This window comes from Zosterops lateralis, assembly GCF_965231275.1.
Source record: "Zosterops lateralis genome assembly, chromosome: 1".
Taxonomy (NCBI): Eukaryota; Metazoa; Chordata; class Aves; order Passeriformes; family Zosteropidae; genus Zosterops; species Zosterops lateralis.
This window is the reverse complement of record NC_139762.1, coordinates 109,569,347-109,783,806: the sequence shown is the minus strand read 5'-3', so window position 1 is coordinate 109,783,806 and position 214,460 is coordinate 109,569,347. Positions and strand designations below refer to the sequence as shown.

At 36.9% G+C, this 214,460-nt stretch overlaps 1 protein-coding gene across 1 annotated transcript; it reads right to left on the bottom strand.

Moving 5' to 3' along the window:
• Nucleotides 1-15,865: 15,865 nt before the first annotated feature.
• Nucleotides 15,866-136,504, bottom strand: ASXL3 (ASXL transcriptional regulator 3; the record flags this gene model as incomplete). Its single annotated transcript, XM_083878472.1, has 12 exons — nt 15,866-19,531; nt 21,891-23,832; nt 29,780-29,885; nt 30,349-30,445; nt 51,075-51,238; nt 55,684-55,803; nt 56,736-56,853; nt 69,215-69,336; nt 78,878-78,986; nt 80,340-80,448; nt 111,302-111,384; nt 136,451-136,504. 12 exons carry the CDS (start codon nt 136,502-136,504, stop codon nt 15,866-15,868), a joined length of 6,690 nt encoding a protein of 2,229 aa, XP_083734598.1.
• Nucleotides 136,505-214,460: the final 77,956 nt, after the last annotated feature.

Below are 214,460 nucleotides of genomic sequence, written 5' to 3'. Positions count from 1 at the left end.
TGATGATTATCCATGTAAGAGTAAAAAATTTTTAACTCAGCCTATGTTTTTGTGAATTTTAACTTGGACTGATATTTGCTGTGTTAATTCAATAAGCTGTTGCTCAGTTTTAATGAGAAAAATATGAATTTCTGTTCATATTGCAGGTATAAAAACAGTAGTGAAACCATAGTTTCCTGAAAGTCAAATTGTATTTTTGAAAGTACAGTATGGTTCTTAAAAAGGCTAAAATAAAGATAAGGTTAATTACATATCGAAGTGCAATTTGCATTTAAAGTTAAATAATGGGGAAGTACATTTAGTCAAATGTTTCGAACAAATGGGAAAGAATTATCATTTTCTTCCCAGAATAATCTGTCTAATTTTATTTTTAATTAAACTAGCTCTATTAGGTATGTATAGATCATTAAAATAATGAAAAAGAATGCATCTGATCTAGAAAGAATCTAATAGTCTAATAGAATATTTCTCCTCTTGGATAATTCTTAATGAGGTCAGAAATCCAACTTGTGATTTTGAGAAGTTTTTTAATCCTAAAATCTCAAATCCAAATGCTTTAATAGACTTGAGAAGCCAGAGTTACATTCCTTAGCACAGACTACAGAAACATGGGTGATTAACCCAACAAAACATTGCTTTATACATGTTCCCCTCCACTTAAATAACTTCCTTGAGTGCAGTCATCTCTCCCAAAGCAATGACAAGGGATTGAAAAGAGGAAGAAATCATTGCAGACACTGAAAATCCTAAGAAATACTTTTTTTTTTTTTTTTTTTTTTTTTTTTAACAAGTATGATTCAGGCTTACTTCTCTTGAATATAGTACACAGTGTGTTCAAAAGGATGATTTTTACTGGAAATGTCATCTGGGCTCTACCCACAGTTACCTCTTCAGCACACCAAGCACACCTTGGAATTCTGCTCACCAATTGTCTTCATCAGGTGTTTTGGGGACCAGTAATTTAGTTGTAAATCTTGGTAATCAAGATCGATAGATCAGTTAATACCCATGACAGGAACTCCACTGCCTTATGTAACCTGAATAACAGTCCTGAGGAAAGCCAGAGATTGTATGGACAGGATAGTCTCCAATAGAGCCTTTCTTTTTCTTCATTCACTGAATATTCCTTCAGCAGAAATTGGTCGGGACCACCATTTCACACAGCTCACATAAGCCAAGAATTAGAAGAATTATGCTGGGACTTGTGATACTGCGTAAACTGTTTCTGTGTTTTCCTCTAGTTTGTAATTGAGAAGCAAAGAGAAGAAGGATATTCAAAAGCTAAATAGTAAAAAAAGAGAGACAATAATGAATAACAATTAGTAATATTGCTATTTATAAATAATAACTAATTATTATGAGAATAATACTATTTTCTTTCCTATAATAAAATTTTAGTTTAATTTTTGAAGGAGATTCTCCCCCCTTTTTCTATGCATTTTTCCATGTGACAGCTTTGAGACACAAAATTGCAGCAACAGCTGGTATGTGGTTTTTTACACCCTGCCACATCCTGAGGAGTTACATTCACAGACCAAAACAGACCAAAGGATGAAAAGTCCAAAATAAATATATGAGAAAAGGAGAGTCTTTGTGTTAGAAAGATGAAATTAGAAAGAAAAGATAGCACTCTTATTCCCAAAGAGAGGAGTTCCTCATTCAGTCCCGCAGGCATCCTGCTGCCAGCTTTGCTTGGTTACGTTTTTGTAGGGATGGGCCATTCTTGAGTTCCAACAAATCATCCTTGAAAATCAGCCAGTTCTCCTAAACTTTTGTTTTCTCCAAAGCTGTATCCTGTGGGGCTCTCCCAAGCAGATCTTTGGACTTATGGATGTATAAAAGAATCACCTTCCATCTTAAACACATCCAACTGTGTCTCTACTATCCTTTGTAGATAAGCATCACTGGGAGATGAGGGCATGTCTCAAAGGCTTGCCTCAATGTTGGCAGCCAACAAGTGTTGAATAAGTAAAACTCCAAGGAACTAAAAAAAATAGAGCAAAGGATGCAGGAATCACAGCACCACTGGACAAGTCAGACCAGTAAAATGAGAAGGAAAGTAGGTATGGAAGAGATACAATCAGAGGGTTAGAAGTGGAGGTGGAGAAAGATTACATTTCTGAGGCAGAGGACAGATCATAAAAAGCTGAGAGCATTGATATTGTGGCTGTTCTTGCCTGAGGAAAAATACAACACTGAGACTTTGCAAAAGACAATGAAAATTCCAAATTGTCTTGTAAATACTAGAAAAAGGAATTTTTGCCTCTATTAGAGATCTGAATTTTTCTTTCTGCCTTCTGTGAAATCCTGGCTTTCAGAAGTACAGTTGACTAACACAGCACGTTTAGAAAGAAGAAAAGAACCCGATCATACTGAAATAGAGTCGAGGTGATAAATGTGTAATGCTAAGCCCAACAGTATAAGTGAGCTACATCTGTATTTTCCTCTTGAGAACATAAGCTTGTTAAGCTGCTGGATGAGAAAAACTGAGAAACACAACAATGAGATCATGAGTAAAATCTGCAATCATGTTAATCTTAACACTTAACAGCTTTTCAGCAAAGCATGGTAGCAAATGATAGAAGCAAGAATAAGATTAAAAGTTAAAACAATTCTTTGTGCAGACTCAGCCCCACTCTTAGGGTTACCATATTACTGCCTGAAATTTTCAGGCTAAAAGTGTGTCTCTAGTGCACATGCAGCAATTCTGATATGCCCACATTCCTTGATGACTGAGGTATGCCTGTAAAAGTGATACATCTCAGACTCTTTCTGCTTGTGCCTTCACACATGACCTAAGCAACTCACATCCAGGAAATAAACCCTGCACATCTTGACAGACATTTTGGCTTCTTCTGTGACTGTAAATTAAGAAATGTCCAGGACTTTTTTTCAGCAATTAAACACAATCATGCTGACTAATACACTGTAGGAATAACTTTTGCTGAGGTGCTGGCCTGTGCCAAGAAGGACCATTCTGCGAAGGTCCCAGTGCTGGCTCTGCCAGTTGGCTTTGAAGATCACAAACATTTCAAGACACAGGTACAAACATTCCCAGAGATCAGTAATTTAGTCAGTCCAGTCTGCTGTCCACACTGACTGCAGGGCGAGGCTCTCCTGGCTACCAGGACAATAATTTCAGCAGAAAAAGTCTTTGGCAGATATACTGTGTAACTACAATGTAACTTACATGCATAACACACACAAATAAATGCATGTGCAATTAAGAAGCAATCATGATTAGCCCACCCATATACTTTGGGACACTTTATTGTAGCTTGGGACTTATTGAGACACTTTATGTAGCACTATTGGGCTACACAACTATGCTTCATTCCCTGTTGCTCCAGAGTGAATATGGTGAATTCATGCAACTCTTAGTAGAAGGATGAGTATAAAGTAGATGAATAAGTTTTAGAGTGCAAATAGACAGACAACTGAAGAGTAATAATTCTGAAATATAAGTAAAGCTTATTGTGTAATATATAGCAGGTAATTTTAAAATAAAGCCCTATAATTTAAGCAATAACAAACCTACTTCTCTATGCCATCGATTTTTGATAAGAGAAATTCTGTGTGCATGAACCCCATACTCCTTAATAACATTTTGCATCAAGCAGAAGAAAGATTATTTTTGAGGCACAAACAAGGAATGTTTACTTTTCTAAATGTCTGATTAGCATTTATTGTTTTTTCCTGCATCTGCCAAAGCTGAGACCTCTCCTGCTTGGCCCAATGATAGAGAATTTATTTATTTTCTGCAACATCTCCCTCTTGGCGAAGTGATTGGGGGGGCGGGGGGGGGCGGGCATCACTGCAGAGGGCTGATAGTGGCAGCTGCAGTGGGGGTTTTGCTGCACTTTGGTTGGATGTTCAACTTTGGGGTCCTTCTGCATATGCATTCCAGTTCCAAACAAATCTCAGTCTATCCTAAGGAAAAAAAAGGATAAAAACATAAACAATGCCAGTGGTTTTCTTTATTTTCTGTGTGCATGCTTTGAATCAGTCTTTACTTTATGTATATGTAATACTTCTGCATGAGGAGACTCCAAACCATATATTAACATTAGAGGAAATAAATTCTTTATTCTTGACAAGTGACAGAGATCTATTCACAGGTAAAATGACCATTAAGTTGATTTACAATCCTGTAATAGTGAACTGGTACCCATTTACACTTCCTAACACTGGAGCAAATAACTACCAGCTGTATAGCCACAGAAAATCAGCCAAAAAATAGCAAATTCTGCAAAATGTGTAAGAAAGTGAGGAAGTGCATCTAATTTTAATTTAGTGTTTATGACAGGTGAATTAGTCCTTTGAAATTATTTTTGTGTGGTGTATAAAAGGGATTTAATCCCTTAGGCTCTTCATGTTTCATGCATGACCAGACATTATGCTCACTATTTCTTTCTCATTTTTCTGCAGTTAGTATTACAGTTCATTTTCTGATATTCAGTCCTTCTTCTTATTTCAGGACTAGCTTTAGCTTGATAAAAACATATGCTGTGTCAAAGTACTATTTTCTTCATAGTTTGTCTTTATGATCAGAACATCTTGGGCATTGTACATTATTGGTCTTAAAGACCTTGAAATCGATTTTACCCTTTAAATTTTAGAAATTTTCAATAATGGTTGGGAGGTATTTTAATATTTAGCTTAAAATTACTTGATGGGTTTGGATTGTCACAAAGTGTTTTGGTGTTTCTTTTTGAGTTCAAACAAGGCTTTGAAGAAGCAAGTCAATTTTTACTGCAGAGAAGTGATAAGTGATAGCCAGAGGACAACTTTTAACAAAGTTTCCTCTTCTGGAGCACTTCTTTCCTTGAAGAAAAGCAGAACACAGAAAGTGATAACCTATAGCACAAGCCTATAATGGTGAAATCAGAAACACCAAACAAAAATTTAAGTTTGTTCAGGAAAGGACATGAAAAACAACAACACAAAATGATGAACATCAGCAGTTAAGATGAACAGCAAAGTGGCAGCTGGTCAGCTACTTAAAGGAGAGGGAAAACCATACCTAAAAATATTGATTATTATCAGATGATTAACATAATTGGCAACAGAGAGAAAAGAGTACATCTCAGTCTTAAGTTAGAGAGAACATCTATGAGCTGTGTTTTATACTGATGTGAGCATTAGGACTGTCACCAGTTAGCACTTGAAATGGGGCTGATTCTGCCACAGGGCCACCAGGACTTATCTTCCAGAACCTGTGAAATCAGGTGATGCAGGGAAAACTGGGGAAAGATGAACATAATAACCACCTAGATTTAAAAAAAAAACAGAAGGAGTGCCAGAGAGTTACTATCATTAGCTTCACTTCTTTTCCTAGAAGAGTGTTAGCACAACTCAGTGGTTTATAAGCACCCTCAGAGGTAAAAAAAAAAAAAAAACAACAGCTACGGTCAATATGAATTGGTCAAGAAGAAGCTGAGCCAACTTAGTCTAATTTCCCTCCCTGACAGAGTAACAGGCTCCGTGGGTTGAAGACTTGTAGATCTCATATTTAAATTTCAGTAAAGCTTTTAGCATTATTTCCATGGTATTTTCATAAGTAAACCAGAAAAATAAGGTCTAGGCAAGACTGTTAACGAAATAGTCAAAAATGGGGGGAAAACCATTTTTACAGTCATAGCAGCAACTACAGCAGAGTCAGTTCTGGCTTGGCTCCAGCTCCTTGCAGTATTTTAGTCAATGAGATGAGTGATGGGATACCAAGTTCTGAGCAGAAGACTGGGCTTGATGACTTACTGAGGGTCCTTCAATAAGAGTTATCCTATGATAGCATGATCCTCCTTTTCTGAATTTGCAGATGATACCTACCTGTAAGCTTCTTGAGACATAGGACTGGATTTTAAACTGATTTGGACAAGTTCAAGTTATGGTTTAAAAGCTTATGATAGCACTAAGTGATAAACAGAATATTCTGTACTCAGAAATAATTCTTCCAATACAGTATGGTGAAGAAGCAGCTAAAACCAGCTTTACTGAAAAGTATGCAGGGGGTCACTGGGCCCAAACTGAACTCAAGTCAAAGAGGTCATTGAGAAACCAAACACTAATTTGGGACACAGGGTACAATTTTAGCCTCTAGGGCATGCAGATCAGTTCCACCTTTCTGCTTGGCCTCAAACTGAGATTATGCATTCACCCTTGGGATGTGAAAACAGAAAGCATCTGAACTAACCGGAGGGAGTCCAACAGAAGATCAATGGAAATAATAGGAGTTTAGAAAACATGACCTATCAAGAAAGGCTGATTATCAGGATTATTTAGATTAAACAATGGAAAAGCAAGAGAGAAAAATGAATAGCCTAGATATCTAATAGACTGCTGGAATGAGTATAGGAAAAAGTTATTTTCCATGCCTGTGAAGAGTAGATAAGAATAAATGGGCTTAAACAGCAGCAAGAAAGATCTAGGTTAAATATTAGGATAAGTCCTCTAATTGTGAGAACAGTGAAGCACTGAAACAAACTGTGTCCAGGACTGAAGGCTATGCAGGGTGGGTGAAGCACACCTGCACCACCACAAGCACCACCCTCAGCAGTATGAGATTACTGAGGAGCACCAGACAGGACAGCTTCAGATTTCTGGAAATCCTATTTTTTTAGGTTCTAATTTATGTGAATAAAATCAGCCGTCTTTTTGCAGCAGAAGAAATTCTGTAATACTTAATCCTGATTTACATGTACTTCATAGCCCACTTTTCTATGCTTTGCTCTGCTCCAGTTGTCCTTAATCTTTTTATTTTTGTAACCATCCTGTGTCACAATCACCAGATGCCAGAGAGAAGAACCCCTTGTGACTGACACCTCACACGTATTTCTTTCTATTCCTCATGACATTTTTGCCAAAGTTCCCCTAAATCCATTTTTTATGAAGTATTCAAGTACCACTGGCACCACTGTACATGTAATACCTCTTCACTGTCACCTACATACTTCATAAAGGTCTTGACATTATTTTTCAAAAAAAATTTAGAAGACGCAGAATGGAGAAGGTACTTTCCCCAAATCCAGTAACACTCTGCAAATTCCCTTGAATCCCATGGCTATATTCACTGCCATTTCACTTGATTTTGAAGCAACTGAAAAGATAAAAATGCATATTTCCCCTCCAACTTAGATAAATTCATTCTAGGCAACATAACGAACTTATCTGAAATAGGTGACACTGACTGTATTTCTAGATTAATTGTTGAGCTGTCCTACGCAATGAAGAACATAATTAAGACTTGTGTGGCAGTGCAAGCAAGTAATTTTATAACCAGGAAACTAATGTTCTGAAATTCCTATTTTAGGAAATCAAAACAAGGACCACTGAAGTGAAAAATGTTGATCATACAGTAACTTAAATCTTAAAACCAGAAAAATACCTTCAAACATAGTTTTTAAGAAATGAGCCATGAATTTTCATAATTTTCTCCTATCAACTAGCTGTGGACATGTTTTTCATAAGTATTCCCATTTATCTCTGAATTTAAAGCTACAAAATATGTTCTTAATGCTTCCAATCCTACAGATACTTAAAAATTAAAACAATTGGCAGGATCATTTGTTCCAAAACTGCAACTAAGATTCTTTTTCCCTAGTGTCAAGCTATCTCCTTATCCATGCTTCTTTCCTGTGACAGACTTGGCTGACACAGAGTTGGACTGGATGATCTGAGAGATCTTTTCCAACCTTAAGAATTCTGTGATTTTATCTTTGTTGGTTCTGTTTTCCTAATATTCTGAGGACACTTTGGGCTTGCTGTAAATGCTCACTTCTAGATGAAACTTGGGACTATGGTCTGTTCTGACTCCTGCAGGTCAGCTCCTGCTCACCCTCATTAAAAAAACCTGAGGCATGGACTTTTCCAATCCATAATTTAAATGAAGTTGAGGAACATGTGTTACTGCATTTCCACAGCTAGTTCTATTATTTTCCCCAAAGACTCCATCTTGCTCTGCACAATGCAGAGGTAAATGAGTGAAGATCAAGGCATTGCATACAAGTCTCTCCACAACTGTCCAGATTTGCTCCCTTAAATGCCAGAAATGCATACAGCAGTAGCAAAGATCTGCACAACAGATGTTGGGCTGAGAATTCTCAGTCAAGGGGAATGAAAAAGTGATTTGCTGAATGGATCTGAGCAATTGGGAATCAGAAGCAAATAAGACTACAGCAAGGACCAATTTTTAAAAAACCCTCACATCTCCCACTTTATATTGATATCAATAGTCATTTATTTTCTCAATATAGCAATGATTTCTTATTAATAGAAGCCAACTATCCAGTATAATCAGTGTATTGCCAAATCTCATTTTTTTTCTATGTGGGATATTAAACTATTCTCTGCTCTGCTGGCAGATCCATGAGGATGCCAGAGATTTTTGAAGAAAGCTGTCAGTTTTTGTTGGAAAGACATGGAGGTAAAACTGATGGATGAACTAAGCTCTACAAGATGAAGACAAAAGACACAGAATGGAAAGGTGACTTGTACATAGAAACTCACGTTTATCCAGTGTCATCAGCTTCCAAAAAGTACAATCCAGGTATTTTCCTCCCATGACTGTTGATATCATCACTGATGGTTAATCAAGAGGCATCTCCCAAACTCCGAGCACAAACCTTCAATACTTAAAAGCAAGTGCCTGACAATTAAGTGAGATACAAACTTCTCTTATCAGTGCCTCCCATGTATTTGCAGAGTGACAATGTCCAGGTTCCTAAATTATCTCAATGAAAGTGGCTTTATTTCTATGTCTAGCTCAGTTTCTATAAAAATCCAGCCATACAAATTATGTACTCTGCCTCCACAAGCAGCTACCAACAGGAAACAGGTGACTGTCTACCTTCCTTAGCATGGAAAGCTGTCTCCAAGGCGGCAGTGTTCCAAGATATTTTAACTGAATAGGTTTAGATTTGATTTCTGTCAGTATAAATTAGATATTAACAAGAAATTATCTACTGTGAAGGTGGTGGGATACTGGAACAGATTGCCCAGAAAAGCTGTGGATGCCCTGTTCCCAGAAGTGTTCAAGGTCAGTTTGTTGGGGCTTTGAGCAACTAGGTCTAGTGGAAGATGTTCCTGCCCCTGGCAGGGGAGCTGCAACTAGATGGTCTTTAAGATTCCTTCCAACCTAAACTATTCAATGGCTTGCACGGTCCACTGCAAGTCCTGCCATCCAACAAAGGCCAGGCTTGATAACAGCACAACTTCCGCACTAATACCTTCATATTATAGTCTGTGGAGCACCTCAATACAAAGAGCTTTTTTCTGCCACTCTTCATCCACAAATGACAAAGGAAACTGCGGGGTGGGAAAACAAAAAGCTCTGGCCCAGGGAAGGATTTTTTCCAGTGTATCAGTACTTCAATTCCAGACTGCACGACTCAGACAGTGCCAAGAGCAGGAAAGGATGATGTGAGCTTCAGGGCAACATTTCTACTGAGAGCCAAATTCCAGGACTGGGGAGGGAGAAGGAAGAGTCATTTTCACTACAACTAAAGCTCTGCACGAAAGAAGTCAGAAACCCTCTATATTTGTGGCAGGATTTCTCCGTGCTGTGCACTCTTGCCGGGGGACAGGAATGTTCGGAGACGACAGCAGCCTGTTTTCTCCTGATGCCATCTGCTGGCTGAACCGCCAGGGTAAGGCTGAGACAGGCAGAGACAGCACACCGACATAAAAGCAATCACAAAGCTCCACTTAGCAACACTTACCAGGTCCTTTGCAAACCTCTCAGAAAAACCGAATACTTATTAAGATGGAATAAAAATGCACAAAATTATTTTACAGGTTTAAAATTAGGGAAAGGACAAAAGTTAATATTTAGCTAGTATATCTTTAACAAAGTTATTTATATTACATTGCTTAGATGAAAAATAGTTTTTTTTTTTTAAAAAAAAGATAATATTGCCAGAAGGAGAGCTGGTCCCTACTTTGGCACAAAGCTATGCAAATACAAAAAGAAAAAAAAAATTCTAACCAGAACAAACTAAGTTAAATTATCTGCATGACAGTAGATGTTGAGAGAGTTTACCAAGTAGGTATTGGATATAAAAAAAAAGTCAGTGAATTATAAATTATGGAGGTTGATATTGTCTTCTTTCTGCATTTAGACACATTTTGGCAGACACGGCTGTCATCTGCTGCTAACAAGACCCTCAGATGGTATCACATCTGAAATAATAATGACAGGAGGCTGGACAAAAGATGGTGTTTAGTTCTGGTATTTCTGAGCAAACTCGTGAAAAAGCTGTTTGTTGTTCATCCTGCAACATTTCGCACCCTGACCATCAGTACTCAAAGCTCTCTTTGCAGTGAACAGGATGAAAATGGTGTGGGTTTTTGCATTTTAATATAACAGCTACTGGATTTCCATTTCAGGAAGGCCTTCCAGACCTGAAGAAATAACTTTGAGGAATATAACTCGGACTGGTTGCCTTTCATGCACCATGGACATTTAACTTCTTCTGCTGTGGGAATGGGGTATCAGGGAAGTACAAGCTGGGATGGTTGCTGTTGTTAAGGATATTCTGGACAGGGTGGCAGATAGAGGCAAAGCACTAAAATACACCCAGCATAAACTACTCAAAGTAATATAATCACTTTCATCCACAAACTATTCTACTTAAAAAACTTAGCATACAACATCTAGTTTTATTTTACTAGTATGATGATTAATACTTAAATTTACATCAGAAGTCATTCAAACTGTGCCTTACATCATTGTAACTGAAAAATCCTTTACAAAGGGCTGATTCCTCTCTCACATTTCTAGTTCATCAATCTGTACATATAATGGACATGCACAAGGAAGATCTCCTGCCTAAGGCACTGAACATAAAATAAATAAACAAATGACAAATATTATTTTCTCTCTTTATTTTTTTTCAGAATATTTTAATATTGAAGCCCAAGTTGTTATTTTCAAGGGATAGGGAAAAGGGAAAGGAAAGGGAGTAAAGTTATGAAGACAAATTATTTTATTTAATTTATGGTCTTATGAATGGTCATTTCTGTAGGCAACAAAAGGTTGTTTTCTTAAAAAGAATAATAAAACAAACAGCACCATTAAAGAAAGCATGATCCCTGAATTCTAAACAAAACACTGTCTTGAAACACAAAAAATTGCTAAAATGCTTGTTTCACCCTGTCACATCTAGTTGGGTAACAAAGCAAAGCATAACAGCATTAAACTGTAGCAATCTTGCTGAAACCAACTACACCCCCTTCTGAAAATTCAGAGAACCACGTTCTGAGCTTGTCCTGTGGGAATAACATTTTCTTTGGTAGAGGACCGAAGGAGGGTATTTACTTCACTGAATGTGGATAGAAAAAGTATCTATGCACGTTATGGATCTCCCCAATAAATCTGTATTTCTCATGCATGTTAGGTACGAGTGGATTTCACATTGCTGTTATACTGCAGGAGTAATACTGCCCTATAAAGGCATAGAATGGCTAATGTTGAACAGATGTAAACATTCAGAATACTGACAAAAAAACCCCAAAACATACACACAAAAAACCCTGTACTGAAAATGTGAATTGAATTAAGTTTCCATAAAGCAGAAAAAATATTTTACAGCAGTACAAGAGAAGTATGGCAACAAAGTAAAGCACTTTTCTTGTAACATTCATGAACAGTACAAATACAACAAAGTTATTCTACGGACTAAATTATTCTTTAACTATCAAATATAGTACAAAGCGAAATATTATGTGCTATAAAAGAAGCAGCTCCTTAAATTAGACTAAAAAAATGCTTTTTTTTCCTTTTCATTGGTTTTACAGTGACAAAGCATGATGATCGAAGACAACAGGATTTCAAAGATTCAGAAACATTTAGCTACAACACAGGTCCATGATAAAGCCACTGAGTATTTCGCTGCTTCCCCCTCAGTGCTCCGCAGAGCCACGGAAGATGAGCCGCTGCGCTGCTGCCAGGAGACTGCAGAAGTCATTCAGTGTTCAGAGCAGGGCCCTTGATGTGCGTCAGCTAAAATGATCCCTTTTGGTGATACTCCTCAGCTCATCTTGAGTGTTTATCCTGGTACTTCACCACACCTTGGAGAAACTGCTAAACCAGAGGCTACAATAACGATTCTGAAATTGTGCGTGTGTTCATAAGGGGAAGGGGGTGCAGCATAAGGTAATTTTACTTCAGAAATTGCATTATAAAGCACCATATGCACCAGCTTAAAAACTGTGCAAGGAATTGCAGGGCCCTGAAAAACCATCTGCACGTTCTGTAGCTTACCCTGACAACATGCACCACCCTCAAGAAGAAAGTCTATAGTACAGAGAATATACCTTTCGCTTTATGGCTCAACCTTTATTTTTTTAAATGCTATTTCATGTACTAGATCTCAGCAGATAAATAAAATGCAAACAAGGAGCATCCAGTTCACCATTTCTTAATTATTTTTTTTAAACACTATTTCAAAGGGAGTTTCTGCTTGGAAAATTATTTCGGAACAGAAACACACAAACACACTCACTGCAAATGCCCTAACGTTATCTGCATATCTCACTATGCAAATTAAAACAATATGCAATTATGCAATTAAAACAATAAAGAGGGAGGAAAGAAAAAAGGGTTTCTCCCTCTCACCCAAAAGTGCTGCTCCAGGGGTAGGAGTAGGGGGACAATTTTGGAGATTTAAAAAAAAAAAAAAAAGGTAAATTATACATGCTGGACACTGGGACACATACGTACGTACACACAAACACAGAGCAGTGTGTTCTTAAGTAATTCTTTCACCACTTTTCAGTGCATAAACTATTAACAACCCACGGTGCAAACGGCATGGTCATTAGAAAACACGATGACATTGAGCCTGAAACCTGAACAATCAAATAACAACAAAAAAGGGAGTAATTCAAAATTAACGTCTAAATGTGACTGGATTCTTACCAAAGGCCTAGGGTTGCTCTCCCCATAGCATTTGTGTGATAGCAAAATCCATGTAAGGTTTCCAGTCAAGCTAGGATTCAATCAGGCTCTCACATCACCGTGGTTGCTTTTGAGTATTTTCATACCCTAAACCTAATCCGTAACAACACTTCACCACTGTTGCTAACTAATTGCTCAAATTTATCCTGGTGCAACTCCAATGAGTCAAAAATGAAAGGAGTGGAACTGCACTATGGAAGAGTTTGGCCAGTTGTGTAATGTAACATAGCACCATCCAGTCTAACACCATTTTAAATACATTTTATCATGACCTCACACATGCAAGTTGCAATCCTGAAAATGACAATATGACATGAATGAGTGACCTACCACCTTAGTCACACTCTTACCCTTCAAGCAAAGGAAAACTGTGTTGTGGCTGGAATTTATTTCTGTATTATGTCAGTCAATACAAGAACTATTTCCAGATGCAAGTACAAACAAATATTGACTTATGTGCTGTGGACAGGAAAACCTGAGCTAGAAATAAGGATTCCCAGCAGGCTTATATAAACATAGGTAAACAGAAGTCTAAGACTGGTTGCTCTCTCTTTTTTTTTTTTTTTCTTTAAATATAAGATCCTAGCTCTACCAAGTATAAATACAATGCAATACAATTCCAATACAAAGGCTCCTCAACTATGAATCTGATATACATTAACTGACTACACCCATGCTTACTCATGAGTATTGCCCAGTTGCTGTTTTGCCAGCAGCTGGCATAGCAGTGGGTGCTAATTTTCACTTGGTTACTTTTAGGTTTTTGCTTGGCTGGCTTATTTTCCTACTAGAAGACCTGAAAGTGCTGAGAAGCCATTCCTTAGTTCACATGTCATATTAAGGAGCACTTTTGTATAGAAAAAAAATGTATTATTGTATCAGCAACAAATTTGTTAGTTATTACAAATGGCCTTTGTACCACACAGTGTCAAAAAATAATATTGATATGTTGCTAATTACAATAAAAGAGAACATCAAGGTGCACCATAGAGCTTCCTATGACAGGAATGTATGCTGTAGATATTCCAGCTCACTTTTAAGACAACAAACGGCATTTATCATGTTTGTGAAAATGGTCCCACAAGAAAATAAATATGGTTCCTTCATTCAGCAGAACCTCACTAATACACCCCTGAGTCAGGGAGACTGGTTACAGCCGATGAAAAGTACACAAATAAAGATCAGATAAAAGTATGCTCTAAAATATAGCATACCTTTCATTTCCTAAATGTAGCTCTATCATTCACATTAGTACTCCAGAATGCAACAGTTTCACTGTACAATGAAATTAAGAAGTATTACATCTCACACATTCCTACTACACTGCTCTCTTAAAACTGTGCAAGGAAAACCAGTTTTCTTGGGCAGGCTGTAAGGTCTTTGGATTAGTGAGGTTCTACTGTGATGGTAAAAAAAAAGTTTCTCTTGATACTGACATTTGGCCAACCACATATTGGCAGATGAACAACTTGAACTCCACATGTTGTGTTCTTGAAGTGGGAGTGAAAAAAAAAAAATAAACCAAGGTGTTTTCATCTCCCCAGCAACTGCATGTGCTTTATCCCTTTATATTTTCCTTTTAGGTGAATAGGACCTCAAAATCACTGTTTTTCTTTTCTGCTGCTATGGTGGCTAGCACATCTGGAATGCAGCTATAGTCCTGAATGTAAATAGAGTACTGGATAACTATTGAAGGTTACTTTAAAGATGCAGTATCCCTTTTTTTTGCTTCCAAATTTCTAAAAGGGGTCTGACTTGGAAAAAAAAAAAAAAAAGTCAGTGTTGTAAGTACTTCTAAGAATTACTTTAAATGGCAAAACTCTCAGATGTTATTTAAATAGAGTAACTCACAAAAGAGGAAAAAGAAATTATAAGCCAACATTCAACCAATATGCAATTAGAATCTTTCCTTATTCATTCATCAGAAGAATGCATCATTTTAGGCCACAGAAAGGCTACAACCTCAAGAACCAATGACCTATGTCCAACCTTATTTTTATATATATTTAGAACTGACAAACCTAGTGGACAGATTAGAGAGACAAATACAAATAAAGACCATTTGAGTGAGAAACAGGAAGAGAAAAGAGGTTTCTAATCTCCAGCAGAGAAGTTACTTTCCCCCCAGACTCCACTGAAGCCAATGCGTTTCCAGTGTTGGTCCCACTAACTCATCACACATAGAAATCTTTCTCAAGGAATAAGCAAAGAGATGATGAGTAAGATTTGAGTTCCACAGTCCCTGGCAGGCACATAAAGAAACTTCTCTAACAATCTAAATTCCTCTTTTAAATTTCTTTTGTTAGGTGAAGTGGCTATATTTTAGCCCTAGATAGTGAAAGTCAATTGAAGAAAACAATCTTGTCAGCAGAAACACAGCAAACTGACTTAGAAGCTACGATGGTCGGCACTCTGCACCTTGCCACTACCCCGTTCACACCAGTTGCTATTCAGTGTGTCATTCATTCTGCATAGTTACTCCACTTCTTACAGTGCTATTCTTCCACTGATCTTCAACCTGCAACTCATATCAACTATTAAACAGTGGAGAAAAAATGTGCTGCACTTTGTGCAAATAAATACAAGCTACGAATGACATGCATTAATGCATTTTTCTTTTTTTTTTTTTCTAGCACAGCAAGAGAGCTCATAGATGCTTCAGTAACAACGCTATCTTTTTTAATATTTTTTTTTAAACTACTACAGGTTTCCTCTTCTTCCCAGAAAATGGCACTCAGGCAGAATAACTAAGTTCTGAAAGCACCATGTAGAAGGAAAAAAAAAATTAAAAAAGAAAAAAAATCAATCCACTAATTGCAAACCATTAGTGGCCTAAACTGTTCCAATTTCTCTGTTCCTTTGTCCTGCTCCCCCATGTTGATAAGGGATACTGCATCTTTGACTCAGTTCCTACCGCACCACCAGACAAGCTACACACAGTTTGGAAGGCCCTATGCAGTCATCATGACAGAAGGCTCCGCAGCCTTTGCACACGATCATGGCTTTCAGCCTGCAGGAGCATTTCAGTTCCAGCTCATCAGCATTGCTGCTGTCAGCAAATTTCTGAACCGGGATCTGCGCATTCTGGTTAGACAGGCCTGTGGCAGTGTTTGAACCACTTCCTAAAATCCCAATCGATTTCTCAATTGCAGATGCTGCCCTTTTGAAACTTGTGCTACCAAAGTGTATTGTTGGATAATTTCCACAGAGCTGCTGCTGCTGCTGCTGTGGGTGCTGCGTCTGTATTTTCTGAGCAGCAAGTTGGGTAAAAGGCTTCTGTGGCTCAGAAAGTAAATAGGAAGAGAAATCTGCATTTTTTAATGCAAACGCTTTTAACTGTTCTTTCACTTCGTTCTGATCATAGGAAGCTTGTTTCATGCCCAGTTCGCAGCTGCTGCTTAAACCTTCCTCAAAAGAAATCGGTTCAGATTTTATATTGCTACAGATGCTGGCTGGCTGAGGCCAACTAAGTCTTTTAGTGGTTTCCATAGTAACTGTCGGTTGTTTTTGATCAGAGGGGACTTCTGCATTTGGGTGTGGAGGGGGAGGAGGTGGCAGGGGCAGAGGGGGAGCAGGGGGATGCGTTAATGTTTTACTCTGCAGAGTTTGAGAGGCACTGGCAATGTCATCACCTTCCTTGATTTGAATATTAGGGGAAAACACACTTCCTAGCCTCAGCTGGTGAGCTGCTGTAGAAATATTCATGTCTCCCAAACCCTTCTGTTCCAGGTGTCTGCTAAAAGCAAATGCATTGCAGCCAGGTGGGCCTTTTGAAGTAGTTTGCAACAAAGCTGCCGTAGGAATGGGGCCTCTTGCAGCCATGGACATTTGGTAAAAATGCTGTCTATGTGAGGTACTGGCTTCTGCGTGAAAGCTGCCATTTTTATCAATGTGAAATAAGCTCTGCTGGAAACTGCATGAAGGCAACGGTCTCTTCTGCTGCTTGATCTCCGGGCTGTGAGCGATCCGGCTCTGAATGGTGTGTTTGTTAAGCCACTCCTGCTTAAATGGCTGTCCGTGCCCTAGCTGATTCATGCTGGAACTAATTACACAAGGAGCCACTTTAACATCTGTGTCCATTGACACCTTCCCAGGCTCACATTTAATTTGAGCATGTTCCCCTATAGTCCTGGCCATCCTCTTTTTCGGATGGTTTTCACGCTTTCTGATTTGTAGCGGGGCTATGCTGCCTGCTGTAAATCCTTTACCATCTGGATTAGAGTTGGAAGCATGTTCAACAATATTTCTCTCGGCCACTACTGTTTTACATACTGAGGTAGTTTGCAAAGGCAAGGGAAGCCTGTTAATTTCCAGCTTGGCTCCTGATCGGGGCTGCGGCAGCACTTTTTCTAAAGGCAGATTGCCTTGCAGTAACTGTGTCACTAAGGGATTGTTGGCCTCCACTGACGACAAGCGACAGCTTGAGCCCCCGGCACTGGTGACTCTCTTCAGGGTTTCTGTTGTAAGGGACAGGGAGTCTTCCATGGAGTCTGCGATGGATGTCTTGGAGGTCTGTGGTGGCTGCACACTCGTGGCTATTTCTGCAGTCTGGGCAGGCATTTCAGTAAAATCCTCGGTGTCCATCCTGAAGCACTTGTCAGACTCATTAGCTTCTGATTTAACAGGAACAGCAATGCTTGTCAAGAGACTCCTGGATTGCTGTTCTGACATGTGTGTATAACTGGAAGGTTCACTTTTGACATTTTTCAAGCAGTTTTGCTCTGCGTATTCCTTATGCTTACCAGAGGTAAGATGGCTGACTACTGGCTGGTCTGTATTCATCGCCTCCTCATCACGCCAACAAATTCTATTGTTAGTGTTGTACTGATTGGCACAGGCAGCATTGGCTTCATTTTTCAGTGCTGAAGGACCTCTTAGTTGCTCAGCAAAGCCTTGGCTGGTAGTAACCACCTCAATCAATTTATCTTGAGGGGCAAGAGGCACTTCTCGAAGACTTGAACAACCTGCCTGCAAGTTTTTGCTGTCTTGCTTTGCTGTAATGGCGATAAAGCTGGAACTGTGCTCAAGGTTTTCACTAGCGACCACTTCAGGCCTGCTTATGACAGACACCTGAGGACAGGCTATACTTTGTAAGGCAGCTTCTGTCCTTACAGGTCTGCTCTGCAGGTCAATGCTGTTCTCTGCATTTTCAACAGAGGAAGAAAGTGACAGACTGGAATTCTGGTTCGTAGTGTGGTCAACAATGACTTTACAAGGTATAGACCTATTCATGGCAGTTTGTGTAAAGCTCAGTGGATGAGATTTACCAGAGAGATCCATCCGGTGTCGTGCTCCAGAGCTTTTCTCTAAGAGATCAGCATTCATTTTAGTAGCGTTATCGTAAGAGCTTAGTGTCACCATGTTACCAGTAAACATTGAAATGGGTGGCCTTGCAACAGAATCTGCTGCTGCAAGGGCCTCACTGCAACTTAAAGCTGACCTGACGGTAGTGTGGATGGAGGCATTGGTCTGCTCGCTACACCCGGTTATGGCTATCTTATCAGAAGGAAATCTGCTGGTAGTCCCCACTGGGGGAATCAGTACAGAACTACCAGAGAGATGATTTGGCAAGTTACTTGCAATAGATGAAGCTGGCACAGTGGCATAATGACCGGAGACTGCGTTATTCACATTGCTACTGGGTACTGGCAACCTTTTGTCATCGATGGCGTTTGATAAGACCGTGTTGTCTATGGAGACTGGTATATTACTGTTATCAATACATTTTGGTCCAACAGTTATGCAAGGAGTATCAGCCCCTTGGATGGTTTTCAGCATATTTATATTACAGGCTGAAATTGCTGTGTTTGCGCTGTCAACAGACATTAACACAGAGGATTTATCAACAGAACTTGCAAAAGAAAGTTCTTTAATTGCTCCAGACATAGCAGTGCTGCAAACACACACAGAGACTGAACTTTTATTATAAAGCACTGGCACACTGTTACTTTCAGTAGAGGTAGATGAAATAATTTTCTCACACAATTGTGGCACAGGTATATTTTCATCAGAACTGTGCACAGATATCTCAGTAGCAGTTTCTGGTAATGTAGCTGTGTTAAGGGACTGCTGCAATAAAGTGGTGGTCTCACGGTGATGAGAAGACTTGTTGCTAGGGGACCTGCAGTTAGGATTAACTATAATGACACCAGTAGAACCTTCAATCTTTGTGTCAGTAGTCGTTGGTATCTCCAGAGACGAGGTACTACTTTCCTTTGAGTTGAACTGCGACTTTGATTCTTTATTAGTCTGGAGTAAATGAGCTCTGGCTTGATGCTTTGCAAATAGCTTGGCCTTTGTTTGCTCCTTAATGTGTGCCAGCGTTCTTGTCTTTCCACCTTCGCATGGGGTCCCCATTGCGCCAGAGACTATGCTGGCAGCTGCTGCCACAGCTGCTGCAGCTGCAGCCTCTCTTTGGGCTCTTGCTTGCTGAGCTCTTGCTTTGATATCTGCCAGAGTTCTAGCCCCAGTGTTTCTCCCACTGCTGACTGATGTACTTGGGGAAACTCGAGGTTCTGGTTTAGAAACAGGTTGGCTCTTGATGATAAAAGGTGGTCCAATTTTTGAAAGCTGAATCTAAAGGAAGAAAAAGGAAAAAAACACAGAAAATTTTAATGAGATCATCAACTCACTAAAATAACCAGCTGTCCCCTTATGGGTCAGAGAAAGGTAACGAAAGGAATTACTGTTCAATGCAGGTGGACAGAAAACTGCTAAAACTTAATGATATTTATGCTTCAATATTTTATCATCCTCCAGCGTGAATAACTGATACCTGTACTAGCCTACACACACTGATCCTTCTGACAGGAAGAAAGATTGAACTGGACAACAACATGATGCTTATCATATACACTTTGTCAGATCTGTTTTTATATTCAGTGCATCTACCTGAGATGCTCAGCAAGCCTCGTGCAGTGATACTGGACAAGAACCTGAAAGCAACCCCTTCCTGCAAACATGTGAAAAAGCAATGATCATGTAGTGCCTTTCTCCTTGATCACCAGTGATTAAGACATCAGGAACAGCCTGTGTTTTGCTTATAAACCAGACAACAAATCTTGCCATTAGATAGGATGTAGTGGTATCTCCACTGAGCCTGTTTTCCAACTTCCACGATGGAGAATTTAAGAGGTGTAGAAGAAGTGAGTCACTAAAGGATATGCTTTTCCTTTCCTCACCTGCATTTTTAAGAGACTCACTTTAGTACCTCCCTGGATAACTCTTACATTACTGCACTTTGAAAATTAAATCCTCATGACTATAAATAATAAACACACAAATATTAAAAATTTAAATACCTAACACTTTAAGAAAAATAATAACCTGTAAAATCACTGGAATTATTAGGAAGCTTCCAATTAGACATACCATTTTTCAAGATAAAGAATCTTGGAACCACTTTGCAACTCATACACTCTCTCAGGACACCCCAAGGTTGGCAAAAAAATTTTCCTTTTCTTAAAATGGACGTATGTCTACTGGCTGTCCCTAGCAAGAGGACTTCATAATTAATGCTATGACTTATCTTCTGAAAGGAACTGAGAAGAAAATTAGATAGTATTTGTAGAAAAGTAGACATAAGATATGATGGGAAGTGACAGTCATATAACAGAATGACTTAGAAGAACTGGGGTTCTTTTTTCCTCCTTTAATTACAAAGGGTGGGGGTTTGTTGGTGAGATGATACAAGAGCCAAATATTTGTTACACAAAAAGAATACTAGAATTAAATGCTCACAATTCTTCAAAACATTCAGCTTTCAGTTTCAGCAGCAACTCCTTTCAGTTTCCACTTTGCATTACCAGAACTCCTAGAGCTCTAAGCGCTTGGTTATTTTTTATTATTATTATAGTAATGACCCCTTTTTATTCCCTAGTGATCTATTTTCCTTTATGCTTAGAGAGTTATTAGAATTTATTGGGCTAGATAGACACCTTCCAAATATGAAAGAATATCACTAAACTCAGAACAGGACTAATTTCCAATTGCATCACTGCTCTTAAAAATAAATTAGCTGAAATATGCTTCTGCACTAGTGATTAAAGCAGTTAGTCTATTTGCCCTCCCGGCCAAATTAACAATGTTCAGTGACTGCAGCAGTTAAAAATAAATGCAGAAAAGGGCATTTCTGAATAATCAGGAACTAGTATTGCAAAGCCAATAGCTTAAATGCAATAAATTGGATCTTAAACTTGGCTGATGTCATCAAATATGAAATTAAAAGGGTCAAAACACTGAGCCTATTTATAACTGAATCTACAGAACTCTGTTACGAAAAAAAACCTTTTTAACTGAAATATACTTTCTTACATAGCAGAATAATACACATAAAAGTGTTTGCTTACGTGGTACGTTTTTTTACCTTTTGCTTTGCCATTAACAAAGGTATCTTCTATACACATAGAAAATCAGACACCTCCCCCTGATAGGTCTCTGTTTCCAGATAATTCTACAGGGAAATCTTATATTTCAGCCTATCCCAAGCCTTGGGCTTGCAAAAGGATCTTCAACTATTCTTACTCTTGGTTCTCTTGACGGATTAAGGTGCTGGTTGTTTTTCTAAGTGCTGGTTATGATAACATTTATTAGTCATGCTTGCTGGAGAACACATCCACAGAATAAAAAGCACAAAATACAGATCGGCAATTAGAAAAACAAGTGCTGCATATGACTGAGAAGAGATTGAATTAGATTAAGAGAGCTCTCCCACACACAAAATGAATTTTTTAGCAAAGACCCCTACCAAACAACTGTAGATATATCTGTATCAGAAGTAATTTGGCATGGTGGAAATGTAAAGCAAAACCATCAGTACTAACAGCCCTTATACATCCCGCAAAAATATACCATGTACTGTGTCTGAATGCAGTTCAGAGAGGGACATAATAAACTTTTTTTTTTTTCCAGCCACCCTGTTCATTCATTACTTTACCTTAAGGGGTGGAACTCGGGGTTCCTCTCTGGGTGGCTGTTCTTTATCAGATGGACTTGTTGATGAAGTATTACGATTAGGCAGATCATCATCTATTCTAGCTCTCTTCTCTTTGCAGATTCCAAAACTGTGCTGTTCTGCTGTTTTCCTCTTTGGGATCTCTGGGTCTCTACTTTCATTTCTTGCTTCCGGTGATTTTGTGGGTTCTAAAGACTTGGAAGAATGTGAACTCTCTAGACGACTTTGGGTGCTGCCTGTTAGCTTGTGAGATTTACTTCTACACACTTCAGAGAATGTAGCCTTCTCTAGAGATGAGGTATATAGTTTATCATGTGCCTTTGATGGAAGCAATTCGATATTTTTGCCAAGTGATCCTTCTGATAAGACAGATACCTCTGAGGGCAAGAGTGTACCTTTCTTTTCACCTCTTTGCTGAACACTGTGATTTTTATTTTTGATCACCTCTGGAGGAGTGTGTTCTGGGATGGATGCAATGTAGGATTTCTCAATTTCAGAATGTGACTTACATGGCTGATGACTGAGGTTTTTGCTTTGGGACTCTTCCAATACTGAAGTATCAGGTATAATTGTTAGTGGACCAACTTTCATATTTTCAGGGGCACTCTGAAGCTGTTTTGGCTGAACAAGATTCTCTTCTTGAACCACCTTAGGAATGACAGAGCTTTCTTCTTTCAGAGTGGGAAGGGAGTCTTCCAATAAACATGGTGATTTCCTTTGTTGCAGACTAAGTCTTTCACTGCTTGAGGAATTAGAAACTGGAGATATCTCTGATGCAAGAGGCAAACTATTTGTCACAAATGTTTCAGAAGTTAGAAGAACAGAAGATACTGAAGATGTTTCTGATGTTAAAGGCAAATCAGACATTGGAGATGTTTCTGATGTTAAAGGTAAATTAGAAGCTGGTGATGCCTCTGATGTTAAAGGTAAATTTGACATCAAAGATGCTTCTGAGGTTACAGGTGAGGTGGACATCGGAGAGATTTCCGACATTAAAGGTGTGTGTAAGTTTTCATCACTGGCCTTTTGCTGAATATCACCTTCAATGTTTTCAGAACTGGACACTTCAGATGAGCAAGCTGTTTCAAGAGATGCTGGAGTACAGGGTTCCTCTGAAGTCGACTGAGTGTCTCCTCCAGGAGAGGCAATACAAACTTCTGGACTTCCAGAGGAAAAGGAAGTTTCAGAAACACAAGCATTCTCAGACAACTGTTCCTCAGGGTCACTGTGAAGCTCCATATCCACTGCAACGCCTCCACCAGTGAACAAGGAGCCTTCCAGAGCAGCACTTTGCATTTCTGGCACAATTAGCTCTTTTGCAGACTCAGAATCCTTCTCAGCTGCACCGCTGACAGAGTTTGTGGAAGAAGCTGATTGTGCTGGTGATATGCAATCCTCCAGCTGATCTATCACAACTGACATCTCCTCCTGAGGGCATTCTGATTTCAACTCTACTTTAATTTCAATGCGAGATACACTATCAGTTACATCATTCATCATGACACAGGACTCAGTGCTGTCTGCAAGCTGTACTGCCTCTGTTTCCTCATTGGTGCCAGCTGGACTTACAGACTCCTCAGAAAACTCATGTTCTGGCTTATGGTTCTCCTCTTGGCATTCACAAATACTTGTCTCGACCTCTTCAGCAATTTCCTCCTGAATGACTGATTCTTCAGGTATCAGTATATCCTCAGAATCTGCTGTTAGATCCTTGACCGGAACCTGTTCCATACTACAATGAGATGGACTATAATCTTTCTCCGGTAAAGGTGGAACTTTAGCACCTTTCTCCTCTTGATCTTCAAAGGTCGCTTTCTTAGAAGGACCAGGTGTGCCAGAAGATCTGCACAAAGAATTGCTCTCATCTTCATCATTGCTCTGCACTGCAGTGAGCCTCGTTGATTCTCCTCTTGACATTCCCAACCTAAAGAAAAACAGAAATAAAAATAGTTATTTCCATCACATTAAGGATAAGGCAATAGGCTAACCTTTCCACCCACATTTTTTATTTGCAAAAAATTCATATTTTCTAGCTTAAAAGAGTGGCTTGCCTAAGTGGTGGCTAAGTAATTTATATACAGTTTTATGTTCTTTGGAAACCTAACTACTGAGATTTTCTTACAAGTGTTAAAAACCAGGAATATTTTTAAGATAAGTAATCTCTCTGTTTACATTCCTGGTTTTTTGTTGTGTTTTTTGTTTGTTTGTTTTGTTTTAATACTAGCACAATATTGCAACACTGGTATGGCATCCATTGCAATTGCAGAAGAAATGCAGAACAGCATGTTCTTCTAGCGGGAACAATTGTAAAGGAAATCCCTTTTTTTCCCCCCCTCACCTTCCTTTAGGGTCAACACAGCCAGCAATATGACAGAAGTTTAACATTCTCATGGAGAACCTATGCATTCACTCTCAGGGATGAAGTGCAAAGGAACCTTGTATACTATGCATGCTTCTGAAGATTTTCTTACCTATGATCTTGAAAATACCAGTTTAAATAAAGTTTTATCACTTCAGCAGAATTTAAAAATCCACAAAAAAACCCAAAACAAAACTAAGGCCAAGAGATGACAAAAAAAGAGATTGTTTTAAAAAATGTATGTACTCTGACATCCTCATTTCATTCTAAGGCCAGTGGGAATACAGACAGCATCTTTAGTAAGATTTTCCAAGCAGACTTTATGCCTCAGCAATTCCATAATAGTAGAAAATACAGAAAAGCTTGGTGGGAGGCCTTAAAAGAAATTTCATGGTCTTAAGGATCTTCTAATCTACTAAACAGATCTCTGTTATCATTTTAATCAGAAAATAAAGAATACAATGGAAACAAGCAAGTATAAAAGATATTCAGAAGCTATGGAAGGAAAATTGCTTGTCAGTGTGTAGCCAGAGGATACAGAGATACAAAGGCCTATTCAGATGAAAGTACAGAACATGAAAAAAACCAAAATCTGTGGTTGTGCATTTTAAAAATACTGAACAGATGTATTACAGTGAGAGCAGTTAACCCAAAAAAAGAAAAACAAACAAACAAACAAACAAACCAAAACAAAAAAAACCCAAAAACAAAAAAACAAAAAAAAACCACCAAAAAACAAAAACAAAAACCAAAACCAAAACCAAAACCAAAAAAAAAAAAAAAAAGAAAAAAAAAAAAAAAACCAACCCCAAACCAACCCAGCCTAGAACTGGCATCCCAAAAAGCACACTTAATTATTAGTATTGCCTACTACTAGACACTAATCATGAACAAAGTCTTCCTGTGCCATCAATGTGCTGAGGAAGGATCATCTAGAGAGCAATTCAGAGCAGGAAATTCACAATTCCCACACTGAATGCATTTCAGAAGATGTGTCTTCCTTCTGTATAGACTGTAAGGTCCCCACATGGTCTGAGTTTAGGCTATAAGTTTAGGTGAATCAAGTTTAGTTTACCAAGGTTTTGGTGAGAAACTTCCTCTAAAATTCCTTGTGTTAAGGAGATATCTCAGGAAAATGAGAAGGGAAAAAAAATCCACTCCATTACTGAAAACTGAATCAATGGTCTATTTTCTCTAGCTGGGTCACATAGTGAAAAGATATTGCTTGATGGGTATCTTTATGGATTGAAAATCAGCAAAGGAATGAAGGACAGCATAAAGGTGAATGAAACTGTCACACGGACACTACACAAATACATACATTCTAGTAACATACTGAAGATGAAGAACTGTAAGGGAAATAAGATAAAGTAGATTAAGGCCAGCAGAACATGTACTGAATCTTAATATTTTTTTCCAATATTGGAAATACTACTATGTTGCAGAAGAAACTGAAGTGAAGAAAAAGGCTTTCTAAAGAAGAGGGTTCAAGAATGTTTAAGGCAATCTCAGATTGCAAAATAAACTGCTTATCTGTCTTCTCCCTTAGAGAAAAAGACACCCAAAGTTTGCAAAACAGCACAAAAACATGAGGGCAGCAGCAAGCAGATTTCAATGAAAGTGCTAATGACAGGATTCAACTGGTAAAGCAAGGGCACCTAGTCATCCAGTAAAAAACCCCAAAAAGCTACTCAAGGACATATGAATGCTGATATTCTAGTGCTGTGATAAAGAGTACTGGGGGAAAAAACAAAGTAAGAAAAAGATTAAATCAGCAATAGAATTTGGAGGAGGTCTACCCAAAATTAAAGCTTTGATCTAGAGCTAGTACTATTTTGACATGTAACTTTCAAAAGTTAGAAAAGAAATAATATATTGACATAATAGAGTATAGACCTTGCAATATTGGGGCAACAAGCCAGAAGAATGTAGATTTCTAGCAGCATGCATCAGCTGATCCTAGATAAATGACTGCAGAATAAGATTTTGTATTTTGAAGAAAGTCAGAAAGAAGAAAATTGAACAAACACGAGGAAGTGGAAAAAGAACAAAAATGCATGGAAGTAAACTGCAACTGACAGTGCCATGATAAACAGCCCGGGTACAGATAAGAGCAAAGACATGATGCAACGCTTAGAGCTAACAGGGAAAAAGTACTCTAAAGTCTTGATTGTCATCAACTGTGGAGTGTATAAAAATGTTTACAGAGATTCTGCATCTATTAATGGTCCTTCTCTAAGAAGAAGGTGAAACTTGAATTTACTTACGGAATATTAGAAGATCAAATTTGCTTAAGTCAGAGCAAGAATACTACTCTGATTCTAAAGTTAGCAAAATAGCCTGCAAGACATTAATTTTGCAGACAGCACATGTGAGAAATAGCTCGGGGAAGCTTACAAATTCTGCTAGTTCAGTCAAATCAACATAGCTGAAAAGAGACAAAGCCCAATCATTCTGAAAGCTTGTTTAAAAACCAAAGGGAAAAAAGGTAAAAGAATCATGGAGTCACAGGATATCCTGAGTTGAAAAGGATCTACAAGATCACTGAGTCCAACTCCTGCCTCTGCACAGGACTGCCCCATGAACCAACACAAGGTGGAAGCTACAGCAAAAGCTACCACTCAGTCAGTAAACAATGAGGGAAAGTACTTAAGTCAGCAAAGTACATCTGCCTACATAAGAGCTAAGCAGAAGAATGCAAGTGAGACAATGCAAGCAGGGGAAAGGGCAGGGGGGACCAGATTCAATACTTCAGTCAAAATCGAAATTAAGTGGAATATGACATTTTGCATAACAATGTTGATGTCAGAACCCTGTGAAACCAAATGACATGTATCATCACAGACTGAGCAATTATCTGCCGAACACTACGGTATCCAGCATTCAGCCAGCACAGCAGGACTGCTGGCTCTGCAAAATTATGAGCATCATTCTCTGTGCATGTGACAGTCATTTTTGACTGAGGAACTCCTGCATTGCTGGCAATAAACTTCTAGTTCTTGTGGAAGGCCCTACACCAGTATCTCACACAGCCCTTCCCTCCATGAAAGGTTAGTCACCAACTCCTCTCTTGATATGCATAATGAAAAGCCATTATGTTCTTTTTCTGAAAACCTAATTAGTATTTTTGATACTAAAAGGATCCACACCTGCACTAAACTGAAGACTCAAAGCTGTTTACTAAGAAATTAAGTACTTTACAATAAGACAGTCTGACACGTTAGGAGCCTAGAATTTCCATTATATGTAAAGATGAGGTGCTGTAGAAAAAATACGCTGAGGAAAAGCATCTAGCAAGGGAGCACAAAATAAAATACTAAAATGGATCTGTCCATTTCTTGCTTTGTTTTCACTACATTTCCCAGTGGTCCAAGGCAGCAGACTGTGAGAAGTAGCACTGTCACTGCAGAAACATTTTAGTTAATCTTTAAGATAAGCAGTTATATGAAAGGTTCCCTGTGCCCTGGATTTCTTAACTGAAGAACATCTGACAGCAAAACTAAGACAACTTTTGTAATGATAGTTCCCACGGAACGATTTTTCTGCTAAGTATTATGCATACATTTGATTGAGTAGACAGTGAGGTAGATTGAGAACTGACTGAATGGCAGATCCCAGAGGGTTGTAATCAGTGGCACAGAGTGTATTTGGGGGCCCACCCCTAGTGCTGTCCCCCAGTGTTCAATACTGGGCCCAATATTGTTAAACTTACTCATCCATGACTTGGATGAATGGGTAGATGCCTCCTCAGCAAGTTCACTGAGAGCACAAAGCTGGGACGAGTGGATGATACACCAGAGCCTGTGCAGCCCTTCAGAGAGACCTTGACAGATGGGACAGATGGGCACAGAACTGTCTGAAATTCAGCAAAGGCAAGTGCAGGGTCCTGCACCTGGGGAGGAGTAACTCCAGGCACCAGCCCAGGCTGGGAGCTGACCTGCTGGGAAACAGCTCTGCAGAGAAGGACACCGGGGTCCTAGTGGACAATGAGCTGCCCATGAGCCAGCAGTGCCCTGGTGGCCAATGGTGCCCTGGAGGCACTAGGAACAGCATTCCAGCAGGTTGAGGGAGGTGCTCCTGCCTCTCTACTGTGCCCTGGTGAGGCCACAGGTGGAGTGCTGTGTCCAGTTCTAGCTCCTTGGTACAAGAGAGACATGGAGCTTCTAGAGATAGTCCGGTGGAGGGCAACAAGGATGATTAAGGGGCTGGAGCATCTCTCTTAGGAGGACAAGCCAGGGAAACTGGGCCTGCTCAGTCTTGAGAAGAGGCAACTGAAAGGAGACCTCATCAATTTCTGTAAGTACCTAAAGGGAGCATGTCAGGAAGATGGAGCCAGGCTTTTCTCAGTGGTGCCAGGCAACAGGACAAGAGGCAACAAGCAGAAACTAAGACACAGGAAATTCCACCTGAATGTGGGGAAGGACTTCACTATGCAGTGACTAAGCACTGGAATAGCTTGCCCAGAGATGGTGTGGTTTCTCTCTCACTGGAAAACTGCCTGAATGCAATTCCATGCCACGTGCTCAAGGATGACCCTGTTTTAGCAGGGAGCTCAGACCACATGAGTGACTGTGGTCCCTTCCAACCTTACCCATTCTGTGGTTCTGTGATATAATTAAAAAAGACTTTGAAATAAAAAGAAAAAATCAGTAATTTTTGAATAGCTAGTTTATACTTTATAATACATTCTGAGTATTTTAAAAAACAGAGTTATAATTCTAAGTATTGATGAATGAGATTTCAAAATAATTTCTAAAAGAAAAATTCTTGGATTTTAAGAAGATGTGAATCTTCTTAAATTTAGTTTCTTAAAAAAAAATGAAGATAAGCACTGCATCCTCAGCTGCTGAAGAATGCCATCTCTATATCATCATCATCAATGAAATTGTACTGACTCACCCCAGTTGTACACCTGGAGTGATACTATATTTAATTTTAGTCAGTTAAAGGTATTTATTTATTCTTTGCATCTCACTTCTAAAATTAGCTTAGTCATTGTTACTTTTGTCTCTAGCTAATATTTCTTCTATGTCATATATTCTTCTCAGGTCAATGGGCCATCTCAGCCAAAAAATAAAAAAACTCTATTTGATTTTAGTTACTTTGCAACTAGCTTAGAAAAAGTAAAACAAATGAAAACATATTACAGAAATATTGCTACTGGTCTTCTCATCTGTAGAAGCTGTATTTATAGTTTGCAGGAGGGAGAAATTGCTCTAATGCTATCTTTTAAAAGATAATTAAAAAATATTCACATGCTTGTGTCTTAAGCTCCTTTGGAATGAATTTTTATGGATGAGTCATGACTCTTTAAAAAGGCAATTGTAATGCAAGTGCAGGCATACGACTATAATTCTACCCACAACTTCTTATATTGGGGAATGACTGCTCTTGATAACTGCTTTATTAAGTTTTACAGCATATGACTGTGCTATGTGAAGCATAGAATTATATTTTCATTTCCTTCTAAAAGAAAATATTAAAAAATCCTTTTATTTGCTTCAGTACTTACTTTTCACCATAAAACCTTTCAAAGAATTTTTCTTTCCAAGGTTCTGTTTTCTTTTCCTTTTCAATCTCTTGTCTGATGCGCATCTGCATTTCTGGTGTAAATTCTCCTAAAACACAAATACATATTGAATAAAAGTTGTCAAGGATTAATTTAATACAAGTAATTCTGAATTGTGGATACAATGATGATGCACAGTGATTTCTGATACAGTCATCCAACAATGCCAAATGAAAATGAAAACCAATAGGGAGAGTGACATAAAAAGATTTAATTTACCATATACCATCAGTATTTCAAAGGTATATTGGCAGGGTTTGTTGCATACATTCATGTTTCCAAGACTGACAGTGATGAAAATACTTGGTTTTTTTTTTTAACTGTCAAAATAAGCTGCCACAGCAAGCTGCAAAAATGTACTCTAAATTCAAAATGGAATCAGCAATTTCTCTTTTGCTGAATTACTGGTCTATTACAGTTCCCATTCTAAAAGTATTTCTCAAATGTAGAAAAAGAGACATTCTTCATAAAAACAATTAACCTTGGGCAAACCTGAGAGCAAGCAGAGTTACCTTCTGCCAGCCGCTGTTTCCACCCTTGCGCTGCATATGCGAAGAACTCGTTATTTAGAGCGGAGCTACTGAGGCGCAAAACTCCATCGCTCCCCATCTAGAAAATAAGCCGATGGTGGCAGAAGACAGTGTCAGAAACAGCATCAGCTAAAAACACATCAAAACTGAGTTTCAATTAGGGGAAATGGGGGAAGTGTAGGCAGTGGGAAGAACACAAAATGACTACTACTAGAGCAGTGTCTTCATGATAGTCGTTACTGTAAATGGAAGTGAACTAATCCAGCATCAATGTGCTCTCTTTGGTCATAAGTGTTACTGAGGATAACTCAGTTTGCAACTGATTGATGTGCTTTAATCACAGCCCTGTCTTGAGACTATGTCTAGAGGCGTTGTACGCAATCAAAAATCAAGATCATTATTGTACTTGTGCATCTGCCTATAATATGGTACAAAACAAATTAATTAAATGCAATGAAGCCAGTAACTTTGCTGTTTCTAAATAAACCTAATACTCATGTTAGCTAATAAACTGTATTGGCCAAAGAGTGGATGACAGGCATCCTTAACAAAAGAACTGATGTAAACTCAGCACTGAAACTGAAAACAGCTCTGCCCATAATTTTATAAGCATCAAAAGTGAAATCTGTGGAGGAACATTAGAATTATTTGTATTTTCTACGTCTGTCCAATATTCAATGATAAGACAACATTAAAATCACAATATTTTTTACAATAATTTTTTAAAGCAATCCAACTATTGAACTATCTTTCTATCTTTTACCACAAAACTTAATGTATATTTTCAGGTTTGTGAGGATATTTCTGTTTCCAAAGGAATTCTAGTAATTGAAAAAGGTAATTATATGAAACAAATTAGCAGTGGGTATCACCTCTCGCATAATAAATAGACAGTTAAAAAGAAAAAGGCAAATTAAAAAGAGAGGAAACAGCCGTAGAGGTAATGTTGCTAGAACAAACACTCTCACTATTTTACATCCTTCCAGGTAAGTAAGATAAATGTTTGACAACACTATTTCTAATCTAGCAATAAAGTCCAGCACATTTTCAAGTATATTAACAGACGTTTCAGCTAAGTAATATCCCCTAGTTCTCAGTGCCTGTTTCAAACAAGAGCCAGAAAGACACAGGCATGCCAGAAACATTGAATGATATTTCAATGTAGTTACCTCATGGAGCTCTGTATTTCACTGATAATACAAGCCCTATTTTGAAAAGTCTTTGCTAATTTACTCGTTGCCTAGTTGACATCCTGTCCCACAATTATCTCAGAGGAGTAAACCAGAAAGATGTGAAATAGTAACCCGAGAAATAGCAATTAGCATGGACTCTGAAAAACAGGCATTGCTAAAGGCATTTGATTACAGTAAGAAAATAATATGTGTGTGGTACAGAGCTCCTCAGCAGAATATAATCCTACAGAACGGCTGCCTGTGCTTTCCTGCTATATGGCATTGTTTTGCCAACATGCCAGAGAAGTTGGATTTAGGTGGGTTGGATATGTAACGTTTCTATACATCTCATGATGTGGGTTATGGAACACATGCATATTAATTACAGGTAGGTTATGACTAATGCTGAAACTAGAGGAAAACTTGAAAGACACAGTGAAACATGCAGCAGAAGCAGCAAGATAATAAAACTAGTGAGGTGAGAAAGGAAATAAAGAACATGTATTTATTGTATAAATCAAACTACTATGGCACATTATCTTCTTCCTGTAAAAATGAATTTTGCCACAAGTACTTAAATTTCACAGTTAATACATTAAAGAGAGATTTTTAAATGTCAGTCCCTCTTGCACCTGAAGAAACAAACCAGTATATGGTCAAAACCAGCACTTACACAATTTTCTAGAAAGGTCAGATGCAAAGTCACAAAGAAAAGAATCACAACTTACTAAACGAACAGCTCTTTGTTCCTCTAAGAAAGGTGCTGAAGCTACCTTAAGTTTCAACATAAAAGGGAGATGAAATAGAAACACTCACTTGCCAACATATGTTCTACTCCAATCTTCATAAATTCAACATTTTTTCTTTAAGCCTGGCAGTGTTTTGCAAAAAAAGAGTCATACAGATATTAAATTCTAACAATATTTAACCATATTTAACTGCAGGCTGTGTCTGAAAGGTATGGACCTCCTGAAACTTAATGGCTCAGCTAATGACAGTGTAGCCATACCACCAGCCAGATCAAAAGATCTCATAGGAAAGTAATGATTTGTGGACAATAATTTTCTGTTAAATGAGCAAAATTATCCAACTTATTCTAAGGTCACACCTCTATTAGATTTCATGCAAAGCTGGAATGTACCACAATAGGTGAAAAGTGATTGCCACTTGTCAGCAGCAATCCACTATCAGATTGCATTAAACATAATTTGAAACTGCAGCCAAGTATGATTGAGCTATTTCACCAGACTGCATAAATGAAGAGCATTATTAAGACTGCCAAGTTATATTACCATGTGAATACAAGAACAGTATTAGCTTCATTGTAACCCTGTTGTTGTAAGGACAGGAGAAAAGCAACCTTTGCAGGAAGAGTTACGCCACGTTTTATTTTTGTTGGCTAATATACTTCAGCAAAAAGAGCCAAGTTTCTGGGTGCAAATTTCTTAAAAAGTTTCAAAAAGAAACTGTGAACCCAGAACCCCAAGCTAAATGCTAGGAAAAGGTCCAAACAAATTCAAGTGTGATCTAGTTCACCTGAGAAAAAAGCACAGACTGGAACTTCAGAACAGAAAGCAAATGTTAGCAAGGTCACAGGTAAAGGTCATTAGTTCTTGTGGACCAGAAAAAAAGTAGTAAATATCTGTACAAGAAAAAAAAAAGGAAGTAAAACAAACTCCCAAAAGAATAGTAAAAAGGAAGAATTATATTGGTTACCTAAGAAGAAAAAAATAGGTCAACTAATAGTGGAATTACAGTCAATTTGTGAACTGTATCAAAAGCCCCATGCATACTTCACTGACCACTTTAGGTGTGAACTGCAGCAGCTTACAAATATTGGGGAACTATGTCCACAAGACTGAAAAAATGATGTTGAAGGTGCTTAGGTTAAAAAATGTAAGAAGAAAAAACATGAAGTCACTGACTGACTGCATGATAGCCATTGCCACTGATGAACTGGCAGAGAAGGGCCTTTTCAGAGACCTGTGTTCATGGGTTCACATAATTCATGGAAGATTTATGTAACTAGAACAATCAAAATCTAAAGAGCATCTAATGACACAGAAGGTGGACACACACTAATTAATTAGAGGAGAAGCTTAGAATGATCCATTTTAACATGACACGAAACAAACATTTAAATGCTTAAATGTTATAGTGGGATGTATGAAAGTAGACATCATTATCTAGACTTGGTACACATATGGATACTGATGCTAAAAATGGAAGAAATAAAGAGTTGTGCAGCTCCAGTGACTTTCCCCAACTTGCTTATGAATTTGAGATCAAAGAAAACATTTGCTAGGAATGGAACAGGAAGGATTTATTCAACCAGAAAAAGCTCAGAGAAAAGAATGAAGACAAAAACACTAAAGAAACTCATAATGGCCAAAGAGATACAGCAAATGAAACAGAAATTCTGAAAACGTTAGAGAAAGAATAAAGCACCATGCAGAAAGAGGATAACAGTAGCCAAAACAAATTAACAAAACGTTCAATCGTTTAGCCATTTTCAGTTCATTTAAACATTTCTACACAATGAAAACAGTTTGAACAAGTTGGAACAGACAAAACCCAAGTAATTTTACATGCAGTTGTTTTGAAAGAGTCCATCAGAAACAACAGAACTAAAAAATATGTTTTATGCTTTTTCTCAATACCCTAGTCATGCGAAATCAGGCTAACTTCTTTAATGCTCTGTTAAACTCTGAAGGCCTAAGAGGCCATCCTTCTACAATGTTAGCTAACAACCTCTACTGAAATATTTTCCTACTTCTCCTGGAGAAAGCATTTTCACCTGAATCAACAAGTTAAAGTGGAAATTTTGAAGTCATGGAGTGTATTCACTTCTCTAAGCTCTGATGATAGAGACAGGACAATTAACCACTAGGCTTAAATTAGAATTTTGAGAAACATGCCAATAAAGCAATTCTTAAATACACTGTTAATTTTTATGGTATTTAAAAAATGCTGTTCAACAGAGACAGTGTGTTAATGAGCTGGAACAACAAACATTTCTTGGAAAGTTTATGTTTTATTCTGTTGGGCTTTAAATTTCTGGGTTTTTCTGATTAAGCACAATGCTAGAATTATGTTTTCTAATTAATACTTTCACGTTGAATTCACAATGGCTTTTGAAAGTTCCTCTTTTTATTGAAAGCAAACAAGAAAACACTCAAGCCCAAAACATATCTGTTAAAACCCAGTATCTGTTTGCATTACAAAGCAAATGTTAAACACTCTTATCAGAATAAACTGAGTAACCTTTCTAGAACTACTTCAATTATTTTCCTCTAAGTTTCACTGAAAATTCTCTTCTGAAAATAAGGCAGGGATTATTTTTTTAGCTACACCTGAAGATGCGCACTGGTGTTTAGCAAATATACTGCAATTACTGCATAGGTGTGTACTGGCAGGTTATCTGATTTTGGCTAGAATCTTGAAAGACAAGGAATTAGTCAATCTATTATTTCTATGTCTCTTTCAAATGATCCAAAATTCCCCTAATGTATTTATAAAATTTCTAATGATCCACAGCACACAGTTCTCCTGGAGTACACCGTATTTCTTACCTGAAAGCTCATGTGTGAATATCATGCCATCTGTGACTAGAATCACAGAACAGATTGAGTTGGAAGGGACCTTTTAAAGGTCATCTAGTCCAATCCCTCTGCAACGAGCAGGGACACCCTGAACTATCAGAGAGACACATTCACCATCAGGTGTCTCAGTACCTCACCCACACTGACCCTGAAAGTTTCCAGCACGAGGCACCTACCACCTCCATGGGCAACCTGTTCCAGTGTTTTACCATCCTCCTCATAAAAACCCTTTCTTCCTCATATCTAATCTGAATCAACCTTCCTTCAGTTTAAATCCATTACCCCTCAGTCTCACAGCAACAGGCCCTGCAAAGAAGTTTTTCCCCATCTTTTTTACAGACCCAGCCATCCCAATTCTTTCAGCCTTACAGTAAAAATACCAAACAAAACCAAAACTGACCAATCAAAAATACAAACACACATACAATCAGAAAATCAGCAAAAGAAGTGAAGATTCATCCAAACGAAGGATCCAGTACCACTCATTTCTTATACCCTTTCTAAAAATTGCTACTAACTCTATATTTTATCTCAGGGGAAGAACAATCCTACAACTCACATGCTTTCCCAAAGGTATGTAAAGGAAATTATCTACAAAAAATGGAAGATATGAGAAAATACATTTTTGATGCTTTTGCATTAAAACCCAAAATATTACAAATGAAAAATTTAGGAGCATTTATATCACACAGAGGAAACATTACATAATATTTATTTGTGCAGAGAGACACCACTGCTGTTTTGTAACACGAATTTGCAACAAATTGGATTCTCCAGCACTGGGCACCAGCATTCCACTGACCTGTGATTATTCCACAGTGCAGATGGAGCATCTGAAAATGCAGCAACTTTAGTGACTGACATTCTGAAGGCAGACACTTGAGAGAGCTTTATGCTCAAGTATTGACTTGATCTACACCATCTGAAATGAGGGAACGAGGACAACAGAGACTGTGTGATGAACCTCAGGAAGGTAGGTCTGGTATCTGCAAAACCTACCATTTTTCCTGCTCATGATGTCCCTCCACCATCACCCTAAGAATATCACCAGACATGAGATTGAGTGGATCAGAAGTGACAAGGAGGCTGTAGGAATCATCATGGAACCTAGGGATCTGTTGATATTTTTATCAGCAGTGATAGACATATACTGTATATGAAATGGTGGTTTAATAGATGCTATAGGCAGAATGGCTTTGTCATCTTCAACACGTGATGATGCCCCAAAAGAAGGTTTAGAGATATGGCAGTAGGTAAGCAGTGATTGAAAACAGGCCTTGTGGAGGAAAGGAATATGGTCTATAGACAGACTTGCTTATTTCTTCAAAATTTGAATGCTGTATTTATATAAATACAGCCCAATGGTATGGGCAAATCAAATTCAAATAAATCCTGTTCTGTGATCTATTGCCAAAATAAGTTTATTTATAAAAGGAGGAGTTAAAGAAGAGGATAATGTGATGGAAGTGGTACATTTAATTCAGCCTTTGATGGCTGAACACTAATGCAAGAACTGCAAATGGTACGTAGGAGGACTTGGAAGATTTAGCTGACAATCGACATTTTTTACTTAACTAGCAAAATGATGATCTGATAATTCATGACTGATAGTAATATAAAAGATTGGGCTTGTTTGTAAAAAAAGAAGAAAAGAAAGAAATGACAAAAGAATTTTTAAAATGTGATTTAAGTAGGCATACTTTCATAAATGCAGAATTAGTTGGAAGAATCCTGAAGAACATCATGCTAGTGAAAAAGGAGTTAAAAAAACTGTCACAGTTCTTTAAATAAACAATGCTGACCACATGGAGTGCAAAGCCTCCTGCAAAGGAGTAATGGGGATTGTACAATAAGACCACATTGTCTTAGTTACGATCTCACTGTTGATCTCACAGCATGTAGAGAATGGAAATGAGGTCAACTTACTAAGCAAGAATGCCACAGCAGAACATGGTATAATGGGCCAAAATTAGACACAGTTGGAAAGGGACACATCAAACTCCAGAAGAAAGAATTCTGTAAGTATATTAAAAGCAAGAAGATGATGAAAGAAAAAGTCCACTGTGCAACACTGGGGAAAAACTAGAGGAATACAGAGAGAAACCTAATGTTAAAACGTCTCTCTTTTTTTTTTTTTTTTTTTTTTTTTTTTTTTTTTTTTTTTTTTCCCATGAATCTTCATCATAAATCTACTGGGTTGAGGTGCTTAATACAATTAATACCAGCAACAAAAGGCAAAAGGGTCAGAACTGACCTTGAACAGGCAAGGAGCTCAGCGAATATTACATAAATGTATTCAAATCATCTAGCCTGTTGAATGACCAGATACGGATCTATTTCAGAACTGTTAAAAGATGGGATTTTGAAGAAATGATGAGTACAAATGCAAAATTATATATGTTAGTTATACATACATAGCACATATGTATCATCTGTGTCTAAAGAAGGGAATAGGAACAGCTAACGACTTACAGACTTAGCCAGCTTCAGAACTCCATGGCCTATGCACAGACAATCCATTCTTTTTTGTGATACTCCAGGATGTCCTAAGATACTGTTATGCACACATTTTGAGCAGACACAACCCAGAATCTACATGGGACCTTTAACATTTTAAAGAAGCTAGGTGCTAGCCTCTCAGTTGGCCCAAGAAACCTGTGTTTAAACACCTAACTTCTTCCCCCTGTCTTCATGCTCTGGAAAATATGTGCAATGGTTAAAGCACAATAGGATATGGATCACAGATAGAATCATAGGATCATTTAGGTTGGAAAAGACCTGTAACACCATTGAGTCCAACCATTAACCCAGCACTGCCAAGCCTACCACTAACCCATGTAAGGTATCACACCACACACAACTGCCTGAAAATTAATCATGAGTTGAGCAACAGCCAACGCAGATCTGTCAAGAGTAGGTTATATCAGATCAGTCCATTTTCTCTTGGACAGCATAAAAGCCTTGTGATAGGAGAAGTGGCACAACTTGTGTATCTTGATTGTAACAATGCAGTGTTCCTTAACATTTTCTTAAGCAAAGCCAGGATATATAAATTGTAATTAGGTTGCCAAAGAACTACTGAGAACTCTTTACTTAGGGAACTATTGTTTATTTATTATGAACTGGGAGTCGGTGTATTCAGAGGCATGATAAAAAGATGGAAGTAATTTGAAAATACTATCAGTCAGAGAACATGCACAGAGAGCATCAGAATTCTCTTAATGGTTTTCTGAATTACTTTGGAAACAATGGAGATAAGCCAGGCATTACGATAGTGGCAAAAGCAAAGTTTGATTCTCTTGTATAATATAGAACTAGAGAAATGCAAAATAAGGAAAATAAGTGGCTATGCAATAGTTCTGTAGAAAAGTACTTGTATCGATGGACAGTTCACAAACTTAATATAAGTCAATCTTGCAATTTCAAGTCAGGTGAGCACAACACTCTAAGTTATAAACAGGAGTAATGTGTAAAAGCAGAGAAATGAGTTTTGCACTCCTTGGTGTTACTTACCAGTTGAGCTGGAGTAAAACATTCAATTCTGACTGATGCAACTCAGAACCCATACAAAATGCAAAGGAGATAAATGAGGATAAGAACAGACTTAAGGTCCTAGATCTATGAAGACTACCTTATTATGGTCTGTTTCTCAAGAAAAAGAAACAGGGACACAGCAATCTCCACACTCCACACATAGATGCCAAAAAGAATAAAGAATAACAGTCGGAATTGCAGCAAGAGAGATTCAGATCTGACCCCGAGGAAAAAGTTTTCTACCAGTGAAAACAATGAAGCACTAGATTTCTTTGGGAGAGGCTGTGAATTCTCCACCACTGAACAGCCAAAAAAAGTTTTAGCCAATATAAAGAAAAGCAGACGTTGATTTTGCCTTAGTGTAGAGAAGACGAGAGAAATTTTTCTTTTCAAAATCTTAGATTACACTCAGTTTCTAGAACCATCATTCTCAAACACAAACCCATTGTATCTGCTACCAGTTGTCCTTTGTGATGGCTGGAAGGATCCTTACTTACTCATGAACAACTTTTTTACTAGCAGTTGATAGCTTGAGCCATGTTAAAAGTCAAGGCAGATACTTTCTGCCTTGAGGCTGAGTGTGGCAACCCTGTGGAAGAGATTTCTCATTAAGCCCAAGAGACACAAATTCTCATTGGGAAATACTGAATGGCTGCAAAGACCACTATTATAAGGCCATATACTTTGGGTATACTGATATTTTAGTACGAGGTACTAAAAAGTGAAACAGAACTTATTACTATATGCGCTCCTGTTAGTCTCTGGACTGTTCATGTTATGACTGACACATTCTTTGGAAGCTAACAAGATCTCCTTGCACTTATAAAAGCCTAAATTCTCTACAATAATGCAAAACAATCATTATCCTGTTCACTACTTTGGCTAATGACCTGGGAACCAATTATATCAAGGAGTTATCCACAGCTAGAGCTCTCCTTGTTAAATAATCGATGGCAATTATAAAACTTAACGTCTATCCATCTGCAAAATACTTTTAAGTGAACTCACATGTATTTTGAGTAGGAAAATAATTGAGTAAGTTTCTCTATTTCCTGTAGAATACTGCTGACTATTCAAGTATGCCATTACCTATCTAAAAGTCATTTTTCCACTTATACAACTACTATTCAAAAGAGATTGTGATAAATGGGACCAAACTAAAAGGATGCTCTAACAGTTGGCAAGCCTATAATAGAGAATGAGTGTGAATGCAGTTGGGTCAAAAGGAAAAGCAGCTGTAGTTGTCACAAAAAATCTGTAAGTTCTGTTAAACAATGACTGCATTTCTGATATTAGTGTTTCTGCTACACAACTCAATGCTAAGCAAAGATGCTGTATTTTTCAGCATTTAGTTGTATCTGAGCGGGACCATATGGTAACAATATCAGATCAAAGCAGAAGTTGAACTAACCCTTGATAATTGCAAGGAACAGATCATGTAGATAAAGCTTGTGAAAGACCACATAATAGCCAATTACTAGGAAAGCTGTCAAATAAAAGTTTTCTATTTCTATTTAGTTTAGCTGCCATAAGATTGAAAAAGTGAATTTTAATGTCCATAAATATTTCAGTCTGTTTGATTAACTGTGGCTATTACTCACATACATGCATCCACCATCTTCTATTTATATCAGTTGAACTGTGGCAGCAATCAATACTAACTTTTAGTATGCAAAAGACTTCCATGGGTTAGTTATCTATAGTATGAAATACAGCAGTTGATTGTATTAAATTTGATGCTCTTCACTTTTAATTTTGTTCTGGTAAATTAAAAAGCTCAAGTCCAGTAATTTTTCTTGAGACACTTTTATGGCTTGTGCAAATTTTAGTGCCCTCTTCTGGGTTCTTTCCACAGGCTCTGAACTGAACTGGCCACGCTTAATATTGAAGATGAGTTAATTGTGTTTATTTAATGAAAAGGGTATTTTGTTTAGTGCAGCCTCCCTGGTGGTGTTGTTGCTTAGAGGTTGACTAAACAGATATTTCTGCTGAGCTGTCTGTAATCATGACCACATTTTCTTTTCAATTTTGATTTAGAAACTAGAAATGTAATAACCCACATAATTTCCAGACAAAACTGTCTACGCTTTCCTACACTAAATCAAAGAATGGTTTAGGTTGGAAGGGACCTTAAAAGATCATCTAGTTCCAATCCCCTGCCACGGCCTGAGACACCTTCCACTAGGCCAGGTTGCTCAAAACCCCATCCACAGGAAGTAGCTGTACATGTGGTAGATAACCTATCAAGCTAAGGCACAAGCCTTTCATTCATCTCCCAGACCTGAGAGAATCACACTGAAAGTATTAACATGTTTATGTTATTGAACTATAATAGCACACTTCAGATGGAAATAAAAATCAATTTGTTTTTAAGATGACTAAGGATGGAGAGCTCACAGCCTCTCTAGGCAACCTGTGCCCTCACTAGAAAGTTTTACTTCATGTCCATATAAAAGCTCCTGCCTTTTGGTTTGTACCTACTGCTTCTGGTAGTGCCAAATCCTTTTATACACATTGGTAAACCTTCCCCTGGCCCTTCTCTTATCTAGGTAAAATCCTTGAACTGGACAAGGTACTCTAGGTGTGGCCTTACAAGTGCTGAGTTAGATAGGATGGTCTGTTAAACTCACATCACAATGGCATTCATGCCACTGCCTCTTCTTGGACTTCAACCTCCAAAATCTGAACCAGGTTGAAATCCACCCTATAGAAGAGGTCCACACACATGCTCATCTCCTTGAGGGCAACAACCACTCCCCTTTCTCTCTGCCTGTCTTTTGTTTCAAGAGAAGCAAAAGCTTGTCAGCAGTTCTGATATACATTAAAGAAAGGAAAGAGAAACACGCAGAGAAAGGCGCAGTGCAATACTGGAGAGAAGCAAAAAAAGGAGGGGAGTGAATAGTTAAGGAGTCGATAATTACCAAGTTTAGTACAAACATTGATGATTTCAGGTCTTGAGGACACAGATGGCAGGAATGTGGAAGAAGTAATGCAGCTGAAGATGCAGAATATTGAAGAAACAAAAAAAAAAAGACAGGCCTTGCAAAAACCCACAGCCACAATAGTATAGGAACTGCTTCTTTGCCTGAAGATAAAGAACATTGAGAGGCTCATCTCAAACAGAAAAATGCACACATTTGCACAGTGTCTTGACTGATGAAAAAATCTATCCTTTCTTAAATCAGTTACCATGTATTTAAAGCCAGCAGTGGAGGAGTTTCTGAGTAAGAAGTATATAAACAGAATATAAGAAAAATACTTCTGTCAAGATGCAATTACCAGGGCCTTTTTGCTGTTGTGACCACAAAATGTCTACAGTAACACTGAAATACATGAATGGTAAGAGATACATCCAACACTATATACATACATAAATACACCAGACAGAAATACATGGTCTGACTCAAGAGCTGCTGAAAGAACAACAAAGTCAGCCATCACAACTTCAGGTCTAGGGAGGTGACATAGCTAGGTACCAACTCATCCTATGGCTCTCTCATCAATTCTGATGTACCTCAGCTTGGGTGTTCATGTTTACTCTGTATAAGCTCTCTTCCATTACCTTTTCACAATAAACGGTAACATCAACCAGAATATGGCTAATTTTCTTTAGTTCTGATTATGAAGTTATCAAGCCTTATAAGAAAAGCTCTTTGTCATTCCCACCTGATTGCTGACATAACATGAACAGTCTGCCTCCAAATACAAAATGAAAAGACAGATTTTGAAGACAGATGGTGAAACTGATTCTGAGTATTACTTCAGTCCGATAAAAAATAACCAGATTAAACTTAGAAGTAAAACATCAAAGGATGAAAAAGAAAGTATCTACTACTATAGGAATAATTGCTTCAGACATGAGGAGAAAAGCAAGAAGTATCTTTCAGAGAAAGAAAAAAAGACCTTTTCCATCTTCACTAAAGTGGGAAATACGCCGAGTAAGACCAAAGAATTGCAAACATATGTTTTCAAAATGAAATGTGACTTGTTAATTTAGACCTTGTCTAAATCAAGAAGACAAGTGGGATAGCTATATTCATTCCAATACACTGTAGTGTCAAAAAAGACAATAGAATCCAATCTGTTTGAGCTCAGATGCAAGAAATTAGATGAAGAATTTTAGACGAGTAATAAATCTGGCAAAATGAAAAGATAAAGCATGTTTTAAAGTGAAACAAAACCCATGCAAATCAGAAAAAATACAACATGCAGCAAACCATGTACTGTCTAACTGCATTCAGATTCTAAAAGTAACAGTTAAAACTCCTTTTTTCTAATACATAGTTCACGTAATTAGTGAACCCAAGCATGTCAGAACACACATAAAAAACAAGTATTTATAAAGGTACTAGAGAAGGCATATAAGCCTGGGGGAAAATTAGGCAGAAAAGCATATATGGATTGTGATCAAGGCAAGCATGTATGGAACTTGTTTAAGGAAATATGACTAGAGACTCTGAAAAAGTTAAACCTTATTAAATTATCCAAGAATGTTCATATTTTGTGGAGAGTGCAGGAAAAGAGATAAAAACAACCAGAGTCTATTCACTTAGCTTTTAATATTAAAATTATAGACATATAACTTTGAGCCCAAGAAGAAGTTGAGGGGAAATTACATGTAGGCATCTAAAATTAGTCAGTCAGTTTTGATGACTGTCAAAACTGAAAATCCTGCATCCAATCCCTTTTCTCTAGGCATTAGAAAGCACTGCCATTCTATGCAAAAAAATGGCTGCATGTCCTTAACACAAGCGAGAACAAGCAAAATGAAATCTGAGATTGAATAATTCAAAGAATAGCAATGTTCTGAAATAATTAGGAAGAAAGTCTCAACTTCTTTTTCCCCTTTTGTATTTAAGTCAAACAAATATATTGGAAAAGGATGAGGGGAGGGAAAGGCGAAGGGAGAAGCAGAGAGAGGACAGGAATGAGGGTGAAGAGGGGGAGAGTGCTGCAGAAGCACGGATGAATCACTTCTGCTCACTCTTCCTTATGCTGCACCTGCATCCAACATCCTGCTTCAAGTCCTTGTCTGTCTTCAGATTCAGAATGGTCAGGGATGTTTTGTTGTCCATCTAATTCCAGTGCAGCCCTGCAGTAGAGGCACTGCAGATGGATTCATACCACTTAATTATTAGCACTTTGCAAGGGAGACATAGTTGGAACACTACCCACTGCAGTACTGCAGTGCATCCTTAACAGCTACATAACTTGGAGCATATCAGTCTCTTGTGCCTATATACATTACCACTTATGTCCACACATTAGTTATACTCTCGTAACACAGTTCCTAGCAGAGTCTTTTAAAAAGGCACTTATGTGAGGCACTTACTTTCCCACTGGAAGGGAGGTGCTTTACCAGTTCTCTTTTTAAAGTACTAATAATTCTTTCAAATATAAATGGAACTTGCATTGCATACACAGTCCTCTTTTTTTAAGCACTAACAGCTGTGCACTGTACTTTAGAAAACTTGCTTGAAGGGAACAAGAGGGGAACAAAAGCTTCACTAGTCTGCATCAGAAGAACAACCTTGAGTGAAGGGCCCCTCACACATCAGAAGGACTTATGGGAAAGGATGCTACAGAGACAGCTGTGGATCTTGTATTTTTTATCTTTCAAGGGGGCACAGCACCACTGCTGTGTCCTACTAGATGCTTCAACTGAGGTTAGCCTTGCTACAGACCAAAGCAAATGCAATAGCTCAGCTAACACTGCTGCAAAATGTGTTCTTAAAGGTGAGACGTTTTAAGTGTGACAAGAGCTTGTAACTAGGCTTTAGAAATCAAAAAAGAACTTCCACAACATGGATGCGGGCAGAGTGGAAAACACTGATTCACACTTCTGAAATACAGTGACCAAGCCTGTAGCAATATGAAACCATGACACTTAATCAAAAATGTAAAGCTTCCTATTCACATATGTAGACATACTGATACTGAGGAGGACCTCTAGGGATTACTGCAAACAAGCAAACAAGAATTCCATTACCACATCAATCAGAGCAGCCAGATTGCAATGCAATTGCAGTGAGCCTTTCTGGACTGCCTAGGGAAGCTGAAAGAGTAGCTTTCTTGTAGCTAAAGATAACTGGGATTTTGAAGTAAAATGCTTTAGCTTTCAACTCACATAAAGTGAAACTGATGTTTGTTGGTAATACATGACTGTGAAATACACACATACACCATCCATACAGGTGTGTTAGGTAAAATAAAATTAACTTCCTGCATAAGGACAGAAGGACATCTGGGGGTTGTAACCTGTCTGAAAACCCTTGGCTAGCTCAGCTCAGGGATCAGACCCAAAATTTTATTGAAAAGGCAGCTTAAATCTTTGGAATTTCTTTGTATATCTAGTCTGTAAGATACGTGTATTAAAACTATTCTAACAAAGCTGTACAAATAAAGCACATTACAGCAACACCATGCTGTCCACATCAACCAGTAAAATAGAAGAAAAAATGTCAGCTAAAGGGAGAAATGTGACATAAAATGACCTTCAATTACTGCACACACAGGGGTGCCAATTTAACAGCTTTTTAAATCTGCTTAGGTGCAGATGACATATGTTACATTTAACCTTCAATTGCAAACGTTTTCTTCTCTGAACTAAATGCTTTTGTCATAACCCTAAAACTATTTCAGTGTAAAACTCAAGCATTTATAGGAATATATAATAAATATTTGAAAGCTACTGATGATAGAGAATGGAAAAGGACACAGCTAAAAGGTTGTAATATCAGCAAAAAAGGCAGCTAAGTAAGATAAGGTAACCATTTAACTAACACTATACAATAATTCCATGCAGAGAAACATAAAATAAACCTGGAAGCAAATAATACACACAGCACTAATTTCTGCAGTTGGTCTTTTTATAAAGGCAATTCTACAAAAATCCAATGGCAAATATAAACCTCGAGCACTGATGAAGTTAATAAAACAAGCAGGGAGATGGCTACATTGCTACAAGAAACAAACAGTGAAAATCAAGCTTCACTTACACTATTCTAATAAAAAGCTAATATACAGGAAGATACATACTAAATAGTAATTGTTCAGAATATCAGATACCAGACTTCTCTTCTTGTCTTTTACAAGTAAAAGAATATTTTTTATTATTCATTATCCGCTTCCCATCACAGAATTCCAACTGATGTGCTTGGCTGTAGGAGTAATTTGTGCACATCAAAAACAATGGTTACTTTCTGCTATCATTGCTCAAACCATAGGAACAGATATTAAACTGATTCATACTGCATGAAAACAAGGAGGTTTGAATTGGAATTCTGTAGATAACCTTCCCCCAAATTACTTATTTTTTTAAATGGAACAGAGTAAATCACTGACATCACTCTGTGCCTTTTCTCAACGCAAGGTGAGAAGGAATCTTTACAAAGTGACAGATTCAAACTGTACCAACCTAAAATGAACAGGCCAAGACAAACACAGAACCTGCAATGACCTTAAAATAAAAGGATACTGTGATGTGACTGCATAGCAATACTAGCATTGACCCAAGGGACAGTAACTATTTTGGGATTCACTGATTTAGAAATCAAAAGAAAGAAAATAAGGTGGGGTTTGACCCATTCTAGAATTCTTTGATTTGTACATCATGTTTGTCTTTTTAGTAGACTGACCAGCTACAAACTTGAAATATTCACAGGCCCTTGTGCAATACTACATGACTTAAGTAATTCTTTAAGAATACTGAAGTTTTTAATTTAAGTAATTGACTTGACTCTCTATAAACTGTAGATAAAAGATTATTGCTAAATTTCTTCTATTAAACAAGTAAAGCTGAGACAAGATATAACTACTACTGTGATTTCCTCTACTGTTTTAAATATTCTTCCTGAATAGATTTGATCTGATAAAATGGCAGGGCTACCTAACACACACGTCTGAGATGGCTTTGAAGCATTTTTGTAGGAAGAAATTCACATCCTATGTGAAAGGGCAGGGCAGGTACAAATCACAAGAGACTCAAAAGAGCCCAATGTTACCAGAAGAGAAAATGCAAGACTGAGTTAAATTCTCAAAGATCAGAAAGGTGTTAAGCAGTTACAGAGTTTGGAAAGACACAATTTTTTTTCAGAGCATTCAGGAAAGAACATTTTGTTTAGCTCTCTAAGGATTAGTAAAATCACTTCAGCTTTCTGCTACTATTCAGATAATGTTACACTTCTCATCTTGGAAGCTAAGTAGGTGGGCGTGTTTCCCTTTCTTTTGCCCATACTCCAGTGTCAAGAGCAGGAATTTGACTTCCCAGAAGCACCAACAAGGAAAGCTGGTGTAGACACAACATAGTCAACTGCCATTCATTTTCAGCAACCTGTTATACAGACCTGTTATTCATCCTTGCACAATATATATTGTTTAATTAATATTTAAAGACTCACTGGTGCCATAGAGCAATCTAGATGTGGAAAGAAACTTCCTGCTTTGAAGGTGAGTGCTGAGAGGTGGTCAAGAAGGCTTCTGTTACATATAATTATCAGATTGATGTATCAATGTCATAAATAGGCATTTGATGAAAAATCCATTGTTCTTTAGCTGTAGAATGCTCTATTTAGAGCTGTAAAGCAAAATACTTTGCTGGAATTTGTGATAACTGAAATGCAGAGACTTTTTCTTTCCATATAGTTTCTATACCTGCATGTTTTCTATATTTCCAGCTCAGTCATATAAGTCTCCTAAGGAATCACCCAACAGACTTCTGTATCAGCTGAGCTTCAAGGATTTTGAGTCTTTGAATCCATAGAGATTAATAAAGAGCTGAAAATCTGGATGTTCAAATTTTAGTCATGAGTTTCCTGGTATCCAGTGATGCAAGATTTTGGAGAAGTCTGCTAAACAGACAAGTCTGGGACATGGCTGATTCTCAGACACTGATCTCTTCTCTGTGGTGACCAGTGACAGGACCTGAGGGAATAGCCTGAAATTGTGTCAAGGGAGGTTTAGGTTGGATATCAGAAACATGTTCTTCACCCAAAGGGTGGTTGAGCACTGGAACAGCTCCCCAGGGAAGTGGTCACAGCACCATCCTGACAGAGTTCAAGAAGCATTTGGACAATGCAGATGGTGTGATTCTTGGGGCTGTCCTGTGCAGGGTGAGAAGCTTGACTAGATGATCCTCATGGGTGCCTTTCAATTCAGGATATTCTATGTTTATATGATTAGAACAAGTCTACATACTTATTCCCTCTGAACTCAAATCAAAACAAATAAAATCCTCAATAAAAGGCATCTACCATAACTGCCAACTTACTCCAATTTCTTTCATAGGCTTTTTGAATACAGAAAATTACACAAGGCCTCATTCCTACTGAAATAAAATTTAAACTAAAATGCAGGCTAAAATCAATTTAAATTGTGACTATAAGTCATGATTCAGTTTACCTTTTCCCAAGGGGAAAACAAAAGGCAATGATCCTATTCTTCCACTTTGTCAAAAATCTAGCTGGAGTAGGAAAAATTACAGCATGAACACCAGAAGAGTTGTTTGCAACTTCTTCCATTCTGGGACATCTTTCCTAAGGCTTTCTGTTCCATGGGCTCCAATAGCTTCCTTATAGCAACCACAAAACTTGAAAATGAAAGAAAGATGAGAAAACACATCCCAACAAGCTCCTAACTTGTCCCTGAACCTTTCTTGAACACATTAGACTAACCAAGGTTGAGACATAAGTCATTTATTTATAATAAACACTTGCACACAAAAAACCAGAAAACCTCAACTCCCTTAACTAATGGTTTCTAAAAATGCTTATTCAAACTGACACATGCATGACAAGTTTTGGCTGAGTATGATTTAAGGAGGAGGAGTTATACCACCCAGAAAAATGGTGTTTATGACAGAAATGACAAAGAATCATTCATCAAGGGGTTTTTCTATGTGGAGTAGTAATAAAGCCTAAATGAGACTGCACTTCATTAGTAATTTATTTCACAGATCACTATATATACGCAAATAGCAAAACTCTATTACATTTTTATGGTGCCATTTATTACAGTACTTCACATACTATATCCACATGGCAACACAGAAACACAGCTTTCTCTGGGGAAGACAACAGCAACCAACTGCAAAGCAGCACACGGACACTTCTGAGCCAGAAGAGCAAGAAATAAGCATTTTGAGACAAATCAAGTAAAGGACAATATAAAACAGTAAAACTGAACCCCCAGAGATGTGCAGCTAACTCAAAGAATAGTGTTGCACCATTTTTGCTTGCCTGATGCCCCATTTGATTTAGATAAAAGAGGAAAACTGGATACCATTGCCTTGTTCAGCCAGAGTGACAAACAGCAGAGACTCCCACCAGAGCTCCCTGGCTAAAATTCTCTCTCCTTTTATTTGATCCTTGAGCACTACACTGGCATTTTCCACTTGCCACAGGAAGGAAAATAACATCAGTTCAATTGCTTTCATCAGTCTGTACCTGGGATGCCACACTTCAGGCATGGCCAAGGACATATTCTCAGATACCAAGAAAAGAGATGCATTTCTTTCTCTGCTAAGACTTCAGCAAAGTGAGGGGTCAGGGCTATTCCACTCTCCAACAGAAAAAAATTTCAAACTTTCACACTTAGAGGCCAAACACTTCCACTAAACTTCCAGAGATGACTGGTGACTCCTGCCTTCCAAATGGTGAAATCCTGGTATGCTACACAAACTCACAGAATGCTGTGAGAAGATGACAGACAGAATGACACTTGCAAATGTCTCATCACAACATTTTCTTGTGAAATAACAGTGTCCAATTATGTAGTGTTGGGCCTCTGAAATAATATATATGCATTATGTGAATGCTTTTGGAAATAAAAGTTAAAAAAAACCTGCACTGCTTTTAACTAGCGAGGCATGTTTAAATTCAAAAAAATTTCTCTTGATTTTCTTGCCAAAAAACTCTGCTGTAAGAACACTGATAAGAAGGTAAGTGCTTGTCAGTTGTAGATACTCCATTTTTAAAAATGAATTTTAAAGTAAAAAACTTGTAAATAAAGGCCTCATACTTGAAATGCAATTTATGAACATTGAGTCTTTGATGGTTGGAGAGAAAATATGAATTTACCTAGTACATTTTTTTAATCTTTTCTGATGAATTAACTAGAAAGAGAACAAAAAATCAAAACTATGAGAAAAATACGTGCTGGGAGAAAAATCAAAACTATGAGAAAAATAAAATCTGTTTGACAGCAGGGAAAAAAGTTTTCTTAAACTTGTCAATATTGACTTTGACTGCATTGTGGAAGCTGCAGAATAAATATATTTATATTGTTTCTCCTATGGATCTTGTTCTGATGTTTTCTCAAGCATTCTGCTATTAAGTGCAGAATTATGGTCCACAATATACAGTATATAAATTGATAAGAGGCTGAGTAAAAGTACATCAATATAATTTTTCTTTCTCGTTTTGCATCATATTGCACTTCTTCCCTCTGCTTTCGTGGTAGACTAACTACTAACAGTTTAAGAAATAAACCCTGCAATACTGAAATGAAATACTGATTTAAGATGCAAGTTTTAATTAGTCATTTAAGCGATCTGCATTCTCTGGTTACTGTATTAAAAAAAGGGATGATCTGCAAAAAATATAGTGCCCTATTTGGTTAAGTTAATGAGCCTGAATTAAGTGCATGGGTATTCCCCATTGAAACTGGTAAGATTGTTTGAATCCCTAAGTGAGGCAAGTGAGTAAATGAAATCTCTTTTCTATTTTAACTACTGGACGTGCTGGGAAGACTTTTTTTCCCTCGCTCTAAGAAACCCTGCAATCTGACCAACAAATGCAGGAAGGACTAGACATTGTAGGAAAGATCATGAAACTGAAATTTTCTTTCCAGCCTGTTACTCTCCCAATCATTGTTCTCAACAGATCTGAGCCTACAGCCATAAGCTCTGGAGCAGATATTCCTTATAAAAAGTGTGAATGAGTGGATTCACTGCGCTGGAGCTGAGAGAACTTTTACATGTAGGCTTGTGTAAAAGGTGAAGAGCAGGAGAAAAAAAAGAACTAATATTGACTTTGACATTGCTGGCAGAGCACCAAGGAAGATCACAAGTGAAAAGAGACTCAAAATAAAGAAAGTCTTGAGAATGAGAACTTTAGCTTCAACTCCATAGGTAAAAAAGCTAATTAAGTGATTTGGTGAGTTTGAAAGATTTGCTGCCCAGTTTCCATTCAGACAAATGAGGGATATGCAGAGTTTTCAGGAAGCAAAAAAGCAGGAACTGGTTTTCACAGATAGACTTTACAGTCATTACAGTTCTACCTAAGAAAATATGGAGATTTTCTAATTCTTTCTTGGAACAATTCCTAGTGAGTCAAATCAGCCTATGCAAATACACTGTAAAAAAGTCTCATTAAAAATAGAAATATTGTACGATGCTACTTACCTGCCTGTCTACTTCTGGAAGCAAAAGCAGGAGGTATTGTTGAAAATGCTGAGGTAAAGAAGCAAAGGTGTGTTTATTTATTAAAGCCCTCAGGTTAGTGTTCACTAGAATAGATCCAGGTGTTTCTATGTCAATATCCTCAGCTTTGGTCCATTTCAAATGTCCTGGAGTAAATAAACAGAAATAACTTTAAACATTAAAAAAGGAAGAGAGCAGGAACAAGTCTTCTTTTTAAATTTTTAGCTTTTATTGTATAATTCAATAAGCTCTAGAGAAATGGTACTCTGAGAAGGGTAACACAGTCTTTTCTAGGTGTCTTAACAGCTTTTATATTTGTGTAATAATAACAAATATTTTATATTTGTCTCTTGCATATAAAATATTTTTATCTTACATTCAAGAGACAAAATGCATTTGTCTCTTGACCTCTTATACTCTAGACAATATCACAGCTGACATAGTCTTACTTCCAGCTCAAGACCAACTCAACAGCCACAGAAAATAATCCTGTCATGCCATCAACAATAATTATATAAGCACCTATTTTTTAGCAAAAGGCTGCTTGATGAGGCTGATGTGAATCAAGCATTATGGACTTTTGCCATCAGCAGTATCCTATGTCAACTTCTCCAACTGAACCTCCTAAAACTACCTGTGTGAATAGAGAGTGATCAAAGAGATGAGAATATTTAATACGTTAATGTTTGAAAACATTAACAACAAAAACCATTTTTCAGAATTTTCCTAAGAATTGATGATCTAAAATGATCAACACAAAGAAGGCAGCAGCAGGAATTGTGACTTTAGTAAAGGGTATGTGAGGAATGATACAAACCTGGGAGTAAGATAAAGACTCAGCAGAGGGAAAGGGAAATACTCATACAGCTCATGCACAGCACTATAGAATAATGTCTTCTTGCTTTACACAGTGGAAAGAAGGGCTATCAGCTTAAACTCTTGCACAGTAAGAAATATATCATTTAAGATACTGGGAGAAGAAAGCTTTCAACCACCAAGAACAAGGAGATGCTGGATTAGATCCACAGGGAGGTATTACAGTCCTATCAGTGAAAATCTTCTAAGAATATGCTTGACAAATATCTTCCAGTAAGGACAGATGCATAGCTGATTTTGATCTATGACTGATGAACAAATCAGATGACCACAGGAGATGCTGTCTGGTCTGATTTTTTTAGTATCCCTACGATAATATTTAGAAGATACTTTTTAAAGCTTCTTAAAGAGCTACCTGCTTCAAGGTATTCATATACTGCTACAATCCTTTTTTTCCTCTAGGTCTTAACATATCAAAGTCCAGGTAGCTGGAAAAACTCAAAAGCTTCTAACCCCTCCCAGTAAACTTCTTCAGGCTTCAGTCTGTTGTACTTTCAAATATTTCAAAAATGGTATAAGAGGGGCCTGAACTATAGAAAACACAAACTCCACCAGAATCTCTAAAAAAGTGATTAAAATATTATTTCACTGCTATGATGAATTGATGGCATTTGGCATTTACATAAAACCTCTCAGTGACAATTAAAACTGACATGTTAAAAAGAATAAGCATGTTTTAGAAATGAGAAAATTTGGGCATACTGATTATTAGATATGTCTCAAATGCTACAAGCCACTTAACAGTTAACATTAATATAAAGAATGCAATTATGCTTTAGATTTCTTAGAGGACCTATGGTGGTCTCTTCCTTGAAAGTCTGTAACTACAAAATATACATATGCAAGAAAATGAAGATCTGTAAATTCTAAAAGCTCCACTTCAGTCACAGCCTCCTGTAAACATTCTTGTAATTTTATTTTATTTTTCAGCAGCTGATAGTAACTGAATGAGACAAGGGCTACTTTGCACTCAGCACAAGATAACCTTTTCCAACACATATTTCTAACATACTCTATTTCAGTACAGCAAGGACTCCATTACCAACAAATGAATGTCCTGTTATACAAGACAATTGCATGGAAGAAGTGCCCATTTTCATGAAAGCATCACAATAAACTATCCTCACCATCTGTTCCACCCACTAAATATAAATGTAAAAAGAACACAGTCTCTGAGCAAAACACAAGTTGTATGATGTACTGAATTTTAATGCCTGTATGTATATTCTCTTCTTTAATCAATACAAAACACATATCCCCATCTTCTAAGCGACTCCAAATTAGAGTAACATTTTCCCCAGCTAGTGCTTCAAATCCTATGGGAAGGCATACAGACAGAGATAATCCAAACTGAAATAAGATACATGACTGCAAAATCAGTAACATCTTCCAGTGGCACATATTGTCATAGCCTAAGACAAAGAGTCAAACCTACATTTTCTGATTTATTTGACCTGCTATCCCTTACAGAATACTATGGAGGTTTTATCAATTTCTAGAAGAAATGTATGTATTGCTTTTAGGCCAGTAGCAAACTGTGGATGCCCACCACAGTTCTACTTAAAAAAAAAATAAAATAAACCCTCAAAATCTATTCAGAAGAACAACACATTCTCTCTCTTGCATCCTTCCTATGGCTAATTTAGGATCTGTATAGCAGGTCCTAAGTTTGGGAGCATGGAAGTATGACACTACTGCATCACTAATCATAGCTCTGAGAAGAGTTTATGATAAAACATGTGCCTATGTTTTTTATGTTGTTTTCCACAGAGAAAGACATTTTGAATCCTTATATAGTTCAGGGGCATCACTGTCCAGATCAGAAATAGAAGCTGAAAGACAAGAGAGAAAGTCAGGCTTGCAGCCTTGGAAAATGAGAGTTTAGTCTTCAATATAGAGAATTAACCATAAGGAGATGGGAGCACCATGGTTCTACATCAAGGAATAAAAATGAAAACAGAAAAAGGACAGAAATCATACAGTTGACAGAGTCTGTTAACTAGAAGGGAAAAAAAGTAATCATATTTATTCAGAACTCAGAAAGTCTACCAAACACGTAGTGAATGTTGGGCAGATCAGCAGAGTTTCAGACAGTCAAACAATATCTGGAACTGAATTGTGCCCTATATAGGATCCTAGACCCATTCTCAAAGCTGCTCTACAACTGCACTTTTAGCATTCCAAGAAATGTTGTGTCATGAGAGAAACATTTCAGCAGGTACAAGAACAGAAACCCTTAAACCTCATACAAAATCCCCTGCACTCCATGTGTGGTGTCCCAAAAGGCCAGTAGATTTATTTTCCAAAATCCACCAAAAACCCCCTAATTAATTCATTTGATATCATCAGCCAACAGTTGATGTTGTATCTGAAGATGAGGAGGAATGCATACTTGAAATTATGTATCTCAGTCTTAAATGCAGAGAAAAATTACAGGAAATCATCTAACATTGAATGTAACTTTACATAGAAAAAGTTGTTTTAATACTAAAGGAGTATTGTCTATTTTGAATAATGATGTTGGCTCAACATAGAGAACTAGCTATCCACATGAGACTGATTGATAATCTGCAGAAAGATCATGTATGAAATCCAAAATACACTTTTATGGGAGGCTGTGATACAATAAGGCATATAGGTTACACTGCCAGGAACTGGCCATAGCACATTTAACAACCCTCCTATGGCATTTAGGAAGTAAAGTGCCTTGGAGCTATTTTACAGGATCATTATATATAAAAACAGGACTAGGCTGGATGATTAATAAAGAAGAACAATCTTATCACCACAAAGATAGACATAAAATAACTTCTAGGATTTAGCCACTACAAAAAGTTAGTTGGTTATCTTTTCCAACATGGCCACATTGAAAAACAGTTCTCTAAATGATTCAGCATTCTGCTGAATGCAAAAGGTACTTTGTAAAGATAAAGAAACAGTTATGTCATTACTTGACTTCACTTAAGCAGAGACAAGAGTCTTAGTGAATACTGCATTCTGTGCTCCCTAGGGAACTTTTACAATTAAATTTCATGCAGAGCAGGAAAATCTGCCTATCACATGGAGATTGAGAATTTACTCTAAGCATATCTTCAGAGAAAATTCTTTGTTAATTACAGAACATGATCCATGAACCTCCCTAAAAAACCCACAGAAAATAAAACCAGAAACTGTATCTACCACCTCAAGAGATACAGCTTCAAAATAGTTACGGATCCAACTGAAGAACTAGATCAACCAAAAGAGAACCAACCAAAACTTTTATGCCAAATCTCTGTATGACATGCAATAATGCAAATGAAGAAGAGTATGTTAACTTCTAATTGGGTAAGCATGTAAGCAAATATGCTACTATCTTGGGGAATAAATGCACATTAGGCAAGCAAATTCACCATGAAGAAAGAATATCTGTTACATATCACTCCATCCCCCAAAAAATCATTACTTAACAATCAGAATCTAATTGCTAAATCACCTTTCTGCCTGCAGTTGCTTAGGTCTGTCAAACTTTAAAAAGCAACCACTGAGGACAAATAAAACCAAAAAACTGACCATGGATTTTCCAGGTAGACAGAAAGATGTCTTCTCGAGAAAGGGTCAGCTGCTGAGTTTGAAAAAGGGACAAGTAAACAGAAAAATAAAACTTTCCAAGACAACACAGAGTTTAGAAAAATATCAGTATTACAAGTAAGACATTTATTTTACTCCTACTCACCTAAACCAGATTTTTTTAATCTCTTTAAGTGCTGGCTTGTTTGCTTTCCAGTTGGAGACTTCTGCCCATGTTTCATCTCTTTATCAGAACCATCTGCTTCACCATTTTTAGATTCTGATCCTTTGGAAAAAGTAAAATCCCTCAAAATATGATGCTTTTGCACTCTTACTAACAATCCCCTCAGCACCCTCTACACCATAAACAACAACAAAAAAATAATAGGATTTTTAAAAAAATTGACATCTTCTTCTGCAAAGAAATACATTTTTCCGGTCACAACACAGTTCCTCCTCATCAGAGGAATTGGAAGTAAAAGCTCAATAAATCAATTAAGTGCTGAAAACTAAAGTTTACTGAACACTGCAGTCAATAAAAATGTTCAGTGATCTAATAAAAATAATGTAGTTCTATAATGCCCAGGAGATACGTTTAAAAATATTTTAACCTTAAGTTATGGGGAAGTAAAGCAACCTAAGGCTGAAAAAAGATCATTTCTTTTTGAAGAAACATTTAAAGAAAAGATATGTTGGGAAATACAATTGCCAATTTGTGTTAAATGGAGACAGAGAAATCTCTTAAAATGAAGCAACTTAACCACCGAGCTAAAGGTCAAGGTTATGCTGCAGTGATAAGCATGGTATAAGAAGAAGAAAAGCTAACAAAAGGATATGAGTATTGCAATGCAGAACTGAGACATAAATTCACATTCACAGCGAAGCTTGCCTTTCTCCCCCCCCCCTCCTCTTTTTATGGCATTGAATACCAGCATGTGGTCCTCCATTAGAGCTCCAGAGCCAAACAAAATGTTACTTTGCATTCCTTTAAAGCTGCTGCTATTACAATTGTCATTTTACTGTGCGCCTTTAGTTCTTTTCTAAAGAAAAATCTCCATCCTTAAGACATGAGTCTTGATAAGGAAATAAAGGCGTTAAACAAAGCCACCGAGTGGAAATATTATTCCAGAAATTCCAAATTCTGTATGCTACACATCTGATTCAGAGGAAGGCTCCGTGACTAGAGCTGATCTTGCAAACGGTTCTTTAGCTATTTACCTGAAGGTGAATCCGACTGCTCATCGGACACCTTTAATGGTGTCAAAACAACACGAGGAACAGTCTTGTTTACCATCATTGAAACTCCATTTCTTCTTTTCTGCTGTTGTCTCAAAGCCTACAAAAACGATAACAAAACATAAAACTGTAGCAAAAAATAATGCTTGTAAGTGAATTACACATGACATTTCTCTACCATTAAACTGAATCCCTTAAAATAAGCATAATTTACACAGCTACTGACTTGCCAGACTTCACACTTGTCCTCTTTATGTCATTTTCTTTTAAAATACAAAATCAGGTTTTTGTTCCTTTTTTTCAATAGAGAAAGAAAATGCACCTTAGATCATTTTCCAATCCAGTTTTGACAACAAAGAAGCACGTAACTGTTTGCTCTACCTTAACAGCACAACGTGATAACACATGAAATGTGAAACTAAGACTTCCAAAAAAAAAAAGTAAACCCAAAATGTTTGAAAACCAGAACAAAAATATATATGTCTGCACATCTCTCGCAGGTGCATCCTCTCCAGTATACTGCTCAGTCAATCAAGTTAACACAGAGTGTCATCAGTATGTACAGCATGTAAGGACTACAGTATTGATGCACTCACTCAGCCGTGAGTAGTGCTGCACAAAATCACTGAACATGGCAGGAATCATTTATTTTCGTGAAGGGAATCAGTCCTAATCTTGGAAACCTTGCAGCATTTGGCTTCTGTCTGTTTGACTTTGGGCATTAACCTTCAGAACACGAACATGATGGTGTTCTGGCAAATCTGGGGAAAAATGATACATGAATAAATCTCTACAAATGGTATTGCTTTGTGTTTCATGAATGTATTGAATACAGGGCTGATAATGTAATATAAAATATCTACAGATTAGAAACAGCAAATATGCATCAGACTGTTTTATATGGAAAATGATATCTCATTCAAAAGGTCTTAAAACATACAAATATGAATACCTGCCATTTAATACATCTGCAAGCATTAAAATTCTGGAATTAATCAGAATGGGCTGGGCTTAATACAAATCTCTCCTAGCCTCCTGTCTATTTTTCTCCATTCTTACTGTGAACTCTATTTTTACAATTGTGATTTGTGTTATGAACTTGGGGGATTTATTAAAGTAATACCATATCAACAAAGAATGTATTTGACGTGAATCATCCCTATAGGTTTATGATCATGAATGACTGATGCCCTATAAGGTTTAAGTCTGTAACTTTAATGGATTGTAATACCTTTCCAAATTGTTCACGCAGCTAAATAATAAGAAAAAAAAAAAAAAAACCTCTGAGAAGAAAGAAATCAATATTGGTCTATTTCTCTAAATAACACTCTACACAACGTAAAATACACCAAGCTACATAGAAGCTATTTCATGGATTAACCCATTTTATTGTACTTTTTAAAAGACATGTAAGCACTGTGCAATAAAAAGCAAATTAGAACACTTGAAATCAAACAAAGAGAGGAAGCTGGTCAGATCTGCACTGAACCAAAGAAGGAGCAGAAAGCCATAAAGAACAGCCTATACTTCAAATATTTTTGAGACAGAAAATTCATACTTGTATTGAGCAAGCACAGCCAGACTTGTGGACAGAAAATTCTAAAGTGTTAACATTTCTCAGAAATTCCTCAAAATTCCAAAAATTACCCTGCAAACCGAAGTGTCAAATCAGGTGATCCTTCATTAACAGTAATACTACAGAGACAGTGGAAAACAATTCACTAAAAATTGCCTGAAAACACCAGCAATGTCTGCATTACCAATACAACAACGTAACCACAACCCAAACTTCGTATCATGGTACTCCACAGCCCAATTTGCTTCATGTCCTCCTCATTTCCTCCACCCAAGGCAAATAGTTAGAGCCCAAACAATGCTCCATGTTCTCCTCCTGCCTTCTTCTGACTTTCCAAGACAACTTCTACCTCTACCAAGCTTCCATAGCCTTGCTGCCAGCATCCATAAGGAAATACCATTTTAATGATTTCTACAGCCACTGTGGCAAAGGCAGATTCTTTGTCAAGCCTCGCGGTTGATTCTCCATGCTTAGACTAAACTCCCATGAAGGAGAGAAAGGAACCAGCAATGTGCCAACCACCAGTGACAGGCACTGTTCGTACACCTCAGGTGACATGTGCTGCTGGAGTGAGGGTAGCGGTACCCAGTATTTGTCAGGAGCACCACTTACCTTTTTTTCTCTTACTGGCAGGCCCCCTGTGGTCCTTAAGCACACATTTATGCAACTGATCTGGCATTTGCAAGAAGCACAGGCCAACTCACACCCATGGAGCACTACCACAAGACACTCCCTGGACTGTTAGATGAGGAAATACAGCTGGGAGCAGACAAAAAACTATTTACTTCAAGGCATACCATACTTCTTGAGCTACAGGCTAAGCACTTCTGTATGTGAGGGTCAAGCACAAACCTTAAAGACACCATTTCCCTTTGGCAAACATCTGTTTTTCAGGGTATCTTTTTCCATAACATACATTAATTCGCTGCCAGTCCTTTCCCCAGCTCCTCCAGTTTCACAGTGCAAGGAACTGATTACTAGAAAGGGTCCAAGTTAAGTCTGAAAATCAAGCTGACAGTAAAGCTACACACACCTGAAGTAAAGGCTGTAGAACAAAAAAAAAAAAAATCCAATCCCAATATGCCCCCAAAACCCAACACCCACCCCCCCCCCCCAAGGTGGACATTAAATCCAAGTGAAACTTTTAAGACAAAGTTAATGAATTATCAATTAATTACCCTGTGTACAGAGAATAGACACATAATCTTCCCCATGCCCGTCTTTTCATTTGTCAAATGAAAGATATGAGACAGGGGAAGAGGATACAAAGATATCAAGTAAATAATCTAACATTATTTGCAGGGTAAAGAGATGGCCGAGATGCTGCACAGACATTCTTGTTGTAATATGTCCAGCTAATCATAATTTTGTGCTAAATTCTCCTCTGAATTTGAAGCTGCAGGATCTGAAATTTTGTACAGACAAGTCTTTGCAAGACAACACTGGGAGCAACCCAGGAGTGGGAGAAACTGCTGACTGACACCCAGTTACAAGGGAAGCCAAACACCAGAAGGAGTTAAGTATAAACGAAGGACAATCTCTGTCGTCTCTGTTGAGGACAAATATATAACCTCTACACCTAGCCAGAGGGATATTCATTTTAGAATACAAGACTACTGTAGGATAAGACAAGAATCTTGTAACCCAAGATTAATTCTACTTAGCTGGGAAGTCAATGAGATTACTTCAAGTGAAACATGTACCAAATGCCTGCTATACTGAGCTTTTAGTGTGCCAAGCTAATTTAGTGCTTTCCTAGTCGCCACGACCAAATAAATCAAATTTATAACTAGCACTGAAGAAAATGAGAAATGTTGTAACTTATTCCACCGAAAAATAGTTCTAGATCTCACTGTAGATATGGAAACAGTAACTAACACATACTACATTGTCACCTTTTACCGACACAGCCTTTTGCATCTCATCCATATTTAAAGATATATAAACTCCTAGCTGGACTTCCTACAGAACTCCAAGAAACAGATGATGATTTTACCAAGTGGTAAGGTGTCATTTTCACTATAGAAAATTAGAGAAAAACACATGTAGCGCATATGATAGCTTACATAAAGAATATTTTTCTTTAATGAGACTCTATGCTTACATTTCAAATGCAATCACTTCATGCTAAAAGCTTGAGTTAAAAAAGCTGCACGATTTAAACACCTAGAACTGATCCCTGTTGAAGTATTCTGTAAGACGTTACTACCATCTCATTTGTACAACAAATAAATAAAAAAAGAAAGGAAATTAAAGTTCATGTAATATACAAGTTAAAACATTACAAGCTCTCTTAAAATTACCACCAAAATATAATACTTACATCCAGCCTTTCACAAGCAGATTTGCAAAGGACATCTGTGAATCTCTCGCACATAATGAGTATGGAGAATTCCCAGTATTCCCATTCATAAAAATGAACCTGTGACCATCTGTTGAATAACACTGCCATGGTCATTATACAGTGCTTGGCATAATTATTTGGTTTAATGAAGTTATTTTTATTGCCAAAATCTTTAAGTAAACTACCAATCCATTTTAATCCAAAGAATTCAAAATAAAATAAAAATATGAGAATTAAGAAAACATAAACTCTGAAGATAGATGGCAAAAGAAAAATACCATGAAATTAACAGTGAACTTCTAATTCCAAGTGGGTTTTTTTAATAAAGAAGTGACAAGAGCATGGTTCCTTCCTTCTTTTTTCAGGGGGTTTCTATCCCTACTGGAGTACAGCAGTATTTTCGAGGTTTCATGAATGTCATTATATGCTCTTAAGAATAACAATTTCATGTTTAGTTGATCTTAACACAGGAAAGACTTCTTCACCCATGTGACAAAACAGTTGACTGTCTTCAGTAAAAACTGATAAACTCATCTTTCAAGCAGGAATGAAAAGAAACAATATAAACTAAAAGGTAACTGGAGATGGGGGCAAAATACCTCCCCAAAAAAGCACCAGAAGTAAAATGTCAGCCTCTGTGCTCTGATTTTTACTGCTGTTCAGCAATTCTTTTAAAATTTTTTTCTTCCCCACTTCTTTTCAACTCAGAATGAAAAAATGGAGCACAAAGATAAACCATTAATGCAGAAAACCACTTTCATTTGAGCTTAAATGTGTGACACGCTGAGAATGTTAAAAATTAAGTTATTATCAACAAAGACATGTAACACTTCATTGCATTAAGCAACATCGTCCCAGATTTCTACTTGTTCCATAAATGTCAAGTCTACATTCTGAAACTCATGTAATGAAACATAACCTTTGAAATTTCACACATTATGGATCAGAAATATTAAGCTATGGAATTCCTCCATTCTGCCATGTGAAAACACAAGCTATGATACACTGAGCAAAGTCTCTTACATAAAATAAATAACAACTCTACATCATGGTTATGGATCCCAAATTGACAAAGATGAAACAGATTTATGGTTTATCACTGATTCACTTAATGTCACCATAAAATTCAGTCTTTGTCTTCCCTCTCACCCTCATTTTGTTAGTAAAATTAGGAGCCTTTAATTCCCATGTGTCAGTTAAATTAAAATTTCTCACTGGAAACCTGTTTCATGGATAGACAGAGCAGTTAAACTAAAGCAGTAAGCACAACAAATCATGAAGAGTAAACCCATTATTAATTCCTGGATGCCACTAATTCTTATATTAAACATAAACAAAATACTCAGTTATAAGCATGCAACCATAAGATTAAAACACAATAAAGATGTTCTACGGAAACAACTACAAAGCATAAAGTGCCATTTCCAAAACAAATTAATTTACTTCCAACCAGACTAGTACACTAAACACGTGGGTATGGTGCCAAGTGTACATAATTGGTCATCTGGAGATGGAGAGTAGTGTCAGAATCTGCAGGATGGAGGTTTGAAAACCTGGGGCTTATTTTCAAACAAATGCTAATAGCTTCTCAAACAAGCATCTATTCTTGTCCCATGCCATCCTCCTACCTCATGATAGTTACACCTGTATTTGGAATAAAAATAGTATCTTGCTGTGTATTTGTTCCTTAGGTCTCAGTAGGGCTCAGGGTTATTCTGCAGGACTACAGTACACAGTAACACTGAACATTTACCTGTGTACCAGCCAACATTGAAGTGCTTTCACCTTTGTGTGGCAGAGACAAGGAGATTTGTCTCTTCACATGTGTGTCTGTACACCTGCAAGCCAGCAGTATTTTCTGTGGGTTTACAATAATGCAGTCACAGCTACAGTTGCTGCAGATCATGACAGACTGCAAAGTAAATGTTTTTGGTGCTTTCCCAAGCCAGACAAAAGGACAAAAAACACATGTGATGTGTTCAATGTCTGTTTTGACTTGCATGTGAATAGAATAATAATGACATATGCATCAACTCCGTGAAAGCTTTTTTACAAAGAGAAGAATTGGGGTTTTTTTAATGGTTTGTGTAGTGTTAAATTAACAACATCCCGGAGCTGAAGTGTTTTATGGGGAAATCTGTTCTTTGGCACAACAAAGCACATATAGGTAAAGAAACATGTTGTAGAAAGCAGTTTAAAAACAAATTAAAATAAAGATAGCAATATCAATTCAAAATCTTAAAACAGTAATCAACACTTTCCATATGAGGTCAAATTTTCAAACACACTGCACAGGGGCCAAAGCATACAGCAGGGGTTTCATGGCTAGACTCCCCAGATTTAAAAAATCTTCTCATATTACCACTCAGAAAATTTACACTGCACCAATGTAAGCAGTGTAATGTCTTTCTGCCTGACATCCTGTTTCAGCCTGGGTACTCCTGTTTGCCCCACATCCTGAGCACACAGCCTTCTGGGGACCTCCCCAACAGCTCCTGGAATACCATTTGTAGATAACTGCTTGTCAACATTTTGTAGGAGGCTTCCTAGAGCTCTGAAGAGTTGTGAGCTGTTCCAAATCCTGCCTTTCCCTGAAAAGCCAACACTTTCTAGGATGCCTTCAAAATCAAGGCATGATTCAGTGTCACCTGGGTATAATTTCATGTTATAAACTATTCAAATCAAAAGCTGTTCTTTTCACATGGCCCAAAAGAAGATACTCACTTAGATATTCACTGCCACTATAAGGAAATATCACATAACTCCACTGGAAAAGCTTAAATGGGACTCCAGTCTCTAGTGATTATATTTTCAATAATACAATAGCTATGCCCAATCCATCTGAAATAGTTCCCCAGGCTACTTAAGGGACAGGCTACTTAAAGAAACACATTATCAGACAAATGCAATGCTTAGAAGTAGGCTGCTATCTTCAGCTTGATTACCTGAGACTTGGAAAAAACAACTGCATCTACAGAACAAAAGAAAGAGAACACTTTCAACCTATATTTGGGAAAAAGATTCCACTATGTCACAACGGTAGGTTTAAACAAAGGTAATGCTCATGCCAGGACATATTTTAAGTGAGGGATACTGTCCTATACTGAGGTAGAGGGGCAACTATGCTTCAACACTTAAAATTGCTTTAAAATTCTTTAGTTATTTCTCAGACTAAGAAATTCTGTAAAATACATTTATTAAAACAGAAAAGGTGCAGCAGTTCTGTAAAAAGCATGCTGTGCAAACAACCCCAGAGGAGAAACAAGCAGAATGCTCCAGCAACTGGGAGGTAGTTATTAAAATGTAGTACAAAAAGAAAGCAGGGATTGTGTGGATTCCTGTCCCTTTCTTTCCATCACAGGTAAGGGCTGAGGACCACAGGGACCCAGAAGAGAGTCTCATAAACATTGTCTTGTGTCTTACCAAAGCACTGTGTTGAGCAGCTGGTACAGGCTGCCCATGCATAGGGACCTTTAGAGGGACATACCGTGCAGCCAGCCTTCAGGCAATGCATGTATTCCCTGAACAGCTTCTGCTGGAACTCTTGCTCTCCCAGCTTCTTTTCCCCATTATGCAGTCTCCCTGCCATAGTTTCTCTGTCCTCTTCCCTAGACTTGTCTTGGCAATCAGAAAATCAGTTTAGTTTATCATCTTCGAACTTCCATTTTCCAGAGTGCGTTTTGTAAACTCCAGTGTCCCTTCCCACGCCTCTCTAGAAGTCAAAAAGGAACATGTTTTCCTTCTTTTCCATTTGTTGTCAGGAAAATTTGTCAAGAATCATCACTTATGTTGCCAGACATCTGATCAAATGCTTCAGCTAGGGAGCCAGAATTCTCCAACTGTGGCATTGGTACATTTGTTGTATCTGAAATGAAACATAAGAAGGTGGTTAACAGAGACACTGAGAAACTGCAGCAAACTCTCTATAATGAGGAATTCAGTACAAAAAATACCTCTCAGTTCACAGTGGATTTTCAGAGCCTTTCAGGAAGACACCCTGCACATAAATTCTAAGTGATTAGGAAAAAATCATAATGATCTCCTCTGTCACCTTTGCTTCTTTGGAGTGAGGAAGGGAAAGCAGGGCAGGCAAATATATCAGGCTTATATTAGAGCATGTGAGGGAGCAGTTGATCAAATGAGTCAAAGGAGAGACACCACAGACAGACTCATACTGGATTACTTCCTATGGACAGCAAAATGCTTCAAGATAGCCTGCATCTGGCTGTAGTCAAGGAAAGAAGTCCTAACAGAATGAGTGTGGAGGGAGCAAGACTGGTGAGTTTGCCCTTCTCTCAAAGAAAAGTAAGCAGTGTGAGCTGAAGACAGGAAAGCAAATTCACAACAGCATCATGGGAGATCAGGATTCTTTACTGCCAACCTAGGCACTTGGACTCCTGTGTCCAAAATAAATTAAAAAAGAAACAGAGATCTTGATAAACTAGTTCTATGAATTTGGGTAAATCAGGGCTAATTTACAGTGTTAACCATCCTGAAATTTAGTCTCTTGTAGGTTGGATTCTAACAAGAATTACAGTTGTGGTAGAAATGTCAGCCTGAAATCCTATTTGGAGCTGTGCAAGTCTAATGTCCTATAATTCCAAAGCAATACATGAGCTAAACCATAAGTTCCCCATAGCTCTGTTAATGCTTGGGGTGTGACAGCATACACTGAGGGGGGGAGGGGAAAAAGGAAGGGGTGGGGGGTGGAGTTGCCATTTCTATTATAAGAACAAATCCTACAAATGGGTGCCTTCCTTCTCATTAAAAAACTGCATCTACCCACTGTATGAATTAAATAGTGGCACATATATGAACCCAGCCACCAAGCATGCAGACAAAGCCCAAAGTTAAGGAAAACAAAACAAACCATGGCAGTGACATACCTTGTGTTGATTCCCTTATTTCCTGAGCTTCTCTCCTCCCAAACCCACTTGGCTGCTGTCTCTGGAGTTTCTGTCTCTACAAAGAGATCTGGATGCCCAGCACAGTCTCAGACATGTCCTGGTTCTGTATTCAGATCCTGAGTCTGAATGGAGTATCCTTCTCTTCTCCCAACAGAAAATTTATGGGTACCCTTCTTGGTGCTGATTCCAAAGTGCAAAAAGGGAGGCAGGATTTTCTTCCACATCTGGGAGGTCTACTATCATCCCAGACACCATTATAGCGCATCTTCAAGTTCCTTCTCCTCTCTTGGTACTGACCCAGGGAACACCTGGTACACTGACGGGCAAGGTGCTCTTACACTTGGCTATCAGAGTCCAACAGACACTAACACCACCTCAATGTCCTGGAAATTCACACATTCTCAGTGTTACCTATGTGAGGCCAGTTTGCAGGTATGATCGTTTCTTCTGAGAAATGTTCCAAGAACATCTTGATAGATACAGATAAATCTGTATACAGCGAAGACTTCCACAAAAAAGTATCACCTCAAGTCAATGGAACAGAAACTGGACCAGAAAGAAGCATGTAGAAACTATGCCATAACTTGATGTCCATACAGAGGTTAGCCTTGTCCAGAGCAAGAATAATGCACACAGTAGTGTGACCATGTACCAATGCTAGCAGATGCAGGTGTAGTTCAGTACTTTCCCAGGAAGAGGTCCTTACATGGGTCTGCATGCCAAAACTCTCAAGTGTGAAAATAAGGTAAATCAGTATGGAACTGATCAGTACTGATAGGAAATCAGCATGTGATAGTGTGCCATAAGCCTTCTTTTCAAAGGTTCAAGATCAGCAACAGCTGGGCACACATGCCCAAGCACTTCCAACAACACAAGGGAAACAGAAATCTGTAAAATCTGCCATCAGAAAGCCAAGCATAAAAGGCAGCTCTTCACCACAGGCTCTTTTGTCTATGAACCCTCATAAACAGGAACTGGTTTGTGGGAGATTACACTCAAGAGTAAAGTGGAAGCATTTTACAAGAGCAAAACTGAAACTCTGTCAGAAACCAAAGGGAAGAACGAAACACATTCAGTGGTATAACACTCAAAATCTCTTTCCCAGCAAGGACAGCATGTAAGGTGGTGAAGCCAGAAAATTTCGAGACCAAAATGGCAGCCCAGCCTTTGAAAGGTGAGGACATAAGGGCTGATCTGTGACACAGAACTTACGAAAATCCACTGCAACTGCAAACCTCCTCAGTCCCTGCAAAGCACCCCAAATCCACTGCCATCTGAGAGAAATCAAAACCAAGAGCCAGGGCTCAAAAACTGCTCTTTCCTCCATGCATCTTGCAGAACTCAAGAAATGCAGCATTATGATTTATTTGATTCATGAGAACATCCTAAAATGTGGGCTGTTACAAGCCAAACATGAGATCGCTCTTTGCAATCTAAACCCAGGAATGTATCTCCAGAATTCATTAAAAAGCAAATAATATGTAAATCCAGCACATAATAATTTAAAGAGAATTACATATGAGTGGTTAATAAGTAGATAAACAGTAGAGAAAATGTTCTATTTCCAGCTCAGATCTTCAAGCAAAACTGCACATTATCAACTTCCCTCTCACTTTATTTTGAGAGGTTACAAAACAAATACACACACGATCAAAGTAATGTGAAGAACCCACTGGTTTTAAATTAATCAGGTAGGAAATGGAAAACTATCTTGTAGGTTTTCATTCTTTGAAGACTGTTTCACAGTAGATAAAAAGCAAGAGCTAAGGAAGACCCCATTACAATATATTACGTACAGTATATGTACATTTATATATTATAAGCACTTGCTGAGAGAATGATGATGACTTATCGTCAGTTAGCATGGAATCAGTAAGTTTGTTATCAGTTTTAAGATTGTTGCATAGTGTGTCTAAAAGTTTCTTCTGGATTCAAAGGTCTGACAGGTTCTTTGTATGAATTTTAGACACTATGCATCCATACAAGCAATTGAAAGATTGGAAAGCAAAATAACAGATTTCCAACAGCAACTTTATAAATAAAACCACTGTTAAGGTTTATTAATCTCTGCTACAGTACCAAATCAAATCTGCAAAGTGTATATATGGCAGTAGCCAATACTTGAAACTTCAAGAAAAAACAAAGCAAAAATCTACTATTCCATCTTACAAATGCCCATTTGTCTCACATTGTGCATAGAGAAAACATTTTGCTGATAGCTGTAATGCTATTCTCACACTGAAGTACAGGATCTAATTACCATCAACCTAATTAAAACTAATTTCTTTTTATCGATTACTTAACTTTCTGATGTTGTTTTAACCCTACTGCCTTAGGGAATGTTTTCAAATATTCTCATCAATGTTATGACTTTTTATTTTAATTAAGCTATTCTGATTAATTTGCCCTTTTAAAATCATTCTCAATGCTATACATCTGCTAAGTGACAAATGGTAGAGTTTAAACAATTACAGAAGTTCAAACATTTGTGGCTTTGCTCTTTTTTCCCCCTTCTTTCCCCTTTGCCTTTCCTCCGCCTACTCTCTCCACTCCTAGGGAAGTTCACAGATCACAAAAGATCTGTAGAGAAGAGTTTCCAGGAAGTGTAAATTTTCCATAACTATCCTAATGGTTAGTGAACTCTTTTGCGCCTACTGTTCAATTTTCCTGAACAAACACATGGAAGACCTCAATCTAATAATCCTTTCAGTCCTCAAAGCCTCTAAATACACCATTACCTTATGTGAATGATACACATCTATTAACTGGATTTGAACTCAGCCTGTATGAAAAGCAATAGTGTTTAGAGGAGATGTGGACAGGCTTTGCTTAACTTAAGCCTAAACGAACACCTCAGCAATAAACTACCCCATGAAATACAAGATCGCCATTAACCATAACTAGGAGAGCAGTTGTGAGAAAAATCACATCATCTCATTATCCTAACACTTTAGAAAAGTCACAGCTCAAAATGGAGAAGAGGCAACAATAGGGTTTTTTTGAATTCTAGTTTTTTACTTTTTCTCCTTCATTTTTCTGGCTGTAAGCTGAATTAATTTGGCAATGCTGGAAAATAATTTTCACATCATGCTTTCAGCTAATAGGTGACTGAATAATTAGCTGCTTTTGCAAGCTTTAATACTTATGATGGAACCTAAAGCATCCAGATCATAAGGGCAAAAATAACCCTACCCCACTTTAATACCCTGTAGTAGCAAATACAGTATGAAAAAAAATTATTTATCAGATCATAAAGAAAAATTAAACAAGTATACATAGAGTCTTTCCTATCTGCAGCACTTCTTTCAAAATGTTTTTTTAAACTTTATTTTTAATCCCACATAAAATTTTCAATACAAATGCTTGCATAGAAAAAGCAGGGGAGTGATAATATAAAGAATTCTGCTTACTTGACTTTAAGTGCTTACTGCACTTAAAACCTCTTTAAACTCACAACACAACAAATAGGGCTGCACCCTTGCTAAAAACATAGGAAAACCCCCAACAAAACACCACTAAACATAGCACTAAACATCTTTAAAAGACTCTTTAAATTCTGCTGACATTCCATTCACACAAGAATGACAGAGATGCTAAAGGGAAGCCAACTGATGATCAGTCAATACAAGCTTACCTGTTTAAGTGCTTTCTTTGTGTGCTGCTGGAAGGAAGATACTAGCTTGCTTTGCACCGGTGCATTAGTAAGGCTTGAATCACGATTGGAAGACATTTCCTCAGATGTCTGCTTTGGGCAAACTTTATAAAAAGAAATAAAAAATCAGAATACTGTTATGGGGGTTATCTTCCCTATTTCTTGGAGAGTCGTAAGGATGGAAAAATAAACCAATACAAGCAAATGCCTCAAAACCAAAAAACTTGCTGTAGAAAATTCAGCCGATCTTGAGGTCCACATCAGCTGAAAATCCATGCATATTCTAAATAAACGCACTGCTTCACAAATATTTGTACCTCATCATACTCTTTCTATGCACTTCAGGAGGCCTTACATATTTTGCCTTTCAGGTCCTGAAAGGTGACTAAAATAGTTTAACAACAGCTTTCATATAGGAGCTAGATAAAAACTATCTTCCTCATTGACACATTTTAATGAATTATAAGATATAATAAGATATTTAGATAAGTTTTTATTCGAGAGACACTTATGACCCCTGGATCTAGAAAAATTCATACATATGTAACTTCATACCAGATTGTAATGTCTTCTTAGGAGCCAGACACCTATTTTACAAGTACTTCTTGGTAAAGCTAAGAACACACTTTGCTGTTTTATGGGTACACTGGAATATCCTGCAAGATGAATTCTGGTCTCTCAGGTAATACATGCTGCTATGCTTGTCAGCTTTCTAAACAATACATGCTTTAATGAACAAATACTACAGTACTTGCATTAAACAGCCTCTTGAATATATGTTGCATGTGACATAGAAAAAGTCTCCTGGTTAAAAATTAATGAAAATATGATTTATTTTGTTTTCTTGAAAAGCAGCTTTATTAAACAGATAAGAAAGCTGTGAGAATAGCTGGAGGATCCTATTAGTCTTGATGGTCAGCAAACCCAACTAAAAGGGCTGTAGAAACCTTTCCACTCTTAATGCCTTGCATTACTATCACTCTCACTAGAAACCTAAGACTGCCCAGCATTAGCACCAATCCAGAAATGAAGCAGCTTTTCTTCCATTCTCCTCTGCTGAAGTCTGCCTTCCAGCAGTGTCCAAAGCTGGTTTGTGTGTTGAGATACCTTCTTTATAATGTTTTGTGGCAGTAAATGGTTTTCCAAGATTTTCCATACTTTGCACACCACCAAAACAGTCTGAAGACACTCAAAGAAGCTGCACATACATGTGCCAGAAGTCACGTATCCCAGGGTTAATTTCTCTGCCCATCCTTCAGTGGGATAGCAGACACCCAAAGTCGCTAAGTCCTGTGCCTTTAAGTGGTGTTTCTTAGAAGAAACATTGTAATGTTTTTTTGATTTGTGTTTGTAAGCAAAAAAGACACAGACAATTTAACTATCAATAATTAATGGCCATCATAAGATGCATGTGATATTAAACCTTTTTTTTGCACTGAAAGAAAAAGTAATTGATACTTACCTCAGTAAAAGAGAATACACTCTATGGCATTGTTGTTATGCCAAGATAACTGTCATATTAGATCAAAATTTTTCATTACCAGGTAAGAGAAATGCTATTTTGTCACAAGATTTATAACTGATTTTTGTTTGTTTGTTTTCCTTTTTTGTATACTTTGCAAAATATACAAGGAAGCCACAACTCAGAACAGGTTCTGAGTTTACAGAATCACTTGGTTTGGATCAATCTTTGCCACATGACGAGCAAAGCGTACTATCAAATAAGACAATGTAAAGGAGCTGCAAAGTGTCAGCAGAAAACAAACAATAGCTGGTTTATATAATCCAAATCACTGCAACAGCCAAGCTCCTGAGACAAAGAACACCTACACCAAAATAAAAATATGACATTTCAAATTGCCCAGATTTTGTCTTCTCCTTCAAAGGAACTTTTTTTTTTAATGTGTTCTAGAAAATTTTGAGAGTCACAGAATTGAAGAAAAACACATAAATAGCATGTGCACACAAACCCCAAAGTTAACAAGAGAAGAGAACACATTGAAAAATCCCAAAAGAATGGAAACAGGTGAACTTAAGCATCCCTCCTAAAACAGGATAGATACAATAGGACCTGTCATGATAAACCTACTCCTGTTCCCCAGAATGACTGCAACTCCTGTTATCTTCTTATTGAAAAGGGAAATTCAGATTTTTATTATGGTGATCTAGGATATTATCCAGGAGTCTCCCCTATTTATTTTGGTAATAAAGTTCATCCTGAAAAGGTTTGACAACTATGTGATGATATTCAACACTACAACCATTAATGTCAAAGTCATGATACAACAGGAATAAAAATAAGCATAGCACTATATTAATTTTGTATTTTCACTCATTTCTCTTTTAACAATAAACCAGGAGTTGTGACAGAATTTATAAGAGGCCATACTTTCTATTTCTATCATTACTTCAATTTTGCATAAAATATTATCATGTACTGGTTTATTTTGCTTCTGTTCCTTTGAATCTTTTACAACAAAGTTAAACCAAGAAACAGGGACTGTTCCAGTGGGTGAAACAACTGGAACTGAAAACCACTGAAACAATAAATAGCTTTCCAGCACTGTACTGTCTCCTACAGATACAGAAAGAATATCTCACTTCTGGTTGGTTCTTTAGCACAACCCAAAACTAGTTTGTTCAGTTTTGAAAAAAACCCCAACTTTCCCTGTAGTTCATGATTAAAGAAATAGATAAATGAGGTTGAAATCTGCTGCTTAAAATATTTAAAATAACACTATGATTAGAGAAACTCAACTCAATTTATTTAGAACAAATGATACTTCCTTTCTAAAACTTCTTTTGTACATTATATTTTTCTTCATATACCTTGTAGCTTAAAATACTAAGACAGTAGGAAACTATTTTAAATGTTACTTTTTACATTTTAATTAAATTTCCATTTCCATTTAAAACCAGCTTGATACAAAACATAGCTATAAACCTAACCATCTAGTAAATAAGAGATGTCATTGCCTATTTTCCAATAGTAGAAGTTACAAGCATTAAAAATCTAAATACATTGTGTTAAATTATACAATTGCTTAATAACTTATACAATCTACTCAATTTATTAGCAAAAAATAATACTAAAATTGACATACAGGCTTTATTTAGAGGATAATTAAGATATTGTTTAAAAACAATATGAATTGTTTTTTCTGTAGGAAATTAAATACAAATATGACACAATGAATAAATTTAATGTTTAAAACATGTTCTGCTACTTAGTAATTTAAATCAAACTGTGCCAAAGTGTGACTGTATTAAAATGCTTGTGACCACAAAAAAATGTCATTATTTATTTCTTAATTTCTATAAATAAAGTCCAAGTACTTTTCTCTGAATGGGTCAGACATAAAGAAAGGGAAAAATAAGACAGAAATATATATATGTGAAATCACCATTGACCATCCTAGTGAAAAAAAAAATGCCTTAAGAAGAAAACAGGCATTTGCCCTATGGAAACCAAAGATCACAATAAAAGAAAAAGAACTTTAAAGTGTTCTTTGAACATATATACAACTTTGGAAAGCTGCAACCACTTTTTCTGTAAGCGCTGAAGACTCATGAATATTATCAGATCCATGTTCACTTGAAAATCTGTATCAGAAAAGAATGCTAAAAATAAACTGGGTACTGGGGAGGGAAAGAAAAACCCTGGGAGAATGTGACAGATAAAGGGAAAATATTTGGGTAGCAAATAAAAGGATTCACCGTTATTGCTACAGCAGAAAAAGGAAACAAGAGTGGTTTTAAGCCTACAGGAGGCATTTCCATTTAGTGGAGAATAATTAGGCTCCATTCTTTAAATCGGCTTCCTCAAGGGCCAGGACCGAGTGAAGGAATAAAGAAAAAAGCAACTATTAAGCCGTAAACTGTTAGGTTATGAGCTGGAAGAGCAGCTGGGTTTCTGAAGATAAGACCTCCTTAGTGAGTGTTCAGAGACTGTTAACATGAACCATAGAATTAGAATTACTTAGCAAAAAGCGTATGTTAAAAATGTTTTTGGCAAACTCCATTTAAAATAACTTACTGTCTTCCATTTTTCCAAGACTAATTTTGTTAATTATTATGAAAGGCTATAATTCATAAAAAATCAGCAATGCTGTCTTTGAATTTCAAATTTTACAGGCTATCTCTGTTATTTTTTTGTTACCTTTTACCTTCCCCATCCAAGAAATGACATCTATGTAAAACATACTGGGAGACATGTTTATTCAAAGAAACAATTTTTTGAGGAATACAACAAAAAATTATTCTGTCTCCTTGCAACTGAAAATTATTAGGAATAACTCTTAACAGATTTATGTAACCAGATGGACAGAGAAATTCCTGTCCAGTAAAGGGCTTATTTTCCCAAAATCAACAGCACAATTAATTTCGATTTCAGTCAGATCATATTTATTTAAAATCAAACCAGCAAAATGAACCACAGTTTACTTCCCTTTTTTTTAAGTAACCACAGCAGATGAGAAGGATTGTTTACTAATGGCCACATTAGAAAACATAAATTAACATTGTTACCATATGCTAAAGACTAGAGTCTACCTCAAGCATAAAATGTACGCACACTCTGGAGATATGAAATTTCAGAGAGAATTCCCTCAGGAAAACATACACACAATCTCTCTCTCTAAAATATCCATAAAATTCAATATTTTCTTTGGGTGACACAGATCTATACTTGTATTGACATAAATAGTTGCACTTTGCCAACACAGATGTATCGAGTAATTCACCTCCGTCACTCTTTGATCTCTAGAGCCCAGCTTGCCAAAACTGAATAATTCAGAACTCGGCTGTTGCCATCAGCTCTTGAAAATGAAAACCAGTTTGGGAGTTAGTTAATTGTATGAGTTTGCCAAAGCAAGCAAAAACAGATGTATACATCAAGGGTACTACAGTGACTGCAATATTCTTTCTGAAAAGCAATACTAGCACTGTGAATTAATAAATAGCATTGAATAGTATTTTTTGGAAAAAGATATCAAATACCACATCAGCTTCATAGCTTGCACTGAATCCCATTATATTAACGGCATGTTTTTGAGCCCAAACATTTCACAAAGCTTAGAAAACTGTGAATCCTTATTCCAAAGCAAGTTGACATTTTCCACTAAAAATATACAGCCTGTCATCACTAAGCCACCAATTTCTTAGACCTCATTAACTACTGTACAGGAAAAAAAAATCAGATGAGAAACATCGTCAAGCTTCACAGTATCTTCTCTTATTATTATGACTCCCTTCAAGCAGTAATGAAACAAAAGAAGTTAAACTCAATTCTGGGTAACATATTTTTATTTTATAGTTGCAGGAAGATGAAAGAAAAACACAACAAAAAATCTAAGCAAAGTGAAAAACTACCTCTTGCTGATGTGTCACCCAACATTCTATGTTTGAGCTGCTACTGCACTGCTGCTTTTCTGTTTTGAGAAGAGTCTATCTCACATCCAGATGTTGCCACGTGTCACAAACACTTTCAGTAGACTCATCCAACATTATTCTCAAGAGACAAGATGTTAATAGTAACAGGTTTCACTGAATTGCCAGGAATTCCATTCCTGGAAAGGAATTGAATATCCAAATGCGAACTCAGGTTTCAAACAGTGGTGAATATACATTCCTTGCTACAGAGTTATCCTAGGGTTCCCTAGACTAAAAAGCACAAGGTGTTCAAAACACAGTAGCTACAAAGCAAAATTTCAGTATCCAGCCTGAACATGATCTTCTCCTGTCCATAATTTTGTCAACTATTGCGAAGAAAACTGCCTAAGGAATTAACTCTGCCATTTCATGTTCATAGTTGAAGTATATACACTTCCAGGAAGTGCTGAAAACCAAAATGTCTCAAGAGGAGACATATGTTGCTCATATTTGGACACACATCAGAAGTCTTGTTTGGGCTGAGGTGGGGAGGGAAGTCACCCTATAGCAGGAATTGCTGTCTCCTTCACATTTACGTCATTGTGTATTCCATTGGATCACACGAAGACCATTTTCAATCAACTATGCTCCAAGGCTGATGGATTAGTCCTGGCTTCAGAAACCCTAGGGACAAATGCTTTTTGAGAACTGAACATCCTATTGATGGGCAAAAGGATATTATAGTCATCATTTTCCCAGGCAAACGGTAATTGGGATTTAAATTCTTTTACCCACCGCATCTTTACATGCTATCTCTGTATTTGAAGAAAATGGAATTTTAAAGATATGGGACTGCTAGAGAGCTTCTATCAGAAATCCCATTCCAAACAAAATCAACTGTAGCATAAAGAGTTTCTTTAACATATGCCTTTGGAGAAGGTGGGAAAGAAAAATTCTCCACAGCATCTGCAAAATCCTGAGGTGTGTCTGTTCTACTTGTCCACTTAGCAATACTGATGTGGTGTAACAGCTTTTGCCAAGTCATGTGTTTATAATGGTTAGGAATTTTTATATTATTATGCTAATAAAATTGTTCAGTAGCCTGCATTTATACTGTAAAAAATGTGCCTGCTGAGGAATGATGTGATTCTTCTCTGTCTGAGCGTCAGCTGGTACTTTTTATTCTGAACGACTATGGTCTAAAAGCCCACAAATGGGCCAAGGGTGTTGCTTACCGTTTCATCCTTTTGCTTCCAGCTACATTTAAAGAGGCATTTTTTAAACCCTTGCTAAACAATTTCTGATCACTCTGTCAGAACAGGGGCTTCTGGACTCTATCAAAATGGAAAAGAGCAAATAAAAATGCAATCAATTGGGCAATTAAGAATTCAATGTGCAAGCAATGCCCCTCCTCCTAAGTATCACACAAATATCTGACACAAGTCAGAGAATTTCATGAAGTGTTTTTTGCACTGAACTAAATGCTACTTTTATGCCAGAGTGGTTTCCTGGAAAGAAAAAAAAAAAACAAAACACCAACTTTAATGTGAAAAGTGTAATTGGTCTGTTAGACCAAATATTTTCTACAGAAATAACTCTTCTCAAATATTTACAAACCGATCAAGTCACCACCTCACCCTTCATAAACTTATGAGACCATCCATATTAAATCTCTCAGAACAAAGGAGGTATTTGTTCACTTAGGACTTCATATGTGTCTTTTCTAAATCCTTTCCTGTTTACCTTAATTCCTCCTTACAGCTATAATGAATGCAATACACTGGTAATCATTTAACTAGTGCAATACCCAAAGGAAAATCTGTGCCTATATTCTTTAATCAGTGCTATCAGAATTATGGTCTAAGAACTGCATTGGACTAATTAGCAAAAGCATCTCATTCATGTTCAATTTATTTTCTGTTGTGATCCTTAAATGCTTTTCAGATATACTGATTTATTGAATACATATTTCTGCTGCATAAATATGATCTTTTTTCTTTGCTTGAAAGTCTAAAAAAACTCACACTGTCCAACTGCAATAATTTACAAGACAATCAAAATAAGTCTCAAAATTATTATTTATTAACAATAAATTTAAACTAGAAAGATTTCATAGTTTTCAAAAAGTATTGACATAAAAAAATTTTGAAGGAAGAGTGGTCAAATCACACCCTCCAGAGCAAAATGCGTATTGTGGGTGGTGATTCCTATGCCTTTGCAGATTAAATAATTTGTAATTTCAATCCACCAAAAACTGGATATATTTTCTGGGCATGATCCTATTTTTTAGCCAAGCCTTCTTTACTGTAAACAAAATCAACATTCTAAGTGTATATAAATTATATCTTTAGCAACAAACTTGCAGTCTCAAGAAAAGGTATAACCAAATATATTTGGCAAAATTATGTTCTGTATTAGCTGACTGATATACTATTTATTAAATACATTCTGCATTTTATTCTTAATTGATCATATCTAGCATTGGCCTTTCTATATGCAATAGAGACTCATCATTGCCATTCCATTTACTTTTTCTAAAATATATCCATTGACATCCATTGCAAGACAAAAAAATTAAAATGTCTTGTTCTCAAAGTGTTAAATATATTGCAGTTTTCCAAGATTTGTTAGAGATGATAAATGACGGAAAATTCTCAGCTTTAAAGCCAATCTAGGTGTAATTTAATGTTCTATTTCAAAATGTTAAATTTTCACAGCTTCTCTTTTATGTCATCACAAGTGCTATAATTATATTTATTACTGTGAACTGTGAAAATAGTACATAGCCTGCTCCCAGTCAAAACCCAGCAATTTTCTACTTCTGGAATTATGACACCTTATTTACATTCTATAACATCCTATTTACATCCCAACACTCCTAAATAATTGCCCTGGGTTTTTTGCCATGATTTTTATTTGTTTATAACAAGTAACATCAACTTTTGCTTCGTATTTGTAATGGTATTTACAGTGCTTTTTACTGCTCTGTTCTTCCTGCAATTTCAGGAATTGTGCATCAATAAATTTTCTGAGTATCAAACAGGAATTGTTAAAGAACTACAAGCACGTAAGCTCACTTACATACATAGCATACACTACATAAGCAGCAAACCACAGCACATGCAGAATCTGTTAACTTATAGACATAATATATCAAAGAAAATGTAGACGCAGAGACATATTTAATAACTCGGGACTTTTGTTTCCATAGAGCTTCAAAACTTCAGTCCTAGACAGATCCACAACCTGTCTTGGATAGCTCTGTTACTCCTGTCACTGAACACTTTATGATTTTCAATGCTGCTGGAGAGCAGTACAAAAACTGCAGTATCAGTCCTGTAAAGGTGCAGCCTAGGAGCTAAATAAGTTGCTCAAGTTAAAAAAGGAAGTCTGTAGCAGAACAACAACATGAGCTGAGCCTTTTCATGTCCTAGTTGTAAACAGGACACTGTCTCACCATATACCAAGTAAGTCAAAACAGCAGGTTGCAGTCCAGCAATGGGACAGGTTGTGATGAGGCAGCAGAAGAGAACTGATCAAGGAAAGGTTTATTTCAGATGTGCTGGATAGTCAGATTTTTTTTTAAATAAACATTCACTTCATAATCATTACATGAGTGTAGTTATAATAATTTTCACTTTTGTTACTTGCAAAGTAATTTTAGGTGACTGATGTTCTCTTTATGATTAACTAGTAACTCTGAAAAGGAAAAAAAATATTTCTAAGGTTGTCATTTTTAAGTTATTTCAACGTTTTAGTTTGCCATTATCTTAGAGAAAAAAAAAGGCACAGCATTTGATACTTCAAGATGTCATTATGTCACGATGGCAAACAGGAATATCTCTGCTTGAAAGGAAAAAAATACAAACCTTTGTCCTCTGCCCAGAACTCCACAGAGGGACCAACTCTGCATGTCCACACTGAAATCAATGAGATGTCTGAATCTGACAACTGCCAAGTCTGAAGCCTGGTAAAGGTAAATTATTCTTTAGCTCTGGGCCCTAAACAAAAAACCTGCAAGCCAAAAACTTACCTACTGAAAACACACCCAACAGCACTATTCTTTGGTTTTTTAAAACTGTAAGTCAAATAAAGGCACTTAGTGTTGCTGATTCCTTCATAAGGCCAAAAAATAGAAGGAGTCACTCAAAATAGTTCCACTGAGTACAAAATACTATTTATACTGCTTAGAAATCACATCACAAAAATCTGAAGAAAACAATACTTTTTCTTTCCCCCATCTATGCCCTCTAATATTGAGATTAAATCACCTACCACCATTTTCTTCTCCATTATTGTTTGTCTCAGCCATTTCAGTGCCATCTAACTCAGATTCACATCCTAAATCCAACGTTCCATCAGTAGGGCATGTTGATTCTTCTTTCTACAGTTAAAAAATAAAAACAAAAATAAAATTAACAAGAAAAAAAATCAATCATGATCCTGCTGCATCTCCGAAAATAGATTACTGCAGTGTACTCTCGTGCTTACATTTCAAAAAAACCAAGAATAAAATAAAATATGCTTGTGAGTTACTCTAGAGAGAGCCATAAAAAACAGACTTTCATGAAAAAACTTTCAAACTAAAAGCAAAAAAGCTGTTTTGTGAGGTCATAACATGCTCTTTTTAAAACCAAAAAAGTCACATAAAATGCAAGATGTTCCACTTTTTCTTCTTTTTTTTTTTTAACAGAAACAGACTTGTGTGGCTGTTAAAAATCCTAGTTTTCCAGTTGAGTGTCTACAAGAATGAAGCAAAACACAAATCCTTTAATGTTTCTTTTCAGCCTTTGCCTGTTTCCTGAATTCAAATAGCTAAAACAACCTGGAGCTCACAAGCATTGGAGTGATTGTGAATTCCTGGAATTGTGCCAAGAATATCTCCCGATTTAAAGAAAAACAACAGCATTTGTTCTAGTAAATTAGAAAAGACAGCTTCTGAGAACTATTAATTCAATTTCAAGTACAGGATTTTTAGTTAGCAGGAGCAGACAAATCTCTATACTTCTATATTTTTATACCCTTACATCATATACATCTGTCATAAATTACAAAAGATCCTTCCCCCCAGCTCAAAATTTTAGTTGACTACATTTACACTGCCAAGCAGATAATCTCACTTTCTTTTTTCACATCTCTGCCTCACATTATTCCACTTCTATTCTATTGTGAAACTGCTCTAAGTTTGATCATGTACAACAAGAAAGAATTTCCACCCACAGTAAACATCATGTTCATACCAAACAAAAAATTAAAAAGGAATATAAATAGAATAAAGCAAAATTCTATCACTTTAATTATATTCCTTCTCAAAAGCAATGATGCAACCTTTGAATTAAAAGCTGATTTATATTAGACTTGCAAATAATTTCTCACTATTCAAAAATCAAACATTAATACAATTACTTAATTAGAAAGTCAGTGATCCTCTTGAGCTCACTACTCATAAAACAAAGGCCTTACTGTGAACAACTCCAAAAAAGCAGCATTTTAACTACGCTATGTGCTTCTTATGCCATGTGCCAAATTCAAGAACACGTATATGCTTTCTAGGATAAAACATTCAATGTTTACTTTCATTATAAATCCTTTTAAAAGACATCTGAAAGCAGTTAGAAGGACTATCAGGTCATTTCCTCACCAAAGAATCTAATCTGTTTACCTTTATATCTATTGAGACATTCATAAAATGGATTAATAGCTGTATGTACAATCCATATACAAAATTTAAACTTACTTTGAGAGCATAGAGTCCTGATTTCCCAGGGATTTTGAAGAATGTTCCATCACCTACACGAGTGTTAGTATGAAGCATTGCATTCAAGCAAGCTAATGGAGAGGTTCCACTGAAAAATAAAATTGTGCAGTCCAAGATTGAGTGCCTCTTGTAAAACTATTCCCTCAGTCTATTTTTTTTAAAAACTCATGCTTGCCTGGCTTTTTTTTTTTTTCCTTGCCCCCCCCTGCCTTTTTTTTAATTCTCTCAACCCTGAAAACATCTACATTACAATAACAGGCCAGTTTCAAACTTAATCATATGCATCTGTCCCCTAGGCTTGAGGCAAAAAGCCTGTGAATTATAATTATGCTTTTCTTCATACAGCAACCAGCTCCACATTCTGAAAGAACCAAAGTCCAAATATTTATGTGAAATTACTTCATAAATAACACCATGAAGCCTCATTTTTAAAATGTTACAGACAATGCGGCTGCTGCACATGAATGATCAAAACAGTACCAAGTTCAAGGGCAGCTGCATCCCATAGGATGAAAGGCAACAAAAGAATAATAAAGAGCCCAGAAAGAACAAATTTAAAATTAAAAGTGATATATAGTAAAGCCTTCTTCTGGCTCAACATGGTCAGCATGCATTATTATACACAAATACAAGCACATTTGTGCCTTTTACAAATTAGAATTGCCTTTTCTAATTAGAATTGTTTTAGAGATTATGAGACTGACCTCCTCAAGGTAATAATGATTGCATTTTAAAGGACTATTTAAAAAGAAACACAACACATTAAGAAAAAAAATAGTATTTGGACAAGAATATCTTTGTAGTATATTATGTTTACATCAGAAAAAGAAAGCAAGCATTTCGACCCTAGGTAGATGTATACTATTCTGAAAAGTTGATCTAAAAAATGGTGGGGAAGAAGGCAGTCATAAATTATTTTATTTAATTTTAATTCAAAAATTTAAGTACAAGATCTATAGATGTACTATCACATCTTTGTCCCCATTTGCTGGCTACTGTACACAGTGTACTAATCTGAAACTGTGCTTCTTCCCTGGGGTCCCCGGTCTGCACGCACACTTATCTTTAGCCACGTAAATATATTCCACTTGGTTAAGTGGAACAATGCCTGTGCATTAAATTAAGTGTGTTGCAAAGTACTTCAGGATTAATTATATACTCAACTATAAACCAGGAACAGGGTTTCAAAGTTCATCAGAAACTAGCCTTCTTTATTCTGTGGTATTATAACACGACATCCAATCTCGGTTGAAAATTGCATGTCTGATTTTTATTTTTTTTTAATATGTGAAACTGGATTTAAATTGTTCTATTTCATATGGTTATGCTTTCTGTGGCTCTGTTACAACAAAATTCATCCTTACTGTACATGTATCATTATTTTAATGTCAAGATCGATAGTGTGGTAATTGCTCTTCTGGTAAAAATTAAACTATAAATTGCCCTCAGGCCAGGAAGTCCTGTCTATTATAATTTATTTACTACAGGTCACCTAATGTATCATATTACTACATCTAAAATAAAAAAAATTGCAGGTAAAAACACTGCTTGTTGATACACATATTAGATACACAACAGGTATTTATTTTATGGGTATTCTAAACATGATCACGCAATATGAAAATTCTGGCAAGTTTTTGTTGTTCCTTTTGCTTCCCTGCAAATAAAACTAGCTCCACATTTGGTTTTGATATAGTACTTTAGCAAAATACAAACCAAAATATGTTGGAAATTAAATGATACTGCTAGCAGTTGGACAGAAGACATTAATAGAGTTCACTGAGTTTAATGATTACTTAAACACTTTTGTAATATGTAGCATACTCCTCTTTACACATTTTCCTTTCTGTATTAATGCTTGACAAGCAAAGACACAAAGCATTTAATACAGCAGTTATGGCTGTGTAATTTCTTCCATATGTTAACGTACATAACATGAAGCAATTTCAACTCTCCCAGACTTGGATTTTTTTAGTGAAACATTATCACCGATTAAGGCTTTCTCTGCAAGACAGAAAGAACTTGCTGACTCTGCAGCAGAACACAAACTTGGTACGTCAACAAGAAACAAAACTGTGTGCAGGTATGCACAACTTGTATTCTCCTCCTATTCTGATGGAGATACTCTGGACTCCACATTTATTTTTAGGTATCATTAACCAATTAAAATTAGACAGGATGAATGAACCCAAAATAGAGGATTTGGCAACATCTCATGATCACTACTGTGCACACAGCAGATATCTTAATCTTCAAAGTCTAGACAACTGGCAAGTGGACAATAGAAACTACTCTCTGACTTAGAAAGAAACCCGTATTGGCTACTGAGCCAAGAAGCACTTTAACTGCTGCTATGCTTGTTTCTTACAGAAATCTGCAGCTCCTAATGGCATGCAACCAAAGGGCCATATCCACCCTTCTTGAATACTGGACTTGGGTATGTCCATCAGGAGCACAAAACAAATGACACAGAACACACTTAAATTGCAAACGAAAATAATCTGGGAATACAGAGAGGTGGGATTTATTTTGAGCTAACAGATTAAACTGAAGTTCCATGGTGTCCTTTGTCAGTGCTGCTTTGACCCATGTCAATGAATGACTCGCATATAGTTCTGTCAGCACTGGCATCCTTAAAATACCGTATTAAAAATCCCAAATGTTAGACACAATTGAGGCTGGAAATGCTTACAACACATGCTATCACAACACATGGGACTGTGGTTCAAAAAGCCAGCAATCAAAGATCCCATGATGCAGACTGATGTCTGATTCACAGAGCACTTTCTGAGGGATCTGTACTACTTACTGCATGCTTTCTAAATTCTCCTACAGCCTGAGGACATGTTCCTTCTGCTCAGAACTCCTGGCATGTATTAATACAGCAGTCAAAGCGTGCCAATATAAGGCTGAGTATCTCTGAATATCAAAAATGGCACAGAGCTTGACCTAAGTTCTTGAAACACTCCAAATCCGTTCAACTTTGATTCAGTTAAATGAAATTTGATACAATAATATTCTACTTTGCAACTTGATATCTGTGAATTTTTAGAGCCATAATATATTTTAAATCGATATGCTGCAAGCTTTATTGCCACAGTCTGCACACAAGAAATATGTTTACCATTTACAGTCTTCAGATGCAAACTTTCATACTATTTATCATCATTTGGGTGAGACTGCTTTAAACCACCATGGTATTCTAGAAGCCATTCATATACACAATCACAGTCTCTAGCAGTATGTCTTTAAGATTGGTATTTTTCTGCTTGCATGTTTATTTTATATACATATACATCTATACACATATACAAGCAGTATTACCCACCACACACACTTTCAAAAAGGTTTAAAAGATGAAAAGATACTTACTTTCTGTAAAAGTGATGTTATGATGTTACAACAACCAGCAACATAGGAAAGAAAAGAAAACACTCATTAACCTTCCAATATACAGGTTGCTAATACAACTTGATCATTTAGAAGACATCAGGCATTTAAATGTTTCATAAATTCTCTTTCCCAAAATCACTATAAGCTGGTAGTACTCAGTGCATCCCTTCAAAATTCTTGTACATTATCAAATCAAACTTTGCACCCCAAACTCCCCCAGACAAAAATAACTCCAACATTTTGTGATTCTGGGCTCCCTCTACTGGTCACGCAGCCAGTGTCACCTTAATCGAAATGCCAGACTTTCCACACACCAATCTCTGCTAAAACATGTAGGGGAAGTACAGATTTCAGCCACTTCCTCCTCCGTCACCCTCCCCAAAACCCTATTAAAAATTGGTAAAAACATCAGTAAAAATGTTTCTTATTTTTATATTGTAAACTTCTCAAACACATGGTTCTGCCAGAAAACCCAGAAAACGTCTGTGGTTATACATATAATTCTAATAGTCTTTCCTAGACTTCTTGCCAAGAGACAAAAATTATGATCTTGGCAAAAAAAAAGGATGTCTTAAATATGGAAAATAAATTGACTAAAGCTGCCTTGTCCAGGCAATGTAGTGTGTCGGACCGTGAAAGTTCTCTGACACTTTGCAGACAAGGCACGTTGGGTCCTACAGCAGGCACTGTACGTGGTTTAACCCCCTCTTCTTCCTGACATGCCCCCAAATCTAATGATGACTGCTGCAAGAGAAGCACCTAGGTGTCATAAATTTGTACAGTATTTATTTGTTTGAAATCATCTTCTCTTTTTATACACATCCATAAATAGTCACAAGGGAACAACAATTTTTACTCACTGATAGAAGCAAAGTAAAACCAAAAGGCTTGAGAACTAATTTCTAGGCATGATTTGAAATGATTTTCACAGAATACAGTATGTTCATAATGCATGTAAGTTACACCAATTTTAGAGTGACAACAGATAAAGAAAACAAAACTTATCAGGGAAGGCTGGAGAAAACCCACTTGCATGGTACAGTAAATGGAAAGGTAAAAGAAGGCATAATTGTCATTTTCCAGAAATATGTAAAGAGCTGTTGAAGTCAATGGAGATGAATGTTCTTCATGGCCACTGGGGGAAGAAAAGGAAAATTTATGGATAGCCTAAAAGGGTGAACATAGCTGCTGATGTTTCAATCAACACCAAAACAGAGCAGGGGAGTTTGTAAAATGACCTTCATCAGAAGATCATACACACACCAGTCCTGGCAGATACATAGACTGGAACTTGTCCCAGTGCTTGTATTGAATGATCTCTTAGCATCCATCCAGCACTGTAACCTGTGATTCTTTATCTCAGCAATAAATTGAAATTTTGGTTAAGGCTGAGGTTAATCATGTGCCCTAAGTATACTTGTTCCAACATATACAGCAGCTAGAAATAATTGGAAAATTGACTCAGTGTCTGGATGTGCATTGTTTGCTGAAGTGTTCCACACAGCACTGCATGCCTGGTGTGATGAAGCCCTTTGGCTTCCTCCTAAAAGCTCTCCCACAATCTTCAAGGAGCCATGTTCCTACAGTCCTGCTGTAAAGTGTGTCACCAAAATGTCCCAACTGGCCTCACAAGATTATGGCCATGACCTAGCTCAGGAGTGACACAGAAACCCAGCAGGAACCTAAGCAGCTATACCAAGATGAGAAGATAGCTGCGCTATTTATGAAGATGACAGTCAAACTGCTGCTGACCAGTCCAGAGCTGTTCTCCCACAGCCAAGCCTGACTGAGCTGGCAGTGCTGCAGCAGCAGCTAGTGCTGGGGCCAAGGCACATTCTACCAGCCTGGAGGAACAACCAGGACAGGTCCAATGAATTGAAGACTGAATAAAAAGACCCAGATATTTTCATATGTTCAAATGGCACAGGATCCTTCCCTTGGCACAGAGAGAAGCAGAGAGCACAGGTAAATAGCGGAAAGCAAAGCTGTTGGTGAGTGCAAAATTTCCTGCCAACCACCTACAACTTTTTCAGCAATAAACACATCAAATTAGTCTAAACAAACCAACCAGTTGTCCCTGTCTGGACATCACCTGCCTACCAAAGCTGTTTTATCACTCCCCTTCTCAGCTGGGCTGTGGAGAGAAAATATAAGGATAGGCTCATGAGGTAAGGATAGGGAAAGATCACTCAGCAATAATCACCATGGGCAAAACAGATTTGACTTTGGGAAATAAGATTTATTTATTACCAATCAAATCACAGTAGGAAAATGAGAAATAAAACCAAAGTTTAAAACACCTTCCTTCCTGGACCTAATTTCACTCATGGTTTTCTGCACCTCCTCCCCAGCAGAACAGGGGAATGGGAGTTGCAGTCAGCTCATGACACATTATCTCTGCTGCTCATCCCTTCAGGATGGGGATCCCTCACACTCTCCCCCTGCCCTGGGGTGGGTCCCTTACACAGGGTGCAGTCCTTCAGGTCCACCATCTTCACCACAGGCTGCGGGGCAATCTCTGCTTCAGCATCTGGAGCACCTCCTCTCCCTCCTTCTTCACTGACTGTGGTGTCTGTGCAGTTGTTGCCCTCACATATTCTCAATCCTCTCTGTAGCTGTTGTTGCTGCAGGGCAGGGGTTTTTCCCTGCTCCTTAACTCTGTTACCCCAGAGGTGCCACCATCATGGCTGATAGGCTTGGCTTTGGGCAGCAGCGGGTCTGTTTCAGAGCCAGCTGGCACTGGCTCCATTGGACACGAGGGAAGCTTCTCACAGAAGCCACCCCTGTAGCTCCCCACTATCAAAACCTAGCCGTGAAAACCCAAAACACGCAGGAAGACTGCAAACAGTGTATTTGCTTTCTCAGCCAATGGTATATACAGATTATGGATTCCAGGTACAATTGCACTCAGACATCCTTATTTTGGTAGCAAAATCATAAGACTAAACATGATAATTCAAACTAAACCAATTTAAATTATCAAAGAGAAAACTTGATTTGAACAATCAATTAAAATCTTGCTTTTGATTTTTTTCCATTTATTTTCCTACTGCAAGGTTAATTTGTTCATTGCTTGAAATTATTAAAATACTCCAATCAGCCAATAAATAGAGCTTTAATGTAATCTCACTTTTTATTTATTCACAGACTATAAATGCATTCATCAATTATCTAACCTATTGTACAGAAATTAATCCATGTCATATTTTCCAACGTTAAACTAGCAATGGCACCATATTTACTAAATCATTACAAGTGTACTTATTTCTGTCAAATAATTTCTGGAAAGAACCTCAGTTTGATTAAGAGATTGACTTTTAAATGCTGAACAAAAACACACTAGATGTGTGGGATATAACAGGAAAAAAGGAGAGACTTTCCAAAATATCACATATCCAACTTGATTTATTGAACAATAAAACCATCTCTTAATATGTGGGTAGTAGGTAGCTAGGGAACCATCTACTATTTTTATATATACAGTCTAGTGAAACTGTAGAGCTGGAAGATCTCAGCCTCTCACACAAAGTTCTTATTCATAAATTGGAGCAATAAAAACCACATTTTTCTTTTTGAGCTTCCAATTGGCTTTTTAATTTTAAAGGGACTACTAATGAGAACTACAGAGAATTCTCTGTATGAACAGTAGACATGACTGTCAAAACTATTTATGGTCTGAACTCTTACCCACTTAAATAATGAAGTCATAATAAATAAAGTCTTAGGCTTTAAGTTATTTGCTTAAGTTTTATAGGAATTGAAGTACATACAGGAATACTATACATACAGTCTGTATAAATCATACTTCAGGTTTATTCCTAACGTAAGCTCTCCCACTTGAATATTTAAATGTTTCTTAAAGGATTAAAAGACAATTCGTAAAACAACTATGTTTTTTAAAGTTTATTTTCAATTTTTTTTTATCCACATTAACCAGAATTAACATCAGTTTTATTCTCATTTGTAGCACACTGAAGAATATTTTTTACATCTCTGGTCCTACTTATGCTTCAGACATGGTACCTGACTCTCAGCCTTCGAATATCATCAACAGGGCTACTGTTCTTGGGCAGAGCAAACAAACCAGGCTATCAGGCAATAAGACAAAGCAGTACAGCTCATTTGTCTATAATCTCACAGACTGCAAATAACTACCATATAACATGCTAGGGGAAAAGACCTATTATTTTTACTACTGACATTACTTCATCCTCAACTGTCATATAGATTTCTTGTTTTTCTAAATCAGATGAAGATAGAGGCACAATTATTTGGTAGTATGATGGAAAACACAAGAACCAGTACAGATGTAACACATCTGTCATAGATACCTCATGTCTGTCTCACAAACTAGCAGAACTTACTATCAGTTTTCACTGAAGTTAACCAAAGTACTGAACCACAAATACCTAAACCAGAAGAACCTAGCAAAGAACTTGAACCCTGCCCTTTACAGCTTTGAGGCAGTTACAAGCAGCTGGAATCACAGTTGACTGAAGTGATATATCACCAAGAAACTGAACCTTATTAATATCCTTCAAATATGAAATGATCTGTAGCAATATTGTATAAAAACTCAAAACTGTATCCTAAATTCAAGCTAGATATTATGAAAAGGTACTATTTTTGCATTCTCAGCAGGAAATCTCATTTACAATCTCACCTAAGTCTAGTTTTACATTTTGAATTAACCCAAACTTGAATCAGGGAAGGAGTCAGTCAGGAGGCTGCTTTCACAGAACAGGTTTCCTCACTCTATTACCAAACCGCCTTTGAAGCATTAAACAACACTGTCTCTCCTTGAAAGAGAGATGTACAAATATTATTCAAGAATTCTGTGAAAAACATACATAATAAACAAGTACTGGAGCTTATGCCACTACCCTTAGGAGCTATTTCTACTAATCCTAGGATCCTCTTGCATGAAGCAATCTCCCAATGGGCCTTTTGTATATCTAGATACAGTAATTGTGTGCAGTGATTACAGGGCATTAACACGTACAATAAAGCACAAACATAATAAACCTCTAGACATACATCATCATGTCAAAACTAAGGTGGACAAGTGAATAAAACTGCTAGCTGAAGGCAAACAGGGCAGAAAGACAGGGGCTGCTGGTAAGAAAATGTGGCTTTTTTCTTTAAGAGTTTGCCAGACTGGCTGCATTTACCCACAGTCAGTTACAAGTGACTAATTGACCAAACAGTCAAAGATGTTTCTTGGAAAGCAAAGCTCTCATGCATGGCTACACATAAATTTTAATTCTAATTCCCTCTCAGTAGCAAAGAGTTTGGCTCACTTTTGCAAATGATGGCATAGACTTAGGCATTTTTTTCACATTTTAGCTGTATAGCAGCACTATCGTATTTTTGATGTTCCTTTTTTTTCCTCAGGGGCAAAGATTACTGAAAACACATCTGATCCTGCCCTCTGCTCTGTGCAATGGCCTTTCATAGACATTTCAATCAGGTTTGGCATTTCCACCCTTACCTTCTGAGCATTCTGTGGTCTGAGGCCAACGTAGACGAAGTTCTGATACTGTACAACAGTGGTAATGAATCTTTTTGTTATCTAGAGCAAAGTCTATTTTATCTCATGGTGTTGGCAGCCTGAGAAAACTTCTGATGGTGTCAAACCTAGTTACAATAGCCACAGTAACGTTTCAGAAGAAAACAGCAAATGGAGTTCATTCGTGCTGAAAGCAGAGCTTTATTATGACTCTTCTAAAACAATAAAATGAAAAGCCCCATGAACTAAAGTTCACTGCAAATTTCAGTACTCCTTAAGCCAGCCAGGCTTTTTCCCTTTTATTTTTTTAACTATTTTCTGTCACAAGAAAACCTTTATTTATAAAAGTTCCAGAACCTGTGTAACACTTAAGTGTTCCTGAATAGAATTTTATAGAGCTACTCTTATGAATTTCCCCCCAAAATATTTGTAATGTATCTGAAAACAAGATGCTCTCAGTATAGCAGGTAAATTTGAGAAGAGAAAATAAAAAGCACACAAACCCTGCGTACCAATGGCACATCGTATACTACAGATTGAAAGATATTAACAATTTTCTTGAAATTCAAATACCCCTAGCCATTAGTTTTGCTGATTAACCTTTGCCGGCCATGCCTCTGAGTAATCAGTCTCCTTGAATACTTTGAATGTTCCATAAAGTATGTTTGAAACACCATGACACCTCTTTAAATGATATTCACATATGGCAAAAAGCATTCCTCAACCAGAAAGGAAATGAGAATACAAGTTTTATAGAGAAATGTTTACACTTCTCTGTGCTCCCTAACACCTGGGAAAACCCCAGGTTTTTCTTCTCTGTGAAGAAAAGTCTCAAAGAAAGGATATATGTAAATGCACCTCTGCACTTTGAAACCTTACCATTTCATTAGATGTAGTACAAATAATACAAGAAAAAAAGCAATGCTAACAAAAACGGGCACTTTGAACATGCTGTCGGAAGACACAGGCAAATATTAAAGAGTACCTCTTGAAATCATCATGAAAGAAAAGTGTTTCAGAAAGAAAATCATCCCAAAAGAACAAGAAATCAGCATGTGTCAGAGAGAGTCATGACAGACAAGGTGCCCCCTGGACTGAAAACACCCTCTTCATTCAACATAGCTCAAAAGAAACTATTTGGGGTTTTTTGTGTAACCAATTATAATACTGATTAAATAACACAGTTCTCTCTGACAGCTACTTCCTATTCAAGAATGTACTTTTTTGTCCTCTTCTCTTTTAATAGAATATTTCCTTTTAGGAGTTTTAACTGATTTCATTAAAATGCAATAGTAATTTTTCATTCTCTACTCCAATATCAATAATCACCATGAAGGACAAAACTATAAATAAAGGAAAAAATGAATTCCTACCACATTAAAGGAATTCTGGAGTAGAGGTTAAAAAATGGCTTTCTTAAAGAAACCATGGTTTTTATATATACGATGTCTTATTTTAGTATCAAATTTCACAGACCCTTGTGGGCTTTAAATACATATGTTTAGAAAAATGAAGTAATGACTGTGCTACAGTCAAAAATGTACTAAACCCAAGAAAAACATTGCTACAAAATGTGCAATGTATAAAATGAAAAAAAACCACCCCGCCCTTCCAAATATTCTTGGCTTCAAGGTGGGTGAAGCTTACTCCTCAAGGAAAAAAAAATTGTTGAGGTGGAAAGTAAAGTGACTATGCTGAACAAGACATAGTCAATAATCACTGAATGCCTTTTGGCCTCTAAAACTTAATCACTCTACACAAGGGACCTGTATGAAATTATCCCAAGTTCTCTTGTTTAATTTGGCTTTTTAATTGGCCAGTCTCCACAACTTTCCCTGTAGTGTTTTAAGAATATCTTATGTGTGCTTGTATGTGTTATTGATATACAACCGGTTAGTCAAATGCAAAATAAAAAATACATGCCAACCCACCCCACCCACCCCTCCTCTCCCCCAAAAAAAGTTACAGCTATTTTTAAGAACATTCAACTCCACCAAGTTTCATTACCTCATATTATTTACACTGGTAGGAACTTCCAGAAGTTATCTAGTCCAACCTTCTGCTCAAAGCAGGGCCACTTGGATTTCAGCCTTGTCCACTCAAGTTTTGTGCAATCTCCAAGAATGGAGACCTCACAGCCTCCCTGGACAACCTTCCTCCCATGGTTAACTGCTCTAACTGGGAAAGCATTTTTCCTAGTATCAAATCAGAATGTTTCACGTTCCAATTTGTGTCTGCTGCCTCTCATTCTTTGCTTTTCATGCTATCACTATACAATCTCCAAGAAAAGCCAGGCTCTGTCTTCCCTACACACTCCCGATAGTTAGCAGTGGAGTGCCATGGGATGCCCCTGAGCCTTCTCTTCTGCTGTGTGAACAAACCCAGCTCTCAGCCTCTCCTCATTCACCATATGCTCCAGCCTCCAGCCATCTTGGTGAACCTTCACTGGACTCTGAGGTACCAATTTCTTTCCTGGAACAGTGGGCCCAAAACTGGATATGGTTCTCCAAGCGTGGTTTCCAAAGTGCTGAACAGACGGGAAGGATCTGTTCACTTGGCCTGCTGGCCACAGTCCTGCTAACACAGCCCAACATGGGCTTGCCCTTCTTTGCTGCAATGGCACAATGATAGACTAATAGCTACCTTGTTAACCACCAGGACTCTCCCAGGTAATTTTCTGCAAAGCTGATTCCTGCCCTGTTAGCCCTCAGCCTATACCACCACAGATTACTGTGTTCCAGATGAAAAAGTTTGCTTTTGCCTGTGCTGAATTTCACAAGGCTCCTGTTAGCACAGTTTTCTGCTGTCTAGATCCCTATGAACAACAGCCCAGTCTTCAGTGTACCTACTGCTGAATGTGCACTCTGTCCCATATTCTAGGTGTTTAACAGCAACAATACCAGTGACAGCCTCAGTATCAATGTGTGAGCACAACACCACTTAGTAACCAGTCACCAACTGGAGTTACCATCTTTGATCAAAACACTTTGGGGCCTGAAGTCAAAGCAAATTTCCATCTACCTTACTGTCCACTTATTGAGTCCCTATGTCATTGATTTGCTGTGAAGATACTAAGGGAAATGATGCCAAACATCTTGCTGAAGCCAAGGTAAAAGATAACCACTTGTGCTGTCATCTCATGCACAGAACCAGTCATCTGAACATAGGTGGTGAAGAGGCTGGTCAGGTATGATTTGCCTCTTCTCACTCATACTATTTTTCTGCCACACTTGTTAGGTTTTTTGTGCATTACAGAGAGCCATTCCCATTCACCAAGGAAGATGAAACAGCCTTCCTGGACCCTTTTGCCCATAGTTTGACTGAGGCAGTCACCAACCTTCATGCATTCAACCAGACCTTCCTTGTTCACATGTAACAAGTCCAGGAAGCACACCACCTGCATCAAGAAATTGTCTTTTAGGAACATCCTGGCTTGCTTGCATCCCCCACAGCTACAGTGGTCTGCAGTTATTGCAAGGTGCTTAGCAGTTACTTTAAGGCCTCATCAACCTCTTGGCCAGATGGTCAGTAGCAGATGTTTACCCCAGCACTACTCATGTTGTTTTGCCTCAGGCTCAGTACTCATTCCAGGGCAAAGCAACTGTGCAGTCCCACCCCTCCTTTGCATACACTGCCCCTCTTTGTCAGCCTGCATCCCTCCATCTATGCACAGTAGCATCCTATGGTGTGCATTATCCCCCCATGTGTTCGTAACCCTAAGGTGCTCTGAAAGTGTGACTGCATAAAGAAAGTACATTTCCCCAATTACGTTTTTCCCCAGACACTTCCATGATGTTCTGCATGCCTTTACTTCTCTTTAAATTCCAGCAACCTTCACATTAAGTAGCTGCTTCAAAGCTCTCCAAAAAAGAAGACTGAGATTGTTAGCAAAGATGCCTTTGCTACACTCCATCTTATGAATCCTGTCCCTATTCAGTAGGCCTTATTTCTCAAAGGGGGTGCTAGGGCTTTGCCTGTGACACCAGTCATGCAACCAGAGCTGGACTTGATGGATGTGTCCTCTGCCACCTGAGCATTTCCACCTCACAGGCAGGATTGACAAAAACACCACCTGAGCATTTGTGCTCTTCACCCTTGCCACCAGAGCTGTGCAGCCACTTTAAACATACTTGGGCTCATCCCAATAGTATCATGGAAACAACATGGATGAACACCAAGGGGTGAAGTCTATGAAGTCTGAGATCCTCAGAGATGTCCATCTGCAACATCTGTGATTCAAGTACCCAACAAGAAATAAACCTCCAGCTGTAGCAAGTACACCAGCTTGGAAGACGCGTCTTGATATGATCTCAGATAACTGTCACCCTCTTTTTCCTCTTCATGTACACAACATGGCTGAGCCTCAGCTGGCTCTGATTGTTCCCTCTGACAATCCAATTGACTTCCTTCCAGTGCACTATACCTATCCTTCTCTGCAGGCAGAGAAGCTTTCTTCTGTTGCCAGAAGCCATAAGTTTCCACGTTCTCAATCTTACGAGTCTCTATCCACAGTGAGCTTATGACTACTACATAGGTAGTCCACAACCAGCAAGTAGCCAACAAAAGGTGTCTGTCAGAACTGACAGAGTGAAATGCCTCCACAGGCTGGCCCTGACACGCTGCAGTGTACCACCAAAGTTCCCAGAAACAGGAGCTCCCAGGAGATTTTCCCCAAAGCTTCCTCAAGAAGACTGGAAACTGCTGCAACTGCTCCTCCTCTGATTAGCTGCCTCTGCTGGAGATCTGCAACAAAGTGACAAAATATACTGCAAAAGAACAACAGGACTTCAGAACTGCACCACCCACAGAGGAAGCCCATGCAGCATCTGACAGTGGCTTCATTAACTCTGTTGCACAATAAAGAAGGGGAAAAAAAGGAAGAACAAAGTATTGCCAGAAAACCACTGTGAGCCAGGCCTAGTTCAGAGGACTGAGTAGGATTCCTACTTTATCACGGTATACCAGAACCATAATCCTGATGCAAGTCACAGCTTCCAGCCACACTCCTCCCCTGACTGATTAGAAGAATTTCCAGCCTTTCTTATCATCCACAGCAGGGACTTCTGTTACCACAGCTATAATGGTTACAAGACACCACCCTGCAGTTATGCCAGCAATAGTGCAATCCTGTACTTTTCTGTAAGGCCACACAGCAGCTTCTGCTTTCACCAACAAAGGTTTAGACCAGGACTAATACTGGACTCACGTCACTTTCTATCAGCTCCGCTACTCAAAATAGCAGCTTGAGTGGCTTCCCTCTAAGGCAGACCACATGTTCCTGCCTCCATGACATAGTCTCCCTCCCTTTTTTCTTTATTTAAAACTTGATTATTTCCCCAAACAGCCATATGAATGCTTGTGCCAGCATCAAGGGAGGTGGGCAGCCCAGAACAGGAAAAGCAGCTTGGAGAGAACAGGATTATTCTTTCGGCTACAATATTGGTTTACAGTAACTGGAGAAGGACGGCCTCAGACTGACACAACTGGTTCCCATTTCAGACTCCTCAGAGCAAGGCCTGTATTTCACCTTTTGTCAGCTAAGGCACCGCGCTCCCTGCAGCCGCTCCCGACCCTACGTGCCAGATGCAGCTGGCTCGCCTCAGCCGTAACCCCTTGGGCTGCTGCATCTGGCGCCGGAGGACGCAGAGGAGGGGAGAGGCGGGGGTACCACCCTGCTGAGGGAGAGCAGAATTACCAAGCTTGATGGAGCCCCACACGCCCACACTTCCTCTGCTGGAGCCTTTTGTTGTGTTCCTGGCTCTCTCACGTGGATTTCAATGCAAGTTGCTGCCGCTAAAGCCAATTGCAACTAAATTTACAAAACTTGAAGATGGGCATATGAACATACATCTCCTTATTTCTTCCCCCAGTAATGAAAACAAAACACAAAAGGCAAAGGACAGCATGCTGTTAAGACCTATCAGAATTAAATTCTAAAAGGCATGTGATGTATGTCAGTGAAAACTCTTAAATTATGGCAAGATTTAACCACTTAAGGAAATAATAAAAGAGCACTGCCAAGCAAAGTACTATATAAATAACTTTATTAAGTACCACACAGTTTAAAACTCTTCTTTATATTTTACGAGAATTATGGATTTATTTTTCTGTATCAGAAATCTTTAAATCTTTAATATTACTGAATTTTGAGCTACTAGGCTGCAATATGACATTATTTTATTAAACAATATTTCTTTTTGATATAAACAACAGCATGAAAGTAAATTGCTATGCTGAACTTTAACTGATTCCTTTTTTCTTTTTTACCATCAAAGATCCTACCCAGTTATTACAATTAAACTGACTCAGTAACTTTAGCTTTTCTTAAAAACTGACACATGCCAACACGCTGGCCTGCCAGAGTTTACTATGCCATTTGAGCCACACCACCCACCCGCCTAAGTAATCAGTCCAAATCAGTAAGAGAGTTCTTAATGCTTGTTCCACTTTATTTGGAATTTTTTACCTGGAAATAATGTATCTATTCATTGAATGGCAATGCTGAAACCAAAGTTGAGTTATTTTAATACAGAGATTTTACCACTTTTACTTGATGGAAAATAATTTCAAGGGTCTTGGTTACCACATGCAAGCTCTTTCTGTCAGTTAAAATTTTTAACCTTGCTGCAAAATGCATTCAGCTACAGATTCCTTAACCACAGTGAACTTGCTTGGACATCATTCCTTTTCATTATTTTTCTCTTATTTTCTGTCTGCTTTTCTTCAGTTCTTTCCCTTATCTTTCTTTTCCTTCTCAATCTTCTATTTTTATTCCTTACTTTTTTCTCTCTCCCACTGTACATTTTTCTTTCCCTTTTTAATCTCTCTCTTCTTTCCCTTTTATCTTGTCTCCTTCCTCTCTTCTTCTATGCTCTGTTCATTCTTTTTTGCTTGCTTTCTTGCATTGTTTTCTCTTTTTTCTTGTATTTATTTTCTATAATTTTCTTTCTTCCATTTGTCCCTCTTTTCTCCTTGCTTTCTTATTTTTTCTTTTCTCAGTTTTAGTTTTCTTATTTTTCACTTCTCTCTTCATTATCTTCTTTACTTTTTTCCTTCTATCTTTATTCCTCTAATTTCTCTTCTCTTCACCTTATTTGTTCCTCTCTTTCTCCCTTGCTTTTCTTTCTTCCTGTGGTGGGTTTGCCTTGGCCAGCAGCCAAATGCTCATCCAGCCTTTCCCCCCCTCCCCAACAGGAAACAGGGAGAAGAGAGGATGAAAAACCTGCGGGTTGAGATAAAGACATGGAGATTGCTCACAACTTACAGTAAGAGACAAAACAGAGTCAACTTGATGAAAATACACTTATTGCCAATTAAAAAATATTTGGGTAGAGAGAAAGGCAGGCCAAAAAATTTTAAAAAACAGCTTTCCCCTTTCTCTTTGATCTCAGGATCAACCTTTCTCTTTCATTCCCCATTCTTCTACCTTTCCCACACTGAGTTGCACACTCAGTCTACAACTGCTCCTCTCTGCTACTTCTTCCTCCTCACCGTTTTTGTCTGCTCCAGCCTGGATGCTCTGTGGGCAACTCCTCCTTCAGGAAACAGCCAAATGTCAGTGTCGTGTTCTCCTCTGGCTGCAGTGCAGATACCTGCCCTGGTGTGGCTCTCCACAGCCTGCAAGAGATCCTCTGCTCTGGTGCACAGAGTCCCTCCTTCCTTCCTTCTTCTCTGGCCTTGGTGTTCACACCACTGTTCCACTCTCTGTTTTTTACCCTCCTCTTCTGCCTGAGTGCTGGTTTTGCCTTTTCTTAAATGTTACTCCAGAGGCACCACTGTCCCAGCCTCAAGGCTATGTCCAGCCCCGCAGCCTGAGCATTGTCATGAACACCTCTTCATTCTGTGTTTTCATCTTCGTTTATTTCCCTTTCCTCTCTCCTTTATCTTCTGACTTTCCCATCTTCTGTCTTTGCTTCCTATCTCTTCTTCTCTCTTCTTTATTCTTCTCTCAGTGTCTTCTCTCTTTCTCTCCTGCCCTCCCCACCTTCATCCTATAACTTCCTGTTCTGATAAAAGAATCATATTTCTTTTAAAGCAGAAATATAAAAGAATACTAAACCTTTTTTATGAAGCAAGAACAGTTGAAATCCCTACATTTAATTTTAGTTTTGTCCATTTCTATTCAAAACCAAAGGAGTTTCTTTTCTCCTTCTCTCCAGTTTTCAATTAGGACATAACTTCTAACTGAAGGAATTCAGAATTTTGAAACTGAATGTCAAATTCTGGCACAATTATGCAGAAGCCACATGCTTATTTTTAACATCCAAAACATTGCAACCAATCCAAAAAGAGAAAGCTAGAACATAAAAGAACAATCTATTTCTACACCTTCAATTCACGTTCAATCAAAAAAGAATAAATTCTAAAGTCTGTCATATCATGTGAGAGAATAAATGAATAAAAAGAATCATTTCTTTCCTTAAAGAAGATTTTTCTCATTATTCTTGTACTTGAAGAGTCAATCAGAACTTAAGAATGTTTTACTCAACCACCAAAACAGGCAGAAAAATGAAACATACAAAGAATAAGGAAGCTGGGAGTAATCATGAATATAATTAGATCTGAAGCAAATTATTGTTTTCTAGTAATACTTATGCCTAGAAAAATAGTTGTATAAGAAAGACCATACTTTCACCCTAAACATTAAAATAAATGTAACATCTACAACTTTGCTGACTAATACATGCCAATAATGTGCATGAAATATTTTTGTTAAGAGCCCTTGCTTGTAAGAAAAGCCTGAAAGTAAACACAGAATGGGCAATCACAGTACACCCTGTACCATTACAAAAATAGCAATGTATGATTCATTATATTGTGTCAAATTAAAATATTTGTGTTGATGTGAAATGTTTAAGTTATACTTGTAGTACATAAGGGAGTTTAACTTGGCAAAACAGCATAGTAAACTTTTTTCCTTCCCTCAAAGGACCAAGCAGATACTTTTATTTTTGTGTTTTAACTTACTCCAGCTGTTGTAAATTAGTCTATTAGTAGATCTCCTTATTCTTCTTTGACTTAAGACAGCTCCTTAAGTCTGGAACTAGGAAACTTAAGTTTCTATTTAACTTATAAATAGAAGTCAATCTAATTTCCAAATGTCACATACAATGTTATTGAATTATAACAAAAGAAACTATCAAATATTTTGTGAAACTACAGCACTGGTAACAAAAATAAAAATTTTAGACCAGTCACTTTTGCTAGCCACATCATTCCACCTGAAAGGAAGCTTGCTGAACTCCTTATAAAGTCCCTTTGAATGAAGGAGCTGAGCCACACATGCCAAAGAAACTTAAAATAATGTGGATCACAAGAAAAAAATTCGGTTATAGCACAAAACTGCTTTCTGTTTTTAATAAAAATTGAATGAGAAGTAGAATATTAAATTAATTAACAGTACCAATTGTCATTAATTGTCCCCTTTGTACCCAAGCTACAACTGGATTATAGCTTGGATACAAATAATCCTGTAGCAACACTATTTTAGATAGTTCAGCATGTCATTTGACTGAATGATATTTTGAAGGAATAGTTTACATTTACATTTATATCACTTACTACTACAAACAGAGAAAGATCAGTGATTGGACTGGGTTTAGTCATGCTGGCTTTGGATGAAGGGGACAGTTAGGAGTACAAATATACATTGCCAAATTTTCAGTGGTCAAGGAAAGATTCCCTGATAGAAAACATGGAGTCTTTAACAAAATAAAGTAACAAATAAAAGCAAACCAACAATTTCTTGTTTGTCATATGTTCTTTAATGTATTTTCTCAAAAACCTCCTTCCTGTCACTTATGGATTATAGTTGTTTGGTGTTTTTTTTCTTTGTGACAACTGTAGAGGACATGTTCTTTTTTACACAATGATTTCATGTCTGATAATGCTTACCTAAAGTATTTAACAGTCTAGAAAACAAAAACTCCAGGTGTATTGGTAACAAAAAAAAAACCAAACAAACAAACAAACAAACAAACAAAAAAACAAACACAACAACAAAAAAAGAAGGAATAGCAAGTATTAGGGGCCATTTGCAAGAGAGACTATTTGTCTGGATCCCACACTTGTTTCATTTTATTTGCTAATTAAATATAAAAGCATGCCGGTGAATCTCTGAATGTCAGAATCTCCATGGATTCTGACAGCAAATAACTGTATCTTAAGCAAGCTTATTGAAACATTAATGATGTAGCAGTAGCTATGGATGCTGCAAGATCCTAAATAGGGTGACTCAGCTATGTGCCCCTGTTTTTCTCTTGCTGCAAGGTAGTACTTACTGAAAAGAGCTACTAGAACCCATTTTCCTTTCCTCATATTACAAATACAATGAAAACCAAAGGAAATGAGGGAAAAATCAATTTGTCCTCTTTTAGCTATTGAGGGCAAACAGCAAAACAATCCTTGAGGAACATTTGAGCTCTTTCCCATACTCAGCTCCTGGAATAACTGAGCAAAGGATGTATCTGATTATAATTTTTTTATTTACAATCTATATGCATATAAGGGCACGTGTACATGTGCAGTGGTGAATTTGAGTCTGTAGGTGTTATTTACACACTCAAGCCTATAAACACAATTTCATACATCCAGTTTTTAAGTTCTTTTATTTATACTTTCTTTTGAGGTATACATTTTTGTTCCCCAGTTCTCTTTTTAATACTCTAAATATCTGTCAGCCACACAATGACTGGTTCTAGCATACAGCTGTCATAAAACAGATTCGGTGACAAATGTAGTGTTCATTGGGATTACAAATAGAAGACAGCTTTCTAAACTGCTGAAAGAAAAATCAGATCGTGAATAACACATTTCTACTTCACATGACAGTACGTAAGCAAGCAAAATATGTTCAGGTACTTTTCAAATTCTGTTTTGAAATTACAAGGATGCATGCAATTTAATTTCACAGTAATTAAGACTACCTATGAGACTAGAATAAAATGGAATTGCTATCAGCTAGTCTTACAAAAAAAAGAATTCCTGTATGTAAAAAATTTTCTGGATAGTTATACCTGATCTTTTTCATTGTCCTCAGACACTGAAATTCTGAGGCTTTTTGGGGGGCTTGATTCTATAAAAATGTACTACAAAATTTTAAATTAAATGTGCCAGTGCATAGACATCAATCTCCCTAAAAGAGAACTAGTGTATTTCTCAGCTCATGCAATATGAACAGCAAAAAAACAACCAAACAAAAAGCCCACGAAAAACCAACCAAACAAAAACCTCAGATTTTTCTGTGGTTTTTTCCCCCTACAGCTAAGGAATGGTTTAATTACAGGTAGACTGAAACATATACACCCATATCTTTATAGAAACATAAAGACGTCCACAGTAAACTGTTCCAGAGAAATAAATTATTACTAGAAAATTATGCTTTCATAGAAAGCCTGACAATGTTTTCTTCTTTCACATTCAAGTAAAACAGATTTAATTCAGTCTGCCAGAAATGGCTATGCTTCTGCTCTGTGAAAAATATGCTAATGATGAAAATAAGGACTTGACAATTTACTGAATACTAAGCGGAAAATCTGTAATGAATTGCCTGTGTTGTAGTGTTCAGTTTAGTCTCTTTTTTTTCCCCTCAGTTGCTATGGAATACTAGAAATAGCATAAAGAAGATTATACTATTTTGTGGGATGTTGTGCATGTCCCTTAAGACAGAATGCTTAGAAATAAAGACAAAAGTCAGCTGTGGGATAAATGAAATTCAAACAGTAATAAATAAAAGGCTTAAACACTAACTTTTCAATGCAAAAGGGAAATACAGAGAACAAAACAAATGCCAAAAAAATTCAAGCCCGACAAATAAATCTCAATCAGCAACTAGCAAGTTGAAACCTAGAGTAATTCATTTTACACCTGCAAGGAAAAACAGCTTCTTAGGTTACTTGTATGGTGCAACAAAAGCTCATAAATCCATTAAATGCAGGCATGTCTTCAAGTTCTCAGCCAGACTTCAATTTTCACTGCAGGTTTTAAGCCTCCATGAGATTAAACTCTTCTCCTAAGCATGTTTTACCAGAGTGTACATTCAAAAGGCGACTCTTTCTAGCTAAATTGTCTGTATCCTTCTGTGTTTGAGATTTTTATATATATGGCTGGTCCTGATAGCTTGTGTGTTGAACTGCATTTGTCCAAATACTACTTGAAGTAAATCCAGTAGATTAGTCTTGCCTTTTCCAAGCACAAGAGAGCTGAGCAAGGTTATTGACTACTCAGCAAGATTCTTACATTCTGCCCACAACCAGCAGCAGTTATATCTATTAGTTATATGAATAGAACTGATATTAAGCTCTCTTCATTCTGAATTTTATTTCAAAACCACTGATTTATTACCTCTATACTTTAGTGTTAATATGTGCTAGATCTTCATTTCAGGAAGGAATGGATGGAAAGAAAAACACATTCTGTCAACTTTCAGTTTCCCTAGAATATTTTTGAAAATTTTCTGTTGACAAAAACAGACAATTATTATTGGAAAGCTCTTCTACGTTCTTGCTTCTCTTAAAGTGATGCTGGGAAAACATCACTTTAAGAAGTAAAATCCAAGAACACGTTTAATCTACCCACCTTTCACACAGTCATACAACTGCAGCCAGGCTTTGGAAAAAAACCAAAAGAAAACAGTCTGTAGACAGGAAAACTGCATCTCTTCAGTTTTTTTTTTTTTTTGTTTTTTTTTTTTTTTTTTTTTTTTTTTTTTTAATGCTTAATGCACTACATTATAGGAAACATACTACACACACAAAACAAAATAACCACCAAACCAAACAAAACCCATCCCAAACAAATAAACCAACCCTAAAACTTTCACTGCTGGGAGGACGGATTGAAGATATAGTGAAACTTTCCTGATGTAACTTCTGATTGTTTTGAATGTATTTAGGTCTCTTGAATATCTTTATCTAATTTTTCTTTTTGAAAAAGAGACACTATTTTTAATGCAGAATTACTCTTCAAAGTACCAAAACATTAAAGAAAAAATCTGTAGCATACAGTGCAGTTACACTGTCTAGGAGAAATATGCGAAGACAGATAGGACACAATATACTCTTCAGGTAACAGCAATTTATAATGTATAAGGTTTCTCTTTTCAGCAGCCTTAACTACATTGTTGCTTTTCAGTCTCTTTCCATAGTAGTCTACACTGAGAGACACAAGATACGAAAAAGTCAACACAAATTCTTACATTAAACATAAAAATATATAGACAAAGGAATCACAACACTGTGAAAAGTAACAATGGAATTGTTGAAAAATTTATATTGTCTAGTCACAGCTGGTGTCCACCTCGCACTTCAAAATAAAACAATCTTCAACAGGAAGTGATGTCATGACTGCACAAAACTAGTAAATCTTTTAAGATCTGCACTGCTATACATTATTTGTTACATTTAAGTTGCTGGATCTCCACTTGTGTTAAAAAAAGGAGTATCTTTAACATTAAATTAGTGGAGGTCTTAATTTCAGAATATTAGGCTGTGATACGGAGGAAGGACTTGGGTGCACTTAAACATAAAAAAATTTTGGCAATATAGACCTTTAGAACTTGAAATGTTTATCACATCACAAAATTTAACTATCACAATTTTACCCATTAGAGGTAAAAAATTAGAAACTTTAAAGTTTTTCACATATCCTCTGAATTACTATAAACTTGATTACTTAAAAATTGTGTAGATCACTTTCCCTTATCAGGAAAGCATCAACCAAATAAGAAAAACCTTCATACAGTGCTTTATACCACAGATTAGGCTTGTGTGGAAAGAGGAGAAACCTAAATAGCACAAGTAAAACAAAAATAGTTTAATAGCACCTAGGAGACAAGTGTGTCCCACAGACTGGATTCCTGTTTTCCCAATCTTTGCAGATACATTCTGCAGAACTGCTAATAGATGGAAAGTAAAGAGGTTTATGGCAGATCTTCAAAAAATATTAGAAAAAAATCAAGCAGGACTATTTCCTATAATTTACATGAAAGAAGGAAAGCTGGTTACCATGTATGTTTTAACATCCAAATACACTGAATTCCTGAACACTGAATGGGCAAAAATGCATATGGAAAAGTAACAGCAATACACTAATCTTAGAGAGAAGAGAATCAACTGTTCTAAAATCTCAGTTGACCTAATAATGCAAGAACAAACTTAAACATGACAATAAATCAAGTACAAAAGAGGAAACCATATGAACTTCTCTAAACCATCAGTTGAAGGTCCCAGACATGGCAAAAAAAAAAAAAAAAAAAAAAAAAAAAAAAAAAAAAAAAAGGAATTTTTTTATTTTCTCAAAATTTTGGTCCTGGAACCAAACTAATGAAGAATACTTGATTGGCCCAAGTCAGAACATGAAATAAATACTTTTACAAGGTATTGTAAAAGTTTACAATATAACACTTGAGAAAATTTCAGGCACACAGAATGGAGTTTGAGTCCACAAAGGAAGGGAAAAAGGATGAAGGGAAAAAGGAAGGGAAAAAGGTGACCTTGTATAAGAAAGCATAAAAATTCATCTTGCAGAAACTCACGGGACACAGGGCTACATGTAGATGGGAACTGGTAGATACTGCACAAGCAACACCAATTTAATGGACAGGACATTGGGAATGAAGGAGACAAGGACCAAGTTATATCCTCAGCTCTACATTTAGCTTTGATAAATATTACTTTACTTCTGTCTCCACTCTCTTTTCAATATGCTCAATTAATACTCTTATCAGTAAGAACAGTACCCTCCAAAGTATTCTGTGTCATACTCAAAAGCTACTTACAATTTAAGCTATGCCATTTATCATCTAAAACTCAAAATTAAATTCACATCTTAATTATAAAGATAATTTTATAAGAACCACTGACATGCAGACTGATTTTATTGGACTGTTTATTAAAGTCCCTAGACGGAGACTCCACTGTCCTGTGAAAGAAATAAGACCAGCGTTTAAACAAATAAAACACTCTAGATAATTCTTAAAAAACTAAAATACGAAGAAAATATTAGGATAATGGTGGCTTAGGCAAAAAAACCCCACCAAAAAACATTCCAGGTAGCTAAATGTCTTATATTGAAATATAGGGGTCTCTTATAGATATAAACAATGGAAGACTAACCATGACTAAAAAAATTCTTAATCTTTGCAAATCAGTTTGGGAAACCATTTGGGGTTTTATTACTTTACATCTGTTTCACATCTCACTCTAAACCAGTTTTCCAAATCAATACAAAGGTGGGATTACTGCTGTCCATATATAGGCACGTTTTATACAGTAGGGTAATCACACTGCAGCAATATGCAATCAAGAATTCACAACCCTGATCTCAGGCTTGAGTTAATGCCTTAGCTGTTCTAGGGCTACGTCACTACCAAAAACTGAAATAATTATTACAGAGGTGACAGAGGTGTGATTATGCAAGTTACAGTTCCAATGCTGGAATGCAATACAGAAAACCCACCGGTTTTTACCAGGTTAAACTGCACTACACATAACAATGCTGGGAATTGTCTAGGCAAGAAGGAGCAAGCCTGAGATTTTCAGCTGGCAAATTGCTGCTATCAGAACTGCCTACCAAATTAGGTGGTCTGTTGTTATACTGGAGAGAACAGCATTTCAAAGACATGTCTGAAGTGAATTTATGCAGAAAGACAGGTTGTACTGAAACTTTGTTTCTTTCACTGCTCTACAGCCAAAAGCCACATCTGTAGAAGCATGAAAATCAACCTAATAATGCCAGGCAAAAGAATCTGAATAGCTTTCTCCCTCTCTTTCCATCATGGCTTCCTTTCAGTCCATTGAAGGGAATAACTACCTTCAGACAAAACAATACACTCCCTTCAGCTGAAGAGGCTCCCAAATAAATTCTATCAGACATATGCAACCACAGAAGCCTCCTAACTGTCTGTGCTCTTCCGCCGGCAACCACAGCCTTAAGACAAAAACTGTGGTTCTTTCAATTAAATTTTTAAGTGCTTTTGGTAATTGCAGGGCATTTGGTTTCTTTCTTTTTTAAGTGAAAGATAAAAACTGTGACTTAATAATTACGAATTACAGCAACATCTTGGAAAGACTTTACAGAGAAAGAAAGGAAAAATTCTCTGTCTATATGCACACAATGAAACAAAGAACCTGAAAATGATAAACAACAGAAGACAGTTGCCAGCTCATTTAGCCTATTTACAGAAACAGCAGCATTCAGAAGGGATTTTTTTTTAAGTCAATAGCTCTAAGGATGAAGTATGCAAAGGCTTAAAGAGACACTGTCAAAAAGATCAAAGGATTTACAAGTGACGGTAATATTTTCAGGAGTCCCCTCTAACTTCAAAGCTAAAGACAGACCCTGCACGGATCATGTGTTTTATTCCATTGATGACTCCACTCTGTAGTTCAAAGTGGGTTTAATTCTAGCTAACCCACTAGTTTCATATTTTTACACAAAGACTGTAAATCTAGTAAGAGTGTCTTTGAGATTTATTAGGGTCATACTTTGTGCTGCTTTCCTAGGCTCAGAAGACTTAATATGTTATGATATCATTCATGATAAATATTATCAACACTGTGGAGTGCAGAAGAAACAGCTCTATTGCCAGTGCCAGTGGCAAGCATCTCTTCTTAGTCTTCTGAAAGACTACTGTCACAACAATAAATCAATAGATAGCTTAGTCTTGCAAAGAAAAACGAAAAATATGCAGAAGGAAAAACAGAGGAAGAGGAGGAGATACAACTGATGGTATGATTCCTATAGCTGAAATTAGGATCAACAAAAAAATCAAGAGAAAGAAGTTCAAGATTCCTACTGGAAAATGGAAAACAGAGTGAGACAAAGCAACTTTAATAAAACTCTTCTATGAGTTACCTGAATAGAATAATGTCATGGTCAAGTTAGTTGATCATACAGCCGAATAACAAAACTATTACGAAATTATCCCATTCCAACATTCACAGCCCTCAGTCTAATGGAGGAGGAAAGAAAATAGCTCGCATAGCTGTGGGCTAAAGTTGTACTCCAAGAAATTAAGCAGCTTGTCCCATTTTGAAAGTTTATTGGCTTTAAACTTGTACTGAGAATCTTTGGCTTTCATCTTATCCAGACAAGTCAATTTCCCAGCCTCACCATGCAAAGGAGAAAGGGGCACTACAGAAAGCCAAGACATAATCTAAGGTTATTAGCATCAAACATTTATCAGACTTTGGCTGGATATCCTCCCCTAGGACTCAAACAATGTGTACGGCGCAAGAACTGAAAATTATTCTAGAAAAATTCACAGAGAAACATGGATCAAGGGATATACTAGTTCATTTCCCTAGTTCAAGGCAGGATCAACCAAATCTATGTAATTCCTGACAGACACATCAATCACTACTGGGTTGTGATGAGACCTACCAACCTTTCACATCTCTTCCAGGACTCATGACAGGAATTAATGATTCCTGTTAAAAAAACACCAAACTTCATAGTTCCTAATTGGCATCTTCTCTTTCTACAATTTAAAGGCCTTATTTCTTGTTCTGTCCGTAACAGACACACAGGATTAAGTTATTCCTTCACTCTTTTCCTATCTTTTGTGTAGCTGAAGATTTACTATGACTACACTTTCTCTTCTCTTCCTTAATCCAAACAAGCCATTCATACCAGCTTCTGTCTGTTTTTTATCTCCCTGATAATTTTAAGTGGTCTTCAATTGCTCCTATTCCTCACAAAGGTGCAGTGGTCCAAACAGAGCAGGATAGCTTACTTCTGGTGGCTCTACAGGCAATTTCGAGGTAATGACAAAAAAAGGACAAAACCAAGAGAAAAGAAAGGCAGGGACACAAAAGCACCTGGCAAGTTTCTGGGATTGTACGGGGTTGACTTGAACCCATGGGGAAGAAGCATCTAAAACACTGAGCATTCATGAAAGGATGATTACACATTTTTAGGAAAACAAGGCAGAACACAAAAAGAAGAAAAAGGGCTTCAGGAAATTAAACTTCAGCAAACTCACCCACACAACATGCACAAAGAAATTTCACACCAGCAGAAAGGAAACTGGCTTGCTCTTCCAAGAAGGGGTTGGCACTGAGTACTTATACTCAAAGCACAGGAGTTCTAATGTCTAATCAGAAACATGTCTATGATTAGACAGCTGCTAAAACCAACACCAGGAACAAACATGGAAAAATTGATTAGATGATAATTAAATAAATTAGGTATTCTCACATCAGTTAAATGTGTTGAAATTCACCATAGGTAATTAAAGCTGACTGGATCAGCCTCAGAATTATCAATAGTAATTTTTGAGAATTTGTAGAGGATATCAGTGATTCCAAAAGAATGGAAAACACTCAGTGATTAGTTTAAAAAAATTTTTTAAAAGACAGGTCCAAAGAAGTAGAGAGCAGCAACTGAATTTCAATTCTCCCAAAATATGGAATAAAAATTATTTAGAAGTATTTAGCAAATAAGAAGTTGAGTAATATATAGGCCTGTCAATATAGCAGCAGGCCCTATAGCTAGAGAAGCAGCAGTAGGTATCATATAGCCCAACTTACCAAGTTTTTGGTCGCTGTTTCCCATGGACTTCCATAAGCTAAAAGAAACATAATACTACAAACAAAAACAAGTTCTACTAAGCTTGACACTAAAGCTTGGAAAAGCTGCATGCATGCTGGATGACAAGAATACATTATTAAAGCAATTTTACTGAATTTGGGAACCAGTCTGCAGAAAACCTAAATACAATTCAGTTAGGGAAATTTTAGTGCTGAACAAGGATGAGTAACAAATGAAATGCAAGATGGAGAACAACTAACAAGGCAGCAGCACAGGGGAAAAGGAGCACTGAGGCGAGAGTGGATCGTACTCTGACTTGTAGTCTGTGTCACACTAGCAAAATCAGCAAAAGTTCATTCTAGAGTGTATAGAAAACAGGTGGTGAGCCTAGAAATTTACAGCAGGACAGGGAAATGTTTTCATGACAGAAAACCCAGAGCACTGAGCTCTGAAGTGAGCCCCTGTCTGTTTTCCTTGTAAAGAGATTTCAGTGTCCAGACATGAATGTTAAGTATATACTTCTCCCCCCCCACCACCACCCACAGAAGAAAGCCATACATTTTCTATATCCCTGAAAGGTTTTGTCTTCAAAGTTTTTATTCCTTCTAGGTAGCAGAAAAACTGCCTGCTTGTTGACCATTTTAAGATCAACCAGCATAACAGGAAAGATACTTAAGAAACAAAAAAATGTTGTTTCTTCCCCAAGATGGTAGGAGCATAACCTTTCACAGGGTACATAAGTAGAGTTTTTTGGTTTATTTTCTAACATATATCTGCTTTGTAAATTTGGAATTTAATCCTTTTGTATTTAATTATATGAGTAATACAAAAATAAATGTGCAATTTGATGTCTTTATGGCAAAAAAAGAAAAAGAGGCTGAATAGTCTGACAGTGTTTTTTTAAAGATTACACATAATGACAATGGGATGGCTGAAAATTATACATTATTCTTTCAGATTTACTATCACAGCAAAAAGCTTTAGATTAATTAATGCTACAATAGATATGAAAAATTACTAAGACAATTGACCTCATTCATCTATAAATGGAAAACTAGAGAGGAGAGTTTTTTAAGAACTTAATGTAGAATTGCCAAGGTCCTGCTGACAATGATAATCAGTATAAAGGAATAAGTAAAGTGTATTAGAGTAGTAACATATTCCTGGCAAAAGTTCAGACTTGGAAGAATACACAAATCAATACAGAATAAAATATGCTAGTGCCATTCTGCTGCTTATGGCCAGGTGACTGCACATCATAAATTTATATCCCTTGCTCATCTTAGCTGGCTGCAGCAGAGAGATCAGGAAAGACCATGTTTAGTAACAGCACAGGCATCAGCTGGCGGGAAGGTACTGAAAGAAATTGCAGAGCTGGATGAAGTGAACAGGAGACTCTAAATTCAAGTACTGGGAAAACCAAATTTTATTTACATGCTGAGGCCCAATCGACAAATCAGTGTATGAAGTCAAGCCCCTTATTGGCTCCTATTATGAGTTAAGCACGCAGGTAGCTCTGAAATTTTGTCCCTAATCGATATTAAAATGCAGCAGAAACACAACTTTTACATGGAATTAGAAGTTAAATGAAAATCCAAATACTTAGAATCAATACAGAATCAACATTTTCTCATTTTACAATATCAGAATTTAGAATGTTTAGGCTAAGGAGTTCAGGATGAAAATGCTTCAAGTACAATGAACATTGAATTTTATCCTTCTCAGTTTTCTAGAACTCATGACCACATACAGCATCCTGCAGTCTACTACACTGTCACATATACTTGCACGCACCATGAATAAAAAACAGAACAAATCTGAATTTCTTTCCTATTTCTCTGCCATTCTCAGTTTCCTAGTAACTGAAGAAATTAAAGATCATCTAGTCTGGAACCTCTTTAAAGGAATCTTTCTCTCCCTATTCATTCTGCAGTAATTAAAAAGGGCTTTGATTTTTTCTACATTTAAAACATAAAACATTGTCATCACTCCTTTCCATAAGTTCTCCGCTCAAAATTTTTTTCATGCACTGATCATGAAAACAAGAATTTTTAGAATTAAAAAGCAATGCTATTAGCAGGCATTAGAGCCCCTCCTATGCAATTGTCTCATATCACTAGACATAAGAAGAAAGCAATTCATTCATTGCTGTAAGAAACAGTATCTTAATAGAACGGATTTTCAAAACTGCGTTTTCTTGCATTTTTGTTGCTGTTGTATGCAAATCACTGCAGTGCACCATGTCTGGACATTCATTTTCAAAAGTTTTCATCCCCTTGATCCCTTGGAATTATTGCCAAATATACTCAAAGCAATTTCTCAACAGGAACTAAAGCACTTTAAATCTGTAGAAGGTGGCAAATTCAATTTCACTTTCCATACCATCTCTTCTGCAATTTTATCAAAATATAGCTATTATGAGCATGTTATGAGGCTGCCAACACAGAAGTGCATGGTTATGCTGTGCAAACAATCATACAGATTGTGTTCTGTTCTGTTTCCTACAAACAACGGTGAATTCAGTCCCATGATTACTTCTGGTTCACTTTTACATGGACTTTGAAGTTCTCTTGTTCTGAAGCTTAGGTTCCACACTGGAAGAACATAATTAAAAGAAAAAGCACATCTCCCTGCGCTTTGAGACAGCAACAAATATTAATTTATTAAACCAGAAAATTTTACTATAATATTCGAAGAAGAGGCAATGGCATCTTCTAGGAAACCCCCACCAGCCAACCAGTTTTTCCTTATTTTCACTTCCTGCCCAAGTTTCCACTTGAAGGTCACTGGAGGACGTAGCAAGTAGACAGTCACCTTCGAGAATGAAATGCTGCACGTCCACCTGAACCAGGCAGCAATGGAAGACAACTGATTGATTTCCACAGTCACTGGATAGCACATGTATCCTCTAAAAGGGTAATTATTATCATTTGACTCTACACCCAAAGTATGCTGTTATCAAGCGAGATGAGCTGCAGTATCAGTTACTGTATCCATGCTCTGCAGACACAGACTAGCTCCTAGCGTCCAAACCTCTCTCTCCTTCCACTGCCAGTCCTTTATCGGCACAATCCCTGTTACCACAGGCAACACCAGAAAGTCCTAACAGTGATTTAAATGCCAGACCATAAACTCAAGTGAGAAGTGCACCAAGCTTCACCCTGCACTTCCTCCATGCACGCAGTGGCAGAGGTAACCCAGCTGAGAAGCTTCAGTCCTTAAGCAAAAATGAGATGGAGCACTGGGCTGTCTGAGCAAATGACACTGTCTTCCTAAAGACAGGCCACTGGACTGGAGCTGGCCCACAGACTCTTTTGGTAAGATACAAAGTTCAGACAGTTCCCAACCCTTTTAAAAGCCTTGAACTAACAATCAAAACCCATCAACTGTATTTCCCACTTTGACACTGGAAATCAATTAAGTCACCACTTGAAGTTTTGTAAAGATTACACACCATTGCTAGATCGTTTTCAGAGATAGCAGGAATATAGAACATATAAACACTGACCTTGTTTCTTTTAACCCTTCTTTCTGAATGACTTCCAGTATTTGTTTTGCGGTCATTGGCGAGTTGGGATACTTTTCCAGTGCCTAAAAAGAAATAATAAATGTAAGTGACAAGACACAGCTGTCCTGTGAATCTGAAAGGTAATGTGATCCTGCAGTTTTTATGCAGTCGTTTGTAAAAGGCAGGGAACAATAGTGTTGAGACTGGAGTCCTGTCTGTTGGAAGGCCAGATACAACCCAGGAAACTGCAGCAAGAAAAAGATTTACTTGCTGCTTTTGTACATCATCTGTCTGGGAAAACTTTTACCAGGTTACAAACAAAAGAGTTGGAATACACAACTGGTTTTAAGACACAGCAACGGATTTTCTTCCAGGCATGAGGGGAAATACATAAAACACAAGAGCCAAAGGGGAAAAAACAAAACAAAACAAAACAAAACAAACAAACAAACAAACAAAACAAAAAAAAAAAAACAAAAACAAAAAAAAAAAACCAAGAAAACAACACTAGCACTTTCTTTGATTTTTATTACTTTAGAACTCTTTGAGGTCATTTGACTATTTTACACTTAGCTTGCCACAATCTCAGAAAAAATTTGGCTAAAACCTTCCATTTGTAGACCAGGAGCTACTGTAAGAATTGACACAGTGGGGTTTCAATTTTAAAATGTCTTTTTATTCTAAAAACAATGAAAAATGAAGTAGTCAGAACAGTCACAGCACACAGGATGCTACATGACAGAGTGCAGTATATTTTTCCAGTTCAGCTCAGTTTTCCACTCCTTTGCCTTTTCCAATTGAGCCCAAAGTAACTCAGTCCCCTTTACATATAGAACCATCTAGTAAGAATTCTTCTGATTTTCCACTACCTTTTTGTCCCCATCAGTTTTATGCTGTTAAACAAACAGCCACTCTTTTGCTCATGTAAAATACCAGACTGATAGCCCTGGAAAATGAAACCCTTCAATCAGCAGCAAAAGGTGCGGCACAGGCGACAGCAATCGAGTTTCCCAGAGCATCTTGCCAACATACCTCAGCCAGAACCTGCATTTCTACCCTCTGTAACTATGAAATCAGTTTGATCTACTTTAAATAATCCTGAGCTTCTCTGTAGTAGTTAACAAATAATGGAAATTGTGAAAGCAGCTACTACTATGTGGATACCTGCCCACGAGGAACTAGAAACACCATCACATCATATCACACAAGTCAAACTGTGAAGAATGCTGGCCAGGGCTGTAAGTCAGCAGCTCACCTAAAGCCAAAGACTGCCTACTCACTACAGCTTGACCAGCTCAGCCTTTTCTGCCATTTTACTGTTCCGATTTCCTGCCTGTTCTCTTTCACAGCCAAAACGCAGTTTACCAAATCCTTCGATTCTTTGTTACAGATGAGCTTTGTATCCTTTATCTTTCAGTTCCACAAAGGGAAAGGTATAGGTGAAAGTTACACTAGAAAGGTCAGGGAGCTGAACTGAGCTTATCTCCTGTACATCAATAGGCAAGATTCAAAAGGGACCCATCAGGAAAGAAAAACCAAAAGGTGATTTCAAAGGAGAAAGAAGAGAAGGTTGGAAAGAGTAAAAGTACAGCAATGAGTAAAGACAAGAAACTGCACAGGGCTGGGAAAAGGGCCATTGCACACAAGGGAAGAGAAATGATATGATGTATTAGTGACAGAACAACAATGACACATTGGAGAAATGACAGTGCATATAAAGATTAAGACTAGGATGAGAAAAGATTAATGGTGTGAAGAGACAAAAATGGAAACTTTAACCTTCAGAAAGAAGACAAAGTAAAATGAGAATACACCAAAATAAAGAGAAAAGAGAACCAAACTGGGAACATTTCAGAGGGCAAACTGGAAAGGACAGGAGAGGATACTACACTGTACTGGACACGGCTATGAAGGAAACTGTGTGCACTTGAAAGCGGGGTTACTCACTGTGGAGGATTCCCTGTTTCTCTTCCTGAGTACAGTCCCCTCAGCACACCTGGGCAGCTCCTCCCTGCAATTGAGAAAATTTGGGTAGCCCTGTCCCCTTCTCTACAACATCACATCCTACTCTATATAAAGTCAGTAAAAGTGCCAAGTATTACCATGAGAGTGCAATAATGAGAAAGAAACAATAAAGCTATGCAAACATCAGAAGTCACCCTGTCCTGGACAATGGGAGAAGGAAGAGCAATTTGTGCTGAGGAAGCTGCACTGAACTGTTTGTGGAAGCAATGGCCAGACATACAGATACAGAAGATCATCTTCACCAAACAACAATGAAACCAACAAGTAGGATGCATAACACCATTACAGACAGTTTAATGAAACCCACAGGGCAGATTTCAAATGCCACAGTATGAAGTGAACAAATTCAGGGTATAATGACAAATTGAAATGCAGACTGTAAGACAAGCTGAAAGTATTGGAGTAAATAATTGCCCATTGTGGGGATTTGCTTTACACTGGACAGGTAGTGTGGGCTGCCGTTCATACACCCCACAATTTTAGTTCTGTTCATCTAACCCTTTAAACCCTATTAATTAAAGAACTGTTCATACTCTAACTGAAAAGCATAAATTCTCCAATTTAAACACTGCTTAAGTTGAAAATCCTGTTATTATGTAAATTATTAAGTTTTCTTTATAGTAACAAAGATTAATTAGCAGAGAACCTTAGTAACGTTGGGGTTTTTCTGCCCCTCCAACCATGCTGTTCATCCTCATCATTGCTCCTCCCTCGAGTTTTAGCCTAATCATTTATCACAATAAGAAAATAAAAATAATTACTTGTAAAAACCTTTCAATGATAATATAATTTTCTTCCCTCAGTTCTGCAAAACAGCATCAAAGTATTATTAAAGATTCTGTGAGCTAATGAATATATTGAACTGTTAATTACACTAGTATCCCTTGCCTCTGTATCTCACCACTAACATTGCTAAAACCCAGCAATTCCTTTTGCATTTCTAAGATATTTTTAAAATAATATTAGAAATTCAAACTGAATAACTAACTGTGCCTTAAGGCAAACAACATACTAAAATGCAGAAGGAATAGTTAAGTCATAGGCTTCTTGGTCAGACGTAGTAATTCACATCAGGGGAGGAAGATCTAATTTGTTTTAAATATCTTTCTTATTCCTCCCACTCCATCCACCAACGCTCGTATCATATATGGGCAGTGACTAATAATGCTGAAATTAAAGCACACCAAAGTACTCTTGTGAAGAACATGACTGTTTCAATATATTTTGTTAAAAAGGACAATGGCAGGAGAATGGTTTGCACCGAGTGCAACCTCTATCACAGAAGATCAGATATTTATTCCTATTATTCCTGCTCTACTTATTCCTGCCATTCAACCATAGCCTTAAAAAGGGACAGCCTCTAAATAACTGGGACAAATAATGTGATACACATCGGGACAATCGGAAAGAGAACAGAAGTAGTCACTGCACAGAACACATTCTTGTTGTTCATTCAGACCCTGGTTAACAGCTCAAGGAGAAGATGGCTCAGATCATACCAAGCACAGTGGAAATCAAACTTCCCAACAAAGATTAGCAGCCTGACAAATTGTAGTATTTGTGTCACCTACAGGTATCAACTCACAACTTCAGAGATATTAAATAATCACACAGATGCCACAAGCACATGTATTCCCAGTTTCATTGGAAAAGTCATGTCAGTTTTATGGGACATGAAGAAATACAAATTCCTTTTCTCACTATGGCATCTATAATCATCTGTGTGTTGACAACTACTCGAAAAAAATCAGTTGTCACACCGAGGAAAAACACTTTCCAGTGAACTCTTAGCAGGACAACTCTAGTGCAGTGTCAAGACTTTCAGCTTTGCATAAGAGAGAAAACCTGAATGCTCAGCTTGCCTACAAAATCAGAAGATGACTTCTCTGTAACTGATGGAATTATTAGTTTAATTTATATACACAGATGCCTGCGACTACCTAATCAGATCTGCTCAGTTATTTGCATTTTAGACACAAGAGAACACTGCAGAGGGACAAAGTGAAGAAAAGCAAACGAGAGAGTTGGCCCTCCTGCTACCCATAAACATTCCTGCAGAAAGCTTTGCCTGCAGCTATCAGTTATCACACTGACAGAAAATAATTCATCTAAACAAGAATCAAGCGTGTTCTGATACTGCATTGCGGTCCAAAAGCAGCGGGCAGATCAGTCCAGTGGGCTTCACTGCCGATTGTGTGGCCAAACAGTCCGAAACCAGCCAGAGCTTCTTCCACTTCTGGATGCTGCTGGCAGGGATCTGAAGGTCAGGTAGCTGACAAAAATAAGGATCATTTTATCTTAATAGCCTGAGCTACTAGTCAGAAACTGAAGCAATTCTCCTTAGAACATTATTTTTAAAAAACTGAGGAGGAGGAGAAAGAGGAACAGTACAATTACTCCCAGCGCTCCTACTCATCAGCTAAAAGACAGTCAGGCTGAACTACACAATGGACAATCTTTACTGCCCAAAGACAGCAGGGTGAATAAAAGAATAAAAAAAACAACCAAACAAACAAGCAAACAAAACCACCAAACAAAACCCCCCGAAAACTTTATTTCTCCTAAGCAGAAAATATAAATTATTTTCTAGCCACCCATTACCAAATTAACGAACTGAAAGCTAGAGTATCAAACAGGGTACAAGAAAAAGCAGCATCTTGGAAAAAATCCAGCATTGTCTTCTACAGCTGCTTATGTGAGGTTAACAGGAGGACTGACTTCTATTGTGGGAAATGCCCCACTCAAATCTTTTGTGTTCATTTTTGATTAACAGCTTCAGTCATTGGGGAATTATCAGCAGCTTGGTAAAAGTTCAAAGCCCTTTGTGTTGAAGAAAGATGGGTATATGGTTTGGAGAGGAGGGGAGGGTACAGAGGGAGGGAAGAAAAGTGCATAGAGATGGATGAAGAGGCAAAAACAGCAAGGAGGGGTACACCATACATGAAAAAGAGGGATGATTATAAGGGTAGGTGCACCATGACCAATTATAACACAAGTTCTCAAATAGGTATTCACAGAACTCTTGCTGATAGTGATCAAGAGAAAGGTAAATAGTGGTTTCCAGCTACTAGAAAATTAAAAGAACTTGAAAAAGGAGTAATAATTCTCCTGGTAGGACTTTTGTCTTTGAGCAGTTGAAATTACAATACGGAAATTATAAGATCTAAGTAAAAGTTGTTACTAAGGTTCCTGTGCATTTCATAAGACATGTCACTCTCAGTATGCTCCATACTATGACTTTGTAATTCACTTGACACTATAGATAAGCAAGAAAAGAAACATCAAACAAGAGAAGGAACAAAGATGTCACATGAATAACAAAGGAACACTTAAAAAATACCACAACATGATCAAATATATTAGGTTTGAGCGTCAGTTTTAGTCCACCCTGTTTTTAGGTTCAGAGGTGATGCTACTGATCAACAGAACTCAGTTTAAAGCACACTCATAAAGTAATTTTCCCCAGCTCTCTTTCGGTGAAAAGCATTTTATTGTTCCTTTAGTGTGAACTATAGGGAACAACAGGCCAAGTATTTCCTGCAAGAGAACTACTTCTATAGAATTCAAAAGTTGGTCTGAAACCATCTAGCTTTGCTAACCTGCCAGATACATAAGGCATTATCATCAAATTCTAAAATACTGAATGAAAGAGCAAGAAAGAAGCGGAATAGTTTCTTTGTTCCTGTCACTGCTTTAAGCAGATCATTTGAGGCTTGTTCTAAGATGTCTAAAATTTTTATTGTTCTTTCCAAAATTTATTTATAATGACATATTTAAAATGGATATAAAGGCAGCTTTGGAGATTCCAGATAAACTGTACTCTTGACATTTTGAATTCAAAAGGAATTGGATTACTATTCAGCTAAAATTAACATACAGTTGGGCTATTCCTTTAAAAGGCACAAGCTCTAACAGCAGTGACATCCTGTCATTGCTAATGGTCTCATGCATCACAACAGAAAATGTAGGGTAAAGTTTTTAGCTCTAAACAACTGACTTATTACAATAACTTATTGATCTGGTCTAACATACTGAAGAAAATGGAAACCTTTATATTTCTCTCTTTACTAATGCAATCAGCCTGTCCAAGCAACCAGGAAGTTTCACTTCCAGGCTCTGTCAGGACAGATCCATAAACACCTCAGTGACTGTAGCAGGATGAACCTAGGGAGCATACAGAATCCTATCAGATTTCTAAGATCAGGATCAAAGATACCCCAGTGAGCATGGGGTGTCAAACCTGCTATCCCAGTATGGGTTCCACTGTTAGCAGCAGGATTAATAACAATTTCAGTTCAAGCAATGGAGCATCCAGATTCCCAGAATGACTGCTTAGTTCTGACAGTGCCACATTCAGTGCCAGTTCTGTTTAGCCATGCAAGCCATACCAAAAGCATTCATACAGATGCAGCTTGTGCCATAGGCTCCCCAAAACCTGCACAGAGGCACACAAGTGCTGCATAAGTAACCAGCACTGGTATCCTCCTGGCAGCACACTGCAGCTCTTAGATGCTGACAGGACAAATTGTGATGTAAATCTCCTCTGGCTTATGGACCACATCCTCTTGCCTACTTAGGGTAGAAGTTTCATCAGCACTGGCACAGCTGGAAAACTTGGATAAAAGCTTTTAAAATTACAAATAATTATTTCAGAGAAGAGACAAGGAGTAAAAAAACGTTCTGCCATCCAAAAGCGTTACTGAAGTTTATACCCATTCAGTGATCACAGAGGCCATTTTCCTGAAATGCCTCTAATTGTGGCAGGGATAAAAGTTCTCCTTTGGCACCTTCTTGGTACAAAAAAAGGAAAGACCTAGCTTAGGTGACTGGAACTAATAGAGCTGAATGGATACCAGTGGCCTGTCAGCTTCCTTTACATTACAGATAACAGAACAAAGAACTATTATAACCATGAATACATTCATCCCTACTAACTAAAGGAACAAAAAAAACCCTAAAAAACTAAGAAACACCAAACCTTAAACATATTTGTTTCCATGTATGCTGTTTTCTCTACTGGAAGATGATACAGATTTTTGTCTTCTGAGGCCCTGAAAGGTTTGCTGTATAACTTATGTTTCAGCATAGTAGGATAAAAAAATAATTACGAAGAGCAAAACTTTACAGAAAAATCAACAAAGAGAATGAATGTATGTTTGTTTCAGAAGCTTTCATCGCTTTATTTTCCTCAGGCAAGCGTAATGTGTAAGGGTTACTTTTAATGTGAGAAATAAAATTCCTACTGGCTACTCTCTGAATGGACCAAATTTAACAGGAGGTGACAGTTGTGCTGATTCTCTTGCCATTGCTTTACCATCAGAGCTTATCTTGTTAGACAGTGTCCTAAAGATACTGACCTAAGACTTCTAGAAAGCAAAAAAGAAAACAGGAGAAAGCAGAAGAGAAAAAAGAAAACAAGTAAAATATTTTAAACTATGCACTCTACATAAATATTGTTACATATTAGTTTTAACCATTTTAAACATTTCATCCTGGTCAAATTGACTCACTAAAAGGAGAAGTTTAATGCTGCAACTGACATTAATTCCATTGATGCACCATGAATATATTTATGTTTATAGAATGTCTAATGACAGCAAACATAAAACCATAAAAATTATACTTCCATTTTAATTGTGTGGGATAGATGGCAAGAAACTTGCTCATGAAATTTACAGCATATTTTGATGCTTTGGTGAACAAACAGGATAAGTCACACTGATCCTCTTAACCTCAGAAGGGAAGTCCATAAATTTCACAACTCATTTGTCTGGACTGTTCCTCACTCACAAGATGATATACCCTTCAAAAGAATTAGCAAATGGACATGCAGAACATAACTAAGAATCCTTCTTAATAATTGTATCCCTGAAAGAACGACTACAATGTGTCTAATGCATGGAAAACACAGAATAAATTCCTGAGAGATGTACAGCAAGGGAGAAAGTTGAAAAAAAAAAAAAATAGAAGTCCCTTGCAATCACAGACACAACAGAAATCCACGTTCAATTCTTTAAGTTCCTCAGTCCACCTGTTCAAGTACTGAGGGAAAATGGAAAACCAAAATTACCACAAAATGAAAACAGCAAACCAATATCTCCACAAAATGAAAAATTTTGATCCAAAACCAATGGCTTGGTTTGGGGTGGGGAGGGAGAAGTGTTTGTTTTAAACAGGACAGTATTCTTTCTTGTCTGAACAGACAATAGAAAAGAGCAGAGATAAGAGTCCTTGCATATTAGGAACCTCTTTTCTTTCTTCCAAATCCTGCACAATTATTTCACATCAGGTTTTATTAGTCGGAATCATGACATCATTATGTACAGAGTACAGTTCACTGTCACAATCCAGATCTACTGGTTAAATTGCTCTGAGAATAGATATGGTAAGTCATGTTTTTGAACTAAAGAAATACAGCCTTCTCAAAGAATGTATAAAGAGAGAATTCTTTTGTTAGCTGTCAGTGAGATTTTGCTATCTCTGTTAAATATATAATGGTTAGTGTCATAACGAAGATCAGCCATCGTGTTATGGCATTTATCTTCATGAGTGAAGAGAGGAAGGGCTACTGTGATTTATTCTGTCTCTCCTCATGAGACGATTAATGTCATAAGAGATTAGTCTTCAGTACAGACTTGTACACAGAACATAATACAGGGCTGGAGTGGGATGCTAAGCAGTTTTAATTGCCACAAGTTTGGAAGCCCACATTACTTACATATGGCACGGTTGACAATTAGTCATCTAAGATCTTCAAAAATAGGAGAATATTTTGCAGCTCACTAACTCATATCCATTTTGTGTCATTTGTTTGTTCAGTCCTTCTTCGCAGTGTTTCCACACAGTCCCTTCCCCCAACTCATCACCTAAGTCCACCCACACTTGTCCTCTCAAAAGCATCATTTATTGTAAAACTGAAGTCCATACTGCTGGTTTATGTCAATTTTTGGTAGCATCTGTTAAAAGGTTTAAAAAATACACTATTTAACAACTATTACCAAGAAACATTTGTCACAACACAGGCAGATTAGTTACAGTATATAATGGCTCTGTATCTAAGTTTGTATAAGATGTATAAACAGCTTTCCTCAGGATTTGAGAAGTTACGTGCTCACTTCTTCCCAGGGACCTTGTAAAATAAATAACCTGACCATCCTAAACTGAAAGCAATAATTTTTCAAAAGCTTATCACCTTGGAGAAATGCATACAGAATATTTTGTTTACAGGCTGCTTGCTTCTTCTTACGGAAGAAAATAACTTCGAATAATACTGTAGTGAAAAAAGAATATCAAAACAACAAGCCAAACCAAAAAATCACCATCATGATAAGATAAAGTTCTGTTAAAAATGGAAGAATTATTTTTCCCCTAAGCCAGAACATGAACATTCTGCATCTTCTTAGATCTTCTTTTCTGAATACTGCTTAATCAAAAATCCCTTGACAAAAAAGGGGTTTTTTGTTAAAAACAGCAATTCCTTACCATTGGTGTACATCAAACAGAACACATTATTAAAAAGCTCTCATGATAAAGTGTTATCTTTATCTAGGCTTCTCAAATATTGACTTAAACATTTTTATCAGGCTGTTAATCACAGCCACATTCAACGTGAACAGCAACTGAGACCAGTCTTGACAGTCAGGTAACAGGGCAACATTATGGCAGGGAAAAAGTATTGTGAAAGCTAAGGACATTTCTTATTGATGGTAAGTGGATAGGAGAGAAAAATCAATGGGTCCTCATCAGTACAACTGTCTACCAGCTGGATGCTGATTCTCCTTAGAGATTAAAACCAATAGGAGCAATCACTTGGCACAGGTGAACAAATTCAATAGGACCTCCAGTCTATAAAGGAGAAAAGTGAACAGTGAATTCAAGGCTGGAGTTCACGAAGAGACACAAAATGCTGATTGTTAAACCAACAGTTTCCAATCAGATCTCGAAACAAAATACAGAACATGTCTTTCCCTGTGGGGGTACAACCTGAAACTGTTCAGTATAATCTGCAATTTTTGTGAAGGTTCCAAACTCCTGACTCGGCCTAAAGGAATTATTTCAGGTGAAAAGACTAGCTGACCTCTCCAAGTCAAGCTGGACTGGACCAACCAGGTTACAATGTGAAATGGTCATCAGCCCACACATCACACAAGTATCACCACCAAACACCAGAATCACAGCAAAGTAATTGGTTGACAGAGTATAACAGGATTTTGTAAGGGAATATAAATGCAGAGACTTCTCATAAAGCTGGGCTTCCTGTTCATTGTAAATTTCTTATCCTAAGACCCCTCACTATACACTGAACAAATGAACTGTTACCTTACAGGATGGTAACCGTAACACAAGAAAAGCAAACAGAGAAAGAGTAAAACATGGCTGTTATACAGTATATTCTGTCACGGGTTCATTGCTTTTTCTATGAGAAACAACATAGGTACACACGAAGATCTCCATTTTCCCAAAGTCACATCTACTCAGCAAATGTAGGACTAAAAATTGTCAGCTCTAGGAAACGCTACTGGCATATAAATTCAATGTCTATGTGGTTTAGGCACATAACTTTATATTTAATGTTTTAGACATTGACAATAATACATTTTAGCTGTATGGAAAAATAATCTATTTTAGCTGCAGTGAAAGATTACAGTGCCTCAGCTTTGGTTCCTGGTGTAACAACTGACTTCACACTCTACCTTTGGAACAATTAGAAACACAAAATCACTCAGGTTGGAAAAGACCTCCAAGGTCAATGAGAACAACCTTTGACCAAACACCACCTTGTCAACCAGACCACAGCACTGAGTGCCACATCCAGGAATTTTTTTGAATACTTCCAGTGATGACTCCACCACTTTCCTGGGCAATCTGTTCCAATGCTTAAACACATTTCAGTGAAAAATTTCTTCCCATTGTCCAACCCAAACCTCCCCTGGCGCAGCATGAGGCCATTTCCTCTTGTCCTGTTGCTCATTTCCTGGAAGACCATCCCCCAGCTGGCTACAGCCTCCTTTCAGGTGGTTGTAGAGAATGATAAGGTCTCCCCTATGCCTCCTTTTCTCCAGGATAAACACCCGCAACTCCCTCAGCTGTTCCTCATCACACTTGTGCTCCAGACCCTTCCCTGGACTTACTCCAGCACCTCAATGTGTTTCTTGTAGTGAGGGACCCAGAACTGAACACAGGATTCAAAGTGAGGCCTCACTGATGCTGAGTACAGGGGGACCATCACTGTCCTGATCCTGCTGGCCACACTATTGCTGACACAGCCCAGGATGCCACTGGCCTTTCTGGCCACCTGGGCACAGCTGGCTCATGTTTAGCCACTGTCAGCAGCACCCCCAGCTCCTTTTCCATTGGGTCGCTTTCCAGTCACTCTTCCCCCAGCCTGTGGTGCTGCCTGGGGTTGTTGTGACCAAAGTGCAGGACTCAGCACCTGGCCCTGTGGAACCTCACACCACTGGCCTCAGTCCACTGATCCAGCCTGTCCAGATCTCTCTGCAGAGCCTTCCTGCCCTCCAGCAGATCAACACTCCCGCCCAACTTGCTGTCAGCTGCAAATCACTGAGGGTGGACTCAATCCCCTTGTCCAAATCACTGATAAAGATATTAAAGTGTATGGTTCCAAAACTGAGCCCTGGGGGGAACACCACTGGTGACAAGTCACCATTTGAATTTAACACCATTCACCACTGCTCTCTGGGCTCAGACAGCCAGTTTTTAACCCAGCGAAGAGTACATCCATCAAAGCCGTGAGCAGACAGTTTCTACACTAGAATGCTTTGGGAGCCAGTATCAAAGGCCTTACTGAAATCCAGGTACACAACATCCACAGCCTTTCCCTCATCCAGTAGACTGATCACCTGGTCATAAAAAGGCGATCTGCTGGTTCAAGCAGGACATGACATTCCTAAATCCGTTCTGTCTGGGCCTGACCCTCTGGTTGGCCTGTATGTGATACAGGATGGTGCCTTCCCAGGCACTGAGGTCAGGCTGACAGGCCTGCAGTTCCCCAGATCCTCCTTCCAACCCTTCCTGCAGGTGGGCATCACGGTGGCCAGTCTCCATTCTCTGGGTCCCCCCTGGTTCACCAGGGCTGGTGATAAAGGCTGGAACGTGTCCTGGTCAGTACCTGGTGCGGATCCCATCTGGCCCCACAGACTGTGGGTGTCAAGGGTCACAGCAGGGCACTGACAGCTCCCTCCTGGATCACAGGGGGTCTGTTCTGCTCCCTGTCCCTGCCTGCCAGCTCAGCAGGCTGCCTTGAGGATATTGGGTCTTTCTGTCAAAGACTGAGGCAAAGAAGGCATCAAGTACCTCAGCCTTTTCCTCATCTTTGGTTACAAGGCTCCCCTCCACATCCAATAAAGGACAGAGACTTTCCTTGGCCCTCTTTTAGTTTTTAATAAAAACACTTTGTATTATCTTTCACAGTGGTGACCACATGGAGTACTAGCTAAGCTTTCACCAATCCAGTTTTCTGTCTACACGACCTAATGACATCCTTGTACTCTTCTTGAGTTGTCTGCCCCTATTTCCCATGGTCTTAAACTTATTTTTCCCCCCAAATTCCAGCAAAAGCTCCCCATTCAGCCAGGCCAGTCTTCTTCCCTGATGGCTCACCTTTTGGCACCTAGGGATAGTCTGCTCCTGTGCCTATAAGATTTCCTTTAAATATATCCAGCCTTCCTGGACCCCTTTGTTTTTAAGGGCTGTTTCCCAAGACAATCTCTGAACCACTGTCCTGGACAGGCTGAATTGTGCCCTCCAGAAGTCCAAGATAGTTTTGGTGAACCCCTTCCTTACTTCACTGAGAACTGAAAACTCCATCATATCGTGGTTGTTGTGCCTAAGATGGCCTAGAGTCTCCAGTGGGAGATTCTAGGAAAATGTCTCCAATGGGAGAATCTAATTTTTTTTTTATTGTTGTTGCTCTAGTTATAATATGAGCAAGATAATTTCAAACCAGTTCTGAAAATTCTAATAGGAGATCTTACTACCAAATGAATGAGAAAATATTTCAGATGACAAATTGGTTTTCTTTTTCAGTTATTTCAAGGGCATTACTTGTAATTTCAACAACAGTCTCTTAGCCAAGATAGACCATAATATAACTTGTTCTAAAAATAAACCGAATGTAAGATCATGTAAACATAGTATTTTATTTCCAAGACAAAACCCCTGTATTTTATAAAGGAGAGAAGACAAACTATTTTTCTTTTTAAATCTTGGTGTTCTATTGAAATCCTTTTACTCTTAATGTCTGAGGAAAATTTAAATTTTAAAGATAAAAGTTTGGGGATTTTAGCTGATGATATAATTAAGTGAAAGGCACAAAAATTAATAAATAAATAAATTATATGTGATTTTATCACTGAATTGAGAAAATTGGGCTTTTTCCTCTTTTTTTTTTTTTTTTGTCAGATTTTTTTTTTTACTTCCTTCACTATCTTTGCTATTCTACTTTTCATTGATACAAGAACACCTCCATTTTCTTCACTGTTCCCCAAAGCAGTACTGTCATTTTTCTCCCCAGGATTACATCAATATCACTGAGGCACACACTCTTTTCACCACATGACATGCCAACAGACATAAACCCAGTTTCATTCTCTCCTACTAATCCCTGAAAACGTATGCCAACTGCTAAAAGTAATAAGCTTCGTAACTATTATTATGTATGGATGGAGTATTTAAAACCCCATTTTTTTTTCAGAACATTAATTTTCAGAATGCTTTTCCCAGACCACCTCCCTCTTCCTCTACACGCATATTTTTCTATAAAATTAACTTCAACATTTAACAACACCTGAACTCACACATGAAGCTTCTTGCCATACAGCTCCAACAATGCAGACAACAGTGAACAGGTGCAGTGTTTTTTAAATTCTCTTAAACTTTTTATTCTCTTTGCAGCTCTTTCAGAAGCATTTCCCAACCACCATGCATATACACCAGCTTCACTTATCCAAGCTGCCACTTTTGTGGATCTAGCTCAAAATGAAGACGGGAGCATTATTTCACTCTATTTAACATTACTTTAAATAGCTTGAAACATTTTCTTACAGCTCAGACACTAATAAAATTAACTAGCACAAGAAAATTACAATATGAAACTGAGTCTGTCCTCCTCAAGGACAGTTAAAATTCACTAACAATGACAGAGATGTTATTTTTATGTTATTTTTTTACTTAATGGAAGTGTTACAGATTCTGAGAATTATGGAAGCATAGAATGGTTTGGGTTGACAGGGATTTTAGAGATCATCCGGTTTCAATGCCCCAGCCTTGGGCAGGGACACCATTCACTAGACCACATTGTTCAAAGCCCCATCCAACCTGGCACTGAACACTTCCAGAGAATGGGCATTCACAACTTCTCCAGGCAATCTGTTCTTGTACGATTAGAAAGGTTTGACAATGTGTCAAACAGATAACAGTATTTCCAAGCAAAGTAGCTAACCCTATGAATTTTTAGAGACAGAAATGTTCTAATATGCAAAATACCAATTATTTAACTAAATATTAATCTACAAAAACCCCCAAACAAACAAAAAAACTCCAAAACCCCCAACAAAACAGGTCCCTGAAGAAAAAAGTTATCTTTATTACTATTTTATTTATTTTTACTAAGGTATCTGAGATTGGTTTTTGGTTTGTTCATTTTATTAAGCAGATTAAAAGTCAGTAAGACAACATCTTTCTGATCTAACTTTCAAAATTCATACAAAATATTTTTGATCAACTGTTTTGACTCCATTACTCCAAATATTTTATAGTTCCCCATCTTCTATTGAATTTTTCACTGTGTAGTTCACAGACCACCTGGGAGACTACCTTTCTGGAGTCCATGAAACACAATAGCTAAAATCGCTGCTCAGACCCTGACTTCATTCTCAAGGCCTTTCACTCTGCTCATTCACATTATTGTTAATTTCTTGCATAGTATGCTGCATCCTTCAGTCAGTCTTGCAACTGTTTGTTCACACTTCTCCCATATTTATACTCCACCAGAAAACTCCCCAGACAGCCATATGAGAGTTCTGAAGCCTCCTCCCCAAGTACTGATGCTGCTGGGACAGGAGGCTAAATTAACAACCCGCAATGGTTGCAGTGAACATCAAACATTTACTGCCACGGGCTGATCGGTAGCACAGGTACTGAGAAGCTCCTGTGGAGGTACACTGTAAATGCAACAATCGTCACTGATACAGGTATCAAAAACGTGTAGGAACTTGCACAGACAGACTGATAAAAATCTCCAAGTCTACCTTGTGAAGCCACAGCCCTCTACTTTCAAAGTGCATCTACAAATCCAAGCCAGAGCATGTTTTAACATCCCAACTACTTAGTGTGGCTCACTGTCACTGGAACACTGTTATTACAAAGAGCAGGAAAGAACCTTCCTCACAAGACAACTGCAGCATTCAAGCTGGCTCCAAGCAGTAATTCCATTTTCTTTCAGTGTTTGCACCTTAGGAGCCAATCCCACGCTCTAAAAACCACAGATTTCAGTAACAGACCTTTTTCTAAAGACAAGGGACATCAGGCCAAGACAAAGTCATAGAGTTGTTATCCCTGACATTCCACTTGGATGGGTAGCTCTCAGTCCAAAACCAACGGGGGTAGTTGGCACTGAGTCAGCTGATCCCTGAACACTGACTGGCAGAACAGGATTTTAACATGAAGAATCTGACTGCAAGATGAAACCACCACAAAACCGGACCAACCCGAGAGCTGGGAGCAGCATCCATTTCTTGCTATGGGTAATTGTCTACGCAAAGGATGCTGAGGCTCATTATGGGCAGATCAAATGTCCCAGGCATGTAGCCTCATTTCCGTGCCTCTCCCAGTCAGTTTCACAGGCCTATAACCCAATATCTGAAAATCCACATTTATATACATATGCATATATATATATATATATATATATATATATATATATACATATATATATATAAGATTAGGACTTGAAGTCAGGAATTCAAGAGACTGCATCAAAACATCGTTATTATTCCCTCCCACCAAATATTTCCTCCTCAGATACATAGCAAAAAGCATTTTAGCTGTTGCCCAGTAGGGCACCTTCAGAAAGGTGTATATCTATGAAGTCATAGGTCATCCTGAAGCCAGTAACAAAAAGGTATTAATATCTCTTTCATAGTAAATTATTTGAAGATTTCTTCTACAGTGAATTCTGAGCTTATTCCACACCCAGATGATGAGCCTCAATACATTATTCTACATTCTAATTTTTAAAACAGAAGACGTGTAGTTGCAAAATGTCTCAAAAATCTGCATTATGAATGAAACAAATTATGGAATAGATTAGAATGCATTAAGCACTACTGCTCTATGTACAAATCTGCTGCAGCATTACTGCATCAAACTCTCTCAAAAAAAATCAAGAGACTAAGCCCAATATGCCTCAAAAAAACAGAGAATGTAAATGAGAACCATTAACTGGATACAAAATTCTCAATTTGTACTAGAAAACTGATTTTTTTGTCTACCCATTGTCAGAAAAAACACAATGCATCTAAATTCTAAATCATACTCATTGGACAGCTTTTCCTAATAATTTTATTTTCTTCATTCTCCCATTTTTTTAAGCAGAATGTAAATTTTCACTAAAAGAGCAGATTCTGGCATAGGCCAGACAAGTCATAGTTACTATCAGTAATAAAAATTAGTAATTTCATTCATTTCCCAAAACTAAAACTAACTTGGGTTGTATGACTTCTTTTCAAGTGTAAATAGACAAGGTGACCTTGAGGCCCTTTCCAACTCCACCTTCTATGATGATCAAAGCAATGTTCCAATTAATGCTTTTCTCAATTGAAACACCACATTCCAAAGAGGTTCTCACTGGTCTTACCAGTTTAGAATTTCTAAATGACAGATGCCAAATGAGATTAAAGAAGCTAGTATGATCAGAGAATGTAATGATTTTGAGATAGCTGCCAGAATCTTGGTCCAGAAGAATGACAGCAGGCTATGGACAATAAGGGTCAATTTTTTTCCCATTACCCTTGCTAGGTAATATTGGCAGGCAGGCATAGTGACATGGAATGCCACATGCTTCACTGATACAGCAACGCCAGCAGGTGATGGATAACCAGGAATTTTAAGGCACAAAAAGAATTAACATTTATCTAAAAATAGGTACCAACAGACATTCAGTTTCAATTTATTGGGACAGAAAAAGAAATAATCAAACCAGATGGTATCACTTAATGAAAAATAGTTAAGTACTTTGGCAACAAAATGATAGTGGTAAAGCCTCATTTTACATAAAAAGAAGGTTCAAGTCACAAAAGTAGGAACAAATCATATGGGACATTAATTTGACTGAGATTTACTAGACTAGACATTTCACAAGGCATCTTACCAAATATGTGAACCACTATAAAGTTAGGCAGGTTCTCCAGGCTGCTAAGAGTCAGGTAAAATTGAATCAAACTTTGACCTTCAAATGTTTGATATATACTTCTAAGGCTCTTTTCCCTCTCTAGATGTCAAGTTACACAGGAAGCTAACTAGAACAAAACAATTAAAAACCCTGATTGATTCATTAAATTTCTTATTCTGTCTATAAGATCTAAGCAAAATCACCAAAACCAAAGAAAATAGCCTTGAGTTCTCCAAAGCAAATAACCTAGTAGATCAGGATCTTGTCTGTTAAGGGGCACTTCTGAAGTTGTAGAGGTGTAGGAAATGTTATCTGTAAGTCAGACGATGTTTAATAGGATGCAACTATCACCCACTGGATAATGATCCAGAATCGTGAACAATAATCTAGGATGTGACCTGGAATATCCTCTACACAGAACTACAGCCCAATCCTCTAATGAGTCTGATGATTCCAGAGCAACAGACTGAACTGTCACTGCTGATCCTGGCAAATGTAGTCAGACGGAAACAAAACTTGATGCTACACTAGAAAAGAAATCTTAAGACACCTGAGGTACAGGAGGCCATATCAGTCATAAAAGCTACAATGCAAAAGCTGAATCCCATAAGTTAAAAAACTCAAGTAAAAGCTCCTCCAATACTGAGGAAAGTCACATGCCAGGGTCCACAGACTTTGTCCTACTGAGCTCAAAAAGTTATAGAAAACTGAGCCTCTTAAGTCAAAGGATGAAAATATCAAATCATCCAGACATTCCTGTTCCAATGTCAGAAACACCAGAGCTTGCTTGAACCAAAGTTAATGGAGCTCCCTTTAGACCCCTTCAACACTAAGTGCCACCCCTAACCACAGTCAGTGCACTGACATCAAAGAAGCTCCAGGAAGGCAGCATGTACTGCCAGTTGGCTTATCTGCCTCCTGACAGATAGGATGCCTGAGCTAGAATCCTATCACCATTCAGAAAGTTGTAGGTCATCCTTTCAAACCAAAATTAGCTGCAAGCAATCACCTCTCTACCATTATATATTCCCAGTAAGCACATCTCCCAAGACGGGGACTCCAGCAACAGAAAACTATCTGGCTGGACTTCTCAAAAACAGAGCAGCCTCAGAGGGCCAGCATGTCAACAATTTGGGGTTCTTTGGGGACAGTAATTGTCATTCAAAGTTGGTAGGTGATTAAATGGACCACTTATGACCAATCTCTTGTGCTTGAGCAGCACAAAGATTTGCGACCTGAACTCATGAGATGAGTAAATGGCTTGTACCAGGATGTGCTGCTTATTGTTCTGCCTCTGCCCTGGAAGCTGACCCAGAGTAAAGGCTAAGATATTTGGTTTCTTCAGTCTGCAAGTTCCTCAGAAGGAGAATTTGCTCAGTATCATCTGGAACACATGGAACCATAATGAAATAACTTCCACTAATCACATCTTCTCCCAGGTCTTGACAGCACAAAAGGAGGCCTCTATTTAGTTACTGCTATTTACAGGGAATACCAAGACCATCATCATCACACTCAGCAAAATAGAAAACACTTTGAAGCTTACAACATTAAAAAAAAAAAAGAAAAAAAAATAAACTATTACTCCAAAGTCAAGAGGTCACATTTAGCACATGATTCTCCACATGACTGTAGTTTGGTGATCACAGTATAAAGAACAAAAGAAGCTCCAGCAGGAAGTACAGTAAGTTTCGCTTTCCACCTTGAGATCATCATGCAACCTGGTCCAGACTAAGATGCTGCAACGGCATGGCTTGGATACAGGGAATTGGTGAACTGGGTTAGCAAATCCAAAGCTACCTAGCCGTGAATGGTAGTAGGGCCTTGAGTGTGGTTAGTGGAAACTATTTCATTGTGGTTGCACATGCAACTGATCAAATCTACCCTTGGAAGAAGAAAGAATAGTTATTTCAACAGAAAATCCAGTATGCCAGGAAACTATTGGCTCTTCTACAGAGAAAGGTAAGCCAGAAGACACTGGAAATATTCACTGTCACAGGGAACATTAAATCATACCTTAAGCACTGAGAACACCTTCACGCTATTGAGGAATGCTCATATTTAGGTTCCTGTTAGGGTTTTCTCCTATGTTACCCTGCTTTGACAGAAATAATGTGACATTACTGAGAACAGGTCCCATTCCTGGGTAAGGTTCTTGCCTACCTAAAGGTCTGTGATTCTGAGCGTTAAAGGGCTGTCTCAAAATAAAGAGTTAGAATTTCATTTCTCTCCATCTGCTCTAGAAAAATGCAAAAGGTGAGCTGAAATAGATGACATTGTTTGTAGATGTTTTTTATTAACTTTTTAAAATAAAAAATATTAAACTCACACTTATATTAATGCTATTTCACACTAACAAAAAAAAGTATTGACAACTAAAACCACAGAGGGTCGAAAAAAAAAAAGTGCAGGTTCAATCTTGTCTAACAACTGCAAAAATTACTTTGAATAAAACAAACTGGAGGAAACCCTAGAGCCAACTAAACTAAAATACAGCTCTTCAAAGCAGCATTGATTGTGGATCAAAGGGAAAGGCCATCAAAACTTCGCAAGCCACAATGTTTCTGCTTGTCTGAAAAAGAATTAACTCAGAACAAATACGAAAATAACAGCAGGTCTCTGTTAAGCCAACAACAAAGAAATCCTTAATACCATAAAACAAAGTTATGTCAAATTTTCCGTTTTTAAAGATACATGAAGCTCCTTTAGCACAATGCTTTTAAATGTTATTTCTAGTAACAAAATCAAAGACTTAATATAAAAGTCAAAGGGATTATCATCAATGCTCTAGCTATGCAGAAGTTACTTTTTTAGTTTTCTGTTTCATTTGTGGTCTTCAAATATAAAGATGCAATACAAAAATACTTCCATACTGCAACATGATCTGTTTCAACTACCCTATCTCAGCATACCAGATGAAGTAACAATCAGCTTTTGGACAGCCAGCCACATTAAACAGTAGCATGCAAGCTAACAATTCCAATGGTTGGTTTTCATGTTTTTTTCCAGCAACAGTTTCCCTGATTAATTAGCATAATTTTCTTAAAGTTTACAAGAGGAAACGAAACAAACAGCTCTTAGTTAAGCGCTGGATCCTGTAAGGAGACTACTGCAAGAAATACATGAATTAAGATGTGAATATTATCACCCAATATGCACATGCACCTGAACCACAAGCCATAGAACTGTAAAGCACATAAGTCTTCAGTAACACACGAAAATCTTTCTTTCAGAACAAAATTTGGAGAAGAAAGAGCAAAAATATTAGGGAGGCGATCCAGCACACAACCAAACAAGGACTGCTGCTCTCATTCTTAGGATTTTCTTCTGCTTTATTGTCAGCATGTGGCAGAGACTTAACTACATTTCAAAACACCACTTACAGGAAAGGGCAATAATAAAGGCAAGCTATTAATAATAATAATAATAAAAAATCTTCTGAAAATGTTACCATAAACTATCACCCTTCATAGGCACATGGTCTATGCTTCTGAGTTTTGCATTCTCAAAGTGACCAGTCTCCACTCATTCTGTTCAGGTCTTTGGTTTAAAGTTCTACAAATAACAACAGATCATGTCTAGAAGTCAAAAGATAAAAGTTGGATCAGTGCAGCCTACTTAAAATTGTCATCAGCTCTTACATGGTACAGTATCTTTGGGCATGTTTTGTTCTCAGTATTTTTCATTTCAATAGTTTTTATGCAGAATTTTACGACATTAAATTTTTAAGAGGCAGAATTCACTATTTCAGGACTTCCAGCAATAGCTTGAGAGTCCTTGTGAAGCTAAACAGATAGAAGATTTTTCATCTGAAAGGAATCACTACAAATTGCTTTAACTACTCAAGTGTTTAACCTTTCTATACAATTTTAATGAGTTCCATGTATGATGAGAAAACAACAATACGGCTACATCAAATGAGGATCAACTAAGAGACAAAGGAAAGACAGGATGTTTTGCCTCCTTCCTTGAAAGGTTTTCTTTTGTTCTCATTCTTTTAAGTGTTCTATCTTGGTCTATCAGACACAAAAAGCAGAAAACTGGCATGGAGATAATGCCCAGGTCATACATAAGTACTGCTGTAGTCTGCTGCAAAGTACAAAGTGAGTTGACATATCAGGTCTACATCAAAGACGTGCCCTTTGGCAGGTTGTAAAGACAAGTTGCAATTTTGTCCATAAAAATGTGTGTTCTACAAAATGGGCTCTGTAACATGAACTGTTAGTGGTATGCCACCATTCCATTGATCCTGCACATGCGTTCATTTCTCAGGAATGCTTGTAAGCTGGGCTATGCCTTGCCCTAAGATAAGCAGACTTGCATGAGGAAAAAAGCAGTGTGTCACAGACAGAAAGATTTGACTCTCTTCCAGGAGAAGAAAGGAGACTTCTTCCATAAAATGCAAGTTCTGATAGAGGGCATGCCAATGGCTCCTGCTTTATTGCCTGTATCACATTAATGGTATTTACAGTAAGAGATTAATATAATGGAAGACCTTTCCTGCTTATGTTTTAAAAATTAAGAGAACAGCTTGAAAAAACACTGCATTGCAGGAGGTTTTCAAAGACCTCTTAATCAAATACTGAAAATGAGTAAATACAACACTGACAGTTAGTCTGGAGCCTCAGCATTTACACATTACAATGTGTTTTAAGACTGCCATGTAATATAATTTTCTAAAGTACTTCTGCTTTTTTCATTGTGAATATGGGAAACAGAGAGCTATGAAACAATTCCAGGCTCAAGTCCAGTTTTTGTGCTCCTTTTTATCCATAACTATTATATGGTACATTATGAGTTTCAATATAGATTGAATACAGAGACATAACTGTATCAATTTCTGTCATAATTACTGTGAGAGAAGCAGTAACAGAGAATGAATGAGGCAAAAGTGCAGCCACAGAAGGAAGATGATTTTATGACTGTGAAACAGAACTACTACAGAGACACTGTTGGTATTATAACTACCTCTCCCACAGATTTCCTGAACAGCTTTGAGTGAGGTACTTAATCTTTCCATGTCTCAACTCTGCATGGGTAAAGCAGAGGTCAAAATACTTAACCTCATAGGCATGTTGCAAGTATAGAAACATTTGCATTTGGGAAGCTACTGGGTGCTGCTAATAATAGCTGTGTACCTACAATTGAAACAGAAAATAAAAATCTGCTTCAGCACTGTTTGAAAGGTGTACAAAAAGTATGGCACCTCACAACAAACAAAGAAAACATAATTAAAATTCTGCAGCTCTAGTGAGTGAGCTTGTAATAGCTGGGAAACTGGCATGCAAGTACATAATATAAAATGTACATTGTAATATATGGACACGAACAACAGAGTGATAAAGCAATGCCAGCAATGTTATCTGTATCATTTCATACTTTTTAGCACTTCACTTTGAAAGCCTCACATTGTTGCAATATAAGGGCTTTTATAGAAAATCTACAATGTAAATATCCATACAGTTACTCTATGCATTAATTCATGCTCTTTATCCTAAAAATAATTCAGCAGTACACAATTTTACAACATATTGATCTAGGTAAGCCATGAGTCGTTTTTTGTGAGTAGGTATCAATCACTTCATTGTTTACTTGTCTGTGGAAAGAAATTGATTTAACCAAACCTTGCAGTAATACATTATTGATATACCCCAAGAAAACAAAGTCATAATGAACCATCAGGGTCCTAACATAAAACACTGTAAGGAGCAGCAATTTCAGCTTCAATCTTTCATTGTGATTTGCAAACACATGTGACTACATACAAGTAGCAAAGACCAATGTAAGACTGTAGTTGGTCTGGGCAGCAGCACACATCACTCACATAACAGACTTGGAACAAGCTCTGCAGAACTTGGCAACCCCAGGAGGCCGGAACAAAACCACACTGTGGACCTTGTGTATCTCCACCACTTATATACAGCAGTGTATCATCTTACATGCTACTTGATTTTAGCAAATCATTACTCTTCTGGGGGAAAATGTGAAGCAATAGGACATCATAAAAGTAAGACTCTTAGCCCTTCTCCACAGTAGTGGGTCAGCCTTTGTTCTCGAGGCTTTAAACTTTTCCATGTATTAGACCACATGGGAACAGCGATTTTACTCGATACACAATAAATTCCTTTTATTTGTCAAACAAAACACAGCTTACAATGGTAACTGTAGCAGCAGCTTGAAAGAGTAAAGTTAGGATAGCAATTTGATGTATTTCATACACTTTTGAATGCATGTTCATCAGCTTAGAGCAGAAACAAGTACTGTAGCAACATCTGCTGCCAAAACTCCTTTGACAAAGGTGAGTATTTTACTGCAGTAAAACTTCTGTTACAATCACAAGAAATAAGAGAGTACAGTAGCGACACCATATCAGAGCATCTTCACTAACGCTGCATTATTACAAAATGTTGAGGGATGTAAAACGAGCCACATCAGAATTTAGCACTGCCCAAGCCTACGAGAGTACCTCGATATAGCTTACAGAGACATCTATAGGCAGTGTCTGTCTAATACCTTCTAATTATTTACGTAGGAGAGGCTGAACTTCCTATCTAGGAATTCATATAATGAGGTGAAAACATTTTTACAAGGAAAGTGCTTCACAAATTCACTGAACAAATGACAGCAATAAGATGGCATTACCCACTACCAGAAACAGATGCAACACCAGTAACGGCACGTTACTGAAACAATCCAGTCTGTATCGGAGATGAATAAAAGATAAAGTTCGTGCGGATACAAAAAACCCAACGCAGGCAGCAGCCTGTGTTTCCAGCTTTGTCATCTCTCTACGCGCTGGGCTGGAGCTGAACCAGCCCCAAGTTTGCAGAAGACACGCATACGGACGTGTACAGCCATACGTGCTGTACCGGGCGTAACTATTCCTTGTGAAATTCCTCGAATAGAGAGAACCCAGACACACTCCGAAACGGGAGAACAACATGAACAATGTGCTCTGTTACACTGAGCAAACAGAACCATGAGAACAGATACAGGAGGGTAAGGGAGACAGTTTCTGAATGAAGTGGGAATGGACCGAGTCTCCGGAGCCTTTCACAAACATTGCCTTGGGCACTGCCCGGCTCCGGGGTGGAAGTCGAGAGGGTGAAGCGAAACCCCAGGTCGGAATTGTCTTGTCTCTAACGCCCCTCACCCCTGTCCTGTCCCCACTAAAAGGACGGAAAGGCAAATCCCGGCTATCTCACTTTCCTCTAGGTTAAAAGGAGGAATTCCGCGGGATATCTGAGGCACGAACTTTGCGGAGACAGACACGATGCCTGGGCATTTACACACACACACACATGCAGAAAGAAAGAAAAGAAGGGAGGCATTTCCTCACGCACACACCGCGGAAGGGACGGAGGTATTTCTCCTCTGGGGCGGGCGGGGACGGGCAGCCCGGGGCGCCAGGGGGCTCAGCGGGCACCGCGCCTCCCCACGGCACTGCCCGCTCCCGGCACACACACCCCGGCTCGCACTCCGAGTCCCTGGCACACTCTTTCCCCCAGAGTCGCTCGCACGCTCTCTGTGTCTCTCCCCCTCCCATCCCGCCCCACAGTGGCCCCGAGCGCCGGCAACAAAGCGCCGGGCTGGCGGCGGCGGGACGGGCTCACCCCTCACTCACACACACACACACACACACACACACACACACACACACTCACACACACACACACTCACACACACACGGCTGCCGCTGCCACCGCGGCACCTACCAGGCGGGCAGCCTCGGCCCAGGTGCGGTCCTTCTTCTTCCTCTTGTCTTTCATGTTTGCATCTCATTGAGGTGGTTCGGGGGGGGGGGAACGGGGGGAGGGCGGACCGGGAGTAGGGGGGGGGGGCCCGGAGGGGTTCCGCACGGACAATGATACGGTGACACCGAGCGCTGGAGCCCCCGGGGCGGGAGGGGCGGGGGCTGAGGAGGAGGAGGAGAAGGAGGAGGAGGAGGGTGGGGGCAGAGGCTCCCCGCGGCGGCGGCACAGCTGTGACAGCTTGAGGGATGCTCCGCCGCGCTCACAACAATGCGCTGTGACGTCACGCGGGGGAACCGCGCCCGCGCCCAACATCCCCGCGGCGGCGGCGGCGGCGGCTGCGCCCCCCGCCCCAGAGCGCGCCCGCCCCCCCAAGCCTCGCGAGAGCGTGGCCGCGGGCCGGGGGCGGCGGCGAGGGGAGCGGGATGACGGGCCGGCCGGCCCCGCCGCACTACAACTCCCGTGGTGCTCCGCGGCGGCTCCCCGGGGACGCGGCGCTGGGGGCGCTGCCGGGGCGGGGGCGGCGGTCGGAGGTGGCGGCGAGGGCGGCCCCCTCGGCCCCTTCTCCTCCCTCTCTGACTTGCTCCCGCTTCGCGCCGCGCCGCGTTCTGTAAAACCAGCCCAGCGTCCCGCCCGGCCCTCCCCTGGAGTGCTCGCTGCTCTTACTCACGGCTGGGGCAGTCGGGCGGCCCGGCGGTGCCCCCCGTGCCCCCTCAGCTCGGCGGGAGCGCTGCGGGAATGCCGAACCACGGCCGGGCCCGGGCGGGCCGGTGCCAGCGCGCAGGGACCCCGCGTTCGCCTTTCAGCTCCTTGTCTTGTCGGAACAGGAAAGAACATCTTGTTCCAGTGTGTAAACAAAGGGACTTGATGTGCTGCGCTCGTAAAACCGCCGAAGGAGGTTTTCTTTAATTGGATGACCCAGGATTAAGATACCCACGAAATGCGGAGCGAAGGGACTTGGCACACCTTCCTGAGTTGCAGGATATGGTTATGCGGGGCTTTTTCCTCCCGTATTTCCTCCCTTCGCCCAGATAATAAACTGCATTAAGAATATTATCGAAATACATTAGGTATTTTTTTGTTCGGATTGAAAGGAGTTAGAAATTATTCAGGGTTTTCTGTATCCATCTATTCAGTGCCTGCTCCCCCTCCTTTGTCCTCAGCACCACCCGTGTTACGCCTTGCCTTAGTCCTTTGGTAACATTAAACCTTATTTCTCCGTAAATACACAGTTTAGAGGGGGGAAAAAGAATCACGCCCAACTACCACAATGCTTAGCCTGTTTCATCAAGAAAAGACCAGGGCAGCCCTGAGGATCTTCAGCCCCTCAAAGAGACAGAAAAACCTGGTAGCATCCCCCAAACACTCTAAACCATCACTCACATAGCCTGGTGTGTTGGCTCTTCCTCCTCATACTTATATTTTAATGGGAAATGATGCATGAAAGATAGCATGTTTCCAGATTTCATTATTCACTTCCACTTATATAAAAATATTTTTAAAAATGAGCAAAACAAAATTCTATTAAAAGAGCTGCTTCTGAATTTAGTTTTGATTCCAGTCTATATAGCATTAAGCAGAGGGTTTGAGTATGCCTCAGAAATGCTCTTGAGAAAAATGTTGCTGAAAGTGCAATGTTTCAGGTTTGACAGTGAGGTTGAGCAAAGATTTTTACAATCAGCCAGTTGTCGAAACAGGTACATATTCCTTTGTTACTTACTGAATGCTGTCTTTGTCACCTTAGTAACATTTAGAAACAAAATGCTTGCTGTTGCTATCACTTACTTCTCTATGTTATGTGGTTTTGACTTCATTTTACCTTTTCATGTCTCTGTCCTACTTCAGCCTTTTTTACTTTTACATTTCCTCACCTTTAGTGACCTTGTATTCCAAATCATGCAGGTTTTATTCGCATCTCATCCACCGTGCTAAAAGCCTAAGTTTGTAGTAATTGAGTACTTCATTACAACTGCCTTTGAAATACCTTCATTGTTTTCAGGATTGTAAATAAAACAAAATAACAAAATGTGGGGACACTTATCATTCATTGCCATCATAACTGGCTGTTGGAAGACAGGAGATATCCTTCATTAGTTCCCACCTTTTCATAGGTAGCTGCTTCATGTACATAACATGAATTTCTGTTTAGGAGACCTCTGTTGTTGCAGTGATGGTGTTGGACATTTGTAGGGAAAAGAAGTTCAGTGAACCCTTAAAGCTAATCTGACTTTGTTGATTTTTTTAGTTTTTTCTAATATGGTTTACTGCAGTCAGGATTAGACTTTATTTTGGTATTTCTGTGGGTCTCTAGGATAATCTTTTTAGTTCTACATCTTTTCTATTACAATGGTGAAGAAACAAGACCAGTGTCGTGCTGTCATTTCATTTATTTGCATCATTTTTACACAATCCAGATGTTCTTAATTCATAGAATGGTTTGGATTGGAAGGGACCTTAAAGATCATCTAACTCCAACCACTCTGCCATGAGCAGGGACATCTCCCACTGGACCAGGTTGCTCAATGCCCCATCTAATCTGGCCTTGAACGTTCCTTCTGTTCTTCACATGAAAATGGTTGGGAATCATATAGTGACAGTTAGTAGCACTGCCTTTGCTGGAGAAAGAAAACCTGTTATGCTGTTTGCTGTATTGGAGAACCCACTGGAGAGTATCCACCAGAGCAAAGGCCTGGGGGGTACTCTCTATGTTTCATGATGAAAAAAAAAAAAAAAAAAAAAAAAAAAAAAAAGAATCTGTACTCCTGAAATAGATTTTTTTTTTTCTGCAATAAATGCTGTAGCTGAATCCAATAAAGTTTGCCAGCATACACAGAATCCAAGTGCCTCAACAGAACGGTATACTTCTGCTTTAAGGGAGTTAAAAATCATGTCTAGAAGCACAGCAGAAAAAGGTTAAGTTCATCTTATAGAAGAAAGTATTTGCTATTGATTATAGATACTATTTACTGCATGGATTGGACCTGATGCTACAGGAGATCATAACTGTTGCTTCTCTAACTGAATTGCCAATAGGAAAATTGAGAAATGGTGAGCTGCCTTCAAACTGCAACCATTAGAACGATGGCTACAAGCTTAGCATATATAAAATATATAAGTGTGTATACAAATATATGTGTGTGTGTAAGTATTTACAGCAGATTGAATAAGCTGCAAATACTGCAGAAAGATGTTGCATTAAAATACATAATGAATTTTTACCTAAGCAATATTTATGTGAAGTTACGGTACTAGATGTTGCTGTTTTGGACATGGATGGAATCAGTTGTTTATTATGGATGTATTTGTGCCCAGTTACTTTTTCTTGAGTCCGTGGAATGGTCAAATGATGCTGAAATAACATTGGAGGTTGATTTCTGTAGCATCGAGCAGCAGCATATCCCTGACAGTGACTGGGGCCCGATGCGCTCTGCTAATAAAGGGCTGAGGATAAAGGCGAGGAGACAGGATCCTGTTTGGAAATCCAGCGCTGTTTATTGTCACCGCATGCGTCGTGGGTACAGCCTCGAATGCGTTCTAGGGATGAGAGCCAAAATGGGGCCAAGGATCCAGGGTTATATACCAGATAAAAGGGGTGTTTCTGAGGGTCAATCTCCAATAGGGATAGTGAAACATGGTGCAGAGGGGTGGCTAAGAGCCGGAGGGACTAATAGGATCTCAGGGATGGGGTACTACAGCAAAAATAACCCAATGGCGTCAAAGGGAAGGAAGAACATTCTAGGAGGGGTGCAAATATGGTGACTGGGGGCTGAACAAGGTAACATAACTTAACAAACTGATAGAACAACTAAACCTAAGAAATATTAACATGTGGCTGCAAAGGCACATGGGAGGAAGGTTTTTCTCACCCTGACCTAATAGGGTATCTCTCCTGGTGGCCGGCCCCTGGGCCTCCACAGATTTCTGAGCTTCATTACCCAGTGAATGCATTTACATGAACTACTATAGAAGTTTTAGGCTTGACATTATCTAGGAAGCCACATGAAGAACATTGTTCTTGTTTTCTGCACAGAAAAATTACTTTTGATCTCTACTGCCAATTTTTATTCTTCTGTACAGTAATACTCCTGTTAAGCAGAAATGGATGACCTCCACTTTCTTATTGAAGTGTTTATATACATATAAATATGCATTGCTTCAATACAATGAAACACTGTTTCAATATAAATTCCAGTTTCAGCTCTTACAAAAGAACTAGTATCAGCTGGTACATGAAAATGCCATATGTGTGCAGAATGATTTATTCACAGCATGACAATTTAATCTAATGTGCCACTTCTACAATGGAAATTATATTCTCTACAATTGAACAAGAGATGCTGAGTTACAAGATAATTAAAAAAATATCCCAGAAGATACTAATGGAGTCACTGCATTTCCTAAATTAGTGTTAGCACAGTGGTGACAAAAAGCAAACCAGAAAACTTGGGGTTTTGTGGACTTGGGGGAAACCAAAGCCATTGGGATTGACAATTGACAGTTAACCATTTACAGATACTGGTGTCATAGTTGTAGAGTGTGTTTTATACTTATATATACATTTTTAAAGAAAGCCTATTGCCAACTATGCAGGCAGTTTGAGCTTCACAGCGTTTATTACACTTAATGGAACTTTTCTCTTTTAATCATACGCCATATGGACCTGAATCAGCATCCTCAGTTTTTCAAATGTTATTAAGCCATAAACACAAGCTCAGAATCTAGTATTATCAGGATGATGTTACTGTATTTGCAAAGTCTCCTGAAGGTGATGAAAAACCCCCCAGATTCTAGAGGCTATGCTTGATACAGGAGGGTGAAAGTTAATTCGTACCACAGAGTATTCTTTTCTTGAGCGTGCCATCTCTTCTTGGAGATTGGTAGAGGTCATAGAATATGGGGAAGAGCTCACTCCTACCCCTTACCTCCAAAAATAAAAAAAAGTCACAACCATATTTTTCAGTTCTCAAATCAAGGTGTAAATTATTTAGGTACACCTAAAGTACGTACATTTATTCCTAACTGTGCAATATGCACTGAACTATTAATAACAGTGCACTGTAAAATCTAAAGTTTACTCCAGACCTATTTCACCATAGCAAATTTTCAAATAATGAAAGCTTTTACTGTAAATACCAAGGATTTATTCTGAACTTTAGAGTTCACCACAATTGTCGTTACTTTTGTCTCAGACCAGGGATGGCCAAATACTATAAATGTAGGGTTATTTCCTTTTCTCCCTCCTTTAGTTCTCCAGCAGGTAGATAAACACTCAGGTCTTTTTTATGGTGCTGCAGCTGATCTAATAAATGTGGTTGCATGTAAGCTGTGATCCACTTTGTCCTCCCAGTGTGCGAGAGGTGATGCACCCAACATAGAGAGCTTCCCAAGCAGTCATCCTCCAAACTGCCTCCAGGCAGCACTTCCCTTGGCCATGCTGGCCGTCATTTCTTGTACTACAGATATGGAACCACCCTTTCCCAAATCCATAGGGACAATTTCTGTGAGAAGACCATTGTCTTTGAACAATGAACAGTTTACAAGATGCCATAAAAATGTTGGAAAGAAAACATTTATTTGTACATACACAACAGAAGAGTAGAGAACCTGCCACGGAGGCATTGCACTCCAACTGCATATAGATCACACCTCCTGGCAGTTCTGTAAACCTCAGAGGAGCAGGAAATATCTGCAGATGGCTCACAAGATTACTTTCATTTTTATGACACAGTTTAGTCAAATCAAAATCAGAGCAGCTGATAGTTTATCTCATCTGCTCGTTTTTTAGATGCTTATCTAGTTGATTATATGAAAGTTGCTGCATGGATTATAAATATGCAATTATAAGAGAAAAAAAATTAAAACTGTTTACTTGTAGTGTCTGATTTAACAGAAATTAAATATCTTCCTTTCTAGAAAGAGATTCCAGAATTCCAAATGTATGGATGCTATTCTAATACCATATTTCAACCTACAGAATGAACTTCACCCACAAGATAGACACGTGATGAAATATCACCTTAAGTTATATAGAATTCCAAGGAATTGTGAAGATATCCAGGAGAAGTTACAGGCAAAATTTATACAACGTACTCATGGTAAGTCTCAAGTTGTCACAACAAACCAACAATTGCAGGACAAGTACTGGTATCCAGAACTTGACATGAAGGACTGAAGCTTAATACTAAAACTACTTACCAAAATTAAGACAAGTGACTCATGCATTACCCTTACAACCTACCCCTTGCAGCTTTTTTCTGTGAATGGTTGATATCAGAGTCAGTTTAGACAATCACGTATTTTTTTGCAATTATTCCAGCTATCTAGATGTTTTTCTGTTGTAGATAACCATAAAAAGACCAAACAAATAATTTACATTGTATGAAATCTGCTGCTACACTTGCTTTCCGATTATTTTAACCCACAATTGAAATCTGTAAGAATTAGTACCATTTAACTTCTTAAAAAGATTTTTTTTTTCCTGGGAATATATACAAAATGTCATCATCAGGTTACGGTAAAGCTGATGAGGAACTAGAATTTTAAAGACAATTCACAGATGACCTGAAAAGAAAAAACAAACCCAAAAACCTAAAACAAAAACCAAAAACAAACAACCCCACAAACATAACAAACAAAAACAAACAACCCCCCCCCCCCCCCCAAAAAAAAACCCCAAACAAACTTTTAAGACCTTCTCAGTGGATTAATTGCAAATCTAAGAAGTAACATGCCATACATGTGATCACATAAATAACTTCCTTAACTAATGCCTGGAGACCTACACACTTTGAACTAAATGTTGCTGTGTTGGGACTCAGATATGAAACACACAGTCCAACATCATGAAAAGTAATAAAGATCATGGTTGTACTATAGATATGCAATTCAAATTTGTCTTTGTAAGTTCAAAAGCCTGGAATCCTGTGAAAAGGGAATTCAGAATTTAAGTTGTCTCTCTAGTTGTTGAGGGAAAAGGACTACATACATATAAGCTATCTTTGGGATAAGTACACACCTGCTTGCACCTGCTTGCCAAGGGCAACGTGGAAATATTTTGAATTGTTTGTGCATAATGGATTGCTTTCCCTTACTTTCTCTGCACTGCGAGATAAATGAACAACACAGTCTGCTCAGCCTTCTGCTACTCTCAGGTATCTACCTGCATGCATCTGCAACTTTTAGACAATAACAAAAATAGCAGAAAAATAAAATATTAGTTTATTAACACCACAGACTTCTTAAGAAGGAGAATGGGGATGATGCAGTGCTGGCAGAGGGCATTTCTCAGCTGCACTGATGTGAAAAAGCAACTTCAGTCTGGGGAGTCCTATTTTTTTTGTGTTTAGTTGAGGCTCTTGCTGCAGAAGTGGTGGTGGGTTTTCTCTTTTGCTGCTCCTTTATGGCTGTGAAAACAACCTTCACCTACACCACATATCATATGATGCTTCAGCACAGATCAATAACCAAATCTGGCCTAGATGTATTGTATTATATTTCTCTATTTGAGCTGTGCCAGTTCTGCGGGAAGAACAATATCTTCTCTCCTGAAGTTAGCAGACAAATCTGTGAATCCTTGGAACAAAGAATGACATTGAGGTGCTGGAAAGTGTCCAGGGTAGGGCAACCAAGTTTGTGAAGGATCTGGAGACTAAGTCCTATGAATAGTGGCTGAGGGAGCTGGAGATGTTTAACCTGGAGAAAAGGAGGCTCGGGGAGACCCTATCACTCTGTACAACCACCTGAAAGGAGGTATAGCAAGGTAGGGGTTGATCTCTTCTCCCAGTCAACTAGTGACAAGACAAGAGAATATGGTCTCAAGCTGCACTAGGGAAGCTTCAGTTTGGACATTAGGAAGAATTTCTTCATGGAAAGGGTTGTTAAGCATTGGTTGTTAATGTGTAAGCGTTTCTTGGAAAGGGCTGCTTAGGGAAGTGGTGAAGTCACCATCCCTGGAAGTGTTCGAGAAACGACTGGACATAGCACTCAGTGGTTTAGTTGGCAGGGTCGTGTTTGGTCAAAGGTTGCACTTAATGGTCTTGAAAGTCTTCTCCTGCCTTAATAGTTCTGTGATTCTTTAATTCTGCTGACTGAGGCCCCAGCTCTGCAAGACACCCCCTTCACAGCAATACTTGCAGTGCTGGTGCCATTTTACACATTGTCTTATTTTAGCGATTTAAGTGTGATATGATAAAAGCCAAATAATGACCAAATAACATAGTTATTAAAATGACAATATTTTCTTTATTAACCATAAAAAGGTATGTGTTATAATTTGCAGCAGAGACTGGTCCTTGAGAGTGTGAGTGTAATGTGGTAACCACATCAGATATTCATTTGTAGCCATGATAATAGTGAAAGTATACATATATATATCTATATGTATAAGTTGAAGTTATGCATGTTTGACTTATAAACTCTTTTAAAACTGTTAATAAATAATAAGTTTAATCATTCTATTAATATCACACAAGAAACCAAACTTACAAACATGCTAGTTAGAGCTATGAGGTTAAAATTTTTAGTGTCAGTTTTCAGTGCTTGGTTTCTTCAATCATCTTTCTGTTTTTGTTCTCAGCTACTCTCCGCTATATCTCAGATAAAATTATGCCCATGCTTAGACAATTCTGTTCCTTTGAGCCATCCATTTCTGTACTCCAGCCATTCAACCAGAGATCACTTAGACCTAAAAGAAATAAAGAAAATTAGTATTTGATACCACCATTTTCCTTTTGTAAGAAAGAATTTCCCACTATAGTTAAGAAGTAAAACTTTCATTTCTATTCATATATACAGTTCATCATATTCATTATAGGCTACAAAAATTGAATTAAAATATAATGTCAATGCTGAGCATATGACATATCACAGTTCAGTTGGCATGTGTTTGCCCACCCAGTGATATTTCAAAGTTTAAAGGAAGATGAAGTCTGAATCCCTTTCTATTCCCAGTTCTATACCTTTTTCATTTTAAAATATGTGAGTAGCCCATTGAAGTTCATGAGACTAGCTGTGTTAAGGAAATATTTAAACGTTAGTAGAACCAGGCTCCCATGGCAGCATGCAATATGTGCACTGGAAACTATTTGGCTGGATTGCAGAGGGCATATGGAAGAGATACATACCTATGATGTTTGAATCTGCTGTTTCTATGTAGATTCTTGAAAAATCCAAAGTGAGTGTAGCACTTTTCTACTATGCCTAGTTAATCTTGTGCTAAGATATAGAGATAACTTACAGAAGTTAATGTTTTAATTCTCTATTTTCCAGATTTTTTTAAGCATCCTTTTAAATATGTGAGTTTATGAAGTTAAGAAAGTTAATTTTAAGTAACCATTTAAAATTAATTAAACAGAGACACAGATGATTTTGTATGTTCTTCTAGAAGAATTAACACCTATGGATGTTCATTGTCATCACTGGGCATTGAATGCATAACTACAGTGGGTTTTATATGGCCCTTGTGAAATTTGTGGGCAGGAAACCCTATCAAAAATTATGATAAGTTACTGGAAAGCTAATTTGGAAAATGTAAGGATTTGCATGGCAAATGACTCTTTTTAGAGCCTGAGGCTAGGGTAGGGGCAGGAAGTAAAGGTTGCAAGGCAGATTATAAGTGTGTGCACAATTCATATGAAGGTTTGTGGACTGTGAGCTTTGTAGATCAGTCACCTCAAATAGCTGCCTTTTGGGTTATACTCAACAATTATAAGGGGGAAAACCTGTAAGGAAGTTATTCAGCGAAATGAAAGAATCTAACACATTTTTAACAGGAGAGTATAATTTCTGGTAACAGCCTTTATAGCTGACTTGGTTTCTCTACTCAATTTGCATTTAAGAGACGATTAAAATAACCTTATAATTTGCTGCATTCATCCTGCTACAACTTATGAAAAAGGAAAGAAAATAGTTATGCATAATTACTGAAAGTGTTTGCGAAAGAATAATATTCTGCATGCATAGCATTTACCCTGCATTTATAAAGGCCAGCCATTTGCATGCATCAAAAATAAGACTTTTGATAGAAAAGAAGTTGCCTTTATTTGATTTAAAAAATCTAAATTGGTTATTTATAAACAATCAAGATAACTGGTACAAGGAGTGCATTACAAGCAGTTTTTCAAAGCATATGAAAATGTTCTATATTAATAAGCATTGTGGGAATGAAACATCACTTATACCAGTCCACTTATAATGATATTTTAGGCAGATAAATGAGAGTGTTACAACTCAGCAGCAAAAGGCCTACTGTAAAACTTCCTTACACAACATATGCTAAATTTTAGATGCAAATTTGCCATTGAGGAAGGGGCCAGCTCACAGCCTATATACATCATTTACACGACGCATGACAGTCTATGTTACCTATTATGCAGGAGCATACTACAGGAAAATGCCAAGATGTGTTTTTAATCTTCCATGTGACAGAGATCACTGCTATTTTTCAGCTGATCGGTGCTCACTAAGCAGCCTAACCACATCAGCTGCAAACACAGCCTATCCCAGGTCTATTTAGCCTATAAGTGAATGTGTCCTAGTAATTTCAAGGAAAAGTTGTTCATTTTTAGTTTTCTATGTCAGGATTAGTCTAAGGTTACTAAAATGTATACAATGCTGTTCCTCTAATTAACTGTTTTGAAGACCAGTTCTGTAAACATGTACATGGAGGATTCATTTCGTGCATCCATGAGGTGATGCTACCAAGTATTTCTCATGCTTACAAGCCAAAAAAGGCTGAGATGCCTGAATTAGGCTCAGGCATGAATGCCTCAATCCAAAGTCACAACCTCCAACACTTTTCCCCTAGATTTTCTTTGCCTGGAAATGTACAAAAGTCCAATGGAGCCTCCCTGTTGAGCTTCCTATTCCATGCATGCTTGATACCACGCTGCTTCTGTGCATGTCTTCTGTGAGCAGCCAGACCAGGCACCTGAAACTATACCTTAGAGGTAGCAAGCAGTGTGTGATGGGGCATCTGGTTACATTTAGTGATTTACTGAAAAAACTCAGTCTACTAGTAATCAAAGAATTTAGTAAGGTGCCTAATACTCCATCTCTGATTCTGAAAAATAGGAAGGTATTCTCTTATTTACTTACTTTAGTGCTGTAGTTATACTTTTTAAGAGAGTGAATTAGCTAGCTAAAATATACAGATTTTCTTTCATAAGATCAAGTTTCACATAAAATTACTCCAGCTTTACTTTTGTGGTTATCCATATGTTATTAAAACATTCTTTTCCTTTGGCATTTCTTCTGTGGGGAAGAGGTTGGAACAAGTTTCAGGTTCCAGAATAAATGGAGGATGGTTATTCTGGTCTGAACAAGCAAAACTGTGGTTGCTGTAGTCAGGACTGCAAACCAGATTTGGTTTAAAAAGTATCATATGTGAAATCCTACAAGGCACAGAAAAAAGAAAATGTTCAAATTGATATGCTGCACTATTGCAGAAATTCTATGCTCAATTCCTGGCTCTGCTCTTTCTTTGAATCCCTGGAAGTCAGTTGCTTTTTCACTAGCACAGTTCTCCAACTAGAGATATTAATATTTAATTTTTTCCTTCATTTGTCTTCCTTGCTTATTCAAATTGAAAGCTTGTCTGAACAGGGACTGAAAATCTCTTGGTATGTATACATCGTGGAATGAAGAAGAAACCTGATCTTGGTTGGGTCTCTCAGGCTACTACACGAAGGAATTTATATGTATTTCTATATATATTAAAGTAAATTGTATGATATTTAAAAAATGAATTTTTGCAATGAAAAATTATTGCCTCACTTTTTTTTTCCATTAAGATTTCTAGGGAATGTCAAATGTTCAAATGTCACATGGGAGCAGTCCAGCTTGTGGACTGAGGGGAAGAAAATTTTCAGCTGGCCAATAAGAGCAGCTTTCTAGATATTTTGTGCAAATGGAACATCACAAAGATATGAACTAGTAATAATTTTATCAGAGTGCAAAACTGAATGAATTTGGCAATTCTGTACAAAGGCATTTCCAGCACAGATGCTAACATAAGAAGAGAATTTATTGTACTAGTGGCTGTTTATCATTTCTAAGGAGAATTCTCTTTCTCTGTTTATTTTTGAATAAGAAGTATTACTTATATGCTTGGATTTTTTCTGTCCTAGTAATTCCATTTTCTGAAGAGTTTGAGGCTCCAAGAATGGTGAGATAAATTATCATACCTATGTTCACTTTGAAAAGGTTCCTTAGGTTTGGCAATCTCATGACTGAAAAACCACTATATCAAACATTGTAAAACATAGTCAAAAGGTTTAAATTCACATGAAATTGGTCAGGTTTAACTCAAAGAAAATTACTCTTTGAAAATTACTCTTCAAAAATTACTCTTTACTGCTTAAGATATGAGCTACTGAAGAAAAAAATCAGCCTTAGATTGTTTTACTTTCACTACCAGAAACTGTGGAGTCAACATGGCTTGTCTTACTTGTGTAATTCTTATGCCTCTGCTTTCCAATATTAAGACTGCACAAGCTGTGATAATGATTAGGTCTAATGATTATTTTTATGTTATTCCAACACTATTCCAACAACACTATTCCTGCTGTTTGTTTTGTCCCCAAGTAAATATGTGCACTTTTACCATGCAAAGAGATGGGGTTTCTTATCAGCAGAGAGCATGAAAAGGTAAGAAACACTCGCCAGATGAAAATTTTTTTATAACCAAACAGAAAGGCATAAAAATAATTTTACAGAAAATGTAATAAATTGACTCTTTTAGCTCCCACTCTTCCATTTTTTCCCCAGGTTGTTATTATTTTAGAATGCAAAATCTCAATGTTCTTTACACACTGGCAATAGTGTTCTATCTTCTACAGCTGGGGATTTCAAGTTACAGAATATTTTTCCAATATTACTTACAGATTTTGACCTTTATTCCTAAATGCCAGATTTCAATAGCTTTGTGGAGTTCAGTAATCCACAAAGTATATTTGTTCTATACAAACAGTCTCAGTGTGTCCCATAATTGGTTGATTAAAAATGTAAAAAGATTGAGATGCAGCTAGTTTGGATTTATGTACTTATGATATTTATATTTGTGGTGTATTGACCCTGGCTATGTGCCAGGTGCCCACCAAAGCTGCTCTATCCCTCACCTCCTCAGCCAGACAAGGGAAAGAAAATATAACAAAAGGCTTGTGGGTTGTGAAAAGAACAGGGAGAGATCACTCATCAGTTACTGTCGCAGGCAAAACTTGACTCAACTTGAAGAAATTAATTTAATTTATTAGCTATCAAATCAGGGTAGAAAAGCAAGAAATAAACCGAAGTCTTAAAGCACCTTCCTGCCATCCCTCCCTTATTTGCAGGCTCGACTTCACTCGTGATTTTCCTTACCTCCTTCCCTGTAGGGGCACAGGGGGAACAGAGTGGCAGCTGCAGTCAGTTCATCACATGCTGTTTCTGCCACTCCTCCCTCCTCAGGGAGAGGACTCCTCATACTCTTCCCCTGCTCTAATGTGGATCTCTCCCATGGGGGACAGTCCTTTTCCAGCGTGCATTCTCCACAGGGTGTTAAGTCCTGCCAGTGAACCTGCTCCAGCATGGACTTCCCATGGGATCACAGCCTCCTTTGGTCATACACCTGCTCCAGCGCAAGATCCTCCATGGGCTGCAGGTGGATCTCTGCATCCCTGTGATGCCCCATGGGCTGCAGGGGCACAGCTGCCTCACCATGGGCTGCACCATGGGCTGAAGGGAAACCTCAGCTCCAGTGCTGGAGCACCTCCTGCCCCTTCTTCTGAACTGACCCTGGTGTCTGCAGGGTTGGTGCTCTCACATATTCTCATCTCATATCTCCCTCTGACTGCAAATAAACAGGTTTTTTGCCTCATTTTTAACTCTGGTATCCCTGAGGTGCTGTCACCATCACTGATGAATTTAGCCTTGGCTGGCAGTGGGTCTGTCCTGGAGCTGGGGGACATTTGGCTCTCTAGGACATAGGGAAAGCTTTTAGCAATGACTCATAGAAACCACCCCTGCAGCCTCCCGCTACCAAAATCTGGCCACATAAACTCAATGCAATGCTTCAAACAGTTTCCTTACATTTTGTTTGGAAACTGATACTTTGTTCTTCCAAATAAATAATTCAGAATATGTACTACATTTTGTAACTCAGGAATGAAAGTCAATACTATTCATAGTGCTGTTGACATGCCTTCTAGTAATTTATGGAATAATTATGACCATATTTGGGATATATCTGTTCCCTACATTTTGATTTGTCCTCCTCCAATACATCTTGACAATGTTGTTGTAATTCATGTGTATTGTACAGACTGAATAAAGACAGGCAATTCGTTCCAGACAAATACATTAAAAATGTAAAACAGCTGTTTGGAGCTCACTTTCTTCATGAGACCTTTACAGTAGACATTTAGTTAGTAATGAAGGAATTCTGCATTTCTACCCTTTGTTCTTAGTGCATGAGACCACAAATGATATTTTGTGTTGAATTATTATTTAAATCTCCTTAAGCCTTTGAAGAATTCAGATGTTACATGCATGAAGTGCTTTATTTTAGGAAGTCAGTGATATGAAGAATTGTACATATATGGAAATAAATCTTCAATAGCTTAACCAAATTTTATACAAACATCTAGCCTTACCTATCATAATTTTCTCAGATTTTAATTTTCTCAATTAAAAGACCTACACAAAGGTATAAACTTCCCCTTTAGTGATGATAATTCTCCTTATGATTGTATTTTGCAAGTGTTTTAATCTGCAAAAAGTGTCCGTCATGTTGAAAGAGACAAAATATTTCAAAGAACAACACAGACAACTTTGAACTGATGTTAGTGGAAATTTAAAAATGGGGCATTGGACTCAGAAGAAAATCGGTAGGAATGTTACCATTGAATTCATGAGATCAGGATTTTTTTCCAGCCCTCACTATATAACCTGGGAATGTTGATTTTACAAATTTTATTGAAATTCATGTTTCCATAATACATAGCTCATGGGCATAATTCCATAAGCCTTTCAATTTCCAAGGGTAGCAATATTAACAAGTAAAAAGCACAACTAATACTTGTCAGCACATGTAACATTCTATAAACCTACATTCGTGTTGTGTTTCATTATGAACTAAAAGCAGAGTTCTGTCAGCAGGGACATTCACATCATGAAAACAACTAGTTCTAAAAGTTTCATTAGAACCTAACAGATTTGTTATGTTGTCTGAACAGAGTAACTGAAAATATAATTAAAATACCACTGTTGGTTTTATTGAGAGTAATCAACTTAATTAACAGACTCTCTTTTGTTTAAATTGACTATTTTCTTTAGTAGACCATCAATAATTTATTTAAACCAATTCCTCATGAAAATTAAGTATTAATTACGAAATACTGTTTCATAATGGTCCCATAAAATGAAGATCATTTGCAGATAAAGACTGGCATTTTTAATTGTTTTTGTGTGCTACTCATTTTCTTTCATCATAAATGAGTACTGGCTTACCTTCAGTTATTAACAAGAATATTCCAATAATATTAGAATATTTAAAAACCTTGATTGTTGTTAAAATGTATCTTGTCACACAATTATCTGGTTATTTACAGAAATAAGAGAATAATCAGTGTCTGATTGTTGATTAAAGCCTCAGCTCATATAAAGCATATATAAAAAATGAGAGACTACTATCATAGTTACCATTTGAAAAATAGAACTCTTACTAAATCTGGCAAGACAGGGAATATTGACTAATTTTACTATGAGTATTTGACGTAATTATGTGTTACGAATTGTTTCTATTTCTTTTTGTCTCTGTCTAGAACTTTTTCTTGTGGGAAACCATAGAAGAGACTCTATGATTTGGAGCAATGATCATTATTTAAATGTAACAGAAATATAGGCAGTACAGAAATATATCTTCACTTCATGCATCAAATATAGAAATATATAAAATTCCTGTGAATGTTTTAAATCACTGAACCCAGTGAATGTTTTAAATTACTTCCATATATATAACAGCTCTAAAAATTAGCAGAGACAGTGTTATTAGCAACAGCCTTTTTTAGAAACAAATTGCAGAACAAGTATTACTAGTAAATTGTGAGACCTACAAATGAAGATGTGATAGGTAATGAATTTCTTTCTGAATGCTCATGTAACCAGTAGAGCATTACTCTACGTAGATATTGTTTTTGTAGACTGTGACAACATTACAGAAGAGCTGTTCAGAGAAATGAAAAGATAAATTTGGAATGGAATCTTTTGGGGACTTAATATAATTTTGGTGTTGAAGCAAAGAACGTCTACATCATCAACAGAATATAACTGACTTTATCAAAGGAAAAGATTTCAATTTGACTTGTATTTTAAATGCCATTTTGCTGGAAATATGTATTTTGCTACACCTCATTTGTAGATTCTGATTTAGAGTGACATTCTCTCTGCCTTCTTTACTGTCCCCAATTTACATTCTATTTGAAATGAAAATTTCAGATTCCAGCTGCATTTAGTTTCCCCTTCTGTTTCAGATAACTCCTTCAACAGCCAAACACCTCTTCCCAAGACTCCGCTATGCATCCTGTAGACTGAACCTTCAAGATGCTTCTGGGTTCTCACTTGTCCTTCAACGAAGTACTTGAAAATCCAGATAATAAAATAGTGTGTCTCAATGGAATTAAAATTCTTGGTAGAGAACTTCTGGAAAAAATATTTCCACTGTCGAAGTCCAAGTAATATTAGCACTTTCTGAAAACTCCTAGCTTTTGTCAGATAGTTTTATTTTACTCAATCTATGACACTTTTTAATTAATCTGTATCTCCTGCAGTATTTTTCAAATGACAGGTCCTCAGAGGATCTTGAAATGGAATCCAGAAAAGGAATTCTATTTGAAATATGGGGAAAATACAGCAGTGGTATATTCAAATTATTGAGGGCATTTAAATTACTTTAAAGAAATGAAACATTTTAACATTATGAGCTCTTACTTGACAGGTTCACATGGCTTCATTTTCACCTTTTAAATAAACATATGTTGTTCTTATTTCTGAATGTATCTATCATGTTTTACAAGTATTAAAATGGCTGTTAGAATAGCAAGTAAGAGAGCCGGTTGTTTGCATACTGGAACACACCAATATGAGTAAGGGATCAATTTTTTACTTTCTCTTTTGGTCTTTTATTACATATACTTCTAGACAATTTAGATAGTGAGCATTCATGATGGTTAAAAAAAAATTCTTCTGCTGTTTGTTCACAATGTAATAAAACCTTTTAGAATGCTTTCTCAAAATCCATTGCATATATATGGTTTAGTTTTGTGCTCTCACTAGATAATGTACCATGAAAATAGAAATGAATAGCAAAACATGATTTTATTATTCAGTAATATCTGTGAAGATAATGATGTGAAATAAGAATGCCACTTTCTCCAAGTGAAACAAACATTAACAGATAACATACATTTTAGACTTATCTGAAATGTTCAGTGGATTAAAAGTTTATTACATTCATTGTAGATTTTCAAAATTCAGAAAAAATCTCTTCCATTATTGGATTCTTTAAAACATTTCATATGAGGGAGATTTTAATAAGAATTCAACTAAAAATGTAATTACAGGTCTAAGAGCATCACTGCTGTGAGTATCTGGACTATTGTCAGTACATGTAATTTAATTATTTGCATTATCTAGGCAGCATGCTGATAGTTAGAAAAGACAACTGCTTTCTCAAAATTCACAAAAGTGCAAACTGTTTAATCTGCTTTTTTCTTGAAAGTTAATCAAAACTATGAAAATTTGAGACCTAAGTGGTTCTGTGACACAACTTTTGAATGACAGTTCTGACAGTGGAGATGCGTATTTGAGTGTATCAGTTGCAGTCTGAAAAAACTGAAGAATATTATGGCAACAATTATTCTTTTTATCTATCTTAAAGTATTTTTCCTTAAGCTTCATTTAAGCTATATTATAAATAATGAAAAATATGATTTGCCATATGTGAGAGATAAGAATTAAATTATTGGCAAGACTACAGCTTCTAGACAGCTTCCAAGAATAAACACTTTTTGTTGCCAGGAGCACACTTTGGGAACTATTTCTATTTGCTGTTTATCTCATTGTTAAGTGTATTGTAAATTTTATTTTAAAAAATGGAAAAGCATCTCAAATTTACGCCACTGCCTTCTGCTGTTGTTATTATTATATTGTGTATAAATATTGTCATGGTTTAACCCCTGCTGGGAACTAAGTACCACACAGCCACTCACTGTGTTATAATTATGTTAATCTAAGATATATTCAGGAGCCTCTCCTGGCTCAGTATCTTCTTATAGGAGTGCTTAGTTAAGGAAGGGATCCTAGGGGAAAAAAGAAAGGGAAACAATATATATGTTTTTCTGCATTAATTGTAATGAAGTCCTCTAGATCAAAAATTTGTTTACAGGATATGCATTCTTTTTGTGTTTTAGGTGTGTGTATGTTAATTCACACATTAGTCTCAACTAAAGCCTGTGGAATGTTTGTCTCTATCTGGGGTGGGCTTTGTATGCCTTTTCGGATAAAGATTCATTATATACATTGTTGCAAAGTAAGAATTTTAAAAAGGGAAGTGATGACACTGAATCAATGCAATAGGTAGTGGTTTCCCTAATGGGCATTTTCTAGTTACTGCTGACATTCATGTATTAATGTACATGTTCTGGATTATGTAGAAGCACAGATCCATATTTTATGATTTCTTATACACAGATGTATTTCTTGGGAAGAAATGCTCAGTTGGTTTCAATCAATGTTTTGTTTTTGCTTGTTTTTCAAAAATTGATTCTTATGTCTTATTCTTGGCTCTTTGGTTCAGAATTTTCCAATCCATAACTTACTTTTAAATGAATATAAAGTCAAACATAGTTTTACAAACAGTATTATATCCTTCCACACAGTGATACATTTCCATATCTATTATTAATGCCTCGGTTGCTACCCTTTACTTTAAATTACTTTGTGTATTGTGCCTGTAGCCTGTGTTTTGTTTGCATTATCTTCACATGCTTCACCTTGTTTTCCTGCTCTGATCTGAGTGGGGAATTTTTATTTTTATATTCATGGCAGCAGCTTCTAAGTTATCAACAGCTCTGTCACAAAAATTTGCATCTCTCACCTCATAATGGTTGGAAGACAATGTCTCTCTCCCTGTAACATGTATTTTGATACTAGATATGATCTTTATCAGCTGTTCAGTATAAACCTACTTGACTCAAGTAAGAAACTCTATTGCTTTAGTGGTGGCTTCTTTTAGACTTACAGGAATCAAAAAGAAATTGGTTGCCTAGAAAGAGGTATATAACTATCACCCAGAATCTCTGCCACAGTTAGAGAATGGAACAGAGACAGCATTTATATACATAGACAAGCAAACCCTGGAAAAAAGTGCCTGATGGTCACAGAACTTGGATTTTAACACACAACACATTGCAGTTTTGTGACAGGCCATGATAACAATCATGTACAGGGATGTTAGTTTAGGCAGCCAAGACACCATTTTTAAGCATAATATTTGGCTTTCCAGCATTGTCATAGCTGCAGTGTGTTCTAAAGAGAGTTGCATGAATAATTGAATATTTGCCTTCTCAGCCAAAGTGAAAAATGTATGTGGTGGGAATGAGTCATAAAGAACCAAATTCGTGGCTTTTTACAGTAGGAGAAAAAAATTATGCTAAATTAAACATACTGTTTGTGCTGTACCTTTTTTTTTTTTTTTTTCAGTTGAAAGAAAAGCTTATAGACATCCACATACAGTTGACTGCTCCCATTCAGTAACCCAGAGTAACCCAGTAATGAAGCAGCCAACCCAGGTGCAAGAAACCAATACCTACTGTTTTTCTGACTTATGTATGCAATTCCTTGAGGGATTAAAATTATGCCTCACCAAATTTAACTCAAATACTTCACCATTTCACATGGAATCACATGGAAGAGTTGAGGATGAAAGGGACCTCCAAAGGTCATCTGCTCCTACCCCCTGCTTAAGCGGGGCCAAATACAGCATTTTAACTGTATAAAATAGGTGAGGTCTCTAACTTGCCAGAAAATCTTCTCCTTCCAGTTTTCATATGAAACTCTTATCCATTGCTGCAGTACTAATCTGAAGTGGCTTGTTTTGATTGCATCTGACTAGTTTTCTCAGTTATAAATGAAATCCCAATAATTGTGTCACACCATTATAAAATTTGCAAATTTTATTGAACGCTCTATAAGATGCAATAAAAAAATCCTTCAACAAAATCTCTGTTTCATGCTTTTCCATGAACTTTTGTAGAACAGTCTTGCTGCTCTCCAATAAAGCACCTCTTTGAGGGGGGGCATTCACATTTTGCCCTGAAAAGTAATTGCAAAATGTGGGGGTGGGGCAGCAGTAGTACATCCTGCAGTACATTTCATTTTCTCCCACCCTACATATTACAAGATAAGCTTTAAATGTGATGCAGGAAGAACTTAAACTTTCCTCCATCACATTAGGAGTTTCTCAAAGTTGCAGAATGGGAAACTCATTATGATAAACACAATTAATTTTGCACTACTTGATTTGTAGAAAACAGACATTATGAAGTGAATCTGGGACACACATTCTATTTTCCTACATAAGACAATACTGGATTATTAAAATATTGCATAAAGGCTGAAAATATAAAAAACTCTTTAAAAGAAAACCTCAGGGTATGGTTTTGTTCTGAAAATGGACTTAATGAAAATTGTGTACTGCTAAACATATAAATTTACTCCTTGAATCTGCTGAAACATTTGTAGTACATTTAATAAGCAATTGAGGCAGGATGTCAACTTTATATGTTCCACCTAGTATTGCAGGGTTAGTAGGACTTTCTTGCAGTTTATGCATTACCAGAATTGTGTTATTTATGGTTTTAAACTATGAAAAATTTGCATTAGTCAGTTACACTTCCATATATGTAATTAAAGCCACAACTTGGACATCTAATTATTTGTGCTTAAGTATGAAAAAGAAGAAAAAAAGGAAGGGAGTAAAAACTGCATTATTTTAGCAACACTCTGGTCCAAGGCTACTTGAGACTGGGCAACTCCATTCCATTTCTTGAGATGCAGACCAGAGAGGTGGCACAAGAGAAGTGTAAACTCAGGTGCTGAAATTTTGAGTTGTAGATGATTTTAGGTAGTTCCTTTTAAGGTAAAGCACTGAGTTAAGTTCCTAGTTGGCAGCTAGGTGTTATCAGCTAGCAGAAATACTGCTGTGGATCCTGGCCTGGTGCTGCTTCTGATGTGGCTTAACATGCCTCCAATATTTGGTCTTTCCTCTCCTTCATTATTTGAGAAGCTACGTAATGGTATGTTTGTTCTTGTAATTTTTTGTTGTTGTTGTTCATGTACAAATTTCTCACTTATGTTGCAGAAGGGAAGATTAAAGAAGCAGACCCTGAATTTCAATATCATAATTCAGCATTCAATGCTATGAGCTCAGCTTCTTGCAGCTTGTGTTTGCAGTGTATGCTTTGTGTGTAGGCTGGGAAAAAAGGCACAATTGGTCCCACATTTTCAGATTTTCCTGTTCTGCCACACACACTATACAGACCATCTGCACTTCCTTTATGGACTGATCTAGCATATATTTTACTGTCAATAACAAAGGGAAAAAAAGCAGATTCAGAAGAATCCTACAGAGGAGTAAAATAATCTATGTTTTATCATATGGTGTGCTTTTGTAACATTCTCTATTGTGTCATTTTACATTCTCTGGACTATGAGATAAATCTGAAAAAAATTCACAAACCAGCAACATATAATAGAAGTTCAGGATTTTCTTAGTTCTGTTAAAGTCTTAGTTGGTTCTTCAATGAGGGTGAAAAGTTATAAAAAAGGTCTAAAGAGATGTTCACTGGAAATACTTAGCTAGCAATGGGCTAACCAGGAGCTGAGGATCTACACAGGATTTTAAAAATCTTTTATATGCTTATAAATCCACAATTGCAAAATTTTGAAATGTTCCTTAATATATCTATAAGTGATTAAAATATATGTTCAGCCCTGCTTCTTTTCAGCAACTTTTAAAACATAACTTGTAGTGTTTAACTGCAAGAATATTCTTAATGCTATTCTAAGAAAAAAGGCAGTACATAATGCTTTTTATGAGATTAATGAATATATTAATACACTCTTGAAGCTGTATTCCCATTATGAATAAATTATGCAGCTAACTACAAAGACACTCAAATTCTGGATAAATCTAGTCTTTAGTAACACCATCTAAAGTTTCAAAAGTATCAGTTATCTGGCAGCTATCTAAATGATTTTTTTTCTTAATTTGTTTGAGAAATCTAAAACTAAGGGTGGCCAGAGTGCTATTATGATAATGATCAGAAGGTTAGCAACATATTCTTTGTTTCACAATGGTTACCAAGATCAGTATCTACTCCACTAGATCAAACACAGTAATGATGAAACTAGTCATATTTGTGACTCAAAAGAGTAACTTTTATTGTTTCAAGAGTAGTTTCTTTTTTCCTTGGAAAAGCACAGAAGAAAGCAAAAACTGTATTGCAAAATAAGAAGTGATTAATCAAAATATGAGAAATATGTGCAACAGCTTGGGGATCTGAAGTCCTGAATTTAGCCTGGAAAAGTAAAAGTGCAGTATCTATTGCCTTTACCTAGCTCCTTTCTTCAGTCTTGGCAAAGGTTAAAATCGTGATTTCAAAGCCTGTAAAATATCAGAACATGGTATTTATTCTTCTGGTAACTGCTGTCCCACAGTTTTCTTGGGTACTGAAGATTTTTTTTTTTTTTTTTTGTTCTCTATAAAAAGATATTTATTTTGAGATATTTACCACAATGCAACATTATTGGGGAAGAAAGTGTAGCTTTGACTGCTTTTCAAGTTGCCTCTCTATTTACCAGGAGGAGCTGGCATTGAAAACACCATTGTTAGAACTGGCTTTGAAGTCGGTGTCTGTTTTACAGGCTCCTTTGTTCAGTGGTACTTGCTTCAAATGTTGAACCTACAGCAAAGTACAAGGGATTAATGGTGGTCCTGGCCCATGCCCCTGATGGAGCCTATCAGAAGGATGAAGGAAAATGTGTAGCTGATACTGCCATTCTTTCCAGATGATTTTGTAACAACTGTCACAATAACACTTAGATTTGCTTTGTAGCATGATGTATATATTTACTAAAAATATTTTTAGTTGCAATAACACATCTATAATTTTTTTTTAATCTTTTTCATGTGCAAATGGGCATGATAGTAGTCTAGTACACAGAAACTGGACAATATTCCTTGATGTTTGTGAGCCATTTGTGTCTGGTATTTCAGACATCATGCAGATATTGCCAGGACAACAGAATGTAGATATAGTTACTCTTCATACGATATATATATATATATATGTAGAGAGAGAGAGAGAGAGAGAGAGAGAGAGATTTAATAAACTGGAGACTTTAAAACTCACTGCTTTTATGTGATTACTTTAGAAGTACCACATCTTTTCTTCACTAAGTTATATTGAGGAAGTATAGTGAAGTTGAAGACTTCATCACCCCTCTTACTTTTTTCTCATTCAATACATACAGGCCAAAGTCAAATATACTCAAATTCACATAAAGTCTACACAAAGAATTGATGAGAAAGTGATTTTTGGATTTTTGGACTGTCCCCTAAATGTCTTCTTTTTTTTTTTTTTTTTTTTTTTTTTTTTTTTTTTTTTTTTTCCTGCTATGGTACAAGGTGTTGAAATTGGAAGCAAAGGGCAATCTAGGAGTTAAATACAAGTGATGAACTTTTGCCTATACCTTTAACTTAATTTTAACCTTCTATCTTTAAAGTAAAGGAGAAGTATGGAAGGCTGAGCATATACTTCACATGAGGGAACCAGAGTTAATTAAGAATGCCATTTGAGCCCTCCGTGAGTCCTAGTCTCTACTTAAATTCATGTGAGAAGACTTTTTACATCATGCAAGGATTTCCAGCACTGTTTTTTTAATAATCAGGACTGGCAGCAACCATGGGAACTGCTCTGGAGCAGGTTTATTATTAACTAATAATGCATATACGAAAGAATTAAAGAGGCAAAGATTGGCTTTATTTCCTAAAATATTAGTTCCCAAATTTTGGATGATGGAGTACTGTTTGCCATTATAAATTTTCATTCCACAGTCAGTCTCAGCAGCAAAGTTCTAACTGGAAACATTAAAAATCAAGGTGATTTCAGGGAACTGGCTGTGCAAGCACTGGAAGATTGAAAGCATTGAACTAGGCAGAGATGGGGCATGGAGCAGGTCGTGAGTTTCCTCAGATCCAAGAATGGTTTGGATTGGAAGGGACCTTAAAAATCACCCAGTTCCAATGCCCCTGCCATGGCCAGGGACACCTTCCACAAGGCCAGGTTTCTCAGAGCCCCATCCAACCTGGACTTGAGCACTGCCAGGGATGGACTCATGAGTGCTGTGCCTGTAGATTTGACTGAATGCTTCATCAGAACATACCCAGAGCAGAAATTCTTTTTTTTTTTCCCATATTGATCATGTTGAGATGTACATTGAAAGTTGAGAGATTGGTTATGATCCCAAATGAAATATGATTATTTTGGGACTGGTCACATTCTTTCAAATTGCCCTGGGAAACCGAGTATGTTTGCTAAATGAGAACCTTTAATTTGAGTATGCTTTTGGCAATTGGTTTTGAAGGTGTTTCATTTGTAGTTCTCTAAGATTATTGCTCCTGGAGTTGCAGCATGGCTGTCCCTAGTGACTCTGTGCCACTATCATGTACAAAATTGATACCTGTGTCTCCTAAATCTGCGTCCCTACTGAGAGGCTCTCAAATTTTGTAAATGCCCTCATCTTTTCAGATTATGCAGCCTCTGTGTGACTAGAATTTGCCTGACTTTAAGGTGTGGTATTAAGATGTAGCTATGATAGTCAACATGATATATATATATACACCTTTTTGTAAAGAACTTTCAGATGGAGCTAAATGAAATGAGGACATGGCAGCAGTAACTGCACTCTAGGTGACTGTTTCAGGTTAGATATTTTGCATAATAGGACAACATAAGTCTTATATTTCAGACCATAATAGATCTGAAACTGTTGATGTGAAGGCAGAATGAGGGAAGGCATCCCCTTGTGAAGAGCAATATTAAATTGTAGGCTATCTGTATGCAGCTAAAAGGGCACTGGCTTCACTCCCCATCAAGAAAAGTAAAGACATTTAGGATTATGCCAATCCGTTCCTATAGATAAGAAATCAAAACTTTGTCTAGCAAAACATGGATGTTTATACAACCTTTGAATTGTGTACATAGTGAACTATTATGTATTTGAGAACAAATCTGTGATAGAAGAGAAATTTATAGAGAGAGTGAATCTAGCAAAAAGTCTCTCTTGCATTCTTTTTGCTCAAATATGTAGCAAAATTTCATATAAAGTTTCAAAAAATTACTTCTGGGTTAATTTTACTGTATGAGTTTTTTTAGCTTTGTTTGAAAATTCAAGTTGAATTGGTAAATTATTGACCACAAACACCCAGTAAAGGTAAAGATCACGTTTCCTATGTGATTTAGGTTTAGGATGTCTCACTTTGGACAATGGTGAGAAAATATTTGCTTGAGCAGCAAGTGAGCAGCAGCTGCAGTTAGCTTGGGGATATTAATGGTTTCATTATCTAACATTTCTTCTCTACCCTTTTTTTTTTTTTTTTCCTTGCCTTTTTGTTTTTTAATTTTCCTGTCATGCACAACTTTGTTTCAGATCAGTAATTTTTTATGGTCATGAGCATGGTAGGTACAAGAATGTACTCTCAATGTAGCTATACTCAATTGTGTAAGTTAGTCTTTCCTTTAATATTGAATCCTTATAAAAATGGAGTCTGAGATTGTATAATTTAAAAATATTTTTCTATTAAATTTCTTTTTAAACGAGTCTTCTATGTAACATCAAGACTTTACTAGCTTCTAAGATGTAAGCAGTGCCACAAAATACATCTTACCCCAACTGAACAAGAATATGTTTATAGTTACTCAGCACTCGATTTGGAATTTGGCAAGATTTTCTCCTCAAGCTAGAGAACACACAGATGTGATTTCATGTTATTTAGTGGTGTGTTGTCCCTTTTCTTATTTTAAATAGATTGCATGTTCCTGCCAAATTTTTAACTCATTTTATTTCTCTAATCTTTGCAAATGAACTATTTATATAATATACATTATGGCTAAAATTACTATTTAACTTCAAGCCCCTCTGAAACATAAAGTAATAAAATACATACAGCTTAAAATGAGAAATCAAATAGAGGTGGAACAGCATTTTAAAAGGTTCCTTTCTCCTTTTTTTCTTCTTTTTCTTTGAGAGAACACAGAACCAGCAAAGAGGCCATATCTTATTCACAGCACTGAAGAACAATGAAATAATGCTGACTGGAAGCACTTACTGCATGATTCTGTCCCAGTTTTGACAGAACATCTTAGTGGAGGGGAGCTGCAACCTTTCTGAAGGACAGGATCATTTCGAGTCTGAAATGATCTTGAGAAGTCAGAGAATCAGGTATAAATCAGCAAGAAAAAGTACCAAGTATTCATAAGCAGAAATAATGGGTACAAAGGACAAGAAAATGCTAAATAAAGTATGAAAATGTCTGTAAATTGACAAGCTAAATATGTCATGCTGTTGGGATAGAAACAAGAGCTTTATCAGGATATAAAACCAAAAGCATTACTCACGCTTCTTAGGTGAGACATTGGCTGGAAGGCTGTGGCCTGTCTGGACCTGGGCCAGCTGGCGAGAACTTGGATAAAGAGACCAGGAAAAAAGTTGGAAAGCATAATCTCTGGAGTAGGAGGGTGCATGTACAAAAACTTAGAAGAATTTGGTCTGTTTAGTGTAGAGAAGGAAAGCGATAGCAGTTCTCAAATCCTTAGGAAGTTGTTTACATGATGAATGCAATCTGTTATTTTCTGTGGCCATACAGATGTGACAAGGAGAGTGTATTATACATTAGGGTGGCTAACTAATGACAAAGATGGTTAAAAAGCTTGGTTTAAGTTTGCCTAGACATCTGGTAGAAACTGTCAGTAAAAGATATAAAAACAGATTTGACATGCATCTGTCAGAAATGGTTAAGACTTAGTTGAAATTGCCTTGGATCTTTCAATCCATTGAGGCATTAATTTGCAAATGGAGTCTGTTTTAACATTCTTCAATGCTTCTGTTATCACTAAGAGAAAATAATGTTTCAACCTAGTTTGACCCCTTCTGCTCTGTCATGGAATTCTGTAAATGCTTAATTAAATAATCAATTTATTTTTTATTCTTACAGATGCACTGTCACTTTTACTTGTATTGTCCCATCCCAGTTTTGGCAGGTAGGCTTTGTCAGTCTCTTCTTTTTTCCCCTTTAGCTCTCACTTACTTTGTCACCTTTGTATCTTTGTGTTTACTCTGTGTAATATGTTTTCTAGCTTTGCTTGTTATCACCTTTCATTCCTTGAATGCACTATCCCACCTTCTTTTCTTTACTATTGCCAGCATCCCATGCTTTGTTCTCTCACTTGTTTTTGTCTTTTTTTTTCTATATTTTTCTTTATTTTTTAGTATGTACAAGATCTCATCCTTTTCTCTTTACCTGTATATGTTTTACTGATGAAGTAGTGAAGTTTAAGATCCTGAAGAAATATAGTTTGATGGAAAGGTAATGAAGCAAATGACAGCAGTCACTGTAGGGACTCTCCAAGCAGAGGGTTTTTTTTTTTTTTTGGTATATCTAAGAATACAAATATATGCTGTCACTGTATATGGTCTGCTAGTGCCTGTACTCTGGTAGCTTTTGTCTCTTCCACCCAGATTCGACAGATGGCTAGGAGTCTCAAAGATGTTAAATTTTTCCAAGTTTCATGAAAATTGGCAGGCCCAAATTATTTCCTTATCTGAAAGGAAGAAGTTATAAATTAGCCTTGTACATATTCTGTAGGGTGGCAGTCAGCTGACTGATTGACACGTCTTGAACAGCCAGCCAAGCTCCAAAACAGTCCTGTGCACATGCCCAGAAGGGAATACCAGGGGAAGCTACGTTGGTCAGACTCACTGACACTAGGCTTAGTGACACTGGGCTTCTGTGAGGGAATATTGCACATGTATCTCTGGAAAACCAGGCTTCATTGATTCTAATGGTCATGGGCATGTTATAAAAGCTTTTTAACCTTGTTCCTCTGTTATTTGCAACAATGGTGAGACATTTTGTTAAATACAATGATTACTTCAAATAATGTCAACTTTCATTAGTCCATCCATTATTCTTGATTTATCTTTTTTTTTTTTTTTTTTTTTTTTTTTTTTTTTTTTTTTTTTTTTTCTTTTTCTTGAGAACCTGTTGTATCCTTCAAAATTTGTATGGATCAATTCCACAAGTTCATGAGAACCTTGGCTCATTCATGCCGAGAAGAGTCTGAGGAGATAAGGTAAACTGAAAATAATATTGTTGGTACTTCAAATTAGAAACATTACACTGTGAGCTAAACAAATTCTTGGACTTCTACTTTGCATTTCTTTGTTGCAATGCATTGTGATTGCAGGATTTCATTCAATGTATGACATGACTTAATAAAAATCTTCTGAGTTTCCAAGATTTGAAGTTTTCAAACAGAGATGATCTGTTTTGATGCTATGATTTATATGTATCTGTTCTGTATTATGAAACTGTTTCTGAAACTGTTTGCTTGTATTTCTGAATATTAAAATGAAAGATACTGATGATAATAAACTTGAAAAGTATGAGGTAGCTGTGTTAAAATACCATCAGTACTAAACTATTGAGCAAACAAAGCTAGAGAAGGGAAAGGATGAAAGAATTCTAGTTCTGAAGTGAGAATATAGAAATTCCCCTGTCCTACTGTTCATTTGTCCCATAGAGTTATGGGATTGTTTTGGGGTGGGGATTTTATGAGACATTTAAGATTCATTCTGGGAGCTGATAAGGAAGGGGAAAGGAATTTGTAGATAACTCATAGGCGGGTTGAATTGAGTTAATTTGTTCCTGCTGAATGCATGTTTTTTAATGCTGCTGAGAAAATTATGCTGTTGTAAGACTGAGTGTCAGCATGCCTAGAGTGCTTTCTCCTTTTCTACTATTTCTTGAAACTAAAGACACACATAAATTTATCTTTATTCAATGTGAACCTCATTGCAAATGATAAAAACAAAATAAGTGTATCCCAGGCTGTTGGGTGTGTTTATTTTCCCTGAAGTTTCTATGGCTCTGGATGTTTGACTAATAACATATTTATTATTCTAAAATAATAATTTGAATTTAATGATGACAACAGAACTGGCTTAATTATCAACATAGAAAGATAACTTAAACAGTACTTAGCTAATGGTGTAATAGAATACAAGAAAATATACTCTAATTATAAAAGAAAAGCAAATGAATGAATTAAACAAGAATATGTTGTGTTACGTCTATAAATACTCAATCTCATTTTTTGATTCTTCATTACTCTATTTTTAAAAAATGGAGTTAAGAAGTGTCTTCATTTCTAATGCTCAGAATAAGAGATGTGATTTGTATGAACATATGCAGCAATTATGCCAAAACTAAATTTCTTCAGTTCTGTGGTTACTATGGTAACAAAAATTCACTGTATTTCATTTAGACATATACAATAGAATAGAAGGTGGCAGATTTAAGTTTTAATAATATTTTCAAAAATATTTGTGACACTACATGATATTTTAATTACGTGTAAGGGGATAGATCAAATAACTAACATGCTTAATAGCATGAACATTGATACTAACCATGTTTAAAATGTATTTGGGTGATTCTTGTGGTAATGGCATCTTGGATGCTCATTTCTAACAATTTCATCGCATTTTTTTGCTTGAGCATAGACCTTGCTCCTGCTACTGTCAGGTCTCTTTGACCTCACAAGAATGAGGAAGAAGACAATATTTCTCCTGTTTGGTTTCTAGTCTTGGAATGTATGAGGAGGGACACTGAAACAGAAGATTAGGTAGCATCTTTAGTCAGAGATAGTTATGTTTTATGTGAACCCAAATCACAGAATATGCTCTCAGCCTTAAGATATATATTTTCTCAATACAACTTGGTAGAAGTATAATTCCTCTTTTCCAATTCATGACAGAATGATGTAACTCAAGAATATATAGAGAAAGAAAAGTGGGACGTTCATGACTATGGCACAGAATACCTAGATTTAGTGTCCTTACATATTACAAATTTCCAGTGTTCTTGATTTTCATCCTATGTCATTTTCTGTGGGTTGATTTGTTTGTTTAGAATTCAATTGCACTAAGGTGTGTGGAAGAAGAATAAGCATTAAGTTTATTTGAAGTGCAGATTGTGTAGCTGGAAAGAGCCACAAGACTAGGGGAATAATGAGATAAAGTAAAATTTATTTTGATACAAAACTATTTCAGGTATTTGCATGACAGCAGTGAGATATTGGCCATAATATTTTTAGTTTTGACTATCATTAGAAATTTGTGAGAATACATTATTTAATTTGAATTCCTTGCTTAAATCTTAGAGTGGCTAGTGTAAGGGACTGGATCTTGGGCTCTTGTTCCTGCAAAAGGAAGAAAGAACAACCTTTTCTTGTCCTTTGTTGATTTTAATAGTAGTTCTAATAGTTTTCTTACAGTTGATGGTTTATCTTAAGTCATACAAAATTCTACATCAAGGCTTGTTTTCAAGTGGGAGACCAGACTATCACCATAACAGATTTTAATGCTTAAAATTGCTATTTAAAAAACACAAAGCACTGTTTTGGAATAGCTGCATCAAATTCTTGAGGCAAGAATTTCAGGTAGATTAATCCTCTTCTGTGTGTTCTGAAGTAAACCTGGACTGCAGTTCAGTGTTTAAAAGGATTCACTGAATCACTTTAGGACAGGCAAAACTGTGTAATAAATTCTAGGAACCTAAAATCCAATGGCAAAATATGTTCATTTTCTGCATTTTCAGAAAGTGAACATTTGGAGGTGAGTAAATTATAAAGTGGAGATTGTTCATGGAATGTTAGCTCCTTTTAACTATGATTAGTTTATCATTTCTATTTAGGCTGACTGAATTTTGTGGAAGGACAAAAAATTTGAACACAAATGGCATGGTCACAGTGAAGGAGGAATCAATGAGAACATTTTCAACAAATATTAAGCCATATCTAATTGTTCTTATGAGGTAGATGATCTCAAATTTCACTTAGTTTACTTCATGGTGAACTAGACTTTTGGTGAAGGGGTAAGTATGGGAATTGATGGGGAAAAGGTTGTTATAGAATAAGCTTTTTATGAAGCATATTTATGAATATTCCAAGTCTCTGCTTCAGGAATGGCATTTATGATTGAAGAATAGTAGTACTAGCTTTGTTAAAGTACTGGTTATATTCATTGGAGTTAAAATGTTGGAATTCTGTACAGAATAACAGTTCCCTAAGGTCAGAGCTATAGGCTACAAAATTATGAATGCTAACTCACTGAATTTTTTTAATTTTTTTAATTTTTTTAATTTTTTTTTATTTTATTTTTTAATTTTTTTTTTTTTTTTCAATGTGTAAGACAATATAATTTTTTTGGCATTTTGATATCTACAACTGTGAACCAAAAAAGTGAAATATTTATATATATTGAGGCTAAGATTGTCAACAGGTATGAAGTCAGCTGTGTGTTGATGAATTTTTTTTTTCATTCCTCATATTGGAATTAAGTCTTTGCCATCAGCTGTGGATTTGTCCAATATCTCTTTTCTCAGTGTGTTGTTTTGCACTGTGGAATCCATCATTATGTTGTGTAACTGATTTCTCATCAAGCAAGTGATGTTCTCACCCTTTTCTTAACACGTGCTTGCATGTCAGGTAACAGTCTGTTCCTACCTTGTCCTGGATATGTTACCAGCTCTATAAGGAACAACAAATGGAAATTGTTATCTTAAGCTTTTCTTCTGGATTTTGTCCTTTCGTATGCAGTTTTTTCTCATTTTTCCCCCGTTCTCTAGAGCCATTCTGTCTGTCAATGCTTTTTTCTCTTTTACTCACTAAAAATTTCAGATTCTTTTGTACTCTTTGTTGGAGCTAGTATGGTCCATCTGGTCTGACTGTCAGGATGATTCTTTAGGAGATTCCAATTTCACTTCACTGAGTCCAAGAAGCTGACATCCTGTCACAAATACAGTTAAAAATTGCTGCTTAACAAATCAGTGCATTTCTTTGAACAGCACTGAATCCTGCCATTGAAAAGAATTGATTCATAAAATTTAAAAAGCCACCAAACTTGAAAAAAAGTTATTTGTAAATGACATTCAAGAGTGACTCATATAATTAATTTCCCATAATTTCCTGGGGAGAATTGTATGGTTGAAAATAAGTGACTTGAAGCTTTGTTATATGTATTATAAATTTATTTCAAAAATACCTTTTCCATAGATTTAGTTTGAAAGGTATTTAATTTTCTTGGTATTGCCCAGGGCCTCCCAGTCAGTTAGCTTGTTATGGTAACAGAACAATAATTCTGTCTGCATTGCAGTGTGTGGGAGTGAGTGCCAAAGGTCAGCCATGGATTCAGCATTTCTTCTGGCAAGCTTGGCACGCTTACATTCCTCTAGCACTTCTTTGTAACAGTCCTGAGCTTGAGTTTGGTGGATCAATAAACTGAGGTGAGAAGAATGTGAAGTGCGTATTTTCATCTTGTTCTTTGTTTTCTCTGACCATCTCTTAGGCTATTTTCCATTTCAGACAGCTTGGAATAAACATACCTCTATTTTTTCACAGTATTACTTAAAAGAATACAAATTGCTAAAATCTATATTTTACCTGATTTTTTTTCCAATATTTTGTGTTGCTGAAGACTGTAATATAGGTGTGGAGTATTTTTGCTTCTTTACTAGTCATTTTTTGTAGGTTGATAATTCAGTTCGAAACTACAATTTACTAGGAACTTCTAATATGCTAATTCTAACATCCAGAAGGTGCCTGCCTGGAAAGGTGATAAAGTATTTTGGTAAATTACTTCAATTTGTGGTCCTGAGATTTAACTACCTAAGTTTTCAGCTGGTATTATCTTCTGAATTATGTAAATTATAAATAAATAATATGAGTTTTTCTTATTGTAGTAAATCTGAATTATACATTTACATGCAAATAAGTGGATTTTTTTTCCTCTTACATGTCTCCTGTCCACTGAAATGACATTGTTTCAGACTACAAGCTTATGAACCTCCGTTCCACTGATAGTTTCTTAGTTAAAATTCATCTCATGGGTTACCCATTTCATTTTCACATTTTTGTAGTTAGTATTGGTTACCGCTGTTATAATAGGATCAAAAAAATGTATAATTTAAGAAGTCAGATCACATAGTTTGAAATTGGGTTGTTTTCATTCTTATTTGCTTTTTAGCTGTAATTTCTTTGCTGAAATGGTGTCCAGCCTGGAATTTGTAATGACATCAACTGTTTAGTTTCTGCATTTCCCTTAGTAGAAAAAGTGAAAATAGATTTGCTAACCTCTAAAAATATACCGGATACTTGTCACTGATGTATTCCACTTTATATTTCCAGCTAGCTTTTATAAAGGGATTAGAAGACTTGCATGTAAAATTGCTTCATTTACCAAGGAAGACCAAAGCAGTAGATAAACAATGTTTTTTTAATTAAAGCTTTTCAAAAATCTAGGGTTTTTTTAAAGCAGCTATATTGTTAGTTGCTCTAGTGATATAAACAGAATCAATATAATTACATAAAAGTAGAAGCAACTAAGTGAAATTAATGCTGGTCTTAAAATCTGAACTTCTATGTTGGGCAAAGTCTATATAGGCTTTGTTAGGATTGTGCTGTGCAGGCATCCTTTGAAGGATCCTGGCTCTAAAAACAGGCAGAGCAAGAATCTAGAAAATGGGTTTTGTTATCCATTTTTGTGGGCTGCCTTTTTAAACAAAATATTGCAAACCATTTCTTCTATTCCAGTACATCTGTTTATAATAAAGTTATTTTAAAAGAGCCTTATGCAACATATAGGCTGTTATTGTTTTTAGGCTGGCACTTTAATTAATTAAAACACTGAGATTATTCTTTGAAAAAAACCCCAACAAACAAATCTACAGACTGTATTTGAAGGCTCTGTGGTTCTCTTTTACTGTTTAATCTCTATTACTGTTGTTATTTTTGGTCCATCTCCAAGGCACATTAAAGCATTGTATCCCTCTGAACTTAATTAGGTTAATGTTTCATGTTTGTAGGACAGCTTCTTAGATTTTTTAATAGCTCAAGTGCTAGGTTTCAGTATCTTGTTCTGGTTTCTGACACCTCTCATTAGTGACCTCTGCAATCAAGTTCCTGTGCTGTGTATTAACTCAATAGTTAACATTCAGTAGTGTGACACAGCATCATTTATTTATGTAGCTATAAGGCTAGCAGAGTTTAAAGAAAACATACTTCTGAAATCCGCATGTTCTCATAAAACAGTTCATTTATGTCATGTAGCTTTAAATTCCCATCACAGGAATTACTGTTCTGAAACTTCACCCCTTCATAAGGTGGAAGCAAACATTTGCTGGAACTAAGTATTGTGTACATAAGAGTAGTCTAAGCTTGTCTCTAAGTCCTTGTGACCTTTTCGATTCTGCTCAGGGTGTTTTTATAGTAGCTGCCACATTTGCCTTTTTGGATTGTGATATTTTTTCTGTTTGGACAAAATCCCTTCTGAGGACTTATATAAAATCATAAGAATTGATTCATTTGGGATTAATTATGTAAAATTAGTTACAGTGAATTGCATTTTGACCCTAGCCCTCTTTATCATATCTCATTCCTTTGAAATTATTCCTTCATATTCTTCAAGGATTTTTTAATCTCCCTCCTTGTGGTTGACATTGTATTAAAAAAGGAGTAAAAGCTAGAGCAAATTGGGTGCAAAGTAATAGACATAGCTGTTGCATTCTGCATTCTTTGGTCATTTTTAAGACCAAAGTTAGAAAAGTTGCAAATTAAATGAAGAAAACCAGGTATGACAAAATCTCATATCAGCCTGCAGATGAAGCTCTGTAGCCTTCTATATTATCTTTCTATCTACAGACAAGAATAAGTGGATCACAACAAGGCAACATAGCTGTTCTTTTGTAAATACTCCATTACCCTATATTAACAAAGTTATTCATCATATACAATAATTAGAATAAAAGGAGGAAAAATGCTTCCAACTGGGATATTCATGGTACATTTTTATTCTTATAGGATCATATATATAATTAATTAAAATTACTATGTTGATTTTTATAAAAATTTTGATTTCATATGATATGGCATAAATAATGCCTGAGAATTTAATTTACTAGTCATTATGTTTTTCATCTACTTAACTGTTTTGGCAAATGAAAATATTTAATTGCAATCAGTATAGCACAATATCATAATGTAATATCCATATATCATCAAGATTAATAGATTCATGCATAATGAGTCAGAGTCAAGCTGATTCAGTGATATCAACTGTAAAATAATTTTTGTTGCTAATCTAGAATAGAGTGTCAAACGGAGCTGAGTGCCATTTTCTCTCATTTATAGTAAGTAATGTTTTTTTGTGAACACTACTTAAGAATTCCTTGATTGAAAGGTTTCATTACTATAGAAAGACAAAATTGAAAATGTTATGATTCTTTCTGTAGCAGTACCTGGTCTTTTGCTAGTCTGTATGGATTCATAGAAATGAACAGAAACAAGAATAAAGAGAACATAAAAAAGTGGGCAGGTAGAGGAAGAAACAATCCAATATATATATCATTTTAAGGTGGTGTAAAATCTTCTCATTAACCTCTCTGAGAACATGATTAGTGTAATTTAAATAATTCACTTTTATTGGAAAAGTGTTTTCCAAATGTTAATAAATTTTGCATATGTCTACACTGCAGCAAGAAGATCTGGTAGCTGCCTGCACAGACAAGTTATATTTTTAAATAATTTATCTGCAATACTGGCAGTAATGTCATCATAGCAGCACATCAGGAAAGCTGTCTCAGATTAGTATTCCACAAATGCTGTTAAATACTCTGCAGGGAAATTTCTGCAACTGCAGTAGAGATGCTACAAGAATCTAAGGTACATGAACTACATCTAGGTTTACAGTATAGACATTAATTTGACTGGAAAATTTATATTGCCTCATTCACCTTTATTTAAAATAATGTGAGAACAGTGAAACTATTTCAATGTCATGATTTTTCATCAATATACATGAATTGGATAACCATTGACAGGTACAGATGTTTATTCATTTTATTGTTAGCCCAAATTGTTTCTGCTAGTCTTGTGTATATTTTCCACATCTCTTCTAAGTTGTTGTTACTTAATGTGCAGAGATTTGAAAGATTCTGAAGTCTTTGGATGGTGACCTTATTATAACTATGAGTTAAAAGGAGAAAAGGTAGAGTTGCTATAATATTTCATTGATGCACTTAAAAATAAGAATTGGGCATATAGAATGAAATAACAATACTACAAATCTAGAGGGGTTTGATTTTAATTGTTTACATATGATTTTATTTGTATATTTGATAATAAATTATTTCTAGCCATGTGTCCAGTAGACATGTAATACAATACAATACAGGTATATTTCAAAGGCAGAAACTCAGAAAGAGCAAATAAATAAGCCTATATCTGTCACTTTAAATTTTTCATGATTCAGGGTAGCTTATGGTGCAGTTCTAGTTACATTCTCATTTTTAAATTCCTCTCTTAATGTTGTCTCATGTATCTCATGCACTGAGCTTGTTGTCCTGGCAGTTTTGCCCAACAAACCCTCTATTTCCCTGATTTTTTTATTATTTTTTTTTTACTTCATGACAGATACACCTATGGAGTTATTTTGTGTTTGCCTACTTATTTAATTCTTGTTTATCAAACTGCTGTTTCTGTAACTAGTTTGATGCCTCTTCAGGTCCCAGTTTTCCTGTCCAATGTCTTGCTGTTTTCCATTACTGTACAGGCCTTTTTTTCCTATTCCCTGCATTTTGTGTTGAGCTAGGTAGGCTTTCTCTAGGTCTGGTTTTGGTATAGGCTTTTTGTCTGCTGTATCTTCATGGCAAAGGGATTTTTTTGGTGGCATTCTTCCAAGAGTTCTTTCAAATTTTTGTGTGCTCAAGTTATGGATGTGTGTGTGGTGTAACCCTGTGAGCACAGGTTTTGTTCCATCTTAGCTGCATGTGAAGGACCCGTAGGTGCCCTTCGAGCCTCACATGTGGGCATAAGTGGTAATTATCTTTCCTCCCCTGCTTTTCAGCTCCAATAGGCTAATGAGCCTTTTAAGTGCTCATTGCAATGATTTGCTTGTGTTCTTGACTTCTCGTGTTACTTCTTTCCCATTCTTGCTTGCAGATTAATTTTGTTCCCTGCTCCATGTCTTATGTAAATGATATGAGTATTCTTTGAAATCTGTATCATCTGTCAAGCTGAAAGTCACATACATTTAAATGATATATTAAGTACTGTTAAGTCATCCTATTTGCAAGAAGATAATTTACATGTCTTTATTTAGATCCATGCTATATTTTAAATCGTCTTGGATTTGAACCAACTAAACTGGTTATGTGGGGTGTTGGAAACTCTAGATTTTTTTTCATTTAGTTTCTTTTGTAAAGGAAATAACTGCATTGCTGTTACCGGATATTTGTAATATACTCCCAACAAAGAATTCTGTTTCATATAGTTTGCATCTTTAGTCAGAATAGGCATTTTTAAATTAAATTTTAAATATTAAAGAGACTGTGTGCATTTTTTTTAAACCAGTGTGCAACCTTTTAAGTACTGCTAGCCTGAGGTAATCCCATCTGCAGTAAATTGTGTGATAAAATTTTTGTTGATAGCAGTAAGCCCAAAATTTCACTCAAGATTTTAAGTAGTTTTCCTCCTTTTAAATCCTTGGGAGTTTTAATCATAATAATCTAGGGAATCAAAAGAAAAGTGTCTTGGACCCTTGCTTATAAAACTCCCATGTTTTTTGCAAATCAGGACAATGAATGATTACCTCAAAGAATCTTTAACCAAAAAAAATTCCCAAACAAAACCCCAGATATTTTTGATAACCAAATGTCACAGAATGAAATGATTGTTTGGTGTATCACCAATAAAACAATGCTGTTGAGATATTATACAGAACAGTCTTAGAACTCTGAAGACTTCAATTAATTAATTGAAACTTACTTACAAAAATTAAATCAAATAATTATTCTTGACAAAAGTGAGATAAATAGGAACTTGTACTGTTATTTGGAGATTACTTACCCAGGCAAAGACACAAAGATGAAAATTTTATGCCATCTATATTAACACATTTTTGTTGTGCTTTGCATTGGAAATAAGCTGGAGGGAAATCCTATTGAATGTGAAAGTTGTGTTTGTAACCCGTTTTGCCTTGATAGATATGAAGAGTCAGCTTTATCCTGAGAAAGGAGCTGGAATTCAGAGCATGTGTTTAAGCCTTCATAAGGAACAATTATAATCTATTTTTAAAGACAAAAATGTAACCAATTTTGCTTACTGTGAACAGGCCAGCTTTGTGTTGAGAATGAAGCTCAACTAAAGAGCATGTGATTAAGTTTTCATTAAAAAAATATTTCTAATGTATTTTTAAAGATGGCAAAGACGTTAACTTTGAAGCAGGAAACAGAAGCTTTGTTATTGAAAGTTACTGAGCTAATTAAGCAGCTAAAGGCTGATCACGAGGGAGAAAAATCTTTGGAGTTGGAGAAATAGTGAAGGAACAAGCTTGGCATGAATATTGATTGTATGTCACTTTGGAGGCTTCAGCCCCTCCTCCCGGCCATGCAAAAAGGTACTGATTTTGAAACTAAGAATATTTGTAATTTTTCAGTCAGCTCATTACCAAGAGTAAAAATCCAGGTATGACTATAGTTGTGTTACTATAAAAGGATTATAATATTTACATTTCTGGACTTGGTACACTTGGATACATATCTGGGAAAAAATGGGAAGTACTATTAAATGTTCAGCATTTTCTGAGAAATAACATAAAAGTAGACAAAACAATTTAAATGATAATAAATACTTAGTTTGCGGCAAGAAATGAGAAGCTGAAACATAATCATAAAATAGTACATTTGAGTTAAACTACAGACTAAACTATAAATTAAAAAAAATTGTTTTGAGAAAAATTAAAATGTGATAAATTTGAACAAAGTTCTCACATATTTAATACAAATTATTTTACATAACCATTGATATGTATCCTTAAACCCCCAGATTCTGAGGACTTTTTCATTACCCTTTGTAGGTATCTTCAGAATAAAATTAAAGAAGAAAAAAAAGGAAAAACAAAATAAAGAGCTATTAAGCACTTTGTTGTTTGTGTTCTGGCTCATGGGCAAAAGCAGGTATTGCCTGAACCCAGGCTTTAGGAAAGTATCATAATTTGTCACACTAAGTTGCTAGATGTAAAATCAAGGTTGTACTCATGCATATTCTGGTGCACATCCCCCAGAGGTCTTTGACAAACATTTCACAGCCCAGAGCACGGTGGCAGTGCAAGAGTCCTCCATAACTGTGTTTAGTGATGGGCAAGCACTACATGAAGATCAGTGTGCAATGGAGGTGAGCCAGTTTAGTCCCAAATGCTTTCTACCCCCGTCCCTGGAGGCAAAGTGTAAAATAGTACCCCCCTAACAGCATAGGAGAAAAGTGTTTGCTTGTTTGCTTTAGTCAATGGCAAACTTTTGACTTGGAAATTAGAAACCTGTGTTAAGGTGCTCACAGTCTGCAGAGATTGCTCATCTAAAAAGAAATTGCCTCTTACAGATCATTTATGATGCTCTGAAAACAGAGGAAGAGATTGAATAAAGACTCTGAACTAAAAATTTTTGACAGGTTAGAGAATGATTTCAGGAGCAAATCTGTGGCACTGAAAGGTCAATTTTACAGAAGTAAAGAACTACAAGCATAGTAGCTCAAGATTTGAGCTGCAGAAGTGTTATCTTTTACTTTTTGATGTTCTTACCTACAGTGATATAGCTGTAAATTATCTTTGTGTGTTGCTATACATTTCTGCTACTTTTTCTTTAGTGTTTAGCATTTTCTTTAAATAACAAAAGTTTAGAATTGTAGAACATAATTAGAACACTTTCTGTTCTGTTAACGTAAGCAATGATGCAGCGTTTTTTTACAGGTGAAATAAAGCAGTATTAAGTTTAGCTGTGAAAATGAGTTTCTTCTTTCCTGGTTTATCAGTGGGCTATGTCGATATGATGTCATGGCCTCAGAGTAAATTCTGTAATTTTCAGGATTATAACTTTTCATAGTATTATCTTTAAGACAAAAAATATGCTAACATGGAATTGAGGATAAAGAACCTCAGGGATGTTATAATTATCTCTAATCTAAGTATTACAAACCCAGGAGATTAATTAAGAGTTTGCATGACCCATTCAGAGTAGACACTGGATCCTGTTATTTCTTCAGACTTACCTTGATTTTCATTAGTCCTAGTTCCTGCTGCACCCATGTCCTGTAGCATACTCAGGTAATTACATTCATGTAACCAATCTTCAGAAATTACTTTCTCTGAAATAGAACGAAAATCCAATATAAACGAAATTTTGTTTGTCTTAATGCTAGGCATCACTTTGTACAATGTAGAAAAGCCACTTATTCTTGTAATATCCGTAACTTTTAGTGGCAATGAAATAATAATTTTACAAATTTTGGATTTATGTCTTGTTAACACAGCAAGATTTATTGACTGTTAAGGGATTGCGTTGAATATTCCACAGCTACTTCTCAGAGATAGAGTGTTTTTTATATCAGTAAAATGTGCTTCTCTCTCAAATTGATGGCAAAATATACTGTTCTTGAGATATTATCTGATTTTTTTTCTCATCTGATAGTCTTACTATATTTTCTGTAGTTTTATACCAATAAATTTCCCATCAGCTGCTGCAGAACACCACCTGTAATAAGCTTTTATTTCCTAGGCAAAATAAGATAAAATACATGCTGCTATTCAGCAACCGGTGGTCTAGTCACCTATTTCCTTGTAAATACCCATAGTAATTTTATGCCAAAGTCAGAAAAGAAAATGCAGCAAACTGAATTAAGACTGACTGCATGGCAGTCACAAGATAATACTTCTGTGTGGCAACAAGAATATGTTTTGTATGATGAGAATATGTTTTGTTTGTTGGTTTTGAGTTTGTATCTTTAGTTTAACTTTCCTGAAACCATGTTTAGTTCGAGAAGTGTCCCTGAACTGAAAATAGTTTATGTATCAAGAGGATGTGGGATCTGTAGTTGCCCTGTTCTTTCTCTGCACCAGCATATGTCATACATCACCATAGCTGGAGGCTAGGAAGCTCGGTAGAGCTGTTCTTGTGTCATGATAGCCTCCTCTACATATGCCTTAAGGCGAGGTGTTTTCATTTCTTTCATAAAAACAAAACCACTCCAGCTTTGAACAGTTGCTTGACTTACATATTAGGATGACTGAGTATGAGTTTATAAACCAGATTCACTCCTAGTGCAATATCTGGTGATCTTTTTTCATCAATGTCCTTTCTCGGCCTTCAAAGAAGCTTATTGCAAAATTTTGCAAGTCTTAGCATTATGACAAGATATTTCCTAATTCATTAGTTATTCATGGTGTCATTCAGATACTCACATTTTGTTATGCTAATTATCTTTTTAACAGAATATTAAATGTGTGTTTAAGATACCTTGGAGCTACGATGGCATTTTGATTGTAAATGTTGTCAGCTGCTGCAAGTACAGAACCAAATATATAAGAAACAGCCAGCAGAGAGACTCGGGAGGAAATATACTTTGTGAAGAAACACAGCCCTCTGCTGGAAGAAAAGCTGAATCCAAGGACAAAGCTGTGGAGGATGTATGGAAAGGTAAATCCAGATCAGACGCAGAAGTTTCTTTTAGTTTCTTTCCAGTATGTAGGTGCCCTTTTAGAGAACAGCAGTCTGCTGGAAGTACCAAAGTCTGCTGCTTTACATTTTGTAATGCCTGTATCACTACATACAGGCACTCAGTGCCAACAGAGTCCAGGGAGGATAATGCTGCTGGCCTTTAATAAAAGTCTCTGAAGCATACATAAAATGCAATTCTAACTTTGTAAGATGATTTCATGTGGGATTTTTCCTGGGAAAGGTAGAAGCCACATTTCTGATATTTGCATTGATTCTCTTCACTTTTTTCACAGACATCTGTGTTTCTAAATATATGGAGACATCAGAAGCTGTCAAAAAAAGTTTTCAAAATTGAATTATTCTTTTGTGCTGATGTATGTTTTTTTCTAATTTCTTTACATTACTTTCTTAATGTGAATACTTGTGGTATTTATTTATTGTAATATTAATAATTTTTTTGGATAAATGCCTGATGTGGAGGATGCCAGTCTAAATAATCTAAGTAGAACAAAGTTGCAGGTAGCTTAAAATTGATTTCTAAAACTGGAGTGATACTGTGTTACCTCAAGCTCAGATATTAGGGATAATTATTATGTTTTCCACATATTCTCTATAATACCTTTTAAGTACAAATCTAGAGTACAATCTCTCTTCAAGGTACTTACAGTCTAAAATGTTGGGGATTTTTTTATGTGATTCATAATGTTGTTTCTTTTAATTCGTTTTATTTTGAATTCAACTTTGGGAAACTCTACAGTCATGTCAAAATCCTTCTAAAATGAAAAAGTTAATTGCCTATTACACAAGTAATATAAGAACTATTATGAATTAGTTCTGAGTTATGAAACACATCACCATTCTATCAGTGCTGTATGTTTGAAATTCTAATTAAAATCATGTTGGTAACTTTTTTTAAAAGTTGTATGTCTTTTTTTTCATGTTAATGTTCTAAAATATATTACATGCAGCTAAAATATTAAGATATACTAAAATAAAACTCATGAAGTAAACTTAGAATATTTTTAAAGGCTATTTTAAAACCCTCTTTTTTTCCAGAGGATTTTTTTCCTTTCTTTCCACAAATTGGCACCACATATCCCAAGAAGATAGGCTTAATGTTACTGTATTTATATGTCTTTTTATATATGTATTTATCTTATTTGTGTATTTCATTTCAACAGAATTTTTAAATGTCAAATAAATTATCTGTGACTTTTATTGTGCTCTGATTTATCTGTTTGTTACTCAGGTTTGAGGTTTCCTGCCATGATCTTAAAAAAGCAGCTGATACTTAGTAACCTTTGCAATTAAAACAATTCCTTAATTTTGAATCTCTAGTTTTTAATATCCTGAGAACTAGTTTAAACAGTGAAGTTAAGCTAGATTCTAAAAAATATTTTATATCATGTTATTTGATTATGTTTGTAATATTTTAAAAAGCAGAGGCAACACACATGCATATCTCTATTCGAAAGTTGTTACAAACTGAGTGCCCCAATATTATCTATCCCATTAAAAAATACGGTCATTGCATTGTCTGCAAAGGCTGCACAGCCTCTAAGAGATGTTTCAGTAATGATTTTGTCAAGTTACTGAGTGAAACCTCAGTGGCTTCTTTGCACATTATTTCTTTCTTTCTGCTCCAGAGGTCACTATCTTCCCATGAAAGTAGCCACCTTTTCAAAAATAGCTCCAAAATTCTGTGACAGAATGAAAGCCCTCTTGCTAACATTTCTTTAAATTATGCAATTTTACAACAGTCTGTTGTCTTTCCCTGGCACTTCAACTTTAAACATCAATTTTTAAACTGACAAGGATCAGACAAATCTTGGAATTGTTTTTTATTTCAAACATTATGTATGGTTTCTAACATAAAATCTTTCAGAAACCTTGTTTTTTGACATCAAAACTATGCAGCGATGTTCACTGTGAACTCATAGAAACACAAAAGACAATGAAAAGGATTGATGAAGAATCTGAAAAAAAGATGCATTTGTATATGAGAAAATTAAATATGCTGATATGCTATTGAGTCAGTACAGATAAGAGCTATCCAATATGGCATTATGATTTCCTGTTGGTTTTAATAGTGGCAATCAAACTATAGAAAATTTGCTTTTAGAAATTATTTTAAATTCTCTTGATTCTTTTCTTCAATTAAAATAATAGAATTATGCATAAGTGTTTGCCTCTTTTGTCTTAGCTTGCATTAGCAGAATAAGAAGACATGAGGTCCTGAACTATGTCCAAATATAAAGTTCCATGAACCAAGTCCTAAAGTGTGCCATTTTTACCTCAAAATCTTGCTTATGAATTTTTAATCCCTTTGACAGGACATTTTGCTATCATTCTTATTCACTGCACAAATTACTGGAACTTATCGAAATACCTTTTATACCTTTCTCTTTTTTTAACAAACCAACAAAATTACTTTATTGGACTGGTAGCTTCCATATGGCAGTAACTTATGTTGGAGTTTCCTTGCTGTAACCTCTTGTTAAGTTATTAACCCCTGGGTTATCAAGTAGAGCTATAGTAACAATTGGACACCCTAATGGCCAGTAGCTGACAAATAATCCTTCCTTTATATCTCTCAGCATATCTGAATATGCAAAGAGTCAGTACTAAGAACAGCAGTGCTAAAGAACAAGAATATCAAGTATTTGATGTTTGGTAGGAGGCTACACTTGACTTTGCTGCATATGCCCATGGCTCATTGCCAGCTCTTATCTGGCAAAGTAGCAACTGACACAGTGGCCTTTTCTTTTTCACTTGAGAAGAGGGAAGCTCACAGGAATAATTGAAAGGCAGCAATAAATTTTTGAAATATCTTGAGTGGCTATAGCACACACTTCTGTACCACAGCCATGTGACAGCATGGCATTCTTCAAATATTGGGTATTTAAAAAACTGTGCATGGTAATTATGGAGTATATAAATTTCATAGTAAGTCATGAAATTTGGTCCATTTTATTAATTCGGAACTACCTGGGCTCACTAGGAATTTATATTCCAGTTTCATAATTCAAGCTGTGCTCTGCACTACCTAAGTTGGGTCAGCATGCACTGTTCTGGTATTCTAGAGCACTGATGTTAAAAGTGCCTCGTGTACAGCAGGGGTTGAAAACCTGTCTTATGCCACAGGATCTTATGCCACAGGCCAACCCATCTCTCCCAAGAAATCACTGAACTCCAGAGGCTGTTACTAGTGGAAATAAACTTTGTCATTTTCATTGTTTAAAGCCAGCAGCACAGGGCCAGACATTCTATAAAGATAAAAATTAAGCAATGTGAATAACTGATTGTCCTGGATTAACCTCAGTAGGCACCTGAGCCCCACACAGTCTCACTCACTTCCCTGGAGCCAGGATGGGGTAGAGAATCAGAAAGGTAAAAATGAAAAAAGACACTGGTGGAAAGAAAGACAGTTTAAAAGAAAAAGAAAAAGCCATATACACAAGGAAAACAAAGCAAGAAATTAATTTACCACTTCCATGGGCAGGCAGGTGTCCAGCCATCTCCATGAAAGCTGGGCTCCATCACATCTGACAGTTGCTTGAGAAGACAAACACCATCACTGACAAACAACCCCTTCCTCCCTGCAATTAAATATGCTGAGCCTGATGCCATATGGTGTGGGATATCCCTTTGGTCAGTCAAGGCCAGCTGTTCTGCTTGTATCCCCCTCAACTCCTTGTGCACTCCCAGCCTGCTCACTGGTTGGGTGAGGTGCAGAAAAGTGCTTGTCTCTGTGTAAGCCCTGCTAATAGCCATGTGTGGAAACAACACCATTTCCATTACAAAATCACAACATAACATCATACCTGGCACTATGAAGAAAATTAATTAGATCCCAGCCCAAACCATTGTAATGCCTGCTTTCAGTCTTTTGTAGGCTTGTCTACCACGAAGTCCAAAACAAAATCTTCAAGAACTGAAAGAATAGAGGGTATCATGAGTGACATTTTCATTTGAGGTACCAAATAGGAAGAATTACTATTCTATTTAAACTGTATGTCAACTTCCGTAGTAAGATATGTTTGAATAAAACAAGACACACAGAGAATTTGGGAGTAAGGTATCCTGATCACCTCTGTGAAGGGACCCACTCTCAGAGATACATAAAGAAGAGGTCCTAGTAGCTGTACACATTTTCTCTTGGTTTTAAATTTTAAGTTCTTTCTTCAAGAAATAATTGGCATTAATACCTGTAATTGTTTTGCTTACTGTTTATGGTACTCTATATGCCGTAGTTAAGAGCTGCACCTGATTAAAATAATGTGAGTTAGTTGTGTCATTTTCAGTTTGCTTAGATTACAAACATCAGCAACTTTATTTCAAAAACTGTTTAGTGCTCAGGACCTTGAAACACCTCTTTTACTCCCACAGGAGTACTTGCTGCTCACCTCAGAATCTCAGAAGTCACTTAGCCTTGAAGCAGAAGGTAACCCTGACTTTTGAAAAACACAGCACTCTTAGAGTGTATTTCGACCTAGGTGTTATCAACATCAGGAACTTATTCTTTGGCTAATACGGCTGGTGCTTTTGATGTCTGCTATCCAGGCAGATCTGTGCTTGCAAGTCAGAGCAGAAACCTTACTGACACATTCTTGAACAAGGGTAGGTTGTTTGGATGCAATAATCCCATTTCTGTAACATAACACATCACCATGGATCTCTTTGTCATTGGCACTAAAGAGCAGAATTAAAGAAGGATCACAGCTCTACCTGTATAAGTTGACCCCCAATATGGGAGCAGGAGACATCTTGGTAACATGCATTCACTCAAATAGCGTTGCTGTTTGAGGAATTCTGGCCTTGCACTCATAAAGTACAAGTATGATCCAAACTGTCCATGCCTCAGGAAGGATCAGTCAGTGTAGGATCAAAAAATGTATTTTTCTCTTAGATGAATAGCTTAGCAATACTGGAGATCTAAGTGTCTCTCTGACTTGTTTCTTTTTTCACCATGTCTAATTTTTTTTCCTATTTTGATCCTAATCTTCAGAGTGAATTTGTAAGCCTTGGTTTTATTGAGCCAGGATAATTTTGACATTATATTAAAGATATTTTTGCTAATTATATTTTATTACCTCTAAGGTAGATCCACGGTCAACATACTTGTTTTTAGTTAACTAAGATTTAACTTCTTAATTTCAGAACCTATTTACACTCTGAAAAGAATATTAGTATATGAAAAATTAAAGTTGTGGTCAGATATTCAGCTAAAGTGGAAGTATTTTTTTACACAAAACCTGAGATCAGAATTTTGTAATAACACTTGACAAAGCTGGAATGACTTCTGAAAATTGCCACATAATTCTTCAATTAACATCACTATGTCTAAACAAAAGAAAAGATGAGTGAAGAATATGAAATAATACTTGTTTTTAGTGTATATGAGTCTGGCAATGCAAGTTTCACAATGTCTTCATAATGTTTGGAATTTTAATTATTGTTTAAATATGTATATGAAGATGATCTGATCAAATACTCATTAGCTCCTTTGTGGGTTCCAGCTGAGAGAAATCAGAAATCATGGACCTTGATTCTGTAACTTGTTAAGTTATTGCAAACCTCATGTTGATTTTAATTATGGTAAAGATCAGGTACTGAGTAAGATGTATTACCAAAATGTCATTTGATTTATTATTATGCATTCAGATAGTCTGATTATAGTAACTATTCCTAGAGGTGATTTTGTCATGTAACACCAGAAAAAATACTGTTGAAACTTGAAATTGTTGAAATATTTTTTCCTATTTTCTTTCTTTTTTTTTTTCTTACTATTCCATCATATAGGTACTATTAAACTTTATTCCTTATTGAGTTGTATGAATAGAGTATGATCAGCAGCTATTCTGTTTTTTTCCAGTTGTAGGCAAATTGCTGTAATTTAAAAGTTGAAGCCTTAAGGTGTATGTAATAATAAATACTTCTGTTTATTGTCAACTTTCTTTACTAGGTTATATTCTCTGTGACTTTGGACTTTTTCTTTGCTCATTATTCCTTTCTTTTTCTAAAGCAATTTTCATTATTTTCAATGTGCTTTAAGAAGAATTCTGTATTTTAGGACCTTTCAAGATGCCTTATGAATAATTTTCATTTCTGTGGTACAGTTTTCTGAAATGGGTTGAAAGGTAATACAAAGAGTATTCCAACTTGGGTCATGTCACTGATTTAAAGAGGGATGTATTACTTTCATTTCTTATTCTAGTATTTTCCATCCCATTTCTAGCTTAATTTAACCTTCTTAGCTTCTTTAACTCTGCTAAATGTTGAATAGACTTTCTGGGTGTTTGTGGAAATATGTACATGTTTCTCTCAAATAGAAACAGTTAATTTAGAATTTTAAGGTGTGCCTAATTTCTCAGTTCTTCTACTTTGAGTTTGGACACAAAATGGTGTGTGCTGTTTTATTCCTCAGTTGCTTAGTTTGTCCTGAAATTTTTCTGAAGTTTTTTAGCTTGTTTTGACCTTTCCTGTAGTAATCAAATTATATGCAGAGTTTTAATTTCACTACTCCTGCACTTTCAAATAATTTGTAAATATATCAAAACAACAGATATGGGATTTTGAGATACCATCCTCCAACCTATTTTTTTTCAATGAAAATCAAACATCTGCTCTTACTTCTTCATTTTTTATTAATATTGAAATTTTTTCATCTTGTCTTGTGACTCCTTCACTTTTTAAAGTTTTTTTTGTGCAAGATTTTGTTCAGTTCCCTCTAAATTCTCTCATTGTGTCACAGCTGTTAGCTTGCAAAGTAGTTGTAGGGCAGTGTGGGCAGTTTTTTCTGGGGGTTTTGGTAGTCTTGGTGGAAATTGGGGTGCTTGAGATTGTTTTTTGTTCAAGAGAGGAAGTGAGGTGTTTTCCTGTAGTTAACATTTGTTCTGAGATTCTTTAAAATTTCTTTGTTCTTTTGTCTTTCAAAAGAAGTCATTATATAAGTAAAATCCCCATGATAATGGCAATAGGCAAATAGTACCAAAATATGCTATATATGTTTTCTGTTTCACTTACCTATGTGATTTCCTTTTCATGTCACATGATGGTGACTTAGACTCTTGTGCACCCTGTAACCTGTTTTGCATGACTGTAATTAAACTGGAAATGTTAATGATACAAGTTGTCTTAGGAATATCAGCATTTTCAGGAAAAAGTCAAGTAGAAAACTCTTTTTTCTATCCCTCAGTGAAGGGGTTTTTTGTTTGTTGGTTGGGGGTTTGTTTTTGTTTTTGTTGTGGGTTTTGGTGGGGTTTTTTTGCAGCTATTTGCTCAACTGGTAATTAAAGTCGTGCTTACATTACAGAGGGAGTAGATCCCTTCATCTGCCATCTGAGGAGGACTAGAATAACGTAGTCTTGATAGGCATGAGAAAGACAGATTTGTGGTGGCACAGACTCGAAAGACTGCTCTGCAGTTCATACTCTTTTCTTTATGTTCAGTGCCATCACTGAGAAAATGATGAAGATTGCAGGAAACTGAAAATATTGAGGCTGTTATAAATCAGGCGGCACAGTCTGTGGCTTGCACACACACATTGTGGCTGATGGTGCTGTAATTTTTCATGACAGCTGCGACTCAGAAAGTTGTAGCTGATAGGCAATATGAGAAGAAAATTACAGCCTATGACTGTTACATGCCTGTTGCTAGAATAATGCCAAATACTATTTATGTGTCTCTTTTGTGGGTAGTGGGACCTAAGTAAGTTCAAAATGCTAGGATTCATGCTCCTGCTGTACACAGCCTATGGCACCTTGCAAGGTAAGCCTTTAGTTCAGCATTAGATGAAATCTTGGAAGAAAGTAAGTGAAGAATGTCTCTTGAACAATCTTGCAGAAGAAAGGCTCTTGACTTAGATATGAAGTATCTTTATCTTTTGTTTTCTCTTGTCTTATTGCAGGGGGGGAGTTTGGGTTGTACTACAATAGTTGTCTACAAAACTCAGGTACTGTTGATCTTAGTTCTGCAGTGGTGTATTTATTTTACAATATAAGGCATGCTTTGGGATATGTTATTGACCAGTTCTCTTGGCAGCACGGAGGAAACTTTTTTTCTGCCTGTTGAAACAATAGTAAAAATAATGTACAAACACCAGCAGCCATTGCAAAATTTTTACCTGATATGCCTATATTTATTTTGCTTTTTTGTCCATTCACAAATGTTAAAAAAAGCATTTTTGCATCCTATAATGAGGCCTATAAGCATGTCTCATGGGAGTGTTTTCCTGAAAATTACTGTAGTTATTAGTATCTTATTCTGTAATTATGGCAAATTTTCCTTCCTATAATGCTCTTAAATCTGGTATTCATAGTGAAAGTAAAGTCCTTAACCCCTCCTTTGACCTTGCCTTCAAGTTCCTTTTATCATGAACAATTGATGCCAGTGAAAAACTTAATTCACAAATGACATTTGTCCACATGAACGCAGTGCAGTGGGTTGATTAAGTGAGGATAGCTCTGAAGCAGATTCAGGCACTAGCAGAGTGCTGGCTCCTATTTTATTTAGTTAACATGTAGGGTATGAAACAAAGCCTTGCCTTTAACTACTCCAGTGCCTGCTCAGAGGTCCAATTAGAAGCTGTAACATTGACAGGCTTTAAGTTTGAGTGAACTGGTAGCATGAGTAGTTTTGTTATCTGGTTGAAATTGCATGAACTTCCCATGGTGGATATTTTGAAATTATCTCATGCTTACCTGTTCAAGGAATGTAGTAGAGAATCAAAATAAATCTTTGCTAATCCAGATCTGCTTTACATTTTCCTTTATGGAGAGGGACTACCTTGGAGTATTTCCAAATAGATGGATTCACTTTGTATGTATTTCTATTAGGAATGAGTTAAGGCATTCTGAATTTATTTGGACCAAATACTGTATGAAGTTAAAAGAAATAAAAGAGAAGATTATAAAGGATGAAGAACACCTTGAGGAATTAGTGAAGCAAAAAGCAAAAATCCAGAAAGATGCAAAATGTTGGAACAGCAAAGCGAGTCTTGAATATTTATAAACAAGCAAGTAAATGAGTATCTTGTATTGAAAAGTACATGAATGCCGGAATATTTTGTATGTTTAAGAGTTAAGATGCTCTGTAAGAGTAAAAATATAAATATGGATTTTAAAATAAGAAGTGATAGATTCTGTAGAACTCTCTTGTTCATTATTTTATTTTAGTGTTATTTTTCTGCTTTAATTATTAAAAAAATCATAGCCATCTTACAGTTCTATAAGTGACCTGGATATTTTTTGATTTTGAACACATATCTGCCTAATATTTCTTATCTTCTTAAACCATCTGGAATAATGTATGCAGGCAGTGGCACAGCATAAGTGTCCTCTGAAGTTAGCAGATTTTTTAACCTGAGATGACATGTGACACATTTTTACATCATGCATAATGATATCCTATTTAACTTAAAATTTCCCTGTTTTCTGCTATATTTGTCTATAATTCATTTTGAAATCTTGTACTTTGTCTAAAATCTGAACTGTTGTTCCTCACAGAGCCTGACTGTGAGTTTTCAGTTAATTGACAGCTGCTGTGGAACCAGTAGAAAATGCCTAGACCAGGATTTAAATGCCCACAACAGAACCTCATACTTTTTTACATGTATGTATACATATATATATATATATATATATGTCTATGTATACAAGTGTATATAAATATGAAATTCATTCTCTTGTACATGCTCAGTACCACTGTGGATTGTCCATCTTGATAACTAGGTCCTGCTAAGGATCGAGTGGAATCTGGAATATACATGGAGAATTTCTGAGAAGCTGAATGCACCAAGCATGTCCAGAATTTCAAACAAACAAACAAGCAAACAAACAACAACAAAACAACCAAAAAAGCCACCCAAAGTAACCCTCTCTGCAAAAGCACAGATACAGTCATATTACAGACACCAATTACAGACATGTTCTTGCCTTTTTATTTGAGCTGTGTGTTAAAGGTTTTTTTTCCTATTACTGGTGCCAGAAATTGCTACCAACATTTGAGAACACGACTATATTTAAATAGAGCCAATATTTATTAATAAGCCTTCTTTTGTCCTTTTATTTTTCTTTCTGCATATATTTCCATCTGTGTTTGATGACCAGACATACCTCAGCAGGTACTACCTGATTATTAAGACCAAGACAAGACAAAGACAGACATGCACAACAGGAATAAGGTGAAGTGTGGAACTGCTCTTTTAGGTGACCACCTAAAGGTGTGCCAAATTAAGGTTAGAAAAAACTGATTTTTTATTGCCAATTTCCTTCAAAAACATGGCTAGCTGAATAAACTGAATATATATTTATAAATAATAAATGTATAGATTATAAATTTATTTATAAATAATAATGGAAATTCACAGAGCTCAAAGTTATTCTGATCATCATAAAATTATTTCAGAGGTAATCTATGTATTTTGGCAATCAGGAAAATATTGGGATTGTTTTCAGTGGCTTCAGTGGGGTTTGAATCAAACCAAATTAGAACATGAAAATTGTCACATACCGATAAGTTTGAAGATAGAATAAGTGATGTGAACTAATGTTTTTCAGCATTGTTTTTCCTAGCTCTTTTTTCTTGTGTTAATTCATGCTGATTTTAAATTTTATATGTGATCTATTAGGAGTGTTACAACTTTTGATACTGTAAGGACAACTCTGGATTTTCTTTTTATTATGCTACTCAGATTTACATTACAAAAGGTATCTGTATGGATTAAACCTAATTTTTGTGTCTACATGTCTTTGTTTTTCAAAGATTAGAAGCAATCCGTCTTATGAAACTGTTCTCATACTTAACTATTACTCTTTTATTCTTTTGTCTTCATTAATTACCTGCACAGTATGACACTATTTCAAGCAATTCCTGTCAAAATGTTTGCTCTAAAAGCCTCGAAGGAAGGAAAAACATTTCTGAATAATGTTTTTCCTGTGTAGTAACAATTTAAAAACTAGGACATTTTGCTCATACTTAATCAGTTGAGGCGCTTTTTTTCTCCTGAAGATATAGCCAACTCTTTGTCTTTCTCACACTTCACCCAAACTGTATTTAGAATCATAGAATGGTTTAGATTGGAAGGGACCTTAAAGATCATAAAGTTCCAGCCCCTTGCTGTGGGCAGGGACACGTTCCACTAGTCCAGGTTCCTCAAAGCTCCATCCAACCTGGCTTTGAACATTTCTAGGGTTGGGGCTTTATATTGCTCAGAGTATTTCATTGAGAGGCTTAACAATTTGGGTTTTTATCTCCTCTTTCTAGGTTAGCAAAGGTGCTTCATTGCAGTTTTTTCTTAGATCATTTACAATTCCTAACCTTTCACGTTAGGACTTTCAGTCCCCAATTATTTAGAAAGCCCTCCAAGGACAATTGCCAGAACCCTAGAGAGCCCTAGAGAAGAACAACAGAGCTGTGACATGTGTTAAGGCGATTTAACAAGTCCTTCCTTAGCTGCTGGGACATAGTCACAAAGGTTCTTATGCAAATCTGTGTTGGTGTCCCGAGCTGCTTTACTGGCCAGCTTGCTCTCTGACCAACATATAAGGAGGATTTGGTGGTTTGAACCTCAGGCTGGAGCATGATTGACAGTGTGGAAGAAAAGAGTGGACTCTTCACATGGGTTTCACTAGGCTTTATTCCATCCAGGGAGCTGCCCACGTGCAGAAGTGAGTTCTGGCCCTCTGTTCTCACCTTATGCACCCAGGGCATACCCCAAGGAGGGGAGAACCCAGAACCGATCAAAGAGGAGGGGGGTGTGACCCAGAACAGGGCACCTTAACAGGGCAATGAAGAAAGGTGGTACCAGAGTACCTTGCCGAATCACAGGGCATTTTCACTAGAATCTTCCAGATCTTTACGAGGTTATTGACAAGGTCTATCACCAGAGAAAGACCACCAAGGGGTTTGGGGATGGGGTGTCAGAACAAACCATTATAAACAAATAACAAAAACATACAGAATATTGAAAACCCAAAATGCACACCCCAAATCTTTTCTTCATCAGATGCTTGAGATAACAGTGGGAAATTACATGCCATTGAATGTACCTGCATCCAAATTCTGTCCTGATTTTCCCACATGTATTATTCTCTAGGACATTTATTATCAACCTTGGTACTACTAGACCAAAAAACCATGCTTGTTGTCTGGTTGTATTCCAGTTGGACTCTCATCACTGTATGAATTTCATAGGTAAGTTCTGCAGGGATGTGGTGATGTTTCAACTTCCGCAGAGGAAGGAGAGGGAAGGAAATTAAGTTTATTAGGCTTCATGTAAACAGTTATGCCTTTATCCATCTAAATCCACTTTAAATTATTTCCTTATCCTCTAGATGGTTGCTTCCCCATTTTTCCTTAAGCTCCAGTGATTGATCCACCATTGATTCGAGCAGAGAAGTTATGGATTCTCCATCCCTGAGAGTGTTCAAGGCCAGGTTGTATGGGGCCTTGAGTGACCTGATCCAGTGGAAGGTGTCCGTTTCTGTGGCAAAGGAGGTTGGAAGCAGATGACCCTTAAGGTCCTTCCCAACCCAAACCATTCTGTGATTCTACTAATCTCTGCATGATTTAAACAAAGAGAGATATTGAGATATTAAGGAAAACCTTAAGGCTGAGAAGAACTTGAGATATTCTGTTTAGTTATATCACATAAGTCATCTATGGATTAACAGGCTCAATGTGCCCTCACCGAGACTATGAAACCTAAAGATTCTACAAGAATGCACTGCAAGGGCAATGCAGTGCACACTATAGCATAAAACATCCCTAATTTCTCTTTAATACTCCTCCTTTTAAATTTATTTTATAAAAATATTGTTTAATTATCACAAAGAAACATGAGAAATTTGTATTGCTTACTTTACAAAATATTTTTATACAGAATATTTGAATAACAAAATAGCAGCCCAAGTAAATGAAAGTGTAAAATTATCAGATACTGCTTCTTAAGAGATAAATACTGTGGAAGAAACAGTAAACAGTACCTTTTTTTTTTTTTTTTTTTCACATAAATGAATTAAAAATACTTGCATTCTTGTGTCTTCTGTGTTTACCTGAAATAATTTCAGCTTATGTCGAGGTGTCTTAACGGTTTAATGTTAATTAGAAATCCATCAAGGAATGCAATGTACTGGCCATAAATAAAAGGATTCTAAATATTAATTAAGCATTGGAGAGTTTGAAATGTTGTCCTGGGTTGCAGTGTAGGATGTACACAAAGTATTTATTCTATCACCATCTTCATGAACTGTTGAAACCAGGTGGGCTAGTGTTTTCCCAAGCCCCTGCCTCTTCTGCTAATGGCCCATTAACGCCTTTGGGGTGTCTTCTGCTAATGGCCCATTAACGCCTTTGGGGTGTCTTCTGCTAATGGCCCATGAGTCACAGGTAACTCCCTCCAGGGGTTATCTCTGTTAATGGGCCATCAAGGACCCATTTCACACTTCTCATGCTATTGTGAGATGCTCTGCCCAGGGGGAGGAGCCAAGCATTCTCACCTGGATATAAGCTGGTATGTGGGACAGTGCAAGGGCACTTATCCACTGGATTCTCAGAGGACCAGAGCTCCCAGACCTTTCTACAGGATCACTGCTTCAGGAAGAACACTTCACCTGGACTGCTTCCACCATCCTGCTCAGGTTGTATTCTGACTCTGTCAGTGATCCTTCGTGTTATTGCATTTATTTTATTTTACTTTTACCTTTTTTACCTTTCTTCTTATTAAATTATATCTCTGACTTGGAGCCTCTCATTCGTTTTGCTTTCAAACCACAACAAATGTAGAAATTAAGAACGTGGGGGGGAAAAAAGAGAATTTATGCAAAAAATAAGAAATAGGTAATGCTAGCAATATAAATATAGGAAGAAAACTTTATTCTTGCACATAAAACATGCCTATAAAAATGAATCTTACTTTTATTTTAAGTTTGTCTGTAAAATCTCATTTCAACAATTTTGAATAGTTTCAGGCTGAAATTTATCAGCTAACATTTTTGATTTTATTTGAAAGAAAAATAGCTAAAGTTATGTAAAATAAAATACATACCTTGAAAATGAGGAATATTCTGAAATTATTTTTTGTTAACAGAAACCTCAGTCCCCAAAACATTTTGGTAAAAGCTTTTATGATGGTTTTTTTCATTTACGATGGTTATAAACATAGAATCTGAAATATTATTTTTCTCTATTTTCTGTGAATTCTTTTAAGATCACATATATTTTGTTGCTTTTCAGTTTGTTGATTATAAATATCTATACTTAAAACAATAGTGTACATAATATTCTCAGTGCAGAAAAAAAAAAATCACATTTTTTTGGTTCCTGCTTCCTTTGAACTCTGCTTGTATGCTAGTTTTATTTACCTGACAGGTTATCATCTTTATCCCTCCAGAAACTTTGGATTTTATTGTCTGGTTTCAACAAAGTAATCTGAAAAAAAAGTTCTTGAAAATAATTAGATTCTTACAGGTTTTGTAGAAATTGATGACTGAGTTGAATAAATACACCCTGTCAGCATGAAAACATTCCTTACTATACCCCAAAAATGCCATAGAAGAGGTTTAGGAAAAGGGAGGGGATAAAAAAGATGAAAGAAAGGAGGAGTTATGTCCGGAGTCCTTATTAATGGTCCAAGTCAGAGCTCATACCTTAACACACCAATGTAAATCAATGATGGGACACAAATGGGTAATAAACCAGGCTTCATTAGTTCTGATGTTGATGGAACTACTTATTGGGATTATTAGAACATTTTAAAATTAGTGACAGCTTTCCAAATTTATTATTTTCAATTTCATTGATATCTTTCTTGATCGACAGAATTTTTATTTCATCGTACCTGTATTAATGGACAGAGATCTTACCTGTTTTGGAAGCATTAACTGATGAACTGAAAGAGGAAACTCAGGTTTGTAAGAATTTGTAGAGACATATAGAGAGAATCAGGATTGAGAGATGAGTTCTCAGAAAGCAGTTTTGAGAAGCATTGAGACCATATTATACACTAAAATTTTACAGAGATCATAGAAAGACTTGGGACAATCACAGGAGAAATCTTTGGAGTATTGTCTATTACATATATAATTAGTATTGCTGTGAGTGTATCCTGGTCATTGGCACTCATGTTTGGGAATCAAGAATCAAGAACTGCATGTGAAAGTTCAGATTCAAGTCCCAGAGAATGACAAATTATGAAAAGTTCCCAGTAATGAGGGAGTCCAGGAGTTCTATTTATATCTTCAAAGGATGATCTGAAACCATCCTTTGGGAAGGAAATATCTTTTCAGACTGCCATTTTAGTCTAGTCACAGGAAATAATGAGTGTAAGATAAATGTAGTATTCAATTCAGAAGAAATGCATTCTACATCTTGCTTTAGCGTGAAAACAGGAATCTTCTGATGCAATCTCAGATTTCTGTTTATTGCTTTCTTTTGATAATTTCATTTAACTCCTAAAGAGACTTTCTGCAAAGCTATTTTACGGAACTCCTACATTTTCCCAATTCTACTTTCAAAACCACCGACCTAGCATCTAACACATTAGATCTTTAAGAAGAAAGCAATTTCTAATTTCTCTTAAAATTTTGAAGTTGTGTCCATTCCTCATTAGATTACTGAGTGCAAGGTCAAAGAAAGAGGATTGTTTGTCGATTTTTTTTATTTTAAAGTCTCTTCTTATCTTTTCTGGAGTTATTGACTGAATAAGAAATTTGTTTCAAACAAAGGTTGTAAATAAATATAGTTGGGGAGTTACCATTAAGTGCTATGAGAGAGGCAGGATATTTGGTTCTGCTCAGAAACCTTTAAATTTTTTGGTCTGCCACTAATTTCTTCCTTTATGTTACTTTTCCTTCATGGTATGTTAGATATCTTGAATGAAGGAAGGTGAGGGAAAGCATAGCGTTTTACCTGATATTAACTCAATTCCCATGAAGACTGAATAAATCTTACAGATACTACTTGATCAGGAAATCTCAGGTCCTCATGCTACGTACTGTTGCTAAATGGATGATATCTCCGGAAAATATTCTAATTAATTAATTAATTAATAATTTATAATTTATAAGTTGATTTCAAAAATTAAACACTTAGTATGCTTCTCAAATGAGGCAGAGTTCCTGAGTAAGCTGCAAGAGCTGTGATAAAATTTTCCACATCTGTACATGAAGTGAAGTATGGAACACATTGGACCAAAGAACTTCTTTCAGCTGCAGTCCTCTTGCTTTTCTGCCTGGATTTTTTTTTTCTTGCATCCATGACTAAAATACTTTGACTTTATTAGTCATGTGTAGCCATCAAAACAATTTTGCTCCACAGAAAATGTATAGGAAAGCAGAATGGAACAATTATTGTTTGGTTCCTTTAATTTCTTTCCATCTTCAGCTCACATTTGCTTACTCTGCACTGAGCCGAATTACTGTCTTGGCTTTACTGTTTCGAAATTTAAGTCTTTTTGTAACCATGGACATTTTGGAAGCAATCTGTGAAGCCATTTAGTTTTTGCCTTCACCAAAAGAAGATTGACTATTTACACACGTTTTTAAAAAAAAGATAAACAGAAGGCTTTTTTAGGGTTTTTCATGTTTACTCTTTCAAAACTTCCCCCGGAAAATGGAGAAGTTAATTGTCCAGTGACCTTTTATCAGTATTTTTGGATATGTGTTATGTTCTTCAGGTATTTTTTTATGGTAGAAAACTCTTTTTTCCTGCATTGTCTTTATTATTACCTGCCACTGAGGCAGGGTAACTGAGGCTCTTGTTAATAGATCCCTTGGGGTGGATTAGAGTCGAATCACACTGGATGATCAAAAGCTGCACAGAAGCACCAGTGGTGTAGTGGTATCATGCAAGGTTCCCATTCTTGTGACCTGGGTTCGATTCCCAGCTGGTGCATGGAAAATTCCCAGCTCCCAGCCTGTGCAGTGCCTATACCACTGTTAAGCTGTAATTCATCAAGATATGTATAGGCAATGTGTTTTGCTCTCTTCCTTTACGTTTTTTGTTGCTTGAATTTTGGGCAGGGCAACTAAGATGCTCTGGGCTTCTTCTATATAATCCAATGGTGCAATTGAGAGGTATTGTAAGTTTGCTTCTGTTAAAACGTTCACTTCTACTGAAAGTTTGCCTTTATGCAAATAAATTGTTTTATGTGACCTAAGAATTCTGGAAGTAGTAACTTAGTTTTAATTTGAACTTATCACCCATATAACTAACATACCACTACACTGATATGTAATATCCTATACATGGCCATTTATCGTAAAAAAGATGAACTGAGACACTTTGACCAATTTAACACTTTCAGATAAAAGAGCTGTCCTTGACACTTTCTTCTCATCCAAAATTGATAGTTTTATATTATATTTGGGAAGAGGGGCCAAAAAAAGCTGTTTAGTATTCAAATATCATCTCCTTCAAACACAAGAGCCATCCATTCCAATGAGTAGGAAGTCAGGCAAAAATGCCAGGAGGCTTGCATGGATGAACAAGGAGCTCCAAGCAAAACTCAGATACAAAAAGGAAGAATATAGAAGGTGGAATATAGAAAGTGGAATCAGGAGCAGGTAGCCTCAGGGAAATATAGCAACATTGTATGAGCATGCAGTGATGCAGTTAGAAAAGTGGAAGCCAAAATGGAATTGAATCAGGCAAGAGATATCACAGACAACAAGAAGGACTTCTGTAAGAGCAGACATCGTAAAAGGAAGACTACAGAAAACGTGACCCCATTTCTGCTTGTGGCAGAGAACCTGATGGCACAGGAAAAGGCTGCAATACTGAATTCCTTCTTTGCTCCAGTCTGTTCTGCAAGATACAGCCTTCAGGAATCCTGGGTCGCAGAGACCAAGGGGAAAGGCTGGAGAAAGGAATGCATACTCTTTGTGGAAGGGAATCAGATCAGGCAGTACTTATTCAAACTGGACATTCAGAATTCCATGGGCCTTGATGAGATGCACCCAGAAATGCTGAGGAAGATTATTATTAGGAAAAGTCCTTCTGGACTGGAGGAAGGAAAATGTCACTCCTGTGTTCAAGAAAGGCAAGAAGGAGAAATCAGGGAACTACAAGCTAGTCAGCCTTGCCTCAATCCACAGAAAAGTGATAGAGCAGCTAATCCCGCAAAACATTTTCCAGGCATGTTTCTCAAAGGCAAGGAAGTCATCATGACTGCTGTGCATGATTCACCAAAGAAACGTCCTGCTTGCCAGTTATCAAAAAGAAGTAACTGGCCTGGTAGACAGGGGGAGAACAGTGGTTATTGTCTGCCTGGACTTACACTGTCTCCCATTAAGATCCTCATAGACAAGCTATTGATCCAAGGGCTAGATGAGGTGAATTGAAAATTCTGGCCAAGCCCAGAGGGTGGTGCTCAGTGGCCCAAGGACAGCTTGGAGGCCAGTGTTGTGTGCTGAAATATTTATACAAATGAATGTTCCATTGTACAGTCAGGGGAATCTTATGGTTTAAGTATTTAAGGATTGTTAGTTATTAGTCTTAAAAATTAGGATTTTAGAGGTGATTCCGATAAAGCCCCTGCTTATTTGCTGTCTTACATCCTTTTATTAAAATGTATTTATCAAATATCACTTAGGAGTCCAACTAGACTGTATCACCCACATATCCCTTCTCCCATTCTAATTAAATCCTTCAGAAAATTGATTACTTTTGATGGACTGCTGCCTGGTCATGCTGATTCCACTCCTATGCATCAAGTTTTCCATTTGGAAGCAAATTCTTTCTTTATAGTAATTTAATAATTAATGAGTTCTTCAATAACAGTTCAAAAATAAGAGATTGCTTCTTAGGACTTTACAGATTTTATCTATTTTGGAATTCGGGTTCATTTTTCCCCTATCATATTTTGTTTTCTGAGTGTTAATGGTAAGTCTGTCTCTAAGTTGTTCTGATCATCTGTTTGCCTTACTCTGTCTAGCAGACTTCATGTCAGATGTGTTTGAAAAAGTACTTGGTCTATGTGTCTTGCAGGTTTTTCCAAATACTCTTATTTACCTTGGCTGATTGCATTTTTATATTTAAATAAGCAAGTTCAGGATCTTTTCTGTTTTCCTCTTTCAGACATATTTTCAACTTATTGCCTTGCTACTAATAGTTCCCCTTCTGTTAGTGACATTGATTTTTTTTTTTTTTTGTATTTCCAAAGCACCTGTCAATGCTTGGCTTGCATGTCTGTTAAGTCTCCAATATGGTGTCTGCAAGTAATCTCCCTTTGGCTTGAAAGTATTTTATTTCTAGATGTAGGATCATAAAGTTTTTAATAAACTAATTTTTATAAAACCTTTATTTAGTTTTTTTTGCTACATCATTACTTTTTGGATTTTGTTGTTCTTTAAGCTGTCTTTGCAAGTGTAGTGTGATGACCCTGGCTGCATTCCAGGTGCCCACCAGGCCTCTCACTTCCCTTCTCAGTTGGACAAGGGAGAGAACATATTACAATGGGTTCATGAGTTGAGATAAGGACTGGGAGAGATCACCCACTGAACACCGTTGCAGGCTGAACCAGGAAATATCAGTTGAGTTTATTAACAACATAATCCCTACCAGGACACTGAGAAGTAAAATAAATCTTAAAAACACCTTCTCCCCATCCCTTCCTTCTTCCAGGGCTTATGATTAACTTACGATTTTCCCTACCTCCTTCCCCAGAGAGGCACAAGGGGATGGGTAATGGGAGATAAACTGTGGTCAGTTCGTCACATGTCTCTGATGCTACTTCCTCCTCAGCAGGACTCCTCACATTCTTTCCCTGTTCCAGTGTAAACAATGTTCCACAGGAGACAACCATCCATGAAATTGTCCTGCATAAGTCCTTACCATGGACTTCAGTTCTTCACAAACTATTCCAGCATGGGTCCTTTTCCCAGGGTGCAGTCCTTCAGGAGCAGACTGCTCCAGGGTGGGTTCTCCACAGAATTAGAGGTCCTGCCAGCAAACCTGATCTGTTGTGAGCTCCTTTCCCACAGTTCCACAGGTCCTTCATGCAGTCTGTTCCAGTGTAGGATTCCCATGGGTTCACAGCCTCCTCTCAGGCGTCCCCCTGCTCCAATGTGGGAGGTGGGTATCCACAGATACCTGCAGGCTGCAGGTGGATATCTGCTCCAACATGAACCTCCATGGGCTGTAGGGGAATTTCTGCTCCTGGAATATCTTCTCCACCTTCTTCTCTGTTGACCTCAATGTTTGCAGAGCTGTTGTTCTCACACATTCTCAGTTAATTCTGTGATTCTGGAGCCCCATTGTTGCCAGAAGTTTACCACGCAAACCCAACACACCTGGAAAATCAGCAGCTGCTGAACTGACTGTTATTAGTGGTGACTGTCCAGTAACAAGCTGGAAAGCAATTGATTTCCAGTTGCTATTATAGTGCATCTCCTACATTGTAGAGCATCCTCCTGTAGTGAGGAGGATGAGGAGGATGCAGTGACAATGGCTGCTCAGACCTTAAGCCAACACTGGCTGAATATAGAACCCTTGCACAACATAAAAGCATGGCCTTTTTCTTATATAAAACTTTATACCAGATAAACAGTAAAATTAAATAGTTTCTTCTCATCCAAACTATTTCTAATGACTGGAAAAGGTCTCCTGTGATGCATTATTAGCAAGGCATCCTGAGATGCCTGCATCAGTGTGCAAGGCATCCTGAGAGCCTTCTCACAGTTGGTAGGTGAATGCCATTGAGATTCACCATCTCTTTCTTCTTATAAAGGAGACCTATAATACCTCTGGGAAGAAATATCTTTACTATTAATACTTCCACACTTACCATTATGAAATAGAGGATTTTTTTGCTCCACTTTTCCTTCCTGCTCATCCTGAAATGAATACTCCCATGCTGTGAGTGTTCTGATGGATTCCAACATCTTATGGGATCAGAAGAATAAGGGAAACCTGGAGGCATTTCATTCTTTTACTATGAATTCTTGAGTCAGAACCCCATTGGGGTCTTTTTGCAGTAGTCTCAGATAAGAGAGATTTACTCTGAGAGCTGTCAAAGGCTATTTTTCTTCAGAACAGAATGTTGGATTTACTGTGATGACCAGAAGTCCTTCTGAGATTTTTATTCCCCATTTTTTAGAGAGTAAAATCTGAACCTTTTTTATTTTCTTCTGAACAGTGACAATCTCCATTTGCCTTTGTTACAAAACTTGTTCTTTTCTATTCTGGAACTTTGAACTGTGCAAGAACTTAGAATATGATATCTACATGTCCCACTTATAGAAAAACAAGCCCTAAGAGAGATCCTGAAATTTCTGTTTGTCCAAGACATTAGTAGAAAGTATTGAATGTTCCTCTTCGAAGCCAGGTGATGCACAAGGTCTCCATCACATGTATTTGTGATTGATGCACATTTCCCTCTGATTCTCAGGCTTTGCTTTAGAGAAGACTGAAGGGAACATTTCTGGGCCTGATGTAGCATGATAGGTTTGATTCCAAACATCTTCTTCCCTTTTTTATATTCAATACTTATTCTTTTTGATTACTCATTGAAATTAAAAGGCTCCTTTCTCTTCACTGGATTCTTGAACAAAAACCTTAATAGCATTTTCATCCCACTTTTTCCTTTTTACAGACAGATAAAAAAGGACACTTTCCTAATCAGAAGTAAATTTTGGTCTCAGGATGTTTGTTTTTTTAAACTGTAGTTCATGGTTTTTTCATGATAAAGAGTCCTTGAGATGCATGTTGTACTTCTTTTAGGGTGGTTTTTAAGTTCTGTTTCAACTAAGTTTTTTCTGCAATTTTTCTTCCAAAGTCTTATTTCTCTGTGTTAGACAATATTCATACCCTTGCTGTCAAGAGGATTTTCTCTTCCTATTAGAATAAAATTTAATGACAATGTCAAAGACTGTGGAAAGTACAAAAGCTACCAGTTAATAGCCATGGTCAGAGTGCAGAGCAGTTTAGACAAGACTCTATTCTGAGACAGCTAAAGGGGATCTTCTGATGTGACAGAGACCAAGAAATGTTAATGATTTTTTGGGAAGCTTGTCCACTCCATCTACTAACCAGATTGTCACATCTGTAGCTTTACCTAATATTGTCCCATTCTATAAGAATTCAGAAATTATGCTGCTTTTCCTGCTTGAAAGACTCACAGTAAGCATAACTATGTTTGTAGGTTATGATTTAAAACTGAAAAAGGATATATTTACCACCAACCACCATATTTTGAAGAGTAGCTTGGGACTAGGTGATCCTTAAGGTCCCTTAACATTCTATGAAGATAGGAAGAGCATTGAGGAAACTGAGAGACAAGTAGATGATGTAGAAATAAAGATACATTTCAAGACAGCCATGCAGTGAAAGTAGTAGAGTCTGGACCAGCCATTAGCATTTTGTTTGTCATTGTTAAAAAACCCAGCACTTTCGACTTTGATCTTCAGACTATTTGAATGTCTTTTTCTTAGGAAGGTGCTTGTTCCTTTTCTTCTTTTGTGAATTGTCTCTGAAAGCAACAGGAAATGTGGGAAAATTTTAATTTGTTTTCAGTATTCTGTCATAAGTGAAACAGAGTAGAAAAACTAGCTATTAATTAAGACAAGGAGTTTTCTGTAAGCCATATACTTGTTAGAGAACATTGAAGTATCAGCATCTATTGAGCCTATTGGTTTAGATACAGTATTTTTTTTTTCCGCAAGGCCCAGAGACAACAATTTCTGCTGCATCAGCAGGGAGGATGTTTTGTTGCAGAATCAGTCTGTAGGTTCATAATTCTGTTATCCAGCTGCTAGTACACAGCTTGCCATGGAATATCATCTTCAGGTTTTTAGTGTTACTCTATTTGAAGGGCTCTCAGCATAATCTGCATGCAGCAGTACTTCCCCACTTTTGGATGAGAGATGGGGGATGTTGAATGGTTTGAGTTCAGATAATGGATTATGTGGTAGTTTATTTTTAATGCAGACTTAATAAGTCAAATTGAAAAATTAAAAAAAAAGAAGATTCTTCTAATACCTAATAGTATTTTCAAAACAAGGCATTAATGGCAGTGACTAATGTTGTTAGCCCTTCCCCAACTGAAACTAAGTAGAAACAATGTGACAAAGATCACATCATTAGTTTTGTGGAAATCTAGAGAGGTGTGGTGTGAGTTATACATCATGGTCTGCACCTGTGTGTTTGCTTCTGTGTTAAAAGCTTGGAGAAAGAGTTGGCATAAGATTTGTATGCAAAGGATATCCAAAAGATAGTGGTAATTTCCAGGGAGAACTCTCTCATTGTATAAAGCTTTTCAGAATGGAAATATTAATACTGATTTTAAATTTTTTTATATCTTCTACATGGAATTACAAACTTTGAATAATATAAATATTATGCAATTCACTTAAGCATATTTATTAATGCAAAATTTTCCTTACTATGTGTATTAATCATAGTTTCTTTCATTTAATATTTGGTGCTTGTGTTAATGATGCAAATGAAATTAATACAAGAGACAAGAACCGTTTTTCTTGAGATGCCAATTAATAATAGACTGGATTAATGAAAAAGAGAAAAAATGAGATATTGTAATGTATTATTTTCTTCTTCCTCCTCTTGTTAGCTGTCCTTAGCTGTATTTTGCATGAGATACTGATAATTATTAATAAACTTCTATTTTGCTCCATGGAAGCTATTTCAAATATATATTTTCATTTCAGAATTTATTTTTTTCTGCAGGACAAAAAATGAAGCAGCAGAGGTATTTTCTGTTTTAAAATGGACTTTATCATACAAAGCATACAGTATATAAACATACATGATGAGAAAATGAGTATGGAAGGGAAAAGCAAAATCAGCTTAGGAATGATAACTGTGAAAGTATTTAATGACTAATGCTTTTTTCTGACATAGATGTAGGACAATAACTTCAGAATACTAACACATCTATTTATGCATAAATTCTCCAGAAGGTCTCCTGTTTGGATCAGAGGTAGATGAGGTAGATGAAGAGCAGCAGCAAACTGAACAAGTAGAACAAAAAAAGAGAAACAACAATTAAATGGTGTAGGGGTGAATAATTTAATGCTTGCATTGAAGTGTGTTTAATGTTGTAATGCTTTTTTTGAAGTATGTTCGATCTCAAAGGTTAGGCTGTCATTTCTACAGAGTTGCCTTGGAACTACATACACACACTTTATGTACTATTTTCTGTCTCTTGCTTGAACTAACCTATGAGGTCCATAGCCTTGAGACAGCGTGAAGCACAAAGCCGAATTGATATTGGGGTCATTGAGAAGTCCTTTGCTTTCTTCATTTGCTGCACTGGCTCAGATTGCTTGAGGGGCTTTAGAAATGCAAGGGAGAAAATCAATAAAGGACAAAAAAGATTCCAGTGTAATAGGAAGTGCCTGCTGATTGCATGTTTGCTCAGCAGATGGCATCTTCTTGTAAATGATGGCTCGTATCTGCTGTATCACTTACTAAACCATAATCCACGAAAGTGAATTACTGAATTTCATTACTGAACATTGTGCTTTGTATAAACATGTTATTAGGAGAAACAACCATTTTTTCCCTAAGATTCTGTTAATTTTTATTACTCTTTTATTTCCATCTTGTATAAACTTGTTAGATATTACAGCATCAAAGATTAATCATGTACATACATATGTAAAACAATAAAAGCTTTCATGTTTTTCAGAGTAGCTTTTAGGAATACTGTAATTCCTATGGAAAAATTCCAAGACTTCTTATATATCACAGAATCTTAAATTAAGCATGAGGAAATTCATTGATTCACACAGGTTTCTAAATTTGACAGGGAAGAGGAAGTTTATATATCCCTCTCTGTTACAGCTGATACTCTACCAAACTGCAGGTTTACCAAGAGATCTTAAAACATGTAGAAATGAGTCAGCATGTACATAATGAGTAATTCTACAATGTTTTTCAGGGCATTTATTTCCTATACTATTTTATTGTTGTTTTAAATGCTGCCTCTCCTAGTAACTCTAAATAACTACATCCATTATTTACTTGAGTAATATTTGAGTTTGTGTTCTGGAGAAACGGAGGACTGCTAAGCGGAATAAAGCAATGTACAAAGCCTATTTTATGAGATTTGTAGAGCTATGAACTGGTAACAGCACTTGGATATCTTAAATATTGCATTTTTAGAGCCTGATGCAGTTTCTTGATTGTAGAAATGAAAGTTTTGTAAAAGGGACTGTCTTGTTTTAACAATAACTCATACCACTGGTTGTGCAGTTATGATTCTACTAGTTGTGCAGTCATTGTGCATTGTGATTCCTCTAATCATGCTCTTTTGTTTTTCAGAAAAAGTTTTTTAAAGTTGTATTCAGAGATATTATTGCTCTTCTGTGATTAAGATGTTATTTTGTTAAAGCCAGTGTGTAGCTTACATAATGTTATGGAAGAAATAGCTATGATTTTATAGTATTTTCCTTACAGGGATAATAATATAGAGTCTCCAGCTTTCAACTGACCAAACAATTCACTCAGTGCTTCATAGTTTGCCTATTTTAAGTCAAGCTGAATCACAAATGAGGAGGCTACTGCATCATACCATTGAATTTGAAGTGACTTAGTTTGGTCAGCTGACATTTAAAATGTCAAAAAGCTAAATACCTAGATAACAGCATATGAATTCTACCTCATAAAACACGAGTGGCCTTGTTCAGCAACTAGGAAGAATGAAGAATATTGTTCATCTACTGAACAGCTAAATGACCAAGTGCCAAGGGACTCGTTCAGCTTAGGCAGGATGGTAGACTGTTATTCACTACAGCAAGCAGATACTCAGTCAATTGATATTTGAATCAAAGACTGTAGAGTATCTCACCATTCTTGTTTGTTTGTTCTTAAAGCTGATGGCAAATTCTCTCTCCTCTGTAATAGGTACCAGGTTGCACTGACTCAATGGCCAGCATTCCATATGTTCAGAAGCCAACATTTTCAGATTTTGCTTGCCTTGGTTAAAAGGTCCTGAGAAAAGTGCAGGAAGTCAAAGATGTAAATTCTTCTTCACTGACAGTTTTGTTCCAACAGAGCTCAAACATGAACTTGAGACTTTGGTACAAAACATGTCATGGCATGTTTGTGTGCATATTTGTATCTGGACACAATTGGACACAATCTCAGGTTTGCTAAGTTTAAGGCCAGGGCAGATTATACAGACATCTTATATTTCACAGGATATCACATTGCAGCAGGCTCTCCTGGTACTAAGCCTAAAACTTTTCCTCAGGGTTTTGAGACTCCCTATGGGTAGTTCAGTTACATAGGAATTTGCATCAATCATTATACTTTCATTTTCTTCCCAATGAGTCTATGTTTCTGCAAGAAACATGACCTTTTCATCTAATCTTATACAGATCCTCATTACACATTTACAAAGTTTGAAAGTCTCAAAAATCTGACATCCTTGCACAACTTCATATATCTGTGCTAACATCTGTAACAGATGTTTTGATTCCTCACTTTTTCTTTAATAGCTATCTTTTACGTATATCTTTCTTGAGAAGTCCTTTTATAAGGCAAAATTTCCCTAGACAATGCATAATACTAGTGTTCCAGAAAAATGGGACAGTGTCTAAAGCAGAAATTTTAAAAATACTGATCTTAAAATACTATGAAGCATACTTTGCCTGCTAATGAGGTCTTGAAATCTGGTATTTATACATGTGTGCACTTAACTTATATGTGTATATATCTGTATATATAAGGATAATCAAAAGGTATTTTCCTCCCTCTTAATTTAACCCATTTACATGGCTGCTTACAGCCCATTAGTCTGGGTTACAAAATCTAATGCAGCAAGACCACTTTACAAGTATCACCCAAATAGAAGACTCCCACCTGTTTATTACTGCTGAACTGCTACAGTGCTTTATGTTTACCTTGTTCATTGCGGGGAAGCTGCAGCTTTGTTTACCAGATATTCTTGCTCTTGAAAGTAGAGTTTGCTTGTGTGGTGAATTCTCACATTTTTGGGGTCCTGTGACCATCTGTCATATTTGGTACAAGAAAGAGTGCAATTTAACCTCTCCTCTGTAGAGTTGGAAATTTAGTGAAAACGCATTATAATTTAAATGTTTTCAGCAGCTTAATGTCAGCATCACTTCAAGTTGCAGCTGAGGAAAGGAGTCATTCTCTGTGCTTTAATCCTCCACTGTCTGTGGAGAATGGACAAAAACGTTATGAAAAAATTGACATCTGAAAGAAGAAAACTCTCTATTTAGGGAACTAAATGAAAAATGCTCTGGGGAATGGCAACAAAAACATGCTGATTATTTCCTGAAAGTCAAGTGGTTTAGGTATCGGCCTAAAACAGCATTATATTTTGCAAGTACTTGAATAGTCTAGCAGTAAAAGCTAGACATTGACTGCACACTGAAATAAATAGTCCCACACTTGGATCACATGCAAATATTGTTACTTTTTTGCTGTCATTAGAAATTACTTTTTTGCTGTGCAAGCCAGGGCTTATTTACAAAAATTTCATATATAGGGACAAATGTAAAAGGGACATGTATTCTTTGGAGAATGGTGGCGTACAAATATTCATAAAGCCACATTCAACATAAGAAATTGCAAAAATACAGGTGTCACAATAAAATCTGTGCATATATATTGCAAGGACTGTACAGCAAGTTGGAGAACTATAACTAGATTTGCGAAGCTGTTCTCTTACATAAATGCAATTTTGCCAATTGCTTTAAGTGCCTTCTCTGAAAGGATTTCCCCTTCTTTGGGTATATATTGTCATGAATTTTTTCACATGATCATATATGCATGCGCTTCAAACACAGTACTTGGAAATCTAATTTACATTATATGGGTTTTTGTTGTTGGTGATGGTATTGGTTGGTTGGTTGGTTGGTTGTTTTTTAAATTCCTAGTTAAATTGCTGAAAAAGATCACACTATGGAAAACCTAAAGAATGAATGTAAAGAATTAAATTAATTATGGAACATGAAGCAAATACAGATAGACAATGGAGAAAAATCTTTGCTGATTTGAGGTAAGACCTATCTATTGCATGAATTTTAAAGGAAAATAATGACATTAATAAAAGTAAATTAGTAATTTTACTTTATTTTTTACTAAATTTACTTTAAAGATGGTTACTTTACAGTATTATTTATAGAAAATATGTACTTTTCATCAAAAATTTGAGAGTATTTTTGTCTGATCGCTGCTTGTAGTTTAAGCACATCTGTTGAAGTTATTAATGAGAAATTGTCTGTCTACTAAACTGAATTTTGGTCATCGAAATTGCTTTCAGAATTCTGATAATATTCATGGTCAGTTGCATCCTTAACTAATGGAGGATTCAATGCACTTTGTATTTTCTTTGGTTTAAGAAATCTGGGCCTAAACTTACTGTGACTAATGATTGCTGAAAATAGTCTCTAAGGGCTCTATCCAACGGGTAATGCAGGCTGCCTTCTAGGCCATGCAAGCCTTGGAGGGCTGTATATGCTGATTGCACAGCAGGCTTACTCTTCAAGGATAAAGGTGAGCCTGCTGTGCAATGTCAAAAGAAAGCAGCTCAGATTGTTGAATTGTATGGGATGACTAAACAGTGAAAAAGTCGTTCTTACATCATTATACTACAGCTCTCTTTCTGTGATCTCCTTCATTTATGCACTATTGATGTTGAAAGATCTTTGAGAGATTATTCCATAAAATTCTTGACTTGGCCGGGGGGCGGGGGGGGGGCGGGAAACATCTATGTACATTTTTTAGATGAGTATGTGGGATGGAATATGTTTTTTTTCCAGCTCTTGGTTCAAAGAGAATGATTCAGAGGGACACAATATGCAGTGGAACTTTGTGAACTTCAAGAACTGAAGGCATCTTTCCATGACTGAAAAAATCTCCTCATTTTCCACAGTTTTTTAGCCAATAGTCAGTGGTTTCATATCAGCGACATGCTACATTCAGATTCGGAGAAGAAATGGATAATGTCAACATAAAGCGGCAGTGAAAGTTCATTCCTGTAATTTGTTCCTTCAATGTAGTGAACAAGTTCATCTCTCTTTCAAAGAGAATTTTTCTTGCAAATTCTGCAACTTCTAGACTTGAAATAGATAATAAACAAAACCTGCATTTGTCTCAAGAACTTGCTTTTAGAGATCCTACCTAACAGGAAGAAATCTACAGTCAAAGAATTGCCCAACCCCACCCTCTGACTTCCACCTTGAACATCCCAATGGCTAGTGTTACTTTTTGTCATTCTCTAAATACAGAAGGTACAGCAGACAGGAATTTCTCCATGGTGTGACATGCTGAAAACTGGCAGCATGGTTCTGCCTTCTGTTACACAGAGCAGACTCTGTGCATAAGGGGGGAAGAAGAGGAAGAGTTTGATGTTGCTGGTGCTTTTTCACTGCTTACTGTTTTTCATTAGTGAAGATTAATGATGACAACATTCAGAAAAAAATTCTTTCAGGCTAATCTCTTTTATTATTCCTCTATTAATATTTTCAGTTATAGGCCATATCACATGGCATTTCATCAACCTATTTTAACACAGTCTACTCTACTAGTTATTCCCAGTTACATTTTGTGTTACATGTATAGTTCAATATCAAATATTCTTATTTATTTGAACAGATCTTTCTTCTTTTTATAAAACCTGAGTTTTTAGAAAATCTGGGAATAGTGGGATACCTGTTTTTACATTTACTCTTGGCTTTTATTTCCATTTTTTTGGCAGCCTGAACTGGTAGTGAAATATGAAATAAATGAGTCCCTACTTCTGCTTTCAATCTTCACATGTTGTCCCTTTGTGGGTACTTCCTAGCATCTTTCTCTAAATAAAACCTCCTTGACTTATTATTGCTTACAATTAATGCAATAAAAAGACCAAATAATAGCCACTAGAGTGAAATAGAAACACTGACAGAACGGTTTCGAAACAACAGTCATTTGAAAAAAATACTTTTCCACAATAAAATTTACTACCAAACTGAACTCTACTGCAAAATATAGCCTAACATGATACACAAAGGAAATTACATACCACAAGTATGCCATTTAGAAACGGTCTCATAATTTCTGAAAAATTGTTTCTGCATTTTTCAAAGACAAAAACATATCCTCATATCTGAAGTTAAGAATGAAGACAAAATGTATTCACTCAATTGTCTTTATCTCAGTGAAGTTTGATGCTAATTAAGTTAGAAGGAAGATAAGCAGATCATGTGAATTCAAGATTTGTGTAAGGAATATCTTTGCTTGCATTGACCCCCACATTTGTATGCATCAATTGCTGTATGGTGTGCCTACACCTCCATCAGGAAAGGAAAGAAGAGCAGGAAACAAGATATGGAGGTATACTGGAGATTAAGAAGGCTGAAAGGGTGTTTTTGTGAAAAGAACTCCAGGTAATTTCTGGTGGTTGCCCAAGCCCCTCTTTAGATTCAGAGGTGGTCTTAGATGCTTTAATTTTATGCAACGAGATTTGCTTTTTTGAAGAGTCTCAGTAAGAGACTTGTGACCTCCAGAATTTAGAACTAGGTTCCAAAACTCTTAAATACATCTGTTCTGTCAAGTATCAGCTAATCACTAAGAAGGATAACAGCTTATTATTGTTCCCAGCTGTTCCTATCTTGACGGTGTAAATGGCTCCTGAGCGGTCAACTTCATCGTTACATGACAGATTCTTCTCTTTCTCTGACTGTTCATTCATTTTAAAGTTAAAAACATATTTTCTTTCAGTGTTTATATAACATTGAGTTTACATAACCATGCCTTAACATTAGAAAAAGTGAGTTTAAAATTGTCTCCTGAGTTTCCTTTCTTTTTGTGTGTGCACATTGTTATGCAGTTTTTACTATGCAGCCAACTGTTACATTACATCCTAGGTTTTAGTTTAAGCTATCTTGCAGAAAAAAATCAGTTAAAAATCAGTTTTATATATATATAAATATATATATATAAAATTATTATATCTGTGAATAACAGAAATACAGACCCTGAGTGAACAGCACATCAGTACCAGGTGAAAACACCTGAAAATTGCTAAACTTCACATATTTGGTCTGTGCAGGTTAAAGCAACCATACTAGGTATGGACAGAGACAAAACCAAAATATCGCACAAATGGTGTGAAGCTCCAACTTCCAGTCCCAATAAATAATAAAACTATGGTTACTCAATATAGCATTGGCCACGGACTAATTCTGTGTCTCAGAATATCATTATTTAAGCAAATATTTATATGTGGTAAGTCAGTCCGTTCTCTAAAAATGCAAGCTGTTTTTCGAAACTATGGAAGTTATGTATCTCAATAGACACATTGGATAAGGATGGATAGGAAGAATGTCTTTAGGTGGTCTAAATATTCATTATAAGCTCTATCATATAGCTGCTTTTTTTTTTTTTTTAGATTATCATTAGTTGTGAGAAAACACTTTTATCTATAATGAAATTAAAAATGAAAGTTGTAAGTAAAGATTTAAAAAGAGTACAGCAGAATATTTTATTTCATTGACTTTTTTATCTTTCAAATAAAAATTTTAAATGGTGTGATGTTTAAGCGGCATGTTCAGATGGTATAAAATAATCTCCAAGATAAGCTGGCAGAATATGAGAAAAGGTTAAAGAAGGGATAAAAAACATATAGAGAATTTCTGCCCAAGGATATAAAGGTATTAAAAACAACACCTCAACTTCTGGAGTACAGATTAAAGGAAGCAGTTCAAGAGTTCATCTAGGATTTCTAGAAATTCTAGTAAGATATTATACTGAATGAGAACTGTCTGTCTTGATAGTTGAAAACAATAGAATACTTGTTCCAAGTATCTTGAACTACAGAAAATAAAAATGCTATTGTATATGTATAGGCTGTGCATATACATGTTAATGCTGTATGTGCTTAGAGGTAAGGTGAAAACAAAACCTTGAGGAACTCAATGTAAGTTGTATCTTATAGTCTGGGAAAAGCATTGTCAGATGCTTTGGTTGATTGAGGAAGAGATTTAAGCAGGAAAACCAACTCTAAACTATGAAAATGGAAAGTTGGTTCATAGTTCCTTCTGCTTAAAGAGAAGTGCAGCTGTACATGACAGTACAAATAGAGGTGCACAGCAAGCAGCGCAGTTTGGAGGTCAGAATTACAAGTCATTCTCATTATCTCATTTTTAAGATGGACAGGTATGAGCCATTACACCTTATGCAGAGGAGAATGATGAAGTAATAAATGGAAAGACCAGTGAGATGGAAAATCCCAGTCTGAGGTCTATGAAAAGGTCCAATAAAATGGCCTTTTTGTGGTTACTTGCAGGTTTTGTGAGGGTGAGTAAAAGCTAGTAAGCAAGAACAAAAAGATGGAAAGACTTTTTGCCACAAAAAGAAGGTTGGAATTAGCTTGACAGGAAAGAGATAGTAAGTTATATCTTTATCTGAGCAAGAAGTTTCCTCTCTCCTGGAAGTTAGATGGGACTGTTAAATACCTAGAGGAAATAAAACAATACTGCTATTAGACAAACTGACCCTAAATTAGGTGCAATACTTGGTGAGAAAACAAAGGATGCTTGTTGTTGGCATCATGAAGGGAAACAGAGTTGAAGAATGGTCTTGATAGGGGAAGAATCTTTATAAGAAACTAGTGTCTTCAGCACAGATAGAGACAGAAGAATAAAAGTTGCAAGGTGACTCTTGTGGTGCACTGAGGGATGGAAATCATCTGTTGATGGTCAGGACTGACAAGGATGTGAAGCTGAAGCATCTCTGTGCCTGGTTCCTGCAGGAGCAACACGTCATGTGTGATTTGGCCGGAAGGCTGAGTCCCTGATTTGCAGACCTTCTAGACCCTGTGTTTCATTGGAGAGGGGATTGCTAAGTCATAGGACTGTGACATGTGAAGTCAACAAATGTCACAGGTAAATACAAGGTATGACTGTTGATTTAGTAGCAATCATGCTACTGAATGTGGTGAAACCTCGGTGTATAATGAGGAAGTCATACCTTGTAGGTCTATTTTATCACTGTGCTCTCTCTAAGTGCTCTCACAGCATCTCATTACCTCCTGTTCTACAGAGACAGTGCAGTCCCCAAACTATCATATTGCCATTTGCTTCAGTGCTGATATGTGCTGTATTAAACACACAGATAAGAATTCTTTGACATAACCATTCGTAATGAGGGTTGGATCACGTTCAGAATGATTATGTTGTGCCTTGTTTTCTTAACCTTGAAACAAGCCTGCTTGTGCTTATTTTCTGCTGCTAATGTGATTATTGTACTTTCAATTAAAGGAACTGTAAAAGCGATTACTGTGGTTTTTGGAGATTGAGCAAGACAATTTGAATGACCGAAACTCTTTTGAAATGTTAATATTTGTCCTCATTAGTATTTGCTATTGGACACATAATAACGTATTTTTAAAATTTTTAAGTTGAGGTGGATACAGACTCGTAGTTTTGAGAAACATATTAAATATCAACAAAGCTTTAACAAATGTACAATGCACTGACTTCTTTTTTGCTTTGAAATAGTAACAATATCCTAACTTCCTAAGTCTATTAATTAACATTAGACTTCTTTAAAAATCTCTCTTATATCCCAACAGTTTTTCCAGATTTTCTGTGATATATTTGACTGTTGCATGACACTGAAAAAGAAGACAGTAATAAATTGATATTTCTTTAGCATTGTATCTTAGAATTGCACCAAGCTCAGCAATGTTTCTTCTAAAATTAAATGAGAATTTCTCAGCTATAAAAAAGGACATATGGAAATTCATCTCATGGAACATCTCCTTATCACAATGCAGGAAACGTAAATGAGAAGAATATACTCTAAAAGAAATTTACTTTACATTTTATAGATAATAAAATAAGCTTTTTATCATTTATTATTAAAAAACCTGCTGTTTAGTCTGCAAATGTTTGATCAGAATATTTTTATCTGAACTTAAATCTTTTTTCATTTTAAATCAAATCAGCGTATTCCTATGAGTACTTTCTTTTTCACAGAAAAACATTTTCCATCTGGGGAATGATATATCAGAAAATCCATGTCTGGTTCTAACAGCTAGTCATGATATGTTGTTTCATCAGGTATTGGGAGTATCACTAATGAAATAATCTACAAAATGGCATATTTCAGAAGGGCTTGTTATAGAAATATGATAATATACTTCTGAAAGCTGAATTAAGAAAAAAGGAAAAACTGTTTTAGATCCAGGGAGCTGTTTATTATCACGGTATTAGGTAAAATCCACTGGGTCTCTTTTATAATTTACTATTCGTTTTTTAGGTTATCTTTTCTTCTAGCCCTTTTTAAAGTCTTGCTGCACTAATACTTTCAGTACAGTTTTCCTCTCCTACTTCCAAAAAATACTGTTAACTAATATTAATGATACTGAAGAGCTTTGTTGCAGCATATCCATGTAAACACAAGAATTACATTTAAAGATATATGACAATGAAGGATTTTTTTAAAAACCTAGAGAGCCATTGCTCCCTTTAAGCTATTCCATGTTATTGCGGGGTACAGATAACAAATAGTCTGGCTATAAAATTGTCTTTAATTAGTTGACTCAGTGGCTTCCAACGGTGTGTTACAGTGGTCTGTGGGACTCCCATATTACAAGATAGAGTTTTGAATCTTACTCCATGCTCCTGGGTAGTCTTTGCATATCAGCTTACATGCTGTCCTGTGGGAAGTGCCAGCAGAATTACCCAAATAACCATCCCACTGATTTTATTGGCTCAAAGGGAAGTCACATACCTTGCCTTCTCAGGAATATGCATAGCTAGAGGTTGGGTGCCATGAGAGTAATAATACTCTGAGTGAAACTTTAAGGGATGTAAAAGGGAAAGGTTGATAGAAATTTTAAGGGATAGCTTTGTATTTCTCCATTGAACACCAATCCATATGCATAATAATTAAGGGCAAATTAACCCTCACTGTATTTTAACCAGCATAACTAAGAACTATTTTAATGGTCTAATTTTTAAAAATAATTATTAATTTTTCTTTCTACAAAGACAAAAGCTAAGATTGCAAATCAGCTTTGATTATAGTTTTGTCACTCATAATATTTTAATAATACTTTGGGGTTTTGCTGAGGGTGCTGTTCTTCTAATTTGGAAGAAATTCCTTTCTGTATTTTCTATGGTGGATATGGAAATTCAGACAAAGTTTCCCAGAATTTGTTTTCATGTAATCTAAAACCTAGTGCAAGTCTGAAACATGCATGTTGAAAAATGGTAATCAGTGCCTGAAAGTGCAAATGCACGATGTGAGTAGGCTTGGGAACTGAAGAATTAAATGCAAAATTTCAGACACAAAACATTAAATTTTGTTAAGATACAGTTTTCCAGTCCTAGAATTCTTCTCACATTTTTCTTTATGGAATCTTTTTCCTCATAATAACAAATTTCAAGCTATGGTAATAAGCATTAGGTTATATTTGTTTTCGAATGTCTTAAGCACAAATGCTGCTTTGTTTTCTTAGGATGAAGTAAGCATGTGTACTTATATGGCCTTAAGTGAACAAAATTACATCTTTAATTTTCAGTTGAAGTAACTGAAAAACAATGCACAACATTAAGTATGCAGCTCCTATCTGCTCAAAAACATTGGGCTGGTTTTGTTTTCCTGAAATCTGGATGTCTATGCTGATAGAATACTGTTTTTAAGCAGCTCAAGACATGCCACATCTCCCACACAGCAATGGCAAATACTGAGGTTCTTATATTTAGGTAGAGTTCCTTTTTGGGGCTTAATTTTACTGATGAAACTGATCAGTAGAACTACTGATATGGTAGTTAAGCCTCCATCTGGTTTTAGTGAAAGATATTGGTCTTCTGAATATTCTCTTTGTACTGGACAGTTATATATGAGAATTTTACCTTGTGTCCATGAAGGAGGATTAGCATGTTGTCCTTTGGAACAAAATTAGTCTTCCTCTCTGGGGTTAGCTCATTTTGTGCTGATAGGATGTGTCAGTGCAAGGAAGCCATGAGATAGTCTAAATGTTGTATAAATTGGTAATTTATAAAAAAATACAAAATTCTCTTCTGTCATGTGAAATCTGACATAGGTCCTTCATGAGTAATGCAGTATTAA